General features: G+C 40.0%; 1 protein-coding gene and 2 non-coding genes across 4 annotated transcripts; 1 reads left to right on the top strand and 2 right to left on the bottom strand.

The window, feature by feature from the left end:
- Positions 1 to 9,897: 9,897 nt before the first annotated feature.
- LOC127683811 (U6 spliceosomal RNA) lies at positions 9,898 to 10,002 on the bottom strand. Its single transcript, XR_007977615.1, has one exon. It is a non-coding gene; the product is annotated as a U6 spliceosomal RNA (small nuclear RNA).
- An 18,706-nt stretch (positions 10,003 to 28,708) lies between these two features.
- Ank2 (ankyrin 2) lies at positions 28,709 to 231,763 on the top strand. 2 transcript variants are annotated; one of them, XM_052179290.1, is made up of 51 exons: positions 28,709 to 28,843; positions 50,926 to 51,027; positions 77,379 to 77,477; positions 79,450 to 79,548; positions 99,444 to 99,542; positions 103,352 to 103,537; positions 103,947 to 103,970; positions 108,171 to 108,269; positions 109,402 to 109,500; positions 116,754 to 116,852; positions 123,715 to 123,912; positions 126,395 to 126,493; positions 126,651 to 126,749; positions 132,315 to 132,413; positions 139,142 to 139,339; positions 142,912 to 143,010; positions 143,472 to 143,570; positions 145,016 to 145,213; positions 151,038 to 151,136; positions 152,278 to 152,376; positions 156,680 to 156,778; positions 157,871 to 157,969; positions 166,168 to 166,240; positions 167,708 to 167,761; positions 171,409 to 171,553; positions 176,993 to 177,095; positions 177,798 to 177,901; positions 181,042 to 181,077; positions 187,131 to 187,355; positions 188,815 to 188,913; positions 189,883 to 190,037; positions 192,158 to 192,369; positions 193,491 to 193,695; positions 195,225 to 195,321; positions 197,293 to 197,521; positions 198,277 to 198,402; positions 200,243 to 200,365; positions 202,083 to 202,115; positions 203,815 to 203,836; positions 206,693 to 212,890; positions 214,323 to 214,397; positions 215,862 to 215,993; positions 216,926 to 217,069; positions 218,707 to 218,959; positions 220,319 to 220,607; positions 222,992 to 223,084; positions 223,582 to 223,665; positions 223,778 to 223,942; positions 224,944 to 225,126; positions 226,735 to 226,826; positions 229,488 to 231,763. In XM_052179290.1, exons 1-51 carry the CDS (start codon positions 28,709 to 28,711, stop codon positions 229,669 to 229,671), a joined length of 12,459 nt encoding a protein of 4,152 aa, XP_052035250.1. In that variant the 3' UTR covers positions 229,672 to 231,763. The 2 variants fall into 2 exon arrangements, with proteins under 2 accessions (XP_052035250.1, XP_052035249.1); XM_052179289.1 differs by lacking the exon at positions 103,947 to 103,970.
- On the bottom strand, positions 149,561 to 149,696 carry LOC127683905 (small nucleolar RNA SNORA17). Its single transcript, XR_007977686.1, has one exon. It is a non-coding gene; the product is annotated as a small nucleolar RNA SNORA17 (small nucleolar RNA).
- Positions 231,764 to 243,793: the final 12,030 nt, after the last annotated feature.

Raw genomic sequence — 243,793 nt, forward strand, 5'->3', positions numbered from 1 at the left:
GCCAGATTCCAAAGGCTAGCTGCATTCTGGAAACGGTGACGCTTACTTAATTTAGAACTGAAAATGTACAGAGATTTCTGGACACCAAACTTTAACATGGCTTTAAAGGTTCAAACTGCAACAGAATAACATGGCCCTGTGTGCTGCATTATATTCTAGAACTCCCCACATATGGAAAATTTCAACCAACTTTCCCCACCCCCTAAAGATAGGTTTCTTTGTGTAGCTCTGACTCTCTCAGAACTGGCTTTGTAGACCAGGGTGACCTTGAACTCTGCCTTGAGATCTGCCTGTTTATGTCCCCGAGTGCTGGGATTAAAGGCATGCACCACCATGCCCAGCTTCAATAATCATTTTCAAAGAGCTACATCCAGTCATCTTTCTGTAAATTTCTACGTCTTCAGCATGTGTGTATTTCTACTAACTATACTAATGCAACTATACTATATATACTATACTATACTATACTACATACTATACTATACTATTCTATTCTATACTATACTATACTATACTATACTATACTATACTATACTATACTAGTGATCGTGATTGGAGATGCCTTTCTCAAGACTTGGATTCATAAATATTGAAAAGTGTTGCTACAGTTACTTTCCATTTCCTATACAACTAAAATTGTTCTAGGATAGCTATTTAAATGTGAAAGCTTCCATACATTCATGCTTTTTTAAAAACATATTCTCTTCTTTGACATTCATCCCATGCCTTTCTCTTTGCTTAATATGCAAGCTCCTTGTTGGCTTTACAGAGGAGTGTTGCCCTTCATGGACACTGTGAATCCTGAGATTTTATTAGCTTTAATTATGAAAGTCCTTATTCAGTCACTGAGTATAAAAAACAGTTTAGGATTACAGCTATCAAATTCATGTGATTGTAAATAGTCTCAATTTTATGGCTTGAGATACAATTTCAAGACTTGAAGAAAAATAAAATCTTAATTTAGAAAACTATTTTGTCATCAAACAGGATATTGAACACATTTTACACAGGGGTTGAGTTAGCAGAAGTATCTGAAAATTAAGACTTCTATTCATATCATCTTGGATAACCACTTTCTGATAAATATTTTTCTTTTAAGTCATTCTTTTTTATTTGGTTTTCTCAAAATCAATTCTTTGCAAAAAAAAACACTTAGCTTTATTCTCAGTGAGAGACAATATGTAATAAAATAAATAATAGCTGAGAAGACTTTCCTGCAGACTCTAGAAACTCGTGTATGTTGTTAGTGGAATCAGCTTCTTGCATGTGACCTTTTTTGATTCAGAGATAAATATGATTTTAAATGTTTATTGTGATTATTTACTTTTACTCCTCTGGTTTGATCTCCCAAATAACTCAGAATTCTGAGGGGGAGTGTAAGAGGAGACAGAACATTACCTTCAATAAAAAAATTTTATGTGTATAAGTATTTTGTTGGAGTGTAATTTTGTGCGCCCTCGGTGTTGGTGCTTGAGGAGACCAGAAGAGGGCGCCAGATCCCCTGGAACTGAAGCTTTACGTGGTTGTGAGCCACTATGTGGGTGCTGAGAAGCAAACCAAGGTCTCTAAAGAGCAGCACATATTCTTAATGTTGACCCATCGTTTCAGTCCTACAATCTACATGTTTTTGAAGTTCCTCAGTGGTAGCAAACTGAAGCTGAAACAACTAGAATCAACATTTCCACTTCTCCACCAGTCTATGTTCTTCTTTGTCTTGAAATCTAGATCAACAACCATGTACTTCTAATTATACATGTGAGTCTAAATTGCCATTGAGAAAAATTTTTTTCCATGTGTAATAGGAAACCTTCTGAAAGTTTAATAAGGCTAATTAGTGTATGTAGCAGCCAATTACACCTGAGCACAGAGAGGAGGAAACAAGAGTTAAGTCCGAAGGCCTCGTGGCCCACAGGTTACCTGTCTTTGCAACAATGGGATGGTCTTTAGGACCAGAATGTGTGTGTGTGTGTGTGTGTGTGTGTGTGAGAGAGAGAGAGAGAGAGAGAGAGAGAGAGAGAGAGAGAGAGAGAGAGAGTTATTTATATAACTCAATAGAAAAATTGAAGCAATGCTCTGTATGGTGATTTAAATGTTCTGTGTTAATGTTCATTTTTGTGTATGTCTTGACTATATGTAACAGTTGGCGTTGCTGTTTTGAAGTAACTCAGCCCAATGTCCTAGGGATTTAATCATTAACTTAGCAGCCAGGGAGACCTCAAATATTCAGAGGAGCTGATGCTCCTCCAGCTCCTAACACAAGTCAGAAGCTGCCTTTTAGTTCATATGGTTGGCTTGGATGGATCCTTAGGGAATTACAGGAAATAGCATGAAAGGCGCTGAGGAGAAATGGAGCATCTCCACGGAAGGCTCTCCTTAGTTTGAGCCCTGCCACTCCTCCGCTTCTTACAGTGCCAGGGGGCTCTGTTTCGTTGTTGGTTTAGTGTTTTCCATGAACATTTTTCTCAACTGTTCTCTCATTCTCGTACGGGCTACAACAGCTTCCAGGGCAGCCTGAAAGGGATTCTGTACTTAGTTGTGCAGGCTTCTGGAATGCTCCGTCAGAGCATTAGCATTTCTGCCAGAGGAAAGCAGTCTTCTATCTTACCCACTGGGGCCCTTTCAGATGTATGTCCTTTTATTGTTTGCCATTGATGTGCTGTTCTGTCATGGGGAACTCTTCAACAGAAGTAGTACTAAGGAAGAGAATCATCAGGGAAGAAACATTACCATCAAGCTACAAATGTAATTGAATTATTTGATGATGGATATGGTGTTCTTTCACACTTTTTTATTTTATTTTATTTTTTTTGAGACAGGGTTTCTCTGTATAGCCCTAGCTGTCCTAGAACTCACTCTGTAGACCAGGCTGACCTCAAACTCAGAAATCCGCGTGCCTCTGCCTCCCAGAGTGCTGGGATTATAGGCCTGCGCCACCACTGCCCGACTTCATTTTTGTGTATGTCTTGACTATCTGTATGTATTATTGCAAAGCAGACTTGTTCATTGCTGATTTAACTCACTTATCATTCATATCTGTTAGAAAGTTGAAATTAAAAATAACATATTTTTGTGTGCATGTAACCATTTATCTTTTTCTTCCCAATATTGGTAATTGAATCCAAGGTCTCATGTTTGCTAAAAAAGGACTTCTGACTCTGAGATATCTCTAGCCTTCTTTATAATTTTTATGTTGAGAAAGGATCTTACCAAATTGTCCTGGCTGACTTTAAACCCCTTCTATAGTTCAAAATGGCCTTGAACTTAGTCTTCCTTCTCTAGTCTCCCAAGCAGGTGGGCTAGCAGGACAGTGTCTTAGGACTGGCTTTTTTCTAAAGTTCCATTGATCAAGGACGTTGTTTTCCAAATTTTCTGTTTTTCACAGGCAATAGTAATAGTCTCAAAAATGATGACTGAGAATCTGCTTTGATTATTAATGTAAAGCTCAAATATTAAGTGCTGCTACCCCTTCTGAAACACTGCTCACCGTGATAGATGGAAATGGGACTTAAAATGATAAAAGACAGGCAAAGGGGGATCGATTGTAAAATACTTGTGCAAGCATGAAGAACTGAATTTGAGTTTCCAAGAGCCGTGCAAAAGCTGGGCAGAGCAGTCATGGCTGTAATCCCAGCACAGGGACGGCAGAGATGAGTGTATCCCAGGAGCACGCACACTGCCCAACGGGTGTAGCAGAACTTGTGAACTCCAGCTCAATGAGTGACCCTGTCTCAAAAAATAAGGTGGAGAGCCACTAAAGGAGACACATGTAATCGATATTTGGCTCTCATACTCACATGCATACATGTGCACATGCCATACTCACATGCATACATGTGCACATGCCATACTCACATGCATACATGTGCACACCTACCCGAACATATACCATTAATGAACAGAAAGACAACATACCAAATTGTTTACTAATTTTCTAAGTGACCTTCACATGAAGTGTCTGAAAGGCTCCAGAGAAGCAAAACTGGGAAGCCTGCACTCAATTCTATTTACCAGTGATGACCTTTGGTTCATCCTTGACGACCTTAGTTCAAATTGACTTGATCTCAGTTTAAATAGTGGTACAATGAGGGCCTGAAATCTGTTAGTATTACTGATGGTTCCCAGTGGCTCTGGGCTATATTTGATGATGTCTTTATCTCTCTCATTATTATAAGCTTGTTAGTATTTGATTTACTATGCCTTTTTTAAAAAAAATCCAACCCTCTGCCCCAGACACAGTACTGTCCTTGGAGGATCCACAGACTACCTGTAGTGATGGGACCTTCCACAAATACAGGAAGAGAGCATCATTTGCCCCATTAAGCTGGGTTTGTGATGGTCTATTTTTGTATGTATGATGCAAAAATTTTTTAAAAGGTCTTACCTGGCAGTTGAAGCAGTGGTAAGAAATGGTTCCGGCCGGTGGTGGTTGACGATCTCTGAAAAGTTATTTAGGTCTCATTTAGAAAATGAGGTCACCTGTGAAATGTGTGGTTGTTGTTTTGTGTCTCCTGTGTTGCTTTGAGTCATTTAAAGGAAGTCTATTGTAGTTCTTTTAGTTTCTATCAGGAGTTCTGTGAGCTGATGATGCCAGGTTAAACCCCCACAGAGAAACATTGCTGTGGTGGGTTAATCATTTCACAATGATCTCCGTCAGGAATGATGGCTGCTTTTGAACTTGTAGGACCCCAAACTCACAAGCGCCTAAAGTAAACTCTTGAAGAGAAATTCAGGCATGCGCGAACCATTTGGCTATACTCTGGGTGAGAATAACAACCCTCCACTTCTTCTAGGGTGGTGACATCAACTCTTCCTTATGGTCCCCAAATCAAAGAGGGCAGGCATCAAAGCCTGGATGTGGGTGGGAGGGGAAAGGTACACATTACTGCGAGCAGGAACGAAGGCAGGTGACTGAGGGTCAGTCAGGGAGAAGACAGCAAGCCTGCAAGGCTTTGTGCAGGACATGGAAGATGCACATCCCCTCATTCTCCAGCAGTTATGGGCCCCACCCCATAAATGTGAGCTCTCATGCCAAGAAGCGGCTTTGAAAGGTAGGAGAATCTGTAGTAAGTTAAGAGCTGTTTTTCCAGTGAAAGAAAAGAATTGCTAAGAAGTGTGCCAAATTTTCAAAGTCCTGTTGTGTGTTTCATAATTAATTGTGGAAGAGACTATGGTACAGGTTGGCCACTAGAGTTCCTCAGTATTCAATAAAGTTAGGTTTTTAATCATGTTTCATGTCAAGACAGCCAGAAATTCTTTTTAACTGAATCTATCTATCTATCTATCTATCTATCTATCTATCTATCTATCTATCCATCCGCCCGCCCGTCTGTCTGTCTGTCTGTCTGTCTATCTTTTGGTTTTTCAAGACCATTTCTTTCTTTCTTTCTTTCCTTCTTTCCTTCTTTCTTTCTTTCTTTCTTTCTTTTTTTTTTTTCTGAGACACGGTTTCTCTGTATAGCCTTGGCTGTCCTGGAATTTACTCTGTAGACCAGGCTGACTTCGAACTCAGAGATCCACCTGCCTCCCAAGTGCTGGGATTAAAGACATGCACCACCATGTCTGGACAGAAATTCTTTTAGGTTGTATTTGTTTTATTTCTCTTCATTCTTATCTTTGATACAAATGTCTCATGACTCCTTGTCCAAATCTCCTTTCTCTTTCCAAGATGTGTTCAGATGTATATAATTCAAATAACTCAGGATTTAGTCATCCCTTGGATCAGAAAAATATTAATGAGTAACCTCGTATACCAAATATTACAGTGAAGATGACAAAGGTTATTGCCTGAGAGAGAAAATGGTCTCTCTTGAGTAGCTTTGCTTCTTAGGAAATGATTTAGGGTTAATATTAGTGGAAACAGAAAAGAAAGTGCTAGGTTGGGTCTAATAATGTGTTACTCTCATTGCAGTCCTAAGGACTGCACTTTGCACATGCTGGGCAAGCACTCCACCACTAGGCTATATCCACAGTGAATAGTTAGTTACCTTTTGCAAAGAAGAAGGACTTGAAAGATGGCTTGGGTTTGTTAAAGTAAAGGCTTTCTTCTCGCAGAGTCTTAAAGGCAATAAACTCATTGGGGTAAAAAGGAGACACAACTACAGGACATAATTACTGGAGAAAGTAAAGCTGGAAAAGGCAGCCAGCAAAGTCCTAGACTAATCCAAGTGGCGGGCAGAGCTGGGCTTTAATGGCTACACAAATCAGCAAGGAGGGAAACAAGATGGCCGCAGACACAACCTGGAAGGCGAAAAAATAAGCGGAGGAATAAAAATAGTTGTGAGACAACTGGACAATGTGCAGAGAGTAGGGGGCACTAGGCCTACCTCAGATGTCTTTCTTGCACCCTTCCCCTCAAGGCTCAGTGATCTATGCAGAAGAGCATGCGGGAAGGTGAGAGAGTCCAAGCTGATGGATGAATCCGATGAAACAGTTCTCCAATCACACAGGACGCTTGCTATGTGACCTCACAGAGACTGTGGCGGCACAGTCAAGATTGCACAGGTTGAAGCTAGACAGAACGCCAGCACCGAGAAGAGGAGACAGGCACAAAGGCTCATGCTGCTAGGATAGGGAAAATCAGTTTTCTCCAATGGATATGTCAACCACCCTCCAGGGCAGATCCATGTGCAGGAATAATTGGCCAACATAAAACAGACTCCGTGTGTTTTTGTCTTTGTTCCTATTTGTTTTTATTTTGGTGTGTACACTTTGTGTGTGTGTTAGATTTTTTTGTCTTATTGTTTTTTTTCTTTGTTTTTATTTTAGGTTTTGCTTTGTGTTTGTTTTGAGAGAGAGAAAGAGAGAACATGAAAGTTGGGTAGATAGGGAGACAGAGAGGACCTGGGGGAGGGGGAAGGATATAATCAAAGTATATTGTGTGGAAAAAAAATAAATAAAAATATTGTCTGGAGGCACTGCATTTCAGTGATATTAGAAGTGTTAATCATGTACCCAAACAAATCTTGAAAAGATGCCAAGGGAAAAATCGAAAGTATACTGCTTTATAGAGAGAGTGAGCTAAAACGTATATTGCTTTATAGAGAGAGGGTATGAGCGGTGGCAGGTGGCAAGGCCTGCATGGCAGGGGCTTCGCATATAAATGACTAACATACAAATGTTTTATGTTTTCTGCTTGGCAGAGTAGACATAGTAGAGAGCTGGAAGTCCTTACATTCTGGATGTGTGATTGTTGGCCACAATTTTGTTGTGATTATATGTATATGATGTATATGTATATGTATGTATATATACACATATATATGACATACACATATATATGTCTTAGGTCTTTATTGCTGTGAAGAGACACCATGACCAAGGGGACTCTTTTTTTGTTAATTAGGTATATTCTTTCATTACATGTCAAATACTGTCCCCTTTCTGGTTCCCCCTCCCCCAAAAATCCCATAAGCCATCTCCCCTTCCCCAATGAACCCACCACCACTTCCCTGTCCTGGGTATTCCTCTACCCTACGGTATCAAATCTTTCCAGGACCAAGGGCCTCTCCCCCATTTGTTGTCCTACAAGATCATCCTTTGCTGCTGATGTGTCTGGGGCCATGGGTAACTCCATGTGAACACTTTGGTTGATGGTTTTGTCCCTGGGAGCTCTGGGAGTACTTGGTGACTCGTATTGTTGTTCTTCCTATGGCACTGCAAACCCCTTCAGCTCCTTTGGTCCTTTCTCTATCTCACCCACTGGGGACCCTGTGCTCAGTTCAATGGCTGGCTGAGACTTTCCCCCTCTGTATTTGTCAGGCACTAGCAGAGCCTTTCAGGAGACAGCAATATCTGGCTCCTGTCAGCAAGCACTTGTGGGCATCCACAATAGTGTTTGGGTTTTGGTGGTTCCTCAGAAAACTGGGCATGACACTTCCTGAGGACCCTGCTATACCACTCCTGGGCATATACCCAGAGGATTCTTCAGCATGCAATAAGGACACATGCTCCACTATGTTCATAGCAGCTCTATTTGTAGTAGCCAGAAGCTGGAAAGAACCCAGGTGTCCCTCAACGGAGGAATGGATAAAAAAAATGTGATATATTTGCACAATGGAGTACTATTCAGCCATTAGAAACAATGAATTCATGAAATTCTTAGACAAATGGATGGAGCTGGAGAACATCATACTAAGTGAGGTAACCCAGACTCAAAAGATCAATCATAGTATGCACTCACTGATAAGTGGATATTAGCCTAGAAACTTTGAATACCCAAGACATAATCCACATATTAAATGAGGTCCAAAAAGAATGGAGGAGTGGCCCCTGGTTCTGGAAAGACTCAGTGCAATAGTATAGGGGAATACCAGAACAGGGAAGTGGGAAGGGGTAGATGGAGGAACAGGGGGAGGGAAGAGGGTTTATGGGACTTGCGGGGAGTGGGGACCCAGAAAAGGGGAAATCATTTGAAATGTAAATAAAAAATATATCAATAAAGAAAAAAATTAAAAAGAAAGAAAGAAAGAAAAAATAGTGTTTGGGTTTTGTAATTGTATATGGGATGGATTTTAAGGTCGGTTAGTATCTCCACACTTTGTATTTCTTCTGTGGGTATTTTGTTCATCCTTCTAAGAAGGACCAGAGTATCCATACTTTGTTCTTCCTCCTTCTTGGACATAATTTGATATGTGAATTGTGTCTTGGATATTCTAAGCTTCTAGGCTAATATCCACTTATCAGTGAGTGCATACCATGAGTGTTCTTTTGTAACTGGGTTACCTCAGTCAGGATAATATTCTCCAGTTCCATCCATTTGTCTAAGAATTTCATTAATTCATTGTTTTTAATGGTTGAATAGTACTCCATTGTGTATATATACCACATTTTCTGAATCCATTCCTCCACTGAGGGACATCTGGGTTCTTTCCAGCTTCTGGCTATTATAAATAGGGCTGCTATGAACATAGTGGAGCATGTATCCTTATTACATCCTGGGGAATCCTCTGGGTATATGACCAGGAGTGGTATAGCAGGATACTCCGGTAGTATTATGCCAAGTTTTCTGAGGAACCACCAGACTGATTTTCAGAGTGGTTTTACCAGCTTGCAATCCCACCAGCAGTGGAAGAGTGTTCCACTTTCTCCACAGCCTCTCCGGCACCTGCTCTCTCCTGAATTCTTTATCTTAGCCATTCTGACTGGTGTGAGGTGAAATCTCAGGGTTGTTTTGGTTTGCATTTCCCTGATGACTAAGGATGTTGAACATTTCTTTATGTGCTTCTCAGCCATTTGATATTCCTCAGGTGAAAATTCTTTGTTTAGCCCATTTTTTAATAGGGTTATTTGGTTCTCTGGAGTCTAATTCTTGAGTTCTTTGTATATATTGGATATTAACCCTCTGTTGGATGTAGGGTTGGTAAAGAGCTTTTCCTAATTTGTTGCTTACTGTTTTGTCCTAGTGACAGTATCCTTTGCTTTACAGAAACTTTGTAATTCTATGAGGTCCCATTTGTCAATTCTTGATCTTAGGGCATAAGCTATTGGAGTTCTGTTCAGGAAATTTTCTCCTGTGCCTATGTGTTCAAGGCTCTTCCCCAGTTTTTTTGTGTTTTTGTTTTTTTGTTTTTTTCTATTAGTTGCAGTGTGTCCGGTTTTATGTGAAGGTCCTTGATCCACTTGGACTTGAGCTTAGTACAAGGAGATAAGAATGGGTTGATTTGCATTCTTCTGCATGCTAACCACTAGTTGAACCAGCACCATTTATTGAAGAGGCTATCTTTTTTTCCACTGGATGGATTTAATTCCTTTGTCAATTATCAAGTGACCATAGGTGTGTGAGTTCATTTCTGGGTCTTCAATTCTATTCCATTGATCTACCTGCCTGTCACTGAACCAATCCCTTGCAGTTTTTAACACTATTGCTCTGTAGTACTGCTTGAGGTCTGGGATATTGAAAAAAATATAGAATGCTTCACAAATTTGCGTGTCATCCTTGCACAGGGGCCATGCTAATCTCCTCTGTAAGATTCCAATTTTAGTATATATGCTGCCAAAGCGCACCCAAGGGAACTCTTATAAAGGAAGACATTTAATCGGGGCTGGATTACAGTTTCAGGGTGGGAAGCATGGCATCATCCAGTCAGACTTAGTGCTGGAGAAGGGGCAGAGGTGTTCTGTCTTGATTTGAAGGCAGCCAAGAGGAGACTCTATTTGTTTTACACTGGGCACAGCTTGAGCATTTAAGACCTCAAAGCCCCATCTCCAGAATGACAAGCTTTCTCTAACATGGCCACACTTCCTTCAATAAGGTGACACCTCCTAACAGTATCATGCCCTATGGGCCAAGCATTCAAACACAGGAGTCTATGGAGGCCAAACCTATTCAAACCACCACTATATATACATAAATACATATATGTGCATATATATACAGTATATTGTATAGTATATACACATATATATGAAAGATATATGAAAAAGCACAGTTGTAGATATTAAAATGAAATAATGTTGCTGAGAGCGCTGTTTGGAACATATATATCATACATTATAATTATCATATATTACTTAACATAGCAACAGATTCTTTCCCCATTTTACATGTGAGAAAAGGAAATGTCATTTAAAAGATTAAAAATGTCTACAGAAGAATCAATATGTGCTTATTGTTTTAAAACTCTGCCTACACAAGTATAAAGGAAACATGTAGAGGTGTGTTTGTGTGTGTGTGTGTGTGTGTGTGGTGTGTGTATGGTGTATGTTTGTGTGTGTGTGTGTGTGTGTGTGTGTGTGGTGTGGTGTGGTGTGTGTGTATATGGTGTGTGTTTGTGTGTGTGTGTGTGTATGGTGTATGTTTGTGTGTGTGTGGTGTGGTGTGTGTGTGTATGGTGTGTGTGTGTGTGTGTGTATGGTGTGTGTTTGTGTGTGTGTGTGTGTGTGTGTATTTCCGCTAGCTGTGTGCACTCAGAGAGCCAGATGTATTGACATGATGGCAGTAGTGAGCACCCCTAGCCCCAGCCTGGGTTCTCAATGCCATTTCCAGCAGAAGGAGCCAGAACTGGAAATGTCTGATTCAAGTCAGACTGTGCAGGGAAAGTGATGGGATGACGCATCAACCTGAGAGTCTCTTGGGGATGCCATATACATTTGAGCAAATACACAAAAAGAAAATTATGAGTCATACTTTTAAAAAGAGTCTTTCCTAATGTAAGTAAATGAACAAATGAAAAAGAAAATAAGTCGACGAGAAGGAAAATAATGTCTCAATAAACAAATCTTGAAAAATATAAATTATAACTAATAAAGATTATTAAGTACTAAAATATAAGCTAGTATTTCACTTGCCCATCTCCATATTTTCTTGATATAATATTTAAATATTCACTCTGGGTTGTAACTAAACGTACAGTGATATTAGAACCTGGGCCTATGCTGTTAAGCGGTTTGTACACACCACTCCAACATTCATTAAGCAACAGGTCAGTATCTATATTAAGAGTCCATCTGTCTTCCTTATATAAATGACTGATGGTGTTGTGACAGCTAATGTGGCTACTGTGGAGTCTCGAGGTATTCCCTCTAAGCCTAGGAACTCCAAAGGCTCAGTGCACCAGATCACGTGTGCTGTGCTGAGATCCGATCATGCAAAGACCACTGTTATCCCCCCATATCTTGTCAACGTTGCCTAATAGATGACAGATGCCCTGCTGACTCTGAGCACCCACTTTCCCTCTTGTAATCGCCAGCTTGTCGTGGGCTAATCTTTGGAATCAAACCTAGAAAGAAAGCTTCCCTCGCCAACCTATAGATTGTAATACACATAAACAATTGGTTCACCGAGCAAGCCAGATCACGGTTGTTAAGTCGTTTACATATAGTTGTTCTCGATATCATAAATTAACAAAGAGATTAAAGATGTTTTGGAGGCAGGAATAAAACTTTTCTAGCGATATATTTTTGTCTCTAATTTTTTGTAACACCTTAAGTGTAATGTGTCTGTTTGTATTTAGTCACACTGATGTGTAAAACAAACCAATGTTTTATTCATTTTATAAATTTTCTCTAATTTTAAATTAGAATTCCCATTCTGTAGTTCTTGCCTCGCCTCTGGGATGCATGAACCCTACCTCCAGGAGTTGGCGGTCCTCTCTCTTCACTCACACTCACCTCACTCTCCTGCCTCATTAACCTTGATTATTTGCCATACTGCCTAGTCATGTCAAACCGTTCTAAGGCTCTGTAATTTTTCTCTTGACTCTGACTTGACAAATGTCACTTTTCTCTCATGAAATAGCTGCATATGCTTGACCCAGGCATGTAGATTATCTGAGTGTGGGCTGTGATACTGAGATTTAAACTTCTTTCCTTGAGGGACTCCAGTGCTCCAGATTCCAAAACTTTCAAGTCCCTGCTGGCTACAAGTGTCTCTCATTCGAAAGCCTCTTGCTAAAGAGCATGTGCGCACTAGTGAATTAAGGAGCAGAAGTACTGAGCTCACAAAGGCTTCAGTGGCTCTGGCAAGTCTGTTTTAATAGACTCTTAAGTGAAGACAGACCTGTAAATCAGAGCACCCTAGGAACACTTGTGCTGCAACAAGCAGTGTATTGTGACTGGATTTTCAACGCCCCGGCATTGCTGCACACAAGAGCACAGTGGATTTCAATGGGATCTTTGTGATTCCACGCATCCTAAAGGAGCAGTTTCTCTCTGTGTGAAACTACATGCATTTTCATAGAAGATGGAGAGATAAAAACACATCTGGCAAGATATTAAAGTGATATATATATAGACAAAAGGCTTAAGGGTTCAAAGGCATTTTTCTTTTCTTTTTCCTCCTCCCCTTTCTCTTTGAGCTCAATTACCATTTCATGCTTTGGGTCCTAGAGGCCAAGAATTTGACCAAGAAGAGTAATAAAGTTGACTCAGAAAAAAAAAAAAAACTTCAATGTGTCAAAGAGAAAGCAGAAAACTGTTCCTAGATGTCCAAACTCTCCTGCATCAGTGCTTGCTGTAATTGCATTACATGTTTTTTTGCTTTTTGATGAATTAGTTCTCATCAGAGCAAGCAGATTCTTGAAAAACAAAACAAAAAACAAACCAAAACAAAACAAAAAACAAAAAAACCCTTAGTGATACAAATATTTGCAGCTATGCTTATACACACATATACATTTGTACTCTATAGTTTTCAAATGTGTTTTAAGTTTTATTTATTTATAGTTTACATATATGAGGATTTTGCTTGCATTTAATATATGCACCACAGGTGTATGGTACCCTAGGAGACCAGAAGGTGTCAGAATCCCCTGGGATTACAGATGATTGTGTGCAGCCTTGTGAATGCTGAGAACTGGGTCCTTTGTAGGAGCGGCCATTGCTTTTTACTGCTGAGTTGTCTTTCCAGTCATATATATATATGTTTTGTTTCATTGAGAATGATTCTTTTAAGTACTGAAGGAACTGAAGGGGTTTGAAATCCATTGGAAGAACAATAGTATCAACCAACCAGATCCCCCAAAGTTCCCAGGGACTAAACCACCAACCAAACAATATGTAGCAGAGAATGGCCTTGTCGGACATCAGTGGGAGGAGAGGCCCCTGGTCCTGTGAAGGCTCGATGCTCCAGTGTAGGGGAATGCCAGGCAGGGAGGCCGGAGTGGGTGGGCAGATGCGCACCCTCATAGAAGCAGGGGGAGGGAGAATGGTATAGGGAGTTTCCAGGGGAATTCCAGCAACATTTGGAGATCACCAAGAAGGGACTTAATACTTGAGTGGCCAGTCACTCCTAGCTCCTATTTATTGTAAGACGAGGTTCAGTACTGGGAAAGAAAACATCCTGCTGAATTATACTGAGGGTCCTACTCCCCAGAGCCTCCATGATAGCAGCCCTCCAGCAGGATACAGATGAATTTAGAAACAAGTTAATCCTCCTTAGCACCCTCAGGAAAAAAAAAACCCAGCAACTTAATTACTGGTTGTCCCTAGATATAGGGGAAGAACAATGGCTTACTTCCTAGTGGACTAGAGAAGCAGGGGGGGCTGATTCCTGAGAGGAGTCCTGCTGTGAGTCACCACCAGCCTGAAGCCTGAAGAGTCTGACCCATTTATTCTGAAATCAGGGTGCGCGGTGTGTGGGTGAGGATGAGACAGGAGACCGGAATGGGGAGGACAGGGTGCAGATGTTGCTGCTGTGCACTGTAGTGTATCACAAAGTTCCCATATGAGGCAGATATTTTTAACTTCTCTCTTCTTTGGGGGCGGGGGGAAGGAAAATGGGTCTGAAAATGATTCTACACTCCCCCCCCCCGCCCAATCTCAAATAAATGTTTTAAAGGTCATTTAACACAGGTGTTGGATTCAAAGTCTATGCCTGCTCTCCAGACTATCCCAGTACGTGAAGACGAGACTTAGACTGTTTTATATTTTGAAATTATTACCTGTAGAGAAAATAAAAAAATAATTACAGTCACCTGATTCAAAAAGAGAAGGAAGAATAAAGCGGAGGGGTAATGATTTCAGTTGACATTCTGGGCAGTGCTATGGACCAGGAACTGTTCCAAGAAGGTCTAACAGGATTTTTTTATTCTTCTCATTGACACCCATATAGCAAGACTTCCATCAGAGGCAGAAAGTGAGATTTAATAAAGAGGAAAGTAATAGGACTCAGGACAACTTGCCTCTCTGAATCTCTAGTTGACTTTATAATGTTCAAGGAAAGACGATTAAACAGGGATCTTGCCACCACAGAAAGATCAATCTTCCTGTATCATAAGTGAGATAATAGACTAAGCCCTATCAGGTTCCAGTAGGAGAAGGAAACATCTTATCGGAAATGGATTTCAGTGTTCAATGCCCTATCAGCTACAACTCAATGTTATTAAAATAGAATGTTTCAGCAAAATTGACATTTTAAAATGGCAGTGGTTAATTATCAGTAAACACAAAGTTATTATCACTGTTTCAAAGAGCAGAGTAAGCAGAATATCAGTCTCATGACTAGTATTTTTGTGCTACCTCAAGATCTCCAATAGTAAGGTCATAGGGAGAAATATAGAACACGGACTTATCAACCCTGGTGCCAACCACATTACCCATACCCTGGTGACCCAGAGAGCTTCCATGCAGGCATATAAACCCTCGAAGTCTTCAACAAGAATCTTAGAAGGGCTGGAGATAATTGACGAGGTCCTCTAGCCACAAAGGAGAATGTTTAGAGATACTTCATCAAACGGCAGATAGACACAGCTCTAAACTTTCTTGTGAGCTGTTCTACTGTTAGTGCATTTGTTGCCTAAAACAGATAGACCAAGGGACGAAGGAATAGAAAAGGGAAGGCTACTGGGGATACATATAAAATGTTGGGCTATGGATCTAAATGGCTCTGCTCTGTCCAGCAGGGAGATCAGGGATCTACCTGCTTCTTGCCACCACAGAAAGATCAATCTTCCTGTATCATAAGTGAGATAATAGACTAAGCCCTATCAGGTTCCAGTAGGAGAAGGAAACATCTTATTGGAAATGGATTTCAGTGTTCAATGCCCTATCAGCTACAACTCAATGTTATTAAAATAGAATGTTTCAGCAAAATTGACATTTTAAAATGGCAGTGGTTAATGGAAGCTACATTCACTCTTATAGATGATTCCTTTTAGAGAAGAATTTGGCATAAAAGTAAATGGTCATGACATTCTTGGTCAACTAGATAAAGTATACATCATGTGTCTACTCAAACTGGACAAAATTTGATTAGAGGAATTGAATTTTCAAATATGTATTCAGAGAGCCAGATGGCACATGCCTGTAATCCCAGCTTCTCTGCAAGGTAGACAAGGTGGGGGTGAACCTGAGACCAGCCTGGGCTGCATAGTGAGACTCTGCCTACCCCTTAGAAGAAAGTATATATTAAAAGGGTAGAGTTTATAAACATACAGATTTCAAAATTGAAAACTGTAATTTCAAGCTATATATCATCATAGAAAGGAAGCAAGACTGATTTTTTCTGGTGTTCATTGTTTCAGAGGGATAGTTACTGTAGGTACATCCAATACCTACATCCATAATCAGATGAAGAGGACAGACACTGAGTAATTGACAATTGTTCATGAGCAAAGGAAGAAAATACTTATTTTCTTTAGGCACTTGCAGCAATTGTATGACTACAATGTGTTTTGCATTTATGCATCTCCAAAATTATTGATTGTGGCTGTGAGTAAGCCACTAAAATTTGCATGGAAGGTCAAACACATTAGAAATAAAGAAATGTATGAGACAAATAAGGAATAGCACTGGAGAGAAGACAGGGCTCAGAAATTGGAGGCTGTATCAGAAGTAGTGGCCATACAGAGAATGTGGCCATGATGAGGCCTGGGATGACCCAGGTGGCGGCCATGATGAGGGCTGGGTGAGGAAGAACCTGTCAATCTAATGGGGGCGGGGGAGGGGGCAGAGCCAGCTGTGAAAGAACACAAAACAACTCTACAAAGTAGGGAAGGATGGAGTGAAAAGAAGTTTTTACTGTACGTAATGTCTTTATAGATTCATGATGGCTAATCCTCAGGTGTGTGTATGTGTGTGTGTGTGTGTGCCCTTATTGTGTGTGGCCCTGCATTTCCAGGGTCAGTGACAGTGATTATATACTCTCCTCCCATGCATACCCGAGGCTATCCTGCTAGGCCCTGTGTGCTCTGCAACTCCATCCTTGTGCATCCTTATCTACGGAACCACCTTTACAGTGGCTACATTGCTCGTGTACTCATTTGCATATAGGATGCTTTCATTATTCCTCATATTCAGAAGATGACTAATAGATTCAACGCCTGTACTATTTCATAACAAAATCAAGCATCTGAAAAAAAATAATCATATCAAGAACTGGCAGGATGGGAATGGGAACAAAACAAAAGGACATTTAATGGTAATTGGATAAATTGCCGCAGATTGCTATTCTGAGAGATTCCATTGAAGCGTTTCTGTGTGCACATCATTAATATCATGTTTGCATCTTCTTATTTAGATGATGGGTTTGGGCCTAGCATGTGGTGCTGAATAAATATTTATGGGATGAATGAAGTAGATGTTTGTAGAAATCAATCATTTTAAACACGCTAAGGAAAATTTTTACTGTTCAATTTTTTCCCCCAGTAATTGTCTGTGCATGCCTGCTATGTAGAGGCATTGTCATAAGTACTAGGGAAAAACAGACCTGATAAAATATGATGTCTGCATGTCACAAGTCCATATGGGTTAAGAGTCATTATGATGTCCCTATGCCAACTGCTGACCCCTAACCTTGGCTAGGCAAGACTTCAAGAGAAGTCTTATGATTACTGACAGAGACGGAGGGGAGACGATGGAGGATTGACTTAATAAACATTCACTAAGTAATTGCCTGGAAGAAAGACAGAGGTTGTGAGAACCAATGTGTTTATTGGGAACCAGATCTGTACTGCATTAGTTTTTTTGTCATGAGGGTTTAGCGGTGTCCAGCATACTGCTGACACTTAGAATAGTCTCTGTGAATACTGTGTAGGGAAATGAATTGCAATACAGCAAGGCTACAGCAGGAAACGGTCTAGTTGGTGGCCTCAGCAATTCTATAAGGAGGTTTACTGACCTAAAATATTAACAGAAGGATAAGAGTGAGAAAACTCTGCAGGAATATATATGGGAAAGGGAGCAGCCAAACATCCAGGTAACTAGTTCAGATCGCAAGACAGATGCTGGGCTACCTTCCCTGCTGGAGAAGGCTGTGCCAGGAGCGGGTGTATGCAGGACACTGGCTTAGGAAAGAGGCTCTCTACTAACCCACCAAAGCACAGATATGTATGTTTACTCCTCTAAAAACTCAGTAGAACAAAAAAGCATTAAAAATACTCCTTAATGCTCTTAAGTGACAAACACCCAAATTTTCAAGACTAGCTCTTCATTTTCTTATATCATCTTTACTCCTTCTGTCCCTCCTCCCCTTCCCCTTTCTCCTTCCTTCCTCTTTCTGTACAAGATATTCTATAAGCTGACCTAATAGCATGATTTATAAATGTCTGACTCTAAAGATTAAACACTTATAAACATTAGCATGAGTCTTTTTATTACTGCTCATTATTATACAGATGGGAACACTAAAGTTCAAAATAGAGCCCCTTGCAGCATATATCCAGCCACATCTTAGCTCAGAGGCCAGAAGACCTCACTGGCAATAATTTTAGAAGAATGCATTGACGGTATTGATTTTATAATATTTTATGTCTCATACTTATATTCCCAGAGTTTCTGATTGCCTGTAAAATGATTCCATCTCAAAAGTAATTGAAAACTTAAAATAATTCTGCCCATCTCCAGGGAGAGCAAACAATATGTAATCAGGATATTTATATTGCAATGAATAATACATAAGGACTAGAAATACTTCTTTATACCTTAAGAGTCACAAATGCTTTAAATGTTTTAAAGAGACATTGGAACACTGGCTAAATGAATTATTGGTTGGACTATGAAGTTTAGTTTCTTTTTTGGTACTCTATGTTTGAAATAAATTGAGTTTAGTCTATCAGTTCGTTGTCTTAATGCCTCTGCTTCTTATTAAGCTAAGTGCATGCTCAACACACAATTTAAAATAGAAGATGCCACCTTTACAACCTTTAGCTGAAGTAGGTGAGCATCGCAGGGGACGTTCACTTGACTCAGTGTAGTACCCAGAACAAGGAAACTGGGACCATCAGCACAGTAAACCAGAGAGTGCCCTTTGGATACCCCATGATATACAGTGTGCACAAGATTGGACGTTTATCTTGAACTTGAGTTTTCCTTGCTTGGCTAATGCCTGGCAACTGTATGTATTCTTACGGTTCCTTATACTATTCCTTATTTTTTGATTGCTTGCTTCCTTTATTGTACTAGGGTTTTGCTACACCAACTCCACGTCTATGTGACATGGCGAAAGTCATGCTTTTAGACCGAGGTGTGTGTACCTCGGAACTTAGCCTCCTGGAGGTCCCTGGCATCCTGCTTCTGTAAGCTGTTCTAGTTCATTGATCAAATTCTGTGGATTTGGGCTCTGTGTCTTGTCTTTCTTGTTTTTTATGATAATAGTTAATATAATGCAACCTGGCCAGATCTTGATAGATCAAGGGCCCAAGGGATGTTTCAGGAAACATTCCTGATAGCGTGATCACTCCAGGGCAAAGACTGATGCCAATGAACCTGATGACCAGCACCAGGTAATATCAGACTTGGGTCAAAGAAGATTCATAAACTATTCAACATAAGATCCCCCATTTTTCCAAGCTTTTCTCAGAGTTATGTGGAAGGAAAATGAGATATTTAGAGATGTAATGAATCAGTTATAACAGGAAGAGTTGTTTGTGAAAAATCCAGATATGGTGAATAGTGAAAGGATAAAAGTTCAACAGCTGATAGGGAAAGACCAGGATGGTGTGTCAGAAGTTAAGGAGAATAGTCTGGGAATTCCAACAACTATAATATATGGTAAGAAGCATTATTTACTCAGAGGGTATTGGTGGACTCCTCCAGTAAATAGGGAAACTCCATAAAGGCTCAGGACAACAGCTCCAAATTGGCCTGACTGGCCATAAAATATTAATAAAATTTACTAGCTACAACAAATTTGCTCAGACTACAGCTTGACAGAATTCTAAGAATAGAGTGACCTCAAGTCTGGATTGATTAACCACTGTCTGGGTACCAAAAGTTTTCCCAAAAAACCCTTCCTGCTCTGTGCTTTTTAGTTTCAAGTTAAGTTATAAACATGTAACCCCAATCTGATCATTACCTGATGTAACCTGGCATGAAATAAAAAAGTAGTTCCTAAATTCATATGGATGTATCTGAGATGTTTACAGAAGTAAAATTGCAGCAGATTCAAACTGCTTTTTGGTATGTTGTGTCTGCCTGTTGCTCGCAGACTCCTTACCTTCCTGAGTACCGGAACCCTGCCTGCCTCTCCCACGGGAGGAAACCTGACCGGGTCTGTCAGTGACAGGGTTTGAGCCTAGGACCTTGTACACGGAAGAGAACACTAGTCCTGTAGGCTGTATATTTCAAATGTTTGTATCATCTGCTTGATTTCAGATGTCTGTTTGTGTGGATTTGGTTGGGAAATGATTATCTTAACATATAAGGCTGAGATGACAATTTCAGTTGGTAAAGAGCCTTCTGTGTAAGCCAGAAGCCCCAAGTTTGGACTCCCAGTTCTCATGTAAAGAATTGGGAAAGCTGAGGAGACTGGTGGGCTTGGGGGAGTTGGCAGGCCAGCCAATGTAGTAAACCAGTGAGGGCTAGGTTCAGTGAGAAACACTGTTTAAACAAACAAGAACAAAACCCCAATCAATGAACTTTATCAAGCTAGTTGATTTTCTAGGTTTAACTGTATCATGGATTTGTTTTTGTTTGTTTTCTTGTTTGTTTGTTTTGTTTTGTTTGTTTCAGTGGTGGATAGGCACACCAAAATATATATGACAGTGAACGCATAAAGCCTATTAGGAAGCTTCACAGTTCTCAATTGCCAGTCAAATTATAGAAGTTCGTTGAGATGTACAGACATAGGGTCTGATTAATTTCAGTGTATGAAGTTTGTTTATATGAAGTACTTTAATTATATTTTTATCATATAAAACCAGTTTTTGATTTAAATATATTTTGATTATATTCTTCCCCTTCCCCAAGTCCTTCTAGATCTTTCCTACTCCATATCCACCCAGTCTTAGGTTCTTTCTGAACATACAAAAACCCAAATACAACAAGAAATTCCCCCAAACCAATAAAGTAATGCCCAAACACATAACAAAACAAACAAACAAACAACCCCACCAAGCTATAACCAAGTAAAAACTCTCTCCCTCACTCTCTCTCACTTTCTCTCTCTCTCTCTCTCTCTCTCTCTCTCTCTCTCTCTCTCACACACACACATACACACACACACACACACACACACACAAACACACAGCATTTAAAGTCCATTATATGTTGGTCAACTATTCCTGAACATGAGGCCTCCCCTGTTGCAATTTTTTTAATAATTAAGTTTAATATTCAAAAGGTGGAGAAAAATTGAAGAAGACACATAATACTGACCTCTCACTTCTGCATGCATATGTGCAAACATACACATAAAATTTGGTTACACACAAAATTACAAACATACTTTGAGATTATTAGATGAAAATACTGGCATGTATAATTACATGGTATTTATAATTAAAAACATTTTGATAATGCCAAATGGATTGAAATAATTAAAAAACCCTTTTTATGATGTAGGTCAAAATATGTACTAGAAAAGATCTCTCTGGACTATCTGAATGCATGTACAAACAGCATGTAAATGTGTGCGGCTCAATGTCTAGGAACCTTTGAAGGAAAGCAAATCCTAAGCAATTTGAGAACGGATAGTTTGGAAGCAAGCTTTCATTTGCTGGTCTCAGTGATGGGTCGTTCAGTTGAACTTAGAGCAAGAGAGGCTTGGCTGAATATATAACAGTAATATACTGATGAACTACATTTCAGAGATTACATACAAATCCTAACAGTACAGAATTGTTACCTATTCTGTCTAGATGTTCAGATGCTGTATTTAACTGCTTGGCGCGCGCGCGTGTGTGTGTGTGTGTGTGTGTGTGTGTGTGTGTGTGTGTATGTGGTGTTTTAGTTTCCTTTTTGATGGAAAAGAGTAGACAGCTGTGGCATGTAGCATACAGAGCTCAACTGGGCAGCTTTGTCCCAGACTCTCCCTAACCGGCTCCTTGTTAAGAATGTCGGTCCTCAGGGCATTAAGCATTAACCAAGAACAATCCACCTACTATTCCTTTTAAATTCACCTTAATTGAATAGAGTTCTGGTTATTCCTTTCAACTGTTTTACTTAGTTCAGAAAGGTTAATAAAGTGAAAAAAAAAAAACCCAACTGGATTGGGTTTTAAAAGTAACTTTTAAAACTCTACCCAGAATCAGGACTCAGACCCGATTTTGAATTTTGGTTTTAATCACTCCCCTGGTTCTTCCCAGGACATTCTGATGTCAGACTAGTTTGTGAGTGTTGTATGTACATTTCTTTTCTTCACTTCAAGGAGGAGTGCACAATGCTTGTCCTGCAATTTAAACTCCCCTTCACGGGACTTAGAATTTTCCAAATGGTCTGTCTACCTTTCTTCCTTCGCAGGCTCCTTAATGTCAGCAAGTGACATTTGCAGAGTGACCACTTTGTACTGGGCACAAAGTGCTGTGGCCTTTGGGAAACTTCGAAAGTTGTTAGGCTCTCTGTTAAGGAATGTTGTCCTTGGTATGCCACTTGTCAAAGAGGCAACAGTCTGGACTGAAATAATAGCTGGAAGGGTTGTTAAAGTAAATTGGCTAATTGATGCTGTGGGGCCATGAATAGCTTGGTGTTATCGTTCTGGTGAATGTGTGTAAAGCACAAACAGAATTCATTTGCACAGACCTCAATTAGAGAAGCCAAGCCACCCACTGATACAGGGACTCTAGTGGAAATCCATACATTATGTGCTTTTCCTTATTGATCAATTACATAACAGATTCAGCTGACGAAAATAATCATTGTGAGTTTCATTTTTAGCCAAATAAATGATATCAAATGGGCTGAAACATGGAAGAAAATAGCCTGCCAACTGGGCGCCTGCACGGAATGTACTAGTTTTATTTCCATAGTTCAGTGATTCAGAAAGTTGGATTAACTTCTCCTTGGTTTCACGTGATGGTGTTTGGGAGAGTTTGCATGCGATAGGATAACAAAGTATTAGTTTAATCAGATGGATACATTTGAGTAACTGGTCAGCTTCACATTATTCTAAAAAAAGAAATGTTAAGACAATCGTAATCTAAGCAGATTTCTAAAAGATTTATATTTTTTAAAAAGATTTATGTACTTCATGTGAGTGAGTGTTTTACTTGCCTGCATGTATGTGTGTGTACTGTGTGCATATCTGGTACATGGAGAAGCTGTGAGAGAGTATTAAATCTTCTGGAGCTAGAGGTTTACAACAGAGGGTTTGCACAAGGAAGACAACACAGGTCAAACAGCAAATGCCAGATCTGAGCTGCTGAGTCATCCCCCATTCATGTGTATGAGGTGTGTGTGTGTGTGTGTGTGTGTGTGTGATCACAACTTCAAGTGTCACACCTTAGGGGCTGTACCTTGGTTTTTTGTTTATTTGTTTGGTTTTTGTTTTGAGATAGGATCTCTCCCTGGCCTGGAAATCATCTATTGAGCTAGGCCCTAGGCTGGCTGGCCAGTAAGACTCAGAAACCTCTTGTCTTTGGCCTTTACTATACTGGGATTGCAAATGTGTACACTTGACATTTTATATAATTTAAAAATGTTTATTTATGCATTTATTAATTTTTGTGGGCTGCGTGTGGGAGACAGATGGTTCAAACTTAGAAACTCATGCTTGCAAGTCAAGAACTTTACTGACTGATGCACACCTACCTCCCCAGCTTTACTAAAGAATTTTAAATTCAGCAAAAGTAACATAAAACTTATCTATGAAGAGTGAGCTGGAAAACATAGGATATTAAATAACTTATTAGGATAGTCGTTTTGTAAATGAGAGTTTAAATGGAGAAATACTACATTGCGGTTTTTCGTGTGTGTGTGTGTGTGTGTGTGTGTGTGTGTGTGTGTGCGCACGTGTGTGTGTGTGTGTGTGTGTGTGTGTGTCTCTGTCTGTGTATGTGTGTGTGTGTGCCTGTTTGTGTGTGTCTGTGTGTCTGTGATCCAGAGGTCAACTTCAAGTTTCACACTTTTACAACTTGTCGGTAAAGGAAAATGATACTTTAAAAAAAAAAAAACAAAAAACAATAGTTTTTATTCATGTGTGTGTCTTGTGGGGATGTGGTAGGGGTGGGATTGTGCATTTGGCACTCAAACAGGAGTAACTGTTGTGGTTGGAGTTACAGTTGTGAGCTGCCCAGTGTGGAAAGCTAACTGAGGTCCTCTGGAAGAGCAGAAGTTGACTTTAACTGCTGAGCCATCTCTCCAGGACCACGGAAGAAAAATTAACTTCCATAATTCTGAGTGAAATTTTCTTTCTCCGTTGCTCCTTAACAGACTTGTGGTAATTTAGAAAAAAATTAATGTGGTAGCACTCACACTTTATGAACAAGTTAATCAAAATATTTGGGGAAAACGATGGCCTCTCGTAGCCTATTAGGTTTTGTAGAGGTGTCTTACTGGGTCCTGCAGCATCTGGTGGACTCTGAGAACTGAGGCAGAATTGTTAATCCAGCTGATGTTCAAGGAGGGCAGGGCAAGAGGGCGCTCTCTTGAGAGGAGTCTCCTGGGTACGCGGAAGAGGTTCCTTAGATTCCACTACCGGCCTTTGATAATATTCAGGAGTCCTTCATGGAAAGCATAGTGAAAAAGACAAGCAAGAAATGCTTATCCCTGCCCCGAGATGGTCTGAATAGATAGATGGATAGATCAATCAATAGATAGATAGATAGATAGATAGATAGATAGATAGATAGATAGATAGATAGATAGACAGTCAGCTTCAACTACCACTGAGTTAATGTTAAATAGTGCTTCAGGTATTAACAGATTTTTGTGTCCTAGAAGACAAAAACCTGAGGAGCTTAGAGGGAGCTAGAAATCAAGTCGAAGAACTTCCCAAAGCAGAAAATCGAAGCACAGATTTGATAATGTTTTATAAACCCACGTGGGTCAGCGAGTGATCACACCAGGACTTCCTTGACTAATGACTGCCCAGAGCTTTTCAAAACTCCCCCACAGAAGGCTTTAGGTCAAGTGACAAAAGCAAGATGGGGATTTCTTCTCCAAGTGTGACTTTCCTGATGATTTTGTAGACACTGGAGAGGTGAAATTGAAAACAGCCATAGCTGTTTTTTCAGATTTGCTGTTTTAGGAACTTGAGTAAAGACTTTCTCAGCGAAGAAGCCAGCCTTTGTTTTCAGTCTGCAATTGTTCTCCCTCTTGAAATGGACCAAAAGACCAATACAGATGGAGTAAGAACAGAGAAGTGTCCTGGAACTTGAGAAGATACTGCAAATGTCACATCATGAGGGGTTTTAATTTCACCTTTGAAATCGTGTATCAAGTTCACGTATCCTGCTCCATGCGTGTTCAAACATGCAAATATTTGCTTTCTGAGTAATTTGCCCTAATGACTTTAAAGCATTTTTAAGGAACAGTAGTGACATTGTTCTTCCCCGGCAGCAAGCACATCCTTTGTCAGATGTCCTGAGAGAAGGAGTCAACCAGAGTATTTTTAAGACATGGTGCTACGTTTTGTTAACCTGGTCTTCAAGGAGACAAAAATGATAGGTGTGTAGATTATCACATCCCTTACACTTTGGAGTCACGCCCACTTCTCTTTTAGCAATTTTAACTTCTATTTTAACTCTTCTGCAGACGCTTCACATGTTCGTTGTTATTTAGAAAGTACTGGATTATTATTTATTGTTTTTTGAAAAAGTTTTAAGTGACTGTAAACAGGAAGTCGCTTGTTAGCAATTCCATTTTCACAGATATTGAGAACTTCTGGGTTGACAATCATTTAAACCTGACCAGTAGAAACTGGGAAACTCCAGCCATCACAGGGTCAGAAGGGTTTCTTTTTACCTCCCCTGGACCTGTTCTTAATCAGCAGTGGGATTTGAACACTAGCACGTGCTGTCTTCTGGGCAGCCCCAGTGATGGGAGTGTACTAGGACCAGGAAGTTTGAATGACGATGTTTCCGTGGGAAGTGGCCAACAGGTTACCTTAGAGTTTGTCCTTTAATATCCTTCTGCCCTGTTTTTACTCAACAACACACTATGATTTCCTTTCTAGTAAAATTCACCCCCATACTAAAAGGGGTGTTTATTGTTAAGTCAGAGAATGAACTGAAAATTGTCTCATAGTGAAAATTATTCAGACTGTTACTGTTCCAACATATAATAGGCAGTCTGTTCTAATACACAGAAAAGAGAAGTTAAGGTCAGTACACCTTAGTTAAAGAGAGAAAAGACTCTGCCTTTTGTTCATTCGCTTCACGTTTATTGCTAATGCCTTCTGTTAGGTTGAAAAAAGTATTTTTAAAGGAAAGTTTTGTAAATTTCTCTGTTGTCTCTGTTTACACTTTGTATATTTGTATTTAAATGAAAGTCAGACGTCGAGGGTGTATATTTTCTGTGCAGCCACTGAGCCATGTGTTTTAAGACATTTTAGATGTGGGGGGTGGCTGGGCAGTGGTGGCGCACGCCTGTAATCCCAGCACTTGGGAGGCAGAAGCAGGTTGATTTCTGAGTTCGAGTCCAGCCTGGTCTACAGAGTGAGTTCCAGGACAGCCAGGGCCACACAGAGAAACCCTGTCTCGGAAAACAAAAACAAAAAAACAAAAAAAAAAAACAAAAAACAAAACAAAACAAAAACAAAAACCAGCAAAAGGCAAAAAGATTTGGGGAGTGGTTTTTTAAAAAAATGTGACTCTAGACTTCCAGAGCTTCAAAAGAGAAACTGTTTTACTAAAGATAGGAAATATCTCACCTTAAATAAGTAAAAAGTACGTGAGATAGAGCAGGCTCATATGAGAAAAGAAGAAAAGGTGATAATGGTTACAACCACATTCAAGAGGATATTAGAGTAAATCGGTAAGCAATCAGGTGCAAAGGACTTAGGTGTAACATGGAATTTCTGGTGACTGTGAATTGAAACATGAGAAAGAAAGGTAGTGAGTGTGGATTTGGGGGCGGGGACAGGATGCTGCTTGTTGAATAAGCAAAAGCCAAGGCACCAGGTAGATTGGTCAACAGTCTGATGAGATGCTAGGGAATAGACTCACGCTGGCACAGCACAGCTGGAGTAGGTAAATGTCCCATTTTTTGTATATAGAAGTACACTTCCAGATCTCAGCTCCAGAATGAAGCAGGAGACCTAGAGATGGTTTGTAGAATTTCCTTCCAGCCCTGAAAGTTGCATAATTTGATATTAAACATTAGGTCAAATGTTGAATTTTTATATTCCAAAAATGTTAAATGAATTATAAAGTGTGGGGGAGTCCATCTCTTTCAGCATCCAGAAATCCTGGCTTAGATTCTGATGATCTCATGTATAGTTAAGAAATATCCCTCACAAGTCTTTGTGGACTGTAGATCTTCCCCAAGCTCTGAGAACCCAAGAGAAAAAAAAGACAGAAAAGTCAAAACGGTAGTTTTTAGGGAGGAGAATTCTTAAACCCATAATAAGCAGCCGGATTCCTGTAGCTCATGCCTCAAGTGTGTGGAACCTTGGGGGAGAAATGCTGTTGTGACGAGTTAGCTGTTCCACTGTATAAAATGATCCAGCCAAACCGACAGCCTTTGGCCCTGACACCTCATGCCCTGCCTAACCTTCTTACTGAAACCAAGCTACTGTATTCAGGTATACGTTCTCATAACACTTTAGCATTGGAAGTGTTTAAGAGCACACACACTCCTCTTTAATGGAGTGGAGAATGTGTCCACATATTTTTGGTAGCATTTTTGCATCAGTCAATAGTTTTAAAAAATCTGGTTTTAAAAGTTACCTTCTTCTATAATTGGAAAGTAATTTCACTGAATAGTGATGCCCTCAAGTAACTGTAGTGTGGGGATAAAATCTTTATAAACTGTAATGTAATTTAGCACCACAGCCTCTGGAATGAGCTGGCTTGAGGTCCTGTACCAAAACAGTAGCTCCCAGTTGTCATAGTTTGAAAGTATTTGAAGAAGATGACTTTTATATGCACAGGCACCTAGAAGGTTCCTTCTAATGGGGGCAGTGGTATTAAATCCATAGTAATATGTAGCACATCCTTGTATTTTATCATGGCTGGTCTTCTAAATCATCTGTGTATAGAATTTATCTTAGTGAGAAACAAAATAAACATTTCAAAAACCTATAATATGATCTCAAAGATTGTGCTGTGTTGAAAGTCAGGCTGAACATTTTCTCATGCAATATATGAAGATATTTTCAAATATTAAAAATGAATGAGAAGAATATATCAAATAAAAAATAAAAAAATTAATAATAATTACAAAAGAATCAAAGTGTTTGCACTTATGGAGACACTAACTGGGTATGACACGCTGCGCACAAATTAGAACCTCCACCCAGGGTTCAAATGACTGATATGTTTCCAATGAATATTGTAAAGGGAATATTGTATTCTTTTCCGTGCTTGGCAATGAAAGGTAAGGGAATATCAGCCACTTTGGATGCCTCTTGATTTAAGCAATTACAAAATGATAGTTGTGTGTTATGCCAGTGGAGCAGAGTTATTAAGAGAGTTTGTATTTTGTGTGAGGACAAGAACCAAGAGGAGGGGAAAAAAAATCAAAGGATTACCAGGAATTTATTGAGGAATGCAAAACTTCTCTTATGGAGAGACATTTTACCCAGCAGGAACTTCAGCCCATGCATGAGGCAGGCTGCTTGCATGGAGAAAAACAAAACAATACCACCCCCTCCCCTGCTCCCCGTCCGCCTCTCCCCCCTCACTCTATTGACATGCATAGCTGGCCTGGTAGGTGTAAAAATAGACTGGCAGTCCCTGAACTGGAAATGGTCACTGAATGCAGGCTACAGTTGCTGGGGTTTTGAGTTCTCTCTGACACCAGCAAGCCAGGCAGCAGATGGGGAAAACTGGTGAGGGACATGTCGGAGCACTGAGGACAGGAGCCAGGGATCATGGATCTGTTCTGCTAGTGGATCCCTGGAAACCCCGGCCAGGACGAAGGCAGGCCCTTGGACTACAGGGACTGTAGAGCTGCAATGGGGAACGCTGCTCTCTGCTCCTCTTGCCATGCGAACAAGAGCGTCAGAGCACAGGGCAACATGCTGGAACTGGATACAACCCCAGACTACTACGGCTGTAACAGTGGTGATGTCAAAGAGCCTGACCTACCGGTAAGTGTTAGGCCACAGATGGGAGGATCTCGGTCTCAGAATCCACAGTGATGCTCATTGGTCAAATCTCTCAACTTCCTGGAAGGAAGCTGACGTAAAATCAATGTGATTTCACCACCTGACTGTCTGGTGTTGTTTGATCTGAACACTGTAGTTATGAGTGTTTTGGTCTCTTCTTTCTTCTCTGTAGTTAGGAGTTGACATGCGAAGAGGAGCGTTGCACTCACTGCCTCTTTAGGTTGTACTTTTGCCAAGGCTGAATATGCATATATGTGTGCCCCTGTGTGTGTGCACACTCATACACAGCCCCCCACACCATTAGAGAGTGATTTTGAGTAGTATTGTGGAGACTCAGGCTCAGGCTGCCAAATTCTTTTCCTTATTTATATATTCCTATATAGTTCATTCTTTCATTAGGCCAGAGGGCATCATTTTGAATGCATGTGCTGACTTAGAATCTCAGTTCTAGCTATAAAGACATTGTTCGTGTCGTTTGTGAATAACTTCAGTAAGGACTTTAGACACGGGTCTAGTGATGATCATGCTCGCCAGCGAAAAGGCTTAAATGTGGAAAACTCGGATATTTAAGTTGGCCTCCAGAATTTAATCATCCCATGACATGGTGTATAAAGAGTCACTGTGACTTAAAAGGAAGTGTTGTTGGCCCAGGCTGATAGGTGCTGGGAGAGTCAGAAGTTGACCACAATTTCATATTGAAGGCTTCTGAGTAAAGGCCACTGAGGACTTTGCTTTTCTGTGCTCTCCGCTGTTCCCAGGAGTGATCGCCGATTATGAGGCACGTCCTCTTTGGCTTTTACCCTGACCCGGATCTTTGGACTTGTTAGATCATAGTGAAACTGAAACCTGGACTTAGAGCTTGTCAATAAAAATACAATTTGCAGAGCAGTGCTGTAGCTGACAGAGGAAAGCAGAAAGCCAGAGAGGAGCAAGTGCTTCCCGGCCAGGAGGGAAAGGTTTAGGAAGCAAATCCCTCCTCCAGGGAAAATGTTGGTCTGAGGTCACCCAGGCAGGGGGAGCTAGGAGCAGGCAGTTTTTCATCTGGGTCAGAGTTTAAATCAGCCACATCCACGGATCTCACAGTGAGCTCTTCTAATGCTATAGAGCCGAGCCAAGGGCAAAAAAAATAAGGTGGGCAAGAAGGAACTTGTGCTTGGAGGTTGGAGGTTAAAAATACATCCTGTAATAATATACCTTGTTTAAAAACGCCATGTTCCCGAGCTTTTAAAAATACTTAGGGCATTCAAGAATATTAGCTAATAATGACCCTGATGTCTTTTAGTTGTACATGTGTTTCCCATTTATTTATCTTTTAAGTATCAACAGGGCTGGAGATGTAACTCAGTGGTTGGGTCTTCCTAGTACAGGTTAGACTCTAGGTTCCATAACTCAGCACTGGAAAAAATTATTCAGGTCAAATAGTGCATGGAAGGAAATGAGAGGAACCTTAAGAATTAAATGCAAGCTTATGGGACTTTCGGGGAGTGGGGAGCCAGAAAAGGTGAAATAATTTAAAATGTAAATTAATAATATATCAAATAAAAAAATAAATCTTAAAAAAAAAGAAATCCAAGAGCAAAACAAAGATAAGCTGGTTTTTTTTTCTTCAAACCAATGACAGGTTTTTTCTGTGTAGCTCTGGTTGTCCTGGAACTCACTCTATAGACAAGCTTGGCCTTGAACTCACAGGCCTGCCTGCCTCTGTCTGGCCCAAGCATAAGCTTTTAAATGCAGAGGACAAAAAAGGGTAACTTCTTGAGTTTCTATGAAGTTGATATGTTCTTTGAGGTAAAGGAGAACTGACAAGGTGATCTTGAAACCCCAGGGCTAAAATGAGAAATTCATTCAGAGGTTCAGAATTCAAAAAGTCGCAGCCAGTATCAGTACCCACTGATGGTTGGTGCCTGAGTGCCGTTAGCTCTCTATATTCAGAATGTCACTCCTGCTAATGGAGAAGGTGGGGGCTGAAGTAGATGTTGGAAGCTGTTTAAAACTAGAGTTTGGCTTGCTGTGTGGAAGAAAGTCTATTTATCCTTTCAGTAAGCATGAATGAGCAGGCCTTGGTCTGAAGGAATGTGCAATGATCGACCAAGTAGACGTTCCATTCTGGATCTCGAGGTGTTGTGGATTACGCAAAGCTGGCAATTCCGTTTTCATAAGGTCTGTAAAAACATCACGTTTATTTAACTCATCTGAAGAGCACTCAGTTAATCTTGAAGCCAGTGGTGTGATGCTACAGAGAGCTAGAAATACCATGTACCCTCTTCCCAGTATAACAGCTGTTGGTCACAGAAACAATGAAATTTGGCCAAAAAGTATCGGATTATTAAGAGCTACATAAGCCAAGATTTAAGACCGACTGTGTCCTAGAGGACATGGACCAAAAGCATTTTTGGATAATTGGCTTAGGTTGTATTCATATGGCACAAGCTACCTTATCTTTGACATGACCAACAAAGTGCCCACCACCTACTTAGGGAATGTTTGTGGAAAAGCTGAGTGAATTAATTTGGAAGTCACCCAAGGAAGCAGATGTTACAGTGGGCATTTTCTAGATATAGGTAGTGTGCCCTCAGATCTGGCAGAAGTGGTAAAATGGTGGAGTTACATGATATAGATTTAAAGGAAGAATTTAAGAAATTCTATCAATTTGTATTCAAGAAGTGAATGGACTTTAATTTGCATATTATTTTGTGAAACAATAGATGTTTTCTTTAAGTAGTTATTCTCTCATGTAGCACACTGTACACAAAGAACAATAGTTGCAGTTTCAAGACATGTGGTAAAAGATTGTATTATTATAAGAGGAATAATTTAATGTAAACAGTAATATCTAACTCAGCATCTGGAACATCTCTCTATATCAGTCTTATGATGATTACATACAAACCAAACATTTGTCTTTATTTGAACTACGTGTTGATTTTAAAGCACCATTTCTTCTTCTTCTTCCATATTTCATAAGATGAGCTCCACTGTACGCAGTGTCTCTTCAAGGTCACATGTCTGGGATGGAGCTGAGAATTCACGGGAGAGGAAGCTCTTTCATTTTTTGACCATATTTTGCTTCCTTCTCAAGCCGACATCTGCCGTGACTCTTACTCATTTCCAGATCCGGATTTCATTCCTCAGTTAAATTTATTATGCCACAGGAAACAACCACTTGTTTTCTGATTCCTTTATTTTCACTTGAGTCTCTTTGAAATTTATGCTATTTTACATCATAGTTGACTATAAAAATCTTAGGGGTTTGGCTTTCCAACACTTCAGTCGTATTTGTGTGGGCTTCTGTAAGTGCAGGGAAGCTTCCCCTTTTTGGTATCTTCCTGAACTATTTTCTCATAGGAGCTTAACCATCACACAATACCTGACAGGCAGCCATTGCAGGGGCACCTCAGGCAAGTCAATTGTATGTGGAAGCCCCGTGAAAGCCAAGGGTTTAGTAATAGACATTGTTTGTGGAAACCGGTTTTTGAGGAATTATGCATGTGTTTTTGAGGAATTATGAATAAAGCTGAGTAAATCCTTTCTCCTACAAGTTGCCTTGGTCATGGTATTTTATCACAACAATAAAAATGTAATGAATACATATGCCTCACAACTGGCATAGAGTTTATGTAGAATCTTAACATTCTCTTCCTCTTTCTCTGCCTACTGACATCAATGAGTTACCAAGGGAGGAACTGAAATAATCTTAGATTTTGTTTTGCCTGATATTGTAGCATTCTCCACATGTTCTAACTGACTACATTTATTAAGTAACCACACACTGAACTTTAAGCACTAAACTTAAATGCTGAGGTTGGTCAATTATCTACTGAAGAATTCTCACTTTGATAGAAGCGATCTGGTTCTATTTCTTTCATTTTGCTTTTGTAGGATCTTACCTTTCTAGATTGTTGACCTCCTAAAGAAAGGAGGAAGAACCACAGAGCCAATAGGAAGGCAATAATGTAAAGGAGACTCTGTGAGACATTTTTGAAAACTCCCAGTTATTAAATACAGCCCTGAGCTGCAGCATGTCTATTCATTACATTTTTATTTATCATGGCCGCCACTAAATGTAGAGAGCTTGAATCTTGAACTGCACAAAGGAGAAATGAGCAAAGTAGAAGTGTCTCAAGTCGCCAGACTCTCCAAGTCCATAGAAGAATGCTTGCCCCAGCAAGGCCACACCCCCTAAGCCTTCAAAGGCCCCACAAACTGGGCACTAAATGTTCAAACATGTGAGCCTGCTGGGAGCCTCTCAGTGAACTCACCATAGCTTGTTAAGGGATAAAATATGATCAACTATTTTCTATTAGTAAGGTGGAATTTTGCAAATTTGTCCATTCAACTATGATTTTTTCTTTTTCAAAAATGGCATATGGGTGCTAAGTGTGGTGGTGCATGCTTTTAATCCCAGCACTTAAGAGGCAGAGGCACATGGATCTCAGTGAGATTGAGGCCAACATGGTTCACAGAGTGAGATCAAGGACAGCCAGTGCTTACATAGTGAGACGCTGTTTCAATCAAAGAAAACCAAATAGTACACTGGCATATGGCATTCAACCTCCTGTGCTTCATCACACGGTAACTTTTGATGGTTGGTGATGGCTTAGTTGAAAAAGCATATTTGACATTGTGTAATATGTAGCATTAAAGGTCTAGTTAGTCTTCTAAAGGTAGCACTTCTCAAAGTGTTGTCTGTGAACAACTTATATGAAGGATCACCTGTGGTGGTGTAGAACTGCAGGAACTCTTGGGACCTCTGGAACCTGATGCTCAGATGGTAGCAGGGAGTACGTGTTTAGCAAGATTACGCATGATCTCTAAGTAGCTCGAAAGTGAATTCGGGTAGGATAACTACTACTTTGTGTTGAAAGTGGTGGGCTGACTTTCCTGAAGAGACAGGGCTGGGTGTGTACTGTCAGCACACAAGGGCACAAGAATGTTAATAAGCCTTTCCTGTCCAACATTTTGGCAACACTCTATAGGTAATTAAAGAAGCCAACACCACTCGGGGCATGTGGGAACAGAGAATGCTCTGCCAGCAAACTCGACCCCTGCAGGTTTGTGCATCCTCTTAAAAGTCAGAAAGGATCTCTTCTTTGTCACAGTGAAGTTTTAAACCACAGTGCTTACAACACCCTTAAATTCCACTCTCAAAAGCAAGTAATTTCTGTGCACTTACAGAGAGTACTTTCATTTATTGTCTGACCTTGTTAGTTCTCATCAGAAGTCCCCGCACAGCAGCGTTAAAGACGTTAGGAATATGTGTTTCCAAAGCTTTAGAAATTTGAATTTTACTTCATTGTTGCACTCTTTGAATAACAATGGTGTTCCGAATGATTTGTTACTTCCTTGGAATTGAAGTCCATTGTTTAATTCAAAGCATTACACACACACACACACACACACACACACACACACACACACACACAGAGAGAGAGAGAGAGAGAGAGAGAGAGAGAGAGAGAGAGAGAGAACATGAGAGATGATTAACAGATATCTTTGGCCTCAATTAAAAGTTCTTAGCACATCAACTGTTAAAAGGAAAAGCAGCGACATATTAGAGTTAGTTTGTTTCAGCAAAGAGCACCTGATGAATCAACCCAGAGCCAGGGCTGGACTCAGGAACATCCAGGTAGGAAGTATGGATAGAAAAAAAGAAGTCTTGCTGGAGAGATGGCTCAATGGTTAAGAGCACTGACTACTCTTCCAGAGGTCATGAGTTCAATTCCCAGCAACCACGTGGTGGTTCACAACTATCTGTAATGAGATCTGATGCCTTCTTCTGGTGTGTCAGAAGACAGCTACAGTGTATTCATTAAAATAAATAAATAAATAAATAAATAAATAAATAAATAAATAAATCTTGAAAAAGAAAAAGAAAAGAAAAAAAGAAGTCCTGTTTGGAATCAGCTACGTCACTGTACTAGCCTTGTTAGAGCCTGGCATGAGAAGTCATTACTTCCTCTGGCCATCGTCTGATCAGCTAGTAGCCTGAGACTGTGACAAGCTCAGCTGCTGTTTGGCCTGGGCTCAGCAACTTATTGTAAGAGAGTACTGTTTGCAACATTAGGTCATCGTTTGCTACAGAGGGACTCATGGTACAGAGTACTCAGACAGCTTCTGGGCAAATTGTACTTCATTTAATAGAAATATATGAGATAGAAAACCCATATATATGGTTTGACTTTGTGCAATAAAGTCTGAATAGGGTTTTTCCTTTCCCAACTCCTCCTAGATGATCCCATCTCCCCACCTACCCAAATCTACACCCTTTCTTCCTCTTTCTCAGAAAATAAGATGACATCTAAATAATAATAATAATAATAAAATAAAACACTAACAAATCTGTATAAAACCAACCAACCAAAAACTAGAAAGAAAATCAAAGAAAAAAAACCACAGGAAACACATACAGATACAGAGAAACATACATTTGCACACACAGACATCTCACAAAAAGACAATCAGAAACTATAACAAAACACAACGAGAAACATAACAAAAGACATAGAAGGGGGAAAAAAGCCTAAGTAAGGATTATGAGACAAAATAATCCTCCAATACTTTAGTTTGTTTTGAGTTGGTATCTATTGCTGGACAAGGCAACTGGCCTTAAGAGTGCTTTGTATACCCAGTGAGATTACATTGGAAAAAATTAATTTTTCCTTTGGAGAGTGTTTTCAACTTGAGACAATCCTGGGTGAGGCATTAGGGCGTGCGTCCTTTTCTCCTCTCAGTGCTGGGATCCCATCTGGCTTAGCCATGTGTACGATCTGTGTGCACTGCCACAGTTTCTATGAGTTCATATGTGCACCAACCCTGTTGTTTCTAGAGGGGCTTGGTTTCCTTGGTGTCTTCTACCCCTATGAGCTCTTACAGATTTTCTGTCTCCTCTTCTGCAGAGTTCTCTGAGCTCCAAGAAGGATTTGATGGTGACATGCTATTTAGGACTGAGCATTCAAAGACCTCTCACTCTCTTTGCACTGTTCAGTGGCAGGTCTCTGTATTTATTTCCATCTATTGTAGGAGGAATTGTTTCTGATGATGGCTGAGGGAGGCAGCAATCCATGAGTATAGCAGAATGTCATTAGCAGTCATTTATTGCTATTTTCCTATTAGCAGAGCAGTAGTACTTGGTTTTCCCCTGGGTCCATGACATATCCTCTCTCAGGTTCTTGGCCACCCTAGCAGGGCTGGGCATGGGTGTCAATTCATCAGATAGTGGTTGGGTACTCCACAACTTTTGTGCCACTATTACAATCGTGTATCTCGCAGTCAGGTAACCATTGTAGTTAAGAGGGCTGCAATGTTGGCCCTCTAAAACGAGTTTGTGTTCATCTTTCTCCTCTGGTTGTGTACAGAATACCTTACAGTAATATGAACACTAGTCCATAAGGGTGAAGTTCCTATGTAGGTGTCAGCCCCACTTTTTCTGTGTGCACTGAATTATACAGGTATTATCTTAAGCAATAAGGTCATATTCTATTGCTGTTTGTAGAGAGCAAGTGATAGCTTTGTAAATAATCTAGATTGAGGGTTTCCAGGGCATTTTTGACCAACAGCATTATTAGATGTAACCCATTATTGGCACTGGAGGTTTCATTTGGTGGGAAGAGATGTTCAGATGGGGTACGACTTCTTCCAGTAGTTAGCAATTATATTTAAATCTCTTTCATATACGTATACACTTTAAGAAGCTTCTGGTTTCCGAATGAGTGCCTCCATTGGCCCTTAGTTTTAGCTCTCAAGTTCCCTCTCTTACCCCTTCTCTTCCCTCTCTATTTTATCTTCCATTCCATATAGTTTTAATTGGCCACTGTAAAATTAGATATTGAATCAATGCAATACAAGATAGTAAATACTAAATTTCATTGTCTCCTCCCCTCTCCTCTCTTCTTCCCTTCCTCCTTCCTTCCTTCCTTTTTTTTTTTTTAACATTTTGTTATAGTTCATTTTAAATGGCTTGGAGGTCAGTGAGGACTGCCACTTCTATCATTCAGGATAGATTTCATTAACATTAGCTTTATTATTAATAACACAAATGCAACTGATTCCTAAAACAAGTTAACAAAAATTGGCCAGTTTTTCAAATTTTACATATAGAATTGTTGTTCATTTGTTTGAGATTGTGTCACATCCTGTCTTTATAATATAGGAAGGCCAGCCTTAAACTTATAGAGATCCACTTTGTTTCTGTTCTTTCATTAATTTTTTGCTTTTAATAATCTCCCATATCTCAAAAAGGATGGAAAATTATAAACACATATAGGCACATATAAATAGGCTCATATTAGAACATCTGAAAACTGAATTTAAAAAAATTGTTGAAGTCATAATAGTTCCTTACTTTAACAATTTATATTTTTCATGTCTCACGCATATTCTTTTATATCTTCGTATACTTCCTCATGTTCCTGACAAGCCATTTCATTTATTTAGACTACACTTGATCTTAGCCAAAAGGCTGAGAAGGGATTTATTTAGAATTAAAATCAGTTTGGAGGAGAGACTTATAAATACATTTTCACCATTAAATGGAAATTTACTACTGTCATTTCTTGAAAGTGTGATCACCTTTAAACAGCAGGTGGAGTTAATTAAGAACAGCTGAGAGAGGTTCTGGAAGCTTCTGGAAGCAATCCCTCTCAGGGAAGCACTCTTGCATACACATTGGAAATTTTCATGCTGCCTAAGAAACAGGACTAAATGGCCATCTTTGAAGCCACCAGTGTGAGGTGGCTTGGAAGGCCTTTTCCTTTCACACTAATAGTGACGGTTGTGATGGCAACATTCCTCTAGTTTTATGTGTGGACTGTAACATGCAGTAGCATTTTGAAGTAATGCAGTTGAGTCCTTAGGACTTACAACTATCCTGTTAGCTCCACCACAAAAACAAAATCATCCTTTTCATTTTGGATACAGTCCAAACTGCTGGCTCTGACCCAAGACAAGAAAGGGAATTGGGCACGAGAGGATCGGAATGAACACTGTCCCAGGAATGTGGTGGTAGTATCCACCTGTTCCCCAGTCAACAGAGGACTAATACTCAGTACTGATGACAGTATCTGGTGAGGTGTAGTGAACGGGGGTCTCTCTAGCAAGACAGGGCTCACTCACAGTTCTACCACGTTTTACCCCCAAATCCACAGGCGAGTGGCACAGGCCCATTGATCCCAGGTTTCCTCATTTGAGAAGATTATGAAGATTAAGTAAGATTATGAATGTATTTGACATTTACTGAGGCTACTGTTTATATTGTAGTACAACACAGGAAAAAAATAACCTAAGTGCATATTGTTTATTCCCTCAAGGTACTCAGGATCTAGTGGGACAGCCAAAACATGCACACAAAACCAGGTTGAGTTCTTTCTTAGCCTTATAAGTGGATAGAGGAGTAGAGGGAAGATAGATTCCTATCAGAATGCTGTGTTTGCTAAGAAAATATTTGTCATTAGCAAGTCACTATAGCTGCATTCTTATCTATATATCTATATTTATATCACACACACACACACACACACACTCACAGGAGTGATGAAAAATTATTAAACATGTTTGGCAACTACTTCCTTAAAACAAATGCAGTCCATAAAACATATTATAATTAATTCTCTTGTTTAAAATTGCAACCACAGAAAGAAGGCCTGGGTCAGGGTAAATCTTACTGATGCTACAAGATAACTACTGGACACAGTCAGTGTTATCCTGAAAGCTGTATTTTGCTTTTAAGCAATGTTTAGATAACGGTGAGGAATCTTCGTTATCTAAACATTGCATACCGTTGGTGGGGAAACTTAGAAAATAAAAGTGGTTCGCGCCTAGGGGCACATGGCTGAGTGTGACCCTGTGTGCTCACCAAGTTGTGCTTCTCACGGTGATTTCCTGTTTTACACAAGGCCAGCCAGAAATGACAGGATCGCAGCTTTCTCTCTACGCACTTCTCAGTATCTCTTACTTTTACAAATGTAGTGACAGGACAAAGGGGATCTACTGTCGACTGTTCTTCATCAACGATCAATAATGAAAATGGGATATCCTAACTAATTTCTTTGCAGTGCAGTGATAACTTTAGGGAGTTTTATTGAGCTCCAATAGAACTCACTGCAGTATACAGGCTATACTGATAAGAGGAAAAGCTGAATGCTTTGTGAATTTAGGATACTTGATTCTCTAAGCCTTTCCCAACTGCTGTGTCACATGTTGTCATTTGCCATATGCATTCTTCTCCAAGCCAATTCTCCATTTTATCTCTGATTGTAAGATTACATACCCTGCCCCGCCACACTCCCAGAGAAGTGCATTGAGTTAAAATTAAATTGTGCAAGCCATTCCTGTTGATTGAAATTTATGGCACAAGGGTTAAGTTTGGAAAGACAGCAGGTTCTACCCTGGGAGGAGGAAGTGGTCTCTCAGTTGTATCTTGGCTTCATGGGGGAAATGACAGCTGTGGGACCTATCAGTGTGCTCAACGTGGGGTACATATCCTTTACAGAAGCCGTTTGCAGTTTCACTAGTACACATGCACACCGATGCGCAGAGAATTTCTGTTCTGTCAATCAGTACTTTCTGCATATCCTCTAGGTATGGGCAGATGGTCTGTAGTCCCTTCTAAAGGCAGAGCAGTGAGTCCTTTCTTATTCATCTGATGATGCACCGGCTGGTTCTGTGCTAGCCATGGCTTTGCCCGTCATCTTCAGAACCCTGCATCAAACATGCTGCTCTTGCCCCTGTTTTTGTTTATGTGAAAGTAAGGATGAGAGCAAGAAGGATCATCTTAGTTCTTCATTTACTCTTTAACGCATAACCACATGGCACAGAGTAGGTACTTCAGAACAACCAGCTATTGACAAATAGATTGGTATAGCCATGTATCCTGTCAGGAATTTTAAACACATTAATGTAGTGAGTCATACTGGGGAATAATTTCCTTTTCTGATGGTACACATAATACAGGTGTCTTTCTTCTTTTGTTGTTTTAAATTTAGCATTAGGTTTCTTTTTTTATCAAATTCTTTCATGCTTTCTTTCTTTCTTCCTTTCTTCCTTTCTTTTCTTTCTTTTCTTTCTTTTCTTCCTTTTCTTTCTTTTCTTTCTTTTCTTTTTTTCTTTTTTTTCTTTCTTTCTTTCTTTTCTTTCTTTCTTTCTTTTAAATTAGGTATATTCTTTCTTTACACTTCAAATGTTGTACCCTTTCCTGGTTCCCCCCTCCTCCAAAAATCCCATAAGCCATCTCCCCCTTCCCCAATCAACCCACTTCCTTGTCCTGGTATTCCTCTACACTACGGTATCAAGTCTTTCCAGGACCAAGGGCCTTTCCCCCATTTGGTATCTAACAAGATTATCTTCTGCTGTTGATGTGTCTGGGGCCATGGGTAACTCCAAGTGTACTCTTAGGTTGATAGTTTTGTCTCTAGGAGCTCTGGGAGTACTTGGTGACTCATATTGTTGTTCTTCCTATGGTGCTGCAAACTCCTTCAGCTCCTTTGGTTCTTTCTCTAGCTCCTCCATTGTGGACCTGATGCTCAGTTCAATGGCTGGCTGAGAGTTTCCCCCTCTGTATTTGTCATGCACTAGCAGAGCCTCCCAGGTGACAGCTATATCTGGCTCCTGTCAGCAAGCACTTGTGGGCATCCACAATAGTGTCTGGATTTTGTAATAGTATATGGGATGGATTCCTAGGTGAGCTAGTATCTGGATGGTCTTTCCTTCAGACTTTACTCCACTCCACACTTTGTCTCTGTATCTTCTGTGGGTATTTTGTTCCTCCTTCTAAGAAGGACTAAAGTATCCATACTTTGTTCTTTCTCCTTCTTGGACATCATTTGATAAGAGAATTGTGTCTTGGGTATTCCAAACTTCTAGGCTAATAGCCACTTATCATAACATTAGGTTTCTTGATTCTGGACTGACATGGTTAAGGAAAAAAATAGATGTAAAAGAATTTTATGTGCTTAAATTAACATAGTTCTGGCATACTAGAATTCTGCTTTTCCCTTCTAGAGTTGATTGTTTATATTCTGCATTCATGTGGACTGTGACAAGTTTGCAAAGACATTGGAGAACTGCTCATTCCCTGGTAAAACCCACATACTTCAGCAAATGGGATAACTGAATATGTTTTCAACAATTAAATGGGCATTAGAAAGATGAGCTCTTGACATCCTGTAGAAGCAATGAGCTTAATAACAGATCCATGAATGGTATTAGAGACAAATACATGATTTCTAATAAAAAGCATAATTATCATACTGAAATTTCAGACACCTAATAATTAGAAAGATGTAAAAATAAGCCAGGAACTCCAAGGATTGCAAAAACAATTTGTGGGCTTATTATTCACAGAAAATTAAAACATTGCTATGGTACAAGAAATGATACTATACAAATAATGAATTTGAGTTTTTATGCTAGTCCAGTGTAGATGTTAATATTTTCAAAAATTAAAATTTGAGTTCAGAATTTTTTTGAGTCCTGATATTGTGATGTGTGGTTGTTGCCTGTGCTTATGTGATACCCTTTAGAAAAGTCAGTCTCACTGGTAATTAGAGGCAGATTCCTGAGTATTGTAAACAAAAGCCTTTACACTTTGTATTTTTCCATGCCCATCTCAGTTGGGGCCACAAAATCACTAGCTTAAGGAAGCACATCACGACAAAAAATAAAATCTATGCAGGTTCTTTTAAAGTAGTGGCTATAATGTCAGGGAAGTCATAGGGGCGGGTTTACTTCAAGATTTGATACTTGCTTCAACCTTGAAAAATTCAATGTGAAAAAAGCAATCTAGGTTAGACTATGCTGTCTGCGGGGCCGGCCGTCTGTGCTGTGCTACGAAGCCGCTTCTGACTGATGGATGTCTGCTTTCAGGCAGATGGTCTCTGAAGCCAGAGAGTAATCAGACCTATGGGGATAAAAATCACATTGCCTATCTCAGGGGACAGTAGTGAATTAGCACTGCAGGACATCTAGTATGATAAAACATCAATGAAGGACATTTTCACTTGATTGGGTCTGTCTGTCTGTATTTATTTATTTATTTTTATTTTTTCATATCACGAGAGTTGTAAGATGTAAAAGGAGATATGCTTAGTTTACATCCATTTATCCTCATCACAATGCATTTCGTTGGGGTACATTTTAATGTCCTTCCTGGAAAATATGCTGTAATATCTTTTTTACGCTGTAATATCTTTTTTTATGCTGTAATATCTTTTTTTACGCTGTAATATCTTAACACACGGAGTAACCGGGGAATGAAAAGCATCTCATTCCGACATATTTTAAAATGTCAAACTGCTGTAACGTGACTCACTCTCTATCCATGACCAAAGTTGATGATTATTCATTTATAAAACAAACTCTTCCTGGCTAGTGAAGATCCAACAGGGAATTACTTTGGATTTGTATGCATGTCTTGGAAGTTTGCTGGATACCTTTGCGTGGTCATTCTAGGCGTAATGAGTTGATGCAGGTAGAACGTTCTCAGCAGAACTGCCTGGCTAGAAGTTAGGAACATGATTAGAAGTTAGGAACATGATTAGGTACAGGATTTGTATTAAGATGGTTTTGAGGGCTGGTGAGGTAGCTCAGTTGTTAGAGTCCTCGGCTAACAGGCGTGGAGCAATCACATAAGCCAATTGGCCCATGCCTACAATCCCAGCCCTCTTGCCATGAAGGCAGGTCATTCTTGGCTACATAGTAGGTTCAAGGCCAAGCTGGAATACATAAGATATGAAAAGAAAAGAATAAAAATACCTATCCTTTTTATCTAAACAGTATCAGTCGGAGATCCTCAGTTGGTGTCTGAGGAATGTTTCAACAGCAACAGAATGTAGCTGCATTAATTAACGCTCAGTGTAGGAGCAGGAGAGATGGCTTAGAGGTTGAGAGGATCTCCCGTTCTCCTGCAACAGGATTTTATTATGTAGCAATGGCTGACCTGGAGCTTGCTATGTAAAGCAGGCAATATCAATCTCCCAGAGGTGTACTGCCTCTCCAGTGCTGGGATTAAAGGCAAGGCTCACTATACATGGCTACCTGCTGCTCTTGCACAGAACTTCTGTTCAGTTCCTAGCACCCATGCAGTAACTCACAATCATTGGAAACTCCACTTCTAGTGGCTCTAATGCCATTTTTGCCCTATGTAGTTACCAGGCACACGTGTACTGTACATACATATATATAGGCAAATAATCATGGACATAAAATAAAAAAAAATCTTATACAAAACTCTTCCAGTCATAAAGTTCAGCATTTGTTGAATGTGGGCTTTAGCTTACTCTGTTCTAAGCAGAGACCTGAGAAGCTACAGTAAAAGCCTCAGTCAAATGGCTTATTTTCCTAGTGTTCACATTGGGATTCCTCACTCACCCATATATGTCAGTCACTAAGTTTTCTTGACCTTGATCATTTTCTTGGTTGTCCTGTAATATGACTAAAAACTGTCATTGCTGTTGCTTGAGGAGATCTACTTGGTTCCCCCAAGATGACCAGGGAACTCTCCTGTCTTATCAGATAATTGCCCTTTTTGGGAGGTTGGCATTCAGGGAGGCTTGGCTGGTCCTGGAACTCAAGGTGACGCAGGTTTAGAATACTGGCTTATAGCTGTATAGTTTTAGGCTTGACATGGGTGAGATAGACAAGTCTTGCACCTAGGCAGAGTCATGCATCAGTATCTCCAGCAAAACCAGCTTCTATGTGTCTATTGTATTATTCTATTGTCAGAAGGAAAGTCTTACTAGAAAGAGAGTGTTTTTTAATAGCATTCAAATACATGGCACTCATTTAGTAGAACGAACCAAAATATCTAAAGCTAAGCACAAATATTCTGATTAGGAGTTACAGGGAAGCAGGAGGGGGTTGATTGGGGAACAGGGGAGGGGAGATGGCTTATGGGACTTTCTGGGGGCAGGAAAGGAGAAATCATTTGAAATGTAAATAGAGAATATAACTAATAAAAAAAGGATTTACAAGGTATGACCTCAGAATCCAACATTTAGCTTACTATATTTATAAGTCAGCATCAGTAAAATCACTATATAGACCACCCTTTTATTAATCATCCTGGAAACAATAGTATTAAAAAGTTTAATAATATTAACAAGTTTCCTGCTTCAGGATAATGAAACTTACAGCAATTAAAGAAACTTTGCTGGCATAACACTTGACAATCTTTTCCTTTTTTTATTAGATATTGTCTTTATTTACATATCAAATGCTATCCCCTGTCCTTCTTTCCCCTTTGAAAACCCCCTATGCCATGTGCCCTCCCCTGCTCACTAACCCACCCACTCCCACTTCCCTGACCTGGCATTCCCCTACCCTGACTCAATGAGCCTTCATGGGTTCAAGGGCCTCTCCTCTCCTGGATGTCAGACCAGTCCATCCTTTGCTACCCATGTGGATGGAGCCATGAGTCCCTCCATGTGTACTCTTTGGTTGGTGATTAAGTCCCTGGGAACTCTGGAGGTATTGGTTGTTTCATATTGTTGTTCCTCCTATGGGGTTGTAAATGCCTTCAGTTCCTTGGGTCCTTTCTCTAGCTCCTCTATTGGGGACCTTGTGTTCAGTTCAATGGCTGGCTGAGAGCATCCCTTCTGTATTTGTCAAGCACTGGCAGGGCCTCTCTGGAAATAGCTATATCAGGCTCCTGTCAGCAAGCATTTGTTGGAATACACAATAGTGTCTGGGTTTGCTAACTGTATATGGGATGGATACCCAGGTGGGGCAGTTTCTGGATGGTCTTTCCTTCAGTCTCTGCTCCACGTTTTGTCTCTGTATTTCCTCCCATGGGTATTTTGTACCCTATCTAAGAAGGACCAAAGTAAACACACTTTGGTCTTCCTTCTTAAGCTTTATGTGGTCTGTGCATTTTATCTTGAGTATTCCAAACATCTGAGCTAATATCCACTTATCAGGGAGTACATACCATGTGTGGGTTTTTTTGTGATTTGGTTACCTTACTAATCTAAGGATGATATTTTCTAGTTCCATCCATTTGCCTAAGAATTTCATGAATTCGTTGTTTTTAATAGCTAAGTAGGATTCCATTGTATAAATGTACCACATTTTCTGTATCCATTCCTCTGTTGAGGGACATCTGGGTTCTTTCCAGCTTCTGGCTATTTTAAATAAGGCTGCTATAAACATAGTGGAGCATGTGTCCTTATTACATGTTGGAACATCTTATGGGTATATGCCCAGGAGTGGTATAGCTGGATCCTTTGGTAATACTATGTCCAACTTTCTGATGTACCGCCAAACTGATTTCCAGAGTGGTTGTACCAGCTTGCAATCCCACCAGCAATGGAGGAGTGTTCCTCTTTCCCCACATCCTCTCCACCATCTGCTGTCACCTGAGTTTTTGATCTTAGCCATTCTGACTGGAATGAGGTAGAATCTCAAGGAGTTAGCCTCCAGAAAACCAAATAACCCAATTTAAAATGGTGTACAGAACTAAACAAAGAATTCTCAACTGAGGAATACCGAATGACTGAGAAGCACCTAAAGACCTGTTCACCATCCGCAGTTATCAGGGAAATGCAAATCAAAACAACCTTGACAATCTTTTCAAATTTTCCTTATTGGCTTGAAATGAAATGAGTGTTTGATGGAGATGAATAATCAATCCAAGTAAAGCTAGAGTTGAACCCAAGTAAAAGCTAATTCTGAGAACTGTTTCTCAGTGCGTATCTTCTACACTTGCAGCTAGTGATATATGTAAGTTGACCATGCAAAGATGATGTTGGCATTGTGTGTCTTTGCATACTTATTGTCCTTCAGGCTTTGTGAATTTGTCAGGATCGTAACTATCTTGCCATGTCTCATGACTAGACGGTGAGAGCATTCTTTTCTTTCTGTGCTACAGCAAATCTTATCACATAGAGTACACACACACACACACACACACACACTCACACACAGAGAGACAGACACATTCATGCATACACACAAAGACACACAGAAGTACACACACACAGAGACAAACACATGCACACGTACACAGAAATATACACACATACATACACATGCACACACAAGCACATGAGTGTGCATATACACATGTACACACACACATCCTCTGGACTTCACTTGTTAGACACTATTTAAAAGCACAGAGGGATGCATCCAAATAGTCTGCTGCTCTCTATCATAGGTTAGCTGTGTACATGACCTGAAATATTCCTTATTTTTCTCATTAGATTAGCATTGAAATAACCTAATAATAAGTATATTTACTTTTAAATCTGCGTAGAGTCATGGGCTCTGAGACATTGGTGAAGCATTCCTTTGGTATGTAACAGGACTTGGAAACACGCAGTCCTCCTCATGTTCATGCTGGCTTCAAGGAAAGTCCTATTTTGCTGATACTCAGATACAGAAATGGAACTGTGTCAAGACAAATTGAAGAGGAAGCCTTTTGTTTTTGGCTAAAGATGTCACACGAAGGTTATAAAGCAGACACACTTAATGAAAACCATATGTTGAATAATAAAATAGGCAGGACTGAACATTTGAATTACTTCCAGAGAATGAAGCTTTATAGAGGGAAGTAGAGTTGGTTACAGGGTTTGAGGGTCCTAGGGACAGATACAAATCAGCAAAACAGAGAGAGGGGTTAGTCTCTGGTTTGTCTAGACCTTCTCCCTGAGGAATTGCTGTTGCTTCTTTTTACTTTATTGAGCTTTGAAGTGAGAACTTTCCTGTGTAAAAAAAGACAACTGCTTTGAAAGTTTGCTTTCCTCCAGCTAATCCTTGGAGGGGAAGGGCAAACTGGCAAAAATGTCTCTCCTTCCCTCGCCTCCCCTCTCCTATTGTCCCTTCTCCTCTTCTCCCCTTCCTCCTCTCCCCCTGTCTTCTTCTTCCCTCCCCTCCCCCTCGGGGTGTGTGTGTGTGTGTGTGTGTGTTTGAATCCTCTTTTATCTCCTTATTGATTAAAAGTAACTAGGCTCCTGTTGTCTAAATCTGTTTTGCCAAGAGCTGTAATCACAGATTGACCCCATTGTAGAACACAGTGTTTTGACATGTACATGTGTCAATGTGTATATACAAGGAGAAGAGAGTATGCATTTGAACCTCAATATAGTTCATTCTTTCTTTATGCAAATTTTGAAAGTCCATTTTAATTCTGTCCTCAAAATTTATGTTTTGAACCACACGATAGTGACAGTTTTATTTATTTCATTTCTCACTTTGGGAAAACTGAGTCCTTTCATGGAGTTAGAGAAAAATTTCACATGTATTGAACAGCTGATAGCAGCTGGCAAAATGATACATTTACTATATATACATTTACTATAACACTAGTAATTTTATTTGCTTAATTCCAGGGCTTTGGCCTAAGTCTTAAACTTGTATCCACTTTTTTTTTTTAATTAACTCAGGAGACAACCAGTTATGAAAATACTCTGTAACAGCCAAAGCACCTGCCACCTGCCCATTCCTCAGAGAAACTTGGCTGATGTCCTGGTGGTCTTCCTGGCGCTTCTGTAGATTGTCTCCTAAAAATAAAAGATTAATTTGTATTTACATATATGTGCGTGTTTGTGCGGGTGTATGCTACATGTGTGTGAGTGCACACAAAGGCTGGAATAGAGTATGTGGATGCTGGGAAGTAGTTGTGGGTCTTCTGGAAGAACAGCAAGTGCCTGTTAACCGGAGACTTAACAGCCTTCCTGAATAGCTTTTTAATGATGGCTATAAGATGCCAATTTTCTCTTTCTTCCTGAATGAACAAGCTTCTGGGTTTTTCTCACTCAGATCTTAAGTTTTCGCTAGTTGCAGATAGGAAGAGGTAGAAGCAGAGATGGCGGGTCAGAATTCCTTATGCCGAACTGATGTCATAAATGCTCTAGCTTACAGAGAACATGCAGACTAAGGAGTAGGCGTGGGCGTGCCAAAGGAAATGAACCCAGCTAACAGTGAGGAATCTGCAGTGTTTTCCACTTTGATAGTTTGCACAGCTGGGGAGCAGAAGAGGAGAAAAGGTTTCAGACTCTGAGTCTGATAAAACGTGAAATTAATCTTGAATCTCTCCCATCCCCGAGTAATCATATGACCTAAGAAACTTCTAGGCATCTTTTCTCATAATGACATCTCAGGTTTTTTTTTTTTTATGCTTTTACTATGGATACTGATTATCTGATGCAAAAATGGCTCCTTTAGCTCTTTTCTTGCTGCACAATAAACAATAAATATTACCTACAATTAGTTGCTTCATGCACAAATTGGAAGTATTTTGTTGACTCAGTTTTTAATGAGGTTTATTTTGGAAAAAAACTGTGTTTACATAATGTTTTTATATTTTACATGTGGGAGGTCATATTTTATTTTCATTGATTTATAGTAAAAATTAAGATTTTTTTATGAGCTCTTCATAGTGCCTTGTGGAACACTGAGCTATCCTTAAGTGATGTAGCCAGAAACCTGGAAGGGAAAATCCTGCTGGAGTTTAGCATTAGCTGAAAACAGCAAAATAATTTCACAGAGGAAGCATTTTAAAGTGAGTCACAATTCAGTCCCCGCATTGCAGATGGACTCAGGGCGCCCTGCCATGCGCACGGCTTTCAGGAAGAATGCAGCATGAGGCTTCCTGGGAAGGAGACCGTTTCCACACTGTCCACACAGGGAGGCATTTCCAAAGAAGCAGAGCATGCTTTGGGATGTCTAGATTTCAACCATGCCTCTCAACTCTTAAGCATCTGTGTGACTTGGAAACCTGTCACCCATGTGGTACTCAGACTGATGTGAGGTCATTCATTTCTTAGCTTTTCAGGGTTCCTGTGTGTAAATCACTTAACGACGTGCAAGCACTCATGTATTTGAAACTTCCTGAGAAAATATTCCCAATTCTATTACCTGCCCATCATCCCAACTCTAAAAAACAGCTTTGACGGGAGTGTGCCAAGAACCCCTGCCAAGTGTAGTTTCTTTGAGGGAAGGGAGCTTTGCAATCTGCTAAGGAGAGTGTCCACAAACCTGAGAGAAAATGCAAGTCATCAGACTCAGCTCTCACATCCAAATATGAGAATTACATCCCTCTTTAGACCCCTTTTCTCTCTGGCCAGATATTATACTCCAAGAAAATTTACAATAGTTATGTAAGAGCCTTGAACCCTAACAAAAGGTTATTGTCATTATTTTGTTAGGGTTTAAAAGTCAGAATATTTATCCAAGCCTGGGGAGATGGTGTAACTCTGCCTTTTGCTCAGTCACTTTACATCCCACCCACTGCCCACTTCCTGGTCACCCCTCCCACAATCCTTCTCACATCCCACCTCCCCCTTTCCTCCGAGCAGGTGGGGCCTCCCCTGAGTATCCCCCCCACCCCATCCTGGCACTTTTCGAGAGGCAAATGAGATGATTTTCCCAGGATCAGATTTGTGGAGACTGTGCTAAGATGAAAAACTTAAAACACAGTCTCCGTCCAGAGAGCTATCATCTTTACCAAGATATTTCAGTCTGGTATTATGTCAGCTGGTTCACATTTAACAATGTTTTCTCCAAACCACTAGGAGTACATAATTTGCATTAGCCTAGTGCACACCTGCCAGCGAATGCTTCCCCTGCTCTTCAAAACATCTTAGGCTCTCAACATGAGGCTGGACAACTGTAGTGACCCCAGCTCGGCGTTCTTCCGCTGAGTCGTCTGAAACTCACAGTAAAGGAGGAGAAAGAGGAGGCCAAGCAGCTGTAGTTTCATCTAGTTTTAAAATTCTTATTTTTTTTTGACTTGCCATTGGGTTCAGTGTCAGTTCACTAAAAGCCCAGTGTGAAAGCAAATGGACAAGGACTGTGGAGATGGCCCACCATGTGACACACTTGTACAAGTAGAAGACCAGAACCAGGATCCCCAGAGCGCACATAAAAATCTTAGAAGGCTTCCCCATTTGTTGAAGATGCTTTCTTTTTTCCATTGTATGGTTTTGGCTTCTCTATCAAAAATGAAGTGTTTGTAGGTATGTCAGTCTATTTCTGGGTCTTTGATTCGATTCCATTGATCAGTGTGTCTGTTTCTATATCAATACCACACAGTTTTTTTTTTAATCACTATTGCTCTGTAGTTCAGCTCAAGGTCAAAGTTGGTGATACCTCTAGAAGTTCTCTTCTTCAGTGGGAGAGGAAGAGCCTCGAAGAGACTTGAAGTGCCAGGGTGGGGGGATACCCAGGAGAGCCCCCACCTGCTCAGAGGAGAAGGGGAGGAGATGGGGGAGGACTGTGGGAGGGTTACTAGGAAGACAGTGAGCAGAAGGTAAAGTGGATAAGTAAAAGTACATAAAAAAATCTTAGCAGACATAATGGCCCCTGTAATCCCAGTGCTGTGGAGACAGAGGAAGAGGAGCCCAAGGGCAGGCAGACTCAGTAGATTAACCCTTTGGAAAGCTTTCATTTCTTCAAGGGACGGACCCCACCACCATAAATAAAATAGAAAATAGAAAGTAAAGTGGCCATGGGACAAGACACCTTACATCAACCCCAGGGCTTCATGTTCACATGTTCATGCACGCCCCCTCACATGTCCATCCCCACCCACCCTTGCACGTGACACTCAAGCATGGAAAAAGGTCTACAATGGATGACAGTTGAATTTTGCATAGTGTAAATTCATCATTGGTTTGGCTGAAGATTAGGAATAAAGCAGTAATGGTTGTTTTTATTTTGATGGTTCCTTTGTAGTTTTATATGGACGGTGTGTTTCTCATGGATGCCAAGCATCCTTAAACTGCTCTGTGGTTGCTGCCTTATGCGATGAGTGACAGACTGGTACACTGATAGATACCTCAGTGTTTTAAAGCCAGCCCTGAGAGAGTCCTCAGCTGAAGCTTGTCTAGTGTACAGGGTTACCACTCCTGTCTTCTTGTTTTTGGTGGATTTGATGCTCCGTGTGCAGGGTTACCACTCCTGTCTTCTTGTTTTTGGTGCATTTGATGCTCCGTGTGCAGGGTTACCACTCCTGTCTTCTTGTTTTTGGTGCATTTGATGCTCCGTGTGCAGGGTTACCACTCCTGTCTTCTTGTTTTTGGTGGATTTGATGCTCCGCGTGATTCACCAAAGGCCTTTTCTTTCTCTTACAGTCTGACAGCAATGCCAGCTTCCTTCGCGCTGCCAGAGCAGGCAACCTGGACAAAGTTGTGGAGTATCTGAAAGGGGGCATTGACATCAACACCTGCAATCAGGTAATTTGGGCCTTAGATTGAGAAACACCCACTATCCAGAGTCTCAGATACCAATGCTATTTTCTATTTACATTGATTTACTGATGTGTCAGAAAGTTGATCTTAGACAACCTAATTTTTAGCACCTTAAAACTTTCGAGGTGTAGCTGTTTGTTTTTAGAAGTACAACTGCTAGTGAAGTATAGAAAAAAATTTCCTGTGAAATGATATGAACTATTTGGTCTGGTATATTGAGTGATCTGGTATTTTGATTGGTTAAGAACAACATATTTCTTAGTTCAAGGCCATCCTCAGCTGTATAGTGAGGTCAAGGCTGGCCTGAGTTATAAAATAAGACAGTACCTCAAAACAAGCAAACAAAAGCAAAAACCAGAAACGCACATTTCTTTCTTCCAACTGGTTTAAAGAAACATGGTTAATTCTGAAACCATGTAAAAATACTATACTAGTTTAAATGAAGTATTTGCATTGTTCATTAGAGAAAATTGTTGCTTTTTTATATCATTTGTCCTCAAGAACATTAATATGCTTTTGCCATTTTGACAAAGATTTTTGTACTGTGAGTTAAAGTGTCTAGAAACCCCAGAAATCACTAAAGCTTAGAAATGTAGCTGGTTTTGATTTTGTGGTGTGTGTGTGTGTATGCACGTGCACATGTGCACATGTGTGCATGAGCAGTAGATAGTATAATGCAAAGCAAATGCTTATGGTAATGTCTTGTTCCATCATTTCATTATTCGATTTCTAATTATCCAGGAATGTGTGGAAGCAGCGGTTCTGCACCCCCTGTGTATTCAGCCTAATTTTATTAACTCTCTAGTGATTCTTAAGCTGTGGCTTGTGACTCATAAGTGGTTATAGAATGGAACATGGCTGTCACAAAAAAATTGATGACAAAAAACCTTTCAGAATGTGCAGGAACCAAAATTGATTTGAAATCACATTGTAATGAAGCCAAGGTGTTCCCCTCAGTGCTTTCCCTGTCACATAGTACGACTTCATTTCAGTCTAGATACACAGTATGAGCTTTTCGGCTTATGGGACTGTCTCAGCGTGCAGCATCACTGAACATGTAAGCAAAGATTTTTTTTAAAAAAAATTATAAAAATATCTAATAATTTAAGTATAAAAAACAAAAACTTTAAACTGGCCATCTCCTCTCAACATGCAAGTATCAAATTAATATGTCTTTGGATTATATTGCATTAGAATTTTAAAAATTACTGTATGTATTCCTGACCTAAGTTTCATTTAAAGAAAAGCATTAAATGAATTTTGGCTTGGAATATGGGACACAATTTCCAATGATTTCAGAAAAGATACTAAACATATTTTTGCTATTTTTTAATCGTTGCTCATATGAAATTACATCATTGGACTCGGAAAGTATAAAATCAAAGCACCAGCCAGGTGACAGTGGTGGCTTGTCCCAACTCTCTGGAGGCGGAGGCAGGTGGGTCTCTTGAGTATGAGGCCATCCTGGTCTACAAAGTGAGGACCAGGACATTTATGTCCAAACAGAGAAACCCTGTCTCAGAGAAACAAACAAACAAACAAACCATCAATGAGAATACCCATCAGCTCTACAGATCTCTGTCAACGCTGTCATCAAATATTTGATAAGTTTCTTAAAAAAATAAACAAGCATACCCATTTCAGTAGTAGACAAATTTACTTTCATCTTTAGTAAATATAAAATACAAAACTGCTTTAAAATAAACTTCCAAACTTCCTTATGTTGTATTATCAGGAAATGCTTCATATATATTTCTTTCCATAAAAATTACTTGAATGGGAAGAGTTCATTCGTGAGTGAAAAGGTTTAAAGGGCCTTGCTCTAGGCCACTGAAATTGGTTACTCTCTCAAATACTTTTCAAAGATGCAGTTGGGTTATTTAATCCCAAATTATTATCTTCCTAGATTCCTCTTATTCTTTTCTTTCCAGTTTTGTGACTAAACGTTCGGAAAGTCACCGCACGTTACCAGGGAATCCAGGTCTCCTCTAGTGGGTCTTCATCATGTTAATAAAATAACTTAAGAACAAACTCAAACAGCAGCTCCAGGACAAGTTTCTTCCAGTTTGAAGGCAAGCCTCAGGGAGGCCAGCTGCCAGGAGGAAACTGTTCAGGGAAAGAGGAGAGTCAGGGCCTTCTGAGTTAGACTGGTGGGGGGTCAGCCCATGGTGAGGAGTGGAAATTTGGAAAAGAAGAGAAACCAAAAACATCCTTAGCAAAAAGAGAAACAGAGAGGGGAAAAGTTATACTTTTTTGAGTAACTCGGGAAAAATGGGCAGACTTCCAAGTTTGGGTGGGAGTTTGGGGAAGGAATAGCACAGTACTTTGTTAAAAAGATCATTATCCCTCCTGTCTCTATAGCCTGGCTCAAGGTGGTTTTGCCCTCCTGAGGGATGGCCAGCCCCTTGGCTAGGAGAGCAACCTGCCCAACTAGATTAATGCTTGAGGAACAAGACAATTCCATATCCCCACACAGAGGTAGAATCCACTCTGAACTATACCACTCTGTCAACTCCAAGCCTCAGTTCGCATCAGTCAACTATCTAGCCACTAGATAGCTGACCACTATCTAGCACGCACCTTCAGAGTGCTTCGTGGGCCTTCCACATCCAGACTCACATTCGCTCCTGGGTCTTCATAGTCACTTAGCAGAGTGACCAGAAAGCCCCAGTGCATTTAGCTGTGTCGTTTCTATCCTGGCCACTTTGTTATTTTATGTTGCCATTCTAAAATTAAAACATATTCATGGCTGTCGGGCGGTGGTGGCGCACGCCTGTAATCCCAGCACTCTGGGAGGCAGAGGCAGGTGGATTTCTGAGTTCGAGGCCAGCCTGGCCTACAGAGTGAGTTCCAGGACAGCCAGGGCTACACAGAGAAACCCTGTCTCGAAAAAACCAAAACCAAATCCAAAAAAAAAAAAAAAAAAACAAAAAAACAAAAAAACAAAACAAAAAAAAAACATATTCATGGAACTTCTAACATTCATAAATTCACTGTGGCTAAGAATACCCTATAAGAGTGGGGCCATTGTGTTACAGTCACCTGGAGATACCTTCTCTATTTTCATTTGAGAATCAGGGGAAGGAGAAATGTTGTCACTGATGACGGATTGCTCATTTTTTAGGGGAGTATGTCTCTCATCACACAGAAATACAGAGACTTATTTGCTTTTGCAGATAATGTGCGGGATAATAGGAATAGAAAGCCTTTGGATTGCATGATCCCGGGCCATCTGTCGGGGTAGTGTTACAGCGGCGAGTAGTCCTATAGGACTAGGTGTAGGCAACACCGACCTTGAGGCCAAAAGCAGGCTAATGTCAACTCCCCAAGGCCTGCATGGTTGAACCTGGCCTGTACAAACAGGCTTCCCCCATTGCCCTTTGGGTCCACTGTGATGCATTAGATGAGAGGCTCTAGCACCAGTGGCATATGACAACCCACTGCTGCTTTTGCTGTGGATTATACAGGCCTTGCTCAAATCCAGGAGACTTTGCTTCTCTGCTAACATCATGATGTACTTACAGAGCATCTCTATGCCTTGAAGGTGAGAAATGTTGATACTGAACCACAAAACAAGACCAAATAACTTCCTCTCCATGGACAGATAAAATAAGACCATGTCAGATGTGTATCCCCTTCTTATCTTATTTTTCATCAGGAATAATTTTATATGATATGCTTCTATTACTCTTTTGAACAAGTAATTTGAACTTAAGGCATATTAATTATATTAAGAAAATCCAAACTCCGACATGTATAAATATGTATTCATATACATTTTTACTCACTAAAGTGCCTTAGAGTTTAAATTTGAAATGTTTTATATTTTTGACATGCTACCTTAGGTTCTTTAAATAAATTAAATATACTCTCCAATTTTAATATAAACTAATTCCATTTCTAAGTGGGCAGTATATTAATAAACAGGATTGTCACTTCACTTACATAAAATTTTATAATTAATGCTAAAAATAGCATTAAGTAAAATGAAACTAACCTAGTTCTGACTGAGTTCAGGTCATCTTAAAGTAGTTTGTGACAGGTCAAAGGTTATTAATTTTATTTTTTTCAATGCCATTTTAGGAGAGCGTTCTTTCAACAGTAAATACTCTGTTCATGAGTGATGAATACTAAAGCCAGCTTCTTGAGCTGGTTTGAAAAGTTCTCATCTGTCTTGCACATTTCTTCTAGTAGCCTTCTATTCCCTAATGTCTCACCTAAACAAAAGAATATTGATTTCTCTGGGACATGGTATAATAAGCCATAGACTCAAAGCCAAGTTCAATCACTTCTGGAACGTTATTTCAATTCAGAAATTGACAGTTCTGTAATCTCTAAACAGGGTGAAAGCATGCTCAGTGCTTTTTTCCCAGATGCAATGATATTTGAAATATAAAATAAGAAAATTAAAACACGATTTTCTATGGTTCTTACAGTCTAATTGCAATTACTGTGTATATTCAATGAAGAATAAAGAATTATAATTGACTTCCACAAAACTATGAGATTGATTGTCTCAAATCGCTCAGACTTAACTAGGTGTAAAGAGGATGTTGTTGCCTTATTATTGGTATTATTCGGAATGTGCATTAATTAGAAGTTGTATAATTAAAGTGAGTTATATCGATTTAGGAGTTATGTGTCAAGTTTTGTGCTGTGAGTTTTACTCATGATGTTTTTTCTTTATCTGAGGCAAAAATCCTGTGAGAAGTAGAATGAGCCTCAGTTTATTGATGCAGAAATTGAGTCCACATCTGTGTATCATGTCCAAATTTTATCTGCCACAGGACATCCTGAGTATCCATCTGAGCTGCCTTTGACAATACATACAGTATTGTGTCCTTCATCCTGAAGTTTGGACCATATTAATAACTTACCATGATTAATAGAAAAGAGTATTCATCCTCAGATTAATTTAATAAAGAAATTCCTAAATCAAAGAAAACCATCACCAGAAATTCTACTGTTTTAACCAATAATTCTACTGAAATTCAAATAAAATATAGAACTGAAAATAATTTCCAGATATGTATGGTAATCTAGACAGCAACCATCAAAGTCAAACGTTACCTATTCCTAATTATGTGACATTCAAGTACGATGGTGTGGGGACAAAGAGAAGAAAGCATATCCCCTGTTTTTCTTCTAAGCTGGTGCTTCCAGGGAACATTATGACATGCAATATAAAAACCAGGACTCTCTGTACCCTGTTGTATTTTTCAATGAAAGACAATTTGGGCTGTACCAGCTTTCCAAAAATATCACATGTGTTGGGGTGCTAAAAGAGTCCTAAAGCTCAAACGAGGATAGGATATTTTTTTTCAAAAAGTAAAATGTATTTTATGTATTATCATGTGAAGTTTGAAATTTAATAAAAAAAATACACCTTAGTTTTTAATAATTTAAAGTAAATATGGGCCTGAGAGGCGGAGCTTTGTGATGGAGAATGCCCTTAAAAGGAACAGAGAGAATTAGTAAATCTGGCACAAGAAAATACCCTAAAAACTTCAAGTTTTCATGTTTCTCTTCCCCATGATTGTAATTAGGACCATTCACTTGTTTTCCTTAAAAAATTGGACTAGAATTTATTAGTCTTATTAGTTTTTCTCTGTTAAAAAGACAATGAACCTTAACACTCATTCTATTATTGAAATTCATAAATACATTTCCTATAAAATATTTATTTAGTAATTATGTCAGAATTGATATTACAGTGTTACAAGCAAGGCTGATACCTAGGTAGTAAAAATAAACTCAATAACATTTCCATAAACATTTATAGCCAGTTTAAATATTAATAAAAGTCAGGAAGGTTGAGATACTTTTTACCATGTATCAAATTTATTTGTTTTACTACAGTGGCTTCAAAATAAAGGGCTATTGCTTAGCACCTCTTACATATCACACCAAGTGTCAGCAGGTTTTAAAATGTCCTCATTTGGGGTTTTGAGTCATGGCTACCAAATTATAGCAATAAAGATGCAACTTATCAGTTTAAACCCATGTTTTCTTTCCCCCAAAGTAGACTATCTTGTGTGTGTGTGTGTGTGTGTGTGTGTTTTCAATATATAAGTCCTTTATTGTCCCCAAAGAGCCCAAAATTGTACTTGTGATCAGGATCTTGTTTTCAGAGCTAGGAAACTGAGGCCTCACTTGTCAGCCTGCTGCACGGTTCCCTTCTCAGACAAAATGCCATCCAAAACCTTTCTGACATCCTTGTTTTTAACTGTTGTAGTTTGATGAATAAGAGATGCTGAATTTGAAACACATTCAGGATGATTTTCTTCAAGGCTTAATTCATCCTTCTGGCCTTGAGAGACAGAACAAGCAACACCTGTTCTCATCCAAACCCTCTGGATGTATTTCTCACCCAAGAAACTTTGTATTTCAACTAAAGACCCATTCTCCTGAATAACAGCATTGATGGGGAAGTGAATACACACAGACCTCACCTTGTAATGGAAACCCAGTGTGGCCTCCTGATCATGTTCTACACATGACCGCAGATGGTTCTGACAGTGGCCAGTTTCTTTCTGTACCCCATCATTTGTCAACCTGGAGCCTTTTCTTATTTCCAAGAAGACTCAGCTTTACATTGATGTGATTGAAGTCCTTCCGAAGAGTTCCCCTGTGGGAAGGGTTCACAATGACTGTGTGCCCTTCAGAGTGATATTGACATTTTCTGGAATGTTGACAGTCTGACTTGCTGAGAATGGTCTATATTCTTGCAGTAGATGGGGCAAAGAGGAATCTTTTTGCTTTGTTTTGTTTATGTTTGTTTGTTTTCAAGACAGGGATTCTCTGTGTAAACAGAGCACTGGGTAGCCTAGACTCATTTTATATACTAGGTTGGTCTCAAACTCAGAGATCCTCCTGCCTCTGCATCTGGAGTGCTGGGATCAAAGGCACACATCACCCACCTAGCACAGAGGCCAATCTTAAGACATCATTTTAAGGCAATATTAATGTTTCTAGAATAGCAAGTCTTCTGTAACAAGATGATAATTTAATAGTCTCTTTAAAAGATGTCCTCTTAGTGTGACTCAGATAAATTTTGGAAGTTATGTTAAAAATGTGGGTGCCAGAATCCATTATTTTTCCAGCTTAGGAACCCTGGGCAATCTACCTCCTAGTGTCTGAATTTATTCAACCTCAGTGATCATCACAACCTGAAGTTGGAGTTGTAGGTGACTAAAGGGAATGTTTGAAAAATTCCTAGTAGAACAAGCACTCCACGAATATTATTGTATATGACAATCTACATTAGAATAATACAGTCATCTCATATTGACTCTTAACCTAACTGTTAGTAGAAGCAGTAGTATTTTCATAAGCAGGGCAGAATCTTAAATGGCATGCCTGTAGCCATCAGAAAGGAAAGATATACTTAATTGTAATTTGGGAATAGTTGCTATTTATCTGGGTTATGCTAATCTAAAATGTTTTTCTGCAACTAAAATCTTTCTCACAAATGTCATTTGGATCCATCTGGTTTGGACCAGCCTTTAAAAATGCCAAGAACAGTACTACTAGTCTGGGACTCAATAAGGGCAATAAAACGAAATAAAAATAATTGAATTCATGGAATTATTGAACCATGGAAGAAACTACAGTTCTATAACTAGTTGAATTAGATACAAATATATTTTTACAGTATAGCCAAATTCTAGCACGATTGTTGCAGTTTGCTTTCTATTGCTGTGATAAAACACCATGACTAAAAGGAACTTGGTGAGGAAAGGGTTTATTTGGCTTATACATCTTGATCATAATAGATTATGAAGGGAAGTCAGGGCAAGGACTCAAGGCAAGAGTAACTTGGAGGTGGGAAGTGAAACAGAGGACATGGAAGAGGCCTGCTTATTGGCTTGCTCCACGCAGCTCACTCAAATCGCCTTCTCATGTAATCCAAGCCCACCTGCCCAGAGATGGCACCGCCCACCGAGAGCCCTCACTCACCCATCATTATTCAGGGTAATGCCCGATAGACTTGCCGACAAATCAATATGAAGGGGCATTTTCTCAGCTGAAATTCCTTTCTTCCTAGCTGGCCCTAGCTTGTGTCAAGTTAAACAAAAATTAACTGGGGCACTGTTTATTGTTGATGCCTCAGTTAATAAAACAAAGGTTCCCGGCCTTAGATTAGATAATTTTAATTCAAGTTTGAAATAAATATGGCCTGCCTAGTCTTTTGAATTTCAGCATTGATATTTACTCAGTAGTAAGCAATTCTAGCAGACATTCATTAAGTACTTACTCATTCAAAGCAATAAAAAGTTTGACTGTATTTGTACCTCCTGGATCTGAGAAAGAGAAGTTTGAAATGTAATGACTTCTCCGTTTTGAAAATGAGGGGTGATGTTATTCAAATTATTTCTGTGGCTGTGCGCTTAAGTACTGTCTGTGTGGTTTAGATTGGAACAGGACACTTTATATTCTGGGAATTCTCTGGAGTCCTGTCTTCCTGTGACCAAGGACACAGACTGTATTACTTGATTTCCCAGCAGCCTTCCATCTTCCATCCTTGCTTCCGCTATCATAACCACAGCATTCTTTTCTTCCAATATGATGTCAGGCACAGCACTTGTTCATCTGTTCATTCAAACAAAGTTTGGGTGCTGAGGATTCAGTGGATCAGAAAGAAGCAAGACCTCTGCTCAAAACGAGAATGGCTTCCACAGACTCAAATATTTGATTATGTGTTCTCCAGTAGGTAGAGTGTTTGGGAAAGATTAGGAGGTTTGGCCCTATTGGGGGAGGTGTGCCATTAGGGATAGGAAGTCAAAAGAGTTTCAGCATTCCCAATGTGCCCTCTCTCCACTTCCTCTTTTTGCGTGATGAAGTGAGGTCCTAGCTCTTCCTGGCCAACATGCCTTCACTTAACCATCATAACTTTAACCCTCTGAAACCACAAACCTAATTAAATGCTTTCCTTTTGAAGTTGTCGTGGTTTTAGTTTTTTTCACAGCAATAGAACGGTTACTAATCCATATCAACCAAGGAAAAGCAGTAAGTCAGTTGGACGTGGTAGTGTACACCTTTAATCACAGTATTTGGGAGACAGAGGCAAGTAGATATCTGTGAATACAGAGACAACTAGAAATCCCTAATAAGATCCATATCAAAAAAAAAATGGGGGAAATAAATGAAAGGAAAAACAAAAGCAGTAAAAGACATGGAAAAGAAACATCCATCAAGAGAGGAGAGAATGGAACCAGAGCAGCATGGCTGACAAGATGTCCAGTGAGTACTCAGCAGAGCTGAGCATGAAGCCGTGCACTATTTTCAAAGAGTACATTTTACAAGTCTTGACGAGAGAGCTCCACAGAACATGGTAATGTGTCCAAGGGCCACCACGAAGGCCAGCCTGCCTGAAATAAAGTGAGGGAGAGGAACAGGGGGAGGTTAGGGGACAAGAGGCAATGTTGGAGTTTGTAGGTTATTTTAAGAAATAACCATTGGCTTTGAGTCTAAATAAAAAGAAAGGTGACTAGAGAATTTTAAAGAAAAGAAGTGATAGAAACTGGCTTGACTAAGGCTTCGTAGTAGCACCCAGACAGAAGGGCAGAAGGCAGCGAGGACAGCCTAGGGAAAGATCTTTAATTACTTTAGGTGAAAAATGAGGTGTTTTATCAAAACTAGGGCAAAAGGCAGAAGTGATGAGCCCTGTTTGGCTTGCAGGTAGAATTTAAAGATAGTGCTGTTGGCTGATGGTTGTGGGGGATTCTGCAAACACCATAGCATGCAGACTGTGGCCAAGTGAGGCAAGGCTGAAGTTGTTCAACACCATTCTGTACCTGATGTTGCTTCAAACTTTGGGAGTCTGACACAGGACTTTTATTTTAGGCACATTTAAGTACAGCATGACTTTGGTGATAGCTATCTTAATCTTATGTTTACAATGAAACTTAAAACATGATTACATTGAATGTCTTTTCAAAGTACATGTGCCTTTTCCATAAAGATAGGTCCTATTAACTAAGAAACAGTGCTCAAGGTAAGGGTATTGGGAGACTGACTGAAATAGAGTAGCCTGGGGGGAGCCAGGTGTGGCCTGCTTCACAGATAGCTCGCAGACCACTAGGCTACTAACCACATCCATTCCCAGCCTTCTGGGCAGAACACAGGTTCTGCATCAATTCATGGTTTCCCTAATGCTTATCTGTGAGTACAAAGACCTTATGCCCTCTACAGATGGATTCGGTACAGAATGATGGCAGGCATGAAGGGAGAGTGAAGAATGAAATTTGGGGTTGCCACAGGGGAAGTGGCTGTTGTGTTTTCGTGAACTGTGGTGGAGAGGTCTGTGTGATGAGCAGGCCTGAAGGAGCAATCTGGCCAATTTTGAAAAATTTAAGTTTGTTATGTGCTATCTATCCATCAAAGATTAGGGAGTTTGATACATGAATCTGATGTTCAGAAAAGAAGTTTGACCAGAGATAGAAACTTCAGTTCAGTCAGGGGATAGAAAATTCTTAATCCATAGAACTGGATGAGATTATCAAAGTATTTGTGAGTATCTATGGATGATAGGTGTTTGATAGCTGAACCTTAGGGCACTCGGGGGCATGAGAATGGGCAAGAGTGTGCAAAGATGTAGGAGGGAAACCTGGAGAGATTTGTGCCATGGAAGCCAATTTAAAAAGTTATTTTTGGATCTATGAAATGGTCAAGTTTGTGAAATACTTGGCCAAATAATCTGAAGAACTGAATAATATCTGGAGCATGTGGTAATAAGAGATGATTTCATTAGAATAATTTCAGTGGAGGGTGGAGTGGAGTCAGATGGAGTTCATTCCCTGCACAGTGGACAGACAAAATATCCCTTCAAGGACCCATTTTATAAAGCACAGAGGAGACAAGAGAGTATCTGAAAGAGAAAACGGGATCAAGAGAGGCATTTCTGTTTAAGTAAAAGGAACAGTAGCATTTCTGTTTCATAATTTGAAAATATCAGCAGGGAAAGAAGAGAAATCCATGGTTTAAGGAAGAGACAGGTAGAAACTACAAAGGCCGGAGAACGACCAAGGGCTCCTTGATTAGCTGGTAAAGTGATCAGGCCTGGTACACAGTGGAGAGTTGTCATTTCCTAAGGGTGTAGATAGTTAAAGCAAGAATGAGCATATGGGTAAAGCATCAGTCAGGAAGAAGAATGGCTATGAGGCTGGAAGCTGGGCGGGAGGTGGGAGCTTTTATTTGCCTTCTTTTTGTTCAGTGGAATGAATTAAAGTTACTAGTTAAGTTATAGGAGAGAGGTGATAGAGGTTGTGGAAAGAGAAGGTATGAAATGATTGATTCAGGAGATAGGAGAGAATGCATAAGATTAACACTCTGATGGCTGTGATTGACCAGCAATGTTAAGGACCTGCTTGAGGTCATGAGCATGGCTTTGTAGTGAATCTAGGTAGTGTGTGTGTGTGTGTGTGTGTGTGTGTGTGTGTGTGTGTGTTCTTCTGATGTCTGGTTCGTCCAGAAGATGGCATTGCTTGTGACTGGGAATGCGGTTTAAGCAAGCAAGTATGGTGAAGCTAGAGAAATGCAAGCAAACTTAGGATACACAGAAGGAAACATGCACACCATTCCAAAGAACATGTGCAGAATGTGTGCCAAATAGACAGAGGATCCTGGGGTAAACAAAAGGATTCGAGATATCATCAGTGGAAGGATTGCTGGCATCGAATGAGTGGTGGTCAAGGAATTGAATGGCAAAACAGATCTTGGAAGAAAGTTCTCCTCTTTTGAAATGGCAAGGGCTAGGGTGTGATCTTGGAGTGAGGATACGAGGTAAAGGAAAAGATTTGTCATTGGCAGAGAAGAATTCTGGAACCTTAAATTAATTTGTTAAGTCCATGAGTGTGTGAGTGGGAGAGTGTGGAAGTGGAGCTATAGTCTTCAGAGGATGAGGAATGAGAGCCAGAGAACACAGGTAGAACACGCAAGGAGGCTTACAAAGGAGAGGAAGAGTTTGGAAGATGGGACACAGTAATGAGCAAGCACAGTGGGAAGAATGGGGGCGCAGAAACATTCATAGCTCTAGTAGCATCTAGGAAACTGTATAGTCAGAATTCAGCTAGAACAGGGCTTAGAGGAATATTCTGGGAAGACATGTAGCACAGAGAGATGCTACTGGTCAGGCCAGTCATGATTAAAGGGTTTGGTGTGAAATTTCAGGAGTGGACGATGTTAAGAGAAAAAGATTACCCAGAGGCATTCAGGAGTTAAGTTTGGATGCAGGAAGGCCGGGCTAATGATTGCCTTCAGTGGAGGAAAATGCTGTTGACAAATTTACCCTGGGGAAGGTTCCTAGTAAGCAGCAGTTGAGAACTTAAAGGAAGAGTAGAGGAAGGTAAGCAGGGTTTGCTTGTAGATCTCCATAAAGTTCCACCTTGATCTCTGCTGTTGGCAGCCTTGATCAAACGTGTTCTCAGCATGATTCTTGTGGGAACTACAGCCAGATGCAGGTGGGGTATGAAGAGAGTTGTTTATATGAAGGGGTAAAGCTGTCACCCCTGTTTGTCATCCTCTCTCCTTGGCTATTTTCTTTGTGCCATTGGACGCCACCTGGCCTTTTAGCAGTAGTTGAGATTTTGCCCACTCAGATTCTGTGTTCTTTTTCTTCTTTTGACAACTTTAAAGAATCTTTTCTCCTTTCTGGAGTTTAGTCTCTCTCCCTCTATCTCTACTTCTTCTCCAAAGGTGAAATGGAGTACCTCAATTATGGCCTTTTTGTCTCCTGGAATAAGACACAGAATAGAAAAAAAGATAATCTTGTTTTTAATGCTTCAAATTGTGGGAATCCAGATCCTAGAGATTAAGGAAATGCATATATTAAAGATAATTTGGCAGTTCCATCTCAAGAAACAGCCATCACCCTGATAATGAGCATGATCCAGAGTTAAGTCTGTCTCTCTCTCTCTCTCTCTCTCTCTCTCTCTCTCTCTCTCTCTCTCTGTGTGTGTGTGTGTGTGTGTGTGTGTGTGTGTGTGTGTGTGAGAGAGAGAGAGAGAGAGAGAGAGAGAGAGAGAGAGAGAGATTCTATCGAATCATAACTGTCAAGGTTATAATCTAGTTTCCTAGATGTTCTCCACCAGAAATGAAAGGTCTTTAAGGATGGGGTGAGATTCCAGAATTTAGAGAAGCAGGTCAAAGGGTGTGCACATGCCTGTGTGTGTGAGCACATACCCTAAGGAAGTTCTTCATTCAGGATGCTGGGTGGTGGCTGGTCTGAAATGAGTCCTTGAACTTTGGTGGATGTTCAGAGCCATTGGGGGGGCTGAGTGAAGGGTGTCTCTGCCCCTGGGGAAAAGACTTGTTAGAGAATTTATAGAATGATATTGTCTTTGAGAAATAAGGGAAAGTATGTAATTGGGCCCATGGAGGCTGAGAAGGAAAGTAGAGAGCAAAGGAACCATGTTGTCAGCAAATTGAAAAGGAAGTCCCTCATCCAAGACAGCAAGGAGTTTGTCAAAAGATGTTATTTAAGTTCCTTAGAGTTAGCCATTTGGATACTAAACGCACAGTTGTTTTCTTTTTCAAACAGTTGTACTTTTAATGAGATTTCCATGTCTATAAAAAAGCACTAGAGACTTATTAACAAATTCCATCCACTGCTAAAATCTTAGATTTTACTATTGTTATTATTTTTATCTTATGTGTATATATGTTTGCCTGCATGTATGTATATGTATATGCCTTGTGCTTATGAAGTCCAGAAGAGGGTATTGGATTCTTCAAAAACCAGGGCTACAAAAGCTTGAGAGCCACCGTGTGGTTGCTGGGAATTGAACCAGGTTCCTCTGGAAGAGCGGTCAGTGTTCCTAATCAGCCCACTGCTAAAAGTTTATCAATATGCAGGAAAGCAAGCAAGCGCCTCCTGTTGGGAGCAGGAAGCATTAGCAACGTAGGGAGATTAAGGGATTGATGAATAGAAGTTCCAGAATATACATACCTATATAAATGTGGGGGGAGGTAAACTTGGGGTGAATGATTAGCACTGGCGGAAATGAATCAACTCACAATGGCTCATAAACTAAAATGTATTTACTAGAAGTTACTGTTGGTAAAGAGAGTCTACTGCTAGCCGACCTCCACGTGATGCATAATATGCATCCTATTAACATTCAGTAAATACATGATTGAATGTTGGCTAATGGACCAATTGCTTAACTCATTCTGAACAATAAGTTAGATATTCATGGAGTAGCAATCAATAATAACTATGGTATCAAAAGCTATTGGCCTTTACTGTATGCCTACTCCATGTTCAATACAGTTCTGTATACATCATAGGTTGTTCACAACATACTGTTCTACTTTAAAGGGAGAGTGTCAGGCCTCCAATGAATCACACAGCAACCCATCACATCGTAGTTACTTTCACTTGGGAGAACAAGTCATGACTTTCTAGTGGTTGAAGTTAGACAGCATTTTATTAACGAGAGAGGTGCTGGCTGCCAACAATGGCTGCCTGAGTTTAGTTACTGATGTATAGTTAGCCAAATGCTAATACATTTACCTCAGAATTTTGCTAGAAATATTTTTAATACATATACTAATTTCCAGACATCATATTGTTCTGCTGAGCATGGTAAAGTTTTTCATCCATAGGAAGGATCTGGGTTGTTATGTGCACTTTTACTGTCGGCCTTGGAGACAATCCAGGTTTTCAACTCCATTTAAAAAAAAAAAAAAAAAAAAAAACACTTGCTGGGGCTGAAGAGATGGCTCAGAGGTTAAGAGCACTGACTGCTCTTCCAGAGGTCCTGAGTTCAAATCCCAGCAACCACACTGTGGCTCACAACCATCTGTAATGGGATCAGATGGCCTCTTCTGATGTGTCTGAAAACAGTGACAGTGTACTCAGATAAAGAAAATAAATTTAGAAAACAATTTGCTTGATATTTTAAAACAGTGACACATATCTAAGACCCTGTCTAGTAGATTATGTCTATAAAGAGGTACAGTGTAACATGTAGAAAAGAAGAACAAGAGAGGATAAATGTTAGGAGATGAGGAAGGACCAATTGCAGGTAATGTGCATGAGTTATGAAGGATTACAAAGAGCTAATTGTATCAATTCTGTCACAGATTCTTCATTTTTGGTGGAGAGCAAGTGGATAAAATACATTCAAGAGTGAAAACATGAAATTGAAATGAAACTCCATAGTTTTGGTTCTGAAGGCTTATTCTAATTGTGTAAAAATGCATTGAGCTGTATTGACTGATTCCCTTTAGATTTGGTGTGTGATCTCTTCACTTATTTGTATGTTTTTTTAAAATTAATGAAGTAGGGAAGCATTGTGTCATTAATTGGTGTCGATTTTTGAACCATAATACTTTCTTACTGTAAGAAACCAAGAGATCATCCATAACAACACCACTCTTCAGTTTTATGTTTAAATGAAAACTAGCTAAGTTTAATATTCACTTAGTACTGCAGAATTCTCTAATTCACTTTAATATCCTTTTTGTCACATTGGCTCATTTGAGCCTTGTAATTGTAAAAAGCTTAAGAAATAATTTTCAGAGTCTGAGCTATTTCTCACTAAGAACCTGAGTTCTAAAGAGTGAAATAGGATTATGGAGGAGAATGGCAGTCTGAGTTTGGTTTCTCACCCCGAGTCACTGGTTAGTTCATCTTTTATACATTTAATTTCAAGATTAGGGGAATTAATACAATCGTGTGCTTAACATAGGGCTTGAATAATAAGAAAAACCTCTAATAAGTTTTAGATATTATTTAAGTAGCGTGTTCCCTTTTAAGTTGAACATTTAAATTTCAGTAAAACATGGCAATTATATGTAGATAAAATAGTTTTTTCTTTGAGATTTATGTGAATGTTTTACTTTAATGAATATTAAGTTAGTCATTAAAGGACTATCCATAAAAGTAAGTTAACCACAGGTGTAAGGCTGTGTGGAAATAGCACAGAAATGAAGAGAGATCAGATTTCCAATGTCAAATATCAGACCTCTGAATTATTGAGTAGGTGGCTACTCAGGAAACCAGGGTTTTCTCATACATTTCTCCCATAGTTCTACTGGAATTCAAAACACTTAAAAAATAAATTACTGTGTACAAACCAATATTTTTGTTAGTAAACATATTCTTGTATAAAACATGCCCAGTTCAAGTTATCATTATAGAAACTAGCGCTGTAGCTCCAAGAGGGCATAGCCAGCTTTGGCAAGGCACCTTCCCAGGAGCTGGGGGCACAAAAACCAAGTCACTATCCTTTACTCGTTTTCTTTCTTTCTTTCTTTCTTTTTTTTTTTTAAGATTTATTTACTCATTATATGTGAGGACACTCTAGCTGTCCTCAGACACAACAGAAGAGGGTGTCAGATCTCGTTACAAGTGGTTGTGAGCCACCATACGGTTGCTGGGATTTGAACTCAGGACCTTCAGAGGAGCAGTTAGTGCTCTTACCCGCTGAGCCATCTCTCCAGCCCCATCACCACCCTTTAAAGTGGCCGTTTCCTCTGAACTTTCCCTCGAACTCATGTATTTTACCTGCTTCCCTTTAATATTTACATTTTACTATGGTTAAAAACCAACATGTTAGTTGGGTGTTTTCTGATGTGTGAAAGCCAAACTGGAAGCCCTGTAGGATTTACAAAGCAAATCATTGACATGTCTATGTAGTTGCTAATTGAGTTCTATTTTTATTACTTACACAGCACATTTATAGGCTACCCCGGGGTTAGAAGCCATGCTGTTTTTTTTTTTTTTTTTTTTTTTTTTTTATTCAATATAATTTATTTACATTTCAAATGATTTCCCCTTTTCTAGCCCCCCCACTTCCCGAAAGTCCCGCAAGCCCCCTTCTCTTCCCCTGTCCTCCCACCCACCCCTTCCCACTTCCCCGTTCTGGTTTTGCTGAATACTGTTTCACTGAGTCTTTCCAGAACCAGGGGCCACTCCTCCTTTCTTCTTGTACCTCATTTGATGTGTGGATTATGTTTTGGGTATTCCAGTTTTCTAGGTTAATATCCACTTATTAGTGAGTGCATACCATGATTCACCTTTTGAGTCTGGGTTACCTCACTTAGTATAATATTCTCTAGCTCCATCCATTTGCCTAAGAATTTCATGAATTCATTGTTTCTAATGGCTGAATAGTACTCCATTGTGTAGATATACCACATTTTTTGCATCCACTCTTCTGTTGAGGGATACCTGGGATCTTTCCAGCATCTGGCAATTACAAATAGGGCTGCTATGAACATAGTAGAGCATGTATCCTTATTACATGGTGGGGAGTCTTCTGGGTATATGCCCAGGAGTGGTATAGCAGGATCTTCTGGAAGTAAGGTGCCCAGTTTTCGGAGGAACCGCCAGACTGATTTCCAGAGTGGTTGTACCAATTAGCAACCCCACCAGCAGTGGAGGAGTGTTCCTCTTTCTCCACACCCTCTCCAACACCTGCTGTCTCCTGAATTTTTAATCTTAGCCATTCTGACTGGTGTAAGATGAAATCTTAGGGTTGTTTTGATTTGCATTTCCCTAATGACTAATGAAGTTGAGCATTTTTTAAGATGCTTCTCCGCCATCCGAAGTTCTTCAGGTGAGAATTCTTTGTTTAACTCTGTACCCCATTTTTTAATAGGGTTGTTTGGTTTTCTGGAGTCTAACTTCTTGAGTTCTTTATATATATTGGATATTAGCCCTCTATCTGATGTAGGATTGGTGAAGATCTTTTCCCAATTTGTTGGTTGCCGATTTGTCCTCTTGATGGTGTCCTTTGCCTTACAGAAACTTTGTAATTTTATGAGGTCCCATTTGTCAATTCTTGCTCTTAGAGCATACGCTATTGGTGTTCTGTTCAGAAACTTTCTCCCTGTACCGATGTCCTCAAGGGTCTTCCCCAGTTTTTTTTCTATTAGCTTCAGAGTGTCTGAAGCCATGCTGTTTTACTTTCTTGCTTAGAAAAAGCATTGCCCTCTTTTCTGTGCTCTTGTGAAACTTCAAGAAGAATAGGTAGTAATAAAATGTTTTATAGAGCCATTGAGTGTTATGTTCTGACATACACACAAAAACAACAGATTAGTCCATTTTGAAATGATGGATCCATGAAGATATAATATAGATTTATATTTGTACTGTTATGTATTTCTTGTTAGAGAAAGGTACCTTAAAGGAGTAGTGGGCACATGACTTTTTCATAGAAGCAGAATAATAATAATAATAATAATAATAATAATACTTTACTTGGTATATTTAGGCATCTTAAATGGCATATTGAAAATGGCATTATTCTAAAACTGTAGCAAAACAGTGACAGCTCTCTTGGTGATCAAAGGGCCACAGAACCTGATGACTTCATATAAGAACCTCAGTGAATATTTGTTTTCTGTTTAAAAACTTATTATTTTATTGTATCAGCATTGACATACATGAAACCATTGTCAAATATTTATGCTCAGAAAACTCTTTAGTTATGCCTGATCAAAATCATTGGCAGATGCTCAAACTATTTCTAGAAACAAATCTGTATTTGATGCAGTAAAACTGACAGATAAATATGTCTGTTGAATCTGTACCTCAAGGCGTTATATTCAAGTTATGTTACACATCTCCCCTTATAAGTATAAATTCAATAGGAATCTCGTCTATATCAATATTGCCACTGAATCTATACAGCTAATCAGACCACAGACCTCTCTGTCTCTATCTGTCTGTGTCTGTCTTTCTCTATCTCTGTGTCTGTCTGTCTGTCTTTCTGTCTGTCTCTGTCTCTGTCTCTCTCTCTCTTTCTCTCTCTCTCTCTCTCTCTTATCCAAACTTGGAGTTCTTCTCACTAATATTAAGATTATTATGGTTCTGTCTCTAGCATCATTAAATTTAGACTCTTGCCTGTGGACCAGGCCATCTGGAATTAAGGATAGACTATTATTACCCTTCTTGGAGTTTTTAATGCTACAGTTTGAAGAGAATAATCTCTTAACACCGTTATGTTTAGAACCAATTTTCTTGTACATTCAGAATACTGCTCAACTGTTTTTAGATAAGTATTCTGTATAATAAAGTATATAGCAGTCAAAGAAATGGCTCAGTGGTTAAGAACACTTGCTGTTCTTATAGAGGACAAGTGTTCAGTTGCCAGTATCAGACAACTGCCTTTAGCTCCATCCCAGAGAATCTGAACTCTAATCTCTGCCCTCTTCTGGTCTCTGGGGCTGCACATGGTACACACACATAGTCAGACATACAAACATACACATAAAATCAAAAAATATATTTGAAATAAAGTATATAAAACAAGGATTTCTTGGAAGACCAAAGTGTGGATACTTTGGTTCTTCTTAGAAGGGAGATCAAAATACCCATGGCTCACAGCCAACCAATGGACTGAGCATAGGGTCTCCAATAGAGGAGCTAGAGAAACGACCCAAGGAGCTGGAGAGGTTTGCAGCCCCATAGGAGGAACAACAATATGAACCAACCAGTACCCCCAGAGCTCCCAGGGACTAAACTACCAACCAAAGAGTACACATGGAGGGACCCATGGCTCCAGCTGCATGTGCAGCAGAGGATGGCCTTTTCAGACATCAATGAGAGGAGAGGCCATTGGTCCTGTGAAGGCTCAATACCCCAGTGTAGTGTAGGGGAATGGCAGGTCAGGAAAGCGGGGGTGGGGGGTGGAGGGTGGGGGGTGGTGGGGTGGAGTGGGGGGTTGCTGAGCAGGGGAGGGTGATGGAATAGGGGGGTTTTGGAGGGGAAACGAGGAAAGGGAATAACATCTGAAATGTAAATAAAGCAAATATCTAATAAAAAAAAAAACAAAGGAAAAAAACCCAAGGACTTCTTGAACATAAGTATTTATAAGTCATTTTTGTATCCCATTACCAAAACTAATTATTCTAGGCTTCAGATTATTATGAAATAACATCAGAGGGCACCAAAACTTATGTACAACACAGTAAGGAATGAAAATAAAGCAACCTCCTCTCAGAATTAGTTTAAACAAGAGAAATCACACATTCATTCTCCGCTCTCCTCCCTTGTCTTCTATCTCTCTGCAGTTTTAGTTACTGGCATTTCTGTTGTGTTTCTCTGATCAGTCTGTCTCAGTTCCCTGATTTATATGTCTGAAATCTGCCATGCCTATCCCCATCAAAAGGCTTTGTTCTGTCTTTGTTGAACAGTACAGAAAACATGTTGTGAGAAAGAGAGGTGGGGCTCTTTGCAGAAGTCTTTAACAGGGATTTACAAGGGAAGCAGTGATGTTGCTGACCCCAGATGACCCTGAATGCCACTCTTCATGAGAACAGAAGTTCCTAAGCAAGATCCAAGTGTTTTGTGCAACCTAAGAGTAGATACTTGTTTTAAGGTTAATTCCATCGTGCTGGCTTCTTGCAGCAAGTGATTACCACACCACACACACAGACACACAGACACACAGACACACAGATACATACACACACACACTCACTCACATATATATATATATATCTATACATACATACACAAGTACATGTATTATATTGGGTCTGAGGCATGGAAGAGTACATAACCTAAAGTTAAAGCTATGCTGAGGTTATAAAAACTTCTTGCATGGCAACTCCAACTAATAATGTTAGTTTCATTATTCTCTTAAAAGGGAGTTAAATGTAACCAGGCTGACTATAGCAGGCTGACTATATAGTCTTAATCGATCTCAAACATGCTATTAACTTGGCTGCGAAGTCCAGCAAAAGTTCAGTCTTTTGGAGATCAAGAGATATTTTCATATGTATCACTGCAATAAATATGACAATATTATTCTCATGAGGGAAATAGGATATTGGCTCTCATATTTGACCTCACATACCATCTGCCCACCTATTACTTTCCTTTAGATTTTCTGGCTAAGCTGCTCTGCAGTATCCATGAAGACCATGATGTAGCTTTGAGGATGAAGGGTACAGATTGGCAGGCAGCTCCAGAGACCCTAATTTCTGCATCCTTTCCTTACCAAAACAGTGAATGTGAAGTGTGCAGTTGGTGCTCTTACATTTTTATGTATGTCATCCTGTTGTTCAAAAGGGCACCTCTTATGTTTCCATTGTCGTTGTTCATACATGTTACATCAGACATTATAGTCAGGGGGCTGAGAGAGTCAGTAAGTGGTCCTGAGACACAATGCTGGTACTCAGAATCACAGAGACAGACTTTCCTCCAACCACAGCAACATCTAACTATTTCTGAAATTAACCATAACTTTTAAAAAGGAAATAAATATAAGGAAAGATGGAAAAAGAAAACAAACTCAATAATTACACTAAAATAAAAACACTGTCCTTCTTAACATAAAGACAGAAAGATTTTAGCAACTTTTTATGAACCTAGTGGAGGCTGAGACTGTTGATCATTGGGAATTCTCTTTACCATGCATTTATCTATTTCTTTAAGATTTGCTGCAGTTTATTATATGGTTTCCCTTCACCCCCACACACTCTGGCGTATGAAGAATATCAGCTCACTGTTTAGCCCACTATTTGCAAGTTTAAATATTTCTTAGATTTTTTTTTTTTAATTCTTGATATTAAGTTTAAATTTTTTCACAACTGTTTGTTAGCATTTTGAGGCATTAGTATCTGGTGAGAAGGAACTGTTGTTGTACCAGTAAAGTATAATTACCATTAATCAACTCTAGGAAGCAAGGCCGATAGCAAGACTGTTGGGAACACACTTAGCACAGTGCTGTGCTGAGATGTAAAAGGACCACAAAATGTCCTCAGTAAATCATTGGCGTGTTTACAGCATGCATATACACACGTTCACGGGCATTGTGGTCATGCTGTGGTTAAAAATGAGACTTTGCAAAATAAAGCAAGTAGCAAGAGCTAGACAATGGCGTTCCTTAACTCAGACAGATGTTGATTCTATTCGATGTTTCCCGGTAACTAGCAAAAAAGACATATGTGGAACTATGCTTCTTTTTTCAAAATGAAAGGACATAAAAGGATGTAGAGGGTCTTCATGTGTTCTCATTTTATAACACGGCAATAGATAACAGAGAGAATAGGCTTTGCACGCAAAGCCATGAATGCTGCTGGGATGGTCATCCCATATCCACCTCATGGAAAAACCAAATGTGTAGTGAACGATACTCCATAGTGCAGTGAAGTCTGTTCTGCAGGGAATAGTGATAACATGTTCCAGACGTGAAGTTTTCTAATGACCTCACCACGTGTCCATCCTGATATCTGGGGAACGAGTGTTTAATGTCTCAGATAAATAAACGTTCCAGAAAGTTCTTTGTTTCAGCCAAACTCAATAAGCTTATGTTGAATGTTCTAATGAATGCAGAAACTACAGTGTTATGTTTTGATATGGGAAGAACAATTAGTCCTTAAGCACATGTGCAAGAATCCCTGTTGGGAAAATTCTAGAATCTGCCTTGTGTTTCCACCCAAACATGAAGGCTGCCTGTTCTCCATACTTGTCTCCTTCTGGTCCCTGAGCAGTGAGAAACATATTTATCAAAGATGAAATGTCCAGTGAAATGTGGCCTCTGTTGCCAGGTGCCAGCGTCACTGAGGCTCCTATGGGAAGTTTCTTCTGTAGGAAAAGCCCCCGCAGGAGTCTTCAGGAAAAGTACCCACAGGACTTAGCAGAATGGTTAAGAGCAGTGAATGTAGTCTCAGGAAGTGAACTGAGCTGTACAGTAACGGAATTATTTGTCACTGTGCACTCTCTTAATAACTGCAATGCTTCCTCGTGTTGATAAGATAAAACAGCTTGAAGTCAATTAATGATAAGTTGCCATTTACTGTGTCTATTAATTAGTTAATTCTGTATATTTGTGTGTGTGTGTGTGTGTGTGTGTGTGTGTGTGTAAGCATTAGCATGCCACAGCAGATCTGAGGAGGTCAGAGTAGTTTTCAGGAGTCTCTCCTTCTCCCATGTGGGACCTAGCGATTTAACTCAGTTGTCAGGCTTGGTGGCAGTCACCTTAACTCCCTGAGCTGTGTCCACGTGCTGTGTTCCTATTTCTGACAATATGTATCAAAAAAATTCTGTTTCTAACTAATTCTCTTTTTAATTAAAAGTTCCAAAGCCAAGACATTAATGTAAGGGCTTCTTAGCATCTACCTGTTATGGCTAAAAACTTTAAGAACTTGCGGTGGGAAATCCTCCCCCACCTTATCCTACCTAGGAGTGCCGTTTCAAAAAGTTTAAATTTGTTTTAACATGTAATAAAGACAGGCATCAGGGTTGATTTTTAAAGAAAACATTTAAAAAGTTAAAGTATTTAAATAGAAAATTCTAGTGTGCTCACATGTGCATGTGTGTACGTGTGTGCAGAGATCGCGGTTCTCTATCAGGAGTTTTACTGATGGCCAGCTTACTTTTTGAGCCGGGTTCTATCACTGGACCCCATTGGCTGAACTTGGCTAACTGGCCTATTAGCTCTAGAGAGCCTCCTGGGTGGCTTCTCTTAGCAGTGGGGTTACAGGTACACTCAGCTTCTTACACAGATGCTAAGGATGTGAATGCTAGTTCTCATACATACAGGCCATCTCTCCAGCCTGAATACCCTATTTTTAAATCAAAAGAGATATGCCTCATGTCTCTGGTCATGGAAGGAAGTTCACAGAGTAAGTCCTCACAGAAAGTCACATATATTTCTTAGTCAATAGCCAATCATCGGCCTCAGCTTTCTGAATTACATGACCTCATGTTTTAGAGAGGAGATGACTTTGGCAGAGCAAGTCTTTGTTTCATTGGTAGATCTAAAACATCTGGAAAAAATATCTTCAAACCCAAATCTCCAATTCCATTAAGATGAAATCCTGATGTAAAAAAAAAAATCTTATCATTATTATGTCTGTTAACCTTTTATCTCAAAGTAATTACCTTAAGTAAGTCATCATGACTTACTCTTTTTGGGTAATTTATTTTATCTTTAATTGGCACATTATAACTGTACATATTTATGGGATGCAGGGTGAAGTTTCAACATATGTTTAGTTGTGTTAATGATTGATGAAGCCAATTACCTTATCTATCACCTCAACAGTGATTATTCTATCGAGAATGTTTATTCTGTCAAGAAGAATCATTTCTCCTGTCAATTTAAAAATTATTTCTTCTCTCTGTAATTGCCACATTGCGTTCACTGGCCAGTGTCTTCCCATCTGACCCTCTCCTCTACCTTCTCCAAGCTCTGGGAAACAGGAATCTCCTCACAATTTGTGTGAAGTTAGTCTTTAGACTCCACAGGGCAGGGACGTGTGCACCTAGCTTGATTCATTCTCCGCACCTTTGCTGTCACAAATTCAAATTACACTTGTATGAATGAACAATATTTTACTGTGCATCTCTTCAAATCCATTCTTCCACTCTGACCACCTGAGAGTGTTTTTACCTCTTAGCTACTGTGAGTGATGTTGTTCTGAACATAGGGGTACAGAGATCTTTCTATCATACTGATTACATTTCCTTTGGCATCCCCAGTAGTGAGACAATTGGGTTATACAATAGCTCTGTTCTTAAGCTTTTGGAAGTCCTCGTGCATTTCGAGATAACCCATGACAATGTGGCTCGAAAACATTTCCTCTCATTATCTAGGCTGTTTTCGCTTCATTGGTTGTTTTCTTTGCTGTGTGGAAACTTTTCTGTGCCACCTGATCCCATTCTTCTATTTTTTTTTAATTTTATTGCTTATGTTCTTGAGATTAATCCTAAAAACCTCTGGACAGTCCAATGTCATGAGACATTTCTCCACACTTTTCCTAATAGGTTTATAGTTTCAGGTCTTATATTTAAGTCTTCAATGCATTTTTGTGTTGTGTTTTTGTAACTGGTGAGGTACTGAAACTTGCTTCACTCCTTTGAAGATTATTGAAACAAAGGGATCATTGTTGCATTTCTTGAAAAGGCTATCTTGTCCCAAATGGGCGGTCAGGATATACTTGCCAAAAGTCAACTGACTGTAGTACACTGATTCATTCCTGGGCTCCCTAGTTAGTCCTGTAAGGCCATGTGACTTTCTATGTCTGTGCTATGCTGCTTGGATTGCTTCATCTTTGTTTTATATTTTGAGGTCAGTTTGGGGTTTGGGGGGTCTTTTGTGATTTCTTAAATTTTAGGAGAGGATTTGTAAAAGTGTGTATTTCTGTGAAGAATGTCATTGGTACTTTAACAAATATTACATTGAATTTATAAGTCACATTTAGATATAGATAATATTTTTTCAGTGTTGTACATAGATTTTAGGGATTTAGGTAGGTAGACACTGGATTTGACAGTATTATTAGAGATTCTAAGATAATTTTTTTTTAAAAGAAAAGGCTCTTGGGATCTAAATTCATTTGAAGTATAATACTATTGTTGCAGAGTTGTGTAACCTTAAACATGCTCTTTTGGCTTTTAATCACTTTGTAAAAGAGATTTTGGTCATTTATTTAAAAATAAGATTTATTGAAAAACTGTATATTTGATATTGGACAGAGTTTTGACTTTAGTCAACAATAAATAATTTAGAAATACTGTTTTCATTTTCTCATTAGAAAACACTTATATGCATGTATGTGTGTGTGTGTGTGTTTTGCACATGTGTACATATGTATATATGTGTGGGAATGTGTCCTGGGCATGCCTGTGCATATGCAGAAGACAAAGAAGCACACCCAGCGTTTTTCTGCACTGCTCTCTGCCTTATTCCTGTGCGACAGTCTATCCTTGGAGCCACCGTCGTGTTCTGTCCCTTATGAGCACCAAGTTCCAGATGGTGTGCAGCAATGCCTGGCTACTATTTTATATTATATTATACTATATTATATTATAAATATAATGTTTAAACGATTATTTTAATGCTGTAGGCATGTAGGTATTTTGCCTGAATTTTTATCTGTGCACTACATGCATGACAGGTTCCCATGGAGGCCAGAAAAGGAGATGAGAAACTCTGGAACTGCAGTAACTGACAGTAGTGAGCTGCCTTGTGTATGCTGAGAATTAAACCTAGACCCCCTGAAAGAGCAGCTAATGTTCTTAGCCACTGAACCGTATCTCCACTTCTGACACCCAGCTTTTCCAGTCCCATGTTTCTATACTTCGTATTTAAAGAGGTTCAAGGTGGATCAGATGAAGTTCGCCAAGCCTTGTTTCTAGTGTGCAATTACCATTGCGCCTCTCTTTCTGCAGAGTCACCTTTCCAACCCGAAATGGCCTCCAGGGAACACCAAAAAAGTAAATGAATAAATTTAAAAAAAGAAAGGAAACTAGAGACAAGCCATGAGCGTGCCTGCTGTGGGTGGTGTGTGAGTGCAGCTAGCACACTGCTGGTTTAGCGGTTAGCATCTTATCACTTCTCTCTTCTAAGCCTGACTTCTTCTTCTCTCAGAATGGACTCAATGCCCTCCATCTGGCCGCCAAGGAAGGCCACGTGGGACTTGTGCAAGAGCTGCTGGGAAGAGGGTCCTCTGTGGATTCGGCCACCAAGGTACTGTTTGTTTCACAATGAGGAAGAGAGGGTTTTGTTTGTTTCTTGTTTTTTGGTTTTTGGTTTTGGTGTTTTAGGTTTTGAAGAGGTTTAAAGCTTTTTCCAGTTATTCAGAAGTCTGCTAGGCAATCATTAACCACTCAGGAATAAAGCTGAAACCTTCTTCACCATGCTGCAGCATTGAGATCATTTTATTTCAGGACTTGGAAGAGAGACTCGAGAAGTCTGGAAGCCCAGATCTCATTCCTCATGTACTGTCACTCACGAAAAAGCATAGGTCTACATGATCCCCTGCAGACACTCGCACTCGTTTGCTTACAGTTGATTGGTTTAAGAACAAAGGGCCAAACGACCAAACATGCAAACAGTGGCCTTAAACCAACTCAGCTGAAATAGTGGTTTCCTCGCACGCCCCCTTCCCCCCCCCCCAGTGGAAACAAGCAATTTTCTCTATGCTTTGGTTAAGCTGATGTGTCTTTCTTTGGATTCATTCTGTTTGATATGAGAATACCAGACACTTTGTCCTGTACTGGGAGTAAACTTTTGGGTCATGGATTCAATTACCAGAATTATAAAACTATTTATTGTAATGTATTCCCCGCCCCCCCTGAACTGTACATGCTAGCATAAATAGTCATTAAGGAGCCATGTTTTGGTTGACTAAATGACATTTGTTATTGCTTTTATTTTCCTTCTAATTTCTACTGATATTTCCCTCTTCTCACCTACCCTCCACTACCTTTTCTTTCCCTGTCCAACCCCTGCCCTCCCGCGTGGCTGGGAACCAAGTGCATGATGTGGGATCAAACCTAGGGCCTTGCACATGCCAGAAAGATGTGCTATAACCATTCTGCAATTCTTGTCTTCCTGAAATAAGGATTTCACTTGTGGATCTCAGGTGATTTGGGACTCCAAGTATCCCTTACTGCAGCGATTTCAGATGCACTCCACCATGCCCAGTTTTGATTAACTTTTAATCCTAGATTGGAGTTGTAGAATTTTCAAGAGAAAAATAATCTTTTAAAAGAATAAGGGTCCACAAATACCGAGTGGATTGTGGTTCTACAGTGAGCTGGTAGCAAAAAGACAGAGAATAAACTTTATGGTTTGAAATCTATGTTTTTGCTTGTTTTAAATTTTTTGTGATTTTTCTTAATCACATTTTCATTTTCTTGATCAGTGTTGACTTGTATCATAAATTCTGATATCATAAGTGATAGAAAATCATAAGTAATTTCATGGTTGGTCCAGAATTTACTTTTTAATTTCTAAAATATTCTGAGCAAAACCACGTGTCCTTGTAGCTAGACACATAACTGTACGCAAAGTTTTTCCACCTACTGAGAGTCCCCAGGTGCTCTTTTGAAAGATTTATTTTATAAATTGTGTGTGTGTGTGTGTGTGTGTGTGTGTGTGTGTGTGTGTGTGTGTGCATACCTGCATATATGTGCAGGTGTCCGAGGAGGCCAGAACAGGATATCTGGTGTCCTGTAACTGGTGTGGTTGTGAGTCACCGACTGTAGGTGATAAGGTCTGTGTGTACTTAACCACTGAGCCATGTCTCCAGTCTCTCTATTTTTGAAATATCTCAATGAACAGTTTTAAAGTTTTTTTTTTCTTGCAATCAGGTTGTTTGGTGTTTTTTTGTTTTGTTTTGTAAAATCCCTTCAACTCCATAGGACACTGTCATATGCACACACATCCACAAACTGGCTTTGTTAACATCCAGTCCTCCTATGGTCACAAGAGAACACTAATATTACAAAAGAATGTAAAGTGAGATGCTAGAAGATATTTCCAACTAATTATTAAAAAAAATCTTTGCAAGGTGGGCTTTGGGAAAAATGAATGTTTTATTATGACAAAGTACAGATTTTAATCATTTAAAATATATATAAACTTGAAAACGCTGGTATAGTTTGATTTCTATACAGTTTGGAAACCTGTAACATTTTCTACTCTGTTTTAACAGAAGGGAAATACTGCTCTTCACATTGCATCACTGGCCGGACAAGCGGAAGTTGTCAAAGTTCTAGTTAAGGAAGGAGCCAATATCAATGCCCAATCGCAGGTACTAATTACATCCACATTTTCTCTGCTGTGAATATATAATATGGCTTTTTGGTATTGTTTTTAATGTTTTTTTTCTTTTTTGGTTTTGTTTTTTTCATTTTATTTTGCAAATTATACTTTTACTTATTTTAGCCAACGTAGTCTAGAACATTATAGAGTTAAGCTTCTTCTTTCTAAACACTTGGCCAATGCTAGTCCATAATTGTCTTTACGTACTTCAAAAACAAAAGGATCTGATGACAGAGACCTTTGTGAAGGGTGGTTCATGAAGGTCTGTGCCGCATCATGATGCTGTTTATTCCTGTAATCTTAAAACATTATCCAAATCCAGCATTCCACACGGAAAGCCTGCTGTAATGCAGGACTTCCATACTTCGTTATCACATATACAACTTCACTAAAGTACCGAGGAAGAACAGGCAGATTCCAACCCTACAGCTTTATGATATACATAACCATAAAAGCAAATTCATGATCCTATTGAAATTAAGAAAAATAAATAATAATTAAGAAAAATTACACACATGGTAAACCTGACCTTTTTTTTGGTAGAAACTACATGTACATGATACTTTCTTGCCCCTTATTTTACTCTTATCTATGATGTCTATAGGCAGGATCGAACTATGTATCTTTTTAATAAAAATCCATTCCTTTCAAATGTGGGAAGCCAACATATGGTTGATACCATATTAAAAAAAAAAAAATCAAAAAGCAAGTACCTTTCCATTTGGTCTCTTTGGTTCTATCTCTTTATAGTGATAATCACACATTATTGCCACATGAGATATTGGCAGCTTGTTTTGTTCTCTGGGACATCCCCTCGTTTGTCTTTGGGTAGCAGTATCTACTCCCTGTCCTGTTTAATCCTCATTCTGTCTACAGAGATATAATTGCATAGATGACACACATTCCAGACCAGGAAATGCTAAAGCTGAGTGCTGTAATCAGCTTAGTTATTTTTTCATTCTGATTACAGGGATTAATAAATCCATGATATATATGTCATCCATTTTTGTCTACGTAATGTTATAATGTTTTGATCAATCACTTATTTTTGTTTTCAACTCAGACTTTCAGCTAAATTTGCATCAGTGGCTTACTAGGAATTGAAAGCATGCTTTAGTGTAAACCTTTAATAAAACTGTTTGAAGATTGGTACCATTGTAAAAAGAAAAGTTATGTTCCATGTGGTACAGCAGTATCTTAGGCCTGGAAACACAGGATGCAACAAAACTGCCCTGCTCTGATAACTGCCCTGTGGGTGTGGACCAGAGGTGTCAGTTTAGTGGCAGAACAGTTGTCCAGCAGGCAGGCAGCTCTGGGCTCCTTCCCAAGCCCTGCAACACAAACATTTCTGTACATAGCAAAATAGCGTTCTTTTACTCTACGGCAGGAGTTCTCGAACATTCACCTGTGAGGTAATCACCCACAGAGTGGGTGTGGTTAGCTCTGGAGTGGTTAGCTCTCAGATGTGGGTGCCAAGCTTGCTTCAGAGGACACGAGAGATGCCTGGCATGTTGCATACCATGGGGCACGTCGCATACCACACAGGGCATGTCTGAGTGAGCTGTGAACTTAGAAAGCACAGAGCTGAAAGCAAATGATGTTCAAACGGGCTGCAGGGTTTTCCTGAGGATGACAGGACACTAACCTGTGAGGCTACGATTTCTGTTTATGAAAAGAGCAGGGCTGTATCCCTCCCAATGACTCATTGAGCCCAGCGATATGATCGAAGGTGACATATGGCAAATGTGGCCAAGTATACGCCTGTTAGAAGCTGTGATATTAGTTATTACGTCGTGGTTTATATGCTTTGGGGACAACACGAGGATAATTAGATAAAGCCATCTGAACGTTCCTGTGTTTCCACACTCACTGAAGCGCTTTCTTCTTGTGGTCCTAATCTTGTCAGCTTTCAACAGATCCTGAAAGAAGGCTGATGTCGTCACTATGAGATAAAAATAATCCTTATTCGTGCGGTACACTGTTAGCTCAACGATACACGTGGCAGGGAATCCCTACAAAAAGCTTCAAATCGGAATCTTTTGTTATATTGTGAGAGAATTTATAAGTTAGAAAACCTAATCAGGTTTTAAGAGTTTTTTTTTTTCCTAAATACTTAACTCATTTGGTGAGGCCAATGGCATTATTGAACATAGATATGCCCCATTATCAGTTGGCTCATGTTTTGTGATTGATTTTAAAAGAGATGTTTATACAGGCAAGTTTACTATCTTGCTGATGGGTCTTAGCAAGTTTAAAAAGGCACGGATTTAAGGCCATGGATGCTAGCATGAGTCTTCCCTCATTTTTTATATCCTTCATTCCTCTCTAACTCAGGGCATAGACTTGTATCCAACCTTTGTTAGATGAATGGGTGGGGACATACTCAGGGAAATAGAATAACCACTCTCTTTTAACAACCATTAAATGGATGCCAGATTTCCAGATTCACAGCATAAATACTCAGTTATATATGCAAATGTATGTATCCATCTATCCATCAATCCATCCACCCATCTATCCATCCATCCCTATCCATCCATCCATCCATCCATCCCTATCTATCTGACTGCTTGTCCATCTGTCCGTCCATCCATCCATATCTATCTGTATGTTTGTCCATCCGTCTGTCCGTCCATCCATTATCCATACATATGTCTGTCTGTCTAAAAGCAGAAAGACAATAGAAGGTTAAAAGGAAGCATCTTGTGACACTGCCCATCTGCTTAAAATTGAACACTGTTCAGTATTTTTTGCAACTGTGGCTAACTGTGGCACGGAACACCTTGATAACTTGTTAACCAGGAGAAAGGGCTCTTAGATTGCAAGTTCTCTTTGTTCTGAAGTAGCTTTTGTTTCTTAATGTCCTTTCTTTTAAGTAAGGCATGTCTTCATGGCTTCCAGAAGACTCAGCTGAATCTGAACTTCCCACTTACCTTTTACCAGTGGGGTGTCTTCATTCTAGCACCAGACTGTTAGGCATACCATGACTTTTCTCCCCGAAGACTAATGGTTTTATGTATGATTTGGACAAAAAGAATTAACTTGAAACTTATTAGTATCAATAGCATGAGCCAAGTTCACTGGGTGATGGACAGGAGCCACAACGTTCCCATAGCCTTTAATTTCTTGTATCAACAGAATAATCCAACTGGTTGGACCCAAACAGAGTTTCTTTCTCTTTCATAGCAGGAAGAAGTTTTATTGTCTTGGGTAGCAGGAATTTGGATTTTAAACAGAGGTATAACCAAGGAAAACTCTTTTTTTTTTTTTTTTTAAGATTTAAAGTAGGCTCCTGTCCATTTAAAAATCTGGATTTTTTTTTCCAGATAATATGGAATGATGAGAAAATGCTTTTATGAAAAAAATTGAAATCTTTTAAAGCTTAAAGGCTTGGTTCAAGTAAAGTAGGATGCCTGGGTAAGCAATCAGCCGGATTGTGTTGCTCAGTGGGAGGCCACTAGGCTAACAGGCTTGAGCCATTATGGGTCTATCTCTAGCATAGGCAAAAGGGAAAAAAACGTGCACCACCACCACCACAGCAATAGCAGCATCAAGGCCGGGCATCTTTTCAGAGAAGAACAAATAACAGCATCACTGAGGGAGAAAGAAGCATGGGGTAAAGTAAGTTTCACAACCCAGAGGTGCAACACTAGAAATGGAGATTGCGCATGTGCCTGTCTGGGAACAGCTGCTTCCCTCTGCTTGTGTTTCCTGGGGTTGAGCCTGTTACTTAACCTCTCAGTGGCCCCGTGTCTCACCTCTAATGTAGCAGTAGTAACACTTGTTTTGTAGAGTTGCTACAAATGTGAGATAGATGCAAAGTCCTGGCCGGTACTTAAATACAGAATGACTGTCATCTGTGGTTCTAATTATTAGGTATATTTTGTTATCTACCTCCATTACTGTAAAGTGAGAGTCAGGGGGTTGAGACTGCAAACAATGCCATCCATATATTTTTTGTTTTGTTTTGTTGTTGTTGTTGTTTTACTGATTGTCCCTTGGATTTGAAGGACTGTTTTTCTCTGGGTTAGGATGGAGAGAAGTATATAGTTTACCTTTAATAATTAGGAGTATGGAGCTTTCCTTGCCATAGCAGCTTTGAAACATGGGGCATTGAGCTGAATGTTCAGAAAATGCACTTGATACAAACGGGCAGAGAACATTTTGAGTAAGCTTAGTGCTTGCACCAGGTGCCCAATACCATTGCACAACTGAAGCACAGTGCCTGGTCTCTGTTTTATTAACTTTTGTCCTTTTAGTTTAGCTCTGTTGTCTGTCTGTCTGTCTGTCTGTCTGTCTGCCTGCCTGCCTGCCTGCCTGCCTGCCCGTATGTGTGTGTGCACTCGTGCACATGTTTGCACGCATGTGTGTATCCATTTTTGCCTCAGTGTCTGTCTTTCTGTCTGGTTGTATATGTGTGTATATGTGTGTGTGTATATATATGTGTGTCTGTGTCTCAGTATGTTTTTATCTCTCTGAATATATGTGTATCCATGTGTGCCCTTGCATGTGCATATGTGTCTGTCTGGTTACATTGTGTGTGTCCTTGTGTGTCTGTCTGTCTGTGTCCATATGTGCCATGCATAGGAATGTGTTTAGAGGAGAGAACAGAGTGTCCTTCTGAATCATTCTCCACCACCTTTTCTTGAGAGAGGGTCTCTTATTGAACCTTGCTGGCAGTGAGCAAGTCTTAATGATCCTCAATCCTTAATGATCTTTAATGATCCTTTCCCCAATCCCTACAGTTCTGGGGTTATAGTCACAGCAATATCCATCTTTTTTACATGGTTACTGGAAGTTTAAATCCAAGTCCTCATTTTCTTGCATAGCAAATTCTTTCCCACCCAACCATCTCTTCAGTCTCTTCATTAACTCTTGGTAAGATCTAAAAAGTATTAACTTTTTATTTTGTTATCTCTAATAAAAGGTTGTAAAATTCTCTATTGCTTTATCAAACCCTATATTTTTGTTTGTTAAATATTATCATAATCTCAAAAATTGTCATACAGAATAATGGGGTTCACTATGACACCCTGACACACACCTTGGACTTTGCTCATAGTCACCCCATTGTCCTCTTGTGTGCTCCTTGTTACCCTCCCTTGTGTCTTTCCTCTTCTGCTGCTCCCTTCTCCCCTCTATAGCCACCTCTTATTTTCATGTCATATGTATTTGCTCTATGATCTGATCACGTGGAGCTTTTAAACCTCGTATATATGGAGCCAATCTGCTTATGTCCAATGGGAGTCAAGACACTCCACAATGTAAATCAAGGTCCCTTATGGAGGCGAGTCCCTGTTGTTTTTCTTTCTCTCTTTCAACTATCACCCCAGATTACTCTCCTGAGAGGATTTTAGGTTTTTTCCTAGATGTATTTCAACTCTTAACCCCTATTACCATCCCTCATGTGACAAGGAAACAGTTTCTGTTAAAACTGCTTGTTTACTGATATTCATAACCTTCATTTGATTGAGACAATTACTCAAATGGTCTACATCACTGAAAAATCTCTCAGTCATTTGTTTTCTGTCCCCTGGTTCTGTAGAAGACTCTGTTTGTGGCCCTGCTGCAGGATTCTGCCACAGTCTCAAACAATGGATACATTTTCCAAGAGTGTATATGCATACTTTACACCATTGGGACAGGGTAGCACTATTTATTGATAGATCAAATTCCAGTTATAGACTTCCTAAAAGTACTTGTGTCAAAACCAATTCATCCCTTAGGAGAAAAAATGTTCATGGTGTTCATATAGCCCATGATAAAACCCCTGCTGAATGCCAATGGCAATCCCTTATGAATCCTGTGTAGGCATCATTCTTTGAAAGCATAATAATAATTATCATCCCATTAGCTTTGACAACTAGTGTTTTACACAGTCACATTCCAGAAATATACCTAAATAGATTTGGTGTGTGTGTGTGTGTGTGTGTGTGTGTGTGTTGGGAGCAGGTATATTTTGGAATTAATGCCTCCAGTCAGTGTTATGGATAGTCACTAGTGTTTTTTTCTGGTTTTCACCTCAAGAGCATTCTTTTTTTCCCTGGCTCATCAAAAGAAGAATTCAAGAACACTCTTCACAAAAAGAGTGGGCCGAGCCAAGCAGCAGTAGCAGCCGGATTCCACCAGGCAGGGGGCCAACTCTTCTCCCCACATTATCCTGTTATCCCTTCCATCCTGTCTCTCGGGAATGAGGCATACATTTCTTGGAAGCCCATTTTTACCTTGAATACAGTCTGTTATAATTAGATGTATGAGATGCAAGAATATGTATAGGAGTCGAAGGGCCTTGCTCTCTAACACAAAGAGGAACAGCATTCTGTGTTCTCATGGCAGGAGGTCCAGAAGCTTGTTTGTCAAGGTTAGATGTTTTTGGGATCATGATCTGGTCCTTCAGGACTGAGGAGGTCTGAATTTACCACTATTAGTTCTTTTTCTATGTGTCCTGTTTTGAGTGTCTGTTGGGAGTCCTTCCTGAACCTATTTGTCTAGAAGCAGGGCAATGCAAATAGATTTATGTTAGACTTAAAAATCTGACTTTGAATGAAAGGGTAGGAAATGATTTAGGGAATGTATGTCCTGTCATGGGTGAACTTTAGAGGTGAACACAACTCCCATAGACTTTGGGGCCCAAGATGTAACTTTTATACTGAGATCAAGTATTTTATACAGCCAGATTTTTTTTAAGTAAATAAAGCACTTTCTAAAGGAACAGGTTGGGTTTTTTTTTTCATTTTTTTTTTAATTAGATATTTTCTTTATTTACATTTCAAATGTTATCCCCTTTACTGGTTTCCTCTCTGAGAACCCCCTATCCCATACCCCCTCCCCCTGCTCACCAACCCACCCACTCTGTCTTCCCTGCCCTGGCATTCCCCTACACTGGGGCATCTAGCCTTCACAGGACCAAGGACCTCTCTTTCCATTGATGTCCAACAAGGTCATCCTTTGCAATATATGTGGCTAGAGCCATGGGTCCTTCCATGTATACTTTTTGGTTGGTGGTTTAGTCCCTGGGAGCTCTGGGGTACTGGTTGGCTCATATTGTTGTTCCTCCTATGGGACTTCAAATTCTTTTAGCTCCTTTGGTCCTTTCTCTAGCTCCTCCATTGGGGACCCTGTGCTCAGTCCAATGGTTGGCTGAAGCATCCACCTCTGTATGTGTCAGGCAGAGCTTCTAAGGAGACAGCTATATCAGGCTCCTGTGAGCAAGCACTTGTTGACATCCACAATAGTATCTGGGTTTGGTAACTATAAGGAATAGATCCCTAGGTGGATAAGTCTCTGGATGGCCTTTCCTTCAGTCTCTGCTCTACACTTTGTCTCTGTATCTCCTCCCATGAGTATTTTGTTCCTTCTTCTTGAGCTTCATGTGGTCTATGAATTGTCTCTTGGGTATTCCAAGCTTCTGGGCTAATATCCATTTATCAGTGAGTGCATTCCATGTGTGTTCTTTTGTTATTGGATTACCTCATTCAAGATGATATTTTCTAGTTCCATCCATTTGCCTAAGAATTTCATGAATTCATTGTTTTTAATAGCTGAGTAGTACTCCACTTTGTAAATAGACCACATTTTCTGTATCTATTCCTTTGTTGAGGGACATCTGGTCAAAAACTCAGGAGATAACAGGTATTGGCAAGGATGTGGAAAAAGAGGAACACTCCTCCCCTGCTGGTAGGATTATAAACTGATATACAACCACTCTGGAAATCAGTTTGGCAGTTCCTCAGAAAATTGGACATAATACTACCTGAGGACCCAGCTATACCACTCCTGGGCAAATACCCAGAAGATTTTCCAACAAGTAATAAGGACACATGCTCCACTATGTCCACCTTATTTATAATAGCCAGAAGCTAGAAAGAACTGTCCCAATTATTTTGTTTTTTGTTGTTGTTGTTGTTGTTGTTGTTGTTGTTTTCGAGACAGGGTTTCTCTAGGTAGTCCTGGCTGTCCTGGAACTCACTTTGTAGACCAGGCTGGCTTCGAACTCAGAAATCTGCCTGCCTCTGCCTCCTAAGTGGTGGGATTAAAGGCATGCGCCACCACTGCCTGGCCAGGCCCATTTCTTAAGAAGAATTTTATACTAAGGTTCTTGTCGCCTTAAAAAAATGGTGTTTCTCAAACATGACTAAATCTTTTTATATTATTCATATCTGCAGATATTATAACACAGAAAAGAAATGACTTAAAATGGGGAAATAGTAACATTCAACACTGATTTTTTTTTTGTCTCTTTTGCTCAGTATAGAGATGAATCTCAGCCCTCACACATATTAGGCAAGTCCTTTTACCCATGCACCACAATTCTCGCCTTTCAAACTGTTCAATATCAGACATGGCATAAGAATAGCTCTAGAGTGCTGCCAGCCTTTATGTGACTCTCAGAAAATAAAGGTACTGCAAATATTATACAAATAAAATGAAATTTTTTTATTTTGGAAAATTCAAAGAGATTCTTGAATCCCTATTGAAATCTGTCGGTATATTTGTGTCTCTGCCTGTGCTAGACCACATATTGTGATTTTTTGATTTTCAGGTACTCTCGCAAGTTGAGTAGTAATCATTAGGTGACAACCTGATTGACGGCACTGAAAGAAGCAATAATTTTATTTGATTGAATATTCAGACTTTCTGGATATGTCTGGGGGTGGAGCTACACTGTTATCCTCTAAATTTGGTAGGAAAGTCAAGGCTACTGTCAGCTCTTGTTAATATGATGAGATGAAGCTTCCTGTGAGCTGTTCTCATGAGTCCTGTAGTCATTTTATACTGTGATGCCTTTAGAGACTTGGACCAGTACTTTATTTTCTTAAAGGCAGCTGAAACAAGACACATATTTAGTAATTACTCATTAAAAACAATTTGTGTGTGTGTGTGTGTTGTATGAGAGAAGCAAAGGAGTCCTATCTTCTCACTATTTTAATCTTTGAAGACAAAATTTTGATGCCTATTTAGTCAATTTCAAAACAATACAATGAAAATTGATTCAGTGACATACAGTGGCTTAATTCAAGGCAAGCACTACAGGCCAATGGACTTTTGCTCTGGTTGGGGAAATGAAAGAACCCCACAGTGGTTGTTGTTGAGTTAAATTTCTCATTGTTTGTGTAACATATTTTCTTTGTGTAAGTTTCTGGGTCACTTATGATGTTCCTCAAAAACAGGTATTTTAAAGCTCTTGCTGCAGCGCAGAGCTGAACACACTGCATACCAAACAAACAATAAAGAAAATACCCCCCCCCCAAAACCTGGCTCTTATAATCTCTACTGTTTGTAAAGAAATACAGAAAATGTGCCACCCAGGTTCAATATTCAAATATTTAATGACTTCATTTTTTTGTTTCTCATGTTCAGACATTTTCATCACTCATGTAATCATTTCTCAGGTTTCAACATCTGTAAGATATGATTTTAGTTTATATCTTTGTAGCTGTTTATTTTATATACATTGTAAAGGAATTTTTCCATTTGATTATAAAGATTATAAGTGATATTGTGAGGATTTACTCCAAGATAAGCATAACATTTCTTTAAAGAAACTTTCTCAGTGTGTACGTCTGTGTATGGGGAGGGAGGCTGTGAGAACGGGGTATGATGTGCTCATGGGAGGACAGAGAAGGATATAATATGCAGGAGTTGGTCCTCTCCTGATAGTGTGTGTGGGTTCCAAGGATAGGTCTTGGGTACTCAGGATTGGCAGTCTCCACCTTTCTCCACTGGACTATCTCTGCCCAAGCTCAGCATATAATCGGCAACTTAAAAATTAGCATTGACAAAAATTTGTTTTAAAATGCCAAGTTCTGTGTATATTTGAGGTCTTGCGAGCTTTCCCCTTCCACGTTAGCATGTCTTTTGGTTTATCCCTGTTTATCTCATGTCTGGATAGCAGCCATGTTGGTCGGCTTTTATGAGTGTGGCTTCTGACATTCCTAGGAGACACAATCTCACAGCCGACTGCCTGATCTTCTGGCTCTTACAATATTTCCATCTCCTCTTCTGCTATGATTCCTGATACTTAGGGGCAGGAACTGTGTTGTATATGTATCCTCTGGGACTGGTCTCTAGGATTCTACATTTTGATTGTGATTTTCTCTAATGGTCTCCCAACTGTTGCTAAGTGACTTTTACTTGATGAGGCATAAGGATTATACTTATCTGTGGGTATAGGGACATATATTTAGGATGTAGTTAGGGATTAGACTGGTTTAGTAACGTGGTAGTTTCTTCGCCAAGATTTATGGCTTTGCTGACTCTGGGAAGCTGGCTAGGATTCAAGTACCAGGCATGAATCAAGTACCAGATGGAATTCAAGTATTCCGTCTTCTTTAGTGGGTCTTGAGGCTGTTTATAAAGCTATTGGATTTTATGAATGTCATGCTGCTTGCTGCTGTGTTTCATGGGCATCATAGCTGGTAGAGCTGATTATTGCTTCCCTCCTTTGGAAGCTTGCGTGGCACCTTCTGGTACCATGAAAGCTATTCCCCAGCGAGGAGGCTTCCAGGTCAGTTCCAGGGATCTAGGGCCTTGAGTTTGACATGCATGATGTCTTCCACAATAGGCAGAGAAACATCTGTGGGAACACCAAGAAAAAGAGGGCTTCTCATTTGTGCTGATGTGCTTTTAGGTGGTCTTTCTTGGTTCTTGGAGGGACCATTGTTAGGAAAGGTGAGGATATTACATTTAGACCGTTTATGTATATTTATAGATGAATGTATGTGAACTATAGGTATTTAGGTGGATAGTTAATAGTATCAAGCCTTATGAAACTTTATGACTTCCTTGTTATTGTTTTATTCTCCCTTTATTTTGTTCGTGTTTATTTCTCTCCTTCCCCTAATTAGATCTCCCATTTTGCCCATTTCCTCAATCTGATCACTTATGCCTGCTATTGGACTCCCTGTTGCTCCTCTCCTCCTTCAATGGCCCCTTGGTACATTCCTGGTTTCTTTAGTTACTCAGGTTATTTACAAGCAATTAAGGGGAGAATAGTCTTCTCCAAGAAACAGCACGCAACTGGTTATCTATTTCCTGTTTATCACTCCTGAAACCATGTGTGCAAGTGACATTATCCTGAGCAGGTTGTCACTAGGTATTTAAGAAATATATATGGGCATGTACACAGTCATATGCATATTTATAAATTTACACACATATATCTACAAAACAATTAATGAAAAGTGCTATGAATTTGAAAGAGAACAAGAAGTAGTATATGGGATTTTTTTTTCAAGGGTGGAAAAGAAAGGGAGAAATCTCAAAAAGTAAAAGAAACGATAACGCACTGTCATTGCTTACACTAGTTGATTTATTGCATTTTATGTACTCATTTTATTTTTTAAAAGATAAAGATTAATTTATTTTCATTTTGTGTGTATAGGTATTTTGCCTATACGAATGTATGTTTGTGTACCCAATGTATTTCTGGTGACCTCAGAGTCCAGAAAAGGTTATTGTGTGCCTGGAACTGGAGGTTTCTGATGGTTTGGTGTTATCATGTGGGTACTGGGAATGGAACTTGGATCCTCCTGAATAAGTGCTCCTGACTTCTAAGCCAAGTCTCCAGCCCAGAGTGCTTTAAACTAATGGCAATATTGAAAACTGCATTTTGGTTTGGATGACATATGAATTATGGTGTCTCCCACTTTAAATAGGAGGTGGCTCACCTTGTACTTGAATTAAAAAAAATCTTTATTTTATGATATAAAATTCAGACAAATCAATGAGCTTCCTCCATAACCAAGGTTCAGAGTTGTTCTCTGTCACTCCTGTGATTCCTGTAACATCTCATTTATTCTAGACTGCGTACCATTGTAGACCTATAATGGCTGTCATACACTGTTGTCTGTAGTTATAAGAAGAAATCATGTCTGTTCCTCTGTCCTCAGTTTCTAGAAAACAAACAAACAAAAAAATAAACCAAACCTAAATTCTGAATTTGGTTGAAGGAAACAGCTCAAGTGTTGTGCAAACATGAAGCCACTGTATGCTAGGGAGTGTCCTGTGTTGACTGGCTTCCGTTATCTGAAGATCTTTTGAATCTAGAAGATGAGGAGAGAGGATGAGCTTTACTATCACATAGTGTACAATCCTGTTTCCTTCTTGTTCCCTAAACACACCCCCAGAGTGCCCAAAGCTGCTTTATTTTCACGACTACAATTTAGTGCAGACTGGCTCCCTACATCCATCGCAGCTGGGCGTTCAGGGTGTATTTAGGGACATGATTTGAATTATCCTGACCTTCAAGCTTGCTGATAATTTTAGGATTCTTCCCGACTTCATTTCTTGTAATTTGCTTCCCTAGGAGAGGAGTATGAAAGGTACAGAGAATGAGGAGCAGAGTAGTATCCACCAATCAGTCTTAATGCTAATGTGTGTCTAGCCAATAGATTGTTAGGCTGCTCATGAATTCTGCTCTGTGCAAAAAGTAAAAAACAAACCCTCAATCTTGATGTCTGCCTGCTAACAAAAGACAGAGAGGACTTCTTCTCGAGGCATATTTGACTTTCATTAACCCCAGACTATCTGTAATCATTCCCAACCATTCTTACTCTTTATTACTACAAATAGTTATAAGATTTGTTCTTCCCATAATAACAGAGAATAAACCCAAAGAACACATTGGAAGTTAGGCCACTACAGATATTGAAAACTGTAGGTTTTTTTCTTCTGGTACAGCCGCAGACTATGTGTGTTTTGACCTAGACAAACAGGTCCTAGCTATCTGTTTCATCTATTCATTCTTCTCAATGCAGACGTATAATCTCTTCTGGTTTCAAAGCACTCTATAGATGGTAACAGGACGCAGTGGCTGCTGGGTCATAAGGCTTCCACTTAGAGATAAATCAAATCCCAGGATTCTGCAGGAAGCATCCCTTATACGCCATTTTGGAACTCAGTACAGTTAAATATTGTTATCCTGATAGTTTAGAAATTGGGAGACTTTGAAGGCCATTTATATCCCAATTAACCTCAAGAAGAATGGTGTGTTTAGATTTTCATTTTAAGCATTTTAAGAGTTATGTGTCTAAACTATTTGAAGGTAGCTGTTTAAGATAATTTCCTTCTTCAAGAGAAAGGAAGGGATATGAAGTAACAATAGCAAGATATGTGATTGGCAAGGGAGACACAGGCATGTTGGATATCACTCATTGGGCATTGTGCTTGTGATTACTAACTATTGCCACTAAACAAGTCTCTGACCCACTTAGCAACTTCAATCACCACTCTTGTATTATCATCATAGTGTCTGAGCAAGGGCTTAGCTTGTATAATTGTGGTTCAGAGTCCCACTTGAGGTCACTGTGAGGACACCCAGAGCTATAGTCACTGAAGGCATTTCTGGGCTGAAGCACTCAGTTCCTGGGTATGTTTCAAGCAGTTAGCAAGATAGCCCAGATGGGACATCTCAGTTCCTTTTCCTGTGGGTCTCTCCTTGGCTGCTTGGATGCTATCATGATAAAGACATTCCACCTGGAGAAGTTGACTTAAAGAGGGTACAAGACTGAAAAAGCAATGACTTTAAGTCTAGACCTTGAAGCCATTTACTATCAACCTCTGCATATTCAAGGCTTTAAAGGCAAACTATTAAGACACTCTTCATTTAAACAGAAGGGACAAGACTTACATGTTTGAAAATAATTTAGACGTGAGTTGAAAACATCTCAGATGTAGAAAGAAATTTAGATCCTGTTTATTTTATTTGTTTATCTTTTTCAAGGAATATTGATTGAGCACATCCTGTGGGCTAAGCATTGTGTGTGGAAATATGTGCATATGGAGGCCAGGAGTGAACATTGGACATTGTGTGACTTAATCTATCGATTTCCAAATTCTTCTTCTTCTTCTTCTTCTTCTTCTTCTTCTTCTTCTTCTTCTTCTTCTTCTTCTTCTTCTTCTTCTTCTTCTTCTTCTTCTTCTTCTTCTTCTTCTTCTTCCTCTTCCTCTTCCTCTTCCTCTTCCTCTTCCTCTTCTTCTTCCTCTTCTTCTTCCTCTTCTTCCTTCTCCTCTTCTTCCTTCTCCTCATTCCTCCTTTTCTTTCTCCTCCTTCTCTTCCTTCTCATCTTCTCCCTCAGTCTTCTCCTTCATTATCATCATCATCAATCTCTGAGTCTCTTACTGAGTCCAGAGCTCACCAATTGTCTAGACCAACTGGTTAGTGGTCTCCAGGGTTCTGTTTGTTTCTGCCTACTCCTAGGGATGGGTTACAGAGGCATACAAGCGAACCCCACTTTTATACCACTGCTTGGGATCTGAACTCCAATCCTTGTGCTTACCCAGGAAGTACTTTAGCGATCGAGCCATCTCCTAGCTGCGTGAAAGATATTTTATAAGCACAAAATAAAGAATCTTGATGTGAGTTCTACTTGATGTTTGGATTCTCCCAAGCTCAGCCTGATTTCTGGATCTGAAAAAAAAAGTTATAACTAATCTGAAGCTATAGCACTGATTAATAACTAATATGTATTGAAACCACTTGTGCTCCTTCTAATCATGGAGTATAGTATAGGTATCTGAATGCTAGATTGCCTTGGAATGAACCAAAATTATCTCAGTTTTCCCTTCTCAACTCATCTTCACATTCTTACAAAAACTTTCTTTCCTTTCCAGTAACTATAGTCAGAGCATTTTCTATTTCATCCTCTATTCTTAGCATCATAATCTCCTAAAATGCAGATTTGTTCATGTCAAATTCCTGTTTAAAAAATCCAAGTAACTCTCATATCATTTAAAACAAAGTGTTGAGCCCTTAGTGATGTAGTTAGGGCCAAGTCCTGCCAAGTCCAGTCCCCTCGACATCTGGCACTGAGTCATATGTAATGCCCTTTTCTTTCTTTTTCTTCATCTCCATCTCAAAAGCTGTTTCTGCTTCTGTACTTCCCTGGTTCTCCTACTCTTTACACTGAGTCACTTCAGTGACATCTCGATGATAGAATTTCCTCACACAGCTGAGTCCTATGTCCTTCATCTGTGTTCTCCTTATGGAATATGTAATTTTTAAAAAGCAGAGTAGTTAGATGTGCCCTTCAATCTGTGCATAGTAGTTTAAGCATAGCTATTTCAGCTTTGGACTGGGGTTCTCATGGAAGGAGGTGTGGACAACAGAGGAAGCCTCCAGTGATCCTGTCAGGAGTGGATGGAGGGAGGCTGCGGTGAATGTGCACTGTTAACAAGAACTAGTTCAGTGACTCAGACCCATGAGCATTGACAGAACATTCCTCAGGCAAGGCTGAGGGAGGAGGCAGAGCTTTCCTTGAGACTGTCTGGCTATTGATGGCATCATAAACCCATGGAGGTTCTGGATGGCATGTGTAGTTGGTGACGCTCCATTTGAGCAAGCGTGACTCACCTGATGCAGTTCTTCTGTAAATGTGTCTGTGTGTCTGTCTTATCTTCAGCTTCTTTTTGCCCCAGTCTGTTTTCCAGTACCATCCTGTCTGTGCTGGATATAGCAAAGAGGTTTTGTGTTTATTTCTGAGTCACTGTCTGAGTATAATGCTGAGTAATAAATAGCCACCAAATTTTTTGGTGGAATAAATATAAATGAATGACAAATACTTGATATTTTCTTATGGGCAGAGGTACTGTTTGTAGTATTTAGGAAGCAGAGGTACACAGGTGGATCCTACATTTTTATCACTGTTGGGAATCTGAACTCAGGTCCTCATGCTCACACAGTGTGGACTTTACGTTCAGAGCCATCTACCCAACCCTGTGCAAGGCAATTTAAAAGCACAAAATAAACCTTCTTGATGAGAGTCCTACTTGGTGTTTGATTTCTCCAAAGTTCAGCATGATTGCTGGATCTGATGAGTTATATATTATAACTATCTGAGAACCATTAACAATGATTAATATATAATATTTTAGGGCTAAGAATCCATTGTTCCAGAAGTACCATATATGACTCACCTTGCTTGCACCTAGGATAAGCCAAAGATATCATATCTGTCTTTCTATACCAGCAGTGAGAAATTATATATGCTTTCCTACCTATTTCCACTTAAACCCCTTTAGAAAATCAAACAGGCATGACAGATTGGACAACATCTTCATATATATATCATCTTTATATATATATAAAGACCAGGAATTCTGTGTTAAGCAATGTCTGAGCAAAGATGGAGAGTCTCCTATACAGTTTATGATGGTGTCAGTATACTGCCTTGCTCTGTCCTAATTGCTCAAAGGAGTAGTCCTTATTGCCAAGTGAGCTGTTTCTTGTTAAATATTGTTAAGGAAGAAAAAGGATATTTTCCATATTTAGGAACAGTAGAAAATCCATATTTCCTATTCATCATGGTTTATAACAAGAAACACCCCATGTCTTAGCCATGGTGGCATCATGGCTCCAATTTTCCATCTCTTAGCCAAGGAGTATCATGGTTCCATTTCTCCATCTTTAATATACACTAGCACAGATGCTGTAAAAGCTGACTAAAGGCCAGCATCTTTTCTGGTCACCTATAACAGCAAGTCAAGACCTTTGATTCTTGTTACAAAACAATCAACAAATACAATTAACAAAACTGGTGGCTTATAACTCCACAACTTTTTTCTCCATTATTTTTTAAAAATTAACAACCCAGGGTTAAAACCATGGTGTTGACAAGGCTGTTTTCTTCTGCAGGCTTTAGCTGATAATCCATTTCTTGATTGGTTCCATCTTCTAAATGTATATTCCTTGGATCATTGCTTTTCCTCTATCATTATAGCTAAGAGATAGAGTTAACTCCTTTCTACCTTCTCTTGCTTCTCTCTTATAAGTTTTATAAAGATCTTCATTGTTACATTGAGCCCACTGGAACACCATCTCTGCAGTTTGAGATCTTTCCTTTAATCACATCTCCAAAACTCTTTTTGCCATATAAGGGAGATTCTAATGATTAGGATAATGTCATCATTTCAATGTGCAGTATTCCCAAAAGACTCATGTTTTGAATACTTGGTACTTGGTATGAAACTATTATGTAGAATCTTTAGGAGGTACCGTCTGTGTGAATGAAGTAGATCTCTAGAGGGCAGGTCTTTGAGGCTGTCTCTGTTTCTAGTTCTGAATCAGCTTTCTCTTTCCTGGCCCACATCCATGCCAATGCCCAATATGCCATGCTCCCACTGCCTTGGCCATGACTGCTCCTGATTCCATGTCTTTTCTATTGTGGTGCACTGAAATTCCACAGAAATCCTGAACCACAGCAATCCCTTTTCCTATTACATTATTCTGTCATATATTTGGTTAGCAAAAAATAAATAATACAGATGGATACATGTAAAGCTATCTCTCAGATGGCCAAAGGATGTCTGAGAGGATGGCAGGGAAGCCTAAGCAAGGACTGGGACTGCACTTGGGAACACTAGGTAGAGAGAGTCTGGTAGTCAGGTAGTCTGCACTATAGTCTTTACACCAAGGAGATATGGGGCGCCTAGTTCTTCTGAACTTTTTTGTTTTCAGACTTGTGCAGAATGTCCCCAAGCCTATTCTGTAATACATAATCTGAAACACTAAGAGTGCTATGTAAGTTATGTGCATTCATGATAATGAATTGGTCTGTGAACGGATAAATACAGAAGACATACAGATACTGTTTTATGCAGGTCCTATATACAATGAGAATCTATATAATCTATAGAGTTAATATTTATCTATCTTTAGTAGCTTCAAATCTATCTATCTTTAGTTTAAATGGTTCAGCCTGGAACACATTCCCCTGAGAAACTCTTGACCCCTTCCTGTTTCCTTTTCTCTTGATCTACACCTAGGAGAATCTATCAAAGAACTGTTAGCAATGGCTCTGTTCTGTTAAGGTTCCATTGCTCTCACTGCTTCCCTGTCTCTTGTTGCGAAAGATCTTCATTCCACACCTACTCGTTGTTTTGAACAGTCTTTCTTGGCTTTCCCTTCCTTAGAATCTCTAATTCCATCCTTCCGCCACCTCTTCAGTGTTCTTAAAATACACCAGATTTCACCTGCTTGATATGCCTTGGAAAATATACTCTCCTGCTATTGGAAGTTATTCACAAATTATAGCACTATTGTTCGTTTACTCTTCTTAAATTATCTCTATTTTAGATTAAAAATTACTTTCACCATTTGTACCCTGGATATATTCTTTCATAAACAAAAGTTAAATTTCTTTACTTATTGTACTTGTAGAATTTATATTTATATTTTGCTGGTTATTGACCACTTTGAATGCTGTTTCCACTTCTGAAATGCATGCAAAAGAATTTTGTTTTAACAAAGTAGTTTAAAACCTATTTTTGCTATTTTCTATGTGTAGTCAACTATCCCAAGAGCTCATCTCACGTTTACTCATTCTTATTAATACAAGTCATTTATAAACATCTATGTTTAATAGTATGACATGAGAATTGCCCAGTTGTTTTGAAAAAATATTAGATGGTGCTTTGGAAGTCTTGTGGAAGAGTTGGGGGAAGGACTGAGGAACCCAGAGGGCATAGGGACTCTGTAAGAAGACCAACAGAGTCAACTAACCTGGGCGCTTGGAGGTTTTCAAAGACTAAACCACAAGCCAAAGAGCATACATGGGCTGGATATAGGGCCTCCCTGCACATATGTAGAAGGTGTGCAACTTGGCCTTCATGTGGGTCCCTCCAACAACTGAAGTGAAGGCTATCCCTAAAGCTGAACCTCATTCCACTAACTTGTCTGGCCTCAGTGGGAGAGGATGTGCCTAGTCCTGCAGAGACTTGAGGTGCCAGCTCAGATGATACACAGAGGGTCCTTCTTCCTTCCCAGAGGAGAAAGGAGGAAGTTGCTGAAAGGGCTGTGTAAGGGTGGGATTGAGAGGAGGGGTGCTATGATCAGGATGTAAAGTGAATAAGTAAATAAATGGAAAAAATAAAACTGCATTAAAAATGTGTTTCCTCTCCTCAACAAGGTTAGTGTATGTTTAATCATAAAGAAATGAAACGGAAATGGGACAGTTAAACTTAATTTTAAACTCATGGTATAACATTTCTCTGGATATTTTTCTCTAAGTACATAATATTTATGAGGGTACACATATTTGTCCTGTTTGTCACTGTATCCTAGGGATAGCTTAGCTACTGGTGGCTGTACTTCAACAAACAATTGAGCAAATATTTGAATGTGAAAATAATGCTAAATTTTTAGAGTGGCTTTAAAAATAATATATAAGTATTCAGTATACGATACTGTTGTGATCATAAATATAAAATTTCTCACTGTCAGTCAAGGTCATGATCTCTTCTAGAATGGTCAGTTATAATAATAACTGGTAGCACTAAGAATGCTGTCAATACTTACATATGTATGTATATATACATATATGTATATACGTGATACTACATAGATACTATTATATTCAAGACAATGGTAGTGTACTTCAAATTCAGTAGAACTCCACTTACAAATGCTACAACTCTTTAATATAATTCTTCATGTTGTGGTGACCTCTAACCATAAAATTATTTTGTTGCTACGCCATAATTGCAATTTAGCTATTGTTATAAATTGTAACATAAATATTGGATAGTCAGGATACTGATATGTGACTCCCACAGGGTTCACACTATACAGTTTAAGAACTGCTGATTTAAATAGTTTGTAGATTGATAAATATAGATGATATTTACATAGATAATATTACAGAGATACTATTATATATATGTATAAAGAAAGTCTGCTGTAGAAGTGTATTCTAGTTCATGGAGTTCATGTTTTAAATACTTTATGCAGTTTGAATAGCTTATATTGTTTACTTCATTTAAAAATTGATATAAATACAGAAGATATTATCTAGACATTATTTCATATAGTTATCCTTATGATGTAACTTTCGTTGTGCGGAAACTTTCCGAATGATTGAGATTTCTGATTTTGCTCTCTGTCCTCAGAATGGCTTCACTCCTTTGTACATGGCTGCCCAGGAGAATCACATTGATGTTGTAAAATATTTGCTAGAGAATGGAGCTAACCAGAGTACGGCTACAGAGGTAGGTCTGCTATTAGATTCTTTAAGGTCTACATTCTTTATTCCAGTTGCAAAAGGTCTCCACTATTCTGTTCATTACTCTTATAATCCACACTAGTGGCCACTGAGTGGCTCGGACTTGTGCATATCCGCATGAGTTCACACCTTCATTTTAGACTCACGATCATACGTTGTTACTTCCATTATCATTAAGCTTGGAGTTGTGGGTGAAACCTGGTTCTCACCTTGTAGCACAAGTCAGCCTTGAATTTGTGGTTCTCGTGGGAGCGTTGCAACCTGTCTTGCTTTTGGGATCCTCATAACATTCTAAATTTAGATTCCAATACATGATCCCTATTTCTTTCTGTCAATACTTTATCTTAAGATACAACACAATTTCTTTAAGGAAGAATGTATAACCATTAGAAATAATTTATAGCTATTTGTGTTAGTGTAATTTTCCAAGGACTATATCACAACAATGTTGTTTATGACAAAATACAAATCATGACATAAGTATGTGACCATGGTTATGGCAATCCCTGAATAGACTCTTCGACAGTAGTTCAGTTTCTGAGGGTTCAGCACATCTGGATATATGTAGGAGTTAGAGGCAAAGGGACCCAGAGCATCGTTCTCCTTTCCACTGTACATCTCCCTCAGAAGAAAAAATGCCTTTTTGTTTCCCATCTCTTGGCCCACAGCCAAATGTGACTGGTACACAGAAGTCATCTTGGTATTTCCTAATGTCCAGCATATCTTCCTTTCAGACAATTAAATCTTTATGCAAAGTGAACACAAACTCCCTTCCATACTGTGCTGGACAGTGAAATATATTAATTTGACTTCTAATTCTTTGTGTAGGTGGTTAACTTTTATGGACCTATTTGCTACCACTTTCTGACACTTTATTCTCATCATAGTAGAAGTCTCTATCAATGCTAAGTTATGTGTTAAGTTATATCATATATGCCTTGATTTTAGCTAGAAAGCACAACTGCCCATTATGACGTGCTTCTATGTTCTGTATTTAGTAACACAAACACAGAATATACACCTGCAATACGTTATGTGTTTTTTCCTTTTTATAACCTGGAGGCTTTTTCTCCCTTGAGGCACTAATTTTGTCTGTGAGTAGACTATGAAAATCTTAAAGTAATGCTCAGAAAACAAACGACTGTGTCTCAAAGATTTGTCCCAGCATAAGGGAATCCATCTGCTTTCTTTTTCCTTGAAGGCTGAATCGTTAATGAGATGAAACTTTCGTGTCAGCATCCTCCCACCCACCCTGGAGACTTGGGGTGGCTAGTGTGGGTTTTTGGTGAACTTGGGTTATGATGCTCTCAGCAGATGGGCAGCTTTTTTGGTCTAGTTGAACATAGCAGCATTGCAGGGTGACTGCAGAAGTAGCCCTTAGTGATCACTGCAGCAGCAGAGGCCCTGGTATACAGTAGGCTGCAGAAGCTTCAAGCCTCTGGTTGTTTAACCTAATACGACACTTGCAAAGGAATCAAAAGAGAGTGGGGTAAAGTCTAGTCGTCACAAGTATGTCTTATGTCTCATTTGAAAAAAAATATTATTGAATAACTAAAGTCATCTTCTTATAATGATTAGAAATTTATAAATTTAATATACTGAAGCTGGGCAGTGGTGGTGCATACCTATAATCCCAGCACTCTGGGAGGCAGAGGCAGGTGGATTTCTGAGTTCGAGGACAGCCTGGCCTACAGAGTGAGTTCCAGGACAGCCAGGGCTATACAGAGAAACTCTGTCTTGAAAAAACCAAAACCAAATCCAAACAAAAAAAAATTTAATATACTGAGCCCCACCTCCTACCCTTCTGGTTACCCAGGGTCACAAGGATCCTTCCTTTCAACAATACCATTCTGTAACAAGTAATACTATTGCAGGGATGAACAGTCGATGCGCTAATGCTCCATTATGAAATACCTTCTTTGATGTCACTGAAGCCTGATGTGTTAATGAGTAGCAATGGTGGGCAAAAGTAGATTACCAAACAGACACTATACCTTCTTTTAAAAATAAAAACAGATAATTATGCAATCCTTCCTCATGACACTGAAATACACACACACATGAAGAAATACTTCGTTTTAACATTTCTTATAAATAGGCTTAGTAAATAAAGGATGCATTGAAAGCTGCCTAACTTAGCTGCATTTCTTTTCCCAGAGTTCATTGAGGTATCATTATCAGATCATTGCACATAGTTAGCTTTCTTCCCTGAAAGACAGATCAGAATGAATTCCGTGTAGTTGGAATCCAGCTTTTAGTCCTCCAAAGGGAGCTCCCTGTCCAGCCAGCACCATTTTTATAGGTCTCTTTCCCCTTCCTTCCTCCTGAGCTCTGCCATGATTCAAGGCTACAATCTTTTTCCTGGGGTTCCACTCTGTGGGCTGTGTCTCTAAGGAAACACAAAACAGAACAAAAATAAAGTCCACATGGCATTAATACAGATTGCTGTAGAGTGCTAGAGAAAATAAACCCAGATACGTAAATGATGATGGGTGTGTCCTTCATTCATACAGTACCCAGCTCATGACAGACCTGTCCACTGCAGCTGCTTGCTCTTCTTTACCTTAAGTCACGACACTCTATCCCTCCACTCTACGAGGTAGTGTGCTGTGTTTACAATTCACACATACTCAAAGGAACTACCAACACATTCATGCTGCATATATGTGCATGCTACCCACATATTACTCTAATTCATGCTGCATATATGTTCTTTTTGTATGATTTATTTATTTATTATATATCAATACACTGTAGCTGTCTCCAGACACACCAGAAGAGGGCATCAGATCTCATTACAGATGGTTGTGAGCCAGCATGTGGTTGTAGGGATTTGATCTCAGGACCTCTGGAAGAGCAGTCAGGGTTCTTAACTGCCATATATGTTCATGTTGCATTGATACACTTAAAAATTATTTTCCCTAAGAATCCCACAGTTGTCTCCTAAATGATTCATGCTGAAGACACATTGAGCAGCCAGATTTGAGTTAATTACTACTAACCCCAACTCTGGAATGACATCTTCAAGTGTACAACCCCCTTCCCTCACTCCTGCTGTATGGATGGGACCTCTAGCATTTGCTTGCAAACGTCAGAGAATCTGAGGAGGGAAACACTTGCCATTCTTTCCAGGAGCTAAACGCTTGCTTCTAAAGACGCAAAAAAACCCCGACTTTCCAAATTTCGTAGCATGGTTTTCTATCTCATCCTGGAGACTGTTCTAACTTTGTATGTTTGTACCATCATGTGCTGAGATCCTTTTTTTTAAAGTGACAACTGAGAAGTTGGGTTTTGCATGCTAACATATACAACTTTCTCCTGAAATCATCTTATCAATCTAAAATGTAAGTGGTTGCAAAATTAATGTCTAGTCTAATTTACCAAACAGCTTTAGGTCACACTAAATCTCCCACATTCAAACATAAATTATTATAATTACTCCCTCCACAGCAGTTATCCCCTTCCCCGAGACAGTGCAGAAACATTGTTCACTGCACACACATCTTTCCATGTAGAGAATCATTTTCACTCCCGGTTGGATTTTCTTTCCATTCTTTCTCATTACATAAGTAAACACATCTAAGTGTTTGTTCTAATTTTTATTCTCCTCTCACAAGCACACCTTTGACCCACTCCTTCTGTAATATGACCACATCCCATATGCAGATGTAAAGAATGAGAATCAGGAACACGATCTGAGGAAGCTACCGGCGAATGGCCATCCACTCCGCTTCCTTCACAGTGCCACTCTGTCCTGTTGGCCAGTCTCACTCATTCACATGCATTACATTCCAGGACGGCTTTACTCCTCTGGCTGTGGCACTCCAGCAGGGACACAACCAGGCAGTGGCCATCCTCTTGGAGAATGACACCAAAGGAAAGGTGAGGCTACCGGCTCTGCACATTGCAGCTCGGAAAGATGACACCAAGTCCGCCGCCCTCCTGCTTCAGAATGATCACAACGCTGATGTACAATCCAAGGTAAGAGCCGTAGGATCTGTGGAGAGGTCTGCTCTGACTGCCAGCATCTCCTGGGTGATGCCCAACGAACAGTCACTGCTGATAATGCAGCACTCTGGTCAGGAAAACACAGAAGTCATTTCCATGTGTATTTATATGGAAGAGGACTCTCTATTAGGAGTCAATAACAAAAAAATTAAGGGTAGGTGGCTTTCTTTAGAAGACCAGATTCCATCTTTGAGATATTTGGCTCAGCATTCTATCAACACCATTAATTATAGAGTCAGAAAAAATGACTATTGTGTAATGGAGTTGCCTTTTTTCTGTCTTATTGGAATAGAATACTTAGTTGCAGTGAGCAGATCTGCTATTCCTTTAATTCCGCATTGTGTAACATCTTCCCTCTTTTCCCCACAAAACAATGCTTCAGATGATGGTGAACAGGACAACAGAGGTACAGTATTGCCATTATACCAACATTTCCCATGTTTTTATTTATTGTTAGTTTTTGCCCAGTTAGAATAAAGCTCACTAATTCATGCTAATGATTAAAGTTCTACTAGTGGGTAACTGCTTAGGAAAAAATTCTGTAATTAAGCAAGAATGATAATTTAAATGTATTTGATACAACATATATTTGAAGAATTATTAAACCAACTATTTACATAGTTTCTGAGTCTAGCTACCATTATATATGGTTTAGTGTGTGAGCTTTATTCTGAAACTTTTGCAAAGATATTGTTTTCTTTAAATGAAAATGTACAGACTAGACTTTAGGGAAGTAAAAATTCAGGAGGCTTGTTTTCTTTTATTTAGTTGCAAATGTCCTTTTTTTTCCTGCAGTTTTTTTTCTTTACCACATTGTTAATAATCAATAATGGCTCTGCACATCATGAGCAAAGCAATTGCTTTTTTCCTTATAAATATTAAAATGCATGCTGTTAAAACATTTCTCTCATATAAATTAGGTCATTAGAGACAAGGACATTAAGTATATAAGTTCTAATGTGTGTTTTCTCCCTTTTGTCACAACATAAACATTATTGAGTGTATGTTATAAAATTAATCTACACTCAAAGGTAAAGTTATGAAGGGTAACTTTTGTTTTGGTGGTGGGGAAGTTGTAAGATTTGGGCACTCCTTGAGCACTCACAGAAAGTGACATATTTCTCAAATCTTCTTTATTAACACATTCATCTACTGAGATTTACCTGAATTATTTGCATTGCTTCTTTTGTTTGTTCTTTTGGGTGCATGGCCTTGGGGGTGGAGGAACCTTAACTCAGCTGCTTGGTAAAACTGCTAAGGACTGGAATCGTACAAATTGATCTCAAATGCTAATTTTAGTTAACTTTAATTTCTCAGGTATTCCTTGGGTATTATTTTTATACATTGTAGAGGGTGCAAACCAACATAAAGTTGAACAATAATTATCAGTCTAGGGCATTATTATCATTAAGGCTATTGAGAAAACTTCAATTAACTAATCATAAATGCTAAAATAATTTTATTGTATTTAAATAATTGGGAAATCATTTCCATCGACCAATATAGTATTTTGAAATTAAACTGTAACTTTAATAATTATTACGTAACAAAACTCTTTAGGGGAGAAGATAGTACACATGTTTACTCACCCCAGACAGGGAGTCCACAATGAAGCAAAATCCTCATAATACCAAATTCCAACTTGGTGAACCATTGAATTTTATTGGGGGTTACTTACAATAATATAGTTGAGGGGTTATTTACCGGAGCAGAAATTAGTCAAAGACAGCTGCATCACCAAAGCCCACTCCAGCATGGATGAAAACTCACAAAACCTGGAGCTCACTACATAGCCTGAAGGCAGCTCAATAGCTCACTTTCCAAGTGAAAGGCTCATACCTCTTTCAGTCATCAGCTGGCTTTGGCTTCTTCCAGGCAGCTGCTCCTCCTCCTTCTCCTCCTCCTCCTCCTCCTCCTCCTCCTCCTCCTCCTCTTCCTCCTCCTTCTCTTCTTCCTCCTCCTCCTCCTTCTTCCTCCTCCTCCTCCTCCTTCTTCCTCCTCCTCCTCCTCTTCTTCTTTCTTCCATTTCTCTTCTTCCTCCTCCTCTTCTCCTTCTCCCTCTTCCTCCTTTTCCTCATCCTTTTTCTCCTCCTCTTCCTCTTCCTTCTTATTAATTTTTAATTAATTATTTTATTTATTTATTTATTTCCCAAATGTTGCCCTTCCTATTGAGTGGCCTTTTCCAGCCTTAGTATGAAGGTTTTTGAATCTTGTTTTATCATGTTTATTTGTTTTCTCTTGGAGGCCTGATCTTTTCTGTAGAGGGAGACTCCATCTGGAATTCCAGGTCCCCCTTCGCCTTTGCCTTTGAGAGGGTACTTTCCCACCCTCTTCCCTGAAGCATTAAGACTCTACAGGATTAGGCACATCCTCTCCCACTGAAAGGGACTCAGGTTTTATTGCTTAATCTGGCAGGGAGGGGTCAAGTAGATCTAGTCAGTTTCAGTGACTTCCTGAAACTATTTTGTGTTGCTTATTTTCCTACTCTTAAGGAGCTCCCCTGCAGGTTGAAGTGTTTCAATCTCTGAGGAAACTGTTACAACAGTAATAGACATATATTCAGAATATGTCTGGGTGACAGGAAATTCCAAGATAAAAATAGAAAAAAGGATTTGACATTTTATAAAATAATTATGGGTTGTATCACGATTTTCCCATTAGTTTTGGCATGAATACATCACCTACGTGCTGAGTAAAATAATCTGGATCGTGTTTGCGGGGACTGAATTCACAGTTACTATTCTTATTTCTGTATCTTGCTTCTGCACAGTTAAAACTTACTTGCAACTGTTATTGAACGCATAGGCAGTGTTCTGTTATATAAGCTATCTAACTCTTCTGTTCTGTTATATAGCTATATAAGCTATAGCTTAACATTTAAAAACAGTATCAGCAAATTCTGTACCCTGTCAATAAAAGCTGGTGTGGTTTGTAGAATATTCTTAGAAGCAATAAAGTGTATATTAAAATCCATTTCAGAGTAAAAGAAAATAGGAAATGACCTGCAGACTGTGGGATATTAGCCAGGGAATGTTGTTTGTTTCTTCATTTTTTAAATTAAATAGTGAAAAGTGTAGAGTAAGGAAAATTATCAACTCTTTGAGCATTTCAATAAGAAAAGATATATATATATATATATATATATATATATATGTGTGTGTGTGTGTGTGTGTGTGTGTGTGTGTGTGTGAACAGCCAGAATTATCTAACTACATCTTCATCAGAAAAAGAAGTGATTTCTTCATTTGATTTTCAGAATTTGTTTTGAAGCATTTGGGAAATAAAATCTATCTCTACTCACATCATACCTTCAATGTGATTATTTTAATTATATTTTAGTGAAAATTATATTTAATTTATATCCAAAATTGCATTGAACTGAACCATTTTTCTTTATTTCATTTTCATATTGATTTCAAGCATGTTTTTAAAATTGATTCTTGTCTCATATAATACATCCCAACTACAGTTTCCCCTCTCTCCATTCCTCAAGCTCCATCCCTCCCAGATCGAGTTCCCCTCTGTTTCTCTATAGAAAAGATCAGGCCTTCAAGAGACAACAAATAAACATGATAAAACAAGATTCAAAAGCCCTCATAGCAAGGCTGGACAAGGCAACCCAATAGGAGAAAAAGTTGTTTAATATGGGTTTTTAAATTCTTTTTCACTATAAATCACAATCTGAGTAAGCAGTAATGAAAGGGATAGAAAATCAGTATGGATGCCATAGAAGGAACTGGACATTTTTTTCCCTGAGAAATGTTCAGACTCTTGAAAGAAAAATGCCAATTAATTCTTTTTTTTATTCGATATAATTTATTTACATTTCAAATGATTTCCCTTTTCTAGCCCCCCCACTCCCCGAAAGCCAATTAATTCTTAATAAATAAATAAATAAATAAGAAAGATCAACGGGTTTGGAAGGTGCTTTAGTGGGTAAAAGCACTTGCTATACAAACATGAGGACTCCCAGTTCCAGTTTCCTGAACCCATATAAAAAGCTGGATGTGTCCATATGCTATTGTGTAACCCAGTGCAAAGAGGGTAGAAATGGAGGATTGCTCATGCTTACTGGTTGCCAGCTAAAGGTTTTGTGAAAGACCCTGTCTCAAGAGAAAAAGGTAGAACAACTTAGAACAGAAGAACTAGCTCACCTACACACACACACACACACACACACACACACACACACACGTGCATAACTCTCATCCCACCCACCCCACACATGAAAATATAAAATAAAATCACAACAAAAACCACTATTTTTTATCTTTGATTAAAACTTTTATTAATAACTGTTAATCCTGTGTTTGAAAGTTTATTTGGCTTCATCATAGTCCTGTTTTCTCCGAATAAGCTAAACAAACTCAGGAAACACAGTTTTGTATAGACAACCAGCCTCATAAATTACAATTTAATTTGCTGGTAAGTATAGAGTATTTCTTTCTTTCTTATAACACTATAGATTTGTATTAAAATGTTTCTTCCGTGGAGTTCGTTGCCCATGTGCTTGGCAGGCAGTTGCCTTGTGAGTTCTCTGCCTAATGAGTGATTGCTTTCTGCAGTGTGAGGAGCACCCTTACCCACCCTTTTCCTTCTTCCCTAGAGTGGCTTCACACCTTTGCACATAGCTGCACACTATGGGAATGTAAATGTGGCGACTCTTCTTCTAAACCGGGGAGCTGCTGTGGACTTCACCGCTAGGGTACGTGGGATCAGTACATGTGTATTTTAGGAAAGTAAATAAAATGGCCTCTACAAAGGCTTTGTATTTAAGCCCCTTCTTCCATTCTAAAGATTCCAATGTTTTCGCTTAATCATGGAATGATATTGTAACCCAATAAATTAAACATAAGAATCTGGGAGATGTAGAGATGGTTGAAGCATGTGCTCGTTGCTTCTCCAGAGGCCAAGAGTTCGATTCCCACCCATGTTAAACTGCTCACACTTTCAATTCCAGCTCCACGGGACCCAAAGACCACTTTGAGTCTCCAAGGGCAGAACACTCAAACACATAGAAAATGAAAATAAAATACAAATGTGTAGGTAGTCAAGGAGACTAATTTTGACACAACTCTCGACTCTTATAAAACAATGCAAACAAAAGCATCTTTAAAGTATTAAAGAAGTATTTAAATTAGGACATCTGATATCTCCTAAGACAAATATGAGTTTTGTGTATACTATTGTAGTACTTGGAGGTCTTCTGCACAAGCCATGAATGGTGGCATATATCTGTAATATGTATGGAGTATGTAGGGCCAGGCAGGAGAATTTCTAGCCTGAGGCTAGCCCAGGTTATACAGTGAGTTTTAGGCTAGCCCAAGCTACATAGTGAAATTCTGTTTGTAAAAAAAATTCTTTTGTTCTGAATCTATGTTGTGCTATCTTCCAGTTGTTTCTCTCTATGTAATTTTTCTGAAAAGGTTTTTAAAGAATAATTACCAGTGAATATTAGCATGTTTTATTCTATCTTTAAGTATATAAAACTTTGAGATTTCAATCTCTATAGTGCATGAGAGACATTTTCCTGGGCTCTGTTTCTACTGCACAGAGGTTCTCCAGTGTCATAACTGTAGCTTTACAGTCAGTTCTTCACTAACAGACATTTTTGCCCAAAGTTTTGTTTTTTAACACTTAGCATTCATGGTTTATTGAGTTATTTGTTCCTTATGATCAAGCCTATTGAACCACAGATATTTTGGGACAAATTACCACACAGGTCACAACCCCTTAGACTTTTTGCTAGAAAGCCCCACCCTGCCTTGCCCTGCCCTGCCCTGCCCTGCGCTGCTCTCCCCAGTTCAACTGCTCTGTTTGGTCTTTCCATGGCATAGAATGGAATCACTCCCCTGCACGTGGCTTCCAAACGGGGAAATACGAACATGGTGAAACTCCTACTGGATCGAGGCGGTCAGATCGATGCCAAAACTAGGGTGAGTGTCTCCGTGCCTTGACTTTCCTGCCATTCTTAAGCCCTGCTGCCTCTCTTGCCCCTCTTGGAATACTTCTCAGCAAACACAAGCAGTGTGTTTTCAAGGGAATTGGTCTTGGGTTTGATTTCAATCTCATAAAACATTTAAAGATTCCAATTAGTAAGATGAAATTAATGTTTGCTCATCAATGCCTAGAGGATCTGACCACTAGCCCCTTGGTGGGATAGTTTTTCTTGCTCAGTTTCTGGGAACAAAGATCAAAGAGCAATCAAAGATGGCCCTTACCGGGCTCTCCTGTGGGTAGTCATCAAGAAGGCAAATCAGCTGGTACATTCAAGCTGGGAGACCATGGCTTTTGCATAAAGTGCTTTCGTGCCTATTGGCAGCTTTTGTGCACCTAACTGTTGAGCACATTAGTTATTTTCTTCAGTAGTTGTGCTTTGGTCATTGGAGCAAGAGGTTTGTTGTGCTGACAGAAGGACAACAGACAATCAGCAAGGTGTATTTTAATCTCAGTAGGAGTGGAGTCCATCATTCATTTCTGACCTCTGAAGTAAAATGACATCCTAAAACCTTAAATGGACACATAGCGAATAAACTAATAGGTTAAAAAGAGATTCTGAAATCTAAAAACATGGTCACCCAAACAAGACCTTCATAACAACAATATCAGTTGATGTGCCAGCCCAGACGGGGGAAGTTTTAAAGGATCTTTTGTAGAGATGACACACACAGGTAAATGGCAGCTGCTGAAAGAGGGACAATCCATTATCCCCAGACACAAGCCCCTGATGCATTATCCAATGCCAAGAGGCCCGCCCTCAAGGCATGTGCATATGAACTACTCTACAGGAATTCAGCCATACTTCAGCTGTGTGAGGAAGAGGGGGAAAAGGGGAGGGAGAGGGGGACGGAGAGGGGGAGCGGGAGAAAAAAGAAGAGGAGATCATAAGTTCAAGTCCAAGGGGTGGCCATAGGAGGAGTTGAAGTGGGGAAAGGCACGGGTGGAAATACAGCAGGCATTTAGGAAATTCTCAAAAAAGTTTTAAGTTAAAAGGTGTTTAAAAAATCTCTTAAAAAGAAAGAAACCACTCAACCAAAATAAGCAAGCCAATGAGAAAAGAAAAAAAAAATACTCCCAAAACAAAACAAACAAAACCAAAAACCCTCCTAAATTATGTGATGAGCAAAGTATCGAAGACCACTGTAGCTAGAACATATATTTGTCTCCAGACATTTTTACATTCTGGAACTCCATAGTCTCACAGCCCCAACAACAGGGGTCAAAGCCAACTCATTCACTGATCTTGAAGCTGGGGGTTGCTCAGCTTCTACAACAAAATCTGTTTTTGCATTACCTCACAAAAGGTCCCTGGGGTGGGGGTACAGAAAAGAAAAAAAAATCAAGCAAGCAAGCAAACCACCCTTCATTTCTCTTAAGACCTTTGTTCCAGGGTAGCAGTGTCATGCCCTATGGGGGTTTGGGAGTTGTTTGTTTTCCCTGTCTTTGCTTGGGAGTTTTGCCTGGTTCTAACCATTGGCTTGTCACCACGCCAATGGTGATGCTCATGTTTGGTGGATGGCAACATTGGTGCAGCCTGTAAGGCTGCTCTGGCCGTGTCTGCTTCCTGCTTCAGGCATTGTTGCCTTTGTTCTTAGCTTAGGTCACCCCTCAGTTTTAGGCCTTAGTGCAGTTTTTCTTTTTTTAAATCTTGCCCAGTGTCTTACAGAGAGTCACTGTTTTTGTTAATGCTGTTCTGCAGCAGGTGCTCACCAGGGAACAGTTGATTTTGTTTTTGTGTGCCATCATAGTATTTCTTTAGTTCTTCAGAGATGTTCTTGGTTTAATGCTTCTCACACACACTGGCTATTATTTCCAAAAATCAAAGCTTACTCAGAAATAAAGAGACACCGACATTTATGCTTGTCTTGCCTATAACTGATTGTTCTTAGGGAAGTTATCACGTGGAATCACAGGGAAGGTAATTTGGAACTCCATTTTATACTCTGTAGCCTTTGAATAGAGCAAATACATTGAATTTAGAATTTAGTCAAGAATGAAGAAGAATTAAGTTCTGCTTAGAGTGTGGACCAACTTCTCTATCAGCAGTTTCTGAGTTCCTACTTGTGCCATGAGTTCAGGGGACCCAACAAGCTAGATTAGGTCTCTATATTCCCAGAGCAAGTCACAGCCTGGTGGCATTGCTCAGGAAGAGAGTTTTTGCCTTGCTTAATGTACACGAGACCACACTTGGTGCCCAGTACTATGGAAGGGGAGGAGGAAAGAGCAGATAGAATAGAGATAGAAAGACAGGTGCACACACACACACACACACACACACACACACACACACAGAGGTGGCGGGGGGAGACAGGGGCTGATCACTGGTATCAAGAGATTCTGCATGCTGGTGAATATTTAATAATAGGTTCTCAAAAAAAAAAAAAAACCAAAGTAAAATGAAAAGGCTTGTTTTGTAGGCTTTTCCCTTACTGACTTCTATGGAATAAATATTCTGTCTATTATTCACTGAGAGCTACTAACATGGCGTCCCCATGAGCAGAGTTAACATGGGATATAAAAGGTGATATTTTTGTACTTTCTGTGAGTTTAATGAGCTTTTTTCAGCACACGTGGGATGTTGTACAATGTTGAATGGTGGTCAGCTTTTACCCCATGAACTAAATATTCCTCATGTGTAAGTAACAGTGGTTTAGAGCATTGTTAGAGTGTTATATTATGATCACAGCTGAAAGGGTCACCCCCTATACTATGGTCACAGCTGAAAGTGTCACCCCCTAAACTGTGGTCACAGCTGAAAGTGTCACCCCCCTATACTGTGGTCACAGCTGAAAGGGTCACCCCCTATACTATGGTCACAGCTGAAAGTGTCATCCCCTATACTATGGTCACAGCTGAAAGGGTCACCCCCCCTATACTATGGTCACAGCTGAAAGGGTCACCCCCCCTATTCTATGGTCACAGTTGAAAGGGTCACCCCCTCTTTCCAAATTGAAGTGAAGCCTGAACAGAAGAAGGTGACCTGGGATTGAGAGGTCTGCTCTAGAACTACACACCTGATTACTAAGATTAATGGAAGATGGTGGAATTGAGTTTTCTTTCTGGTCTCTTGAAGGATATCTGAAATACAAAATGCTTAATTTTTTACTCTCATTATAAAAGGGTTTCTATACACATTTGAAATGTAAATAAAAAATATATCAATAAAAAAATTTTCACCCCTTCGCCGAACAGTAAATTATACCCCATCATACTTTGATGGATTGCATCAAACAGCAAATCCTTTAGACTTCTTCTTTTAAAACCCTTTACATTTCAATCAAAATTAGTTGAAAGTATCATTTAATAGGTGTGTAATACAAAGCACTTGTCACAGGTTATCAAGTCATAGCAAGGGAATCAGAATAGTAACCTATAACCAAAACTGTGCAATTTTAGAGAACATATGAAAGATTTTACATAGAGTTACAAAACCCAGACACTATTATGGATGACAAGTGCTTGCTGACAGGAGCCTTGATATAGCTATCACCTGGGAGGCTCTGCCAGTGCATGACAAATACAGAGGAGGACACTCTCAACCAACCACCGAACTAAGTACAGGGTTCCCAATGGAGGAGCTAGAGAAAGGACCCAAGGAGCTGAAGGATTGTGCAGCACCATAGGAGGAACAACAATATGAACAAACCAGTACCCCCAGAGCTACCAGGGACTAAACCAACAACCAAAGAGTACACATAGTGGGACTCATGGCTCTAGATACATATGCAGCAGAGGATGACTTTGTTGGACATCAAAGGGAGGAGAGGCCTTTGGTCCTGAGAAGGCTAAATGCCCCAGTATAGGGAAATACCAGGACAGAGAAACAGGAGTGGGTGGATTGGTGAGCAGGGGGAGGGGGGATGGGTTAGGGTATCTGTGTTGGGGATGGGGTGACCAGGAAAGGGAACAACATTTGAAATATAAATAAAGAATATATCTAATATAAAAAAGATTAAAATAAAAGAATGTGCTCCTGTGTTTGAATAAGGTTTTTATTTTCACTTATAAGATTTTGCATTTATATTTTCACTTAAAAAAAAAAAGAAAACTCTTAACGATCATGACTTTAAGTTACTTCTAGCAATCAAATTATCCACAACTAATCAGTATATAGTGTATTCCATCTAGAATTCTCTCTCATATGTTCATTCCATTTCACATGCTTGGGTTTTCCATTGTGGGGAGAAAGGCAAAATTTAAAGGGGTTTTATTTGAATAAAAATAAACCATCCCCCTGGTCCTCACGCCCCATTGTCCCCACACTGTCATTACTGTTTTGAGCCATTAAGGCACTTGGCATCTTGGAAGACTCATTATTGACAGACTTTAGTGTGAAATTCTGCGACATTTAAACCAGAGTCCTCTTTTAACGTCTAACACTCCATACTTTAATGTTAAACTATAAATTTTATAGCTAGTTAAAATGAGACTATTAATTTGGGTTTTATTAAGGTCATTATTCTTTTCTGTTTTGAAACTGATTCATTATTTAAATATGCAGCTACCCCATAGGAGGATTCTATTTAAAATATATTTCAATGCCAACAATAAAAGTACACAAAACCACTAAAGGATATTGAACAAAACTGGGACCTCTCCTTTTGTTTAGAGGAGAGGTAATAGTTACCAGTGTGTGTGATGCTATATGTACTTTCCTAAATATATTGAAAATATCATCTTCCCAACAACTTACAAAACATACATTATTTTCTTGAGAAATATGAAGGCCAAAATTTGAAAAATGAGATTGCTAAAAGAACGAAACAGACTTTGGCACAATTATGTAACACGAGCTGGGACACACAGCATTTTTATAACAATGATCGGATTTCAGCATCCATTACTGGGAAAACAGCACAGTCAGAGGGTGAGGACGGGAGAAGGTAAGGAAAGAAGAGGTGGTACAAAGCAATTCTGAGCTGCCAGCTAGATCGGTGATTCTCCTCTAGTGTGAACTGAGCTGCCTTTGTCAAACCACACACAGCAGAGAGGCTGGTGTGTGTGCCTCTGTGTCCGATTTAACAGGGGAAGAAAGCATGCAGGATGAAGGCACCTTATAGGGGACATTCACATTTAATAAGGTACTTAGAATCCATTTACGGGGGCTGGTTAAAGTGCTCCTTTGGTAAAGTGCTTGCTACAATACCCAAAGATCTGGGTTTGCTTGCCAGAACACATATGACAGAGTCAGGTATGGAGGTAGGAAATTATAATCCCAGGTGTGGGGAGGTAGGGACAGGTTGAGTCCCTGGGCACTCCAGCCAGCAGGCCTAGCTTAGTTCATGAGCTTTGGGTCAAACAAAAGACCTAGTCTCAAAACCAAGCTGGGTGACTCTTGGTGAAGGAGACTTGAGACTCACCTTCAGTCTTCATACAGATATGTATGCATGGCTGCACGCACACAAACAGACATGTTATGCTCACACACAGAACCAAAAAGAGTTTTATGGTTGTGGGCAGCCTATTAGGCTGTCTCATTGACCAGTGCAGTGTTCTGGGGAGCCAAGAACATTGCAGTTGGAACCCTGACAGGTGGGAGTGGAAGAAGCTTCTGTAACTTGTAGAAATATTATCTAGAGATGGCATTTGCAGGGATGCTTAGCAAAAGCCCTCAGTCAGGATTGGAAGATTCTTTAGCTTCCCTCTATGTCCTCTCTTGCCAATCCCCTGGGTCAAACCCAACCAGGAGCCAGAAGGTACAGTAGGTCCTGTAGAGAGGTAACCTGGGGCAATGAGTCTGGAGATCAAACTGAAAAGGTCTAGCACTGGAATGAAGAATATGGTCACCTCCAGGAACTGTTGTTCTCATAAGGAAGATAGAGCTTGGCACGATGACTTTGGAACTATGACAGGAAAGACTGGCCATCAGCGTTCTGGACAAATCAAAGCTGAACTATTCTCTTTTTCAATGTACCTGTTTGATGTCCTACTTGTATGTTTCTGTCCTTGGACAATCTTGATAGCTTTCCTGGAGTGTCACATCAGCAGGCTGATTTATTCATGCTGGATTCCTTGCTTTTTCTCTGTTTCCTGGTAGTCTCTAAAGTGATTTTGCAGGATAGTTTTCATTTTCCACCCACTCTTCCTTCTGCCCCTGCTACCCTGGATCCCTCCAGTTAAGATAAGAAATACAGAGGGCATCCAGAGGGTTATCAGGAGCCAGAAGTTACCCCTGAAAGTGTTTAGCTAAGAAGGTGTATAAACAACACATAGTCAAGTTTGCGATATATCAGTTAACATTTTAATTCCATTTGCTAACAATGGATTTCATCTTTGAAAGAGTTATGTAACTCCTTTTTGTTGAAAGTTGTAAATCTTAAAAGATTTTGGAAAAAGAAAATAACAGGGCACCGTGAAATACTTTTGGAAAATTTAACAAAGTAGTTAGAGTTTAAAGTTTGATGGACAAATTAGAGCAAGAAGAATTTTTATTTTATTTATTTATTTATTTATTTATTTATTTATTTATTTATTTTTAATTTTCTGATTTATTTATTTATGTGAGTACACTGTAGCTGTCTTCAGACACTCCAGAAGAGGGCAGCAGATCTTATTACAGATGGTTGTGAGCCAGCATGTGGTTGCTGGGAATTGAACTCAGGACCTCTGGAAGAGCAGCCAGTGAGTGCTCTTAACCTCTGAGCCATCTCTCCAGCCCCCAAGAAGAATTTTTAAATAAAAACGACACACAGAAAACAAAAATCCAATGGTATAATAGCGCCGTCTCCAGCTGTGGTTCCATGTGAGTAGGACACTAGAGTCCCACAGATGCTGCACTCTGAGCCTTTCATCTCCCTGGGGTGTTCAAACCCTTGGCAGGAAGTCAGACTGTGCCAGTGCAGCACACCTGTAAGGGAACATAGTGGAAGGGGTTCTCTGGTTTTACATACTAATTCTGTATGTCATGATCTTTTACTGTTTTTTCTCTGTCTGTCTGTCTGTCTGTCTGTCTCTCTGTCTCTCTGTCTGCCTGCCTGCCTCTCTCCCCGACTCTGTCTTTCTGTCTGTCACTCGGCCTCTCACTGATTCCCCCCACCTCTTTCTGTTGGGTTTTTATCATGTCATCGGGATTAAATTTCAGAGCCGCCCTCTTGTCAGTAGTCATAGACACCATCTTGCTTTCCACTGTTTGTTCATTTGTTTTTAAAGAAGTGTGAACTCAGGCTTAATTTCTGAACTCTCCTGTCAGGATGGGCTGACCCCGCTTCACTGTGCTGCACGAAGTGGGCATGACCAAGTGGTGGAGCTGCTGCTGGAGCGGGAGGCTCCGTTGCTGGCGAGGACCAAGGTGAGTCATTGCGAGTGAGACGGTATCTGAGGACACAGAGAGGGCTTGGGCGGTCTCTCCTGAAACTAAAGCACCAGGCTATATATATATAATATACACACACATATATATATATGTATATTTTATTTATTCAATGGAATAAGAATAAGAAATAGATACCAAACTACCAAACTTGCAAATTATTAAAATGAACAGATACAAGTATCAAGATGTGCCAAATGCATACCACTCGATTCCTCCTGTTTTTTAACCTCTATTTACTGGACATGAAAATGTGACAAGCCATATACATAAAATAAGAATATTAAATATAATAATGTATATGAGACTCTTCCATTGGATGAGGTAAGATTTTTTTATGATGTTCTATGAAAACTATATAATACATACATAATTATCTGTCAAGATAATACCATTAATGTCAGAAGTTAAAGCTTTGAACTTCTTTAATCCTTTTCTTTTGGGTAATACTCATTAGAAAAATGCTTAATAATTGAGTTAGTTGGCTACATTAGGGATTAATAAATATAATAGGAAGAGCTTACCTTTAGATTAGCTATCTAAAGAACCATAAAGCAAATATTCTGTTCTTCATAGCATAATACAATAAGCATTTATTTTATTAATGTGCTCAATAAAGAAAACCCTTTTTAAAGTGAATAAACGTCACACAGTAAATAGTTTGGAACTTTTTATTATCAACATTTGTAAATTACATTTTATTGTTACATGTTTTCTCCAATATCTATCAGAAAATACTGCGAAGCGTAAATGAACACTAACCACCCAGAGTAATTTGATGGGACATGAATTAACTTTGTTTCTTAACCATAATAAAAAAGGTTAGCAATGTAGACCTCTTAGATTTTCTCCTGGTTCCTCCCTTTTCCTCACTCCTTAATAATTTTGATATCCACTGATGCTAGCAATAAGGCAAGGTAATCACACATGAATCATCTCTACCACACACACACACACACACACACACACACACACACGCACACGCACACGCACACGCACACACAAACATGCACACGCACACGCGTGCGCGCGTACACACACACACACACACAAACACACACACACACACACACACATGCCCACACACAATATATGCATGCAGGATTCACAGTATTCCAATGATAATGGAAATAAAGTAGATAACCAATGTAGTCAACTAACTCTACTATTAAGTAATTATTCTAATTAGTATTACCCCAAAGAAAAAGATTAAACAAGTGCAAAGCTTTATCTTCTAATGTTAATGATATTACCTTGACAGATAATTCGATACATATGTATAATATATGTGCTTATTATATATTATATATTATTTTATTTACAAATATTAGATAGGTAGATAGATAGATAGATAGATAGATAGATAGATAGATAGATAGATACATAGATAGATAGATAGATAGATAGATAGATAGATAGATAGATAGATAGATAGTAGTTTTTTGAGACAGGGTTTCTGTGTGTGGTCTTGGAACTCATTCTGTAGATAAGGCTGGCCTCCAACTCAGCCTGCCTCTGCCTCCCAAGTGTTAGAATTAAATGCATATGTCACCACACACAGTTCAATTTATATGTTAAGTAACAACTTCATTGCTATCATTTGAAGCAAGCCAGGGCATACACTTAACAAATTGAGAGACTGTAGTCATTCTCTAGAAGCTGTGATGTATCAGACATTTAAACAAACAAACAACAAAATTGAGAACATACAATACCTAAAGTGAAATACGTTATCTGCATTGTTTTTATTATCATTCTACAATGTGAATGTTGCAAAATATATTTTAAAATATGCAACACTTTAGACTAGTTTATGCAGAGATAGTTGTCAAAAGTTGGTTGAAGAAATAAACTGTTGTTTAAATCAAAACAAAATCTCAGTCCAGTCATGTTACACTGAAACTTTTAAAATACATGTAAAACTGAGGCATGCATGGTTTTTCCAAGGAATTTCCAAATAACCCTGTTTACAGTTACCTGTAATTGACACATAATCAGCAGCGGTATGGATTACCTTAGTGTGACTTATAAAATGACTTTCCTGTCTAATCAGTAGTCATTCAAGCGTAAGGATGCAGTATGGAGCATTGTTGGCCCCATGGCTGTACACCTTCATCTAGCCATCAGGCATGGAGCCGCTCCTCTCCCACATCCATCTGTCATGGATGGAGAAGATGCAGTGTGCTGGGCACTGTTCTGGCTACCAAGGAACTAGCAAGACGAATGCTCATCCAAAGGCATCTTTAAGATGCTTAGACTCTTCAGGGAGGAGAGACAGGAGAAGATCAGGAAGAAGCAGAGTTCTGGGAGGTTTAAAGGGCTCGGGGCAGATGAGTGGATTAGGTTGGAGTAGGACTATGCTGCTAGGGTGTGTGTGTGTGTGTGTGTGTGTGTGTGTGTGTGTGTTTCTTTGTGTGTGTCTGTGTGTGTATCTCTCTCTCTGTGTATCTGTTTGTGTGTGTCTGTGTGTGTATGTGTATGTGTGTATGTGTGTGTGTCTGTGTGTGTATATGTGTGTGTCTGTGTGTGCTTCTCTGTGTGTGTTTCTCTGTGTGTGTGTCTGTGTGTATCTCTCTGTGTATCTGTGTGTGTGTATGTGTGTATGTGTGTGTGTGTTTCTGTGTGTGTCTCTGTGTGTATCTCTCTCTGTGTGTCTCTGTGTGTGTGTCTGTGTGTTTCTGTGTGTTTCTGTGTGTGTCTCTGTGTATCTCTCTGTGTGTATCTCTGTGTGTCTGTGTGTTTCTGTGTGTGTGTCTGTGTGTGTATCTCGCTCTGTATGTGTATATCTCTCTCTCTCTCTCTCTCTCTCTCTCTCTCTGTGTGTGTGTGTGTAACAATGTCCTCCCTCTCTTTATCAAGGCTCTCAGTTTTGAGTCACCCCTTCTCCCTCCTTGAAGCAACTTCCGCTCATTCTTTGAAAGTGTCTGCTCTCAGCAAACCAAGTCCTCTCCCTTATCCATGAGGAATTCTCCATGCGCTGACTAATGCCTCTGCAATCCCCATGCCTAACCATTCTCTAACTCCCTCATTTTTAGGACTCAGCGCCCTCTCTCTAAATCCCCAATCCCAATCAGATTCAGTGTCCATTCGCACCTAGACCCTTACTTCCGCACACCCCAAGTTCTCTCCCCATACTCCTCTGAACCACCATCCTCACCCCCTATGGCCTCTGCTGGCTAAGTCCATGTCACATTCCTGCATCTAAGTGTGGCAGCTGTGATAGGGTCGCCTTCACACTCAGGATCACTCAACCCAATGCATCTCCTGACAAATCACACTGCAATTCTGTACTGGTTCGTCTTGCTCTCTGCTACCTAAGCTGCTTTTCCTTTAAATCGCGTAGACAGCTTTCCCCTTCGTACAACACTGAGAAAAACCGAAGCAAACAGGAGACGACGCACAAGCTTCCCCTTTCACGGCTCTCTGGTCCCATGAATCACGGAAGCCCACGGAGCCCACGTTCCATCTACTCCCACATCACCTGGCACAGTTTTCCACACCTCCCTCTTCTAAACACTTCCCTCATTCATCTTCTAGGACCTGATACTTCCTCTGATTCCTTCTGCATATTAGCATCTGATTCCTTGTCTCTGTGCCTCTTTCCTCTTTATCTCACAGTTCTGTCTGTTAGCAATTCTGGAGGCCACTCTGTCTTTGCTCGGTCTCTCTCCACTCACTTGCTCCGACGTCTCCTGCAGCACATCTTTAAGCGGCGTCTCTGCGCGTTGGCGCATGCGCGCGTATTCCTAGACTCCTGTCTTCACGGCAGCTCCGGTAACTGTTTAGATACTTGCTGGGCAGCTCCGATGAAGTGAGAAAGCAAGCTCATGATATTTTCCCCGCTCCTAAACATAACCTCTTTGAATCTTGTATCTTCATTCATGGGTATCTCTCTCACTCTGCATTCTGTCACCTCTTATTTCCACTGTATCTTTAAACCCAAAGCCTCATAGCCACGGCACATTCTCCTTGAATCACTGCCGGAGGCTCCCCACTGCCTTCTGGTCCTTCTGCAACCCAGCTGTTCTGAACACATTACACACACCCAACACAATCCTCCTACCCCAGCCCTTCTAACAATCCCCGATCCCTCTCACAAAGTCTCTTATTCCTCTGAACACCTCTCCTTATTCACCCTCCTAATTCACTACCTTAAAAACATTCATCTCCTTACCGTCTGTTGAGGTCTTTCATAAATACCACCTGTTGTGTGGCTCCAACACGGAGGGCTCTTTATTTATCTTCTGTCTGATATACTCTTTTTTTGCCAAATCCTCATGTCTAGTAATTTGGGGTACCATTTGTTGTCTGTTAGAGATAGTATACCAAACCTTCATGCCATTCTGGCTTGCATAGTCTCCATTGAGAAGTCAGGTATTACTCTAATGAGTCTGCCTCTCTGTGAATTGGTCTTTTTCTCACAAAGCTTTTAATATCCTTTTTTTGTTGTTGTTCTGAACACTTGGTGCTTTGGTTATTAAGTATCATGGGGAGATTCTTTTCTTGTCCTCTCTGTTTGGTGATCTATATGCTTCTTGTACCTTGGTAGGCATATCTTTCCTTAGACTGGAGAAAAATTTTTCTATGGTCTTATTAAAAATATTTTCTATGTCTTTGACCTGGGTTTCTTCTTATTCTTTTATGCCTATTATTTATAGGTTTGGTCTTTTCATAGTGTCCCAGATTTCCTGGATATTTTTTAGATTTAGCATCTTCTTGGACTGAGCTATTTATTTCTTCTTCCTTGTCTTCAAGATCTGAAATGTTCTCTCCCATGTCTTATAATCCCTGGCGGGGCTTACCTCTGGGAAGGTTTTTGTATGATATCCTAAGTTTTTTATTTCCAGTTTTATTCCAATTTGGGTTTTCTTTAGTGATTATATTTCTACTTTTATGTCTTGAAATGTTTTCAGTATTTCATTTAAATGTTTGTGTTTTCATGGCCTTCATTAAGACATTCATATTCTGAGATCTCTGAGTATATTCATAATTGCTATTTTGAAGTCTTTGTCTTGTGTTTCACCTAAATTACATTTCTTGGGGGCTATTGCTATATAGGGTTTCTGGCTTCTGGAGGATGTATATTTTCTTGGCTGTACATGTTTTCTTTTGCATTGGGACCTAGGCGTATCATGTAATGATGTTTGAAGGATTTCATGGTATAAGGGATGGTCTTGTGTTTGTTGGCTGGATGCTTTGTTCAGTGGTTTCTGTTGCAAGCTCTGGATCCTTGGCAAATGTGGTGGCTGTGGAGTCCCTGGTAAAGACTGTGTGGGTCTGTCAGTGACACAAATGAGTGGAGAAGTGGAGAAGAAAAGGCTGAGAGAGGCAGCAGGAAAATTTTAGGTGATGTAGGTCTGCTGCACCAAGAAACAGTGTCTCCTAGAATTAAAATAGGTAGGGTGGGAGGAGGGCCTTCTGCAGGTAGGCTGCTGCAGCTCTAAGACTAATGCTGAAGAAACCTGAAATGGAGGACAGGAAGCGTATGGAGGATGTAATGATCAGTTTGACACTTAACCTTCAAGTGGATTAAACACCATCAGCAAATGATGGGACTTTCCAATGAGCACTCTACACATTGTCCAAACCTTGTCACTTGCCACATTTGTTTGATCTGAACTTCAACATTATCTTCCCCTCCAACATGAACTACCTGCTCTCCTTTTCAGATTCTGTTTAATGGATTTCTAAGTATCAGAGTAATGATTGCTAATGCAATTCATTTCCGAAACAAATACTATTTTTAATTCCCTTGAAATCATCCACCCATGGACAACCACGATTAAGATTTTCATACATTGGTTGTGGCTGTTTCTCACTCTTGAAGTCACCTTTCTTGTTGATAATATTGGCCTGTTGATTTTTTTCTGTCATTTTACATATACATGGTTCCCACTTATTTGTGCTGATATAATGGTAACCAAAATAGTTATTTGATCAACCAATATTTGATCTGTGTGGTTATTAAGCACAGCAATAGTATAATCTCTTGAATGAACAACGTCCTTCTAATTTTTCCTAATTGTGTAATGTTTCCTTGATGTTTATTTACCTAGCTTTTTAGAATAAGGGGGCAAATGACTCAGCAGGGTAAAAAGTACTTGTTGAGCAAGCCTCCCAGAACCTATGTAAAGGTGGAAGGGAAAACCAGTCCCGCAAAATAGGGAGTTGTTTTTACTTAGACTGATCAGGAAGAATGGCTTGCCCTGGTCTCTTAAAGTTTTACTGTTGACTGCCTTTATAACCAAGGCCAAAGCTGTTTGAAGCTGAATTAATAATCACAAATCTAGACTCTCCTCAGATTTGAGAGCCACGAGGCCCTTGAAGGCTTACCTTGGCTTCATCTATGCCTATCTAACATGTACCTGTTTTTTCCTTCCTACTTTAAAATAAGTCTCGGACTATTATTATTTCCTGCTGCTTTGACACATGCACACACGTTTCTCTCCTCTACCGACCTTCTGCTCTGTTTATATGTAAAGAAATGCAGGCAGAATGACAATTGAATGTATGCTGCTATATATAGTATTAGATATAAATATCTAATGCTTAAGTAGTCACTCTATATATCTAATACTGTTCTTATAATTTGTAAAACCAAGCTGAATATTATAAAAACATGCCATATCTTTTATGAAAGATTATTATGATCATAAAATTAAACACAGGCTTCCCTTCCCCCTTTATCTAAGATAATCTGTTCTACATTCACATATTCAGAGAGAGTTATTTCTCCTGCCTCCAGCTGTGTTACAGATCAAGATTGACTTTGTCAGATCTCCAAACACGAGAGTCATAAAAACAAAACGCGGATTTGGTTATTCTTTGTTTCGATTTGCAGAATGGGCTGTCTCCGCTTCACATGGCTGCACAGGGGGACCATGTGGAATGTGTGAAGCACCTGCTGCAGTGCAAGGCGCCTGTTGATGATGTCACCCTGGATTACCTGACGGCTCTTCATGTTGCTGCACACTGTGGGCACTACCGTGTAACCAAACTCCTGCTGGACAAGAGAGCCAACCCGAATGCAAAAGCCCTGGTAAACCTGGCCCAATCCACATTCACCAAATATAGCAAAACAGCATTGCTTGGCCAACGGCACCTACACCAATGCAAGAGTATAGATTCACAGTTGGTAACTGCCAAGCATTCGCCCACTTTAAACCACTAGCCTACTTTATGCCTCATTGCTTCCTAAGTGGTCGTGAGCACGGGCAGATTTAGGAGAACACCAGATTATTTTTTCTCAAACCAGTGAGTTGAAAACAGTAGGAAACTTTGGGATCATGAGTGTTTTAGAGAAGCTGGATGATAAAAAAAATAAGAAGCAACTGGGTGTAGTGGCACATGCCTTCAATCCAGTACTCAGGAGGCAGAGGCAGGTGGATCTCTGAGTTCAAGGCAGAGTAAATGCAAGGACAGTCAACAGTAGACAGAAAAAAAATTCTGTCATGGGAAAACAAACAAACAAAAAACCCAAAACAACAAAGTTAGTTCTAGATACCTCTGAATGTTAGGTAGAGTTAGAATACAAAAAATTGATCTTTATTAATCTTTTAAGGAAAAAAAAAGATTGTAAAGTGGTGAATGTATTTGACTCTGTGAGAAAGTCCATGATATAAGTTGGAAGAGAGTTTACGTGGACATTTTCTGTGTGAACTAACTACCCAACCAGATTCTGGGTGGTGTTTGGTGTATTACCATTTCACAAAGCATCTCAAAGCATTCCAGGACCTGCTCAAAAGAAACAGTAGGAGGCCATCCCAGAGCATCTTTATGTCTCCCACAGCCTAATATGGAATAAATCTTTCTTGCTTCACTTACAGCTTAACTAATTATTACATTAGGCAGGTACTAATTTATGCCGGTTGTTTTCTAATCTCACTCTAAGAGCACATTGTTTGGTTTTCCTGTATGTTTACATGGTTTATATCAATTAAAATTCCCCTCAAACAGATTTGAGAGTCTCTTGTTAAAATGATTAAATTTGGCTAGGGTAGCAGGTGAATATGGAGGACATTTGCCTAGCAAGTACAAAACACTAGGTCTGATCTCAAGCACCACATAAACCATGATGACACAAGCCTATACTCTCACCATTCAGGAAGTAGAAGTTAGGAGATCAGAAGCTCAAAATCAATCTTAGCTACATAGCACATTTGAAGCCAGGCTGGGATAAATCAAATCAGCTAGACTCAAAAGTCAGTCAAACTTTCGATCTATAAGAAAACTAATAAATCAATTAAATTATAAATTGAACATAATGATTTGTTTGAAATTTTTCAGTGAAATCCACTTATTACTAATTACTTAGAAAGGGATTGCACCTCCAGGGTCATGTTCAATTATGTGAAGATACTGATTTTCTCTTAAGTTGAAAATACTTTTTATGTGATAAGTACTTTTTATTATGTGATTAATACTTTTTGAGTGATTAATAAGCTTATAGAGTATCACAGGTGATTGGTTGTACATATTTTAATACCATATGTACATGTTGCTACTTATCTCTGGCTTATGACATAGTTTATAAACAGGAGACATGACTCAATAAATTATGATGATTGCTCCACTATAAAGAATACAAAGTCACCAGCTTGAGTGAGACCATATGTTTTCTCGAGACCTGCTAACATATAAAAATATCAAATGATACTCCATCCCCCCTGGGACATTTAAAACTGTTAATTGGCAAGATAGTCATCATTCTGTAAAAGATCATTGTTCAACTAAAACGGCAACGGATAATGCATAACAGCTTAGCATGGGGCTAGGTAAATTTTTACGTGATTTCTCCAATTCCTGAATAATAACCTAGTTTACAAAGCTGCAAGTGCCTTTCAGAAGCCCAACTTAACTTTAGCTCTCAGAGGTGTCGTCTGGTAGCCATCCAAGAAATTCACCATCTCTTTCTTGAGAATATTCAGGAATGTAATCACTTCCCCCTTAAAATCAAATATATCTGGGAACTTAATTGTTTCTTTAAAAAAATCAAAGGTGTCCGATTGGTATACATGTTATAATATGAATTTTAACTTCTCATATAAACATTGTCAGCCTAATGATGTCTGCTAATTTGGAACTCTCCCTGAGAATAATAGCAAAGCTGAAACACTTTTTATGAAGCCGCCATATTGCTTAGATGAACCATTCTTATGCTCCGAGAAACTGACCCTTCATCAGCAAAATTACTTCTACTCAGTCCAATCTTTTCCTCCATCACCTGACCAGTCAAGGCAGCCTATAATACCTTAGGCCATCTAAAACATAATTACTCTGTTCTTAATTTCTCTGAAAAGTAAACGGACACACTTTTCTCAGAATGACAAAAACAAATTTCAACACTCATACAAACACACCGCCCCCCTCTCTTCCCAAATCCCACCGCCTGTATAGAGTTTGAAGAGGCGGTGACATTATGCGACATTATGTAACATTATCGCCTGCAAGACGTGCCAGCATGGAGTTGCGTGAGAATTGTTTCTGCATGTTTTCAACTAACTCGATTGTCTTTTGCACAGAATGGTTTTACTCCACTGCACATTGCCTGCAAGAAAAACCGCATCAAAGTCATGGAACTGCTGGTGAAATATGGGGCTTCAATTCAAGCTATAACAGAGGTAGAAAAGTGTTTCAGCTTCTCACCAAACATTCCCTCTCTTATGCCTTCCTCTTCCTCTCACCCATCCTCTGTCCTCTTCACTCGTTTTATTTATCTGAAGAAGCCCCAAAGCCCACGGTGCAGAGGAGTAAAGCTACTGTTGCTTTGTTTCACAGTCTGGCCTCACACCAATACATGTGGCTGCCTTCATGGGCCACTTGAACATTGTCCTCCTTCTGCTGCAGAACGGAGCCTCTCCAGATGTCACTAACATTGTGAGTATGGCTTGGGTCAGAATAACCACAGGGAGAGCGTGCGAGAGGATCTGTGTGTGTGTGCGTGTGCGTGTGTGTGCGCGTGTGCGTGTGCGTGTGCATGTGTGTGTGTGTGTGTGTGTGTGTGTGTGTGTGTGTGTAGGCTTGTGTGTGTCATCAGAGCTCAGACGCAGCCTCTGAGACATTTTGTAACATTTGGAGCTTTACGGAATGCAGAGGCCACATGTCAGGAAACAAAATGGAAGCTGGGAGCCGACCCAACATAGGCTCCCTGGTGCGGATGGATTAAATATTCCTCTAGTGCATTTAGTAAAGCAGAATATGGGTTCTAAAGCTCCTCTAAGACTGAGTGTGGTCGTAAACATCTGAAGTTCTGAGCTGCTTTGAAGCTGAGGCAGATGATTTGTGAGTCTGAGCCAGCCTTAACACAGCATTCTTCAAACAGGCACAAACAGGCACACACAGGCACACATACATACACACACACACACACACACACACACACACACACACACACCTTTGAATGTGAGTGAATGATGGGTTGCAAAACAGTTATTAAAGCTCACCCTAGTTGGCTTGAATGCACTGTATTCCAGGTAACTTTACTTAATTAAAGCTCCATGCCCAACCTTAGCCAAGACTAGCCAGATAGAGATCAGCAATGCAGATAAAGGCTATCAAAGCATCTCCTGTTCTACTTGCATTTGCTGTCTCCTGCTGGGTTTTAACTTTGACCTCATTCCTATGAGCAGTGGAGATTTCTCACCCCTGAAATAGTTATCAACAATATTCGAATACGAATGCTGCTTTCAGCACGTTTCTTTCTGCCAATAAGTACCGGATGTTCCAAAATTCTCTCTGGTCTAATTTAGGAACCTCCCTTTAAAATCTCTCTGCTTATTGTCTTATGGCAAATCATCTGGAACAAATTTTCCCCCGGGAAGGAGAGAACCCATTGTACATGTTCACTCAGATAATAGACAAGCCCAGGACCACAGAGGGTTAAATGTTTTAAAAGCATATACAACAGAATTAATTCTCCTTACGTGAATGTCAGCAGTCATTATTAAAGTGCTTGTCCTTGTAGCTGTTGACTGCAGCATGTGCTAACTTGGGGGTAGCCTTCCCCACTTAAGTTATGACACAGCACGCCCAGGTTCTCCTTTACCTGCCCTTTCTCCCAAGTTCCCATTTCTCTGTATTTTATATAATTTTTGAAGGCTCTGGTGTTCAGATGGAGTCCGTTGGAGAACCCAGTTTATTTGATATAGGCTTTGTATTACTCAAAAGTGAGTACATAAAACTATTAAAGAATTTCAGTTTTGTATTTATGTTTCCTTAGTCATAGCATATTGGCCCCTATGAAATGTCATGTGGCAATTCTTAATCACCAAATACAGGAGTGATTTCCTAACGTGCCAACTTAAATGGAACCTTTTTCTGTTTTTTGAATGCTTAAAGAACTCACAGGGCTAGAGATATGATTCAGTCATTATCGTGCCCACTTTGTAAGTTCGAAGACCTGAATTCCATCCCTGTCACTCAATATTAAAAGTCCTATGTGTTTCTGCAATCCCAGTGCTGGCCCTGGAGACCGATAAGAGGACCTCCCACCCCACGGCTCACGACCAGCTAGTCTAGCCACATGACAGAGCTCCAGGTTCAGTGAAAGACCCCTCCTCAAAAAAGGAAAGTGGAGAGCCATCGAGGAAGTCATCAGAAATCTGAATCCCTGGCTTACACACACACACACACACACACATACACACACACACACAGAGGAAAGAGAGAGATTCATCTTTTCTGCTTTTTATTATTTTACACAATATCAAATTCTCCCCCCTTTTAAATCCTATAATATTAAATATTGTCATTTCCAACAATTTTTAATTTTTTATTTCATTTTTCAGAAGGTGAACCTGTCTTGCACACAGACCAATAACTTTCAGGAAAAGCACTACTCAACTACTTTTGCCATTTTGTTTTTATTGTTTTCATTCCCATGTTTTCCCATGTTTCTTAGTTGTATTTCAATGTCTACAGAGTCACAGAAGCAATGGTGATGTTATGTAAAAATAAATCATCATATTACCACAATAACATCTGTAATTGTATTAAATAGGGAACTTGGAAAAGAATCTTTCTTCCTTTTTTGCTTTTTTGAGACAGGGTTTCTCTATGTAGCCCTGGCTGTCCTAGAACTCACTGTAGTTCAGACTGGCCTTGAACTCAGAGATCCTTCTTCCTCTGTCTCCTGAGTGCTGGGATTATAGGTATGCTCCACTATACTGGGTGAATATATTTTTTTGAAGAGATTTTTGAAAATTATTTTTTAATTCCACAAACAGTTATTTAAGTGACCAATTCAAATATTTTCTTAATTACTTAACTGTTGTATCATCTCCTCAGGGGATGGAGAGAATTAGACTACACACATGTGTCTAGTATTCCCATTCTTTCAGGCTTTGAAAGAATCTTAGATTTGTCAGTGGCTTGTAAACTTCTAGTTCTTAGATGACAGTTACCCCAAATTTCTTCATTGGTTTGGTCTTTTTATCCTTAAATTGTTTACCTTTCACTACCTCCAAACAAACACCTGGGAAACACCTGTCAACCCTTTCAACAGGAACCCTGGTTGAATTTAGTGTGTTTATTTTATTTTTTTTAAAGGCTAGATCCTTCAGAGAGGAGATAGCCTAACGCTACTGGTTAAGATATATGACTCACTACTCCCTATTCCATTTGAATTCCAGATAACACTGAATTCCTTTGAGTATAAGTAGATGCCATGCAGCTGTTGAAACATGATAAAATAATCACTTGATTTTTCTGGAATTAAAATTAAAATGGACACTTGACCTTTTTAATTGCCAAATCTGGCAACCCTTCATCTAGAGGAATATACGTATCTCTAGTAGTGTGGTGCCTGTGATCTTGTGTGTTCTCAAGATATTGGGACATGGCTACGGGATCCAGAACTGCGAGTTGGTGACAAGGCTGTGTGGACACGGACTGCCTGCCTGCTGTGACAATGTCAGCCATGTCCTGACCCCAGTGCACCCACCCTTGGCACCTCTATGTGTGGCTGACGTCGTGTTGCATTTTGAATGCAATTTTGTCTCTTGTGCTTTGATGCTTTTCAATTAGATGCAGCCCAAGTGGGCGTCAATGTGGCTGTCTGCTGAGCCCGTTTTAAAGCCGAGAAAGAGAGGCATGACTCTTGGTATTCGCTTCGGACATGAGCATACACATTCTCCTGCCAGTTTTGTTTGTCTGAAAAGTCACGCCAAGCAGAAGATGCACCACGAACTCAGACATTTGCAGATACATTTTTTTCCCCTGACAACTTCCATTCCCAGAAAACATATGTAAACGTTAACTGGCGACTTGTTTTATATAATGACCCTAAAGTCTTCATTGGCAACTGCTAAAGAAGAACAGCACAGCAAGCACTCGAGAGCTCTTGAGAGTGTGATGCAGGGCATTCAGAATTTCTATTTTCTTGTAACCAAGTAGCAGATTTATGGTTAAGTTTCCACTTTATATTAAATTTAAAACTTTTTTTTTATACCAATCTCTAAAGTTAAGCAGTTTAAAATGAGATCAGGCCATGCCTAAAAGCAGGAAGTGGAAGGTTCTGAGTAAGGCCATATTTGTTGACTTTCTTTCCTTCTACTTCTCCATAATCAAGGTGAAACATAAATAGTAAAAGGTAAGCACAGGTTACAGTAAATGTCCGTTAGCCCCAAAGCAGTAAATAAGGCTTAAACAGGACAATCCTTATAAAGTAGGGTGGCCAGGTGTGTTCTTGGAAAATGAAGGTCAGCATTTCATATGATATGATATATATATATATATATATATATATATATATATATATATATATATATATATCATCACCTTCAAATGTGCAAAAGCCAGAAGATAACCTTTTAAAGTAGGTATAAAATAAAGGATTTTTAAAATGTTCAAATACTAGTATTTGAAATATTTTTATATTTTGAAAACTTATTAATAAAATGTGGTTTAAACATAAACATATAAATTCAACATTACATAGACATTCCTTGGGGGGGTGTATTTGACTTAATTTCTGGAAAGAATTATTCTTGTCTTTATTTCTAAAAAAATTAAATTAGTGAAATAGCTATGAGACCTAGAAACGTAATTGAGTTTTTCTCTTTCCGTAACCATAAGACACCAGTCTCGTTTATTTAGACACATGGGAATAACAGCAGGGAAAAGGATAAAATCACGCCCAGAGAGGAAAACTCTCACCACACGTCCAGAGAGCACAGACAAGCCTGACTCACGTGATTTTATAGAACATCACATTTCATACACATTTGGTTTACAACGTCAAAAATTTGCCATCAGAAAGCAAGGCCAGTAGATGACATGTGAGCTCTTAGCCCAGAAGACGACATTCACGTCGATATCTAGGTTGATGCTTTCTAATCACAGCACTTGACACACATTCCTCATGAACGCCAACACATGGATGTCATCATGACAGGAATGGTGAGCCGTGGGCCACTCGTCTCACTAAAACCTAGAGCTTTTTAGATTTCAGAGCATTTCATGCGAAGAATCACGATACTATTCTTACTCACAGGAGTTTTTCGGAAGTATGCCATCCCGACGTAGGCAACTCTAAAGTCACTCTACTTCACGTGAGATGCCGTCCTCTGCTTTGTTTTTGTCAGCTCACCTCCTAGCAGCTCTGGGCTGAGGCAGCTCGTTTCACTCTGATATTGTCCTCTAACTATGAGATTATTTGAATGACCGAATCACTGCCCCCTTCAGTGAGAACAGGTTTCCCTCTAAGAATAATCTCTTGTCTCTAACCCCTTCTTCACCATCTCCTCAAAAGTGTGTTAGACCTGGGTGTTGCGTAGACACCTGAGGACTGATGTGAGGCCCACGCAGCAAGTGAAACTGTAAAGAACCACACCACTCACCTCTCAGTAGCCTTCCACATCACCATCTGTAATCAAATGCAATCATTAAAATAAGCAGGGGAAATTTTCTTCCTGGAAAAATTATATTTTTCATATGAATAGTCATAGTTTGATTTCACAACAAACCAGACAAAAGATTGTGTTCAGCAGTAAGGTTTGATATTTGAAAAGAAATTATTTATGCATGATATAATATAAGTGATATGAGAAATTTTTTTGATATGTGTTGATCTTTGTCATCTGGAGTTTCTCATTGAATGGCATGGATGACAGATTTTGGGTTTATAGGATGAGAGATCACATCTTCACCCAACCCCATGTAAGTTACACAGGATTGGTTGTGAAGCTAAACCACAGGGTATCCTGGATGTTTGGGTAAGTTCCTTAGTTTGCCATCGATGGAAAACATTTCCAAATGTTTGTCCTTCTAAAGATAGAGAAGATGCAAAACTACGTTTTTCTAAACTGAACACCTATGCCTTCCTATGGATCACTTATAAACTTGGATAACTTGCTGAATGTCACCAAGTGGACATCTTTACTCTTCGATGTCCAGGACAGTGCATTATTTATGATTGATTGTGCAATCTTTGTTTTCTGGCAGCGTGGTGAGACGGCACTTCACATGGCGGCCCGGGCTGGGCAGGTGGAAGTGGTCCGTTGTCTCCTGAGGAATGGTGCTCTTGTGGATGCCAGAGCCAGGGTAGGTGCTGCTCTCCCAATGTTCTTCTGTGGTACATGGCCCCCTTCTTTAAGGTGGGGGTGTCTTCTGTAGTTCTTGGAATTTAAAATTCCACAGTGTACAAACCAGTCATCTTTTCATTACTGCGATAAATATCTGAGAAAATAACTTAGAGGAGAGAACAATCTGGGCTCTCTGGTCCACGAGTTTCAGATTATGATGGGATGGATCTATATTCCTAGGTGTGGTATGAGTCACAAATAGCATAACAGTGCAAAGCTACACACTTCGAGGAGGCTGGGAAGCAAAGAGCGTGCAAGCCTTTGTTAGTGTACTTCATCTAGGAACCGGAGTCTCTTGGATGGTGATGCTCACAATTAGGGAAGTTGTACTTCCTGCCCATCTGTCATCTCAGAGAATGCTCTCACCAACACACACTGAAGTGTGTTCTTCCAGTCTCCTAGGTGTTTCTCAGTCTATCAAGCTGACATCCAGGGGTTACCACAGACTGTCAGAGGGAGAGCATCCTATTAGTAACACAGTGTAATAAAGGAAGACTGTGTAAGTGTGTGCAGTGGAGACACACCCAAGCTACAGGAGCATTTGAATGGAATGTGGTTGTGTTTAGACATGAGAGGCTACCTGGTCACACTTGTCTATCCCCAGTCAGTTCTAACTCCCGCACAGGTTAGGTTTTTTTCTTTTTCTTTAAATTTTTTTTTCTCATTTTGCACTCTTTCTTTCCTAAATGCAGCCAAGCTTCTTTGCCCTGCTATATCTTTCGCTTCCTTTTGCAAGTCGTTCTGTTAACATTTGCAGGCACAGCCCTGGGATTCTCATAGGTTACTTAGTATGTTCTTTCTTCCTCCATTTTCATAAGCCCATTAGAACTCAGTTCATCTTGAGACATAGCATCACGATGTCAGGAGGAAAATAGCTCTTTTGGAGTTAAAACATCTTAATTATTAAGATTGTAAGTGATCTGATCTACAGGTTACTCCACCTCTGCATCTTTATCTTTGAAGATGAGATTTGGACTCAGAAACTCCCGAAGCCTTCTGCAGGTGTTCATAGTATTCTTTGACTCTTCAGAGTTACCAGACACTCTATCTCCACATGGAGATATCCATAGTATACAGTCAGACTTTTGTGTTAGATCTCATACGTCTTTTTTTCCTTCTCAGAAGCCATGCAATTTGTGTGTTTTTTTTTTAAATCACCATTGTGGGTGGGGAGATGGCTCAGTTGTTGAGAACACTTGTTGCCCTTGCAGAGGTCTGGAGTTCAATTTCCAGCAACCACATGTTGACTCACAACCACCTGTAACTCCAGTTCTCCTTCTTTCTGATTTCCGCAGATATGTACATATACAAACTACACGTACATACATACATACATACATATATACATACATGCAGACAGAGATTTAATACATATAAAATAAACAAATCTTAAAAAGAGTCACACATATATCATGTTTTTCCTTGTTTAGAGATTTTGTTATTTAACTGTATTTATTTCTATGATATGGCTTTTTCTTGTTTCCATTTAAGTGTGCCTACATCTCACTATTTAAGAAACAGCTCTATTGAGGTCAGTGAGAATGCAGCCAAGTGGCAAAGTCTTTTTCCCAGCATGCTCAAAGCCCTGGGTTCAGATTCTAGCAGTGAAAGAAACAGTGCCCTGGTCAAGCAATTCATGTTGAATGTCACAAACTTGTCTAATTATACTAGAAATCAGGATAATGTCCTGATAAACATTTTGTAACACACATTTAATAATAAACTTCTTTCCATCTATTTATTTTCAAATAAATCTTGTTAATATTCTTAATTAAATTTTATCAAATTAAAATTTATCATGTCTTGAAAAATATTTACTCATTTCTCTGTACCTCAGGCAGTTTTTGTATGTTGATTTGATCCATTATTAAAGTCACACTGCTCTGTATAGTTTATTTTCTATTGCTGTGATAAACACCAGGTCTAAAAACTTGAGGAGAAATGAATTTATTTCATCTTAGAATTTTAGGTCATGATCTTTGAGGTAAGAAGTCAGGTAGGAGCTCACGGCACAAAATAGGTAGGAGGCAGGAATTCATGCAGACCATAGAGACAACCTGGTTCTTGGCACACTCCCTCTGACTCGTGCTCAGCCGGCTTTCTTACACCACCCAAGGCCACTGCCTAGGGATGGCGCTGCCCCCAGTGGTTTGGGTCCTCTCCCCACCTCCATCAATCAATAATCAAGGAAACATCCCATAGACATATCCACAGGTCAATCTGATCCAGGCCGTCCTCCAGCTGAGGCTCGCTCAGATAACTTGGGCTGTGTTGAGTTGACCGCTGAAGCTAACTAAGAGACTACCATCTTTGGGTATTTCCTGGATCTCCTCCCTTCCTTGACTAGTTGGAGCTTCTTTCCTCTGGAATGCTGTGGTGTCCACTCTCTGTTTATGTGTGCAGCATGGAGGCTCTATTTTTTTCTGCAATCACACTTACTAGTCTTCATAAAGGAACATACTTCTTTCTGTTTTTCCATTTAAGTTTCACGTACTATTATGTCTTCTTTTCTGCTTTACCATTTATCTTCCGAGATGCACTTGAAATCCCTTACCCTGGCATCCCTCTATAAGGAACGAGGTTCATATATTGTAGGGCAGTGCTTTCCAAATGCCACTTTGGGTATGAGCCACCCGGGTACCCTCTTCACTGCAGGATGGGACACTTTTCTGCATTTTTAACAAGTATCCAGGTGATGTCAATGATCCCATCCCAGAGCAGATTCTTGTGATGTTGATGGCAATTAGGACCCAGGATTTCCCTTTCATAACATGTTATCAGGTACATTCAGGCCACGAAGTGTTAGCTTTTGTTTAACTAAACTCTTTAATGTTTTCCTGGAACTTTGTGTTTTCGTCAACATCAGTTGGGTGCTACATAATTCATAAAACATTTTCACGCAAGTTATCTTATAGGTGCCACAGCCTTGTGTGGAAGGTTGGCTTAGGGTCCTAAAATTCAAGATTTCTTCACGGATGAACTGTGGTCACAGAATTGAGTAAAAAAGACTTTTCCCATGGACCTGAGGTTGTTTTTTCTTCTTCTAAATAGCTCTGCCCAATGATAATTCCTCCCCAGTAAAGTCCGTCTGACTGGGATGTGGCTTGTGGAAGAAGTGAACAAACTGTCATTATGTTAGGCTCTTGTGTTTAAGTAAAGTTATTCCTGAGTTCAAGCGCTCCGTCTACCCTGCCCCGCGACAATGAGTGGTTTCTGGTTGCATTCGCCTCCAGGGCCTGGGTTCAACCCTGGGCCCTGCTCATGATGCAGCAGCCTATTTAGAGGCTGGAATGCAATGAGTGGTATCTCACATAGAGTGACAAGGACTATGAGATGTCTACTTCCTCCAAAGGATAAAGGACAGCTCTCAGAAGAGAATGAGCAGGCATCAGGCAAAAAAAAAAAAAAAAAAAAAAAAAAAAAAAAAAAAGCAAGTATTGCCTTTCTACTTCCTAGACACATACACACTTAAGAAATTAAGAAATTCCTGTTCTTAATCTAATACCACCCTTCTGGTACTTATCCCCTCCTGAAGAGGAAATAGCTTAAAATTCTGCTCATTGATTACACTGGACTCATGCTCAAGAACTTTGGTAGCCTGTAGTTTACCTCCTACATTTTTGAAGTAATATGTCATCATCATATAACCAGGGGCTTTTAGTCATGTTTTCTCTACTTCCTATACACACACAAACACACACACACACACACACACACACACACACATATATATATACTCCATATATATACTTCATATATATATGTATGTTTGTATGTATATATGTGTATATGTGTATATATGTATATATACTTCATATATATGTATGTATGTATATATGTATATATATATGAAGAAGAAATGCATATAATCATATTACTATTATTAATTTTAAAAGTACAGACTGGTGCTGGTGCTGAACTCGAACTTACTGCTAGAGTCCATGCAGACTAGCAAGTCAATACACAGCACCAACCACCCCAAGAGAACCAAAGTACAGGAGGCACCCTACAGTCAGTCCAGGGGATAAGGCATATTTTTTCAGACAGATTAGAAAGCAGGCCTATGGAGTCACTCTGCATTTGTCCCTTGGTGAGCTCTTCCCTCAGGAAGTTCCTATTTGTCCGTTGTCCTTGGTGGATTTAAGTTGGAAGTCCGCCCAGGTCTTCCCTCCGGATCCCTTTTGTTTAGAGGCTTGTTTCATTGGCATAGTTGTAGGCCTGGCCTTGCTTTTAGGTTTGAGCAATGACAGGATCCCTGGGCTTAAGCTAACTTGAAACTTAACTGCTAAAATTTTGCTCAGCTGCCAGCAGACATGGTTTTTTGGGAACATTAGTAGCAGGAGTCACATCAAACTTTTAAACTTTGGCCCAGTTACTGTTCTTTTTGTCTTTTTTGGAAAAAGTTCGGGCTCAGCAAGTCTTCTTAATTTTGGTTGCCTAGGAGCAGAAGAAACAGTAGGCTTCTGAAGTGGAGCAGAGAGCACCTGCTTCCTGTCCAGGCCGTGGCTCAGTCACTTGCACTCCGAGAAGGTCTTGTACTGGAAAGGGTCAGGGGACCAGGACTCCTCCATCACATTGCCCATTCTTTTGAGTCTTCGGCAAGGTTCCATGTTTTGTTTGGGGTTTTGCCTTGGTTTCAGTTAACTTTAGCCTGGAACAACAGATACAGGTTTTCCAGTTCAAAAGAGAAACAATTGTTCAAACTGAAAAGACCTTATATACCTGTTGACAGGTTGAAGGTTTTTCTTAGCAAAATTTATGTTATTTCTTTTTCCATTTTCAGATGAAAATACACCAAAACATTTTAAAAGTAGATAAGATATTTATTAACTTTTATTGAAATAAGCAAGTACCTTACTGCTCTGGGGATTTGAGATCCAGGGAACAATAGTTAACAACTTAACCAGTTTCCAGTAACTGCTACTAGTTACAGATTGTCAGTTGACTAGAAATCCAAGTCCTTGCAATCTCCTCCTTACTCTCTAAAATTCCTAATTGACCCACACCTAAAATAAAATTAATAATCTAAACAAGGTTTTAGTCTCCATTTGAGTATACTGATTTCCATCCCCTCCCCACTGGCACAAGTTAAGAGGAGAACCCAGCAGCAGACAGTTACTGAAACTCTTCTTCAGGTCCTGAGTTCACACCAATTGCTTTGCTCAGCACTTACTCTTGCTCTGATCTTTCCTGTCAAAAATCATCTTGTCCTGATCATGTTCTTCATGGCCATCTCACTGCATCCATCATTAGTGTCTGAGTTGCTTGCTTGGGCAGGCTTTGAGACATCGCTGCACTCTTAGCTACTAGATTTGGAAAAATCGCTCAGTAACACATATTATGCTTTCTTTTGGTGTCTATAATAGGGCAAGTCATATGTGCATCATACATGAAACATATTTGTAAATTGCAGATTTTTTATGAAATTCCAGTCCTATTGGTAAAATAATTGTATTGCTATTACTTATTTATTCCCTCCTACTTTGAAATTCATCTGATGCTATTTCACCTCTTCCTATAGGTTTTCCAAAAGAAACATAATGTTCAAGTAGTATATTGATTTGGACAGATCTATTGTCTTTTTTTTTCTTCATTTATCCTTATCCTTGGTAGCTTTTTATTCCTGTTTTACAGTGACTCACCCGGGAGAATATTATAAGGACACACCCCTTTGCATTCCTAGGGGCACACTCAATTTCATTTTTATAGGCAACAGCAGTTCACGTTAGAGTCAGGTGATCTCATGAGCCTCGCTGAATATGTCCTTCCTGCCTGTTCTCCTCAGTTCCATCCTCCCTGTTTTTAGAGCAGAAACACTTGGCAAGGCGTTTACTCTTTTTTTTTCCCAGAGTTCCACTTCATCTTTGAAGTCCTAGATGTGCATTGCAAGTGAATCTGCAATCTTCCTGGAACAGCATCTCTTTAAATCATTTTACAATGTAGTCTTTATCCACAGTTCTCCTAGAACAAAATGGCCGTCCTCTGTGTCCTTGGCTCAGGAGGGAAGTAGAAACAGCATTTCCAGCTTCCTTGGGTCTTTTCTCTTGAATCAGTTCCCAGAATAAATTCTTCTTCTTGTTGAAAGCTCTTGGAGGAGAATCTAGGTCTTAGGATTTCTGGACTGGATTTTTTTTTCCTCCTTCAAAACCATGAGTTTGCCTGTAAGTAAGCATAGAAAGAGTTGAAGAAAGAAAGAGTTACAAGATTACTTTGGGGTATTCATCAAACAATTACCAAGTTTATAAATGTACATACATGCTTTTTAAAAATCTAAGGGAGGGGCTTAGTGGTTAAAAGTACCTTCTGCTTTTGCAGAAGATTTGGGCTTGATTTCCACACCTTTATAATGGCTCACAGACTGTCTAAAACTCTAGTTATGGCGGACTTGCTGCCTCTTCTGACTTCTGTGAGAACTATACATTCATGGTGCATTTCCATACATATAACCAAACACAAAAAATCTTTTAAAAATTTTCAGATAGATTTTTTTTGTGGCCAAATATATCACTTCTATGACAAATACAAATGAAGCCATGACAGGGTAATAACAATTAGTTCTTGAGTAGAGATCCTAGTGACTTTTCCTAGATGAAGATACCTTTCTAGAGGAAGGCTCCATGACGTGTTTGAGAAGCATGCGTTGCTAATCAAGCTGGGACCTAACTGATTACTCACCTTGAGTTATAGGAGGAACAGACGCCTTTGCATATTGCCTCCAGGCTGGGTAAGACGGAAATTGTCCAGCTACTTCTACAACATATGGCCCATCCAGATGCAGCCACTACAAATGGGTACACACCACTACACATCTCTGCCCGGGAAGGACAGGTGGACGTGGCCTCTGTCCTGCTGGAAGCGGGCGCAGCCCACTCCTTAGCGACCAAGGTAAGGGGGAGGACGAAGAGGAGTCAAGGCTTCACTCAGCTGCACAAGGGAAAACCTCTGTCAAGCCTCTGTTTGTGTCTCTAAGTATTTTAGATTACATTCTAAACGATGAGAGGAGGTTGTAAAATTGTATGTAATGTCTTCAAGGAAAATTCCTGTATTCCTATCTTCTATTTAATGTGCTAGTTCTGCCTGGTATAGGTATCTAGAAATGTAATTATGATTTCATTACTACAAAGCAAAGTTTACTTTTTTCCTTTTTAACTATAATATATATATTCTCTAGAGAGGAAAAAAGGGAGGGTTTCCCAAATATGCTGACTTGTCATCACTAGTGAGGTAGAGAACCCTGCATTAGTGCAGGAGTACCGTCTGCTGGGTGACAGAGCCGAGTGACAGCTCGCATGCCTCCGTCCTGCCCTTCCCAGAGCTACCCCATCACCTCTCACGTGCTTTCTCCTTTGTCCAAGTCCTTTTTGTTGTTAAGATAAAAAATCATGACGCAAAGCAGCTCATCTAAGAGAGAGATTATTGTGGTTTATTAGTTCAAAAAGTAGATATTCATAATCTCAGGGACGACATGGCAACGGGTGGCTGGGGAAGGAACCCGGCTGATCACATTTCATCAGCATATCAGGAGACAGAGAAAGGATGGGCAATAAGGCAAAGCTATACTTACTGAAGGTTCCACAACTCCCCCAAAGAGTGCCAACGGCTGCCGATGAAGGGTTCAGATTCCTGGGTCAATGGAGGACCCTTATTTAATCCACTACCCCAACATTTACCAGGTTCACCTTCCCTGTAGCTCTTTACAGTGTCTAAAACAGAGCAGACGTGCAGATCAGTTCATGAGTTGTACTAACACCAAACACAGACTATAATATTCCAAGCCCGTGTTCAAGATTCCGAGGTGGTACGGGACAGCTCTGCCTTCTCTTGGATATATTCCACTAGAAAGTCACTACATGGAGGTGAGTTATGATAAAGCATGAACACACCAAAATCGCTGGAGCAAATTAGACTGAGCTAGTGCAGAAGAACACAGAAACAAGGAAAACAGAATCCTAGAATACGTGAGCTTGTCACAGGGCAAAGTACTTCTACATATACAGTAGCAGGTCAGATGAATTAAATGTCATTTTAGCGGGCTTTCACTAAATTGGAGTAAATACCACACCCGAGGCCAAGGAAGTTATCACGTATGGACTGAAGTAATTGCTGTGGCCTCTGAGTCCTCAGAAGGAGAGAAGTCCACTAGTTACTGCCAACCCAAGGCTAATCAGAAAAATGTTCTGATGAGCTGGAGCTATAGCTCAGTGGTTAAGAGCACTTCCTGCTCTTACAGAGGACGTGGCACTCACAGGCAATTTTCAGCCATCTGTAACTCCAGTTCCAGGGAATGTGACGCCCTCTACTGGCCTCTGAAGCAACAGGTAGCACACAGTTAGGCATTATGGATATTCTTATACATAAAATAAAACTAGACGTATTTTGAAGTGTTCTGACATAAGAAATTGATAAATTTTCAAATTGCTTCATCTGAAAAGGTGAATGTCTTTTAAAAATTCTTCGAAAAGGAAAAACTCAGAACTTAGACACAAAGCAACTGATATACATTGATTATGGTAACCCAAGAGTCTTGATAGATATCTCAATAGATGAGGATGCAAAGGGGTAGAATCAATAGATATAAAAGTAAAGGAATAGGAAATAGTCTCCCGTCTTTCAAAGATTTTTAGGATCGAAAAAACTATCCAATGCCGTAGTGCAGTAGAGTAGAAAAATTCTTACACAAAGCAGTTGGTGACGGAGGCAAGCTGAATCCTGGGTGACTCACCATCATTGAAGCCTCTTCAGTGTTTAGAAATACCAGAGGGAGATGGAGCCCTGATAAGATTCACATGGGAAGAAGTGACTTGTGACTTGAGAGATGCCTTCCAGTCAGGCTCCTATCATTCTGCAAGAGCTAAGCAGTTTGGATTGATAAGAGGTTTCCAAAAGTACAAAGGAGTCAGCACAACTTCAGCTGGACTCTAAGGATAGAGGTTTATTTTCTTCTTCCAAATAATGTTGTACCACAGAAATCTACTTTACCCAAGCTAGCACAATCCGACCCTGTGTGCACACAGTGCTGGGAGCAGAGACTCAGCAGCAGCAGGTAAACTTGATCAGAAGGCTGCTAAAGGAAGCCACCCTCCAGCCATTTCCCAACAGGGAAAACAGCCAGAGGATTCACTCTCATCCAAGAACTTATTAAGACCAAATGCTTACGTCTTTTATTTAAAAAAATAGAAATTAAAATGTCATTTTAATTAAAAATAATTGATCTGATGACACTTTGAAAGGGCAGTATTGGTTCTTGGGTGGTATTCAGTGTTTTTGATGGGGACTTAAATAGCACCCAGTACAGAAGTTTTGCTGGGTTTAGTTTTTGGGCCCTGGGGAGTGTTAGAGTTCTCCGACTCCTACTATTGTTCCAGAAAAGCATGTGGCAGAGGCATCTGTCCAGGAGGGTGGATGACATCATGGGGCAGGATGTCATCTGTACCACCTGGAGCTTCCAGAACTGGGACCCCCTTTATTTTTAGCATGCTATAAATATAATATAATATTTATAGCATGCTACTCATTGAAGTACTGCTGTTGGATAGGCTCAAGGGATGTTGAGGGCATGCATATACAACGTGTAGGGCAAGCATCTTTTAAAAAGCACACTGTTAAAGCTTCAGTTGGTGGTTAACTATTTAGTGTTCCTCAGCCCAAGGCATACCATGACAATGGATTTGACTAGAGGAATTGAATTTTGGACAGCATGGTCTTCTGGGAAAGAAGATAAAAACATGCCGGGCAGTGGTGGTGCATGCCATTAATCCCAGCATTTGAGAGGCAGAGGCAGGCAGATTTCTGAGTTCAAGGCTCAAGAAAACTCTGGTCTACAGAGTGAGTTCCAGGACAGCCAGGGATATCCAGAGAAATCTTGTCTCGAAAAACCAAAAACCAAAAACAAACAAAAAAGCCACTATGTTTTTTAATAGAATACCTCTTTCTTTCATTCTCTAGATCATCTATCTGGCCAATTTTGCAGAAAATATGTCAGCTGAATCAAATCATTGTTTTCTGTTCAACTGAAGCTTTGTAAAATATTCTAAAACTTAAACGAATTTGGAATGGAAAGTATAAAAAGGACTCTAAGAAATTGAAGACATTAATTTTAGATGGGGCAGGACCAAACACATAACTCGGGTGCTCTGCTTTCTATTCATAAATCAAAGCGTCAATAAATACTGACGCCAGTAGAGGTTGCTAATCTCAAAGCTAGTAAAGTCAAGATTCAGTCTCCGAGATTTCAGACACATTTGTTGTGTTTGACTCCGCCAAGCCTAATGAAGCTGCTACCAGGTCTGGGTAAACCTTATTCCTAACCCTTGGACTTCTCCAGGTCTGGCAGATTTCACGCCATCATTTCTTACAAATAGAGACTCAACAGTGTTTGCTTAATGGGTTAACAATAATTTTGTAAGGAATTGAGGGGGGAAAGCCCCTAATTTTTACATTTCTCTGTCGTACTATAGAAGGGCTTCACTCCTCTGCATGTAGCGGCCAAGTATGGAAGCCTGGATGTGGCAAAACTTCTCTTGCAACGCCGCGCAGCCGCAGACTCAGCAGGGAAAGTAAGCGGTTTCAGTAGCACGTTTTCGTAATCGGATTCTGTTGACTCACTTTTTTTTTTTAACATCTCATCAGAAATCAAGAATAATGCACCAGGCAAAATTACACAAACCACACAAGTTGAGAATATATGCCCCTGACCTTTGCTGTGGACTGCAATTTAGAAGCATTTTTTTTATTATTCCTTATCCTGAAGGGCCCACAGCTTCTCTGTATTAAGAATCCTTGTGGTGTACATAGAAATTTGGACTTTTGTTTGTTGTGACCAGAAAGCTGCCCTTTGCTAATTTCAGCGCAAACAAACTCAATTTTAGTTATGTTTCTAATATGAAAATTATCTTTCCATTGACCACCTTAATTAATTAACATGTAATTAATCGATAACACCGTCCATGCATCCTGGTAGCTCCAGAGCAGCTAACGCTAATGTATTAATGCTGAGATTCAAATACCACCTTTACAGAATGGCCTTACCCCGCTCCATGTTGCTGCTCATTATGACAACCAGAAGGTGGCGCTGTTGCTGCTGGAGAAGGGTGCTTCCCCTCATGCCACTGCCAAGGTGAGGACCAGAGCCTAAAATTTCCGGGTGCCATGTATCTATAATCCGAGTATACATGGGCCTTGCTTTTTAAATAGCTGCCATGAAACAGTGATAATAACTTTCGCTATTGGTAACTTAAAAAAAAACCTGTTTCTACCTATTGCTCTGTCTAAAACCTTTTATTTTATTTATTATATTTTTTTTTGCAATTTTTAGAGCCAGCAGTTATCAATAGAGAGTGCATATTAGCTTGCGAAATTTTGTCTTGTTACTAGCTGTCAGTGTTTTAGATCCTGAGACATATAACTTGACAATGGCATTATAGATTTTTCCTCCTTCCCTATAAAACATAACCTTTCATACGCTCATTCCTTCTAACATCAAATTTTTACTCTGTTCTTATTAGGAGTCTCTTGTTCCTTTGTCTTTTAAATGTTTATCTCTGTCAGCTTCGTTGTGGAGAGTTTTACGTGGGTCTGTATATGACTAATACCTTCGTGTTGTATATCTATCAGCCGCTTGTAACCACAGCTCTTACCAAGTCCGGTTACCTAGCAACAGATTATCTACTATCCTCTCAGTTTATGCTGTTTGCACATACATTTTTAATGTTGAAAATGTGCACAGCTGTCACATCCTTCAGTCACTTGTTTGAAAAAAATATATTTTAAAATCACATGTTAAACTTTTTAATCATGATTGGAAAATAGTCATATTAGATTCCTAACAGCACAAATCTTAGCCGCATTGTGTTCCTTCACCCATCACAGAGCCTGGCTTTTTCTAGGACTTAAATAGCCTTTGCTAGGGAGTGGAAAGAACGCTCCAGTCACAACCATTTGGGGTAAAGTATCCTAACAATATCATAGAAGTTACTCAATTTGATTCTGTGTGGTTAAAATAATATCTGACATATGGAATTCAGGGGCGGGGAAATGCTACAATCCAGGAGCATTAGGGATAGCTCACAGTCAGGACAGAACAGGTCATCTTTCGGGGAGAGGGGACTAGAAATGACCAAAGGGTCAGAACACTTGAAGGCATGGGATACTTAGCCTGGATGCAGGAAGCATCTAGAGATGTTTCTAGACAGAGAGGCAACCCAACACAGGTACTGAAGGACTGTCATGCAGATGAGAAGCTGCCTGAAGAGATGTTCAGATTTGATGCTTTTACCTGGGGTATCTGATCCTTTGTCCTTGGTTGCAAAGATTTGGGTGTGCTTAGATAGAAATATGCTATAGCTAAGCATCTAAATTAGCCACCAGGTTACGTCTATCTTTTCTGGATGATTATACTTCATTACTCATTACTTCTGTTGGAGGTAAGTATCCAAGCACTTACTAGATGTCCTCTCTGTGTGTGACATGTGTGCATGCATGTGTTTATACGTGATGTTATGTCTGTATGTGTATCACGTGTGTATGTGTGTGTCATACCTGCCCCTTTTGTTTCTGTTGTAGAATGGCTACACTCCTTTACACATTGCTGCCAAGAAGAATCAGATGCAGATAGCTTCCACACTACTGAACTATGGAGCTGAGACGAACACTGTGACGAAGCAAGGGGTCACTCCGCTGCACCTTGCCTCACAGGAGGGGCACACAGACATGGTCACCTTGCTTCTGGAGAAAGGAGCCAATATCCACATGTCAACCAAGGTATTTTCTTCTAGACTCTGGCTTCAATCAGGTCCACTACATAAATTCCAATAGAAATGAAGCAACAATTATTTCGAGAAAAAATGGTGTGTGTGTGTGTGTGTGTATCCTCTTTTGTGTGAGCAAAGGAAACATGGCTGTGTTAAAAGCCCCAAGATAACAAGGAAGGTGAGCTTATGAGACCTAGAAAACCAGGGGATGCTGCAGGTAGCTCCCACAGGTTTGCTTCCCATCACCCCGCAGTGTAGGTCTTTCCTTTTCTTCTCAAGCCAATTCAGTTATCTCTCTGTGCATCCCTGCTTTCTCCTTGTGGTGTGAGCATCACAGGAGCCTAACCCATCCTCCCCAGGAATTAAAATCACTCTTCCCACAGCCACACAGTGCCTTGCTTTCTGCTGGTCATGATGGCAAATTGTAGTATGCAAATGACCAAGGAACAACGGACAGAGACAAAAGAAAGAATCGTTCTAACTGGAGGTTGGCTTCAGCAGATGAATCTGAATTGTAGCTCGACAACTTAATGAAATACAGATTTTTAAGCCACCTTCTGCCTATCTTAGGGGCAGCTTTGGTTAGAAACCTTTTTCACACTGGGCACCTCAGTTCCAGAAGATCCTGCTATACCACTCCTGGGCATATACCCAGAGGATTCCCCACCATGTAATAAGGATACATGTTCCACTATGTTTATAGCAGCCCTATTTATAATAGCCAGAAGCTGGAAAGAACCCAGGTATCCCTCAACAGAAGAGTGGATGCAAAAAATGAGGTATATATACACAATGGAGTACTATCCAGCCATTAGAAACAATGATTTCATGAAATTCTTAGGCAAATGGATGGAGCTGGAGAACATCATACTAAGTGAGGTAACCCAGACTCAAAAAATGAATCATGGTATGCACTCACTAATAAGTGGATATTAACCTAGAAAACTGGAATACCCAAAACATAATCCATACATCAAATGAGGTACAAGAAGAACGGAGGAGTGGCCCCTAGTTCTGGAAAGACTCAGTGAAGCAGTATTCGGCAAAACCAGAAAGGGGAAGTGGGAAGGGTTGGGTGGGAAAACGGGGAGGGAAGGGGGCTGATAGGACTTTCGGGGAGTGGGGGGTCTAGAAAAGGGGAAATCATTTGAAATGTAAATAAAAATATATCGAATAAAAAAAGAATTAAAAGAAAAAGAAACGAAACCTTTTTCAGAGAAAGAGAAATATGTTTTCTTCCAATGAATAGCCTTTTGGGATGACTGAATTAATCGTAATAGTCAAGGATATAAGGATAAATTATCCAAACATGAAGGTATACACCTACTACAGCTTTACTTACACATATCAACCAGGAGCCAGCTGCCAAGAAACTGAAAATTACAGTCCGTGCTTACTAACTGACCATTTGACTCTCTTGGTGCTTTTTGGTGCCATGTGATTGGGTAAGAGAAAAAGTAAGCTTCTTAGAATTTTCCATGGATACTGTGCTTTCTGTGTGTGATTGATGAATTAACAAGTATGTTGGAATACCAAGTACAGATGGGCCTGCCCATGTTTCAAGGGTTATGTGACATGCACTCCTTAAAGAGCTGTGACACAGTAGATTGTCCCCAGTGTACCTAGAGCTCTGTTCCCTGTTTCTATCACTCAGAGGTGTCTCAACGCATTGTTCTTCTCTATCTCCAAAGTCCTTCTTACCAAAAGTCTTCCTGGATCCTTCCACAGAACCTGTCAACTGTTCACATCTCCTCAGCTAAAGGACCATGAGCCTTTCTCCTCATTCCATGTTAGCTTATTGTCTAGCTACATCTTGCATAGGACTTGTGCTGGCAACCACAACTGCTTTGAGTTCATGAGTGCAGCCACCTGTAATCTCCAGAAGACACTGGCTTGCTCTGGTCCTGTCCACCCTCTGGCTCTTACAATCCTTTTGTGCCTTCTTCCATGGTGGCCCCTCAGGCTTGGAGATGGAGATACTATTGATGCCCTGTTTGTGGCTGAGCAGTCCACAGATACTGATTTTCTGCACTTTGATCAGTTATAAGTTTCTTTGCTAACGACTGTCCACTACTCGAAGAAACTTCTCTGATGAGACCAGAGAACTGCACTAATAATACAGGCAGACATTCGGTATAGTGTCCATTTAGCAGAATAATAGTAGTAGATTCAATCCTGTGAGCTAATCCCACCAAGCCTAGGGTTTTGATTTGAGTCAGATTTCCAGGACCAAGCATGCATGTTTTATCCTGTGAAATGAGTCTTATGTCCATTCATAAAGCAGGTGGTGCCCCTCATAATACCTGTGCCACTCATACACCTGTGGGCGTATCTAGGCAGGCCAATCATTGCTGATGATTGACAGGTGAGATCACTGATGACCTCTCCCACTCCAGCAGCCTGGATAGCACCTTTCAGTACTATGAAAGCTAGTTAGCAAGGAGGAGGCTTCCTGGTTGGAAGAAACTTGATTTTTCTCTGTTCTGGGACCAAAGTGGATAGCGACTTCAGTAATAAGGTCTTATCATCTAGTTCTGATCATCAATCAAGTTAAATAGTTTGTACAGTTTAGTGTGTCTCCTGGTCAACTCTGTTCAACACCTCAAAGAGAAACATTCTGGACAGTGTGTGGAACTGGTCACACGATGATTCTGACAGTATAACTTTTTAACTTTCAAAATATAGAGAGTGAATTTACTTTGCTTTCCTTGAAGGTGTCCTTTTTAATATATTATTTGCTTTCAAGGAATTTAAACAGCCAGATAGCAAATATTTAAGGAGCTTTTTTTGACTCACACACTCAGCAGTGAAGACAATTCTTTCATTTTGGAGGTTCCTGACTTTGAGGTCATCTTGGGCTACATGGTGACACTCTGTCTCAAGAAATCACAAGGGAAAAAAAAAGCCCCGTTTAGGAGAAAAAAATTCTGTTTTATGCTGAAATTCAGATTCTTAAGTATCTTCTGCTTTGTCTTAATATTAAGATGTTTTTATGCTGTAGGATTGATTAAATGATATTTGTTTGTACGTGACAGAATTTGGATGCGAACAAGATTTCTTTTTCAGGCTGATGCTTTATAAACTGGAAGTCGAGCTTAGCTGCTCAGGGGTTAACAAGGGCCAGCCCCTAAAATGACAGTCCCCTGCGAAGCTGTAGAATGTTCTCTCTGCACGGGCCACCCATCTTTTCTTTCTTTAAATTTAAGTTTTTGTTGGTTCTTTGGGAGTTTTACGTCATGCACCCCAAGCCCACCCATCTCCTCCTCTCTTCATACCCACCTCCACCCTTGTTCCCTACCTCCCTTCCAAAAGAAAAAGAAAATATCATCGTGGAAGCCATAGTGTACACCGTATGTCCAGAGCACCCTCATATCGAGGGCCAGCTCTACGGTGCTGCCCAGGTGAAGGACAGGGCCTGCTCTCCTGAGTGCTGCAGCCGATGAGGGGCAGGGCAGGGACAGCTCTCCTGTTCTCATGACCCCAGACCCAGGTCTACTGCCTGCTGCAGGTAGTTATGGCTGAGAGGGGAGGAAGGTATCTCTCCCTCATCCATACTACCACACGAGAGATAAGTGGCAGGGCCAGCTCCCCTATGCTGACATTCTTGGGGCTGCTCATCTGCCATTCTGTCAAGTACAGCAGCTGCCTAGGGGTCGGGTCAACTCCTGTCGTCATGTCCCCAGGGCCAGCTCTGCCCAGGTGAGGGACAGGCACAGTTTGCACAGTCCTCAGACAGTGGTACCAGATCCCTGCTGCTCCAGAGCCATGGACTCTGACAGTAGCACAGGCTAGGACCCCACGCTGGTCCCAGGTTGACTCACTGGCTACATACCTCAGTCTTTTCCTCACTACTCCCCAGTCTCTGTTCTGCCTATTGTGCCCACATCCTTCTCTTTCTATTCCATTCCTCCACCACTTCCTTGTTCCTCTTAGTGGTGCCCTGGGTCTCTGCACGTCTGGGGTTGATCTCAGGAGTGCTATGCCCTGTTTGTGCATTATGGCAGTGGGCAAGGGTCATCTAGGTCATGCCTACCCCCTTAGGTTGAGTACACAGCACCAGACTGGTGACCATCTCAGGCTATCTCCCTTTCCAGGTCCCATAGCACTGGTCTTTAGTTGTATTGGGCTTGCTCCTCACCCAACTTGCCCAACTGACCCCTTGTGAGGGTTGCCTGTCTTGTGATCACTCCTACCTGGAGGCTGTGGTCCCAGGTAGGGTTCTTCTAGTCTTTGGGATTGCTTCCTGTTCTGGGAACCCTTCTGGGACTGCCTGATGCCAGTCAGGGGGTCATCTCAGTCTAGTCAGGGTTCCAGTGTGCCAGACTGGTGGTCCTCTCAGGCTCTCTTATTTTCAGGGAATGTTGAGCTACTAATCATTCAGATGTTCAAAGGTCAGAATACTGAGAATAGACATAGCCTCTCTCCTCTCTGCCACCTACTGCCACCTACATACATGCCACAGCGGCCACATCTGCAAAGCCTCTAGAGGCAGGTGATTTCATGTTTCCAATGATTGGAGTGCTTGTTAATTTCCTGGAATAGCACCATGGCGGAAGCCAGGAGGTTTGAAGGTCATGCTCAGCTCTCTCAGCCTCAATGCCTCATGGGTAGAATGAACCTTCCAGCAGTGGTCATTGGGGCAGGCCAATTAACCAGGATGACAACTGACCTTGGGCAAGGTACCTACCTCAGTTTACAGGTCCAACATAGTTAGCAATGTTGTATTCCCAGCCTCTAAGAGACTGAAGCAGGAGACTCATAACGCAAAACCTACCTGAGCTGTTAAGTCCATGACTAGCCTGGGTCCCTTAGTGAGACTTTGTTTTATAATAAAAGGTAGGAAGGGAGCTGAGGTTGTGACTCAATAGTAAAGCATCTGTGGGGTGTGCCTGAGGTCCTACAGCCAATCACCAGGACACACTGAAAATACTAAAAATGGGTAAATACCAAGGATACTGGCTGCGTGCTAGTTGTAGGAATGGAACATATAGCTTGGGTATACTCTAAGCTAGGCCGTGGACTATAGAGGCAGGAACTTGATGTACAGCTATGTCCAAGCCCTGTGAGTTCTTTCTTCCCAGTATAAAAAAGTACTCAAAGTTTACTTTCTGCAATTATATCTGATGCCCTTAAATCTCAATTTAGTTTTAGAAAAGCTATTTGTAAGCAGTGAGACTTCAGGGACGTGATATCAGCTAGATAAACTGCTTCTTCCTCTCTAGTCCTTAATGGTTTTCAATTAATTCATGACTGTAGTTTATCTATGTATGTAAATCAACATGTTGATTATTGAATACTCAATGAATAAACTTGTTTATATAAAAATTGCTTCATTTTATGTTGTTATGTAAAGGATAGGGGTACTTTAAAAAAAATCACCATCTTGAAGACAACTCCTTCCCCCTCCAGAGAAAACTGAAAAAAATTTTTGACCTTACTTCCAGTAACTCAATATATTTTTAACATTACTATGATACTTTACTGATTATAGCTGAGATTATAAAGTTTCGGCAATATTGTTGGTCTGTTATTTAAGTAAACAAGAAGCTTCATGGAGAGGTGTAAGTAGGCTTGAAATGAATGTTGTTGGGAAGCTTGTTAACTGACGTATTTTAAGACTCAAACCATAAATACCAAGTACAGAAAATGTAGTTTGCTGCAGAGAGTAGGTCTTGGTTGAAAACTCATATTTACTGCACCCATTTGTCTGAAATGTGAGGCGAGATGTCTGGGGAAGGGCCACATGCTTTCCCCGCTCCTTTCAAGACGCAATGCTGTAGGAGAGCCCGTGTTTCCCGCTCTGATGTCTTTCTTTGCTTCCATTCCTGCTACAGAGTGGACTCACATCCTTACACCTTGCAGCCCAAGAAGATAAAGTGAACGTTGCGGAAATTCTCACCAAACATGGGGCTGATCAGGATGCCTACACAAAGGTACAGCAGATCTCTTGGTCACCTTGCCACCCATTCTGGTTGGGCAAACTCTTGGTCAGTCTCATCCAGGCCAGCTGAGGCCCAAGTCCCTCTTCTTAAAAGTTCATTCTAAAGTGTAAGCCTTCCCATACTTCCCTGGGTCTGTTATGAGTCGGATGGGGGAGGCTCCAGGACCCAACCTAAGATTCCAGTTCTGCAGGATGCTGCCCGCCCCTTCACTTTAGCTTTAACTCTTGCATAGGCCTCACTGGTTTGTTTTGTCCTTGCTCTGCTTGATGCCCTTGGTCTTGAGGTGAATCAGTCCTCTTTGTGCTATTGTTTACTTACCCATCCTTTTGTACTTGTTTTGGTGTCTCTTAGTTGTATATGTAATATATACACAAATATATTATATATTTATTTATATGTGTATATTTATGCTTATGTATACAAATATATTATATATTTGCATATAAGACATATCTATTTGTATATGTAATATAATGAATTGTAGTCATCTTCACTCCTCTATTCCCCTCCCTCTCCCACCAGCAGCCTTCTTCTCAATCTGCCCCCTCCTCCTTTTCTGCTTTCTTTGTGCTTGAACCACTGAGTGTAACTAAGGTTACTCAAATGAACATAGGTGGGAAAATACTCCATGGAGTGAGGACACTTTCCCTATAGTGACACATTCCCCAAACAAGTGTTAATTGCTGATAGTCCCTCTGGAAGAGATGGGACCTCACGGGCCCCCTCACTCATTCAGGGTGAAATATGGATGGCCCTGATCTCACACAAGTCTTATGCAGATGACAGCAGTCAGTGAGTTTATGAGGGCCAAGGGTGTGTCATGTCCAGAAGATATTCTTTGTTGGTCATCTTCCCATCTTAACTTCTTGTATTCTTCCCACCACCTCGTTCTACCGGAGTCTTCCTCCTCCCGCTGACATAATCTACAGTTCTGCACTCTTCAGGTCTTCTAGCTAAGTTAAGTCACCCAGGCGTCTCATCTCCCTCGCCGATGTAAAGTTCTTCATGGTTTGGGACTGCCCACTCGATATTTTCCCTCAAAGGATAACACGGTACAATAACCGAAACGTTACCCTGTGGTTATTGACTACTAGACGTATAATACTTACACTTTGGGATTTGTCGCTTACAGCTTGGTTACACGCCTTTGATCGTGGCCTGTCACTATGGAAATGTGAAAATGGTTAACTTCCTTCTGAAACAGGGAGCAAACGTCAATGCAAAAACCAAGGTAAAACATATACTCAGTTTCCTTCTTGACAAGCAAATTTATTCGACCGCGGGTGCTGTTAGGACCGTGTAACTAAGCTCAGTGGATGTTTATTTGAAATTTAATTTTGTATTTCGGTTCTTCCAGAGTAATTTTGAAGAAGCAGTGTAGGTTTCTTTTTTGTCATTTAGGGCTTTTCACTCTGATAACCTTTGCCAGAGGTCAGCTTCAGAATTGCTTGTGTTATAAGTTTAAACGAGCTTTGACTTAACAGTTTACAAAAGGGTACATTTGATCCTCACAGACTCAATCGATGGCACAGAGCATCCTGAAGCCCCGACAGGCTCCCTCTACTATGTGCCAGGTCCTTGTCCTTGTCCCCTAGCCTGGCATCTCTTCCTGTGGAAATACAGACCAGCGCAGCCCCCACTGCACACATCCGAGTTTAAACGAGCTATTTCTTTGGGAACAAAATGTGGGATTCTTAGTGTCAAAAGTGTGAAAAGCCTGGACTGAGAGTTCTCAGGGCTAAGTCGGAGATGACGCCCCTCACAGTCAAAGGACCGACTAGGCAGGTTGAATAAGAGAATCAGGAATTTCAGTGCACACAGGGTTGCACAAGTTAGAGAAAAGCGTGATGTCACTGCAGCTCTCGCTGGCTGGCTGGTGTTACTTTGCAACTCACAGCACAGAGCGATGTTTTCATGGTGTGTTTGAGATCGCACAGCAGGAAGGCATGCCCACAGCTGGGAGGGGGTCCATCAGCAGGAGCACAGAGTTTCAGAGCCACCCTTTCAAGATGATGCTAATTAGAATACTTGAGGTTTTGTAAACCAGTATTCCTTTTTCCTCTTAGAATCAGAAACAAATTTTCTTTGTGCAAAAGCATATTCATAGTCTAAAATAAACTTATTTTGCATGCTATAAATAGTACAACAACACTAAAGGTTCAAACTTCTGATCTTGTGCTATGACTGCCATTGTGCCCTAAAACTTCTGACCTACACAGTTCCGTGACACTTTCTTTTGATGCTTATTTAAAAGCTTACATATGGCTCCTCAGACTTTAGTTCCTAACATTATTTTTGTAGAGCCAGCTCATATATACATTCACAGCAGGCTAAAATGTACAAATATACCATGCAATGATGAGACATTGATGGTACTACCAAAGGTTTACTTGGTTTCAGTGAGCATTTGCCCATGGAAATGATTTTAATATTTAGGTTCTAACACTGTATTGTATTGTCTGGGCCTCTGTGGAATTAGATCTTTTTCAAACAGACATTTGATGAAGAGGGGAAAAAAGCATGTCTCATTTTAACCTTTTAGGCATTTTTTTTAGGTGAACTATATAACTTTTACTGTGCTTTGGGGGCCCTAAATTTTAGTAGTGTAGATTGGTGAATGCATTCATAGGCAATCTGTTAAGTTTCTCAGAATTTTTCCTCATGGAAGGATACCTTTGCAGAAGGAATTATATTTTCTTCCTGATGTTTTCTGTGTAACCATAGTTACCAAAGAATTGTTTAATTGCTTTTCAAATGCAAACATATGCACTGCCTTTCCTCCTCCACTGCTTGTAAAACTTGGCATGAAGATTGAGAAGTGTAAACCTTTAAAAATGAAATCATTATTTGCTTAGAATTATGATGAAACCCTGTCCTATTAGATTGAAACGGGCTGGACTTGCAGGGAGTTAACTTGTGAAAGGGGTTTAAACTGTGGTTCAAAATGGCAAGCTCATTCATTGGCTATACTGTAGAGATACAAGGATGGGAGGAGAGGAAAGAACAGGCTCGCTAGCATTGTCATATAACTTAATGTGCTTTATGTGCTGCCTGTATCTTCCCCAAAATGTATCTGATTCTTTTTTTTTTTATAGAATAGAGTTTATTCAGGGCAGAGGATGGGAGTTAATGGGCAGTGGAGGCAGAGAGAGGCAGAGAGAGGGGGGGAGAGGGGGAGAGGGGGAGGGGGAGGGGGAGAGAGAGAGAGAGAGAGAGAGAGAGAGAGAGAGAGAGAGAGAGAGAGAGAGAGAGAGAGAAGAGAAGGGGAGGCTGGCCATGAGAGAGGGGCGAGGGGAGGAGAGCCCAAGAGTGCCAGAGAGGTGAGAGTGCCAAGAGGCAAGAGCGATGAGAGGTATCTGGTCTTCCTTGAAGGACAGAACTTCAGCCACTTCTGTATTATAAGTGAGAGAACAGAAGTATAAGGTTATTTGGAACTTTCCTCATCCTTAGTAGAAGAACTAGGTCTGAGGCCGCTGTGCTGATGAGTAAGAGATGGAGAGGCACTTAAATGTCTAACCAACGTTCATGTAAAATTATAGACCTGCTAACTTCCAGTAAATACTCTCACTCACCACAGCTTCAGGTAAAAGGTTAGATTAAATCACACCCAAGGATCATTTTCCAGATCACAATGGGCACTGAGGACCCCATATAATATGGTCTACTGTGGGGACAGTCTGTTATTTTGCCACGACTAATTATATTCAGCATTATTTATGTAGCTGTAGGTAATCTATCTTTAAAGTATACTAGTATTTATTGGTTTAGGATATAGAATGTCCTTCATATGCTAAAGTATTTAGCACATATTGTATGGTTACTAAATGCTTGGTAACTGAACTAACAGGTGATAATGAAGAAGTCTGCTAAATTCATTTTATAGAATATTGTATATAAAATAGAAAGGAAGAATTCTTAGGAAATAAATATTACTATTTTATCCTTCTCAAATGTTCATGGATTGTCTGATCTCAGAGCAGGATCTCTGTAATGACTCTTGGGTTCTACAAGACTCTGTAAATGAACTGTATTCTCAGGGATTTGTGGTTTCTTTATTGTAGGGATTGATAGCAGGAGTCAACCTCCTAATGTGACAGAGTTTCCAACACCTGGATAAAAAGTTACTCACACATGATCATATTCCCACACACAGAAAAGCCACTGTGATTGTATAGATGATGTGTTATGATACCCATGAATATAATCAGATACTTCATATTGTCAAAATGACCAAATATGCATGTTGGCCATGAGTTGCCTCTGACATTGAATGAAGTGTGCACACATATGTGCATATTCTTTTAAATATAATCTATACAAATGGACTTCTTAGAAGTTATAGCTTAACACAAAGGGCTCTGATACAAACATTTGTTTTTTCTGGGAATTGCTAAGTAGCCTCTGGTTTCCATGATTTTCTACATAGGATCTGAACCTTCAGTGATTGTGGAGAAATTGGTTAACTCTGTTATTTTTAGTTTTACCATCTCTGAAATGGGGAGAAAAGTATTTATTTCTGAATCATTTGTTCACCATTCATTTAGTCAACTGCTATTTACAAAATACCTTTTACATACCAAGCCCTGCCAATCATTTCAGAGTGATGCTGAAGATAAGGTCCGGTATCTGGCATAGATCGAATGCTCAGGAATTGGCTCCCCTCCTGCCATGAAGGATTTTAGTGAAAATTCTGAGTTAATATGAATACATAATGAACTTGTACCACCGGTCAACTATTACACATCCATACAAAACTGATTCATACTAATCCTAACAGCAATTCCTTCTAAGTCAGGGTCTTTCATTTCCATGAAAGTTTAGATCACACTGTCAAAATTCACCTTTGTTTGGTTTTTGTTTTTTTGTTTTGGAGACAGGATTTCTCTATAAACTAGGCTGACCGGGATCTGACAGGAGATCCACCTGTTTCTGCATCCTGAGTGCTGGGATTAAAGGTGTGTGCCACCACACCTGGCTCAATATTCTAATTTTTAAAGACACATTTTACAGGGGCAGGGCATTGGGGATTCCAATGAAGTTTTCTATTCTAAAGTTTACACATGCTGGTTTTTATAACCAAAGCCCTCTCCCCAGCTGAGCATGAGATTTGACTCTCTTTCACTGTTGTAGATCTTCTACAGGGTATCTGGACTGTTATAAGTAACAGCAGCCTGTGTGGACCTCAGCGGCCTTCAGCTAGACAGAACTTCAGTCTTCATCTTTCCTAAGGAATTATAGCATGGCAGTATTATCCTTCCTCATGTTTAATCTTCTCTCGGCATAAGCATTTTCAACGCCAATCAGTTAAAATATAATAAGAGTTATAATTTGGAGTCTGTTTATCTTGTGTTTCATAGTCTGACATAAGGTGTGAGGGAGTGTTTGCTGCTGAGAAATGGGTTGCTGGGGAAATTGTGCTCTAAATAAACAATGAGGTTCTTGATGGGTTTGCTGTGAATAAGGCAAGGAACAGAAACTGAAGGCTAACCTAATTTCCTTCTCCCTCTGCAAATCGGTGCTGTCATGATGGACAGAATGGCTACACACCTTTGCACCAAGCTGCCCAGCAGGGTCACACACACATCATTAATGTCCTGCTCCAGCATGGGGCCAAGCCTAATGCTACCACTGCGGTAAGGAGCTCTCATGATCCTCTTTTCTACCCTCCTCCTCCTCTTCCTCCCCCCCCCTCCTCCTCTTCCTCCCCCTCCTCCTCCTCTTCCTCCCCCTCCTCCTCTTCCTCCTCCTCTTTCTCCGCCTCTTCCTCCTCCTCCTCTTCTTCCTCTTCCTCCCCCCTCCTCTTCCTCTTCCTCCTCTTCCTCCTCCTCCTCCTCCCTTGCCCTGGTGTCTTATGGGCAGAGATTAAATGTGGCACATCCCCCTTCAACAAACTCCTGGACTGTGGAAAGCCCCAGATTTGGGGGTGGGGGTGGGGAAATCCTTTCCAGGAGACTGTGATTTCTGGGGGAGTACTTGCTGGGAAGGAAGTCAGTTGGCTCCCTCGGGAGGGAGTGGGGCCCTCCACTTGAGCTGCTGGAAGGTTTTTGCTTACAGCTGGCTCTCAGATGTGAGTGTATTTCCACCCCTCCCTCCTTGTCTTCTTAAGGGAGCCCAGTTTCTGAGCTGTTGGCTTGGAACTGCCTCTTTGGGACATGGAGCCATTGAAATGTAAACTAAGCGGTGTAATTAAACAAACGGGGTCCCCAGTGGCCTGGGCTGGATGCAGCCAGAATTGCTAGCTTGTATAGTTTTTGCAGCACTGGAGATCCTGCAGCGCAGAAGCTAAATCTGTCACTGGGTCCCTATGGTAACTAACATCTTACCTGCAGCAGATGGCCTGACTCTTGGTGAGCAGTGAGTGTACCAGGTTCTCCCTAGTAGTTCTGGCAGATGCCACCCTCAGTTTGAGAGGTGGCTTCGGGAAGGCTAGTGTAGCATTTGGAACTGCTCTACAACCTCAGGGTTAAAGCGTCAAGGGCTTCTTATTAAAAAGAGCAGGCAGATGCAAGCTTGTTGTGTTACCATGGTGACCCGGGCTATAGTCTAAAGAAGTTACAAAGACAGATTTAGATGTAATGGTAAAAACTAGTGATTTTCCTGAGCTGTGCCTTGTTTTGGAAGGAAGTGCTGGCTCATGCCGCGGCGGGCGCCACGGGTGAGCTCATTGGCTCCCAAGGCAGTCCTCCCTAGCCTGTCTCACTCTTTCCCTCTTTCTCTCTCTTCAGAATGGTAACACGGCCCTGGCGATTGCTAAGCGGCTGGGCTACATCTCTGTGGTTGACACCCTGAAGGTTGTGACTGAAGAGGTCACCACCACTACCACGGTGAGTACTGAGATAACTGATCTGCCCTTATCCTCTTGGTTTTTCCCGCCACATGCTGTTCAGTCAGGGTTTGCAGCTTCCGTGTGGAAGTTCTTTTCTTGAATGCATTGTGGAATAGACTCAGGTAAACGCAACTACAAATGCATTCACCAAAGGATACGTGGGTTCTGTCTTTTACTCAATATAATCCCGAATAAAACATCAATGTAGCTTTATAACTCTAGAAAAGTACCCTTTCCCTGTGGCTTTTTTCCCCTGTCTCCTCTGTCTCTTTCCTCTAGTTGTGTGTGACACCTACTGCTGGCAGAGAGGTACCACATTCTGCAGCCAACTTCAACTTGGCCCAGGGGTCAGGTGGGTCTAAAAAGACCTCCTGACTAGTCAAATGCATTCCTGCACCCAACAAGGCATCCTTACACTTCTTCTTTTTCATATGCCTGATAATTTTTTTAGAATGCAAAAAGAGAATTGCAGATGTCTAGTGTATGCCTAAAATCCTTTCTTTCCACGGCTTGAAAATGCCTATTGATCTTTGAGGAGGCAGAAGTCATGACCGTTTGGCCTTTGCCAGAAAAAGTCCCAAGAGCAAATCTGAAAAGGAGGCGTCCTGATCTTAGCTTTGACTCCTGGGAGAATTTTTTTCTTTTAGCTTTAACTTAAGCACAGATTCTATGGACAATGGCTTTTAAATTTATCTTTGTAGCGAAATAACAAAACAGGGGATGTTCTATGGAAACAATAAAACCATAAATCAACAGCAAAGTATTCAGAATAAGGTTCTAGTAAATGGCCCCAGGTAGGACAGCTGCTTGCTGTGTTTGAGAACACTTTGCTTCTTTTAATCGATGGGAGAGAAAAGAAAGGAATTTTGTTTCATGGGCTAAAGGAAAGTCCCTGTTGACAGCCATTGAAATAGACGGAATACAGTTGATGTGACGTGCAGTTTTAAATAGAGTGGAGTATGAAGAATTAATGAGCTGCACAAGCCCGGCAGAATGTCTGGAGGGGAGGCAGCTGACTGCTCACTTCCCAAACAGACCTTTAGCCAGCATACACAGTAGTTATAAAGATCTAAAGTATAGATTTGGGAAGTTATATACAAGAAAAGTCTTGTCTATGTTCATCACCCTATTTGGGTGGGGGAGTCATTATATGTGGCCAGGGCTTTTTTTTTTAATTAAAATTATATTTTAAATTAATTCAGGGGGAAAAAAAGCCCAGGTTTCTGGAATGTCCAACAGTACTACGATATGTGTTGCTTAAGTGGAGATAAATGGGTCCATCTCCTCCAACCTTCATTTTCTTGTGGCACATATATTTAAGGTCTTTCAGTATGACTGGATCTTAATTGCTTTAAAAATACATTTTTTGTTTTGTTTTGTTTTGTTTTGTTTTGTTTTTTGTTTGGTTAGAGGAAAGTCTTCATATGAAGACCTACCTGGCTATGTCACCTCAGAATAGCATGCCCATCAGAAAGAAGCGAAGGCTTTCATGACAAGATTGGCTGAGCTTATGTACTGCCAGAAGTCTTGTTTTGTGTTTTTGTCTACTTTGTTACCTTTTCCACACTGGGAATCATGGATCTGTGTTTTCACTGAATTGCCACTAGATGGCGGCCTTGTGGCTCTTTCCCTCTCTTGGCCCTACTCTCCTCTCATTCATTTTGCTAAGTAACATTTCTTCTTTACTGGAGGACAGACGTGAGAGGCCTCTGTGCTACATGCTGTCCGTAGGTCTATCCCAGCACCTCTGCCCAGGAGAAGGGGGAGGGGTGACAGCCTGACACAGAGGAAAAACATATTCAACGTTGTGAAGCTTTCACATCTTATTTCCAAGATTTGAGGTGAATTAATATGAATCAGAACAAATGATCTCACACGTAAGGATGTGTATTTTAAAGCAGAAGCAACTAGCATTTGATTTAAACGTTCTAACTACAAGGCTGGGAAATGGCTCAGTGTCTAGTACACTTGCCTTCAAGGAGGGAATTAAAGTTGGACCCCCAGAACTCATATCATGCACATCTGCAAATCTGGTGCTCATCTGGTAGGATTGGAGGTGGAGGCAGGAGGATTTCCAGAAGCTGGAGGGCCAGCTAACAGAGGTCACAGCAGCAAACAATGAGGCCCTGTCTCAAGCAAAGTGGACACTTAAGACTGGCAACCTTAGACTGTCATCTTCTAGACACCTCGGTGGGAATTCTGCAGTTACACAGGTGAAGTGCGTCCCCAGCACACGCTGCTGACTTTTAGAAAATGCTACTTATCATCTCTAAGCAAGCTATCTGATGGCTTGTCAGAAATCAAATGTACAGGACAGGCATGGGAGGCCCTATCTCCAATGGTTGGCTCAAATCCAAGGCAACTGCTTTTAGGACATTTTTAACAGTCCTTGTTTTTTAATTATTTATAATTTGTTACATTTTATTCATTACTATATTATCATTTATGTTCATTTTAATGTTGAGAATTATTTGATAAAAACACATAAACTTATAATTCAAATGTCTAGGTGAAAAAGCCAATAAACTGTAAATAACACATAGAATATCAGATTTCAGCTAAGGTACATCATTCACATTAAATAAACCAACCTCCCTATGATCTGTTCTATTTAAGGGGGTTGTGTTAGTGGTGTCATGGGTTGTGGCTGTTGTTGTATGTATGAGTATTTTGCTTGCATGTATGTCTGCACCGTGTGCATGCCGGGTACCCACAGAGGGCATTAAATCCTCTGGAACTGCAATGTCAGATGGGTCTCCAGGAATAGCAGCTAGTGCTCTTAACTACTGGGCCATCTCTCCATCTCAACGGTTAACTGTCTTGAACCTGCTTTTATCTTTATTTTTCTGGTTCCCTTAGCTGGCTTCTGATAGAATTGTATTTGGTTTGACATGGAATTTAAAGCTGTGAAGTGTGGATGGGTTCTCTTTGTGCCGTGCATTTCCCTTTGTGATGTGATATGCATTCATTCTTTTCCTCCATACTTCTTTCTATTTCTCTCTCTAGGGTGCTGTCTATGATACCTCATAATTAAGATGTAAGGTTAGTAGTGTTCTAGGCGTGGAGAGACACGTCTGTAGTTCAATTCAGGCTGCTGGATCACAAGAGCTACTTTTCTAACCATGCCAACATAATTAATCTTGATTTTCCTGAAAAGCAGCTTAGCCAACATTTTGTGAAAGAATGATTCCTATCTAGTTTTCATCCAAAAATACCACCCAAGATGTATACTTCATTGGTTTTAGATCGTATGTCATATTTCATGTCATTTTCTACAGTTTACAACAAACAAACAACAAACCAACAAAACCACCAGGATAGCAAGCAGTATAAGGCATTTATTTCATAATGAGGTCTAGCGAATCAAATGGTCCATGGCGAGGTTACCATTAAACGGAGTCACTGAATTATCGCCGCATACATGATGGACACGTCTCCCATCGCTTGCATTTGGAGGCTTTGCCATTTGTTCAGCCACCTGAGTTCCCTTGAAGAAAAGAAACTTCTCTCCCAAGTTCTTTACCCCAGAGTATGAATGCAGGCATTGTGTGAGAGCGGAGCAAGGCAGGGTATTGTAAGCGAGAGCTGGTGCGGCCCGGGGTTGCCCAGGCTCTGTGGAATCGTGGCCTGTTTCCTTAACCTCGGCTTTTCTAAATTTACACTGAGAGGCACAGCAGGGGAGGCGAGGCAGTTCAGCATTGTCTGAGGATGAAGTCCTTGTAAGTGTGCCAGAGTGGGGGGCATATTCCCAGCAGCCATCGCCAACAGCCATGGTCTACTAAGACTGGAATGACTCACACCTCCATGTAATCCACTATCATCAACTGCTTTTTATTGTTTGTGTAATTTTAAAATGATGCATGATGTGGCAAATAATCATTGCTAAGGAGAACATAAATTATTTAATAAATTATCCAAAGTTGCCACATGTGCATCATATTAAATATACAACCCTTTAATCATTAGGGAAGATTTTCTTAAAGCAATGAAGAAAATGTAAGCTCCACATTCTAATTTGATTTGATACCATGTCTGTTAAAGGAGCCATCAAAATGAACGTGCACTGAATATGGGTGATGTCACCTGACATCATTCAATCAACATTTTTTTTCTGTGAATGTAGTTCCTTGTTCAGATGGCTAAATTATCATCTTTGCCCAAACACCATCAATATTCACTGCATGTGTGTATATAATTTTTAACATGTAGATAACTTACTGGGGCTGAAGAGATGGCCCAGTGGTTAACACTTGCTATTCTTGGAAAGGACCGAAATTCAGTTTCCAGTACCCACATGGCTGTTGACAAATGCCTATAACAGCAGTTCCAGTAGAGCTGAAGCCCTTATCTGGCATTCTTAGGCTCCATGCATGCATGTAATGTGTATACATACATGAACTCAAACATTCATACCCATTAAAAACCAATACATCTTTAAAAAAATGTTTTATAGTCTTATATATTCTGTATGTTTTCTTAAAGAAACGTGTGGCATACAAAGTCCTTACATTTTTCTGATATATTTTTTTTCCAAATTATTTATAATTGTCTCACCCACAACTAACTGGGTAGCAGTTATTTGTGGAGACACATCTGTGTTGAAACTTTTCAGAGTATTTATCTTAGTATTTATAGAAAGCCAATTATACACATAATATTTTACCTAGTTAGGAAAGTTATATAAACAAATATGATTGACATTAACAAAAGAAGCATAGCCTGCAGGTGACCTGATGACAGCCAAAGGGTGAGGGTGTGGAAAGGTCATGTGATGACGGTCACTCACTGTGCTATGGTGGCTTGGGAAGTGTGTGAATAAAACAAGTCATTGGCAGGTTGGAGGTGGGGCGGGGTGAGGATAGTGGCTGACTAATCCTGGTTGGTTAAGGGTACAGTTTTCCCCCCACACAGGGAAAACCAGATATTATCCTGTATTTATAAAATATAATGATAACAGTTTATATTTTCTATGCTTTTCCCATAGTACGATGAGTAACTCATTGTCTGACTTAATTATATCTCATTAATCTTGGGCACAGCACACTCCTTATTTTAACTTTTAAAGTAGTTTCCTGTCTTGACCATAACATCTTGGATTCTGCAGCAGAAAGAGAAGTACATGATTCTTGAATTATAGCTTTGTTCTCCATATACTGTTCAAGGGCAGTTGTTTAAAATAATATTTCTATTTCAGTAAACAAACATCTTAAGGATATTTTATTTTGAGAGAAAATTGTATGTTAAATCTAATTACGTTATTTACGAGTAGGAGGATTTATTTATGCATTCAGCAAACATTTGCTGATGCCTGAGAAGGTTGGGAGCACATCAACTTCAAATACATGCTACAGACTGCATTTTACATCATGGGCACTGTAATTATTCATTACAATATCTGTGACCAAAATGATTACTGTGTGCTGCTTTCGATCCCTTGCCATATATATTTCCTTATATAACAGATAGCATTTAACTGCAAAGAAAGCAGCCTGGTTATTGATTTTTGCAAGAACAAAGACAGTATGCTCACATGCCACCAGCGTCTGAAGAAGGGCAGTAGGCTTTCATATGACCATTTACTCTCAAATGGAGACACATTGTCTTATAGAAGTAGTTGACTTGAAAGAGTTAATTATTTAGAACATTTTCACGTAACAACAGACTTCCTGGTCAGTCAACTACAATAGATATAGTCCCATTATTAAATCATTTTATTTACATTTACATACGTATTTAATATGTTTCAGAAAAGGGTAGTAGTATGTTACAATGTGACAGTCTCCTTAAGGCTAAAAATATGAGCCTTAAATTGAGTTTCATAATATCTCTAAATGGGATTTTTGTTTTTACCCCCTGAGACTAGTTCTAAGTAAGTAGCAATGGCTGTCCTGGAACTGACTTTCTAGACTAGGCTAGTCTTGAACTAAATGGGATTTTTAAAAAAAATACTCTTAGCTGGATCCTAGACCCAGAATGAAGACTTATTATTATTATTATTGTTGTTGTTGTGGTGGTGGTTGTTGTTGTTTGTTTGTGTGTGTGTGTGTGTGTGTGTGTGTGTGTGTGTAATTGAAGGTCAGAGGTCCATATATGCAGTGTCTTCATCAATCCCTCTCTGCCCTAGACTGTCAGGCAGGGTCTCCCTGAACCTGGAGTCTATTGATTTCGTTATTCTGGCTGGCGAGCGAGCTCTTGGACTCTCCCTATGTCCCCAGCTCTGGCATTACAAGTCTGTGCCCCTGTTCCTGGGTTTTACATGGGTGCCAGAGATCTGAACTCAGATCCCAGGCGTCTGCAGCAGACATTTTACCATCTGAGCCATGTTTTCTGCTTAAAGCAGTAATAGTTCAAAAATGCTTTTCATAATTCTAATATACGGCTAGAGATGAAATCTATGGTATATAATATATAATTTAACTGAGCCTAAATTAGAGCTCAAATTTGAAATGCTCAACTAATAATACAATATTGCATTATAAAAGTCCTTTAAGTTTGTTCATTTCACAGGACTTATCTGCTGTCTAATCTTGGTGAGATCATTGGACCTTGGCTTTCTCTTTCTTGCAGCATTTATTTAGTTTGCTTTCATTAAATTAATGTGTGGTCTTATGTAAACATCCCAAGAGTCATATAGCAGACTGGACTTATTAACATGAGCTTCAATTTTATGTGTACGTATTACCATGCGATAGTCTGGCCTTTTAGTTTTTTCATTGTCTTTAAACAAAGATTCTACTCAAAAGAAAACCTGTTTTGTCACTTGGTGTATTTTAAGTATATTTTAAAATAATCTTAATCTTATCACTTTAAAGTATATATATGCATGCCCTTGATCATCAGTACCTCTTATATGAGCTATTTTGGTGCACATGTGGAATCCAGGCCCTTGGGAGGTGGAGATAGAAGTGTCAGAGTTATAGGGTTGTCTTTGCACATAGTAAGTTTATAGGTTTGAGGCTAGTCTGAGATACATGGTACTCCCAGAAAAATAATGGAGAAAATACCTTTTCAAGTATACAATACACCACGGTGTTGTATGATCAGCATGGCATGCCACACATATCTTACACTTCCTACCCATTTGACCGACATTTTGTATCCGCTGAACACCAGCCCACATCTCTCTCTCTTGCCTGCTCTCACCCCTAGTAACCATGATTCTACTATCTGTTTCTAGGATTGGACTTTTAAACAATTTCTCCAATTAGTGAAGTCATATGACATTCATCTCTCTGTGCCAGACTTTTTTTCCATTTTGAAATTCCTGTGTTGTGTTTAGGATATAACGCTCATGGAGTTCCCTGCTGCACAAGTGGCTAACAACTTCTGAGGCCCTTCATCCCTAAGAAGAATGTAATTTTCAATGACAATAGCCAGTTGTTCCAGATGATGTTTATAGACTTCTAGCCTATTCTGAGGACTGTTCCTAATGCTCCTGTATTAGCATACTTAACAATTGTGTGGAACATTAATCTGTGGTTTTCAACAAGGAAACTGAGGCCTTGCAGCTCATGGGGTGAGGGTTCAACTGGGAGTCATGCAGCCAGGGCAGTCTGATCTCTCAGGTTCTTACACCAGGGATGAAATGTTTTGCTCTTGGCCATTCGGGAGAGCACCATTGAAATCCAATCAACAATAAACTGTAACTGTAGACTGTGAGCACTGTAACAATGACTTATTCTCTACTGCTGGTCCTCTAACCCCCGCATATATGTGTGTGTGTGTGTGTGTGTGTGTGTGTGTGTGTGTGAGAGACATATAATTTACACAGCCCACCTTGTTTACAGCATCTTCCTGATGGTTTTTATACATACATGTTTATTATTGCTTCATTGAAATGTTTTTTCTGGAAACTTCACTTAGTTCATCTTAGATATGTCTTGAAGTCATTAGTTTAGTTTCCCAGTATGTCTAATTACAAGCACCATTTCTAAAGACTCAATTTTCAAATGGGAACTAACAATAATGAATCTTCTCTTGTACAATGTTCCTGGAATCATTGGTCATTTATCTTTAGAAAGAACAAAGGAGTTTTCATGAAAGAGAGTAAGTCTCTAAATGTCCATGTGGATGAGATAGGGTGGCTGACGTCTGATAACTTGCTGCTGCTGTAGACAGGGATCACCTCTGTGGCTTTGATTAACTTTTGTCTGGCTTTGGTTTTAACTTTGCAATGAATGATTTTTGTCTTTCTAGACTATCACAGAAAAACATAAGCTAAATGTTCCTGAGACAATGACGGAAGTTCTTGATGTTTCTGATGAAGAGGGTGAGTCTTTCCTCTGGTCTTCTGTGAAAGTTGTCATGTTGTTACACAAGGAAACTAAAAGTTTTTTAGGGACAAAGGTGGTAGTATGGATGGTAGCATCTTAACATGTAAAGTCTGGTCGCAATACTTAGTCCACTAAAGTTACTCTTGCCATTGAAAAACTAGGCAAGTCAGGCCTATGTATAAGAAAGAAACTTGAAATCACCCATATGCTAAAAAGATATGGCTGATATTATTAATACATATACTAATTGTACCAAAACATTTTATATTAACATGCCTTGAAGAAATTTAAAACATTCTTTATCAATGGTATATTAAGGAATCTCTGATTTGTACCAGTGTCAGAACATATATTAAACTCAGAAAAAAAGAGCCTTAAAAAGGCATAAAAGAACATTAGCACCAAGTAGCCCAGTCCCAACATGACTAAACCATCCTTTATGCTAGGAAAGATCTGTACTTTCATGACGGTTTTAGAGTTGGTAAAAATTACCTAAGTAAGATCTCAGCCTTCCTAATGCTGTGTCCCTTTAACACAGTACCTCATGTTGAGGTGACCCCCCCAACCATGAAATTATTTTTGTTGCTACTTCATAACTGTAATTTTGCTACTGTCATAAATCATAATATAAATATCTTATATGCAGGATATCTGATATGAGACCACCATAGGAGCTGTGCCTCACAGGCTGAGAACTGATAATCTAGACAGTTGATTTCAAAGCTCTGAAAAAGACTGTTTTTCTAAAACGTGTGCAGGAGACTGCTAGGGGTAGGATAAGCATCCATGTTTGGCACAAAAGGGATCTTTTCTACTTCCTCAGTGACTTTTCTTTGTTCTATATTTTGTATTTCCCTGTGTTATCTTTCTGGAATAAAAACCAAAAAAAGTAACAACACCAGCAACAACAACAAAAAACAAACAACCACAACAACAACAACAAAAACTACCCTAAGATTATAGAAGTACCACATAAAGTGTACAAGCTTCCAGTAGCAAAGCCAGTGTGTGGGGATTGAAAAATCTATTGCCATGGCATATGGACATGGAAAATGCACGCATATCTCTGCAAAATCATTGCCACGAAGGTGGAGCTGGGCCTGATAGTAAAAGTCTGTAGAAAATATTAAATACATCTTTAGGTTCTTAGACATCAAATCTCAAGGCAAGGCTTCACATTCTTAGTCTTACTTGGAACCAGTTGGAGCCAGGCTGCCTTTTTATTGGCAATGCACACTGAGCTGTGTCAGTGTGTATAAGAATTATGACCGGAATAAACGAATGTTGGATCGGTGTATTATGATGAGTAATTTTTAAAAGTCCTGCCAAAGGCCGCAGTTCTGAGTATTTAGTATGCATGTGTGTTGTGTTATAGTGTTTACTAGCTGAGTTCCAACATCCGCATATGCACATGACGGTTTTGGTGGGACTATCTTTCTGATTCTCGTTCATATGTTGTACAGCTCTTAAGCAGTTTGATGACCACTTTATTGATGGGGAAGCACTTAGTGACTCAGGTACCATAAGGACTCAGAGTGATCGCTTTTCTTTGCTTTTAACTTTTCTTAGTGCAATAGAAGCAGCTTGGTGAAGTCTTAAAGTCTTCTTGATTGGTACTAACATTTCTTTGGAAATAGCTTGTGCAATGTGGGTGGAATTGTGCATGTGTGTGTTTGATGTGTGCATTTTATTAACTTGTAAGTTTAAAGCCGTGATTTGCTTATTCTGGTAATAATTTAGCAGCTATTACAGAGACCTACTAAACAAAACTATTTTCTTCGAGGAACATTGCAAGAATGTTTCCCCAGAAGAATATCTTTTTTTTTTAAATAGAGACTTTGAGGAAAAGTTAATTCTTTAATACTGAAGTAAGCATGACATATTGGTAACTAATCTATAAGTTACTATCTACACCTTCAGCTAAGATTACTTGAGATGAGTGCTTACACTGCCCTTCTTAGATGAGAAGAATATATTATTAAATTAGAATTTAGGTATGGTAGCATGTAACTATAGGCAGGAGGATAAACTCAGAGCAGACTATGAAGGTCCCCCTGGGCTGGGCATGGGGGGTACATGCCTTCACTCCTAGTACTCAGGAGACAGAGGCAGGTAGATGTTTGAAAGTTTGAGGCCAGCCTGGTCTAGGTACTTTCTTCCAGGACAGCCAGATTTATGATATGTAGAGAGAATCTGTCTTGAAAGGGGAAAAAAGGTCAGCCTCAGCAAATGTATAATTAGAAGTAGTAATGGGATTGTTTTCTAAAAGATAGTCAAGAATAAAGGTAAGTTAACCACTAAATATCTTTAAAAATATTCAGGGAGGAAAGTACTGGGTGTAAGGAGATAGCCAGGTGTGTAATAATGCATTCTTTTTTTTTAATTTTATCTAGAATTATGACAGCCATCACTAACTTGAGTCTTAGATTAATGCACTCTTTTAAATGGTTTACTGTGTGTGTTTGATGAGTGTATGTTCATCATTTGCATGTAGTACCCACAGAAGCCAGAAGAGGGCATCGGGTCTCCCCATATTTCAGTAGCAAGGGCAAGAGCAGGAGCTCAGGGACAATTCAGAGAGCCTCTATTCATGCATCATAGAGGTTGTCACAATGGGTAACACTTGTGACCACACTTTTTGATCTTAAAAAAAAAATCCCCATATTTTTGATAACTGTGTTCCACAGAGTCCGGTCATGGCTAATATACCAGTCACCAGTCATATATAATCTTATTATTATTATCTTATAATCTTTAGATTATCAATTTTACTTAAAAACAGCAACAAAAATTGTATACACTGATGTCTTATAGTCCCTAGGAAGAAGCTGCCCAGAAAAACAAAAACAAAAACAAAACAGCAAAACAACTGGGAAATACAACTGAAAATGAACTAGTTAATCTGAGAGTCATCTATTAAATGAATACATCTATAATTTAAGAAGACATTGTTCCAAGTACAGGAAACAACAAGGAAACTCAACATTAAGTTTGTTGTATAATATGGGAAAAACAGTTGTATCTGTTTTATACCAGACAACTTATTAATAGAGTATATGTCAGTGAACAATTATTATGAAATAGTGAAGTTCTTCCCAATTAAGAGCTAATGTTCCTAATTCAGAATGTTGTTTTCAAATAGACTGCTCAGCAGTTACGAACAATTAACCACTAGCAGAGGACCTGGGTTTGATTCCCAGAATGCACATGATGGCACACAACCATTGTAAACCTATTTCCAGGGGATCTAGCAGTCATATGCAACAGGCATCATGCATGCAGGCAAAACACTCATACCGATAGATAGATAGATAGATAGATAGATAGATAGATAGATAGATAGATAGATAGATAGATAGACAAATAGATAGTAGATGATGATAGATAGATAGATAGATAGATAGATAGATAGATAGATAGATAGATAGATAGATAGAAAAAGAAACCCCTCATCTCTCCCATCTCCCTCACTAAAAGCATGGAGACAAGTATATACAAGTATCTCATATAGAAAGTTTGTCAAGAAGTATGTCAGCGAGATATGAAGTGGACAAATAATAAACATTTTGTTTCCTCATGCTAAATGTGAGGTACTTACAGAAAATCCAGGTGCAGAACCCTTGGAGGAGACTGAGATATGTATTTGGAATGTGACAAAGGTCTAAGATGGATCCACTTTTCAACACAGTATATTATATGAGGTTCTTGAAGGTTTAATAATGTGTGGTAAATGGGATATAGTAGGAGTCATTGGGAATGTCACTTCAGACAAAGGAAACTGAGAAGAAAGACTCAAAGTAATAGGGAAAAGACTAGGAGAAATTCTGTCAGAGATGTCAAGGAGGTCTGTTTATCAAAGAAGTCACCTCTTGGTCATTGTCTAATTACTAAAATCAATTAGCAATAGCAAATGTCTGATTATGAAAGGAAGTTTGATTATAAAAGGAAGAGGGAACTGAGTATTACAGTTAAAAAGGTCTAAGACTGGCTAAAGGAAGGTGAGCACTTCACCGCACAGAGGGAGAGTCCTGCATGGAGGTGGTGACTGGATCCAACACCAGCCATGGAAGCTGGCTAGAGACAAGACTCTAGACCAAGTTTTCAAACAGATTGGAGGAATAAGGCTCTAAGAAATAGAATAAGATAAATATTCTCTTTTAACTCTTCTCATACATACTTCCTATCACTTAGTGTTGATGCACAGTCCTGAGCAGCAGAATTTTTATGTGCAAATAACTTAGAGAGAAATTATATACAGTATCAAGAAGATTTGGCCCAAGACAAGTGCCACTCCTGTTCACAATAGCAGATTAGGTTCTGGACACCGTTATTAGACTTGGAGACTTGATATTTTAGGGGTCATAATCATAACATCATGGTCTATTACACCACGGGTGTCTCCAAAACTCTGAAGCCTCACTTTTAATAAACCGAACATAGCAGCTGTTCTCAGAACAACCACGAAAAGAGGCAGAGAATGGGGGAGAATATTAATGACAACCGCGGCCTGCTGAACTCAGTGTGATCAGAGGGTTTTAAATATTGCACTGGCTTACCAGCATTTTTAAAAGTGTGCATTTTATTTTAAATATATTGATCAGATGGCTCACTCTGTTTGTAACACAAATCCATAAACACCGGGAGGAAGTCTGAGACTGTGTTAACTCCCAGGTTGTGCTGCTGGATCCAGCTACATCCACCTTTATGAATCTTCTCCCCACCAAGGCATGGCAAGAAAGAGGTTGAGTAAGAAAATCCTCAATGTGGGTCATGTCTTATTAAGGAGTGTTGAGACATTCTAACACACAAGGAACAGAAACTTATTTTGAGCTACTTTTGTGCCCTGTGACCACCTTGGCTACTGAGAGACTGGGGTCGGAACTGGAAACTAAGGAGAATCAGGAATCTAACAAACAATGAATAAAGCAGGTTGAAAGATATTCAAAGAATTACAATTCAGTTAATTATTTTTTCTTGATGCCTTTTGAGGAAATTAGTCAAATACTCTCTCTATAGGCTTTAGCCATCTGTAGACATGCGCATGGGTGCTGTGTCTTCCTGATGTGCAGTGTCGTGTGAATGCATTTCCTAACTATGGGCATATTTTGTTGCTGATACTAAAATGAACAAGTGTCTTCCCTCACTGTTGTCTGATGGCCTCCAGGTGATGACACAGTGACAGGTGACGGGGGAGAATACCTCAGGCCAGAAGATCTCAAGGAGCTCGGTGACGACTCACTGCCCAGCAGTCAGTTCCTGGATGGCATGAACTACCTTCGCTACAGTCTGGAGGGGGGAAGATCTGACAGGTATTCACAAAACTTACGTTAAATTTCACAAGTAGGCACACCACATCTTTTAGACATTTTCTTCCCCCCCCCCTTTTTCTCTTTTTCCTTTGGTGTCTAGAGATAGGGTATGTAGTTTAGAATGGCATGGAACTTTCTCAGATGAGCCTCTAACTTCTGATCCCCCTGTCTCAGCCGCCTGAGTTTTGGGCATGCACTGTAGGCGTATATCACTATGCCTAGTTGGCTGTATATTTTTTATGGTGATAGAGAATGCAGATGCCACTGAGCACCTTGATCAATAATAGTTCACTTGCTTGTTAGTGTGCCATCTTGTTCATGTCTCTGACACCTTAAGTAGAGCCCATTTGGAGGAACAGGAAACTAGTTCAGAGATATCAAATGATATAGCATAATCGTGCAGCCATTACAAAGCAAGAGAGAGCAAAGATAAAAAGGAGTCCCTGCCTTTCAAAATGATGTATTTAATCAGCTGCCACTTTTCTCTGTAGACAAATTCTAAGGACAGTTTTGCCTGGGAGATGTGGTTAACATCTCCAGATACCCCTGATTCTAACGTAACTCTTGGGGATGTAATTTCTGTGTGCTCAAAAATCTGTTATGAAGAATAACAGAAAAAAAGCACAAAGGGAAACTGCCCTGGAGTCAACTTTTTCATTTAATAAAAAACAAAAAGGAAGAACAGCATCTTAAGAGGTGACCCGAGTCCGTAAGGATCCCATTTATAGACAAATCTGAGGAGCCTTGCTAATATTCTGAACTGAACCAATGTTACCTTGGTTACTCCTAACTAACACACCTGGTGCATGCTACTCTCAACAGCAAGATGACTAAGAATGCTCTGGGTGCTTCTTCAGAAGTATGGCTGCTAAGCTGGGTCACGTGTGCTTGTCCATGTTACTGTAATGTCTTCCCATCAGCAGTCCCATGATCCTAGTGCAAAGCTGACTCTTGCCAGCCACTTTATGAGTTTCCCACTAATTTTTCATTTAAGGAAGAATCATCAGTTCTACATAAATAATCTCTGAAGGCAACTTATTTGGGGGCTTTCCCCTTGAGATCCTGGTTCCCATTTATTGTTTGATTTTTCCTTCTCCTGTTGTCCCTTTTCCTCACTTTTTTTCTCTTGTATCGTGTAAAGTTCATTTTTGAACTGATCATTCTGGTAAGTCCAGGAGGTACCAACATGATTAAAATATGTTCACTAAATTCATAGCCTAACAGAGACCTTGAAAGGCCGGGGCAGAAGGGTTCCAAGCACCTCTGCAGGACAGAGACTCAAGCTTACTGATAGGCAGTGGCCCAAACCAGGAGGAATGCTGGGCAGTGCTGCTGGGAAAGGCAGAAGACACTGAAGCCCTCAGAGTGGGGTTAGCAGAGGCTTGTGTTAGAGGAACCACAAGGTGGTGCAGTGGGGTCAGCAGAGGCTTGTGTTGGTTACATTCCTGTGGACTGGACCAGGAATGGAGCGGAAGCACACCTGTATTTTACCAGAATCCCTCTTCTGTGACACAATTATTCTAGTAGAGAGAGGCCAATGGACTAGAGGACGTTGCTGCAGCATACTGATGGCTGGTGGTTATGACAGTATTAAACTCTAACCCTGGCCCAGTTTTACAAAGTATTCCACAGTGACAATTTTGAGATGTGGTTAGTGAGATTGGTTTGGTGAGTTTTATGGGGCAGTTGAAGAGGAGGAGTTGTGACTCCTTAGTATTGGTGGCTTGCACAGAGGTGGCCTTTAGGGACAAGGTAAGGAAGGAGGAGCCCTTGGGAGGTGTGGAGAAGAGGTGACAGAACCTGTGCTCCAGACACTAGGTTCTTATCCACTGACAGATTTGGATTTGTAATCTGAGATTCTTTTTTCTGCTATAAGTAATTTTTATAAATTTATTTTTTTATTTATTCACTTTTCAGCCTGATAGCAGCCCATATCTCTAACACAGCTCCCCTCCCCCATATCTCCTCCCTTTCTCCTCTGAGAAGGGGGAGACCCCCCCCTGGGTATCACCCCACCCTGGCTCCTCAAGGTACTGCAGGACTATCTGTATTCTCTCCTTCTGAGGCCAGACAAATCAGCCCAGTTAAGGGAGTGGGATGTGTAGGTAACAGATTCAGGACAGCCCCACCTTATGTTCTAGCGTAAGAAATTATTTATAGCTTTGTGTGAATTCACAATAATCTATGAATAGCCTGATTAAACTCAGCCAAAGAACACTTCATTTTCATCAGTTTCTAATTATTTTTTAAAAATGCCCAATTGACTCATATTTTCTATTTGCAATCTAAAGTTGAGAGTTATAACATATTTTCCATAGAGGCATGGGGGGTGTGAATGTTTTGAGACATATCAGCATACAAAGACAGAGGCATGCAACAAACGTTGCACCCTCTGTTCTTGGATTCCCATGGGCACTTCTTGACCACCGTGTGAACACACAAGCCCCCAAATAGGTCTACAGGCCACACCTCATCTTCATGATTTATTAATTACTCTTTCAGTTCTGTTTGAGCGGCTCTGGTACATCACTTTTTTTGGTAACCATTCTTCTCTTTCGTTATTTCTTTATTTGGTGTGCTGTCCATAGTACCATTCCCAGGTAGGTATTACATGGCGTGGACCCATGGTCTTCCTGGGCACATTCGCATTTCCCTGCTCCCTGCTCATCACAGCTCACTGCTCACTGTGTGTGTGTGTGTGTGTGTGTGTGTGTGTGAGCACATGCGCACTTGTGTATGCACCCGCACATGCACGCACGCAGGGACATGCATTGGCAAATGCTGCTTACATTCTAGAATTATAAACTTTCCCTCAAATTAGCGGCCTCTCCCTGCCTTCCTTCCCCGCCTCCCGCCCTGCCACCCTTTGTGCTAAATTAGTAACTGCTGGAGTTAGGGTAACAGTGTCACAAGAACCAGCCCTGACTCTAACTCCTACAGTGCCACCTTGTGGTTGACAACATAGGAGCATAGCACTCCCGTAACTAATCAGCCTGTCTATACTGAGAAAAGGCAGAAAACAACGTTCAGGTGCCTAAAGTAAGCATAAATACAGAAAGATTAAAACACACATATTTTTATTAGATATTTGCTTTATTTACATTTCAAATGTTATCCCCTTTTCTCGTTACCCCTCCAAAAACCCCTTATCCCATCACCCCTCCCCCTGCTTACCACCCCCGCCCCCCAAAATCCCACTTTCCTGACCTGGCATTCCCCTATACTAGGGCATCGAGTCTTCACAGGACCAATGTCACTGATGTTTGAAAAGGCCATCCTCTGCTACATATGTGTCTGGACTGTGGGTCCCTCCATCTGTACTCCTTGGTTGGTGAACACACACATATTATAATGCATATGGAGCAAAACCACAGCTAAAGAACAGTCAGTTGGATCTGAATCCATTTATTATTGTTGCTTACAAGTGTTCAAATTCAAATTGAAAAACTCTAAGTAACAACAAATCACAGCTGTTTCTTCAACCACACTGAAAATGTTGTATATTTCCTTGTCCAAAGGGGCTTCAAACTCTACAAGTTGAATGTCTAAGAAGTATTATGGTTTCCCAAGCTAGTAATTGTTACACTCATTCAAGTCTCTAAGGCAGTTGTGTGAGAGAAGGAAAGTGTGGATTGAATCCCTTTTTCTATCTATAGCTGTTGGGTCCTCCAAGAGAACAAGTGCATTTTAATTTTTTTGAGCATGTTATTCTCAGTGCATTACCTGAACAGGCAGCCTCCCCAAAGTATTGTCTTCTAAATGGTAACTCTGTTGTAACATGTTTAAAGTTGTCTGTAATTTTTCCCACCAAACGTGTGCAGTTTATGACGCAGAGATTTAAACTTTTTTTCAAAACTTTATTCTTGTTATTATTTCATCAGAGAGAATTATGTCTCTGCTGTTAGAATATTCCAGCCATCTTTACTTCATTTAAATAGGCTCTGTGACATCATTAGGGGAGGAAAGAACAGTGCAGCAGTATAAGACAAAACCAGAACAGGGAAGTGGGAAGGGATGGGTGGGAGAACAGAAGGGAAGGGGGCTTATGTGACTTTCGGGGAGTGGGGGACCAGAAAAGGGAAAATCATTTGAAATGTAAATAAAAAATATATCGAATAAAATTTTTAAAAAATTAAAAAAAAAAAAGGACACATGAGTTTGATGCACCAGCCAGTTAGAATTTCAGACGACAGGCAGCAGAGAGGGCTATGTAAGATCCATAAAGGAGTGCACGCTCAGACTGTGGTCTTGTCTGGTTCCCTCTCTCTGTCTTCACACTCTAATATCTGCCCTTCTCTGCTGTGGCTGTATACTACTTTGTGTCTTTCTCCCTGTTAGTCATTTAGACAAGACAAAAATTAATAACTCCCTCTACCTCCTCTTAATCAAAACCAGTTGAGAAAGACCTGAGAACATAGAGGCAGGAAAAGTGTTCAACGCCAGCCTGGGCTACATAGTGAATTCCAGGCTAGCCTGGACTACAGATTAGGACTCTGTCTCAGGAAAACAAAACTAATGCTACCAGCATAACGTCATTTGACTGTACAGATTGATTAGAAGGAAATAAGTTATGCAAAGGACAATTGTTTTGCCCATTGCATTTGAGTCTATAATTTGGAATTACAAAAATCAGATTTATCAAAAATATAAAGCACTGAATAGCAAGGCCTTAATTGCATTTTGAAGCCACACATCGCTTTTGGTCAGCGTCCGTTGGTGAATTGCCCTTGAGTTGGCGTGTGTCTGTCCTGCTCTTGCCTTTCATCCCCATGGCAACTCTTTAGGGATTCCTACAGGACACACAGGGCATGCAAAGGGGATACCGTTCTCCTCTGAGATAACAACACTGTCGCGCTCACCCGAGGTAAACAGGAGGAACCCCACTTCCACAGGAAGCCGCATTTGGCCACAGTTCATTTCACTGTGTAGCTTCCAGGGGAGGACACTGACATTCAGCTCTTCACGGTGTGGAAAGGAAGAGAATGTGGCAAGCGAAGAGAAGAGAAAGTAAAGAGGGGAAAAAAAATCTGCCTTTTCATTTTGCTCTTGCTCTCTGAGTAGTCCACTTCCTACCCAGTATTTTCCCACGGCTGCAGGGACGCTGTTTAACACAGATTTAAGAACTATTGCCTGTGCAAAATTTCCCCCCCCCTTCCCGCCCCGCACTGGCAAATAAGTGACAGTTGCTGGTTTCAAACATTTCTGGAAAGAAAACGAATCAGATTAGGAGTATCGAATGTAACTTGCGGATTCCCTTGTGCCCTTGCTGTTCAGTGTTAGCGGCAGAGTCCTGGGTAGGGCCGCTCGGAGACTGTGTCCCCTGGAAGTTGCACTGGTAGCTAATAGCCGGCTTTTTCCATTCTCCTGCTCGGCACATTTCACCTTCCCAACCCTCCACCGCTGTGGGTCCATGACCATGACCTCCTGCCAACCTACCAGCCTCCGGTCCTTCAGTTCCGACAGGTCTCACACTCTGAGCCATGCATCGTACCTGAGGGACAGTGCCATGATTGACGACACGGTTGTGATCCCCAGCCACCAGGTACACGACTTTCTGCCTTTGCGTCTGCTCTCTGCACTGCTTTTTCATAGGTCCTAATGCCACAAATATCTGATGTAAACCAGTTGGGGGTGGGGGTTGAGGGAAGAAAGCAAAAAGAAATAGCAATAAAGACCTAAATTCTTTCTTAATGACAACAACGAAATCGGGATGATAGATTTGACAGTGTCCTATAGCCTGAGAAATGTTCACCAGATTTTACACTGAGCTTTTTTTCTCTCCCTGAAATAATATAGTATTTCTTTTTCAACCATACCTAGTCTTCTCTCTGCAGATTTTATTTAAAGATTTGTGTTCTGTAAATAATATCTCCATTATGAGGGAAAAAATAGAGCAGGACTTGTTTATACAATGAATGGTGTGTTGTAAAGTATATTTTGTTGCAATACTGAAGCTGTGAGAAAAGGGCTTTAAGTTTACTCTGGAACTGTTCAATTTTAAGTCTAATTTGATGGATTGGATATAGGGATATAGACAGTGGCTTTCAAAGTCCTCTGCTATCGTATGAGTTAGAAAGGAATACACTAGAAGAGGTTTATTTTAGGTTTATTTCTTGTGTTTTTTTTTTATTGAAAATCTTCTAAGTCATAGCTCCTTCTGTTTTATGCTTTTTCAGAATTCCTTGTATTTCACTTGAATTTTGAAGCATCGGTTTTCATTAAATCCACTGTTCTTTGTGCGTAGGTGTCGGCGCTAGCCAAGGAGGCAGAAAGGAATTCTTATCGTCTGAGCTGGGGCACTGAGAACTTAGACAACGTGGCCCTTTCTTCCAGTCCTATTCATTCAGGGTGAGTGAATCAATATTATGTATCCAGATCAAGCGGTAAAAAGAGATGCGGAAAGTCACAGCTTTGTCCAGTGGCTTTAGTGGGTGCTTGGCTTACAGAGGAGGTACCCTTTGTTTCAACCTGTGAATAACATCGCTTTCTCCATCATGGTTCCAGCTATGCCAATGAGACAGCAAAAGGAGGTTGAATTCGGCATAGCAAACTACTGTTTTAAAATAACGAGTAGCAACAGTTTGCTAACTGACTAGAATAAGCTGGCCACTTCTTTACTGGTCGCACGCAGTCTTTAGAGCCGTCTTTTAAAAAGAGGTGAGGTCAGCTGCTTACTTGAAAGTTTCATTCTGCTAAGATTAACTAACTGGCCTTTGAAATAAATGCCTTTACTCTCTCCTATCAATGCATTTAAGGTGATGGTTATGGAAGTCCAAGTCACACACATACACAGATGTGTACACTCAAGTAGCTGGAGTGTCCTCTCAGCTGTGCCTCCAACGCCCTTTGTAGAGTGTATTCAACACTGCCTGCTTATCACTACTTAAAAGTTAAAACCAGACTTTGAACAGTTCCTCTCAGCATTACTAAATTCTTCCTTGGGATATAAGAATTTAATACAGTACATATTTCTTAAAGAATTTAAAATATAATACTTTCTGAATTGTTTTTGCCCTCAGGTTTTAGTAATAGTATGGTAATATTATAATTATATACAAATCTTCATGTATTTTCTTTTAAGTGAAATTTCTACCCATATTATATGAAAAATGGAATACATTGGCTTAAATTATTATTCCAAACTCCCTATGTGTAATCTCCATAACTGTTTTGAACAGTGGGCCCTTTCTTCTTCTTAGTGTTTTAAAATAGCCTCCTTCCAGGGAAGTAGTCCATGACATTGTAAACATTTTGAACTTTTTAGTGTAATAGTCTATTAAACATCACAATATAAAATTAGACAGATATTGAAATAAACACTTTGTTTTCCTTATTAAATACTATAGTTAGTTCTTGGTCTACCTAGAGTTGCTTAGAGGAATTAAAAAGATCAAACTCCATTTAAATTTAATTAAGGATTTTAAATGCAAAATGAAATAATTAAAATCTCTATTATAAATTGGTCAAAACCCCTAGCATTAACTTCTGCTACTGAGGCTCCCATATAAATAAGAGGAATAGCTCTGGGCATCAGTGACTGAGGATAACAGAGAAGAACCCAGGCTCCATGCCAACAAATAAAGACATTATTTTAGGTGCAATGTAACCAACTACCAATAGTGATATTTTTTAAAGAGTGAATGTTACAGTAATAGTTTGGCTTTCCAATTAATTATTACTCTTAAAAAAGAAATTCTTAAATTTTAAGGTATAACAATATCCCATTTATTTTACCAATCTAAATAATATCTATGAGCTATAATGATTAGATAATGGTTACTCCCTTGTGGTTGATTACTGATAACGAATGATCAGCATCTAAAAAAGAAAAAAAGAAAGAAATATATATAGAGAGAACGAAAAACAGAAATAAATAAAGAAAGAAGGAAGGAAAAAAAGAAAAAAGGAAGAAAGAAAGAAATAAAAAGAAGAAAAACTAAAAAATTGGTCTGCAGTAAAACAGTTCTGAATTTCAAGTGTTTATTATACTGACTCTTAGTTACTCAAATCAGTGTGGGGGCTTTAAAGACATCAATGTCCAGGGTTGGAGAGATAGCTCAGCTGTCAAGAGCACTGTCTTCTCTTCCAGAGGAGTCAAGTTCAATTCCTAGCACCCACATGGCAGTTCACAATGGTCTGTAACTCCAGTTCCAAAGGACTTGAGACCCTCATACAGGAAAAACACCAATGCACATCAAATAAAAATAAATCATTAAAGACATAGATGTGCATGCATGCACAATGAGTTGGCTGATATGAGACCATTTCTGCCAATATTTAGTTTTATAACTCACTTTATATATTGTTATTCTGAAAGTCTCTGTAATGTTTTAATGACAGCCAAATGCTGAGAATTAAATACCAGCTCATTGGTGTTAGGATACACCACAAGTAAGATAAAGCCTCAAGAAAGGACTTTTGAAACTTGCTGAAGACAGTTTTTGTTGTGACTTTTGAACACACACACACACACACACACAAACAAACACACAAATTAGTCCCAAAAGATATATTTGAATGCAAATCCCAGAATGTTTGAAGTGTAAGGCAGCCAAGTGTCTTCTGCATGGGCCAACGCAGCATAAACGCTTACCGAATTACTTCCAGTGTTTAATTTAGTTGTTCCTATTTCTTATAATATCCTGGGAGTTCTTTTAGATCCAGGAAGGCTAATTCTTTCAGTCTAGAAGACTGTATTTCTGGTTCATTGAAGAAATAAATACACTTTCATGTGTCAGCAAGCTTTGGAACGATTAAGGATGCACAGACTTGTGGGTAAGGATGCACAGACTTGTGGGTAAAAGAGTAGTGAAGAGTAGGGATTAGATTAGGTTCAGGAACCACAATGCTCAAAGCAGTCAATGAAGTCTTGAGGAGAAGCACTAAGATTAAGTTTGCATAAATCTTTACTACCCACTAGTAGGTGATTAATGTTGCCTACTCTGCCATAGACTTTATGCTGTATCTGCCACAGAAGGCATCCTTTAAGCTGTGTCTTTCATGTTTGTGTTTCTTCTGCCGTAGCCCAACCGGGAATTGCCTTATATAAAAAGTATTAAAGAATTGCCAGTGGACAGCAACTGAATCAAAACCACATCCCTGGAATCCAAGACTTTATATTTGTCTTTATAATGTCACTTGGTGCTTTTTAGCTTCTGAACACTTAGTCTTTACTGAGTGTCACCATGAGCCAATGCTAACTAAGGCTTTACTTCCATATCCAGTGAATATGTGACTTCCCTGGCTTCCTACACTGGGATGAGCCACAAAGGCCCCAAAGCCTTTTCTTCTCTAAGGGTGTGGAGAGGGGCATCTCCGTTATATTTGCGGTAGAGTGATATCTTACTTGTATTTCCATCTTTTTTTCCCCCAGTGACTACTGTGTTGGTATATGAGTTAAATATTTCAATCAAAGCCACATCTAATTTCATTCTTTATATTTCACTTATTACCTCTTTCTCTGTGCTAAAGTATCTATTCTGTTGCAGCCGCGCCTCTCCATGTCTTGATCGTGACAACAGCAGGTGAACCTCTGCGTAATTCCTTCTCTGAACATGTGCCCTCTCTGGTCCCCCTCCCCCCTTTGCCATCTCCTTCTGCATATGCCCACCTCAGGATGCTTTAGTGTTGATGATGTCTAGCAAATACATGCAGGGGTATATGTTCTCTAAATCGAGCCCACTGCTCACTTTCCCTTAGGGAAAGTGCGTGTATGTCATGCCAGCGGGTATGAGGCTAGCTGGGCCAGCATTAAAATGGATGCCTGTCTTAGTCATGGCCTCCACCTCGCAGATGCTTTTGTGAAGAGAAGTGTGACATCCAATTGAAAGCTTATTATGTGCCCATGACTAGGCAAATTGGTGGAGCTATTTCAAAGTTTCATTAAAGTTTGTGATTTTTAGTAGCACTCAGACCAATTCTTCCTTGTTTTGCTTTATCCTGCCACATTTTACGTGAGCCAAAGCCTTACTTATTAATGGTATTATTGGTTTTGTTTTTTTTTTTTGTTTTTTTTTTTTGTTTTTTTTTTTTTTTTTTTTTTTTTTGCTAGCTCCATTTTAAGTTCAACCTTTTGATATTTTCGGAAATTGTGCTAAGGAATGACATCTCCATGTTGTAAATACAGCAAGTCTGCTATGTTATTTAGATGAAGTTATTTAGATGAAGTTATTTTTAAAGTTCCTTTTGGGCTGCTGATTAAAGGATTTTTATTCTGTGGCCATCCGTTATGATAATACGGATTATCCCTCTATAAATAAGACAATTTTATATTTTCATTCTAAAAGTTCAGTTAATCCTTTTATCTTTTCTCAAGCATACCATAGATGCTATATATCTGTTCAGGAACACAGGCGGTTGGCAAATAATTATTGTGTGATTCAAACAAATTTGAAGTCCTCTATTCCCATTCCGTGTCATTTATCCACAGTTTTTAGTTTGTGGCATTTGGAGTACTAGGGAGGGGCTAGGAAAGGATGGAGGAAGAGGCTCCTGGTGTGGTTGCGAATGGTACCACTGAGTCAGCATTGATGCCAGGCCCTCTGCTGTACACATGCCACCACTGAAGCACCCTGATGACTCTTTTCTCTTGTCTTTCACCCAGTGACTAACTCCGAATGCTGCAGTCTCCTCCCTGTTCCCAGCCCATGGTCCTAGATGAATTAAATGGAAATTTGAAGTATCAGTAGCTTTGAGGGTGGACAGTGCAGTCGTTAAAAGTCCAAATCCTGGTTTTCTGCTGCCTCCTCTGAAGCATGTACCGGTTTAGCTAATGAAATGGCCTATTTATTGGCAAGTCCTCTGCCTAATAAAAGTGAATTGCATTTGCTTTTATTTCTTTTTAAATTGTGACAACGCTGTATCTCACAATTTAGAAAACTTCAGAGTTTCTACTTTGCATGACTGCTGTCATTTGAAAAGTCAGAAGCATCAGAGCCAATGTCCCCTTGCTACTCTTCCCCGTGTAGTCTTAAGTCCATGTCTAATGAAATACATCTACACATTTTCAGAAAAGTATCTGTTTAACCATAGGTCAAAAACTATATTGACTAGGGCTAATAAATTTGCTTTCCAATTAGGAAATCTTCCAGAGCATCTAAAATCAAACATTTAAGTAGATTGTCTGATCTAGCCAGCCATTAACTGCATCAAATTTGTAGCATTTGGCAGTAAGTTCAGAGATGTATTCACCTAACTCCCTTAATGCATGCATAAGAAAACAAGCGTTAACAAAGTTGTCAGGTTACTTGCCTGTGGTTGCAAAAATAGCTCAAAACAGAGATAAGTCTGGGCCTGAAAAGAGCGTGGAGCCACAGCAGCTTGTGCTGCTGTAACAGAATCCTCACAACTATATAATGTAACCGAAACTTTATTGGTAACATCAAACCCGTTAGCACATATGTGAGTACGTTGAACTTAAAAAGGTTTTCTCAATGTTTTAGGTGATATATGATATATATTTTAATGATCATGACATTTAAAAGATTAAAAAAAGCAGAAAAGAAGATGACAGGTCAGCCATTTATTGATCTGTATTCTTTGCCCATGAATGACTTACATCTCCCCAGAGCTGTGGATGGTGATAGGGTCAGCTCCCAGAGACCAGGAGGCTACCATGTCACACTCCATAGCACAGAGCTGAGCTTTCAGGCCTTATCTCTTCTCCTTTGCACATACACATAGCTGCCTTGTTAGGTTTCCTCCAGCTTCTTTCATCAGCAAATATTTGCAAGGATCATATTGTCTCATTTCTAATGTTCCCCAAATATTCATTCGGTTCACCCCAGACCTATCTCATGAGTCACCCCTTTTATCCTTCCGCCTTACCCACACAGTCCTTACAGTAAAAATGTTTCTGCAATGTTGGCCCCTGCTTCACACACTGCAGAATAAGTTGCCCTTAATTCCCTTAGCCACCCATGTAGTGGCGCCTTTGGGCATTCTACCATTTTTGATGAAATTCCTCAAATGCTTACCCAGTTTTCTGCTAGAAAAGTGTTGAGATTAACAAGTTAGTTTGCTGGCTTTACCAGTAGACAACTGCGTCTGGATATGAAGTATTGTCTCTGTTTCTCCTACTCTTCCTACATGAAGGAGAAGCCCTGGGAATACACAGTTAAGTTCTGCCTTAGTCATTTGATCATGACATTATGAGTCCAATTTGGCCAGAACTTTTTACAGCAGGGCTAAGCTTTTACACCCTCTGTTCCTTGGCAGTTAGTGGTCATGTCTTCCAGACCTCTCTGCTTCTTGGTATCTTCCTATTTTACTTTTTGTTCTTTTTTTCCTCAACAATTCTAAGGAAAATGTTTCCACTGGAGTGTGTGATTGCCTGGTAACCTGTGCCATTTCTTCTCTTACTTGGTAAAATCTGTAGGCTTACCCCCTTCAGAAGTCTGCTTCTTCCCCAAGAGTTATGCACATTGCACACTTGACTTTTCCAATTTGCTTTGCATTTGATTCGGTGCTTAGGACTCTTTTGAGATCACTAATGACATAGGCACAATTCCCACAGGTGTATCTATGTGCCACGTCAGTCCTTAAGTTCTGTTATTTCAATTTCTTCCTTTTCAGTCTTTCTTCATACAATCATGGAATCAATTTTTTTAAAAAATTATCTTATGAGATTCAAACTATTAGTTTTCACAGTCTCCCATTTTCTACCAAGCTTCTACACAGGGAATACGTTGGTCTCTCACTTCAGCAGAAATGCATATATTAGACTCCTTAGAATTAGGCATAGTACTTTCTAGCTGCTTTACTGCATCTGAACGTAGAGACTTGAGTGAATCCTGGTTGTAATAACAGGCCAGATACCAAAGATTTCACTTACCTCATATTTTAGCCTTACTTTCTCTGTTCCATGTAAAGAAACACCATTGGTCATAGCCTGCCTCTTCATTCCTACAGCCATTCATGTATTCAAAAATTATTCATCTATTTGAAAATTATTCTTGCCTTCCTGCTGTGTTCTGTATCCACCCTGTACTGAGTACTTGGGGGGGCTGAAATTGTGTCCCCTGTTGATACATCCCCTAGACGACGCCTTGATAAGCTGGCTGGTCCTAACTTATTGATGGAGGAAATTAACAAGCAGGCCCAAGCAAGGATGAAATCAGAGAGTGACAACCAGGCTTTGAGTGTGAAGTACTTGGCACAGCTCCTGACATTTAGGGAGAGATCACACAAAGGGATCATGGAAGCAGGAATCAGGGAGGAAGTAAAACAGAAAGAGGGATTCTGTGGCACCACACCAGGGAAAGTAATAGAATATTGTCAAGGGCATGGCTACAGATTTGCTGTTTTGAAGATAGACCACCAAAGTAGCCTACATGTTCTTTTGGGTAGAGAATTGATATCCTGCAGACCAGAGGCCATCCCTGGAATAATACCATGGAAAAATATTAGGGCCTGGGACATGAGTGCACAAGCCTTGTAACTTCCTTCAAAACACATAGATACTATGAGGGTTCATGACATGTAATATTAATAATCCTGTCTAGTTTCAGCACCTCTATTCCTTCTCAGATTAATCAAGATTTGAAAAATTCGCTAGGTGTGATATACATTTATAATCATAGGACTTTGGAAGTAAAGGCGAGGAGTTCAAGGGTACAAGGTTAAGCTCACAAATGTAGAAAGGTTAAGGCCAAACCCAACTCAGAAAAGTTGAGGAGGGAGGAAAATCAAAGGAAATCTTAGTGTTAATTATCAACGAGTCAGAAATACTGCAGTGAGGTTCGATACTCTGCTGGTTGAAACTGTAGCATTTTAAGGCATTCGCCTTTAAATGAAAATCAGTGTAAATGTACTCAAAAAATAATAAAGGAAAAAGCTGCATGTTCCTCTGGAAGTATTTCCAGTTCTTTTCTTCTTTTGAGCAAATGTGTATATTTAAAAGTCAAAAAGAAAATACTTAAGAATTCACGTTAAAGACTAATAGTAAGGAAAGCTGCAACCTGTTTCTCATGGGGTCTTGATAGTATCCAGAATATCAACGGTTCACGCTCTCTGAGCTGTTGCTTGTGCATAGCAGCTGTCACCCGTCCTGAGGGTTCAGCGGCTAGGGCAGAATGGTAGGCCTAGGCTGGCTTCTGCATGCGGGAGATCTGTGGCTCCTGTGGTTCCATGCTGCATGCCGTGCTTCAGAGGGTCCTCTGGGCTTCCCCGCACTCATTTCTCTTACTAGCAACAGGTTTTCTGTTCAATGGCGTGTCTAATGCATTCTGTGTTCTGCTGCAAAGAGGATGATGCTATGATATTTCACTCTCCTAAAAATAACATCAGTGTATTGCGTTTCTATCCCACCACTTACTTTGACGGAATACCTTTCAAATGTTTTCAGTGTTGTCGTGGAAGCAATATCTAGGTGTGGTGATCTGGCTTGGTGCGGTTCTCGGTGTCTCAGTCAGTCCACGAAACACCTATATGTTGCTTTCATTTTGTTGTTCTTGTGTAAACTTCCCAAGCGCACTGGAAAAAGTGACTGTGGACGAGCCTTACATAGTGTTCATACATGTCCTTGTGTACATGTACATGACAACTAGATTATTGTGCTATTTAATTTTTTGCTCCTATAGGAGGTGCCTGCCCAAGAGGCCTTGGTGAGTGTTGTGATTAATAAAATAGCAAGCATTCGAGCTAAGCTACTCCAAGATTTGTAACTTCCCCACCCCAAAGAAACTTTAGAGTTTAGATCCTCACTCAACAACCTGAGCCACCTGAGGTTACCGTTCTTTTAGTCATGGTCAATGAGCAATAAAGGAAGCAGAAGTCACAGAGGTGCTTTTGCAAATTTAAATGAGTTTCAAGTTCAGTTCATTCTTATTTGAGGGAAGTCAAGGTGCAGCAGCACCTCCATCAGCATGAGTGCAGGACTTACCCCACAGATACAGAGCTAAGGGGGCTCTGTTCAGCCATTCATACTCTATTTCAATTAGAATGGTTTAGCACAGAGACCTCTTAAAAGTACAAATGCAGTTTAACCAGAAAATTAGTTGGTCCTGTTCAAAACACTGTTTTTCATCTTGTAAGCAGAAAAAAAAAAAAAACTGCATCCTGTTCAAGATGACTTGGGGACGGGACACAGTGGCAGCATGGATTTGACTTTGTGATAAGCCCTTTAAGGTTGCTTTTATCAGTCTTGTGATTACACTAAAATGAGCTAGACAGATGTAATGTTGGAATGTTAAGTTGAATTAACTTAACATATATGCAATTCGGTCTTTCTTATTTGAATATGTGGCTTACCTAGGATAGATAAAAAGACTGAAGGCTTGCCTGTGTTCTGAGAAATTCCCGAACAACAAAATTTGGAATTACCAGTTACCAACAAAAATTGGAATTGTTCTTCAGTAGCAAATGAAGATTATACACAAATTAAAACAAAATAAAAAATAGAAATATGGATATTAGGATATTAGTATAAACATTAAACACTACTTTTCCACGTGGCATTTTCATTAAAAAAAAAAGAATTGTTCTGAGAAAATAAACAGCGTAGAGAGTTAACCTCACAGAATGTGTTTATCTCCTGTATTGCTTTGAAGTTTATCTAATATTTTATTTCAATTTTCAGTTTCCTAGTCAGTTTTATGGTGGATGCCCGTGGTGGTGCCATGCGAGGGTGCAGACACAACGGACTCAGGATTATCATCCCACCTCGGAAATGCACAGCCCCAACTCGAGTCACCTGCCGCCTTGTGAAACGCCATAGACTGGCAACAATGCCGCCCATGGTGGAAGGAGAAGGCCTGGCCAGCCGTCTGATTGAAGTCGGACCTTCCGGAGCTCAGTTCCTTGGGTAAGGGTTTCCCATAAGCCTCCTACTTAGTCTCCGATGGGCTTGTGCCCTCTACCTGAGATCAATGGGATGGAACACCAAAGGTATGTCAAGCCATTTTGAAAAGCGATTGGCTCCTGTGACTTTTTTTTTTTTAATTGGAAACAGTGCTTTGATCCTTGTCGTCACTTGTATGTTTCCCATGGTCAGGCATCAGTGAGTTAAACATGCACATTGCTGTGCTTTTTCTTGGATGTGGGAATAACTGCCCGATTCCCAATGGGATAACTGTGTGGTTTATGCATTGGTAGGTATTTCTGCTTCTTGTCTGCGACTAAGAGGCAAAGTGTAAAGCAACAAATGTGATTTGTTTGAAGCATACATTTAGTGCATTGCTTGGTTATGAATCCAGTTGCCACCATCTCTTTGGACAGCAGCCTTCATCTCAATGCAACAGGCATTGCCCTCGTGGAATATCTAAAATTCAAGTCTAAATGATTTCTTTCCTGTTCTTAAAATTGCTACCTTGGGCTAAGTGTAAGATGAAAATGAAGATGGACCTTTGCCGTGCTCATTTTGGCAATTTTGAGCAGAAATTGCCATTTCTTCTTTCTTCTTCTGTCTGTCCGTCTGTAAGGCTGCTGTCATACAAAGTGGAACCTCAGTGTGTCAAGAGGTGAAAAGCTACCCCCAAACGGTGACAAAAGAATGAAGCTCTGGAGATGGGGACACAGTTTCAAATCATCTTGAAACAAATTGTATTTAAGTCTTGGTGCTTGAGGCTCAGAGAGATTTCTTACTAATTAGGATGCCTTCTGATTGTTGTCAATGTCATACTCGGGAGAGTTTCGTGCTTTAGAACTTTGGAAATGTTCTAAAGCCCGTAATTTGGGGCAGGTTGTTAACAGGTTGCTCCAAATTATGTTCACACCTGAAAGGGGATGTGTTGCTAGTTTCCCCTTGTAGAAACCACCTCTCATAGCTCTTTTCAGGTAGAATTTTGGAAGGGGCCTGTGAAGTTCTGGGTTACATCAGAAAAGTGTCACTATGGTCAGAGTCTCTTGATGTTCAGTACAGAGCCTAACTCCCTCCTGCTCAGGTAGTTTTAGGCCTTTTGACAGCCTTCAAATCTGTTGAGGAATATCCATGAAAACGTCTCGCTGCTGTACAGAGTTTTTATTGTATTCCCAACAGCTTTGACTTTCCCAAAGAACAATTTTTCCCCCTCCATTTTTGGCTAGTGCCCTGGCAGTGAACCTGAATAGGAACAGACTTGACAGCCATGTGCGCCCTTGGCACAGACAAGCACCTCCATTGTACACTCTGGGTCTCAGGTCCCTTGCTCTTTGTGACCAATGGAGGGGGCAGAACCAAACGCAGTGTGAAACCAAGCTTCACCCTGCGGTGCTGGGGTTCTGTGGACACGGTACCTGAAGCTCACTTCTGTTCTTTCTTTCATTGCTGCTTCGGATGTACTCAGTAAACTTCACCTGCCAACGGCTCCTCCCCCACTTAATGAGGGAGAAAGTTTGGTCAGCCGCATCCTTCAGCTGGGGCCTCCTGGAACCAAATTCCTTGGGTAGGAGTGACTTAAAACACATTGATGGCTGCTGGCCCCCCATTCTTCTCCTTCTTCTGCGATATGATTTCTCTTTTTGTCATTGTGCCCATGACATGTCCCTCTCTATGATTTAAACTCTGTATAACCTATCTTTAGTGGACCATTTCTGACCCTTGTGGTATGTGACTTTTATTTTTTGAGTGACGTTTTTATATCTTCTCCCTTAAAGTGCTGTGACCTTCATTTTCGTTCAAGCATGAGATTTGCCTAGTTGTACTCTGTGCTAGTTATGATGTCGTTATGATGAGTTTGGAATCTGTCTCAAAGCAACCTGGACTCAAGAATGGAAGGCCTCTGTCTATGTTGAATGTGACCTAAAATATCATAGGATAGTGCATGCTCTGGATCCCAAATGTAATAGGCATTGGACACTATTGGGCCATTGACTACAGGGCTCATTAGAGCCACGGGGTGTGCACATGCCTATTGTTTTCTTGGATGAAGACAGTATGAACAGAAGCCACAAGTGCATGGCTCATTAGCACAAATAGTCTACCTTTCCGACATCGCATTTAGAACACGTTGAATTATGCAATGTATGAGCCTTCGTCTCTCTTAACTCATGTTGTCATTTTGCACCTGTAGAACATGTTTTTAGGAGATTGACATACATCATAGACATGCATGTACATTTCTTTTGGATAAATGTGCTACACCTACGTTTATCAAAGGAGACGTTCCAGAATGCCACATGCACCCACAGGGAGATATCATTTGGCTTAAAGCAGAAGCATGTATTTGAGGATCAGTGCCCCTGAGGTGGAGTGTCACTGCGCCACCATCTGTTAGTCACTGGAGGATGGCCCACAGTCTCCCTGCCCCTAGAGTGAGCAGAATTCCAGGTCACTTTGCAACAGACTGTGTTGACTTGCTTGTCTTGGGGTTGCTTTTCCCTTCTCCACTGAGTGCTGTGCATTGCTGTGTCAGGCCCGTGATTGTGGAGATCCCTCACTTCGCTGCTCTTCGAGGAAAAGAGAGGGAACTGGTGGTCCTGCGCAGTGAAAATGGGGACAGCTGGAAAGAGCATTTCTGTGAATACACTGAAGACGAACTCAACGAAATCCTTAATGGCATGGACGAAGGTACCTTTGGGTTAAGGGGTCTCGAGGAAATCTGAGGTGGAGGCATGAGGATTACACACTGCTCTAAGATCTTCTAGCTGTCTGTATACTTGTGCGCACATGTGTACCTCTTGCAGCAAATTTTAATAGAGAATCAATCCATTTTCTTAACCGTGTTTATGTTAAGTCCAGGAAAATAAAGTCTTTTAAGGTATTAAATGTCTCCTTTGAACAAGTATACTCAGCATGTGTCTATCGTTTAATGAAAACTTTGTTGAATCTAAAATTAATGGTAGAGTAGATGTTTTTTTCATAACAAACAGGCATGAAACTCTTAGCAGGGAGGTGATGGGCTTGCTCAGCTTTGTGGTGGCTTGAAGTGGCAGGAAGTCAGTATTAGGGCTAGCGTTTATCCTCTATGCAACTTGTGGGGCTTGAGAATTAATCCCTCCCTCCAGCCAAACAAATATTTCAATTTGTGGTTAAAGAAATCCAACATTCCAGTACTGGGTGTGATGCATGTTCTAGATTCTTGGATAATCGATGTTAGGTACAATTGAGTTCACTGGAGCCTCATTGTGATATTTTAAATACCAAGTTTGAAAAACTAGATGTTTAAGAAACTATTTATTCTTTTTAATAAGAACTTTAATATCTGTAATCCCCAAATCTCTTCAAGCCATTCAGGCACAAATTCAAATATGTGCCTAAATCCTCAGGCCCCATAAACTGAAGAGAGGAGAGGTCTTAGCCCTAATGCACGGGACATGCCACTTCAAGTAACTATAAAAACAGAATAAGCCCCTTACCTCATTGTCAGGGGCATGCCAAGTGTGTACGGGGCTAGACACATAAAACCAAAGCACAGCCATAGTCAAGTTTATCTGTGAAGAGCAGCCTGCCCACAGCTCCTTCTTTCTGATCCTGTTGAGGTTGAGTAAGAATAAAGGCCGGGGTTAGACAATAGAAAGTACACAGTCTAGTGTGTAGGTCAGTCTCTTCAAAGTAGGGTGAAAAGATCAGAATTCTCATCAGTGAAGGTGACAACACTCAGTTCCTTACACTTCTTGAAGCCCCTTTATTGGCTAGCATTATAAAGGTTTTGGAGATTTCCTTCTTGGTGGTCACCTGTTATTGATGTCACCTTGCACATTAGCTCCTTGCCCTTAAAAACCCACTCTTATAATAATTGGCACATAGAAGAAATGCACTTTAAAGCCAAAGAATCAGTCTGATATATTCACATTTGGAAATGTTATTTTATACGTTTCTGCTATAGTGTTGGCCAGTGTGTCACTCTCACACTGTGATCAGAGCCTAGAACTGCCACTGTTTATTATCTAGTCATTCCAAACAGTTAGTGAAGAGTTAACTATTTTATAGTGAATTGTAAACAATTTCTAAGACTAAAAAACTTTCTAGGGTTCTTTAAATTTACTGATACATTCAGTACAGATTTGCTCTATTTCAAATGAAATTTTCTGTATTGCTGTAAATACCTACACTAAAGCAATTTATAGAATCTATTATCCTACCCTCTGTTCTTAGGTAATGTATTTGGTAAGTCATTAGCATCAGAGGAATAATGAAACACTGATGTTGAACCCAGGCACAAACTGTGCCACAGGACAGAATGTATAAAGAGAAACCTTACCCATTTGCTGCAGAATTTATTACTGAACTACTCCCCCAGAACCCAAACGACTATATAATTTCTTTAAACCACAATAACTAGTCTTCGAACTTTGAAATTTGCAAAGGAAAGGAGTTCAAATGCAGCTTCCTCTCCATCACACAGACCAAGAATAGCACATGTTCACCTCCCACTGCAGGGTTGCCCTCAAATGCCCTCACAGAGACAGCGCAGTGTGGATGCTTCTGGCCCGAAGTGCACTTCTTTTACAGTGTTCTGAAAAGGCCTGGTTTACCCGAAGTGTACCTGCAGACTGCTGACAGCTGATGAACCACCCCTCCCTGCTCCCTCTCCCCCGCCCTCCACCCCCCCCCCCATATTTATCTATTTGGTGCCAGACTAGTCTGTGTTTTAACTTCCCGGTTCACTATTAACTGTGCCTGTGAGTCTGCTAGAATGTTCTCAGGAGTCACTTGCTCTATGAAGATGGATCATTTTCTTGTCTCAGTGCTGGACAGTCCGGAAGACCTGGAAAAGAAACGAATCTGCCGCATCATCACTCGTGACTTCCCACAGTACTTTGCGGTGGTGTCTCGCATCAAACAGGACAGCAACCTGATTGGCCCCGAGGGTGGAGTGCTGAGCAGCACTGTGGTGTCACAGGTGCAAGCTGTCTTCCCAGAGGGAGCACTCACCAAGCGCATCCGAGTCGGTCTACAGGTAAGACCACGTAGGCTACGGATGACACTGGGGGGGGGGGGGCGGGTATTACCGTTGTTATAATTAGCTTTTCCAATGAGAGTTGCAATGACACCTAAATAAAATTTTCCTGAGTGAACAAAGGCTAACAGATGAGATAACTAAGCTAGTGCAGGAGCTTGTTCCTAAGTCTGACTACCTGAGTTGGATTCCAGAAACTCGTATGGTGGAAGGTGAGACCTTCCTCAGGATGTCTTCTGATCTGCATATTTATACTGTAGCATGCACACATCCACACACACACACATCTAGCACACAATAGATAGATAGATAATGATAAACTATATATATATAATTTATTTATATATAATTTTTAAAAAATTATATATATATATATATACATATATATATATATAATTCAGCCATTAGAAACAATGAATTCATGAAATTCTTAGGCAAATGGATGGGGCTGGAGAACATCATACTAAGTGAGGTAACCCAGACTCAAAAGATCAATCATGGTATGCACTCACTAATAAGTGGATATTATCCTGGAAAACTGGAATACCCAAAACATAATCCACACATCAAATGAGGTACAAGAAGAACGGAGGAGTGGCCCCTGGTTCTGGAAAGACTCAGTGTAGCAGTATTCGGCAAAACCAGAACGGGGAAGTGTGAAGGGATGGATGGGAGAATAGGAGGAGGGAAGGGGGCTGATGTGACTTTCGGGGAGTGGGGGACCAGAAAAGGGGAAATCATTTGAAACGTAAATAAAAAATATATCGAATGAAATTTTAAAAAAAGATAAAAAATTATATATTTAAATAAAAATTTAATATAGATTTAATAATATATAATAAATGTAATAAATATGCTTACATATTTATTATAAACAATATATAGTGATATAGTATATTTTAATTTATAATATAAATATATAATATATTTAAAAATTTTAAGATAAATTATATATATAATATGCATATATTTCTTAATAGCACTAAACTTAGAGCTGCCACTTTCGAAATCCACCAAACTCATTTGTGAGAAACAAAAACAAGGTTTGTCTGGATATGACAGATATTTGACCTTAAGTGTAGTGCTATAAATAGCTAATGATTTTTTTCCTACCTCGATAGGCTCAACCCATGCACAGCGAGCTGGTGAAGAAGATCCTGGGTAACAAAGCGACCTTCAGCCCAATCGTCACCTTGGAACCCAGGAGAAGAAAATTCCACAAGCCGATCACTATGACTATCCCAGTCCCCAAAGCTTCAAGCGATGTTATGCTCAATGGTTTTGGGGGAGATGCGCCAACCTTAAGATTACTGTGCAGCATAACGGGTAAGTCATATATGACTATATTGTAGAAAATTCTAGAAGAAGATACTTAACAATAGTGAAAACCTAACTTACTTTTGCCATAGGTAGCTGTGGAAGTTGAGAATATCGGTGATATTTGTAATCCTAGTATTTGGAAGGCTGAGGCAGAAGGATTGTGAGTTCAAGAACTGTCTGCACAATATGAAAAGGCCCTGTATCAAAAAGCTGTGGGGTTAAATACATCAATTTAGGAAAAGGATTTTTCAATTAACTAGATGAACAAAAGGTGAAAAAAATGAGGTTTTCACCAAACAATGTTTCAATATCAAAGTATTATATATTTATATATGGAGTCATTTTTAAAGTAAATGTTTTTAATTTTACTTTTTAACCCACTGAGGTATTCGTGCCTCCCATATGTGCGTCGTATGATGCCGTCCACCGGATCCTCCTGGTCTATGCAGGAAATTTCCTGGGTGATCTTGTGCAGGCAAGCCGGTCCTGTGAGTTGGCCCATCCAACAGCCCATGTGCAGCTGCAGCATCTCACCGCACTCCTTCTCATCCTCCGGCCCTTACTCTGTGTCCTCTCTCTTCTGCAATATTCCCTGAGCCCCAAGGCGGGGCAGGATTACAGATGTCCCACCTACTCTGGTGGGAACAACAGGCCGATTGCTTCTTCTCAGCACTGGAACAGCATGTCTGCATTAACCACTCCCTCTATCTATCAGGAGCTTCTCTGACCAAGGCTCACATCTACGGATATAAACATAAACATGTACAAGGCAGCTTGACAATATGACCATTTAGCAGAGCATTATTTTTCCCTAGCCATAGATTATTTTTTTACCATGTTTAGGGTTCTATACCTGAATGTCCCTTGTGGACCAGGCCTCATAGCTAACCAGGTGAGCAGTTGGTTACCCCCATACATAGTCCAGGTGCTGTTGCACTAATGGGGACATCTTGTAGCCTACAGGGTCCAACATTGGAAAAAGCCATTGATTTTTTTTTTTATCCCAGAAGACTATATAGGAGACCAAAGACAGAATGCCTAACACACAGATATTTAAATAATTTCCTTTAAATGCAGTTATCTTGAGATGGTGTCTGCTTTTTTTAAGTGTCATTTCTTAGTATGTAGTTTTTATTTATAATTTTTTGATATTTGATTTGTGATATTTTGTACTCTTTCATTTTAATTTTATTAATTAATTAATGTATGTATGTATGTGGTGCTGGCAATCGAACCTGGGACATGTTGTTTGCTAAGCAAGGCAAGTGGCTTACTATGAGCTATATATCCTCAGCCCCAAAAGTTGTTTTGTTTAGGTTTGGTTTGGTTGTGTACTGAGGATTGAACACAGGGATACACACACACTAAGCAAATGCTCTACCCACTAACCTGGATCCTGGCTCATTTTATTTTCCTCGTGTCCTTTTGTGGAGTGGAGGGTCTACACAGGTGAACAGTCAGAAGCACAGAGACTTTATTTACAATCCAGTGTCTCTAATTTTGCCCAATAATACTTCCCTATCGCACTTTTTCAGGTGGAACTACGCCTGCCCAGTGGGAAGACATCACAGGAACCACGCCGCTAACATTTGTCAATGAGTGTGTTTCCTTTACAACCAACGTGTCTGCCAGGTATGCATGTGCAGCACAGAAAAACCCATTCACTGTATTTCTTTCTTCCTTCTCAAAATCACCTTTTCTTGTTGTTGTTTGATATTGTTTCTTAATGCTTTCAAAGTGATTCAATTTTAATTAGATTTAATTTTAAGTAAGCTCTATAGTTGCTTTGACATGAAGAATAATAGTACAGTAGCCAAGTCCTGACAATCAGATTAGAATCTATGGAAAAATAATTGTCTGTCTGCTTTGACTCTATAATTCTACATTAGCTTTGGCAGTCACAGCTGATATTTCCAATTCCCAAGGAATGAGAAATTTCCTGTTATCAACAAAACAGCCTGAGAGTTACTCTTTGAATAGAATACCAAAATATCCAGTTCAGTGTATCTTGCTTAGAAGCTAAAGAGTTAGTGTGTTATATACCCTAACACATTTGCATGTTACACATCTTTAAGAGGCTGGAGGGATCTTTTGGTTATTTCTTTTATAGGCCATAACTGAAATTTAATCTTAGTTTCCATTCAAATTGTCTTTAAGTAAACACTTTTAAATTTCTAGTTGGTTTAATTTAGTCTCAGTGACTGGCTAATTCCTTGGATAATGAAGCACTGAGAAAATGATGTTGAAACCTTCAGAAGGTTAAATGAATACGAGAGGAATCAAGGAAAATAATTTTCTACATCATCGTGTCTGAAACTGAGCTTTTAAGTACCAAAGAGTTGTTTTATTTTTCTATTTATTTATTTTTTAATTTAGTTATTTATTTTATTACCAAAGAATTCAAAAGCAGTCAATATGTATGTCAAGAGACTGGTTATAAAGAACACAAAAGGAGAAACACAACTAGAATATTTAATTCAATCTTTTTGTTTTGTTTTTCTTTGCTTTGATAGGGGTATAGCTTCTTTTTTATTATAATTTTTTATTTTCTATATTCTATGTTTACATTCCAAATGATTTTCCCTTTCCCGGTTCCCCCCTTGCCATAAGTTCCTTTTTTCCCTCTGCCCATTCTCCTATCAATGCCCTCCTACTTCTCTGTCCTGGTGCTCCCCTACAATGCTGGAACAAGCCTTTTCAGGACCAGGGACCTCTCCTTCCTTCTTCTTGGGAGTCATTTGATATGTGAATTGTGTCTTGCGTATTCAGAGTTTCTGAGCTAATATCCACTTATCAGTGACTGTATTCCATGTGTGTTATTTTGTGATTGGGTTACCTCACTTAGGATGATATTTTCCAGATCCAACCATTTGCCTAATAATTTCATCAATTCATTGTTTTTAATTGCTGAGTAGTATTTTATTGTGTAAATATACCACATTTTCTGTATCCATTCCTCCATTGAGGGACATCTGGGTTCTTTCCAGCTTCTGGCTATTATAAATAGGGCTGCTGTGAACATAGTAGAACATGTGTCCTTATTGCATGTTGGGGAATCCTCTGGGTATACGCCCAGGAGTGGTATTGCAGGGTCCTCCAGAAGTGTCATGCCCAGGTTTCTGAGGAACCACCAGACTGATTTCCAGAGTGGTTGTACCAACTTGCATTCCCACCAGCAGTGGAGGAGTGTTCCTCTTTCTCCACATTCTCGCCAACACCTACCCTCTCTTGAGATTTTAATCTTAGCCATAGGGGTATAGTCTCTATTGGATGTATTTATCATGCATGGTAGTATGTTACATAAGGACTTCTTCTTGTTGTTGTAACTGTATATTGTTCACGGAGCATACTCATAGTTGATCTTAAAACATGTGTCAAGTATCTCTCTTTCTCAGCACCTTCAGACCTCCTGTCTGTCCTGCTGCCTTCCTTGCCATTTCTGCCTCTGTTTCACTTTTCTCAGCCTCTGCTCATCATTCCATCCCCCATGTCCTTCCTTTTCAAGAAACATTTGATGACAATATTGATCGTATCGAAGAAATTGATCTGTTTTCAAGTTGCACACTGTAAACTTTAGGTAACTCGTTTTCTTTCCTTTTGTAGGTTCTGGCTGATAGACTGTCGGCAGATTCAGGAGTCTGTTGCCTTTGCATCACAAGTGTATAGAGAAATTATCTGTGTACCATATATGGCCAAATTTGTAGTGTTTGCCAAGTCACATGACCCAATTGAAGCCAGGTTGCGATGCTTCTGTATGACAGATGACAAAGTAGACAAGACCCTGGAACAACAAGAAAACTTCTCTGAGGTGGCCCGGAGCAGGGATGTGGAGGTAGGAATGTTGTATTATGTGGCTTCACTATCAGGTCACTTGTAATCCAGTTATCATAGGAAGAAGGTTTGCTTAACAGAAATGAAGACTAGTCTACATTTCTATCAGTTGAAGGCCAATTTCCACAATCTGAATTTTTTGACAATTTAGATCATAAATGGATGGTCTCTGTGTATTTAGATAAATTCCTATAAAATGTACTTTTATTTAAAAATTATTTTTATTGAAATAAAAACTCTTAGTTATTGATAAACTCAGGGTATGTAGGTGACTATGAGTTTGTTATAACTATAGCAGCTTAGATGTTTTATTTTCCTGAATTTTCTTTTAAAGTACTTCCTTTTGTTTAAGTGTTAGTCCATATAAAACATTTTTACATTGATTTTTTTTGGGTAAGAATTTACCATTATTATAGATGTTTATATGCTGACATCCTGTGTTCTGCCTCACTGTGATGTCAAATGTTAACCTGGATCAAAGTTTATATTTAGGTATAGACATATATGGGTCTTTGTGGGTATCATGATACACCATTAAAATGAGAAAATTTAATGTTACCATGCAACTAAAGATACTCAGGAACAAGAAAAAATGATGTCGTGTATATGACAGATGACAATTGGCAGTGTAAATATTGTCGTGTATATGTATTTTCAGAACTAAAGGTTCCAAGAACCCCTACTATTTTGCTTGTATAAATGACATAAAAGTGACTGTAGCTATCTTATTCCATGTTGGCTTTCATCTTCTCTTAGGTATTGGAAGGAAAACCTATTTATGTTGACTGTTTTGGCAACCTAGTACCGCTAACCAAGAGTGGCCAACATCATATATTCAGTTTTTTCGCCTTCAAAGAAAACAGACTTCCTCTCTTTGTTAAGGTAATACATACATAATAATCAAAACTAGAGCCTGGAGGTGGTGGAGCATGCCTTTAATCCCAGTACATGGGAGGCAGAAGCAGGTGGATTTCTGAGTTCAAGGCCAGCCTGGTCTACAGAGTGAGTTCCAGGACAGCCAGGGCTACACAGAGAAACCCTGTCTAGAAAATACAAAAAAAAAAAAAAAAAAAAAAAAAAAAAAAAATCAAAACTAGTTAGGCCTTTATTTAAGTACAAGGATTGTTTTCAGTTACTTTCATAATAAGAATATGTGCTTTTTCAAACATTTCCAGTGTTTAAAACATATTGAGAAGAGTTTACAAAAACACATTTATGTTTAAGTTTTGAAGTTCAAATTTAATCATAATTTTTAATGAGAGAACACATCTATGATGGGAATGAGAACAAACTAGGATCAATGTATTAAGTAGAACACTACCTACTGTTTTCCAGATTAGAAGGAAAATCATCTCTTGTGTGTGTGTGTGTGTGTGTGTGTGTGTGTGTGTATGAATAGGTATATGTGTGAATGTGCATGTATGTGTATGAGTATGTATGTGTGTGAGTGTGTTGATAGGAGCAAATTTAGAGTCTCACACCTATTTACTAATAGGCAATAACTCTGCTGGTGGCTTAAACTCCTAGCCCTCTTATTTCGTCACCACCATTACTTTCAGATGTCCACACTGAGATTTTAAAGTGTATGTGAAAGTAACTAATGTGGAGACCAAATGAGCACTGACAACTTCTTTTGTAATAATTTCTCGAAAGACCCAGAATATCATAGTACAAGGAGAAATTATTCTATTTAGAGCTATGGACTTGATATACTTTCATCAACTCAACTTTATAGAAAAATCAATATGAATAGCTCCACTTAGCAAAGAATACCCAGGAGCGTAAAAAATAGAAGTAAACAAGTGGCTATCAGGAGAAGGGGCTGGGGGAAGAGAAACTATTGCTTACTACACAGAGACTTTCAGTATGGGAACCAATTATGCAAGCAGATTGATGGTGGTAGTCATACAGCAAATCACATGTATTTGTGCCACAGAGTTATACACCTAAAGTGGTTAAAATGATGTTTCCCGTTACAAATACCACAGTTAAAATTGAGTGAAGTTCTGGTGATGCAATGAACTTGAACATGTTGTGCTAAATCAATAAAATACAAGGAAAATACTATGTGACTCCATTTTACAAATCCATGGAAACACAAACTTGTATGGAGATTGGCAGGGATGGGGAAGGGGAAAGAAATGTGTCCTGGGAACACTTTCTGTCTGGGTGGATAGGCAGCTCTAAAAAACGGTGCTGATTGTAGAACTTCATGAACGTGTTTTATGGTGCTTAAAAGTAGCAGAAATGTACAGTTTTATGTCAGGGATATTTTACCAGGTTTTTAAAAGGTGAATTAGTCCTGGAGACCTAATGAAACTGCAGTTGGTGATTATTTTGTATTTGAAATTCGCTGTGAGATCTAAAGGGACCTAGCGTCCTCACCTCAAACAAGTGGAGACTTTCATGTGAGGCAGCTCATATAAATTAGCAAGACTGTTGGCTTCATTTTACATTGTGTGCATATCAGACCATCCTGTTGTCTGCCTTAAAATATGTACAGTTCTTTCGTTCATACTTTAGAAAGGGAAAACTTCAGAAAGACATTTTCAAAGTGTTATTATAAATGATGTCATCAGAATAGAAAAGGGAAGAGCCTTGAGTCTTTGTGGAATTGGGGATTATATGACCCTCTGTAAATGTTACCCAGTTGGAATTATTTTCCCTCTAAACCACACCGATGTCAGATGTGAATGAAACATGTATGTCTTTCTCATTGAAGGTACGTGACACAACCCAGGAACCTTGCGGGCGCCTCTCATTTATGAAGGAACCCAAATCCACAAGAGGACTGGTGCATCAAGCTATCTGCAACTTAAACATCACTCTGCCGATTTATGCCAAGGTATTGTGAAGTCCACTGTTGTTTTCTCAGACAGCATCGAATTGGAGCTTCAGGTTCTTTATAAAAGACACAGAACACAAGTACATGTGCTAATCATTGTGGCATTTAATGCACTTTGATGGAAGCTTTTATTGCTATGTATTAGATATGGCAGAGAAAAATGAGTCTAAGTTTTAATGCTTTTTGAATTAAATTTTAAAGAAAAAAGTAACTGGCCCTGTCCTCATTCTTGTTTCTACGAGCCTTCCTGAGGTCACGTGATGCATTGCCTCCCCCCAGGATGTTAGTGTGTTGGCTTCTGCTTACCCACTCTGAGTGGTCGTATAGGTTCAGAGCAAACTCCTTGTATTTTATCTTTTTCTGAAGTAATTACCTGCTCATCTCATAGCCTGTCCTGATTTAATAATTGAAGAATTTTAAATTGACTTTCTAGTTAATTTAACATGATTGGTATAAAAATGTCCCCTTGAAAGGGGTACGTTTGATGCACTAATTTATTAATTCCTAACCCAACTGTGCCTACTATTACTTTTTCCCCAATTTTTTCTCATGACAGAATTGCTCTGCTACTATGATTGTATCGAAGGAGGCAACTCAGATGATGTGGGAAATCTTATTTTCGAAAGCTTTTGTTTTTCTTTAAACTAATGCCATTTTAATATAGCCAGACGCAGAGGGTAGTCAGTGCATAGCTACTACAATTGCTCAGTTTGTTCTGCACTTGGGGAAGGAGTGAGTAGTGGGTGCTGACTTGAAAGGGAAGCAGGCAAATACTTAAAACTTTCGATCCCAAGTTGACAGAACCAAGAACTCTCTATATCACTTTTACTCCATCATAGTTGCTTCAGTGTATTATTGGTTTACTCATTTTTTGAAATATACATCAGTTGTATAGAGGAAGGATACTAGCATGTGTTTACTGCTGACACTTCTTAGTAATTAAAAAAAGCAATTGAATATCTATTTTCATGTATTATATGCATGGTGTGTCACAATTGGAATGTAGCAATAGATAGATCAACCAAAAACACCTGATCTAATTGCAATTCTGTGGCACAAAGGCACTTTGGTGTTGTCATCTCTAGAGGCAGAATGGTAGCTTTGACTCACAGGAGTGATATACAGGACTCCAATATGAGTGTGAGTGTGAGTGTGCTTTAACTGGTCGCAGTGAACTATCCACATGCTATGAAAAAAAAAAACATCTACTTTATATTTTTTGAGACAAGATATAGCACAGAGAGCTGTTAATGCTGGGATGTTCAGTGATGGCTTTCTATTTAATAACTCAAGATGAAGAGCATAAAATGCCTAACATTGCATATCTAAGATATGCTTGAGAATTTAGTAGCTTTTTATTATAATAAAACCTGTGTGGTACCTGAATGGTGGTTGACATTTTCTGTCAGTATCCCTGGTAACTGGGATAGCATCACTATGATTTCTGTAGATCAATTCCAGCAGACACATTAAATATCAAGCCTTGAGACTGTCAATGACCTCAGGTCAGAAATTAACATATCCATCTTTTTCAATGTATAAAATTTGATTAGTCTTCTTTAATTGTTTGTCTTCTATAAACTATTTAAGAAAGCAGTCTGAGTTTACCCTGTGCCTGCTTGATGCTTGGAGGTGGAATGTATTTACTCTTTTTTTCTAAATGTTTTTTTTTCCTTCTCCCATCTTTTTCATCTTTGATGGCATCTTTGGCATCAAGGAATCGGAGTCAGATCAAGAGCAGGAGGAAGAGGTAATTTTACAACAGCAACACTTGTTCCTGCTATGTCATTGCTGGTACCACTAAGAGCATGTGGTTGGCCTCTGACTTTGGAGAAGTAGACAGTGATTCTTAGCAAGTAGATGAGCAGAATTTTAGACAACCTTTCCGAGCCTATGGTTTTTCATCTGGTGAATGGTGTTCAGAAAATCACAGTTCCCTTATTTATTTTAGCCCCTTATGCAATGGTGTATTTCTCTACAACTCCTAAAAATACAAATGCATTATCTGAGAGACACTCAAAGGTGAGTCTGAGGATGTCTGAAGATCATGGTGATCACACACACACACTGATTTGCTTCATAGGTCTCATAGCCTCATTGCACATCACAGGGTGTGCCTGTGATGGTGAAATCACACTGACGCTTGCTAGGGCGTGTGCTGAGGAACTGTGGGATCTTGAATCTTCTTAGCTCCAATTTACAACATGCAGATTTGCTTATGCATAGCTCATATAAATGAAAGTTAGTAACTTTTAGGACTATCATATGGTCCTAAACACCAAGATTGAGAATCACCGTGACTAACCAACTTTCAGGAGCACATAGTCTTAATTATTAGAGTCCAGGATTATGATATAAATATATACTATTAATCGACATTCCTCATAAAATATATTTGCAAAGCATAGTGCTCCACACACCTCACTAGCACAGGTTTCTCTCCTATCTTCTGTGCAAAGTTACATTCAGATACAAGACACAAATTCTAAAGTGGGAGCCTTAGACAAAGTAGCTATCTGGTCATATCCACTTCAATTTTTAAAGCAAATGTGTGCTTACCTCCTTTTTAATATTATATTATTATATGTTAATATTATAACAGAAATGAAAGAACTCATTGGAAATCTCTTTATATTTATCCATTATTATAGGCACTTAAGATTCCAAAACTAATTGTCATTAGTGCATACGTTTTTAATATACTATTCTTTTTAAATGTTATGCTAATGCATCTGAAATATAAAAATGCAAAGAAAAATATAATAACCCTTCTCTGTCCACCATTCTGAAATGCATGGCCTTAGTTCATATGACTGCCCCCAACCCCCTTTCTGTCATAGGAAGCAATAGAACAGATGTGAGATGGCCGTCTCTCACACAAACCATCAAAAGATGCTTGACTGGTCACTGATTCCCTGTGTGTGCGTCACTGTGACACACTCAGTTTCCTTCCTGAGCTCAGTGATTCTGTCACCCTAGCCCTTAAACTAGGAAGCCAACTTTGCTGTGTTCACAAACTAATTCCATCAGATACATTTTTTTCTCCTGTGAAATACTTCCAGGAGGTTTCTCGACTTCCTAAAGGACATAGTTGAGAACTCTGGGGACAGTGTTTACTGTTGCTCCAAAATGATATCTGTACAATGCACCGCCCAGCATGCTTTGCCGTATATTTTCTCTATTAAGTTGGCACTTATAGCTTAAGATTGACTTCACGTCCTTCCTGACCTTTTTCCTACTGTGCATTTCTCATGCCAGACACAGATGGGGTCATCTCTTCTCAGGAATAACATATGCTTTCTGTAGTATCTAAAAGCGATGTGTGAATGTGTTTATTCATATATACAAACCTTAGCTGATGTCACTCTTGGGTGTTCTTGTTATACACATAAGGACTCTGAGTGCAGAGCTGCTGTGTAACCACTGAATTTGTGTATGTTTTCTTTCAGATCGGTGTGACGTCAGAAAAAAGTAAGATTTTAAAAAAAAAATTGAGTTTGTTTGAAAGCTGGCTATATTGAAGAGAAGCATGAATTAAGATGCAAGCTAATTGCCATTACTAACCACTGTAATAATTACATTTGTATATAATTCTTATTAATCATTAATATAAATTTATAAAAGCAGCTTGGCCAGTTAAATCATAATAGACCTAATCTGTGAGCTAATGAGCAATAATGCAGTGATTATTCATCTAAGCATTCACTTTCTTTTGACATCCCTGTAACTCCTGGCATTGCTGTCAAGCCTGTTTAGAAAGCTACCCTACCGTTTTGTCCTTTTGTTAGCTTAACACTGCCACCTCATTATTTTTTAAGCACCAACATGACAGTATTACTTTTTACATCAATCTACAGTGACCACTGTAGAGTGCCTTTTCTTTGGAAGGGCGTGCTTAACAAAAGTAATACTGTCTAATAGTTCTTAGCTGAAGCTCACTCCTCAACACACCTTACCATCCCTTCTACTCTTACTGTGGTGAAGTATACCTGAACCCTTTAGGTGAGACCTAACAGAATTTTGTGAAAATTTCAAAAGAAAGAAAATTAAAAAGGCAAGATTGCAAAAATTAAAGTATCCCACATAAAACTACTGACCACAATGTGTCCTTGTGTGGCTATGTCTAAATAACAATTTGAAATCCTCAACAAAATTTAGTGCAGTAACCAGACCTGATGTGAGCCTATTCCCTGTTACTCTCTGGCTTCTTATGTAGAAATTCAAGTTGAATTTTATAAATTTTTCCTTTGAGTTATTCCTTCAACTCTTGAGAAAAACATTCTAACCTTTACTTTGATTAATTATTAACATTTATTGTGCTTCATCATATCTCAGGGTAACGTCCTCAATGGAAGAACATAGAGAGAGCTCTGTGTCATCATCATTCTGCCCTGATTGTATTAGTTACTGATCTGCCGCTGAGATAAAACACCATGGCCAAAGCAACTTACAGAAGGAAGATTTTATGTGGGGCTCAGGGTTCCACATGGTTAGAGTCTATGGCGGCAGAGCAGAGCTAGTAAAGTGGCTGACTGTTGGAATCTGGAAACTTCAAAGCCTGCCTGCCTCTCCTGACACTCTTCCTCCCGCAAGACCACACCTCCTAAGCCTCACAAAACAGCCACCAACTAGGGACCAAGTATTAAAATGCCCCAGATTTATGGGAGCTAGAACACATTTAAACACCATACTGATGACCTATTATTTTGAAGTCTTGCATATTGTAGCTTACTGCTGTCCTGTTGGGATGGCTTTAACTGAGGCTTAGCCTTATGATTCAATCTATCTTTAATTCATTCAAGATGAAACTGAGATGCTGATGTCTTCAATAATTTGTATGACTAAATAAATCAACATTAACATAAATTTATTTAATATACTTTATATATAAATTACACACACACACACACACACACTGTCCTCTGAACAAATACAAAATCTGTCCAGAGGTGGCCCTTTTATTTATGATGCATATTATTGTTGCTTTCGTTGACTTTTTTTTAGTGATTTTTGTCTCTCCTTCTTTCTTCTTTAGGGCTATTGTGTTGACTTAAATGGTCCCTTCTTTATCTCCTATGTACAAGCTAGTAGAAATTAAAAAATTACTGGTGTGGTTCAGTTTAATGTCATAATGACACCTGGATACTTTGAATACCTTCCAGATTTCAAGTGTAGATTCTTATTTGCCTGTGTTTTTTTGTTTAAAGGCAATCCTTATATAATTTCCATATCTTTATAACCTAAGTCTTTGTATAAGCCAACCCTGAGGATTTTCATCCTCTTCTGTGTCCTCTACTGTGATATCAGTGTACTTTTCAAACCAACTTAGGCATTAACTCATAGGGAGGTAAACACGCTTCACCACAGTAACATTTTACATTTTTGTTCTAATTCCTCACCACCTTCCTGCCCGCGCTTCTCTGCAAGGCTGTCCCTGCCCAGCAGTTTTACCCCACCTTTGCTTTGCATGGAAATAACTTGGCTTACATCAACTGTGCGTGTGTCCTGTGTGACTGTCTCTAATTTGGGTTGCAATGCATCACATTTGAATTCTGGGTTCACATCCATGTTCAGTCACAGCTGGTGTTTCCGTCGTTTGTCTTTCCTTTCCTTTATCCTCCTCCTTGGTCCATCTGGTATACCTCTAAACAACGAGGTTCTTCCAAGGAAAGGTCCATGCCTCCCAGCATGAGATGTGTGTCAGTGTCAGGTGTGGATTTCCTTTAGATGAAATGCCAGTCTGCAGCTGATTCAGGTGTGTTTTCTGCCATTGCTGTATGGTGGCAGAACTGTGCTGAATGAATTCTAGACCTGTGGGATTTAAAATGTAGGAATTGGGTGCAATTCTGAATTTGCTCCTACTGGCTTTCTCGGGGAGGAAATCGAGATTCCGCTATTTCTAATGCTTTTTTTTTTCCTTAATTTTTACCCATGGTTTTTGTTTTGTTTTGTTTTCTGACATTGATCTGTAATATCTGGACAATCTTGAGATACCTCTGTGCTATTTCACTGCGCTCTTGTTTTTGATTTGTGATTTTTTTTATGTATGTCTTGAGTATTCGTGATAGCTTTGTTGTATGTATGAATGTGCTACAGTGAGAAAATTAAGCAAGTTATTTCCTGCTCATTTTCCTTTTCAGTTATTTTTTCCGTTAGCCTTGCTTTGCTCTTGTTCCTTGAGACCTTGTGGATCCACCATTCCCAGCCCATTCTGTTGCCCCTCCCACCACCAGGAAAAGACGCTGTGTTGTTTTGGTCCTGATTACATTTGCCAATATCTTTTTTGATTTCCATTTTACTTTCAATGTTTTTTCATTCACATCAAAGATGATGAGACAGAGTCGACAGAAACATCTGTCCTGAAAAGCCACCTGGTTAATGAAGTTCCTGTCTTAGCAAGTCCGGACTTGCTCTCTGAAGTTTCTGAGATGAAACAAGATTTGATCAAAATGACGGCCATCTTGACCACAGATGTGTCTGATAAGGCAGGTTCGATCAAAGTGAAGGAGCTGGCAAAGGCTGGGGAAGAAGAGCCAGGCGAGCCCTTTGAAATTGTAGAGAGAGTGAAGGAGGACTTAGAGAAGGTGAATGCGATCCTGAGGAGTGGAACGTGCGTGAGAGACGAAGGCAGAGTGCGGAGCTCTCAGTCTGAGCGGGAGCTAGAGGAGGAATGGGTTATTGTCAGCGATGAGGAAATCGAAGAGGCCAAGCAACATGCCCCAGTAGAAATCGATGAACACCCATGTATAGAGGTCAGAGTAGACAGAGAGAGCAAGGCCAAAATAGAGAAGGACTCCACTGGGTTAGTTAACTACCTCACAGATGACCTTAATTCATACACTAGTACTCAAGAAAAGAAGCCACAAAGAGCTACAGAAAAATCAGGAGAGACAAGTCAGGCTTCAGCTGTTGTCAAGAGCTCTGAGAGTAATAAAGGGAAGGCAACCCCAGCAGAGGAGAAACAGAGCTCTCAGAAGCAGCTCAAACCAGGCCTGGCAATAAAGAAGCCAGTGCGGAGGAAACTAAAAGAAAAGCAGAAACAGAAAGAGGAAGGCTCACAAGGCAGCGAAGAAAAGACTGAACTTAAGAAAGGTAGTTCAGAAGAGTCGGTAGATGAAGACCGGGGCCTGGCCCCTGAACCCCTTCCTACGGCCAAGGCCACCTCTCCTCTGATAGAAGAAACTCCTATTGGTTCCATAAAGGACAAAGTGAAGGCTCTTCAGAAGCGAGTGGAAGACGAGCAGAAAGGTCGAAGCAAACTGCCAGTCAGAGTTAAAGGCAAAGAGGATGTTCCCAAAAAGACCACTCCCAGGACACACCCAGCTGTGTCACCCTCTTCAAAGTCATCACCTTCCTCTAAAACAGAAAGACACTCTTCCCTTTCTTCCTCTGCGAAAACTGAAAGGCACACACCAGTTTCACCTTCAAGCAAAAACGAAAAACACTCACCTGTGTCACCCTCAGCAAAAACCGAACGGCATTCACCAGTATTTTCAGGTAAAACCGAGAAACATTCGCCTGGTTCCCCCTCAACCAAAAATGAAAGACATTCCCCTGTGTCATCTATAAAAACAGACCGACACACACCTGTGTCACCTTCAAGTAAAACAGACAAACGTGCACCGGTGCCATCATCTGGTAGAACAGAGAAACATCCTCCGGTGTCACCTGGCAAAACAGAAAAGCGCTTGCCCGGTTCACCTTCTCTAAGAACCCCAGAGAAGCAGGCAGCTGGGTCTGCTACTGGGAAACATGAAAAGCACCTGCCTGTGTCTCCTGGGAAGACAGAAAAGCAGCCACCCATATCTCCCACCTCCAAAACAGAACGAATTGAGGAGACAATGTCTGTCCGGGAGCTCATGAAAGCATTCCAGTCAGGTCAGGACCCATCTAAACACAAAACAGGACTCTTTGAGCACAAATCAGCAAAACAAAAACAGTCACAAGACAAAAGTAAAAGTCGGGTAGAAAAAGAAAGAGGGCACACTGTAACCCAGAGAATAGAAAATCAGACAGCCAAGCGTGGCCAGAGATTCCAGGGGACAGGAGCTACGGAATCCAGACGATTCCGTTCTACCACTATCACCGTTGGGCTCAGGATGGAAGATCCAGTTAGAGAAAGGTTTGAGAGGACCCCCATTATTAAAACACCTGAGGCAGTTCCATCAGTGGTGGCAGAAGAAAGCCGTCGTGAGAGTGAGATCCTTCAAGAGAAGACTGTGGGTGAGCAGGGAGAGATGGATCTCCAGATCAGCCCAGACAGGAAAACATCCACTGACTTTTCTGACGTCATTAAGCAAGAGTTAGAAGACAATGACAAATACCAGCAATTCCGCCTCACTGAGGACACAGAAAAGGCTCAGATTAATTTAGACCAAGTAATCACGAGTCCCTTCAACACGACGTTTCCACTAGATTACATGAAAGATGAGTTCCTTCCAGCCCTGTCTTTACAGAGTGGTGCTTTGGGTGGCAGTTCTGAAAGTCTGAAACAGGAAGTGATAGCGGGCTCACCTTGTGGCAGCCTGATGGAAGGCACACCTCAGATTAGTTCAGAAGAGAGCTACAAACATGAGGGCCTAGCAGAAACTCCTGAAACAAGTCCAGAGAGTCTTTCTTTCTCACCAAAGAAAAGTGAGGAGCAAATTGGAGAGGCCCAGGAACCTATCAAGGTAGAAACGCCCACAGACATTCATTCAGCAAAAGGTCTTCCTGTAACTAATGACATTACTGATAGTTCTGAAAAACAAGGTGCTGGGGTCACTCAGGGTTCAGAGCACTCTACAGAGCATTTTCAGAAGGAGGTCACTCAAGACCCTCCCAAAGATGTGGGTTCCAAACAAGATGGCTGCCCTGGAAGCCAGAGTGTATCATTAGCAAATGAGACAAGCCAGACTTTTACTGAGAAAGGGTCCTGTGGTGAAAGTCAGCTCCCACTTGTTAGTTCGGCTTATAAGACACAACCAGAAAGTGAAACTCAGGAATCCTTAACTCCCTCAGAAGTCACAAAGGCCTTCTCACCATCTGATGCTTCTGACAAGACAGTTGAGGGAACAAAACCAAAGCCCCAGGGAGTTAGAAGTCCCCAAGGGCTAGAACTTCCTCTCCCTAACAGGGATAGTGAGGTCCTCAGCCCAATGGCTGATGAATCATTAGCAGTCAGCCACAAAGACTCTCTTGAAGCTAGCCCTGTGCTAGAAGATAACTCCTCACACAAAACTCCTGATTCTCTCGAACCAAGTCCTCTGAAAGAGTCCCCTTGCAGGGACTCCCTTGAAAGCAGCCCAGTTGAGCCTAAAATGAAGGCAGGAATTCTCCCAAGTCACTTTCCTCTCCCTGCAGCTATTGCCAAAACAGATCTTGTTACCGAAGTGGCCTCCATGCGTTCTCGGCTGCTCCGAGACCCCGATGGCAGTGCTGAGGATGACAGTCTAGAGCAGACATCCCTCATGGAGAGCTCAGGGAAAAGCCCCCTCTCCCCTGACACTCCCAGCTCTGAAGAAGTTAGCTATGAGGTCACACCCAAACCTTCAGATTCAAGTACGCCCAAACCGGCTGTGATTCATGAATGCACAGAAGAGGATGACTCTGAAAACGGGGAGAAAAAGAGGTTCACACCAGAAGAGGAAATGTTCAAAATGGTAACCAAAATTAAGACGTTTGATGAACTCGAGCAAGAGGCAAAGCAGAAAAGGGACTACAAAAAAGAACCCAGGCAAGATGGATCCTCCTCAGCCTCGGACCCCGATGCTGACTGTTCAGCAGAAGTGGATGAACAGAAACAGATGGAGGGCACAGCGGGTGAGGTCCCTGTCTTGGTGACTTCAGAGAGCAGAAAGGCTTCTTCCTCCTCGGAGAGCGAACCTGAGCTGACACAGCTGAGTAAAGGTGCTGACTCGGGACTTCTGACGGAGCCAGTTATTCGAGTGCAACCTCCATCTCCCCTCCCATCCAGCATAGACTCTAATTCCAGCCCCGAAGAAGCACAGTTCCAGCCCATAGCTCCCAAGCAATATACTTTCAAGATGAATGAGGAGATTGAAGAAGAGCCAGCTAACCCAGAAGATAAAGATTGCAAATCACATTTAGCTGAAGACAGTCAGACTCATTCTGCTGATGGTGCCGATGGGTCTTATGATGACCTGGACCGAGAGACTACTGAGCCAGAAACCTGTGATGGCCATGGTTGTAAGGCTGTGAGTCCTAGCAACTCAGCCATTCCTGTCTCCCTGGGAGTTCAGAGTCCAGAGTATAATGATGTTGAAAAGGCCCTGGCCATTGATAAAGACTCATTAGCTCACCAGGATACTCATGAAAATGACCAAGAAGAAAGAGATTTTGATTCTTCTGGAGTGGAATCTACTCAAGCAGGTCTTCCCAGTGAAAGCTCTTCCTTGTCTTCTTCATCTCATTGCATAGTACCTGAAGGAAATGAATCAGCTAAAGAAATACCCTCCCCGTCTTCCCCTGTAAAAGTAGGGGTCACAATAACTGACCAGGCTTTGGAGAGCATGTCAGAGGACTGTCCCACTCAGGAGTCACCTAGTGCAATTCAAACAGAGAGGTTTGCCATGGGCGTTCCAGTGTCTGATTTAGCTGAGACTGATGAAAATTCTGATCCTCAAGTCATCAGCCCTTATGAAAATGTTCCTTCTTCATCGTTTTTCTCTGCTGAACCTAGCAAAATCCAAACAGATACCTGTCACGCCACAGTTGTTCACTCACCTGAAGTGTATTCTGTTACCATCAGATCCTCTCCTGAGGATGTTGTAATGACAAACTCCTCAAATAGAACTGTCTCAGGTGAAGAATCTACTTGTGAGAGCCACGATCTAGAAACTGAATCTGAGGAAAAACGTGCTTTGTGGGCAGTGCAGTCTGCTGCGCCTCCCTTGTCTGTAGCACCCACTACACCAAATGCACCAGCAGTCATGGGTGACCAAGTAAGCAAAGTCATCATCACAAAAACGGATGTCGATGCTGACTCCTGGAGTGAGATCCGTGAAGATGATGCAGCCTTTGAAGCTCGAGTGAAGGAGGAAGAACAGAAGATATTTGGTTTGATGGTAGACAGGCAGTCACAGGGCACCACTCCTGACACCACTCCTGCTAGAACCCCAACTGAAGAGGGGACCCCGACAAGTGAACAAAATCCATTCCTCTTTCAGGAAGGAAAATTGTTTGAGATGACCCGAAGTGGTGCTATTGATATGACCAAAAGATCCTATGCAGATGAAAATTTGCACTTTTTCCAAATCGGCCAAGAATCCAATGAAGAGACTATCTCTGAAGACTTGAAGGAAGGGGACACTGGGGCGGAGCCTCCACAGATGGAGACTCCTAGTGAGTCACAGGAACTTTCAGAACCCAAAGAAGCAATGGATGATGAAGGAGAATTAATTCCTGATGATGTAAGTGAAGAAATAGAGGATTTACCTGCCTCAGATGCTAACCTTGACTCCCAAATGATAATTTCAGCTTCCTCAGAAACACCCACCAAAGAGGCTGTATCCACAGTGATTGAGGAGCCCCCCACCGCACAGTGGAGTGATTCTCTGAGCACTGTGGAACAGAAAACGTGCCCTACTGTCTCTGAAACTGTTGGTCAGTTGGACTTTTCCACAGTCACTAGATCTGTTTATTCAGATCGGGATGACGAGTCCCCAGATTCTTCTCCAGAGGAACAGAAGTCTGTGATTGAGATCCCTACTGCACCCATGGAAAATGTGCCTTCTGCTGAAAGCAAACGCCAAATTCCTATCAGGACTCTCCCCACTTTAGTCCAGGCCCCTCCATCTGCAGAGGATGAGAGTGCATTTTCTGATGATTTCCCATCTAGCCTGGATGAGGATAGTAAGGAGGATGGAACAAAACCAAAGTCCAAAATCCCCATCAAAGCACCCACCCAAAGAACTGAGTGGCAACCCTCCCCTCCAGACATATCTCTCCAGAAGACAGCACTCCCCCAGGGACAAGACACGCTAAGCAGAGCGCCCGATGGTAGAAGCAAGTCAGAATCAGATGCTAGTCCCTTGGAGGCTAAGACCAAATGCCCAGTGAAAGCCAGAAGTTACATTGAGACAGAAACGGAGAGCAGGGAGAGGGCCGAGGGGTTTGAGTCAGAATCAGAAGAAGGGGCCACAAAACCAAAGCTCTTTGCCTCCCGACTGCCGGTAAAAAGCAGAAGCACCTCATCTTCCGGCAAGACAGGCACGAGCCCCACCAGGGAGAGCAGGGAGCACTTCTTTGACCTGTACCGAAACTCCATAGAATTCTTTGAGGAGATTAGCGATGAGGCTTCCAAATTAGTGGACAGGCTTACACAGTCAGAGAGGGAGCAGGAGCCACCTTCAGACGACGAAAGTAGCAGTGCCCTGGAAGTGTCAGTCATTGAGAATCTGCCACCTGTTGACACTGAGCCCTCAGCTCCCGAGGACATCTTTGACACAAGGCCCATTTGGGATGAGTCCATTGAGACTATGATTGAACGCATCCCTGATGAAAATGGCCATGACCGAGCTGAAGGTATTTGCCAGACACTGGGAATCCCTGTGCTACGCATGTCATAAATTTGATAGAGATTTTTTTTTTGGTAACGTTTCTTTTATTTTGTGATTTATGTCTCATTTTCTTTAAGCTTCCTGTAGTGGTTAATGTGTTTGTGTAAGCCCTTTGTGTTTCGTGCTTTTTCTGTATATTCTTGTCTATGAAACAATCTCAAGATTGAGTAATGAGAATGCTTATCCAAACCAGAAACATAACCAAGCAATGGGGGACCTCGCCTTTCTTTAGCTGCTGCACGTAAAGCCATACAAGCTTTGAGTTTTGTTGTTCTGATGCCCCAGGCTTAGCCTCAACTTAACTACATTTGCTTTTACACGTGAGCATATGGGTTTCACAGCATGAGGCCTCTTTGCTCTAATTTCTAATTCTTGGTGTACTCTAGTCAGTTCATCCAATTTTGTCATGATTAGGAAGCCCTTTATTCAAAAACGATTCCTCACATCCCAATATTCTAATTATTGTGGGTCTGTTTATCAATTCGGAGAGGTCGGCTTTCAGATACCCAAATTAGCCCAACAAACCTGTTATTTAAAAAAAAAAAACAGTGAACATGTTCAGACAAGATTCAGCAGACAACAAAATCTCAAACTTTGCACGATATGAGGGAATGATGGCTCTTGGAATTATATTTTTTTTTAATAAAAAGAAAAAAGGAAACCATGGGTGGCTTTGAGAGGTAACCTGTAGGCTTCCATTATTTCTGAATGAAGACTAATTCCTATGTGGGTGTTATAGAATTCCCTGATACTGTCCAGCAGTCCACTTAAAAGGGAACTGGATGAATTCTAGTTTGTGAGAGTGCGCACTCCTTGACTTTGCTTAGGAACAGGCAGCCAGAACCTTTGCCTCAGAAGTAAATGTCCCCACCGGCAGGATCTACAAAGCTCATATACCTTTATCATGCCTTCTTCTGATGGTCAATAGGACATTGATGTTCCTGGCCTCACTTTAAGTCGAGGCTTAAGACAATCCTTAGTGGTTTCTTTCAGATAGGTCATGGTGGTGACTGACACCTCCACAGGCCTGAGGAGTACAGTCTAACCAGTTACTTCACCTCTCTATCCCATCTGTATTTTCTCTGGTGTTTCATGTGTGGTGAGTGGAGAGTTTTTTTGTTCTTTTTCCTGAGATAACTAAACATTCTGTTCGGTTACAAGTCTTCATTAAAGGGATATGGAAGCAGACGGTTTCCACAAATCGCCACATGGGATTCATTCCCCATTTTATCCCAGAAATCAGAAAACACACCACTTCATATGACCTAAGCCGTGATAGCTAATTTGTGTGACTATCCGATATTTGATCGAGTGACTTCCTCTCTTGGACGATCAGTACTATGGCTCCCCTCCTGCCCCAGACACTCTTTGGCCATTCTGTTTTTGACCTTCTGTAGATCCCCAAGATGAGCAGGAGCGGATGGAAGAAAGACTGGCTTACATTGCTGACCACCTTGGCTTCAGCTGGACAGGTAATTGGTGTGACTCAGTTTTTTCTACAGAAACAACCAGTTAAAGATCTTTTCTGTTTCTCCTTTGTTTTTCTGTGTTAAAAAAAAAATCTGACTGCAACAGCTAATAGCACTTCCTGAACAGATGGGTCTCAGCAGTTTTGGAGTTTAGAACTTGAGATTTGAAGATTTTGAGAATAAACCCATCTACCCACCTCCTTCTATATAGTTAGCTAAGTTTGGAAAAGATGGCCAGGCTTCCAACCTTCTTAGATTCAATTTTTGTAATGTGTTGTTTTTGTTTTCCTGAGACAGGTTCTGACTCTATATCCCAGGCCAACCTGGAAATTTCTCTGTCACTTAAGCATACCTAAACTCATGGTAATCTTCCTGATCCAGTGCTAGGAATGCAGATGTGCCTGGCAATTTCCTAACATTTGAGATTTCACCAGAGCTGCTTCTTTCTTATGTTCGAAGTCAGGTATCTTTCACAGTAAATAGTTACTAACCTATGCTCTCGGTGAATGTTAAAATATACATGAATGAGGTGCTGCACTGATATTTTTTTTTTTAAATTTTGAGGAAGGGGTGTTGAAGCATAGCATCTATGTTCAGTTATCTATTAAGGAAAGGTTAATTCTAAATCCATACTCTTATTTACACATCATGATTTATAAATGTATTTATATTATTAAATATAAATGACTTAAAATATATTTCTCATGTGCCCATGACTTAATGGTAGGAAACATTGCTTACTTACATGTTTACAATTTTTAACTCTGATGTGGTTCCTGATGTATCACTTGGAAATACTTCACTGAGACAAATGGTATAAAGTTACTACTATCCCATGTTTCTTAAATACTTAGTAGTAAATAAGTATTCTCAAAGACGATTGATAATTTTTAATAAATGACTGGAAGCAGTAGGAATAACTATTTTCTAACTTTTTGTAATTTTAGAATAATATTGAAATACTCACCAGATGGTTATCTGAAGGATTAGGAGGAAAATAATGATGCCAAAATATCCCCAGTTGGCATATTAGAAATTCATTATTTTCCTTGAGTATGTATGCATCCATACACATATTAATAAATGTGTTAGGTATAAAAAAGTTGGTGGAAATGTAAACTTTATAACCAAACAGAACAAAAGAAAAGAAAAGGAAATACATCTCTAAAACAGAATTACTAGGTCAAGGATATTTTTATATTGAAAGATGCCAGTTGAATAATAGAAGTCATTGCTTTTATACACATTCTATCCCTTTACCCTTACTGCTTCTACAATGACATTAACCATTTTTATATCCACTTTTAAGGGAGAATGAGAGTGAGTGAGTTAGTGTTAGTATATCAAATTAGTGTTTGGGTCACTTCTAACTCAAATTGCTCATAGCAGCACAAGGCATATATCACTTACACATCAAGAAACAAGATGTCATTGTGTTGACAATGTAGCCTTATGCTGTTGTTCTAGAATTAGCAAGAGAACTGGACTTTACTGAGGAGCAAATTCACCAAATTCGAATTGAGAACCCCAACTCCCTTCAAGATCAGAGCCATGCACTGCTCAAGTACTGGCTGGAGAGGGATGGGAAGCACGCTACAGGTAGGTGGGAGAACGTTACGGCAGAGGCAGATCCCAGGTATAAGTGGGTCACCCAACAATCCCATTCGTATAAAATCAGCAAGAGAAATTGTCAAGAGTCATCAGTTTTAAGAGCCACTGTCAATGAAAGACAGCAAGCTGCTATTGAACAATGTCAACTATTTGGAAATGATATCAGCACTAGCTGCCAATAGGAAGTTCACTGAGACCTAACAGTTTCAAAGTGTGGTTAGTGGGCCCAGTGTGTAGTCATAACCATTATGAGTGGTGCATTTGTCTTTAGTTCATGTTCATGTACCTCTCTAGTAATTTAGGTATGTGGGGGAGGGGAACTGAATAGATACTCTATGGTGATTGATACTTTATATCATGACCCTGTGGGGAAAGATGGGAAATGAAGTAGATCATAGCTGCTATACAGATTTTGCACTTTCTTTCACTTCTCCATGAAGATCTTCATATCTATTATTGTTTTTGTTGTGGATATTATTGTTTGGTTGGTTTTGTTTTTTTGTTTTTTTGGGGAGGACTCTTTTTTTGTCGTTGCTCCTTTTTTATCCACATTCTCTTTTAGCAGCCTTGGCAGATTTAGCAAATAGAAACAGAAGGATACTTGAACAAACTTAAAAACAGATTATCAATAAAAATGTTTTAATATAAATATATTTCACAGTGTATTTAAGATATACATAGAGTTTTTGTTTTTTTCCTGGATTCCAGTTTGGGCTTCTTGTTGTCTGGCAGCTCTGCCTTTAGGGTTTATAGTGTGCAGGCCGCATGCATCACTATTTGCCTCTGTTTACAAAGGTCCTAGCTAGGTTTTGCCGTGTTCTTATGTGAATACCAATAATGTAGTAAAGCAACTGAATGAAAGAAATCCTAAAAGGAGTAGCTCTCAGATCAAAGGGAATGTCTTTTCTCTAATGTCTCAGATACTATCCTCATTGAATGCCTCACCAAGATCAACAGGATGGACATTGTACATCTCCTGGAGACCAACACAGAGCCCCTCCAGGAGCGCCTGGGCCGCAGCTATGCAGAAATAGAGCAGACCATTACGCTGGACCACAGTGAAGGTCAAGTGATGTCTCTTGGGAACAGGGGATAATACAAAAGCTGGACCTACTGCCTGCATTTTGTAGACAACAGACTACAGCCTTTGGTGGTGGTCTATTTGTTTGCATGCCACCTCAGTTCTTTCTCAGTCCATGGTGTCCCCTCTGCTCATTCCTCTTTGTTTCCCTGCCGTAGGTGGCCATCCAGTTCCTTTGACCTCAGTTCCTTTGAGAACACTTCTCGTACTGACATGTTTAAAATCTACTTTAACCACCAAGTTTTATGTTCTGCACCAACACATCATAATCAGTAGCTTTGCAGTTTCTAAGCATGACGACATTTAAGCATCATGCTTCCGTCTTCATTTCTGAACCAATAATTCTTCAGATGCACTGGAGCCTTTGGCTACTGGCCCTGTCAACTCTAAGTATTCATTTGTACTGAATTTGCGCTCATGTGTTTTTAGTCTATCCCTCTTCCTCCATCCTCTTCCAACTCTTTCTTCCCACTTTCCACTATGATTTGTACTTTGACTTCTTCCTTCAAATCCTTAACATTTCATTTCCCCTTATTTATTCTTACTTGATGAGTTTACTTCTGATTTGATAGAAACAGGATTATAAGTATATCTCCACACTTTTCTACCAGAAAGTTTACCAAGATAAGGCGTCTGAGTATACACTTTACATTCCTTCCTACCTCAATATACTAACTTTCCTTCTTTGCTAGAGCTATCTGCTGCTATCATTTCTGCTGGTTCTCATCCTCTATTAATCAAATCCTTCATTTATGCAAGGATCCTTTTGGCTCTTAAAAGTGGAACCATGTCTAAAGCCATTGTGACACACTTTTAAGAGTGTCCTTGAAAGGAAAATAAAGCTAATACAATAGCTCTTCTGACTAAGTTGCTACCCATGTGTCTGCTTTGTTTTTCTCTCCACTTTGTAGGAAATGTCTCTTCAAGAGAGAGGCAGGAATGCCCTGTTGCTTTTCTTCTCCTTTCTCCTTAGATCTGTTTTGTTTCTTTTCTCCCCTTCTTCTGAGGACTCTGTATATTACTCCAGTCCATCTTGTAAACTCCAGTCAGTTTCCCTATGACCAAATCCCCAGTATTCAAGTTCCTTCACACCTTGGTAGCATTTGATGAAAATAATTAATCTCTCTTTTTTTCTACCCCATCTTATTTGCTTTCTTCATCTCCTTTCCATAACATCTCCCCAACCCCACCTTCCGCTAGATCTCTCAGTGACTCACCATTGCTCTTGATGTACTGAAATTCCTTACCCCTACATATGAATGTCTCCATAAAAGAGTATTGAACCCGAGGTGGTAAGGATTCCTCCTACCATTTGGAATCTGACTGAACTGTCGAAGAAGATGCCTGCTTATCATTAGAGCTCCTTCAGACATTTTAGCACTGAGGAAGTGCTCCCACAATTCCCTGTGGCACCTGTGATACCTGTGGCCCCATCACTATGCATCTTTTCCTGACTACTCCTTCCTTGGGTTCCTCAATGTAATGAGCATGTTGAAGTCAGGCACGGCATCTTGCTTGTCTTTCTAACAAATGGTCCTATAGCAGGATGTGGAGCATAATAGTCCTTATCAAATATACCCCTAGCATAAGTGAGACTCATGAATATTTTCTCCCCTGCAGGGTTTTCAGTACTTCCAGAGGAGCTCTGTGCTGCCAAGGAAAAGAAGGAGCAGGAGGCCTCCAAAGAAAGCGAATCTAGTGACCACCCGCCCATGGTCTCTGAAGAAGATATATCTGTTGGTTATTCCACATTTCAGGATTGCATCCCCAAAACTGAGGGGGACACCCCAGCCACAGCACTGTCTCCCCAAATGCACCAGGAACCGGTTCAACAAGATTTCTCAGGGAAAATGCAAGACCACCAGGAATACTAGTGAGTTTCAGAAGAAATTTTGTTAACTGCAGCCCCAGAGAGGTAGCCACTGTGACAGCTGTTACAGGGAGCACAGCCCTATAAGGGAAAGTTCCAGTAACCTCTTAGTGCCCGGCCTGTAATTACAGGCTGTGTTGCAGAAGAACTGAAACAGTCAAGATACGTAATTGTGACAGTGTAGAGTAACACCATTCTACCTGAGCTAACTTGTAGTTCTGTGACCTTGGACAATCCCAACATGCTTCACATCTCTATTTCCACATCTAGATATCATGGCAATGACACATGTGTTACTTATTTAATAGAATCAGAGACCAAAGATAAGCCCGTGATTCACCTTTGCAACGCACTCCTTCCAGAGCACAGTCATTACTTGTGGGATTGCTGCGTTGTGTTGGAATGTTTCCACATGATGCCAGGGCTACACTGGAGTTTGAACAGTGATGGTGTGAGAACAGCAGCCCATGAGTACTTCAGCAAAGCTATGTCGTTTCTAAGTATAAAACGTCAGCACAATGCAAATTATGTACATAGAGTGCAATGCCATTAGTATGAGGCAGGATGGAGTGAGAGTAAGAATGGAGAGGCATTGTTGGCTAGCAAGAACCCTAGAGCGTCACTCAGCTCAGATCTTTGCCATGAGAGCGAGGCCTGAGCTGCATGGCTTTCCAGGAAGACAGAGCAGCTCAGGAGAAGCAACGTTAGTGTGCCAAGAGCTCACAGCCCAGTATTTGCACTGACATTGAGTGAGCTTTGTTCTTTGGTCACTGAAACACGAGAAAAGGGAGACTTGAAATGATTTCTTCCTTGTGGGTGCAATCCTTTGCTGCCTGCCCATAGAGTGCAAAGGAGAATTATACAAGAAAGGTTAAAAACTACACGGACAGAGAAAAGAAAATGTGGGAAGACCAGGACCACCAAAGGAGGCATTCAGGGAATTTGTTATCACTGACAGGACAGAGAACTGCTGGATACAAAACAAGGAGCAGAAAAGGCCAAGATGTTCTTATTTAGAAACTGAGGGAATTACTCAGAACTGCTAGAAAGTGTCAGTGTCAACAGGTCCTCCCATCAATAATAGACATGCAATTACACATATTTGTATTTGTAATTACACTAACTACATTAACAAACGTTTATTTCATTCTGCTAACTTTCTTGCTTGCTTCGAAAGCATTATCTATAAACCTTTGTTACATAAACATCTATTTTTCACATTCATATATATTTGTGTTTGTGTGTGTATATGTATTTGTGTGCATTATGTGTGCACACACACATAGTATCTTGGCTAGCACAAAGAGAAATTTCATTCTCCCTTCCAATGTTCTTAATAGTAAATAGACTTCTTTGTTCCAGTGTGACATCACCAGGGTCAGAAGTGGAAGACACTCCAAAGGCCACAGCCATTCCTGACTCTCTCTGTAAGACTCCTGAGGACATCAGTACCCCTCCTGAGGAAGCAAAACCTTGTCTGCAGACTCCAATGACTAGCGAATGTGGTTCTCCGATTGTGCAAGAACCCGAAGAGGCTCCTGAGCCCAAAGAGGAGAGTTCTCCAAGGAAAACCAGCCTGGTCATAGTTGAGTCAACAGACGACCAGCCTCAGGTCCTTGAAAGATTGGATGTCGATGCAGCTTTTCAAAAGGTTAGGCCTTCCTTCCTTGCCGCACCCTTCCTCACCTGTGACAGAGTAACCCAGCCTCCTGGTTTCTCTTTCTGTTAATGTCTCTTTGCTTGTTTTATTTTGTATTGTCTCTTAACTTGAAAGCTCAAATAGCTTATCACACAAGTTAACCTGGACCTGGGAAACCCCTGAGAGCTAGTACATGCAGAGGAGATGGCACACAGTTCCGATGTTAGCTCTCTTACTGGGAGCTCAGATTGCATCATGGGAAATCCTTCTGCTGAGAAAACAACTAACTCTCTATGCAGTAAGACAATATAGCACAGCTTTGAAAAGTTACTAGGGTCATGTGCAATGGTGGTGATGGTGATGTTGATGAGCAAACCTGCTGACAGTGCCAATGTGATGCTGGCTGTGAGCATTAGCATTATTATCTTATGCTATTAGCACTGGCATTAGCATATTCCAGGTGGGTAGCACCCAAAAGCTGCTCATTGCAAAAGTATAAGTTTGTTAAAAAATTAATGTGTGTGGAGTTGAGTGTGTGTGTGTGTGTGTGTGTGTATTATGCACAGCACAGTGCATGTATGGAGATAAAAGCTGTAACTTTTCCACCCCCTTGTGGAGCATGGAGATGCAGATGGAGTCTGCCCAGAAACACCTCTGCTGGAGAGAAGAACCATCTTACCAGTGAAATTTGCAAGTTTGAGTTCCTCAGATTGGTTTTGGCAATAACTTAGGGGGAACAAAAGCACTGTCCCTAAACCTGTTGTCATCTTTTATTGTCCTAGTGCCTGTCAGTGGCCTGAGAGTGTATTGTGATGCATTGTTTGTCATAAAGAGAGTTTTAAAGTTGTGGGTAGAGGTGCAGGCCATAAACCTTGGATTCCCCAAATATGGTCTAGATTGTCCACAGACCTCAGCACTGTCTGAGGAGACTCCTCCTCACAACTCCTCTCCCAGGAGAAGCCTGGGAAGTAGACTGAGCAAATCCTAACGTCTTCCTCATGAAATTAGAGATTCTTTCCTTTGAAGAGTAAAAGCTTTAAACAGCATTTTATGTTCTGAGATTTCATTTTTTAAAAAAACACATTTTTATACAGCATCTGACCATATTGCTGGGCAGTAGGTTCCTAAATGTATTTAATGTATAATTTGGTTTTTAACTTGTATGTTTTCCTTTCAAAGAGAAGGTTGCAGAGCTATAACTTGGGCAATCTGAGATGTATTAAGCTAATCGAATGTACTCCTTTCCTTTGAAAACAAAGCCAATGCCACTGCAAGCTGGGCATGGGAGTCCATACCTGTTATCCCAGGACTCTGAAATCCAAGGCAGGCGGGTCATGATTTTAAAACCAACCTGGGATACAACAAAGCAAGATGCTGTCAGAAAACTTGGAAGGGCAGAATAGAGAGAGGAGAAAAGAGCAGGGGAGGGGAGAGGAGAGGAAGGGAGAGGAAGAAGAAAGGAAAGGAGGGGAGGAAGTCATGCTTCATTAGGAAAAACTGACAGCTGATGACTCCTAAGACATATTTTCTCATCTAAAATTATATATATTCCTAGACTCATCTCTCACTTTGGATCAAACTCCTTTTTTTCCCCAAGACAGGGTTTCTCTGAATAACCCTGGCTGTCCTGGAACTCACTCTATAGACCAGGTGGGCCTCAAACTCAGAAATCTGCCTGCCTCTGCCTCCCAATGGCTCAAAGTCCTTAATCAAAGTATTCTCTGAACTTCTTTGAAAAACTAGTCTAATATTGTTCGAGGCCTACAACTTTTGATGTCAGGAAAATGTACTATTAACTAATGTGTCCAGGAAATTTGACTTCCCTTCAGAAAGCTCAGGTACAAATACAAACTATTCCATGTATAGGATAATTCTGGGCCTAGTCAAGACTGGTCCACAGATTGGCAAGTGTCTACTGTGCGCCTTAGGCCCCGTGTTTTCACCTGGTTCTTAGTACAAGTTTCCAGAACAAGGATTCATGTGGGAAACACATATCTTTGGGGCCAATTTTGACAGATGACTTTTCTGACAGCTCTCAGATTGCGGGATTTCTCTAGGATGCTGGAAGCCATAAAACTACATACATGTTGAGTCTTGAGATGACCACACATGCATTTTTCCCCACCAAAAAAAAATGATTTTTTTCACCAGCATACAATTTCAGAATATGCTATAGTCAAGACATCCAATAGCAAATGAAGCAAAACCAATGCAGCCACATGCAGTGGGTCACATCTGTAAACCTAGCATTTGGGAGCTTGGGAGAGGATGATGGGAAATTCAAGGCCAGGGTGGTCTACCAAGTGAGATCCTATCTCAAGAAAGTTTTCGATTAGATTTTTTTTTAAAGAATCAAAGCAAAACCAAAACCAATGATCCTTACATGCTTCCACCAGGAGCTCACAGAGGAATTAGGGGAGCTGGAGGTCAGCTCTGATGAGGAGGCCATGGTAACTACCAGGGTTGTCCGTCGGAGAGTGATCATCCAGGTATTCACTCTTAAGTTACTGCACGTTGGGGCAGCTCTGTCCCTCACTAAATGACCCAAAACAGCATAGGCTGAGCATGCTCTGTAGGTAGCGCATGCGTGGAAAGAGGCTCCCATCTTCCTGTATTCCTTTATAAAGGAATGTAGAACCAAGGATGTTTGCAGCCTTCCTCTGAGAGTGCCTGCACGCAGAAGAACGATCTGGCTTCTTGGCTTCGACTTCTCTCCTCTTGCTTATCCATTTTTATTGGTTGATTAAGTTTTACCTAACTTTGGCGAGATTTCTCCTGAGCATGATTTTTTTGTTGCTATTTCTTTTTTAATCTACCTGCTGACTTGTTTTAACTTTTATTAATCAAACTGACAGGATTTTGCATCTCAGCAATACTTCTCAAGACCTCTGTCTGGCTTTCTAACATTCCTCACATTAAAAACACTTGACTGTGTTCTTCAGGACAGCACCAGAGTCTTGAGTAACACTTTTCTCCCACTGTTTAGGGAGATGATATGCCTGACATACCTCCAGAGACGGTCACAGAAGAAGAATATGTTGATGAGAATGGACACACCGTGGTGAAGAAGGTACTGGCCAGGGGCTCTGTACAGGACTGACCTTACTCTTCCTGTTCAAATGCTATCACTAGTATGGTACCGTAACTCAAAAAATGAGATAGACTCATGAAATGTTTTTCAGGTCACCCGAAAAATCATTAGGCGGTACGTGTCCTCTGATGGCACAGAGAAGGAGGAGATTACCATGCAGGGAGTGCCACAGGAGCCAGTCAACATCGAGGATGGGGACAGCTATTCCAAAGTGATAAAGCGCGTGGTATTGAAGAGTGACACCCAGCAGTCAGAGGTGAGGCCACACAGCTCTGCAGAGTTTATTTTATAGAGAAAGACAGATCATAGACAAAATAAATAATAAATAAAAATAGAAAGAAAGAAAGAGAGAGAGGGAGAGAGAGAGAGAGAAAGAAAGAAAGAAAGAAAGAAAGAAAGAAACAAAGAAAGAAAGAAAGAAAGAAACAAAGAAGGAAGAAGAAAGAAAGAGCTCATTCCTACTGAATCTCAGTTTTATGTGGCCATTATACTCATTGTCTTGTTTGGTTCTTATCATTTCTATGTTGTATTTGCTTCATAGTTGATTACAGTAGAAATCCAAAGTCAAATTTTAAGAGAATAAAATCCATTTTTTTCCTGGCTAGATGTGTGTCATGAAAAGACAGTGTCCAAGTGTACTGCAGTGCTTGGATGCTATTGGTGCACCAGCCTTCCAAAGGTCACTTTAGACATGTGTTTGAAACTCAAACTTCTGCATTTCAGGGTCATTAACATTATGATCTGAAACTCTGTGCTTCATAATTTATCATTTTCTGTTTCACTTTCCTGTTGGAAGGCTTCAGACCACCACACACATGGGTTCTTGTAGACACACAATTTGAAAGTCTTACTGTTCTGAATTTATTCATATCTTTAGAATTCTATGATTACGGACTTGAGGCCATCTAGCCACCTACTTTGTCTCCAATAGCTTTTCATGCTCTTCCTTCAGTGGTTGAGTTTATCTTCATGTTGCAAAAGAAATAATTGTGGGGAAGAGATCAAGTCTACATCATCAGTCTACACCGTACCTGTCAGCCTTTTAGAAATGTGGCTGGTACGATTTTATTCAAGACCCATCAACTAGCTCAGTGCTGTGGTAAAGCACACTCAAATAGACCAAATTGCTCTTTTATTCCTAATTGCCATTTTTAGAAAGCCAGTATTATAACCACTTTATTTCACAGCACAGAAAATGTCATCCTTTGTTCCATTTTATCAGTTGGAATTGTCTGTCACGTGTCCTTCATCCATTAGGTGACTTTGTCTGAACCCAGCATTTTGTCCAGTACCTCACAGTTTCAGGCTGAACCAGTAGAAGGCCGTAGAGTCAGCAAAGTTGTTAAAACAACAATGGTACATGGAGAACGGATGGAGAAGAGTCTGGGGGACTCTAGCTTAGCCACTGACCTTCCTTCAGCCAAAGATGACTTTGAAGAGGTACAGAGGCATTGGTTCATTTTGTGTTTATTTTCCTTTCATGTGCATTTCATGGTTGCTTTGCGTTCATTTGTCACTGTTTCTTTTCATGCACAGACTTATGGAAGGTGTTAGGATAACTCAAACGACCAGGTTTCCTTCTTGAACAATTTGTATGGTGAAATAATATTTCCTCAGCCCAGTGGTATTCACTCTTGTCACCCAAAAGGGCTGTTAGAAACACAGACGTTTAAGAATCATTCCTGCTGATATGGGGTCAGAGTCTCCAGAGTCCAAGATTCCCTATGTCTGTTAAATTTCAAAGCCAGCTATGATATCTAAGGCTTGGAATACTGGCACCGATGTGGCTAGCAGGGTCTCACAAGTTCAAAGCTATTGTATGCTACAAAATGAATTCAGGCCAGCCTGGACCTCTTAGTGGCAGCCTGTCTCAAAAATAGGGGGAAAAAAGTAAACACAGAATAGTGTAGAGTGGAGAACCCATTAGATGTTAGAACTTATCCTTGTTAGCTAATATCCTCATTGATCAGCATTAAAGAAAATTACATTTATTCTAATTTCAAAAGCATTTGTTGTCGTTTAAATTCTCAATAGTTAGGAAATAGCTCTTTAGTGTCAGAACCACAGACTCTCAATTTGATTGCAAACGTGAGAAATTCTGGGAAAAAAATCAAAACAACAAAACAAAGCCAATTTTCTGAGTTAGGGGAACCCAATTTGACTCTGCATAAACCAGTTTAGAATTAGAAAGCAAAGGAAGAAGCTGCAACAAAACTGGTAAAACATGCAGACCTCTTAGAAACTTATAAAATATTCATTCTCTGTGAATGGAATGCACTGAACCTGATTAAAGGATATGTATGGCCTTTGATTTCTCTGAGATTTTAATAATATACAGTGAATATCAGTAGATACTAAACTGTCTCAATCCCGAAACACATCTGCTCTACGGGTTGAAGAAGGGATGACAGACAGACATATACAGATATCTACAATTAAAAAAAACATTAAGTTAAATGCTATATTCTGTGCCCTCTACCTACTCACAGTGGCCTGGGGGTGCAATTGTATTTTAGAGTATCTGCCTGTCCCTCACAAAGCACTGGGTTTGATCTGCAGGTACTAGATCAACCATATAACAAGGATAATAGTATTAACAGCCATATTGAACTAGCACAGTATATTTGCATCTTAAAAACCAGCTTTCTTCAAATACTTTTAGTTCTGCACATTTAAGTTCTTGGCGGTTCAAAAGGTGAAATCTCCGGTTGTATACTGAAGAATGTTCTTGGTTTTACCTCTGAACATGTCCTTTATCATTCAGATCTCCATAATCAGAAGCAGTGTGGTAAAACAAAGAAGTCATCTAAAGTCTGTCAGCATAGATGTTAGTTACAAGCTTTTGACAAGCAGGGTAAAACTCTCTGTGACACCAGTGGAATTTTAAGGGAATTGTTAAATAAAACTCAATACCCATATGAACCGTAGGAGTTGTCATTTGTCCCATCAGGTACTTCTATCTGTGTCACCACAATTAGTCAAGCAGTAGACTGTTTTAAAGTTTGTGGTCTATGAGTCAAGTCTTGTTTTCTCTTTTTCTTACCTCAGGCTTTGGGTTACACAGGTAGCCACATGAAAGTCCACTTGCCCAGTTTAGTAGAGAACGAAATCCTGAAGGAGGATGGATCAATAATTAAGAGGTTTGGGTTAGCATGGGGTGATGTTTTGCCAACTAACATGATACAACTGTTTTCTAACGTTAGAAAAGGGTAGAGCCCTTCTGAGCTGTTGACTGTCATGTATGAGAAGGCACAGATCAGGCATGGCCCTGTCAGTGTGTCGACTCTACAATGTCCACTGATGCCTTCAAACCAATACTGAGACGATAGCAAGCATTTCTTTATACCACTTGACCTTTTGGGTTCTAGAAAATTGGCCACATAATCAAGCAGGTGGGGTATACCACCGAGTTCCTAGATTTGGAGATAATGTGAAGAGAAATCTAACCGATGGCACGCTGATTAGCCTGGCAACTAACCGTATCCAGCTCCATGTCTGTCTATCGTGGCTTTGGATAGCACCTGCTTTTCACTGTTCACAAGTTTCATGACTCTGCATGCGAGGGGCAAGAAATTAGAGCCGAAGCTCGGCGCCCTAGAATGTACTAAGTGCTGCCGAAAGCAGCTTTGGTAAGAGCTTGTTCAAGTAGCGAGCAGCCTTTCCCACGTGTGTGAAGGGTGCCAGTTGTGAGGCATGGTGAACTGCCCGCAAGCTGGATGCCTGAGCTGGGCCTTACTTCTGTTTGCTCTCACGTCTTTGGTCCTCTGGCACCATTGTAAGCATCAGGACACACAGAGACTTCTCAGCTTCTCAGTGAAAGATACCGTGGGAACCCAAGTTATTGCAGTGCTTCTCGTCTCATTGAAAAGAGCAGAACAATCATCATTTATAGTACTCCACTGGGCTATTTTAGGTTTCTGGAACATAGTAATTAGAATAGAGAAATTAAAGGTTCTGTCATATTCTCACCCTCTGCTCAAAAGGGAGAAACAGTAGTAGCTATGAATTTGGATGGAAGAATGTTACTGCTCTCCTAGAACTTTTAAATGCCATATGAATTAAGGACAAAATGTTTCTGCTGTTCTGAATATTTAACTCCTTTGTTCAGTTGTTCAAACTAAACCATACAGTCTTCACAAACCCTGGTGCTCTAGCATCTGTGAACTAGAATAGATTTGGGAGGCAGTTGACTCAATGTGTCCTTAACAGTGGTGGACACAAAGCCAAAGATAGAGACAGACACTCTGCATTCACCCCGCTAGGCAGTGTGGAACTCTATGGTGCATAGCACTTCAGTTTACACATTTATCGTATGAGATAAACATCTGCAATCATCTATATAAAACTGAAAGAGAGAGAGAGAGAGAGAGAGAGAGAGAGAGAGAGAGAGTCAGTCTTACTCTATAGGCCTGCCCTGTGACACCAGAGCTATGAAGCTTCTCCTAACCTCTACAGAAAGAGGCTAGTATTTACTTTTGTGGAGAAAAAGAAGCAGCAATGATGGGAACCACCAGAAATATCACAACTGATTGCATCCACAGCAATCAAGTTTGAACATTGCATTAAGGTGAACAAATGTAGATATGTCATCAATTGAAAAACACAATTTATGTAATATCTACTGGGGTGAGAGATTTGGGGGAAGGGAGAAGGGAGCAAGGATATTGAGAGGAAAGCTGGAAGTGCTATGGAATAAGTAAATTTTTAGAATACAAGATCACGCCAGTGAGTGTTTCCAGGTTTGACCATGGTGAGAACTCTAGTTTCTAAACACTGGGAATTCATGAGGAAAATGCTGGTCCTTCTCTGTTGTTGGATTTGAAGATCTATGACTTCTCAGATATGGACCCAGGCTCAGGAATCCCAGTCCCTTATCTAACGCTTTTAAAAAAAAATTAATGTGGGATGTAGTTAAAAATCCTCTAAAGTCAGCTTTTATTTGTTATAACGAGGATAGTACATAAAATATACTCAACACACATTTGCAGCTGAAACATTATTCTCATAGGTAGAAAGCAAGGAGAAGACAGAAAGAACAAATTGTAGTAGCATTTTTCAAGTGGGGGAATCTAAGAAAATAACTGTATGAAATAAAACAATAAGTTCCAGCATCTTTTCTCAAGAAGCTCCTCGTGAAGAGACAGGGAAGGGAGCAGCCTGCTGACTGGCATCCAGGGGTGCGCAGAAGGAGCAAAGGCCATGGGGGGGGAGGGGTCCTGAGGATACACCAGGAAGTGTCAACTCTTACAAGTCACATCCATTTTCTCTTCCTCCCTTGCCAACTCTCAGGGAAGCTTCAGAGGCCTTCCTGTTGATAGTCCCTTTCTTGTATATTGATAGAATATTCCAGTTTTTAAATATCTGAATCTCACGAGAAAGTTCTAGTAAAATAAAATTTGGGCAGAATTCAGGTCTGGGAAGTGAGTAGATTTTTAAATGATTTTTTTCTGAGCGTGCCAGTGGTGCCTGTGGGGCGGTTATTTCAGAGTAGGCAAGGATCTTTCAGATCCATGCAGCTCAACGCAAATATGAGTCATGGCCTGGCTTCTCTAAGAAAATAAAATGAAGGAAGTCTTTTCATATGAAGTCTTGCATATGAAGTATTTCTAAAAGATGAAAAAAATAATCAGCATTTGTTCCAAAATACCATATCTAAGGTTTTGTGAGTCCTTTCTGATAAGAGAGGCTCATTTATGAGAAATATGCCTGTCCTTAAGCTGACAGAAACAGATGCAAAGGTGAAACAGGAAGTACTTGGGTGTTGAGGGGGACAGAGCCTAATAATCTCCTCTGCTTCCTAGGACAACCATGAATAAAGCCAGGACGCAGAGGAGAGCTGTGGTGAAGGACCAGCAGGGGAAACACATCAATGTGGAGCACCTGGAGGATGTTCCCGGAGCACTGGACCAAGACGACCTCCAGCGAGATCTCCAGCAACTCCTTCGGCATTTCTGCAAGGAGGACACAAAGCCAGAGGCCAAATGAGGAGCCGCCCAGTTCTCCCCAGACACCACAAACCCACTCAATATGCAACTTCCCATTTCCACGCAGGAGTGACTGACGTGGCCTGATCACTGGGATCCCGTGGCGTGACGCTTCCACTCTCAGCAAACACACAGCATCTACTTTTACTTCTCTCTCCCCGCCCCTCTCTAACTATAAGCTAATTTGTGACCAAAGATAGCATCCTCCATTCCGGATGCTGTATCCTCTATTTTGAGCATCTGTGCTAACCTGGGAACTGGCGCCTCCATTGTTTGCTTCTAATCAAGCTCCATGAAAATCCATTAATCAGAGGAACTTCACCTGCAGACTTCTTCAAGTGACAGGGGAATCCTTCCGAGGAGATCTATGTATAATGTATATAGCCGAAATTCTCAGACAAACAACAGAGTAAGATTCAAACCACTGCCTGTCATAATTACACTGGGCATCACGGAATAAAAGCCTCTAGATATTGCTGAACAATGGTTAATTACAATATTGCTAACACAATCGAATGGTAATATAGTTCTACGGAAGGAACACTTCAGACCTAGGCACGTCCTTAGAACTTCCAGAGTAGCCTTTGCTCTTAAAGCCGTCGGGATCATAATCTTGAAGAAGAATCCCAAGGAGCGGTCTCTAGTACTGGTCAGCCATCAGCCATTGGCTCTCGGACTGCGACCCTGAGGGAGGGGGAGAAGGGCTCACAGGCAAGCAGGAGGAAACAGTGAGGTATTCTGGTGCTAGAAGCTTCAGGGGTTGTGTTCTAGCACCTTCAGGTGTTTTGGACTTTGGACACGTTGGCAGGGTATTTTAAAAGCTATAACTACTGTAGTTTTCCAGTGTTCATTACTGCTTTAGCAAACCACGCTGTCTTACTGGTGGTACTTTCTTCTGGCCACTGCACTGTAGATAATTCATTGGAAACAAGATTTATGCACCACACAAAAGGTTAAATGCTGTCACCATGTTGGAGTGCTTTCTTTTCTTTTCTTTTTGTCCCCATCTCCAAGTTTACCTTTCCTCTAATATCTGCATGTAGCATTACACACACACACACACACACACACACACACACACACACAAAGTCCTTTCTTATCACACTAACGGTTTTCACTCTGAGTTTCTACTTTCTAGCCACGTCTGCCCTTCATCTTGCAGGCGAGATTTTGGAAAATTTGGTTTTCATTAATTTTTTTTTTTGGTTTATTTATTTGAAACCCAGATACCCTTGAAAACTGAAGTGCATTTGTGTGACTTTCTATTTGTTTCAGAGAAGGGACAAAGACAGTCTGAGTGATCCCTCTGCCCTATGTCTAATCCCTCTAGTGATTGAAGCTGTGTAGCATTTTAACATATATATATAAATATATTCACAAATATATTCATATAAACAGTATACGTTTTGAATCAGTTATTTGTTAAAGAAAGTATATTCAATGAAGATGAAATTAAAAAGAAAGAAGAGTCTACCCTCCAGAGATTGAAATTTTTCCAGTCCTATCTGGCCTTTTCCTGTGTGCAGAACTGACTCATTGCTGGGAATGTCAGACACAAACACGACAAATAGTAGCACTTCATCTTCTTAAGTAACATTGCCAAGAGAAGAATTTTCCTGGGAGAGAGGTTCCCCATCAGCCAAATCTCCTGAATCTCCAGCACTAGCGCTTTCTGGGGATTGAGTAGAAACAAAGTATTCTTTGGCATCCAAACTGAGAGAGGTGGGTGGCAGCCCTTTTTGAAATACATGGTGGCCATCTTGTCAGACCTTTGCCCTGGAGCTCATGAAAAGCCTTTCTGTTGTGTTATTTGCAGTGCAGATGATGTCTGTGTGGCAACTTAATGGTTCTTCTCTTTTTTTTTCTTCAATTTTGATTTTTTTTTTTTGCTGTGTTATCAAAAACTTGAATACTGTGAGAAGAAGTGAATTTTCATTTGATGAATCAGCATCTTGTTCCCATGGTGATAACACTAATTGAATATATCTATGAGGGCATGTATTAGTTATTGGAAAAACAATACAACACTAACAATACATAGCTGCAATGTTGTACAATGGCTGATTTAACTAAATAAAATGTATAAGTGTTAAGTGTTGCAGTGGTGGTTTGTCCTTCTTTATGACCAGGCTATTTTAGGAGAATCACAGCTTGTTAAATGAGGCCAACATGAAGCCAACAGAAATACATGAACTGTCTTTTTTTCTTAGTGTTTTTATTTAGTAACATTCTGTGAGGCCAGACGATGCCATGCACTGGATTACCTCGCCACAGCCCCAAGGAACTTTTATTCTTACGGTTACTCAACTGGGCAAAACAAGGCTTTTTTTTCTTTCTTTTTAATTTTGAGGCTATCTAGTAAATGACTTTGGAGCTTTTAAGGATCTGGGGAAAGGGAACTAGGTAATCTGATCAGTAACACAGAATGCAAGGCTGCGGGGATTTAGTCCATTTATATATAGTGAGAGCAGTCTGAGAAGACAGCAGCTAACCCCGGGCTTTTCTTTCTTGTTTTGCAGCCAGAGAACAGGAAATTAAATGAATATATTCATATGAAGACAAGGCAGGAATATATCAAACTGTAATCCTTTGGAGTGTTTGAGTTTTAAAAAGCAAAACAAAAATCTCTTCTTCAATCATTCTCTCTCTCTCTCTCTCTCTCTCTCTCTCTCTCTCTCTCTCTCTCTCTCTCTCTCTCTCTCCTCTCTTCCTTCCCTCTGTGTCTGTCTATCTGTCCTGTCTGTCTTACATGTCTGTATGTGAACAGTGAAAGCAAAGACATGTTTAAAACTGAGTGAGTTTATTTAAATCTTACTATAGCATCAACAGGCCGGCTAGATCTGTGCTGTCTCTGGTTCATTAACAAGATCTTGTGGGATCCCCATCACAACTACCCCTAAAGAAAACAGAGTGTTAAAGTGTGTGCCCTCCCACCCCAAGCAGCAGGAAATGCATCCCTGGCATTCATTTACTGTGCTGTGCTTTCTACTTACTGCTTTGCCTGGCACTGGATGTAGAACATTAAATAGCGAGAGAATACGGCATCTTCTCATGCTTACCTTCTGTGCTAACCCCAGTATTGAAAGTGAGCTTTCGTGACTCATATGCCCTTTTACAAAAATATATTTAGAAGTGGGGCTGAGAGAGCCTCTAGTCTGAGGGAAGATGATAGATAGCTTGTAAATGGTCTGCATTAGTCATGCAGAGCTGTGAACTCACACACACACTTAGACGCTAGGCATCAATTGGAAATGAAACTTGAGGGAGCCATTTAGTTGATGTCACCATGGAGAGTCTGGTTGTGCGTAAATGCCAGGCATGAGAATAGGTCAGATGGAAAGAAACTAAACAGATTTTTAACGAAAAGTTAAATCAATACCAGTTTTTCTTGGGTGGAGGAATAAAGATAATCTGTCTGATTTCATTAGTATAAAAGTGCAGTACAACTTTTTTTAAACCAAATCCATCATCCCTGCTTAAAAACACTACTTTCTTTCCCTTGGGTGAGCTGCCATTTCTGTACCTTATCTTCTGTACCTTATCTAATCACACCAGAATTGTACCTTATCTAATCATACCAGTCTTGCAATGTACCAAATGAATAGACATGTAACACAACTTCATCTCAGGGTAAAAATAATACTGAAGAACATCTTTTGAATAGCTAAGAAAAAAAAAACTCATTTCCCAGGGGTTTTTTTGCATATAAATTAAATTCCTGTTTATACTCCAACTTTCTGGGATATTAAAGGATTCCTGTCACTTTTCGTTAGTGCCACATAGTGGAGCAAATAGTGTGTTAAGGTGTACTTAGGCTGTAAAGGTGCTTTTGATACAGAGGTTCTGTATAGTATACACACACACACACACACACACACACACACCAACAGTGATATTTCTACTAATTTAATAGAGTTGACATATTCAGCCACTGTGTGATACTGAATTCAGTGAGTACTTGAAAATTCTAGAGGCAACATGACAAAATAGTTAAATGTGGTGTTTTATGGTTAAATGCGTGGTTTTGAGTAAGACCTGGATTGAATCCCCTCACCCTCACCGATGTTAGTACAGGACTGCCCTTTGTGAAAGCTAGCTCACAGAAGACAGTTTCCTCACCAGGAAGGTAGGACAGTTCTTCCCGCATGAACAACAATCATCCTGCAGATGCAGGAAAAAGCTATAGACTATGACCTGACGCCACAGAAGCTGGTACACCATGGAATCTGTTTAATACATACCCGCATGTGTTATCAGTCCACACTTGGGATTGAGCAAGCTCAGAGCCGGTGGTGAAGACCTTAATGTAATTGCTCTAGGTTAGAATGCCAAACCACTTCCTGTGACTGAATCACTGGTCCACTGTCACACTTACGCTGCTGTACAGGGAGGGACTCCAAGTGTTCTTTCTCAATCTGTCTGCATAACAGCTTTGTCTCCATTCCTTTTTCAAGCTGTACCCACACTCATTTTTTTTTTAATGTTTTGTCTCTCTGAAACTTGACTACAGAACTGGATAGAGTTGCCAAGTCCCTGTCTGGGTGGCTTCACTCTGCAAGCCTCGTAGAGGAGCCCCAGGGAGGAACTGCTGGCCAGACTGGCGGGGAGTAGATATTCACACAACAGTCCTTATAGTTATCAGAACAAAGTGTGCCCTGTGCCCTGTGTGCTTTTCCCTGGAGTATTTTAAAGAGTCCGGCCTCATCTAGGCCATAATGGAGATTTTACATGTATGTGTGCGCACCCACGTGAGTGTGTGTGTGTGTGTGTGTGCATGCTATGCCTATGTACTTGCATGTATGTATGTGTACTTGCTGATACACATGTGTGGGTACACATGCATGTGTGTACATGTGTGTGTGTGGAGGCCAGAGGTTGATCTAACATATCATCGTTGATTAACCTCTATTTTATTTGCTTAGGCCTTCTTGCTGAGGCTAGAACTAGCTGCTTAGGCAATCTACTTTATAACTTGTCCCAGTGATTCCATCTCTACCTCTGAGGTGGGGGTACAGGCAGACCACCACATCCATGCAGCTTTTAACATGGATCCTGGGATTCCCATATCTGGCCCCCACAATTGTACGGCAAGTGCTTCACTCACGGTGCCCCCACCCACCCTTTTGAGGATGGAGATTCATACAGTGCTGTAGATCTACAACTTCTGGATAAGAAGGTTTTACATGACCTTTTCAAGTGACTTGAAAATAGGTGGAACCTCCCAAGAACTACCGCCTCACAGCCTGAGTTGGAAGACCATTAAAGTATGTACAGTTCTAGCAAGCCAGTTGAGTGTGAAAACTGCCACTTCAACTTCTTTCCTTCCTTGCTTCCTTCCTTCCTTCCTTCCCTTCTTTCTTTTTCTTTTTTTTTTTTGCTTTAATATTTCTTTTTTCTTTTTTTATTGAAAGGGGAAGTAAAAACACTTTATTATAAAATTAAAGATTTAATGGAAAATATTTCAGCTAAAATAGTAGAGATACATAGAAAAACACATTAAAATTGACAATTTTCATAGAAAATTGAAGTAAAGTGGTAGACATGTAAAACATTGCTAAATTAATTGAAATATGAAATATAAAAATTTTATGATAGAATTGAAGATTTAGATGGAAAATGTTTCTGATAAAAATGTAGAAAAATTTTAGGTGTTAAAAATTTTAAACATGTTAGAATTGAAGATTATCATGGAAATTTTTATATAGACGTAATAATAGTAGGCACAAAAATATTCCCAAGTTGATTGAAAGTGGAATTATAAACATTCTCTGATAAACTTGAAGATTTACATGGAAAATATTTCTGATAAAATTGAAAAAAATACAGAAAAACATGCTAAAATTAAAGAATATCATGGAAATTATACAGATAAAGTGATAGACATAAAGAAAATTCTAATTTGATTGAACGTAGAATTATAAACATTTTCAGATACAATTGAAGATTTATATGGAAAATATTTCTGGTAAAATTCAAGAACTATATAGAAAAGCACATTAAAATTGACTATTTCATGGAAAATTTTATATATAAAGTGGTAGATATAAAAATTCTTTCTAAATTAATTGAAGATGCAATTAGAAACATTTGTGATAAAAAGATTTACATTGAAAACATTTCTGATAAAATAGAGGAAATATATAGAAAGACATTAAAATTGATTATCATGAAAAATAATGCAGATAAAATGGTAGACTTTAAAACATTACTAAATTAATTAAAAGGGGAATTACAAACATTTTCTGATAAAAATGAAGATTTACATGAGAAATATTTCTTTTAGTCTATGTCTTTTTATTGGGGAGCTGAGTCCATTGTTGTTAAGAGATATTAAGGAATAATGATTGTTGCTTCCTATTATTTTTGATGTTATTTATATGTTTGTGTGGGTATCTTTTTTTGGGTTTGTTGGAAAAAGATTACTTTCTTGCTTTTTCTAGGGTGTAGTTTCCCTCCTTGTGTTGGCATTTTCCATCTATTAGCCTTTGTAGGGCTGGATTTGTGGACAGATATTGTGTAAATTTTATCATGGGATATCTTGGTTTCTCCATCTACGATGATTGAGAGTTTTGCTGTGTATAGTAGCCTGGGCTGACATTTGTGTTCTCTTAAGGTCTGTATGAGGTCTGCTCAGGATCTTTCATCGTCTCTGGTGAGAAGTCTGGTGTAATTCTGATAGGACTGCCTTTATAAGTTACTTGCCCTTTTTCCCTTACTGCTTTTGATATTCTTTCTTTGTTTAGTGAATTTGGTGTTTTGATTATTATGTGCCAGGAGGACTTTCTGATCTAGTCCAGTCTGTTTGGCGTTCTGAAGGCTTCTTGTATGTTCATGGGCATCTCTTTCTCTAGGTTAGGGAAGTTTTCTTCTATAATTTTGTTGAGGATGTTCACTGACCATTTTAAGTTGGAAATCTTCGCTCTCTTCTATACCTATAATCCTTAGGTTTGGTCTTCTCATTGTGTCCTGGAGTTCCTGGATGTTTTGTGTTACCAGCTTTATGCATTTTGCATTTTCTTTGACTGTTGATTCAATGTTTTCTATGGTATCTTCAGTCTGAGGTGCTTTTTTCTATCTCTTGTATTCTGTTGTCGATGCATCTATATGACTCCTGAATTCCTTCCAAGGTTTTCTATCTCCAGAGATGTCTCACTTAGTGATTTCTTTATTGTTTCTACTTCCACTTTTAGGTCCTGGATGGTTTTGTTCAGTTCCTTCACTTGATTGTTTGTGCTTTTCTGTAATTCTTTAAGGGATTTTTGTGTTTTTTCTTTAAGGGCTTCTGCCTATTGGCCTATGATCTCCTGTATTTCTTTAAGGGATTTTTGTGTTTCCTCTTTAAGGGCTTTTACCTGTTGACTAATGTTCTTCTGTATTTCTTTAAGGGAGCTATTTAAGTCTTTCTTGAAGCCCTTTATCAGCATCATGAGATACTATTTTAAATCTAACTCTTGCTTTTCCAGTGTGTTGGGGTATCCGGGACTTCTGTGGTGGGAGAACTGGGTTCTGATATTGCCATGAGGTCTTGGTTTCTGTTGGTAGGGCTCTTGTGCTTGCCTTTTTCCATATGATTATCTCTGGTGCTAGCTGATATTGTTGTCTCTAGATAGAGTTCCTCCTGTGGGACTGTAAGCCTGTGTCCTTACTCCTCTGAGCTCAGAAGTGAAAGAACTGCTGGGAGATCACTCTCTCCTGGTGGGCTGTGCACAGAGGCTGTGGAGTCTCCTGGTTTCCTGTTGCCAATGGTATCAGGAAGACTTCTGTCCCAGTTGCTCCACTGATCTTATGCCCTGTGTGCTCCTAGCTGTACCCCTCCAGAGAGAAGGTGGAGATCTCACCTCTATGCTCAGAAGTGAAAGTGCTGCTGGGAGATCACTCTCTCCTGGTGGGATGTGCACAGAAGGCTGTGGAGTCTCCCGGTCCCCTGGTGCCAATGGGGCGGGAAGACGTCCGTCCCAGCTACTCCATTGATCTTAGGCCCTGTGTCTCTTTCTTTCTTTTTCAAGGCAGTGTTTCTCTGTATAGTCCTGGCTCTCCTGGAGCTCGTTCTATACACCAGGCTGGCCTCAAACTTAAAGGTCTTCCTGCCTCTGCCTCCTGAGTGCTGGGATTAAAGGTGAGTGTCACCACCACCAGGCCTGCAATTTTCTTATACATGTGAAGGTGAAAACTATAAGATCAAGGTGTCAATATGGTTGGATTCTTCTACAGCCTCCCTCTGCCATGCAGCTAGTTGCTTCTTTGTGTCTCCTTATGCTCTTTCTTCTGTGTGTTCAAGTCCCAAGGATTCTGGGTGTCCAAATTGCCTCTTGTTGGGAAACCAGTCAAATGGAGTTAGGGCCTGCCCTATGTTCTCATCTTTTATTTTTTTCCAAGAAAAAAGTCCATTTTAATGTTTCACTTCTCACAGGAACTCTAGCCATAGGCACCTACATTCTGGTCATGAAATAAAGTAAGTTTCCATACAAATTCTCAATGTATAATGAATGATATTAAATATATATATATTTGTCACTTTAGCATATATGCAAATTGACTATAATTATTTCTAATTATAAAGTCATTTTCTAATTAGATTGTTTCTTTGAATTAAATTCATTTCAAAGTGAATTGTTACATAACATATCTCCACATACCTCCACATATTGTAAAAGCATATCTCCACCCAGTCAGAGGAGAAGGGAAGGGAGGATGGGGGAAGGATTAAGAGAGGGTGACTGTGTGGGGAGCAGTGAATGGGATGAAAAATGAATAAATAAATATAGGGAAAACTTATCCTAATGTAATTAGCATTTAATCATCTTTTCTGCATAAATTATTTTGAGCATATGTTAAAAGTTCATGTATAGTTTTAATGTATACATTTTTTTTGAGTTTTTGGATTTGTTTTTTTTCGAGACAGGGTTTCTCTGTATAGCCCTGGCTGTCCTGGAGCTCACTCTGTAGACCAGGCTGGCCTCGAACTCAGAAATCCACCTGCCTCTGCCTCTCAGAGTGCTGGGATTACAGGCATGCGCCACCACCGCCCAGCTAATGTATACATTTCAATAACAGCAAATAATTTAGAATTTTTCTTAGAGTTGGAGATCTTATTTTTTTCATTATCGCAGTAATGATTGTACAGCAATGATCCCTGAAAGTCAAGAGCAAGGGTAGAATGACTAATCATCAAAATAAAATTGTATGTGTCAGAAAACTTACATAAGGATAATGCAATTAATAACAACAATTAAATGGACATTGCTCTAACAGTGATTCACATTACTTCATACAAAAAATATCTAAATACTATTGTGAGCAAAATTGAGATTCCCTAATGTGATAGCAGTTAGAGAGAGATCTGGCATCTAATGTTTAATTAAAGTTAAATGAGCCACAGTCGAAGTACTGCTTTCATAATACTGGGTACTGTATAAGGAAAGGAAGCGGTACCATGATCCTAGGAAGTGTGCATACAGAGACATGTGGAGATTCCAGATGAGAGAGGGCAACTGTAGACCAGGCTGGCCTCGAACTCAGAAATCCACCTGCCTCTGCCTCTCAGAGTGCTGGGAGGGAAGGCCTCCTCTCTAAATGCAGTCACATTCTGGGGCAGTGGTGATTAGACCTTCAATAAATGAATGAAGCCTATAGCTTCAGCCTAGAGCTATTGGAATGTGCCCCAAATGCAGAAGTCTGTAGCCATTTTACACAAGTAGGATGCAATCATGGAAATATAAATTTGCACAAAATGGTAGAGAATTCCAAAGAATAAAGTCAGTGAAACTGCTGTGGGAAAATCTACCCAAGCAGCAGACAGAAGGCCAGGCTGCCAGGATGTGCTCAGCTCTGAACAGTAGCAAAATATGAACTTCTTCTGGGAACGCCCGACTGAAGCACTCATGTGCCTTCTGCCAAGGTCACATGTCATGCGCACCCCATCTCCAGCTGCCCACGAATGATTTTTCCCCCATCTCTTCCCTTTGGGATCTTTGGCAAATACCTTTGCCTTTGGCAAATCAGAAGAATTGAAATTGCTACCCCCACTCAACACTGAGGATTTTCCCTTAGCATGCAACAGGGTGAGATTTGGCTGGAAATGTCTGACTGGGAGGGCAACAATTAAACAGGAACTGAGTGGGAACAGCTGTGTTCCTCTGTTCCATGACTCATAGATTATCACTGCCCCACCATTGCTCTGAATGCTCAGGTAAGCAGAGTCAGGATCCTCTTGGTGAGTCACAATCACTGCAGGCTTACTGCTGCAAAGTGCCCTGGAAACTTCTATTGAGTCCGCCACAATCTTATCAGGCAGCTACAGATTAGAAGCAGCTGCAACGAAACTGAGCAATTTAATTTACACAAGAACATATAGCTAGGAAATGACAAAGCTGGTCTTAGAACCCTAGCTAATTTTTTCCAACTGCACCCTCCCTCCATGTAAGACACAAGTCCTATCCCTTCCTTTTGTAATACTGCCAAAGAACATAGAAACCCAATCATCTCACAAGTAATGAAAAGTAAATTTGCTTCAGAAGAAATAACTTTTGTATATATAAAAAAAGAAACAGGCCCAGTTCTGTAGCTCTAAGTTTTCTCCTGAAACACAACAACAACAACAAAAGACCAAAAAAGCAAAGCAAACCCTTCCTTGTTCTCAAACTGCCCCCCTCTTCCTCCCCTGCAACATTGTCTTAGTTTGGTTTTCTGTGATAAAATTCTGATCAAAACCAGCTTAGGGAGGAAACTATTTCTGTCACCTCACAGTTTATATAGTCCAGCAGCAAGATAAGCCAAGACAGGAAGCCAAGCAGAGGCAGTGGAGGGACACTCTATTCTTGCCCACTCTTCACTGCTTACCAGGCTGCTTTCTTACCGAACCCATGACCATGTCGCTGGGGTGATACTGCCTATAGTGGGGTAGGCCCTTCCATCATAGTCATTAATCCAGAATTTACTCCACAGACTTACCTACAGGCAATCTGATAGAGACACTTTCTCAATCAAGATGACTCTAGATCCTCTGTTCTCTCCCCAGAGGGCGTGACCACTTTAGGGATTGAACAACCCTTCCATGGGGATTGCATATTATATATCCTGGATATCAGATAGTTTACCTGATGATTCAGAATAGCAGCAAAACAACAGTTACAAAGTAGCAACCAAAATATTTTTATTGTGTGTGTGTGTGGGGGGGGGTCACCACAACATGAGGAACTGTATTAAAGGGTCACAGCATTTGGAAGTCTGAAAACCACTGCTCTAGATCATGGTAAACTGATAAAAAATATATATATATATATATATATATAAAGACAGAGACAAAATAAAACTAAGCAGCAGACTTCTACTCCCAGAAGCTCCTGACTTTGTTTTATAAGAAAGTAAATGTCTATAAGCATCAATTGCTTCAAAGGAACAGAACTAGTCAGTATGTATCAACATAGATATCAAAAGGATTTGGGGGGTTTTGGTTTACTTTGCTTTGGTTTGGGTAAATAATTGACTCAATGATTATGGAGGCTGAGAAACCTTAAATCCATAGTCAGCAAACTGGAGGTCTAGGAGATCCTCAAGCTGTGTTGGTGAGGCAAACGAGAAAGCTGAAATCTTCACATAAGGCCTTGAGGCAGGTGGAGTCTTCCCCAGTCTCGGTCCTGTGAGTTGGCCCTACTGATTGTGTGAGAATGAATCCCACGAGGGGCAGTGATTGCCTTCCTCCTTAGATCCATTCAGTGATGAGAGCAGAGAAATAGTCTTGCCCAGCACAATATGGGTGTGCATAAAACTATAGATGAAAAAAGTGGCTATGAATTTGAAATAGAAGAAGGAAGGATAAAGGTGGAAGGGCTTGGAGGGACAAAAGGGGAGAAAGAAAATGGAAAAATCTCCCATGCTCATGGATTGACAGGATTAATATAGTTAAAATGACCATTTTGCCAATAGCAATATACAGATTCAATGCAATACCCATCAAAATCCTAACTCAGTTCTTCATAGAGTTAGAAAGAGCAATTCTCAAATTCATCTGGAATAACAAAAACCCAGGATAGCTAAAACTAGTCTCAACAGCCAAAGAAATGCTGGGGGAATCAGTATCCCTGACCTCAAGCAATACTACAGAGCAATAGCATTAAAAACTGCATGGTATTGGTACAGTGACAGGCAGGCAGATCAATGGAACAGGATTGAAGTTCCAGAAATGAACCCACACACCTATGGCTACTTGATCCTCGACAAAGGGGATGAAAACATCCAGTGGAAGAAAGATAGCCTTTTCAACAAATGGTGCTGGTTCAACTTGAGGTCAGCATGCAGAAGAATGTAAATTGATCCATCCTTATCTCCTTGTACTAAGCTCAACTCCAAATGGATCAACTACCTCCACATAAAGCCAGACACTCTAAAGCTAATAGATAAGAAACTGGGGAAGACCCTTGAGGACATTGGTATAGGGGGAAAATTCCTGAACAGAATACCAATAGCTTATGCTCTAAGATCAAGAATTGACAAATGAGACCTCATAAAATTACAAAGTTTCTGTAAGGCAAAGGACACCATCCAAAGGACAAATCTGCAACCAACAAATTGGGAAAAGATCTTTAGGAACCCTACATCCAAGACAGAGGGCTAATATCCAATATATACAAAGAACTCAAGAAGTTAGACCCCAGAAAACCAAATAATCCTATTAAAAATGGGGTACAGAGCTAAACAAAGAATTTTCACCTGAAGAACTTCTGATGGCTGAGAAGCATCTTAAAAAATACTCAACATCATTAGTCATTAGGGAAATGCAAATCAAAACAACCCTGATATTTCACCTCACACCAGTCAGAATGGCTAAGATTAAAAACTCAGGAGACAGCAGGTATTGGCAAGGATGTGGAAAAAGAGGAACACTCCTCCACTGCTGGTGGGGTTGCAATTGGTACAACCACTCTGGAAATCAGTCTGGTGGTTCCTCAGAAAACTGGGCACATCACTTCCAGAGGATCCTGATATACCACTCCTTGGCATATACCCAGAGGATTCCCCAGCCTGTAATAAGGATATGTGCTCTACTATGTCCATAGCAGCCCTGTTTATAAATAGCCAGAAGCTGGAAAAAACCCAGGTATCCCTCAACAGAAGAATGGATACAAAAAAATGTGGTATATATACACAATGGAGTACTATTCAGCCATTAGAAACAATGAATTCATGAAATTCTTAGACAAATGGATGGAGCTGGAGAACATCATACTAAGTGAGGTAACCCAGTCTCAAAAGATCAATCACGGTATGCACTCACTAATAAGCGGATATTAGCCTAGAAAATTGGAATACCCAAAACATAATTCACACATCAAATGCTGTCCAAGAAGAAAGGAGGCGAGGCCCCTTGTTATGGAAAGACTCAGTGTAGCAGTGTAGGGCAATACCAGAACAGGGAAGTGGGAAGGGGTGGAGGGGGAAACAGGGGGAGGGAAGAAGGCTTATGGGACTTTCAAGGACTGGGAAGCCAGAAAAGGGAAAATCATTTGAAATGTAAATAAAAAATATATCAAATAAAAAAATAAATACATCAATGCAATCCACTACATAAACAACCTCAAAGAAACAAAACACATGGTCATTTCATTAGATGCTGAAAAAGCATTTGATAAAATTCAGCATCCTTTCATGTTAAAGGTCTTGGAAAGAACAAGAATTCAAGACCCATACCTAAACATAATAAAAGCAATATACAGCAAACCAGTAGCCAACATCAAACTAAATGGAGAGACACTTGAAGCAATCCCACTAAAATCAGGGACTAGACAAGGCTGCCCTCTCTCTCCATATTTATTCAATATAGAACTTGAAGTTCTAGCTAGAGCAATTAGACAACAAAAGGAGATCAAATGGATACAATTGGAAAGGAAGAAGTTAAATTATCACTATTTGCAGATGTTATGATACTATACTGAAGTGACCCAAAAAAACCCACCAGAGAACTCCTATAGCTGATAAACAACTTCAGCAAGTGGCTGGATATAAAATTAACTCAATTAAATCAGTAGCCTTCCTATACTCAAAGGATAAACAGACTGAGAAAGAAATTAGGGAAATGCCACCCTTCACAATAGCCACAAACAATATAAAGTATCTTGGTGTGATTC

This window comes from Apodemus sylvaticus, chromosome 4 (genome assembly GCF_947179515.1).
Source record: "Apodemus sylvaticus chromosome 4, mApoSyl1.1, whole genome shotgun sequence".
Classification (NCBI taxonomy): domain Eukaryota; kingdom Metazoa; phylum Chordata; class Mammalia; order Rodentia; family Muridae; genus Apodemus; species Apodemus sylvaticus.

Coding starts and splice junctions, on each gene's coding strand:
- Ank2 (XM_052179290.1), top strand. CDS start 28,709: ATGGGGAACGCTGCTCTCTGCTCCTCTTGCCATGCGAACAAGAGCGTC. Junction 116,853..123,714: donor CGTTGCTGGCGAGGACCAAG/GTGAGTCATTGC, acceptor TTCGATTTGCAG/AATGGGCTGTCTCCGCTTCA. Junction 190,038..192,157: donor CCTTAATGGCATGGACGAAG/GTACCTTTGGGT, acceptor TTCTTGTCTCAG/TGCTGGACAGTCCGGAAGAC.